The sequence below is a fragment of the Mauremys reevesii genome, linkage group 7 (assembly GCF_016161935.1).
Source record: "Mauremys reevesii isolate NIE-2019 linkage group 7, ASM1616193v1, whole genome shotgun sequence".
NCBI lineage: Eukaryota > Metazoa > Chordata > Testudines > Geoemydidae > Mauremys > Mauremys reevesii.
In genome coordinates, this window is record NC_052629.1 from 62603136 (window position 1) to 62890575 (window position 287440).

The 287440-nt window shown below is 42.9% G+C and overlaps 3 protein-coding genes and 1 long non-coding RNA gene across 10 annotated transcripts; 1 reads left to right on the forward strand and 3 right to left on the reverse strand.

Moving 5' to 3' along the window:
* Positions 1–49917: 49917 nt before the first annotated feature.
* On the reverse strand, positions 49918–182926 carry LOC120368914. Of its 3 annotated transcripts, XR_005582842.1 has the most exons (4): positions 182775–182926; positions 78894–79029; positions 75826–75957; positions 49918–50475 (listed from the first exon to the last, which is right to left on the reverse strand). It is a non-coding gene; the product is annotated as an uncharacterized LOC120368914 (long non-coding RNA). The 3 variants fall into 3 exon arrangements; XR_005582843.1 differs by lacking the exon at positions 78894–79029; XR_005582844.1 differs by lacking the exons at positions 78894–79029; positions 182775–182926 and adding an exon at positions 79268–79325.
* Positions 182927–184020: 1094 nt separating this feature from the next.
* COMTD1 (catechol-O-methyltransferase domain containing 1) lies at positions 184021–194341 on the forward strand. The gene is made up of 7 exons (XM_039546344.1): positions 184021–184102; positions 186342–186475; positions 187685–187790; positions 188789–188907; positions 189314–189368; positions 191200–191333; positions 193059–194341. Exons 1-7 carry the CDS (start codon positions 184021–184023, stop codon positions 193209–193211), a joined length of 783 nt encoding a protein of 260 aa, XP_039402278.1. The 3' UTR covers positions 193212–194341.
* Positions 194342–215160: 20819 nt separating this feature from the next.
* Positions 215161–239756, reverse strand: VDAC2 (voltage dependent anion channel 2). 2 transcript variants are annotated; one of them, XM_039480778.1, is made up of 10 exons: positions 232883–233038; positions 232422–232482; positions 228334–228405; positions 226424–226473; positions 222511–222663; positions 222375–222427; positions 221587–221814; positions 219892–220042; positions 218807–218864; positions 215161–215714 (listed from the first exon to the last, which is right to left on the reverse strand). In XM_039480778.1, the coding sequence occupies exons 2-10, from the start codon at positions 232459–232461 to the stop codon at positions 215623–215625; spliced, it is 897 nt and encodes a 298-aa protein (XP_039336712.1). In that variant the 5' UTR covers positions 232462–232482; positions 232883–233038; the 3' UTR covers positions 215161–215622. The 2 variants fall into 2 exon arrangements, with proteins under 2 accessions (XP_039336712.1, XP_039336711.1); XM_039480777.1 differs by lacking the exons at positions 232422–232482; positions 232883–233038 and adding an exon at positions 239599–239756.
* A 12095-nt stretch (positions 239757–251851) lies between these two features.
* Positions 251852–282259, reverse strand: SAMD8 (sterile alpha motif domain containing 8). 4 transcript variants are annotated; one of them, XM_039481159.1, is made up of 7 exons: positions 282064–282259; positions 279831–279881; positions 267385–267974; positions 260727–260822; positions 259095–259212; positions 258100–258250; positions 251852–255536 (listed from the first exon to the last, which is right to left on the reverse strand). In XM_039481159.1, exons 3-7 carry the CDS (start codon positions 267957–267959, stop codon positions 255232–255234), a joined length of 1245 nt encoding a protein of 414 aa, XP_039337093.1. In that variant the 5' UTR covers positions 267960–267974; positions 279831–279881; positions 282064–282259; the 3' UTR covers positions 251852–255231. The 4 variants fall into 4 exon arrangements, with proteins under 4 accessions (XP_039337093.1, XP_039337091.1, XP_039337092.1 ...); XM_039481157.1 differs by lacking the exon at positions 279831–279881 and having other exon boundaries at positions 267385–267970; XM_039481158.1 differs by lacking the exon at positions 279831–279881 and having other exon boundaries at positions 282064–282258.
* Between the last annotated feature and the right edge of the window lie 5181 nt (positions 282260–287440).

Sequence of the window (287440 nt, forward strand, 5' to 3'; positions counted from 1 at the left end):
CCGTGTATTTCAGAAGAATCTTCCTCTTGCTTCACAAATATAAGCATCCCTCTCCCTTGCAGGTTAAAAAGTGTTATGATTCAGCTATGAAATGTACCACAGCACAGATGGCAACTGAGGAGAGTTATTTTGACAGTTGACTTAAAATTTAATTTATACTCTTCATTTTCTGGAAGAAAGTATTTTCCAAATCCCCTGTCATCCTCCTTTTTATTTTAAAGGTGTACACACTTCACTACTTCACAGACTTCCTTCTTTCCTCTTTTTTCTTGGGCCACACTCAGCATTGTTCCCTTGGCATAGTGTAAACACTACTGCCATGGAGGAAGGCAATGCTTATAATGAATGATGCATTTAACTTCAAAGGATTTCTCTTGTTTGCCTTAACTTTAAATCATTTTTATGACAATTTAAAAAACAACTTTCTGTTCTTTTTAGTACTGCAGTGGGTTTGTTTAGCCTTTTAATATTTTGTTTTGCTTTTAGACTGTGCAGTTTGTGATGTTTAAATTATCACTGTTTGTTTATTATTGATCTATTAAATACCTACACAGTGCTCATGTACCTTGTCAGAGGAGTGGTTTAAAAATTAAATTGTCATTATTATTATTGCTTATTAGCTCCAACAACAAATTTAATCAATTTAAGGGCCAGGCTGAGTAAGAATTTTGTTTAGTTCAGGTACTGTGGGAGGCTGCATAAGACACCCATCAATTTTAGCAGCATACATCATTGCTCTGCTCTGCTCTTGCATTTTGTCCTCTTCAGCTTGGTTTTTTGCTACTGGCAGAGGGTGCCACATCAGAGAGAGCTGCTAAATATGGGTGAGATTTTTATTGAACCTCAATTTTTTTCTTTTTATTCATCATTTTAATAGTACTGGTGGCAGCACGGGGTGAAATAAAAAGTTTCCATGTAACAATTAAGGGCCTGATCCAAATCCCTTGACATGAATAACAGGGTTCCCATGGTCTCCAAAAGGCTTTTGGTCTGGCTCTAGTCCAGTCAAATGGATTTTAAATGGGTGCCCAAAAGTGAAAAAGAGGTATAAAAATGTTACTGTAGCTATAAATCCAAGAGGATGTTCACACATTTTATACGCAGCAAATGATCCTTTTCGTTCAATTTATGGTAGGTTTCTATTTTAAATCAGTATCAAACGCTAAAATGTATCAGATCATTTTGCTTTGCAGACTACGGAGAGGAGCGGTGTAACAGTGGGCCCTTTAAGGCAGGTGTAGTGGCCCAGAACAGCAGGCCTATGGTCCAGCGCTACTCTGTTCCAACAGCAACACATTTGTAGTCTGAAGGAACACCTGGCCGTTGGAAACTGGCACACAAAGCATAGTGAGAAAAGTGCTTGGTGAAGGGGGGACCTGAAGGGAATAGGACCTGCTGGTGGGGTAGAGACTAGAAGGGGCCCAGGAATGAACCCAAAAATGGATCTGAAAGAAGCAAGGGAAAGAGCCAAGGAAGAGGCCTAATGAGACCACCAGATGACTGGGGGAACAAATCCTGAGGAGTAGTTGTCAATTGACCCAAGAACTAGATAGACTTGTCACAAGAGGAAGGAAGTGGCCTGAGGGGTGGACGGGGTGACTTTGAGATTTGTACCAGATGCCTGCTCCATCACTCATGGCCCAAAGCTGGAGCCACCGGGCAGGGAAGGGTGAGCATTACCCTTTGTCTGAGGGGTGGTGCAGGAGTACCCCAGAGAGGTAAGGAGAGTTGCAGACCTGGGTTTGTTTGGACTTTTTTGTTAATTTGGATTTTGGTTCCCCTGGAAGAGGCAGGATTCTAGTGTAGCTGGAGAGCTAAACCAACTAAGAGAAAGTGCCTATGGCTGCCTTCACACTGCAAGAAAGGACGGCCCATCTACAGCAGTATATATCTGGGGTCTGATCCTACTCTCATCCAAGTCTACGAGAGTTCTGAATTAACTTTAATAGGAGCTGTATTGGGCTATTGATCAGCAGTACCTTGTTTGCCAAGATAAGGCAGGTTTAGGGGAGTTCACAGTAGCAGCTGAAGAGGTCTCGGACAGTTCAACCCCATTAAATGACTCTCTCTTCTCGCCCGTCTTTTCCTTGCAGTGTGTGATGGCGACATGTGAGAGACATTCAGCCAAGATTACATCTTTCTGATTTTCTGCATCAAGCCTTGGAAGTAGCCTGCCCTCAGCGCTGCCCTTGAAGTGTGAACCTAGTAATGTTGCCAGTATTCAGTGCTCATTTTCAAACACGATGCTTATTTTGGGAGCACTTGAGAGATTTACAGCCTTATCCTCCGCCAGCACAACAGGCCTGTCAGCTTTTCTCTTCAAATTCTCTCCAGGTCACCCAGGAAAAAGCGTAGAAACTTAATCTGAGGAAGGCTTTGACTGATAGTTGGACTGACTGTGCTGATGTTCAGGGCAGTGGCCTGAACTGGCTCTGACAAACTGACCAGACTGTCAAAGCAGACTGCAGCTACTACAGCAAAGCATTCTGCCTTCTGTGCCTGGTAACGCTCACATTCGCCTTTCCCAGTTTTTCTGCACCCTGAGCCACTCCGGTGCTGAGTAGATTCCTGGCATGCAGGTCCCACTGTAAGCACTCATTATACCACTATGATGCTCCTGTTCCGAAGGGCCGAAAAAGTAAATAAATGGCCACTGCAGCCTGATTCCCAGGCAAGAGGAGACAGATTGACAGAATCAGATGGCATGGAAAATGTGCAGTGTGCTAATAGCTGATGTCTTTAACAGCTCTGGTCTTGTTGGCGCTATCAGCAGACACAAGAAACCGGTGGCACAACTTCTACTCAGCTCTCAATAGGAATGGCTGTAATTTCAGAGATTTTCCTAAGGATCTGTGGAAGGAAATACATAGATCAGCAGCCCAAAATCCAAATAGGAACTGAGGAGGCAGTTTTTCCATTTTCTAAGCCTGAATTTATCTAGCTGAAAACTCTGCTGTGAAACTGATTCACCCTTGTGAAAGAATTTCCATCGGGAGGTCTTGTGCCATCCCCAATACCCTGGCTTACATCCAAAGGTGTCTTGAAATTTCCTGCTTGCTCCCCCAACCTCTCTCCAAAAAAGCACTCCCTAGAAGTGCCTGTTCTGAGCCTCTCAGGAATTTTCAGGATCTCTTGGCACAAGATGGAAACTCAGATTGCAAAGCAGTCCAAGGTATCAATAAAAACCACATAGGATTGGGCTCCTGGTTTAAACCTGCCCCATCTGCTTCTAAGCCACTGCCAGATAAATGCTGCAGGGAATTTGGGGGCCTCCAATGACAAGATAGGACTCATTCCATCACTGAACAAAGTACCCAATGGGAGTTTTTTGTTTAGTTTCCTTATGCTGAGACCTACAAGTCTAGCATGCCTCACCCATGGCCCAGATTGTCCTGTGCCGAGCCATGCTCAGAGGGGGCCCTCTGCAGGCAGAGCTCCCCCTGCCTGAGCAGAAGTGTTGGTGGTCAGTCAACAGCACAGTCTGCTCCTCAGTGGGATCAGGAGTCTGCCAGTGCTCACAGTCAGGGAGTGGGCTGGGTCTGGGAGGGGCTGTGCCAAGGAACCAGCCATGCTATGTACATAGTCCCCTACCCCTTTTTGGAACTCTCCTCTGTACAGTGGGACCTACCCATTAAACGGGAGTTTCTGAAGCAGTGTCTGGAAGTACGCTCAGCATGGCTTCTTTGGAGCAGTTCTTGCAGCGAACACAAGAGAGAGCCAGGGTGCCCTGGAACCAGTAGAGAGAGACATGGCCTCAGCCCATACAGCCTGTGGCTTCGGCAAGGATCTGCAAGTTCTGGAGACCAAACCCCTGCCTGTTCCATGGGTGGGAACTCTGCTCCCTCCAGGGAACCTCCGAGAGTTTCCCATGCCTGTGCCCTTTCTGTGAGTTTTCCCACCCGGGGGTGGACATGGGTGTGAGGTCGGGGGTGATCTTGCTGCTAGTTTTTTTAGCCAGGCTGAGTGTGGCTTTACCGGCAACAATCAGTCCAGGAACCAGTTAGTATTTATTCATATTTATATCATGACTAACTGCAAAACAAATGTGAATGTTACTCTCCATGACCAGCTCTGCTAGGAGAAAGGAAACTTTGCATGAGTCACCACTGCAATTGGCCATGGAACACCTGTAAAATATGATCCGTTTCCTGTATTCGGTGAGCAAGGGATAATTTCCCCATAAACTGGGAAATGACTTTATGACTGAGAAGTAGTCATGGGCATGCAGCGTATGTTGCATGCAGTTTGATTTCTAGTTCAATTAGCCTTGGTAATGTGAATCCAGCTGACTTAGGGATTGCTTGGAGCCCTTTATATCGCTAGCGTGGGCAGCACTGAATAACTAGCACAGCCTTTTTGGAAAGGAAGGTCTGACTTGGAACAATGCCGTGAGTCACCCTGGGCATGAGTGTATTTAAAAGGGTTGTGGGCAACAAGTGCAAAACAGAGCTGTAGATCATTCAGGAATGTAATAGGCAAGGTGCTGACACACTGGGATCCTAATGAGGAAATTATGGTATTTCTCTGCCATGCTTTTCCCGTGGGGTCCCTTGACGTGATGCATTGCATTTCTTTAGGAATGCAATGTTTCTGCACACTGCTCTTACTTGCAGCATGATGGGCAAGGCTCATAGGCTTGATTAATTAAAATAGAGACCACCTGTTTATCTGTTTACTTACAAGGCATCCACAGACACTGAGCCTGAAACTCCCCTCACAGTAACGCCACTTTATGCTGTGCTGGCAATCTGATGTGGGGATAGCTGGTAAGGGAATGAGGCTCACTGTGTCATTTAGTCCTTTTATATCATCTTCCCCATCAACCTTCACTGCCCAGGACATATCTCTAATATCGATGCCTCTTGAGCAACCATCTTAGTAGCAGTAGTAGTACACCCTCGCATTACTTCGGCCCCTATGAGCCCTAGTCATGGACCATTACCCCATTGTGCTAGGCACTGCACTGATAAGCTAAACCGTGCGCTTCTGTCTCAGGTCTTTGCACTACACTTGCGTGTGTTCATGTTTTCTGAACTTGTTGAACACCCACCTGGCGAGGTATAGATGAACGCATAGGCTAAGGCCAGCGTGGAGTTAACCAGCAAGGTCAGTGTTAAAAGGCAATCCATGCTGCAGCTTTGCTGTGGGCATGTGTGCATCTGTGCTTAGGGCTCATGGATTGAATTGAACTAAAAGCTCAAACTAAATCTATCCGTGCAGTTCCAGAACAGACACAGCACAAGCTTCCTTCTCCAGTGTGCCTCAACCCTCACTGGGCCGGCTCCTTCCTTCAGGGACAAGGAAGATCAGGCTCCTAGTCAGGTACCACAGTGCCAGCTGCAGGTAGCGTAAGAACCTGAACAAAATGGAAAGGAATGCCTGCTCAGCCCTTCATTTATCAGCTGAGAGAACCAACAGGGATATCAATTATTGTCTCTCACTTCTGCACATCCAGGCTTCCCTCAACAGCAAGGAGCGCCACTCTCCTCTCCTGCAGATGCATCTGGAAATGGAAAAAGGAATTAAAAACAAACAAACCAATGGGTCTGGCTGCTGTGATTTTCTGCCTCAGTGGGGTTACTCCCAACTTACACCAGTGTAAATTGAGTTCTAACTCAGCTGCACATTTTTTCTTTTTTAAGAAGGAGGCAGGGAAGAACCCTTCTTTGCTTGCTTAATTAGCTTCTTATCTATCACACTATCTTCCTCTTCAACCTCTATTCTCAGATTTATAGTGGCCAACAAATTGGCAACACCTGCACATCCTGTAGCTGGCAGCTTCCCTGTACTGCTAATGGATTTAGAATAAATGGGGGACTTTTTCTCCCCCCTCATTAAATCAAATTGAAACTGATTTCTGACACGGCAGCTGGACAAGCTGCAATGTCTTGAACTAACAACCACCCCCTGATGACTGAATCATTCTCTCCCCCTTCCTTCTCCACCCCCCTTTTGTTTTTCAAACTAGGTGCAGTCAGCAGAGCACGCTTCCTGGGAAGTCATGATGGCTACTTCATCATTTTTTATTTTTGTAAGTCACATACCCCTGAACAGTGAACTGTTCCAAATTTGCAGGCGTGTGTGGAGATGGATGAGTTACAGATTCCATGTGCGTGGACAACAGATGTGGGGAAGGACCTTGATGTGGTCCTGCAGCTCAGGTTTGAGAAATGTGCTCACACATTCCCCAGAGTGAGGGGGGCTGCTTCTGCCATGGCTCTGTTTCACTGCTGTCAGAGTTGGGCTTGTTTGTTTTAACATTGTTAACTTTTAGAGAAGTGAAGTTCAGATCCAAACTTTCCCAGAGCAAACACAGGGGCCTGGTTGGATCCATTATATATAGAGAGGCTAGGTACATTTTTCAAAAATGCCTAAATCAATGGGATTTAGGGCCAGATTTTCAATGGTACTGTATTTAGGTGCCTAAAAATACAGATGCTTTTAAAAATCCCACTGAGCCCACTCTCTGCATCTTTAGACCCCTAAATACCTTTGAAAATCTGGTCCTAAGTGCCTAGGTCACTTTTGAAAATGACATTTAAGAGACTAAGTTACTTTTACTGCAACACTTGAATCTTACTCTGTATTTTCTCAGTTTTGGACAGAGGGTGAAGTAGCTGCTGGGCTTGGGATGGCTCATTAGAAAGAAAGGGAGCTGGGAAGTTGGGATCTGACCTTTCTCAATAGGTGGGGGTGTTCAGATTCATGCTTGCTTTTGGTTCAGACCCATGCCAAGTTGTCTCTTTCCTGTTGGGTGCTGTTACATGTTCTCTTTCCATATGTGAATTTGTTTTTCAAGCCGCAAGCGCCTCAGGGTGAGGTTAGTCTGAATTTCTTTACTGCAACCCATATGTCAACACACAGAGACCCAAACATGGGGAAAGACACCCCTATATGAGGGACACAAGTACAACAACTGCATAAGAGGATTAGAAGAACTGGGATTCCCATCTCTAATCTACGGTATTTCTGACTTTCCCGACACACAGTTTACCAACAGCTGAATGTTTTTTTGATATGGAGCAAGGTGTCAGGGACTATACTCAGAGCCTAGATTTCTACATATAATCAAATAAGGGAAAACATACTTTACAGAACAAGAATATTTTTATCTTAGGTCTGATAAAAAGAAAAGAAAAGAAAAGAAAGTGCACCCAGTTTACACACGCGTATAGGAAGATAACCTCAATTCCAGGAGAAGAAACAACACAAAAACCTAAAAAAAGAAAATGAAAGGTAAAATACTAGAATTATAAAACACTGTGAGGCACCATGGAGAAAGCAATAGAACTACAGTAGAGAGCAAGGCCCAGACTGTGTGCTAAGGGCAGCCACTCGGGGTATACGTCAGCACTCAGTTTCGCCTAATATCTCCATGGAGAACTATCAAACGGAGATAGTATCTGTGTCCTTTCAGCACAGAGAGAAACAGCAAACCAGCGCATTAGGGGGAAAGTCCTGCCCACACGCTGCACCCGTAGAAGGCGTTGGATGGGGACAGGCCTTCAGGGGCCTATACTGGGGGATCTGTACCTGCTGCACCAAACCTCCCTTGGAGCACTGTAGGGGCTCCCAGCTTCTGGCTGTGAGAGGATTTGGGGTAAAGCCAGCAGATCCACTATTATGCAGCCTTCCTGCACAACAAGAGCTGCATATGCAGTACTGCAGTTGTCAGGCTTCACTAGTGGCCACAAATCAGGTAGGTTTCTGCTCCCCGCTTGGGGAAGAGGATTTGGTAGTGTTATTTGTGGCAACCTGATGCCACTGTGCAGACAGGCCACTGCAGGGGAATTGAGGGAGAAACACAAAAGCTCTAGGCAAGGAGGAAACAAGTCATTCAGTTACTCACCTTTGCCTTGGTGGCCCGAGTCTGCGCATTGACAGATTCCACCCAGAGCCAGGGGACCCTCAAGCCCCACTCAGGGTTGGGGGGTGCAGTCCCTCGCGCTTCATTTTGAGAGGGATCAAGAACTTGCCCCTAAAATTAAAGAGCTTTTTATGTTCAAGAGACAGACTCCTGAGGATCCATCCTCAGTCTGTGGTATTTCAAACAGTCCCATCACCATCATCTCTCGGTACCAACCCAGCATTATTATATCTGGTCACCAAAAAGTTATAGAAAAGGCACTCAGTCCATAAGAAGCTGTAGGTATTTATCAATGTGAGAACGTTTTATGTATGAAGAGACTTAAATTTAACTAAGCCCTCTCAATTTCTGGAGCGGTATCGTGTTTCCAGGCTCTAACAGCAACAATTTTTACTGCTCACTTAGTCAGCAATTCTGTCTATAATTTAAGGTAACAACCATAAGGAAACCCAAGGGTTTGTGTGAAATGGAGTTAAATTTAGGTCTGAAAAGAGGGACAGCTGAGAAGCATGTGGCAGCCATAGGGGAGGTGGCAAGGTCTGCTGATTAGGACAAGGGAGTGGAGTCAGGAGACCTAGATGCTATTTCTAGCGTCGCCACAGGTTTCCTATGGGGCCTTGAGTAAATGGCTTAACTTCTCTCTGCTTCTGTTTTCCTATCTTTACAATGGGATGAATAATACTGAATGAGCTTTGTACAATGCGTTGAGATCCTTGGATGAAAGATGATACACAAGTGCAAGGTATTATCAATGAGCACTCACAGTACTAGACCTGCCCCAACCATCTGGCCTGCTAGATGGTTATATTTATTTTTCTTAACATGAGAAATGTTTAAAGCTTGTTAAGCTTATTAACACTGTTTGGCACTTCACAAGCTGTTGTGTGGCTTACAACACACTGGAGTTTAGCTCTGCTTCCTACCAATGGAGTTACGCTCATGCTCTTGGTGTTCACAATGGCCAACGATAGAGGGTACTAGTATTGAGTGGCTGGTTTGCTTAGCACTGTATGTTCTGTATGACGTTAATCTGAAAGGAGATGTTAGCAGCTGAAGTTATAAAGCAGATGTAAATTGCTATTGTCACATGCTTATAAGAGTCTCAGATATTAATGCGGGGCTGAAATTTTCTATTTTTAGTTGGTCAAAATATGAATTCTTCAGAAAGTTTAAGTAAAATCCCTTCTGACTGCTGAGTGATGTGAAGGAAATAAATACACTCTCCCACTCTGGCATCAATGTTCTAATATTTTTGTAATTCAGTAAGGAGGACTGTGTGTTTACAACCAGATCTGAAAACCATTTAGTTGATAGTAATAAAGCTACAATCCACAGTAAAGTTATTTCTGCACATGCTCAGAAAGCATATGCTGAGGGTTGGGTTTTTTTTTTTTTCAGTATTAGAATTCCAGCTGAGCCCTGCCCCCTTTGATGTCATCACACCATTCTCCTCAACTGGCCTGCGAGGTCTAAGGGAAAGCTCTTGGGCTGCTGGTGAGCTCTAAGTGAGAGAACACTATCAACATCACGTTGAAATACATACGGCCAATTCCTCCAAAAATCCCTAAGCAAACAAAACAACCTCTACCCCCACCCCAAAACCTTCTTGACTCACTATCTTAATATCAAGGACAAGAGAAATTGTGGCCTCCAGAATTGTAGGGATTCTGCAGGGTTTTTGTTTTGCTGAATTCTGCAATTAAGCTTTCATTAAAAACATACCTTTCTGTTGTTGCCCCTCTGCTAAGGCATAGAAGAATTCCAGAGCCTTGCAGGGCAGCTTCTCACTGGAGGATAAATCTGTGACTCAAGAGTTTGAGTATATTAAGTGTAACTTGCTTTTTTTTTCCCCCTTTCTCTTTCTTTTCTTGTCTTTTTTGTTTTTTAAAACACATATGCACCAGTCCTGGGACTGAGGCAGTCACAAACAGGCAGGCAAATCCTTTCTTCCAGAAATCTCAGCTGACACACCGATGTCCAGTTCGCAGGAAGTTAGTGTGTCCCAAGCATTGTTTTCAAACATGGAGAATAAAACAAAACTCTGCTATCTGATACAGCTTCTCTCAAAGGATAACTGCACAGCAAAACTAACAACAATACAGCATAACTTAAAAGACTAAAACCTTGCTCACACTAAGAAAAAGAAACTTGTAAGATCATGTATAACAGTGCCATCTAGTGGCACCTGCTATAAACACTATCTTTTCCCATTGCCAAGGTATAAGTTTGCATGGAAGGATTTGATTTTTATCAGTAAATCGTCAGCAAATGTCGATTCAACCGAACACACACAAACCAACAAAAAATATTTCCATCAATAATAATCAAAATTAACAGATAGGCAAAGCAAGAAAAATGCTGCTTGAGAACTTAGAGTTTTATTTAAGGATATTTATTCAGTATATTTTGATATGTGATGTAGACAATTTGTGTTTTAACAGTCAAAGATTTAACTTTTTGAATCTCAATGTCTTCTGCCATTAAATAGTTGTTGTCTGATCCCACCCATTGTCTGCTTCCCCCATAATTTCCCACAACTGTGAAAATTTAAATAAATAAACATCTACAAAAATTCTTAAAAAAACAGATATTATCCATCAAAATTATGTAAAAAAACCCCAAACCAGAAAACCAACAAAGAATGAATTCTACCAAGCCTAGATATAAGCATCAGAATGTAAGTTAAATGCTCCATCAACTATCAGTGCAGAGAATGGACGTCAGACAAAATCAAAAGCAGCAGCAAAAATGGGAGTTCACCCCCTTCCTCCTCTTTGAGGCATGAACTTCAAACCCTAACTGGACACTTAAATGTTAACATTAGTGAGCCAAGTACTTTTTTGTCTTCTTGGCTCACTAAAACAAATGTAAGTTAACTGGAAAAAAATTCATACAATCTTAAAATGCACAGTAAATACTGAAGCAGAGTCAGGAAATGCAAAAGTCTAGATTTCTACAACAATACTGACACCCTCCTGTGGCACATCTTGTACATTTATGAAATACACTTAAGACATAAGCAAAAAATCATAATCAATCTTAATTTTAACCTTATAGGAATGCTACATAACAGGCCATGCGACTCAATTAGCCTTTTAGTAAGAATCTTAACTTCTGCATTTCCCAACTTTAGAAAATATTAATCTGTGCAACTTCAATGTTATTTTAGCTTTGTGCATGCCCTTCTCTAGAAGATTGTTGCCAGAATGGCAGTGAATGGGTTAATTACTTCTAGCATGTGCATGTGTTATATATTCATATGTTACCTCTCCACAGTGTGAATTATGTCACCAAGTTTGTGACCTAAACATGTACTGTTGCTAAGCAATACCTAGTCACAAGTTCCCTTTAGTCTGCAGCTTTCATTTGGTATTTCACTAGAGATGTGCCACTGCCATACATGCTTCTGCTTTGGGCAACTGAGCTCTTATTTGCCTGAAGGGATGGTCAAGCCAGCTGCTATGAGTTAGAAACCCACTCCCAAAGCTTTTTAAAAGATTTGCTCAAGGGGAGCTAGCTCCCCAGACTGCAATAGGCCCTACTGTCTTGTCCCCAACAGACACCCAGCCACTGTTGGGGCTCAGGTAAGCCCTTGTTATCAGAACTGACCTTTGATGCTATAGAGGAGAATCTTTCTTATCTTTCAAGAAAAAATCAAGTCCTTTTTTCTTGCAAAGATACCCCTAAAAACAGATTGCTAGGATTGAAAGGCATATGCAGCTGGGCTCCAGTTCTCCAGCAGTACTCCTCCTCACCCAAGAATGCACAGACACAGAGTGGATATTTACACTACAAGCGAAGGTGTGATTTATCACAGATTGGCATACCTGTAACCTAGCTAGTCTGGATAACAATAGCAATGACGAGGCGGTGGCACGGGCTTCAATACAGGCTACCTGTCCAAGTACAAGCCCACGGGGAGCCTAGGTATGTAGTCTGGTTGCTAGCCAGTGTGGAAGCCTGAGACATTCCTCTTCTTAGGGTCTGATTCTGCAACTCGTGCTCCCAATGAGTAATACTTGCTCATGCAAGCAGTGCCAATGCAGTCAATAGGACTATTTACATGTGTCACTCAGTGAGAGTAGAGACTGTAGAATTCAGCCTGGGGTTAGTTGATTGAATGCTGTGCATAATGCTGTAGTTAGGTGCTTGCTTCTGGAGCACCCTGAATAGAAGACACATATTTGAAAAATCCTCTTTCTTCTGCTATTCCTATGTGTACAGTCCTAAATTCTGTTCTTGACTATGTACAGTACATGCAGTTCAAGGCAATGTGCATTGCAGTTGCTCTGATCTCTTCCCCTGCCTGCCATACATACCACAGAGTTTGTCTTCTTCTATGTAACACATATTGCAGGTCATCTCCTTGTTTCATGTCCTACAATCCATCTCTTTGTCCCTGCAAGATGAATGAACAGATGCTACAATACCTGTCTCAAACAATAGCATATGCTCTCAGATTGAACTCTAGGGTTTTTTGCAGGGGGTTCTTCAAGAGATGTGGATTTGTAATTGTGGAGAGGGGGTTTGTCGGGGTTCGTCCCTCTCCGGGGCGGCGGGGAACCACACCATCTCCCTTAGTCCTTGCACAGCCCCTTGGGGAATCAGTCAGGCCACAGGAGTCCTGGCACAAGCCGGCAGGGGGCTGAGCACATACAGGTAACAATTAACAGAAGCCCAGGCCCTGGGTCAGGGCGGGGCAGTAAAGAGTCAAAGGTCAGGCCTTAGGCAAACACAGGTAAATAACACCCAGACTTCAGGCTCTGAGCAGCCTGAGAGAGGGGGAGACTGCCACCCACACATTGGAGGGCCTGCATCCCCTCCGCTACCCCACTCCACTGCATCCCAGCCCGGGGCCCTATCAGCAGCCAAAGGCCCACTGCTGTGTCAGTGGGGATCCTGGCCGCAACACACTGACATGGGTTCCGGCTGTGTTGCAGCCAGACTGGGGTCGGCTGCTCCCAGGCTACTTCCTACCTCCCCCTCTAGAGGTACCTGGGTCAAGGTGGTGTCCTCAGTGGGGTCAATCACCAATGGATCCTCAGGGTAGCTGGCAAGCGGTACGTTCAGCGACTCTTCTGGGTAGCTGACGAAGGGTACGCTCAGCGACTCTCCCACACGCTGGTCCGCATTGAGTGTTGGCCAGTCAGGCCAGTGTCCAGGTCCGCCGCTGGTTGCTGGAGTCTCCCCGGCAGGAGCTGGGCTGGAGGTGTCTGGCCTCTCCAGAGGCTGCCTCTCGAGTGAGCTCTGGGGTTGAGTTCTTATACTTCCTGTCCGGACTCTGACCCTTTTGGGGGTGGGCTTGGAGTGCTCTGGTTCCGCCCACTCTGGTGTCCGTCTCGTCCGTCTCCAGGGCACTGGGGAACCACACCGCCTTCCTACAATAGTACATCTCAGACCATGTGACTGAATTTCCACTTTTGATTTAACACGAGATAAATAGGCTTTAGTCAATATAAAATAAATGTGATATAGCATAGAGCAGGATGATGATTCCAGCACATACTATATGAGATAAATGATTTTCCAGGACAACAAAATATGACAGTGAAAGAAAGACAAATGAATTTCCCAGCTTGCTCAGTAATTCTGATTAGGTTGCCTTTCCTGTAAAGGATTAGTTAGAACAAGCTGACATGATCACCTGGAATTACCTAATCTGATAAACATTGTGTGACAGATAAAACATCTGTTTAAAGAAAACAAAGTGCACGTATCCATGGGCTTAAGATACTGACCAAAACCAGAGCAACTAATGGAATAGAATGTGCTTAACAGAGACATTGCAAAGAATTCTGAACCAATTTATAGCTTTACAAAGACATATCTTTCAGTGCATTTTCTGTTCTATTGATTAGCATGCTGCAGATCACTTAAATGTGCTAATTGTAAGCTTCACTGAGCGATACTGAAACTAGAGTAGTTCCAAGTGGATGGTTTGGGATGCTAGTTGCAATGAGAATATGTTCTTCTGAATAAATGCTGGAAAGAACAAAACGCCATTGTCTGGCAACAGTTCTAGGCAGACAGAAGCACCTTACCTTGCTGATGACAAAGTTCATGTCACTGGCTTTTACAATGCAACCCCAAAATCGGGATGCCTACAAATCCCAAACAAAAAAATCCCCCACAATCCCACAGCAGAAGCAGCTTGAAAATATTGTAGGGTTTATAATTTTCTGTAACTTCCTGTACAACATTCTACATTACTAATGTCAATAACTGACAGATACAAACAGTGAAGTGACGGCAGGTTTTTGTGGGGCAGAGAATCAGGGTTTAAAATGAGTGACATGCTCTAGAATGAGATACTGTGGAAAGGCATTTTTAATTTTCATTAAAATGCTCCCCCCCATCCACAATCATAGGCTCAATGCTTCGCTGGATACAGTGTATGCAATATAGAGAAGACAAACATATGGCGCCGCGAGCTATTTGAAACCCCACCCCCACCCGAGAGTCTGGCAAGATAACCACAAGCCACAGTTTTGTCTACCGTGCAATGATAATATTTTGGGAGATTGGACGATTGTGGTGACACTCTGCCAGCTCCTGCAGTTGCCTTGGAAATTAACTATTTCCATGATTTAGCGGAGGCTGTCAAATTCAGACTGGCAGAATCCCTTCTAGTTAGAACACCACTTCCTTGTACTTGCTTAGGGACAGATCCTGCAGTTCTAACTAATCTGAGATAGTGCCTGCAATGGGACTACTTCTGTGAGCAACTAGTGAACATGAGCAAGTGCTGCAGAATCTCCCCTTTAATAGTGAGACAGACATTTCCTGCTTCCTCACCACCTCCTCTCTTGTAGAAGCATGGCCATAACCCTGCAGGGTCATGGGCTGTAGAAGCTACTCGTGTTTAGATATACCACTCTGGGTTCTTGGCTTTCCATGAGTTCAGTTGGTCCTGGCACTAGATCACTGATGAGGCATGCAGATGTTACTGTGCCTCCTGGAGGGGGCTCTGCTATTCTATACCTTAGTGATAGGCCCCAGTGAGCCAGACAGCTGTTCAGGACTTTAGGTTATTTACCCTCTTCCTGGAGGTGTTGCTGTCAGTGAGTTAGTTAGATGCAGCTGACTGTATTTAGGAGTCTCAGCTCCTTAAAGAAATTCTATATAGTAGCTAAGAACTCCCTGGGGAAGGAGCCCTGGACACCATTTTTATTTGATTTTACATCAGTGCAGATTCTCCATCCTGGTCCAAGTCCTAGAAGATGCCATTTACACTAGGGGATGTGCCACTGCCTCCTTTACGTATGTGTGCACTTACATACAGCATTAGTACATGCACCCACTTGTGTGTGTCTATAGCCTGCTTGGGAAAAGGCACTCCTCTTCTCTTAGCCTCATTCTCGTCTCCTTTTAGCTTCCCTCTTGCCACAAAATGCTTCTCCATCACCATATCACATGAAGATGTGTGATGACAGTTACCAAAATCAATGACCTAGCCAACTCCCATGTTGATCTACTTTAGCCAGGACAAGTCCTAGTTTTAATCAGGGACAGAACTAACAAGAGACTATTTTCCAATTGCTCAAAAGCAGGAAGTTTTGGAAATCTTGCAACAAATCCTGCTTTCATGAAGTTTCTAGAATGAGGTTCAGATGAGCATCCACGTTCTGAAATTTATCCAGTGCCAACCCCTAGCCCTTTGAGTCTGCGTCTCATCAGACAGGTACTCCTCTCACAAAAACCAGCCATTGGCATGAACAGAGTCGTCTCAGACAGGTCAAGGAGTGAATAATAATTATGGATGAACCCTTCGATTCATGTTTATGAAACTCTGATAGCAAAGGAATTGGCCAGACAAATGTGTTTATGCATTGAATTTCCAGTTGAATAGTGTGCAGAGAGGGGAGGGAAACTGGATTAAATTATTAGGAACAATGAAAAAATTCTTTTTGGCTAAATCTGAAAGAGAAACGTATGCTGTACTCCATTCTGGAAGATCTGCTTCTCGTCACATACAGCATACGTTTGCCATGGCAATTCTTTACTTTCATAACGTAATAGCTTTGTGAATACCCTGGTCTCCGAAGGCAGACTTAAGGAGGAACTAAGAATCCTGCTGTTGAGTCCTTGACCTATCTGATCAAATCCACAAACTGAACAGCAGGAGAGGAGTGATGTTGCTCCCTTGTCTCAGGCCAAACGCACATCAACCCTAATCTGCCTCCTGTTTCATCTTTCCCTGTACTTTTAGTCTGGATGGATCATTCTGTTGCACTTGAAGATTCACACACTCCAGCGGGGCTGTTTTATTTCAACCCTCACTCAGCAAGAAGTGCAACGAAAGCCAGAAAAGAAGATTGAGCTCTGTGCACTGTCAGTTGTACATAGTTCTGACTGTTATTTCCGCTCAATGGCTTCAGTTTTATCCCAGGATTATACATCTTGGGAATAACGGGAGATTTACATGCTTGAGCGTGGGTCAAATGACAGTCAGAATGCACATGTGTTGCAATTTTTTCACCTGCAGACTTCTTCTGGTGACTGTTATTTTAAAATTCCAGCTATGGGGGAAATTACTGATAGAAACTTTCCTCTGCAGATATTTACTGAAGCATCACAGGTGAGTAATGTTTAGTCGACTGCTTTTTGTTTTATTCTGGCTCATTAAGTATTTCTTGTAATATTTGAGGGACACCTTAATTACTGTTTTGAATAAATAACTCTTTTTAATTGTGCCAAAGGGATACAAAGAGACAAGGCAGATGAAGTCATATCTTTTATTGGACCAATGTCTCTTGTTGAGACAGACAAGCTTTTGAGCTTACACAAAGCTCTTCTTCAGGTCTGGGAAATGTACTCAGAGTGTCACAGCTAAATACAAGGTGGAACAGCTTGTTTAGCATAAGTAGTTAACAGATATTTCAATGCACCATTCAAGGTGCAATGGCCTGTTAACACGTCTGCACTGCAGTCACGGGGCGGGGGGACAATTTAAGTGAGTTACAGATTGTTGCAATAAACCATAAATGTGGTGTCTCTATTCAGTCCATGATTTTTAGGATCTAGCAAAATTATGAATTTAAGCTCCCAGGCTCATCTTTTGATGGTGTTGTGCAAGCTTACTTTGAGGATGAGGACTAAGAAGTCAGATAGGGAGTGATCGCGTTGTGAAAAGATTCACCCATAGGTGGTGTGGTGGTTTTGTCTTATCATTTTTCTGCGTGAGTTTATTTGAAAGTGTGATGATTGTCTGGTTTCACCCACATAGATGTTATTGAGGCATTTAGTGCCTGGAGGTAAACTACATGTTCTGATAGGCATGTGTAGGATTTTTGGATCTTGAAAGGTGTGCTATCATAGCTGTAGAGATATGTCTACAGGTTTTCCACCTGTTGTTCTGGCAGGGTCTGTTGTTGCTTTGAGTTGGCATGTACTGGTCTGTGGGAAGCTTGCTTCTGATAATGAGCTTGGAGAGGTTGTGGGGTTGTTTGAGGGCCAGAAGACAGGGTTCAGGAAAGATTTCTTTCAGGATGGGGTCCCCATTGAGTATGGGCTGTAATTGTTTGATGATACCCCATATATGGGTTCCAGTGTGGTTGGTAGGTGACAACTAGAGGTGAGTGGTTAGAGTGGATTTTATTTCTGTTTTGAAGCAAGTTCTCTTGGGGTATTTGGATGGTCCATTCCATGATGCGATCTACTTCACCAGTGGAGTGTTCTTGTTAGGTGAAAGTGGTTTTAAGTGTGTTGAAGTGTATATCCCGGATGCTGTCAGACAGATTAAATCCAAATCTGATTTACTGCTAAATTGATTATACTTTTAATACTCTAAATAGCCATTTATTTAATTCACCTCTTCACCGTCATGCTATTTAACTTTTAAAAAGACCTAACCAAACACGAAACATAATGCTGTTGTGCACCATCTCTGGCTCCCTAGCTGTAGCAATTGGAAACCATTAGCCATTATTCCCAGAGCTCTGAGTATTCCTAATGATCTCATTGATCATTCTAAGGTATCGAAAAAGAAGTTAACGAAGTAGAATCATGTTGGCTTATACTGCATAAAGAGTCATAAGAAAAACCTTAGTTTTCACCAAGTCTCATAGAACAAAGCAAGGAAAGCAATGTTATTTTCTAGCTTCCTAGCAGTTATTGAAAGCAATAGAAATAAAACTGTGAAATTAGGGTCTAGAATTGTCCACTCAGAAGGCAAGGTAGAAAGCCTAACACCTTTTATTAGATAAAAACATATAGGCAGGATGGGATCACTTATTGGTAGCAGCATTAAGTTTGAAACACCATTTCCCTGGTCCCACATACAATCCAGTGCTGGAAGGGTTAACTCAATAGGAAAGGCTTATGCAGGGATGCAGTGGATTCTCCATCACTTGAAGTCTAGATCAAGATTAAATGTTCATCTAAAGTGATGTGCTCGACCACAGCCCCAAGTTACTAAGCTCAATGTAGGAATCATTGAGTCAAATCCTATTGCCTGTCTGCGTTATGCAGGAGCTCAGACTGGAGGATCACAATGGACCCTTCTGACTGAGTAGCACAGGGAAACAGGGGGCGGGGAGTGGAGACATCCGGGAGCTGGCAATTTCTCCAGTAGAGATTAGAGTCACCTAGGGTCTTCTCTAATTGACACACTGGCCTACGGTTCCTATACCACTGGGGGATCATCAGAGTGTAGTGTAGCTCCACCACAGCTCCTCACCCCAGCACTGGGGTGGAGGTGAGATGGCTGGTACAGGAGCCTCCAGTGACTTTATATTAGCAGGGAGAGGCACTCTGTTTGGTGCAGAATCCACCCCCTCTGTGCCATTCAAGCAATGCTAAAGGGCCAGACCATAAAGGAGGATCTATGAATCTTTCACTCAGTCCTTCATCCTTCTGAGGCAGATTGATTCAGTTCCACAAAGCCTACTGCGTAGGTCTTTTAGACAGGACCTTTGAAACAGAGGTCTGAGGCTGTTCTGTGCTCATTACAGATCACATGGCATTTTTTGTAAGAGCAGGTCTCTTTCAACTATCCCTGGCCAAATTTTCCTCTCCCTGCCTCGTTATGTATCTCACTATGCACCAAATGGCTTCTACCCCCCATTTATAAAACCACATTTAAGACACTAAAATCGCTTCATCTACTGAACCATTTGCTATATTTCACTAGATGAGATTTCCATTTGGGGCATTTTCCTGGTTCACACTTCTGATTGAGACACTGAGTCATTAAATAGGGTATCTACTGTAGTTACCATAGGCTTTTTATTTGGGTTTTTTTTATGTGTTTTGAATCTGACAAATGCTAATTGGGCTTATTTGTGATTGCGAAGTAATCCGGAGCTCACAAGTCAGTATATACCTAGGCAGGCAGACAGGAGCTTCATATTTTTGGCCTCCCTCTGGAACATCTGCAAAGCTTAACTAAACTTTGCTTCAAGATAGCCAAATGCTTCCTGCGCCACAAACAGAGCTGCAGGTTATCAGTAAAGGATTCTTAATAGACAGGAGTGTATTATTTATTCATGGGGAGATAAGTGAGTCTAGAATCCATTCTTTCCCAAAAGATTAGGGGGTTGTACACAACTCACAAATATTTCTACATCATCCTTTACTTGAACCAAAAATTATAGTATGCTCTTGTTCTTTCATGCCTAAACCTGACTGTGGATGATGATTTATTAAGCTAGAGTCCTGAGTCTCCTGCCATGCAACCCACTTAGCCACAGTAATGACTATGAAACAGATCATGCATTCTAAGATAGGCTATAATTTGTGTTAAAGAAACTTGTCCATGTCAATTACCCAATTTAATTTGCTAAACTCTATAAAAGGTTATAAAGGAAGAAGGAACAAAGGAGACAAACTTTAAGCTGTTGCTTTTTATGTTTTATGCATGCACACATCCCAGAAGAGAAAATACTAGCTTGGAACAACCCTAAAAGATAAAAAACAAGTGCTTTCATAACTAAACATTAAACAGACACCATGCAAATATGCTACAGTTCTTGCAATCTGTAGTTTTTCATCTTTAATCTAGGTTTACAAATACCCAGAGATCAAGGTGGTGATGTGTTTCTATACATCACCTCCATCCAGGGCTTAAACTAGATTTAGCTTGCAAATGTAAGTATGTTTGCTGGGAGACTGAATGGCTCAGGGATGCGATTAAAATATTTTATGCTTTTAGACTCTGATTCAGTAAAGCACTTAAGCGTCAACTTAAGTACTGCTGATTTAAAGTTAAGTACATGCTCAAGTCCCTTACTGAATAGAGATGGACTTACACAGGTGCTTAAAGTGATCATTAATAATCATGTTTATTGCAATAGTACCTAGGGACCAACAAAGATCAGGGCCCCCTATGTACAAACACAGAGTAACAGATGTCCCTTGCCCTGAAGAGCTTTCAGTCTAAATAGACAAGACAGACACAAGATGGAGGAATAAGATCTGACACATAAGCAGAGTGAACAATGGGATTGTGGCAGAAGTCATGTTAATTCCATGATTTTTTTTTCTGGGTGGATGTAATTGGGAGAGGATTGGCTAAATGGAAAGAAAAGGGAAAGGAAAGGTGTGAGGGGGGAAAGAGCAGGTGAGAAGACAAAGGTCTGGAGGGCAGGTGTGCTTGAGAGGCTGAGAGACAGTTAAGCACATTAAGTGCTTTGCTAATTTGGGGATTTAACTGTGTTCAAGTTTAACCAATGTCAGCAGTGACAAGAAATGGGGCCAAGATGCAAAGTTTCAATCTGGATCTGCAATTCCCCAATGGAGGGGGATATGTGGATCAGGGATTTGGTTTGGCCTGTTATAGACATTAAAGGCTTGGTCCTGCTCCCATTAAAGTCAATGGCAAAACTGTTAAGCTCTTTGATCTGAATCTAATTCGATCTAATATTTGTACGTATTTAAATCCATGGCTTTAGTTCAGGCCCATCCTAGCAGTGAGTGAAAACTGTTGCTCCCTGATGAGTGTCTAATAGCCCTTATGAGAAAAGAATTAGGTGGTCTCCAGCTGGCTCCCAAGAAGCAATGCATCCTCACAACACAAAAGCCATCAACACCTTGCTGGCAGTATCAACAGAGAGTACGGACAAGAAGGAGGAACTATTCACTCACCCTTAGAAGTGGGCCATACTGCTCAGGGTGGTGTGGGGATGCCTCCAATCCATCTATCTGTGCTTCATTGTCTCGGGGGTTAAGCACAGCAGGCTGCAGTGTCTGTAGCTGTTAGTGTGACATGACACCTTTCCCAAATTTACAAGGACGACACAGCAAATTCACTGAACAAGTAAAGAAATTTTTTCCCCATCCTGTCAACTTAATCACAAAGTCACGCCATCATTACTTGGAACAACTAGCAGACATTGTTTAGGAGAAACCTTGGTAGCAAGGAGTTTGCAGGCCAGGACTCAGGTGCACTATGTGACACAGCTGGTTGGAAAAGCTGGAATACTGAGCCTGCTATTAGCTAGTGGAACCAGCCCTTCCTTTCTACAAATACTGACACAATGTACCAAATACGAACAAAAAAAGTCACTTGCCTGAATATCTTAATATCCTTCTAATCGTCTTTGGTTAGGATGAGAAGATAGGTCTCTCTCATCAGCCAACATGATTACTACAAAAACACTTCTCCCTAATGGGCATATATTCACCCTATGCAATATTATACCCTTGCTGGCTCAGGAGAATGAAAGAATTAAAGTAAAGTCTCCTAGACAGCTAGGACTTGAACAGCTACTGAGCTTGCTATGTGAAAGGGTCACCAGTATAAAAGTTTGAGAACCACTGATTTAGCCTATCTTGGCTTCTATTCATTCCTCTGTGAAATGGTTAGAATAATACTCACCTACCAGACAGGGTTGTTGTGAGGTACACATGCTGAGATTCTTGAATGGCAAGTATTATATAAGTGCAAAGCTATTATTATAATTATTAATTTAGGCTTAGACTTTCAGAGGAAACTCAATGGCTGTTGAGCATCCAATGCCATGGAACTTCAGTAGGAATGGGTTGCCTAACTTCCTTAAGCTCCTTTGAAACTGTGTGTGTACATATACATAACAGATGTGTTTATAGGTATATGCACGTGTACACACACACTCACTCCTGTTTTGGATTGGCAATAAGCCTGGCCATTTAGATTGGCTTTTAAGCAATTATATACTTCTACACTTCCTGACATTGTTCTCCTGTTTTTATTGTAGTCTTCCACACTATGTTTTTCATCTGTCTGTTAACACCTCATATTAGGTATCATTTCAAAATACTTTACAAATAGCTAAATGTGGGGTTTTAGAAATTGCACTGTTTTCTTCACAATACAATATTTTAAGAAAGGTACTAAAATGTAGAGATTGATGGGTAAGATAAAATGTTGTTTCCCAATTTTTTAAAAAAGGTTTTACCTTGAATTTAGGAGCTGGTAATTTTGTGTCTCCAAATGATTGATGATTGACCACCGTTGAAACCGTCAAGTAAATCAGCAGTGCATACCGTGCAAATCATGTGTTGCAAGTGCCTAAAAACACAGACCATGGAAATGATCTTGAGAGTCTCCATTAGCTGCCTGTTTATACCTCGAGGCAAGATGCACAGACTAAACACCAGAAACTTTTTAGTAAATAAAATATTTCTACTGGGAGACCCCAGGCAACAGAGAGTAATGAGAATAGTGTTATTAAAAGACTTAAACACTAAAAAAAGGCAGAACAGCATGTAGAGTTACAGTGATATTACAGGAACAAATAAGCTTTCTATCCTTCAGGGACTTTGACATTTCTTTTCACAGGCTAGGAAGTCTTTATAATGGACTTGTGGTTTGGATATTGGACTTCTTGAAGTAGCAAAGCTGCGTGGGGCACTTTCATTAATAAGAAAGAAATGATGTGAAAAAGCCAGTGATAGGGAACAGCATTGTCTTTATCTGCCACTGCTGAGATGAACACTGTGGCCCCAGTCCTGAAAACACTTATGCAGGAGAATGATCCAGCTGAACTCAGTCAAGTTACTCACACATGTATGGATTTCCAGAATTGAGTACAATATTTATGCATGTTCACTCGAATGCCAAACAGCTGTTCAGTTCTGCCACGTGGGTGCCCATTACAATTCATTATGGCTGCTCTTTATAGGAACACCCATGTTCTCATGGCAAAAAGGTGACCCATGTATGAAAAAAGAGAGTTCACCAGCCATTATTTCTTATTTACTCTTTGTAATTTCTTATTTGCTAGTCTCCTCTTTAGTAAGTTTCAGTCTCCAAGTCAGGGAGCAACATCAGCACCATATCACAGCAGGGGCAGAGAAGGGCCCAGATCCTGAAAGGTATTCAGGCACCTACATTTCAATGGCAGTTAGGTGCCTAAATGCCTTTGAGTATCTGAACCAAAGTGAACAAATTGCTAATCCAGTTTATTTGGTGAACACTTAAGAATAGTGAACATGCTTCAGAAATCAGGATCAGACTGTGAACAGAGAAAAAGAAACTAAAGACAAATAATGTATTTAAAAGGAATAATTCAAGCTTTCGGCTTTGAGCTCCTGATGGAGTCAACCCTCATTTTTCCATGTCATGCCCGAAGCAGACATGAGACTAGGACCTCTGCTTGCTTTTACTTCTAGAGTTCCCTGCCATCCTGTTGTGAAGCAGGTGCTCCCCAATGTCTGCTGATTTGGAGGCATCTGCTGGATGCAGGATTCTCTTCTCTGCCTCCACAGTCCAGATCCTTCTCATCCCTCACTGCTGGTTTCCCATGACCTCTGTCGAGCTAAAGTGCATGTTCTGCTGAGTGGGGAAGGAGCCCACACAAGCTAATGTGGAGCCAGTTTGCACTTTGATTCTTGAGAAAGTGACTATGACATTTAAACAAACTGACAAGCTGTTTGACTGGGCGTTAGGAATTATTTTAGGAATCCTAGAGAAGCATGTATTGTAGCAGGCTCCTGAACTTGTTTCACTGGGAATTCTCTCTGATATTTATGAGCGTGCATGTGGTCACTGTAAACCGCTGCCAAAATATGTCTAAAGAGCAAGATGTGGATCCTGTGCACCTGGTGGAATGGATAAAGGACACCCAAAGGTGCATGTTGTAGGAGATGATGATTGATCATTGGTTGGGAAGAATGGATGTGTATGAATGCATCTGGAAGATAAACGTTAAATCTAATCCAAAATTGTGAGCATCTCAGAGGAATAGTGAAGACTGAGGGCCAGACTCTCAGCTACAGTCAATCAGCATAGTTCCATCATTTCCTAGGTTTCTGTTGACGGCCATGGAGCTACACTGATTTACATCAGCTGGGGATCTAGCTCTGAAAAGACTTTTAATATGTTAGAGCACTTTGAGCCACCCAGCCAAAACCTTCACATGCTCTGATGGTTTGAGGTGCTTTGTGCTGTGAGAAAACAGATGTATAGTCTATACTGATATTTTCCATGACTCTGAAGGGATAGAGGGAGCAGCTGCATTGTTCATTTGGAAGAGAAATCCCCAGCAACTTGAAACTTATACTTCAGTGATGGAAGAAACCCACTCCAAAGCCGTCAGGAGGTGAAACTGAGAGCACAGATGAGTGGCACTTGATCTTGGGGACACTTGATCTTGGTCCATGACAAGGGCTCCTAGGTGTTATTGTAATACAAATAAATGCATTAAATGCAATTTTTGTTCAAGGCAAGAGAATTATTTCTGAAAATGCTTAGGTGCTTAGACCCATAATAGAAAGAAATATAAAGAAATAATAATGATGATGAGCCAAGAGAGTGGAAGCAATCAGTCTGGAGTCCTGGACTTCAAACCCCTAAAACATAGTCCTTCCCTGACTGTTAATTGTATATGTAAATGCTGTGCATCTTTTAATATAAAAATCTATGGCTAAGGAGGCTTACACATACCCAGGGGCAAAACTGCCTTTATTATGAGCTGTTGGTTGCCTCCTCAGGTTATTTATTTTGCAGCGAACTCAAATGCAGCATCTACATTTTCATTAAGATCCCAGAAGCTATTTGAAAGCTGCCCTGAGCCTGCCTTCCTAGTAGGGGGTAGGTAGGCAGGTAACGTGATAGCACTATTAGCCCACACACTTTAGGGCTATAACTCTTTTGGAGGGCTGCAGGGTGACACTGATACTGCTCAAAGCATCATAGAAATGGTGTACACCATAGCCTACTTCTGCATTGTGTTGCCATATCTCACATGGGAGGGAACTCTGGCAGTACTGCTCCCCCTTCGTAAGCTCATCAGACAGTGGTCAGCAGGGCTCTTCCCTCCCTTTGTGGATAGCCCACAGGCTCACATCCCCTTCTGATTTCTTCTTTCTAACATTATCATCAAATAAAAAATAAGTTATAGAAATAATATGGAAACATCACATCACTTAAGATTCATTTACCTACCTTCAAGGGCCTACATGATAACTCTCACTCAAAGCCTAGCTCTGCAGAGCTGCTCTAGTTGAATTTAAATATTCCGTAATATTTCTCTGCTATTATTTATGTGAACAGTTACATACGGATTCATCCCTGCTTCTGAACAGCCCCAACTGAATATAGAGAGCTACACTGAATGGGTCTCTCCAACCATAATTATCTAGACTGATTAGGATATTGATTATATACTACCATTCTGGAGAAAGGATGAATGAGAGATTTTAAAGATAAAGATAACTGACTACAAGAAGAACGAACACCTTTCTTTCCACACCCTCTGCGATGTCTCTGGATCTTCAGCAATGTGCCTATGTAAATTGGACATGGAAGATTTTCCTCTGAGGAATACATGGTAAAAAATCTGCAAAAGGATATCGAGATTAGATTCCTAAAACCATCCAAAATTTCAAAGAATACTTGCATTAAGTTTTTTTAGTTCAGTAGTACTAGTTGGTTTGTTCTTCAGGCCTATCATATCAATAAATAGAGTAGCTACTAGCTGTGCTAGCTAACATTTGGCGCGAGGCACTAGTTATATGACCTGGCAGAACTTTACACGTGTCAGAGGTAATTTAGGGTGAATAAACTTCAGTGAAAGTTAATGGCAGCAGAAGTGGAAGTCCATTCCAGAGAGGGTAGTGGAATTTCTATGGGAGGAAATGCCATCAGAAAGCAGACGAGAGATCTCTGCTGAGTGACTTTATGCTTCCCTATTTCTTTTTGTGTTGTGAGGTTTAGTTCATTTAGTGTGTGTGTGAAACATGTTGGAATATTTTAAATTGGAGAATACTAAACAAATAATGAATAACAGCTAGTGTACTTCAGGTGTGAATGTACAGAGGAGTAACCATGCATGCTGAAATGGGGGAAAGTTTCCAGATTTTCCGAAATGTTCGAGAATACCAGCCAGCTGTCAGAATGCACGGAAATAGGACCAGATCCTCAGCTTGCATAAACTGGTGTAGCTCTATTGACTTCAATAAAGTATGCTTCATGAGAGCTACGCCAGCTTACAGCAGCTGAGGATCTATCCCAGAATGAATACTATGAATTCATGAATTAGAGTGAGATCAAGTCAGTACTTTTATTCAAAAATATATTCACAATTTAAACAAAATTATTGTACCAGCTCTACTTTAACTGCAAGAAAAGTATACTTACTGTGTAGATGTGTTACAGCATATACCTAGTGCGACACCTGGCAAGAAAATAAGACATGTGTATGATTAATAGAGGGTAAAACTTATTTTTAAGGGATACTACCCCTTAATTCTCTATTCATGGTGCAACAATCACACATTTCTGTTGCATGATATGATTCTTTGCATGTTTATTGTTTGAAAACTTACTCTTAATCTAATGTAATGTTGTTTAGTAGTTTCTTATTGCATATGGGTTGCAGGACATTAGCCACCAAATAAAGGAAATCCCATAAAATATAGGACAGGTTGCCCTGTTCATGAAAGTACTTAAGCGTGTGCTTAAGTCCTTCTGATTTGAACAGAATGTAGCCACATGCCTTACTGCTGCCCTGAACTGAAGCTCATAGGATGAACCTCAGTGAGGTTAGACTGCCACTGGTAGTGGGTAGAAAGCCACTCCTCCTCCTATTTTCCCCTTTTTTGGGTAGGGATAGGGGAGATTAGACTCGGGGAAAGCAGTCATTCTGAAAAGGGAACAGATTGACAACTGAACACTTACTATCTGAAACTACTGTCTCTATGTTGCTTTCTTGTATAATGGAGGATATGGAGCTTCATCCAGTGAAGTCAGAGTTGAGGGCAGTCAGCTCTTCTTAGGAGGAGCTCAACACCTGGTAAAATCAATCCTGTAATCTGTATAAAGTATCCCCTTCATTCTGGCTGTCTTTCAGTGGGTGGGGAATATAGCATCCAACTCACAGCAGCAACTAATGTCATATGTGAAAGAGGCTCAGTCAGCTTTGGAGTAAAGCTTTCTTTCTTGCTAGTAAAGTAAGTCAAACTTTTTCAGCTTTTCACTCTTAAATGATATGCCTGTGGGTGCACTTTCAGCCAAATTTGACTTTCAAATATTTGACTCTATACAGTATTTTGCCCAAGAATGCTTGCACAAAGCTCAGCTTCACCAGAGGAAAGTCAATACTATCCATCTTCCACATGACATCAGTTTGGTTTGAAAAGTTATGGGCTCAATTCTGACCTCAGTTACACTCATCCAAACCCCCACTGTCTTTAGAGGCACAATTTAGTCCTAAATTTCCCACTGGAATAAAGGATTTTATGCCAGTAGTGCTGGCTTTTAAACCAGACCACATGCTGATTGGCTAAGGAAAATGTTCAAGCACTACTTGTAAATAGTTTATGCAGGTAAACTGCAAAGCATGAAAAATCTGTTGAGTGCAAGTTTGACCTTTCCATCCGCTTGCATTCAAGGGGACTTCCCTTGATCCTCAAAGAGACACACAATAGTCAAAAGAAAGTATCACAGGCCAAATGAGGTATGTCACCTTAACAAGAGCAGGCAGCCTGTCAAGTAACTGCAACAAAGAGTTGAAGTGCGTCCAGAGTCAAGCTATGTAGAGAGATGGTTCTGATGTTTTTCTAGAGCGATGAAGAATAATTCACCATGGGATATTTAAAAGCAGCATTCCTATAGCCCATGCTTGGAGTTAATATCCACAGACTTAATTTTTTGTTGTACTATAGCTTGAATAATGCCAACAACACACTTGGATGAAATAGCACCCACCGCCACCACTTGTTTTTATATTTATCCTTCCAGAAATATCAAGGAAAAAAAATTAAATGGTTCCAGTTTTCTGATGTTTACAATATACTTGAAACCACTGGAGTGGTTTTCCCTTTTAAAACAAGCAATTAGCACTGTTTTTTGAGGAGTTCTTATTTACCATTGTGTGGTTTAGTTAGCACAGAAATGCATCTGAAATGGAAATTACAGACCAGAATTACAGTCAGAATGCAATTTTTTGGATTCTTTGCAGATTTGGCACACAGAGGAAAGGTCTTTTGGTATCAAAGGCTCTGGCAACGTCTTTCCACTGAGGATGTTCAAATCATTATAACCAACAGTTGACTGGGCAAAGGATATTGCTAGCTAAAAAGATCTGGATTCCCACCCCTGCTCTGGTTTTCTTTCAGTCTTTGCTTCTAAATTTGAAACTCCATAACTCCCTGGAGGAGAACATTTCTTTTAGACAGATAAAAGAAATGTAATGTTTACCTGTCAGGGTTGGGGGATTAAAGGCAAAATTGCACTAAGACGCATCTCTGCATATGGAATAGCCCACCAAGACTTAAGTCTGCATTCAGACATTGATGTTAAGAAAACTGAGCTGGCACATCACTGCGAAAAATCAGATATTGATTAAAAAGGAATCTTCTGTTTTGCAAGAAAAAAAAAAACAGTGACAGGAAACGCATTATACTGCGCTGCCATTTTGAGGTCCCAATCAGTACATACATACTCAAACACGCAAGGCATAGCTCTGTGTACATAGCCAAAAAAAAAAATCTATTGTGAAATAAATCCACCACGCAGGCAGAACATGCCCATTTTCATGGAAAGTTATTTACAATAGATAACACATAGTGGCATATAGCAGCCATCCTCCACATCAACAGTGGACAGTCTATTAAGAGAAAACATACCGGTTTTTAATAGGATAATGATCACCAGTTACTAAGGCAAGGTACGATGGGACATTTTGAGGTCAGTTTATTTTAAGTTCAAGATTAGATATTGAGTTTCTATTTACTGTCCAAAGATGGGGAGATTTTAACCTGCCTGACTCATTTAGGTATCATAAAAATACCTCAGGCCAGCAGACAACTAGACACCTGTACTAGTAGGTAGTTTAGGGTTGGAGGTGGGTGTCTCCATTTGTTTCATATTTCTTACAATACCTATTCGTTTTCATCTTAGGTCATTATACTGCTCTTGATGACTGAGTAGAACTCCCATTGGTTCCTGCAGGTAGAATATAGCACATAGCAAGCACACCTTGCCTAGCTCTTCTTTGCTTTGTTATGAACTTTAGTTTATATTAAGCACATTAAGAGGAGCAAACTACATCCTGGAGGATTGTTACTCCTGATAATATCTGCAGGAGCAGACTAGATGACACATGGGGAGAGTGAGAGACATGTCAAAAAGCCAGGGCCAGATAATTAGCCAAAATATTCTGCATGGAAAGAGCTCATCCAAATGGGCTTCTAGCAGGCAGAGTCCATTAAGTGATTTGGACATCTTGCAGCTTCTTCTATTGTGTTCTAGGGAAGTCAGGCTCCCAAAAGAAAATCAGAGAAAGTGACTCAAAGCTCTTGCTTCTTAAAGACCTGGTTTCATCTGCAACTGGGGCAGTTCATTGCAGCTGAGCTCCAGACACAATTCCCCTGGGCTTGGGTTCCCTAGCAATTCCTGTTGTAGATAGTCAGTTTTTTATTTTACTATTTCCCTGGCAAAATTGGGCAGGGACTATATAATCTACTGCAGAAAGAAATCCTGGCTAGCAGTCAAATACCACTGTTATCTAGCTTATAATGGCTTCTGGTAAGGCTCCATGCTTTAAACGTATAATTTATCACTGTGCTTTACTGAGGGTGTAGTGTTGCAAAATTAGCCAAGGAGGCTGGTATCAAAAAGAACTGCTCAGTGCTGAACCAAACACCAATTCTGAGCTAGGATAGCAACATCATGGAGGCATAAATGAGGAAAGGAAGAGTCTATGTGAGTTCTAGGTAGATAATTTGCAGAGGGAAACATAGAGCGCAGAGGACATAGCTCTATCTCAGGACTACAACTTCTAAGCAAAGCACCGATAAACACTCCTAGATGTTTAAATCCTTGGAAAACACTTGAATGAGCTATCTGAAAAAGAAACCTGGGTAAAATCCATACTCCTCCTTCACCTCCATTTAAAAGTTTCTTATCCTGGTTACGCTGAAATAAGCATCATGTCACGGGCCTCTCTCAGGCCTCATGAACATTGCTTCACACCACAAAGTTGGCCCCGAGCAGTAGTCTGTTCAACACAAGAAAGGACCAAGACTGGAATAAGAGGCGTGCTAGAGGTCAGAATTGCAAGAGCTACAGTAGAAAGCCTGTGCCATGGCTAATCTCTAAACCTGCACTGAGATTCACCTAGTGATTTATTTTCTTTCATTTATTTGGCTTTTAAATCCAAAAAGGTAAAGAAAATCCTATGAACACAGGGTGAGAATTCTCTCTCTAACAGCCAAATAGAGAAGGAAAGGATACTCCCGCCTGCTGGCTTCTCACAAAGATGTAGGATGACTCAGAATACCTCCATGCTACAGCTGGGATGCGCGATTCTCAGTGTGGATAGGCAGACTTGCATTTAGCTCTGCTTGAGCTACTGCCTAAAAACAGCAGTGTGGCAATGGCAACTCCAGCAGCAGAGGTGAGCAGAACTGTGCTTGAGTGGCCAGACCGAGCTGCCGTTTGTGCTACTGTGGCCACACTGCTATTTTTAGCATGGTAGCTCAAGCAATGCTAGTGTGGGTACATCTAACCATGCTGCTGTGTAGATGCATCCTCAGGGACCTTCTGTGACCCAGGAACAGAACATGCCACCAAAATTAAGATACTATTAAGATACTTAGCCAAGCATCTTCCAATGTGTGGGGATGTGAAGGACTAACTGGGGGCATGGAACAGGTATAATTAAGACACATAGGCCTTTATCTTCTCATGACAGTATAAAGAGGAGGAGCAACTGATTTAAATTTTCCTGAAGGAAATGCTGGGCTCAGCTTTCAAAGGATTGAGAAGTGCTGCCTTAGCTCTTGAAATAGGTGTTAGCTGCTAAACAATCTGTTCCACCTTGTATTGTATGAGCTGTGACACTGAGTAAATTTCTGAGACTTAAAGAACAGCTCTGTGTAAGCTCGAAAGCTTGTTTCTCTCACCAACAGAAGTTGGTCCAATAAAATATATGATCCCCACCCACTTTGTCTCTCTAATATCCTGGGACCAACACGGGTACAGTAATGCTGCTATCAATCAGTATCTTTTCTCTTCTTGTGATTGGGTGGCATTCAGCAATTAATGAGTTCACGCATGGTGGGGAGCTGAAATTTTAGCTAAAATCTTGACGTCCACAATAATCAGAGAGTGCACTACATGACCTATACATTTTTGGATTCTAACTCTCAACTGAGGCAAGAGCTGTCTTGTTTTTACATTTGTACCAAATGGGGCTGTACACTTAATACAAATAGCTAAATAATAATATGATCCTCACATCCACAGCAGGCAAAGGTAGTATCTTGAGTGCCCTACCATGTCTAGGAATGGAAGAGGGCAGAGAATACGAGACTGCTGTATAAAGACAGACAAGAAATACTGGGCGATTTCTCCTAATGTCAAAGCCTTCATGATTCCTCCAACCCTGGACTTCTTTTGTGGCTTGTATGCCCTCAGGAGACAAACTAGACAGGTGAAGATCAGAGGGAACCATTTCCTTGGTATTAGATTAGGAAGCATTTAAGAAAACCTACCTGACAAAAGATGATTAATTGATTAATTATCATTATTATTGGGGGTTGAAATGATGCTTTCCAAGGGCCTTGTTCTCCCCTCAATCTTCAGGGTTTCTGTCCTATTTTTCCCACTTCTACCTCGATGACTTTTGGAAGAACAACTTCAAAAGGCTGTTTTGTGGTTTATCTAACAAACATAATTTTCTCCTGCCCTCAGGACACCGTCAATCCAGGGGAAGATACACCAGAGTATTGCTGTCAGGGTCACAGATGGCTGAAAATCTACACATCTATTTCACTGAATAGTCTTAATGTGGGATAAAATAACCTAGGTTGGAAAAAGCTGTGTGTAAATGAGGAAACAATGAGTATGCCCATTTGTGAGGATTCAAGAAGCACATGATATCTAAGAACAATAATCTTAAATCACTGGGTGCGCCATCTGTCAATAAATCCATTGTGGGAAGGAAGCACACATTGAAACTACTGTTAATGATTAGTAGGAGAGACTGCCAGAACCTGTCAACCTCTGGGGGATGAAGCTGATCAGGTTGATATGAAATTTACCCAAAGCCCACCATTTGGCCTATATAGTTAATATGCAAGAGGATGATGATTTGCTAAAATGGAAAGGCTCAGATGTGAGCAAAAGCCTCCAGTACCACTGAACAATGAATGTAAAAACAACAACAATGCTTCTTGTTATACCAGCTGCATTTCCTACAGGAGGGCAGTTTTAATCCCTTTCTTCTTCATGTGTGATGGGATCTTTGTCCTTTTTATAGCATCATTAACCTCCCTAAATAGTTCTTGCACATGTCTTTGGAAACTCCAGCATACAAACGAAACAGAGAGAAATCTAAAGAACAGCCAGGAGAGCTAGATAACTAAGACAAAGAGGGACTTAGGGAAAGTGATGAAAGCAGAGCAAGCCAAATACCACAGATGCAATATCCACCCCCAGCAATTGCACATGATCGTTATTAAGCCCCCCAAAAGAGAGACATACCAGTAGGAGAGCCAAATGCTGCCAGTATAAAATCCATTGTTTAACTCACAGAAGCAGCACAGTAGGAAAAGAATATAACATGAGGGTGAGCCAGTTGCTACAAGTGTAAACTCAATATGCACCCTCAAGAATGATCTATATACATATGTAGAACCTTCAAGGGCTGAGACAAGAGAAAGGGGCCAGTACAGAGACTAGTATGGATGCCACTGACAGACAATCCCCACTGATGTATCAAGCAAAACACAGATAGCTAGGAGAACTGAAGATGAAGAGTCAGCCAAGACGTATCTGACTGGAATCCACTTTCTATATTTATTGGACATTAGAGAAACTGCACTAATGGCTGGGGGAGAGGGGATCTTGAAGTGAAACAAGAATTAACTCAGTGACTTAAGGGAAGGGAGACAAATGCCATGGAAGGAAAAAAATAATGAGACAAAAAAAGAATAGCTTCAGTCACTGCACAGACAGGTTATTAACCTAGCAGGAAGCTAAATACCATTGCTGCTGGTCTGAACTTCATTGCAATGGCTTCCACTTTTGATTATTGCAAAAAGACTCCCTTTACACTAGATGTACCAAGAAAACACCATATACATTTCCAGAGATGTGGTCCACTGAGATGTTCCATTTCATGAGAAGTTACATTGAAGGAAACACCTTTGGCTCAGTGGCATCACAAAAATACTGAACAACAAATATCAATGCTGCCGAATATGAAACATTAAATTGAAAACATGGTCTGTGGATAAATGATGCACTCCACAGAACACACCATATAATATTGTGAATAGAGATAATCATAGATGTGAAACAAATTGTAAATAAGACCAGATCCTCAGCTGGTCAGAGTCAATGGGGCTATGCCAATTTACACTAGCTGATGGGCTGACCCAAAATATTTTTACGTTCTTATATACTCATTGTATACCTGAATCAGGCCCAGCTACAACCATTCTGCTAACTGCTCATGTAAGGATGACAGCGTTAGCCTACTGGAGATTCCGAATGCAAGATACAGTAGCTAGACTAAGGCCTGGTCTACACTGGGGGCGGGGGGTCGAACTAAGGTACGCAACTTCAGCTACGCGAATAGCGTAGCTGAAGTCGAACTACCTTAGTTTGAGTTACTTACCCGTCCTCACGACGCGGGATCGAAGTCCGCGGCTCCCCCATCGACTCCGCCACCGCCAGATGAGACGCGGTATATCGAACTCCGAGAATTCGATTGCTACCCGCCGATCCGGGCAGGATCACAGGGAAGGATATAAACTTCAGTACTTAACTCTATTTTGAAACAGGACTCTGATCTGGTCTCTGACTGCCACATTTACTTCCCTATTAGAACATGAGAAATGTCAGGGAAAGGCCCAGCGTAGCTGCCCCTTTTTGACGGATCAACTTCTTGCTTTTTAACTAGAGTCCTCACTCCTCTCCTTCACCAGAGAGTGTCTAGTGTGGCTTGAACTAATTTACAATACCTCTTGCAGTCATCACTTTTCAATGTACTTATTGGGTTAAATGATCCAGCCCTCACTCTCCTACATATGCACAGCTTTCTTCATTGGGCAGTGCTACAAGTTCAGATCTGGAGTCAAACTTTTCAAAGTTTGGAGGGTGCACAGATGATGGGTTTTGGTTCATTCCATTAAAGAGACCGGGCACAAAGACTCAACAGAGCTGTGGAGTTCAGATCCTGATTCAGATTTGAACGTTTCAAAGTTCTGGGATGTTCCGATTCAGTTCCTTGGTTCAGATCCATCTCTAGATTTTAGGCCATGTCCTCTCATTCTCATCATAATCAAAGTTACCTAGTGTGCAGAGAGAGAGAGATGGCCAGAGACAAACAAAAAATATTTCGTCTTAAAAGATGTGAACTAGCACAAATTCCAGCTCCTAAGAGACTGTAGCAAATCAAATCCAACTAGACACATGATAGCAACAGGCTTGCCTGAAATACCCATTAATTAAAAGCCCATTAATAATCATGGCCCAGCATACTTTTCTGACATTCTGCTGCCTTATGTTCCAAGTCACTCATTTAGCTCCACATCTGCTGATCTGCTGGTATGCCCTAAATATCAATTTGAAACCATCAGATACAGAGCCTTTAGTAATTATGCTCCTCAGCTATTATAATTAATCTTTATTAATTTGCATAGCATCTTTGTTGCAAAGTGCTTTATAGCAAAGAGGTGCTTATGGAGGGAGAGGGGGAGACAGTAAGGTATCCTACAAAAATAAATGCCTATAGTAAAAAAATGAAACAAACCCAAACAACAAATAGAAGTATAAAAACAGTTTTTAAAAATGTATTTTTATTCAGTACTACAAAAAATTTAAAAAAAGAACATGATAAATATACACAGAGATTGTGAACAAATGTTTTAAAACATGAGCAGTAATTAAATGATAATTTGCTTTTATATGTTTCCTTCCATTTGAGGATCATTACATTTACGTGAGGGAAGATACTGTTTGCATTTAGCAGAACCAAAGCAGAGAGATTAAATGACTTGCCCAGGTTCACATAGCCATCCTACAATGGAGTTGGGTTATAAACTCACAGTCCCTTTGCCTTAACCACAAGAGTTGTATCAGTCGTTACAGCCGGAACTAGTGTAAAAATTCTCAGAATACAGTGAATCCAACCCAAGGACCAAGAAAGCAAACAACATGCTATGAGAAACAAGGCACAAAAAGATAACCAGAGTAATACAAATAATAATTCATAAGGCACTGTATATCTTACAACCCTAGATAAAGACATGTCCTTTTCCTAAAGAGTTTACAATCTATATGGCCATGAGGAAGGCACATGGGCCGCAGCTGCATGGCGATTGGGCCACAAGCTGCCCATGGGCTGAGAACCACTGATTTAGAGCCTTTCACTCAATGATCCCCCATACTCAGCAAATTGCTGTACATAGATACAGATGATTTCTCCCATATCTGAAATATAGGCTTGTTTGGTGAGGAAAGTAGCAACAATTAACAAATAACAGCTACTCTTCATGAGAGTTCAGGACAGATAGAAAAACTGCAGGAAGAATGTAGGGAATGTTATAACAATTGTCCATTTGGCAATTGCGCAGGACATTAAGTCGTCCCTAAAGAGAATGTTTTCAAAGTTTACTGAGAGTGGCTTGTTTGTTTTCTGACTTGCTCGGAGGGCCAGATCCACAACTGGTGTAAATCAGAATAGTTCTATTGACTTCAGTATATCCTGCTGATTTACACCAACTGAGGAACTAGCCCTCTCTATAAAGCAGGGGTGGGGAACCTTTTTTCTATCGGGGGCCACAGACCCACAGAAAAAAATCACTCACAGGCCACACACAGCCCCTAGGGCGAGGCTTGGGTCTTCCCCTAGGCTCTGAGGTGGGGCAAGAAATGAGGGGTTCAGGAGGGGGCTCTGGGCTTGGGCCGGGGGTTTTGGAGTGCAGGAGCAGGCTCAGGGCTGTGGCAGGAGGTTTGGGATGGAGGTGTGGGCTCTGGAAGGGGGTTTGGGTGAGGGAGGGGGCTCAGGGCTGGGACCGGGGTTTGGGGTGCAGGAGAGGGTGAGGGGTGCAGACTCCAGCTGGGTGCCACTTACCTCAGGCAACTCCTGGTCGGCAGCACAGTGGGGCTAAGGAAGACTCCCCTCCTGCCCTGGCCCTGCACCTCTCCTGGAAGCGGCCAGGATGTGGCCAGGCAGCTCTGTGCGATGCGCGCTGCCCGGACCCTGGCCAATGGGAGCTGCGAGGGCGGCGCCTGTGGGCAGGGGCAGGAGCATACAGACTCGGAGCTTCCCTGATTGCCCCTGCACCTAGGGGCCGCTTGGACAACTGACAGGCCTGGCACCCCAGTTTCCCCCTGTAGCAGGGCGAGCCAGCACTGGCAGCTTCAGCCCCTCAGGGGAGGGGGGGGCACCGAGGTTCAGGGCTTCCAGCCCGAAGTGCGGAGACTTGCTGTGGGCTGGATGAAATTAAGCAGGGGGCCAGATCCGGCCCAAGGGCCAGAGGCTCCCCACCCCTGCTATAAAGCTACACTACAAAGTCAAGCTCTGAAAAGTTAGGAATTCCCAGATTTACAGCGGCCTTTACAACTTTCATTCTCTTCCCCTTTGTGTTCAAACCTGTGCAATGGACAAGGCAGGAGTCCTATGGAAAAACTGATATGAGATCATAGAATCAAAGACTATCATAACGCATATGCAAAAAGGCGCAAGATCAAGGTAAAAGTGCTCTCCCCCCGCTTGAGGGAGTTGGGTAAGCGCCTGCCTCCAGAGATGGGAATGGGATACTTGGACAATGTGTTGGGTCTGGGTAAAGAGGGGGACATACTGAGGGACTGAAGAGCTAGGCCTGGCTCTCCACACACTATTACAGAGAGAGGTGATGCATGGGGTGGGGCACGCAGGGTAAGGTTCCTCTCTCCTCCTCCCCCCCCCCATTTGCTGCTTGGCTTGTACTGAGCATGCTCACACAGACTGAGCATGCTCAGTAATATCTGCTGAAGCTGCTGCCCTCACTCTGCCCCCACTACCTCTACGGTCAGCAGGTACCGGTCCTCTCTGCCTGTAGCTCCCAGGGCAGTGTGACAGCAGTGCAGATCCATCTCTTTAGAATGTTTGTGTTCACCTATTATTTTGACTTTCTGTCAAAATTTTCCTAAGGTATGCAAGTAAGAGAAAGAAAATGTCAATTTTTACAGTTTCTCTTAGCTACTCCTAAATAGAATTTCATAAGGTGGGGAGGGGGGCAAGGGCACTTCTCTAGCTGGAGGGCTTTCCCCCTGTTGAATTTCAAAGGTTTGCTGCCAACAATGGAGGTTTTAGAGAGTCTGAAAAAAGGTTGTAAAATCTTATGTAACAGAAAGTGTAAGGCAACCTTAATATAGGTGGCATTACCAACTCTCTCTATAATAAAAGTTATGACCTTCAACATTATGCACATTATAAACAAAAATGATATTTTAGAGCCTTATTTAAAAATCTTGGAACTAGCAACCCAGATTAAGATATTCACAGTGTGAAGTTTGTGCACTTTCAAAATATTTGTGTTCTTAATAATATCTTCAGGTTCAGTGCAAGCCGGAAGTGTTGCTTTAATATGTACTCTATTAGTAATTTCTTTGCAAAAATGTGGTAGCACTAATTGCTTTGTATATTAATACTAAGTCTTGGTGACATCAAGCAAACTATGTCAGAAATTGAAGGAGAAAAAAACCCCTGGTTCTTCAGGTTTTACATTTCGGAATTACTTCCTCCAGAGCTTGAGATAGTTCAAGATATTTTTTGCTCTTGGTTATGGGAAACAAATGTATTCTATTTGTTGTGTGTTGAGTGAAGGGGAAAAAAAGCTGAGTTTTAACCCCATAATGTCTTTGCTACTTTACTTTTCAAAAGAAATCTATCACCATCTATAAAATGTTCAGTCTGTTTTTTAAAGAGATGGACAAATGTGATGGCTTGTAGCTAGATTGCCAGCCACTGTCAATTGGCATAGCTCCACTGATTTCATTAGAGTTATGTAGATTTACACTGGCTGAATATTTGGCCCTATACAGTCTCTCAGTACCCAGTTAAGAGTACTTACTCTTGCTGGAAGCAGTCCACGCTAAACATTAACCTTATTAAAAAACTAGAAACCCCTATATTGTTCCTAAGGGCTAATGAAAAGGTGCAAGCAGCACTTAACACGCTTCTTATGTTGTTTTTTTTGCAGCTAAATGTCAATTGTGCTCTTTAAATCAGTGAAATGCACACTCATTAACCAAACTGAACTGAAATAAATAGTCTAATGAATCATATGAAAGTTTTTCTAGGCACAAAGTTGTGAATAAACAGGTTTTTTGTTATTTTTAAACTGCGGTTTTCTTTATTCCTCGTCACATATTATCAAAATGTGATCAAGGTACATTCTAGCTGGCTGTCTCCAAGCAAATTACAGTATGGTTAGAGGTTCCTACTTATAGCTGACATATAACTCCATCAATCATGTTTGTTTTCATCATAAATTACAGAAATCCCCACACACTTTATGGTTCACCATATTTTATACAACCCTGCTCTCCTTTTCTAAAATATCCATGGTAATAGTATACAAAAAAAATTATTTAATCTACATTGGTTTCAATGTATAAAAAGTCAAACCAAGTTTTCCATCAACTTGACATTGAGCTTTGTAATTATTCCTGAAAGTTCTGTTTTGGAGACTGTCTCCAACTGTGCTAATTTTATGAATATCCTGGGTTTCTAAATCCTGACTGCAGGTCTGCCTCAGCCTAAATAAGAAGGAATTCCATAGCTTCTAAAGGATTCTCCACATTTTTACCAGGATGATATTTTAGCCTTCAGTTTTGTGGAGACAAACCGTCATTTGACTTTGATGGGAAAAACCTCAAGATAATGTTAAGACCCAAATGGGAGTATTGAAACCATAATGTGAAACACACATACTGAGCCATGACATCTGTACCGCACAACTCAAAAGTATTCTAGTACACAATCTGAATCCACGTTCTAAGTGAAGAAGGGACCCAGAGATCTCCTTATCTTTCAAGTCTTGGTTTCTCACCTCTCACCATGTATGCAAACATATTTAAACATCTACAAAGAGTCTTGTATGCACAGTGCATGCGTGCGCGCGTGCGCACAAACACACACAGATTAGCTAATGTTAACGATCATAACCTCAGTTTAAGCACTTACCTCACAGAGTGTTTCCATTTTAACTTAAATCCTGTTACCCAAATTGTTACAGAGCATGCATCTAGTCTATTTAATTTGAGCATGCACACAATTATCTCCAGACCTAGCATACCTTTTTTTTAAAGGATATGCAATGTTACATCATTCAAGATATTTTACCAATGTACTATCCAAACAGAAAGTAAGGAGGATATATTGGTCAGTATATCATCAAATATGATTCTTTCTGAAAAAGAAGTCACTAGGAAAAAAAGGATTCAAGGGACATACACTCTCACGTGCATAGTTCCAATTAATCTATCACCTTGGTATCTTGCCATTAACAAGAGCTACCTGTGCTAATCAAGTGGGAGAATGGACACCACTAGTAGTCCTCCTGGTTCCAAAGATCTATAACAATTTTGCAATATTAAATTTGAATAAATATTCCTAAGGGTCGACCACAATATGAGTTGATTACAGTGTGGTTTCACAAATGTACAAGAAGATAATAAAATGTTGTTATGTGAAAGGAAAGAATAGTCCAGCTATAGGAGAGGATGTGCAAAGAAGGGAAGAAGAGCAGAAAGATGCATGCACTATTTCCCCCATAGTGCGGTCCTTACTTCTGGCTACCATTTTTGTGAAGCTGGAAAGATGGGGCTACAAGATGCCCATACATCCAAATTAAGTTCTCTTCATGACCCTCCAGAGAAAATTTCCCTCTTCCCACCTTCTCCTGCCCCACAAGAGTCAGTTATTGGGATAATTATCTCCTTCAAGAGCCAAGAGACTAAGAAAATACCAGTAATATATCAGACCAGCCATTCAACCCTCTTGTCCAATATATACAGACATGAGGAGAAATGGGCAATAAAACATCCATTTCAAAAAAGACTTCAGGAAAAACAAACCAACAAAAAGCCCAAAACCCAGGAGGCTAAAAACACCTCCCCAAAATATCATCAAGCAAGAAGAACTTTAAGAAAGGAACAAAACATATGTTCCTCACTAGACTCTTTTTTATCGGAACTGAAATTTATAATCCTATGTGTCCCTGCAATATTTCCTGCTTCAGCCTAGATGCTTTCAAATTCTCTCCCCAACATAAAAGCAAAGCATCAATGAAAAGAAAATTGATGTTCCAGTGTGCGAGAGCCCTCACAATGATTACAACCAAACAGCAATTGGCACGAATGGAGCCAACATTTAATACTGTTTTAAGGTATAATTAAAAAGGAGAGCTGCTCAGAACAAGTTATTCACTATAAAATATGGCAGGTACACACCACAAACACTCCAAAAGCTATCCCTCCCCATGCAATGGGAGCCTGAAACCCTGCAGATGAAAATGTATGTTGGGTTTACAAAAGCCCTGCACAATAACACTTAGGGGCCTCTCAGCACCTAATGGATTTTGGCATCCTGCTCAACCTGTCATTAAGGGTGGCACCTGGAAGATTTAGGGCTGGAGTTTGCCTCATCCCCATCTCACAGATAGAGTGCTATAAAAGGTTGGGCTCTCTCATTGCTTGTCTGGTCACAGTCGGATTAAGGGGATTTAATAGCAGAATAAATAGAAACAGATTAGTTGTTAGGTGGCTTGTCTCCTGTTGTTTGACTTGAGTAACACTGCCATTTAAGGAGGTGGTGAAGTGGAGGGGAAAACCACAGCAGTGTAGCCGCAAGGTACAGTAGCTGCAGAAAAATAAGCTATTCTGCTGAATGAAGTGGGGAAGGTATGATCTGCTCGTCACCAGGATTTTAGAGAGATTAGCAAATCGGAAGTTCAGTTATCTGGGATTTTGGTTCAGTCCATTATAGAGCTAAAGACCAGCTGCATAGCTTGGATCTGGACCTGAACATCTGCCTGAAGTAGTGGGGTTTTCAGGCACCCCTCTAGCCTTTTAACGAATCTAGACCCTGCAGTATATGTGGGTACACAGGACTGTGCATTTAGTAAAAAATCTGGCATTATGCCTGCCTATCTGATAGATAGATTCTACATGCAGGCAGTAACCAACTGGACAATATGTTTCAGCAAGATGTACCCATGTATCTGAGAGGAGAGCCACTGATGTGAACACTGATTCATTCTCTAATCTTGCATGAAAAACGCCTAGGTTCCAAAGTGTGGAAGTCAGGTTTGATTCCTCCATTGGGTAGCTGGCAAATTTTCAGACTATTTGACAATACAGTATTAGTTGCCCCTTGCCTAGAAGAGAGGAAATTGAGCTCATCCCCACCTCTACACAGATAGCTATGGTGTTATTCTTTTTAATGAAAGAAAAAACACCACCCTCCATTGGTGGTATGTGGGACATGTGACAGATCAGCTATGTAGAGGGCTAGGCGGAGAACAACAAACCTGTGGGTTTTAGGGCTCAAACACATGAAAGAAAATAAGCTCCTACAAATTAAGTTAATCAAATAACACAATGGCTTCTTGCAGCCAGGGGCACTATGTAAAACCATGTGGACTTCTTAAAGCTTGCCCTCCTCCTCATCCCACTGTTTAGTCTGGCACTTAGGTAAGGCTGGTTATTAATTTTCCTTTAAAACAGTTTCTTAATGGAAAGCTGGGGTTTTGACTATACACATTTTTCTGTGCAAATTTCAATTCTTTGTGGGAAAAAAATGAAACATTTTCAATTTTGCAATGAAAGGATGAAGTTTTCGGGGCGGGGAAGGGGACAACACAAACATTTTCTGGCCAACTCTACCCAAGGTCTAGAGGAAGAGACTGGCAGGAACTCACTCCTCCTATAATCTCTCAGGATAGGGCAATTCACTCCACCTGAGTTCAGGCACATTCACCCCAATACTGAACTCCTTGGCAATTACTCCAATGCGGGTAGCTTCTCTGCCTAGGAATAGCATTGTTAACCCTATTTCTGCTGAGCTGGAGGAAGTTTACACAACCTGCTATACAGCAGAATTTGGCCAGTAGGGGAAGGTGCCCATGTTATTCAGATTCCTTCATACTAAATGTTTAAAATATATATTATAAAATGTAGTGCCTTGGCTTGTTGGAATCTCTTGCTAGGGAGGAAATTTGAAGAGGAAATACAGTTTTGGATCACCCAATATTTTGCGATTTGCAGTGCTTCAGAAACCAGGCAGCATACAATAAGATGAGCACTGCTGTCTTAAAACCTAGCACACCTAAATTGATGACACCTGCCCAATACCTTTGTAAATATGCACATGGTTGGGTCCATTGGCAGGGACTGAACCCAGGATATGTGGATCTAAAAGCATAAATCTCAACCACTTGTGCTTAAGAATCAGGTCCTTTGGCTCGGAATCAGTAGCAGACTACCATCTTTATGTGGTCCAGCCATTAGGGAGGGGAAAAGACACAGTTGGCCAGTATTTTTATACTACCTCCCTTCAGATTTCAATGAGAGGTAACTATATGTAAGGTCCACTAACACAGAAAACATAGCTGGGCTCAAGATGCTAAAATCTGATCTCTATTTGGATCTGGATTTTTAATATATTACAGTTAGGGGACTGCCTGGGTCAAAGCCCAGATATTAAGATGAAGGCCATTGCAAATTCAGACCTAGGTTTGGATTTTTGGATCCGCAGTTTGTGTTAAACACCTGAAAGTCTTACCAGTAAGAGGATGCAGGAACCAATGAGAAACCTTTTCATTTCAGGCGTCTTCTAAAGACATCAAGAGTTTGATGGAGTAGCGGAACAGTTTGGCTTTGAAATCAAGCTCTTCTGAAACAGCAAGGGTTAAGCAGAGTTCATAGGATTTTTATGACATTTATAAGCCCACCATATGTTACAAATTAATGGCAGAAACAGCGCATTCTAATTACACTCCCCATGTCAAGCCTATTTAATTAATAGCACTAAAATGTGGATTAAAATGATAAAAATCTAAGGAATGACTACATTTAACTGTGCTATGCCACTTCACAATGCACTGTAAAATATCACTCTGTGTTGGACTTAAGGGCATAGTAGCATCTTCAGCGATTCCCACAATACACTAGCACAGGGGTCAGCAACCTTTCAGAAGTGGTGTGCCGAGTCTTCATTTATTCACTCTAATTTAAGATTTCGCGTGCCAGTAATACATTTTAACATTTTTAGAAGGTCTCTTTCTTTAAGTCTATAATATATAACTAAACTATTGTTGTATGTAAAATAAAGAAGGGTTTTTAAATGTTTAAGAAGCTTCATTTAAATTTAAATTAAAATGCAGAGCCCCCCTCAGACTGGTGGCCAGGACCCCGGCAGTGTGAGTGCCACTGAAAATCAGCTTGCGTGCTGCGTTCAGCACACATGCCATAGGTTGCCTACCCCTGCACTAGCAAGAGAACACGTCTGATCTGAGCAGGTACCCAGTGCTTGCTTTTAAAGTGGAAAGAGAGGAAAGTTCCATTACTCCTAGTCAAAAGTTGAATGTTCTGTTTGATGCAAGATGATGGCAAATGCACATTCCAAGGTAAGTTTTGAAATATAGTTTAAGTTAAATATAAGTTTTGGTGCTCTGCTCCTACAAGAGTTGTGCTCTCTCAGTTCCCATTGAGTACGGGGTGAAACTGAGGATGCTCCACCCCTTTAGGATTGGATTTATATTCACTGTAACTTCACATCACAAAATTATGAAGTAACTGTTTGCAAAAGAACCCTTTACAAACCAATGCAACAAATGAGAGCATCTTGTCTACTTTAAGCGATTCATAGTGTAAGTGTAATAACTGCCACATCTCTTGAGGTGCTACATGCTGTAGCGTGTAGCACATTAAATGCCAGCACCTGTATTCAGGCAAACATGTAGGATCTGATTTTCACACCTAAGGTAAGAGATGCAATTCCACTGACTGGCCCACTCTTTAAACCACACATTCAGTGGCCTGCTATCTAAAAGGCTAAATACGTGCATATTAACTGCTGCTATAGAAAGCCTGGCCCTGGTTCTGGGCTGCAGGACAGCTGTGTATGAGGAATCGAGGGAGAAAGGTGGCTGGGGGCTACCTTTGCAGCTCCTGGATTCAGTGGTGGATTGGAACTTTTCCTGAGATAAGCCAGAGCAGCCCCAAGTACTACCACAAACTTATGCAGGCTGTAATGGATTCCTGTGAGGCTGTTTAGCAGCCCAAAGTAGCCAGAGTGCAGTGTGTGCCAATCATAACTCTTCCCGTCCATCTCCTGCCTGTCTCTGTGCTAGGGGCTGCAAGCCATTCTTCTGGCCTCACACTGCTGGGGAATCAGGGGATGTTCTGTGGTGGACAGTTCTGCCAACTTTTGGACCCCAATATAGGGCAGCAAGGCAGCCCAAGAATCGGATCCCTATCTTTGTCATGTCCAGACTTCAAAGATTTCTGTTTGTTTGTTTTTTGTTTGTTTGCTTTTAACATGCAACCTCAGAGATGCAACAACAGAGATGGTTGGACTTAATTAATGTGTTTTAGAAAGGACAACCAGCTTGTGCAATTCTATTCTGTGCAGTTCCATGGGTGCAACTCTACAGGCCTCTCCCCAGTCCTGGGGAAGTCAATGCAACTTTTCCCATTGAAATCACTGGAAGCAGGCACTGCAGAACCAGAAGGCTCTGCAAAAGCATTCACTCAGCTCCACTGGTTTAAAATGGCACTCCTCTGTGTATACAGCCAGCAGTGGCTTTATGAAGCTCTGAAGTGCTCCTCTATGGAGACACCAGCATAAATAAAAAGTAATTTTTTTAAATTGAACATGTATGAAAATGAATTTTTAAATTGCTTAGGATTTCATTATTTGAGATTGATTTAATTAATGTTGGTTAGATACTGCAGTGATTGGCAGTTTAGAAATACCTTAGATGACAGAGTCAGTTATTTTAAAAAGTCATTTTTCCTCTTTGAATTCCAGCCACAAATAAAGTCTAATTCTTAAAGGTCAAGTATATGAGTTTATTTGTACAAGGTTTTATTTTTAAATTTTAGAGGGGAGAACAGGTATATTTTCCCAGTCACCTCATTCAAAATGACAGTTGCAACTTTATGCGTGGACTTAACCTAAGAAGGAGGATGTGTGCCCTACTTCTTTAAATCTCTAGCAAGAAGCCAGGCATGATGGGATGGGGAAAGGTTTCGTATAGCTGCTCTACAGTGAAGCAGAGAAAGAGCCATGCAGCCCTAGGGATAACACTATTTTTCTTATTCTAAACAAAATTCCTCTTTCAGTGCTGGAGAAAAGTGACTATGATTCTTTATTATTTTCATGGGCTCGGGCCCTAGAAGACCCAATGTAATATAGCTGGCTACAGATAGGTTATTTTTTCCTGTGTGACTGCTCCTACATACCCTTAATTATGCAAGTTGTCTTATCAAAGCCCACGGGATAACTCATGTGAGTAAGAGCTGCTCATGTGAATAAGGAGTTGAAGGATGAGTTTCACATAGCATGCCTTCATGTTAGGAGGATAGTCACTCTTGGCCTACAGACCTAACTTTCCAGGCTGCAGTAGAGATGCCAACTTGTGTAGTATGAGCTGTGTGGTGTGTCTATATTAAAATCTTTGTAAGTGAACCCAATGTGCCTGCCTTTGAATTCCCAGTGAACTCAACAGCCCATCTTTGTCGACAAGAAACAAAGCCAAAAGCAACACCAACCTCATTTTATACAAGACTGCAAGTCATGCTTTGAGGATATAAATCAATCCCTGCCCCTTCCGATCAACACACATGCTATGCCACTCGCCTTGGGATGCATGGTATAAAAAAAATCATTTCCCCCTTTGGATACATATTTATATTGTGTACTAAATTATGCATTTAAAATCAAATAAAAAATGTTACAGCACACATAAGACGCTCCTCTATTTCTAAATTTTGGAAGAATTTTCCACCTTTTCACCCAAGCCAAGCAAATATCCAGTGTTATTACAGCTGAAGCAGGGGTCAGGAGGGGGAATGCAGTCCAGGAAATGGGAGGAGAAACATCTCAGGGAAGGCCCCATTACTGGCTCTGAAAAGGGAAGCTGAATATGTGCTCTGAGAACACAGCCAAAGGTTCACAGTTTAGGTGGTGTTCAGATAATCATCCATGAGTTCCGATACTCTTCTGGATTATCTGAACCTCTTGAGTCTGATTAACTGTCAAAAACAATGAACACCTGTTGATTGCTGAAATTTTCAGATGAAATTCAGTCGACTGAATGGACAAACACTGTCCAAGAATAGCTAAGTGTCAGGCTCATATGGCCAAAGAGGAGGAATGAGGAGAGGAACAACGAGGAGGTGAGACACAAGTGCCATATAAAAGTAGTGTAGCTGAGTGGTTGAGGAGGTAGTGCAGACAAGAGATCAAGACAGGGCAGGATGGATGGGACTTTGGAAAAGAGACAGAAGGCTAGAACACAAAGGGAAATCTTGGAGTAGAGGAGAGAGCCTAGCTCTAATGACAGGGGCTACAGAAAAAGAAAGGCGCATGAGCGGGAAGTCTGGAAGTAGAGAGAAAGATGGTTTAGGAGCAAGGTATAAGACCCAATGGATCTGGAAACCAGTCTTGCAGAGCTGCAATACAGCTGACAACGCCAGGCTGCCACCCAGTGGCAGCTCTAACTAGCTTGTGCTCTACTTCCCATGACCCACTGTGGACACAGACAATGGGAAGTTCTGCCTCAAGGATTTCACAGATAGCCTGCTTCGTGGCTCCTGATTGGCTACCTGCCCTATTATAAACCCAAGGGGCACCCCAGGAAGTGTTCAGGCAACAGCATGGATCTCCCATGACCCAGCATGGATCTCCAGCATGGAGCTACCATGACTGTTCCTGCTCCTTGCTCTTGAATTCCTAGCTTTGACCTTGGCTTGACCTCACCTCCTGACTTGGACCCTGAAACCTGACTTGGACTCTAACCCTGGTCTGGAACCTGACTTCAAACTTCTCTGCTACTCTCAGCCTCCGGTTTGCCCCTGATTTGACCCTTGGCCCCGACTGCCCCTGTTGAGATCCTGACACAAGAAGTGGAGAGGAGAGATGGTCCAGGACTAACAGCAGTGGAGGAGGCCTGAGAGCAAAGAGGAATTGGGATTTGGGATCAGGTAAATACAACACCCCAAAAGGAAAGAAACTTCCAGCTGACAGAGCCAAATAAACAGAGAATAATAAATAAGCTTACTGTGCATGGTTATAACCAGCTTTTCCAAGGAGTGGGGGAACTTAATGAACTTAGTGAGGGAACACGATGTCCTCTTCAAACTCTGCATGTTGTCTATACACAAGGACACTGTCCATTTCCCCAATGTCAAAGATGTGAGAGGACAATTTTCTCATGATAAGGGGCAGGGTATAAGGGAAACTCTGCAATATTGCTGCATCTGGGAAAGAGGTAACATGGATGGATAAGTGCTAAAGCACATAATGCCTTATTTGTGCCTGGAAATCTTAGAGGGGAAGGGTTCATCCATAACATTCAGACTCCCACCCCTGTAGTTATGCTCTAACCAGAGAGAAGACATGTTGGATATTGTCACTGAAATGGGTTTAACATTCCTCCTATTTACCCAACTTTTAACTCCAGGCCTCTAGGCTGCATGGAATAGATATGAACATAATTTAACTTGACAGATGGACACTTAAGTGGGTCAAACATTTGTCAGCTTCCTTTAAATGTCTTTTCAAATATTTCCAGAACCCCTAAATACAACCCCAGAGTAGCAAGAACAAATATTCAGACTTTGTTAGAGAGACGCGAAGGATTGCTCCCTCCCCAAAGGAGTCATCTGTTGAACACTCCAATATTTTTCCCCTTTCCTCAGATAATTGTTGACCAGGTCCCAGGCTCTTGCTTAGGCTTTCAACTGGAAAACTAGAATCAGGAGAGCATCATAATTCATCACTGGACCTTTTTACCTGTAAGTTAGAAGACTGACTAATGTTGCTCCTGGGAAACTGTGATTGGACTCCTTAGCAATAGGTCTGGATTGAACTAGCAGTCTCCACATACTAGGAAAAGCCTGTTGGGATGGAAGGGATTCACTTATTGGACTGGATGCAGCTTGACTACTAGCTACGGAGAAGGGAGTAGACTTGCATCATTAAGACAAAAAAACATGGATCATCAGACTGTACAGTTCTGTTGTAAGAAAGAATTAGAAACGCTATGGACATTGCCTGCTAAGATTCCAGTACATGTGTCCTGAATAGAGGGAGGCTGCAGTAAGGTGGGGGATGTAGAGTGATGAGGAGGCACTGGACCATGAAGCTAAGTGATGTAGAAACCCAGTCCTCCCACCCCCACATTTGCAGAAAGCAGCATGTTTTGCAGCTTTGCCTCAAACATATTTCTCCCCCACCCCCAACAGGTGAATTCTATCTGTGCCCCTCTCCTATTAGTGAATTTAGTCACTGTGAAAGCTGCCACATCAACATACCAGGAGACTTAAGTTTCCTATTTTAAATTAATAGATTAGTATACAGCATGAGCAATAGAACTGCAAGCTTGACCAACCCCATTTTGCTCATGTGCCTCCACTCTAGGGTGAAAGGGTAGTTCTTTTCTCTACAACCCATTTCACATTTGGCCTCTCTGCTGGGATTGTTAACAAGGATGCCAAACAATGATGGAGGGGTTTGTGATGTGAGCATCTATCCTACTAGACTCACTTCAGAATGGCCAAACAGGTCACTGATGGTCATAAATGGATATTCTTATTTCTGTTTTCATGCACGGGAAAAAGTTGGTTCTACTAGCCAGAATGTACATAGCTCCACTTTAGCAAAAATGAATTTTCATTACTTCACACAAATAAAAGCAAAAGTAATTCAATTCAGCCCAAATTCTGGTCCCACTGGCTTCAGTGGGTCAGGGATTTGGCACTTACTGGCCATTAAAAAAAATATTGTGTAAGCACAAAAGGGGGTCAATTTATGAATTTGTCAGAGTGCCAGTTAGATTTTAAAGCTGAAACCTAACAAACTAGGTTTGCCAACAGATAACAGAATCCAGTAGGAAGACCCCTTTTTATTGACAGGTTTCAGAGGAGTTGTCTATATCAGCAAAAACAACGAGGAGTCCTTGTGGCACCTTATAGACTAACACATTTATTTGGGCATAAGCTTTCGTGGGCTAGAACCCACTTCATCAGATGGAGTGGAAAATATAGTAGGTAGGTGTATTTTTCACTCCATGCATCTGATGAAGTGGGTTATAGCCCATGAAAGCTTATGCCCAAATAAATGTGTTAGTCTATAAGGTGCCACAAGGACTCCTAATTTTTTCCCCTTTTTATTGAGTCCATGGTTCATTAGCTTACTAGTTTTAACAATCTTTTCAGGCCAACTTTTAACAACTTGAACAGTGTTTCTCAAATCAGGACACTTGCTTATCCTTAACCAATCAACAATTTATTAATTCACCCAGAACCACTTTAATATATAATCAGCTGTTCACCACTCAAATGTAGACACAACCAGTTGTGAGTAGTACACATACAATACAGTCTTGCAAACAATCACAGACTAGCATTGAGGCTCAGGAGTTATACCAAGGAACAATTGCAAATTACCAAGATTTATTACTTTTACTTATGATAATCAATTATCAATTCTTTAGTACCTAACATATTTGTCACACTTCCAAGGGTACACTTTGGAGTGTGGTTACTTCTCCTTGACTAGATTGGTTCAAAAGGGACTAGTTTAGATTATTTAAAGCAATTGCTTAAAGTTATTGTTTTCAGTCTTTCTTAGGCCAATTTGTTTGGACTTATAAAGGAGTTAAAATCTAAAATATAGTTATACTTAAGGTTCCTCAAGAGAGTGTAGACTCAGCAAGATAACCTGTAGTTATTTATATTAAAGAATAGAAGAGGAAATACAATCTGTGAAATGAAATCTCACTATTCTTTCTTATCCTGTTAACCCTGGGCTAGGGAAGAGTCCTTTCCACATGGCTGGGCCAGGCATCAGTTGTGTTTAGGATTCTCTGCAGCTTCTTGTGCTGGGTTCAATCACATGGTGACTTCAGTTGATGTACCGTAGTTTCAGGGCTTGTAGGAGACCACCCTCTTGTTCCTATTGGACACATGCCAGGTGAGTGCTTAGGTTTTAGTTTGATTCATTTCAAGAACTGTATTTCATTATTTGCCCCTGCTACAAATTGGGATTTCCTCCTTTTAAGCAATTTCTCTTAATATCCCAAAGTTATATCTTGGTTTATATCTTCACATTTATTCTTTCTTGTGCCAGACAATTCCTATTACTTCTATAATCCAACAATTGTTTACAAGGAAAACTAACAAAATCCTTATAATCTTCTACATTTGGAGGACATGTTGCATACATTCTTTGATTCTATGTGAACCGGTCACCATTTAGGATTTACGATAGAATGAGACACATTTCTCACATATAAAAGGATTAGAGCCGACTCACATGTGTGTATTCTAATTTGGGATGAACGACAGATTATTTATGGTATATTTATTTTAGAAGGAAAATAAAGTATAGTTTATACATTGGGGTAACAGGTAGTTTGTCCAATTTGACCTTCAATTTTACAGCCACATTTCTATTTTACTTAAATTGTATCTTCCCCACCCATCTCTTGATCCATTCACAATATACAATGGGTCACTTTGCATAAGAAAGTAAGGTGTCACCCTCCTTTTTAGGTAGGCTGGGAGAGAGAAAGAGGTTTTATCCATATGCAAATTATAAACGATTTTTGCCTAGGTGATTAGCAATAAATTTCTTTAGCCATTTTAGTTTCTATTCTTGGGGAGCAACTCCCAGCATCGGTCGATCTGTGGTCCATGGACAAAGTGTCTCATACGATGTGAACTATTTTCTGTTGGTTTATTGTCTTCCTAGGTGGATCCTGAAGATGCTTTGCAAGCCCCCCTATCCTCAGGCAAAGGGAATTCAACTGAGTAAGGAACTCAGGATCTGGATTGGGCCCTTGATGAATTGCAACATGCTCTGAAGCCAACCAACTTAGGCTCCCTCTAACCAGCAGGGAAAATGAATTAAAGCATTAAGGCCTCTACACTGAGAGTGTCCTGCTATCAGTTGGCCAGTCTTCAAATCAGACTGTTTTCAGCAAGAGTATCCTGGATGAGTTTGAATGTGGAGGGAGGTGATCTTTAAAGTTGCCACATTTGTCTAGCAGCTACAAAACATACTGAGGCTGATCTTGCTCCCACTGTCTGCAATGGGGGTTGGATCGGGTCCACAGCAGTAAAGTAGTCATCATTCAGCACTGCAAATATTCCACAACTGTAATGGATACAAATTGATACGTCTGGATCCATTTCTAGTCACAGTTATCATATATCTATCCCCCACTTGCATGTATAGTCAAGTGCTATATTATATATTAGTGCAACAATATGCAGCCTAACTTCATTCCCACAAAAGCCATGGTCCAGTGCAACGTTGGTAACATTCATCCACTCCTGTACCCACAGAACAGAATTCAGATACATGCATGCCTACATTTGAGATTCTCCAGTCACTACTAGCAAATGCTTCCCTGGGTCACATACATTTAATTATTTTTGTTCATTTCCTGGTTTTTATCTTGCATCACTTTGTCTACAGTTACATTTGTTTGGATTTGCATATGACTGTGGAACATTAAATGGATGGGCTTATAACAAGTGACTCTGTAAGTGTTAGGTGATTCCCTATGATGTGGATCATGGTGGATAGGTTTTCTCTCACAAAGAAGTTGATGTGCGTTGGAGCACTGAGCTATACTTTGCAACATATCCCCAAACACCAGCTGGCCATGGCATTTAAGAGAGACCAGCATATGCTTTCTACATATCTCATTTCTAAAACTCTTTGCTAAAGCTACAAATAAGACAACCCCACCTGCCAGGAAGGCCAACCAACCGGTCAAGAAGATAATTTACGGTTAATGTAAACCTACTCAGCAGGATTACCAGCACATTTATACACTTACATGCATGCATGAGTGGCATATGATGCTAATGGACATTAAAAGGAGGTCTGCATGATGAATGATGGTAATTAATGATTAAAGCATTACACAACACATTTCCAAGGGAGTGTCATGTTAGTGTCACTAAGTTAAGATCCATCAGCCTGCAGTTTAAGAGGTTCTGGGGCTTTTCAAGTCGCTTATAGAAAATAAAAGGGTTTTTTTTAGTCTTGTGCTTTACCGTTCACTTATGTGAGGGAATAAGAATAGCTACCACAATATAAAATACATTCCCACTTTTCTGAAAGCTTTATTTTTAACTAGCTGCTAACAAATCATGCATTTCATCTTCTACAAGAATGCGCCATAAAAAATTGTCCCTAGGAGTAAGACGTGATTTTTCGTATGGGTAATTAGTCTTAATAACTAAATCTGTTGGCTCAGCAGGTCTGAGAATGAGCCTGCTTGTCGTCCTCTTCTCCATGGCTCTGCTTCATGGTAAAAGGGTTGAGAAGGGAGATTCTGTGATCATCATCTTCTGCTAAGTAAAGGAATTGTTTTCACACTTTTTACCCTCCCTCCCAAAGACTCAACCCCCAATGTGGGCATGCTGGTGGATGCTCCAGAGGCGGGATTTCATATTTGTCATTGTTTGAGGATAATGCTTGGTGCTCTGGGTTCTTCTCTACAAATCTCTCAGAGCTTTAATATCACAGAGCTTTACACAAATGTCTCTGCTTATAGACAAGGTGCTGGATTCTCAACTGTGCCAGATCAGGGGAAGGGAGCAGAGCGCAACAGCAAGAAGCTGGTTGCTGCTTCCTGATCCTATAGCATCCAGCCCCCAGCACAAATCAGAGCTGGTGAGGAGCAGCTCTAATTTACACACTGGCATCAGCTATGCTCCCTGTTCCTCTTTCTGCTTCCATCCCTGACACTAATGCAAAGTAGGCTGGAGACTCTGGCCCTTGGGATTTTTTATAAAAATCCCCCACTCTTGCTAATGCTGGATCAGTTCCACCAGCAGTAGCAGTGCTGGGACCCTTCAGCAGACAAGGCTCCTGTAGCTTCCAATGTTTTTAAAATCACACTAGTGAGTAGATTTGCTCGGAGGAGGTTGCGAATGCATGGTGTTGAAGATACAGGCAACTGAAAGAAATTGCATTAGAGCTTCCAGTGTTGCTGACCCCATGGATTTCAACTGATGTTTGCAACAGTGGGATTTTTTTTTACTTTTTGTAAACTATCATCTCTCATAAAGACAGGCTTAGGAGTACTTAGTCCCAGCCCCCTGCACTAACCAATAAACACACTGCATCTTTAACCTAGTACATGGTGGAATAACAACATCACCTCTGCTAATCTGAGTTAAAGTAGGTGTCCCTGTACGCAGCACAGGCATTGGAAAAGCTTGTCTTTTCTTAAATTGCATTGGCTTTGTGTTCAGAATGCTTCCCCATGTTAAATTTACACAGTCTCTTTTAAAAATAATCGACTTAATTTAAAAACTCAAATGGATTCCAGAACCATGGTGCGCAGTTACAGAAAAGGATCACAAATAGGAATGGGATTCCTAGACTCTGGTTAATCAAATTAATTTAATGTCACCAGGGGAAATGACTGTAGATTGGCCACTAGAAATGTGTGTATATTTCAGTTCTCAAATGTAACAGGGTGCTCTCAGGGCCTGGGAGGCAGTCAGATAGGAAAGAGTGAGGAACCCAAAGTTATCACTTGATCCTTATCAATACCATTAACACTGAGTTCCAAAGCAGGCCTTTGTCTAGCTAAGCCCAGTAATTCCTTCTACTGAAAACCACAAAATTGCCTTTTCTGAACCAGCGCATGAGCAAAATTATTCCTTCCCCCCTGGAGTGGTCATAGTGTTGTTATCTAAGCATGGGAGGTAGTGCTTCATTCAAGGGACCATAGGAAAGGGATAGAGAGAGCAAGGACCCAACTAAACCTGACCACACATGAGATGAGCAGACACCTGATTCTCTTGGCTTCCCATTGTAAAAAGCAAGGAAAGGCTGCTGAAAGGGAGAAAGGCATTTTTACTTTCATCTGATTTTCCTGGAGGTGGGGAAGTTGAGCTAAAGGAAGTCAACAAAAGCTGGAGGAGAAAGGAAATTTTAGCTGGGGAGGGACTGGTCTAGTCCTTAGAGGATAAGACTGGCACTCAAAATTCCTGGCTTCTATTTTGTGATTTGCCACTGACTGGTTCTGTAGCTTTGGGCAAAATACTTAGGCTCCAATTCAGGAAGCATCCTTCTTCCGGACAGCACTTAAGCATGTGCTTAAAAGCTTTCCTGAATGGGGGCTTTAGCCATCCCAAGCCCAGTACCACATATCTGATGGCTTAATTCACCTCACTACAATTCCTAAACAAATATGTAGCTAGATTAGACAGATCCTGGAAAATCTTACTCAAATAGCCCTTACTCAGGCAAATAGAACCAGTGAAGTCAACTGGCTTATTCACATGAGTGTGTAAACTACTTACCCGAGTTAAGGTTAAGCTAAGATCATGATCTTAAAAATATTACCATTATCTCCCCAAGTTAGTGACTCTTTCTATATTTGAGCTCAAAATCTGAGCTCTTTTTAGGCTCTTAGTGTAGCTCTAAAAAAAAATCCTGGCACCTTTCATTTGCAGACACTACTGATTCCACTCCAGTAGCAGGTGCACTTGTGTCCTGGCTGCTCGTATATTCAACTCTATTGTCAACAATTCTGTTGTTAGAAACCAAATGCTAAGTAACATGGATACTGCTGGAAATGCTGCCAGAGATGAAAGGCATTTAGTCCTATAGTCAAAAAACCAACCCCCCCGCCCCACCCCCAGTCACTGGAAAGACTAGATGTGCAAGGGCAGCCTCAACATATAAGGTAAATAGCGAGTATGTAACTAAAGCCAATCTTTGGAGGTCCTTGCAATGGTGTCTCCAAAAGGAGAGTTCATCTGTAAATGAAAGTTATTTACAAAAGGCATTTCAAAAGTACCTTACAGATAATCTCTGCATTTCAAATGTAGATGGAAAGAGGCAGAGCCAAGGGTGGTGGGCTGCTATTTATGTGGAGCCAGCCCACAATCCAAATGCTTTCGGATATTTTACCATGACATAGGTGCAGTCTGGTGCGGGAAGTGCATAGCTGGCAGATTTCCAACAGGCCATATCTCCTCCATTTGAGACAGATGTATTAAGTCTTCACAGACACAGAGGTCAATGGGTCTCCTTACCTCCAGCAAGCTTGCCCATATTGTTCTTAGGAAGATCTTTTTAAAAAGGAGAGAAAGAATAGCTGGTTTCAAACGGTACTGCAAGCAATATTTTTCCTTAGTAAGAAGAAATAGAGCCAGGTGGTAGGTGCTCAGAAACTCTGGCAATCGGTGTCATAGAAAAGCCAATAAATTAGATTAAAAGTATCCTAAATCTCAGTGACAGTTGTAAATGTAGAGTAACACCATGGCATTCAATAAAGTTGCTCTAAATTTATGTTGGTATGGCTGAGATCAGAACCTACCATGAAAAATGATAGTAAGAAGTTACTAACATTTGAAGACTTAAGTGACTATTTCTAAAATGGAAATACAGCACCAGAGCTGAAAGCATAGCACTGGCAAGCAAAGTCTTCTCAGTCCACAGGTCACTGGCCCTGATTTGAGAAAACACTTAAGCATGTGTCTTCTTTTAAGCACTGGGGAGAAAAAAAAGACAAGGACAATGGCACTTGTCCAAGCATCACACACAAGATAGAGTCTGGCCACTTGGCTCTGCTTTCCGTCTAGAAGCTCAGATGCCCAACTAGACTCCTTGGGCATGGCTTCTTGTCTGGTTAAAAAAAATAAATGCCAGCATCTTCTAGACCTACCCACTCCTGGCACCAAAATGATCAATCATAAAGAGTAGATTGTGTAGCTCATAATACTTCTCCATTTTTATTCGTTTTCATGATCAGTGAAACAGTTAGCAATTTTTACATTGGAAGTATCATTTCGTTCGTTTGAGTTAACAACCATTGAAATGCATGATGCAGTTTGCAGCATTCATTCTTAGAGTTATTGTTTCAGGCTTTCTGCGAACTCAAGCCAACATTGCGGCATCAGTTACACTCAGTTCACTGCGCAAGAAGATCTGTTGGAATCTTCAACATTGTACAGCCATGTACCAACCCAAACTGAACCTTGCTTAAGAACATCCTTATTCAGCAAGACACCTGAGCATGTATTTCACTCTAACTGAATTGAGGCCATTATGCTTACCTAGAGAGGTACGAAAGTAGTCAAATTTCCATGTCCATTGACCTTCTGGCTACTCTGCTCACTCCCAATAAGGATGCCAATTGTGATGGCAGATTTTGTGATCTGGGCACTTGAGACCATTGATTCCTTTTAATGAGGCCACTGAAAAGCCATCAGATGGAAATTTTTGATCACTACAATTCCAAGTTCACATTCCAATTGGTGACCCAATAATTATACTGCACACTTATCTAGCATCTTTTATCTGAGGATTTCAAAGCACTTTTAAAGTATTCATTAATTAATTTCACCTGGAGGCGAAGGACTCCATATCCTGTGACCACCTCCCTGAGCCATCCAGAATGTTATATCCAAGAAAGAATTAACAATGGGACAGATATAAACTGGATGACAGCAAGCTTCTCTAATTAATTTACAGGCTACATCAATCTGTTTCTAACAAAAACGTCAGCATGCTTCATCTGTTAAAGCCCATGTCCAGTTCTAATAAAATTAGGAGAACAATGAGTGAACCAGACTAGAGCACTTCCTTTGCTTTTGTCAGTGACATGAAATACACTCACAACCCTTTGCTTTTAGTTGCTTAGATGGTTAGCTTAAGTGTTTAGGACCCCAGAGAAATTGGAGATGCTCCTAAGGGAGCATGGAGCAAAGCACAGCAATTATGTGCTAGAGGATGAGTACAGTTAAGAAAAATATCCTGAACATGAAAGTGCTGCATCTCTTGTGATTTTTTTCTTTCTATCTAGGTATTGTTAACATAGCCATAATTATAGTTGAGGCAGAAAACCATCATGAAGCCAGATGGTTTTGGCAATCAAAGACAGCTCATTTACAGAGACCAACAACATTAAAAATAAGACTGATCAGATATACATGCTTCAAAATTCACTGTGTCCTCTAGGATCAACCCCACTGAGTAATGGAGAGAGAGAATGAGTGAGTGAGTGTGTGTGTGTGTAAATTTTTTAAGGGCCGGGACTGCATTTTGAGCATCTTGAATGAGTGAACTTGTACTCTATCAGAAAGGTCACTAGCAACATTATTTTCATTAGACTGACAATAAGAGCTCAGATTTGATATATGACTTCACTGTCACAAGATGTTAATTAATCCCACAGAGGTAATATTCAGGCAAACACACATAGCTTTTCTTTTGATTTACTAGAAACTGTATTAATTTACAAGGATAAACACAGAACTCATTAATTTCAGATCATGCAGGTTAGCTACACTGACTTACACCTGTTCCTCAGCTCCAATACAAAACAGAAAGGCAATAAGAAACCTGAAAAGAATTAAAATACTGCCTTTTTATTTAATGCAGGAGTTGTCTATAACAAGCAATTTTCTGAAGCCTATTGCTCTTGCATAATATACCATATGAACATGCAGAGGGTGGGGTCCCTACAGCCCAATTCTTGTAATTCATTGAAGTGGAAACAGTTAAGAACAAATGGAAAGCAGAGATCAATTGCTCCCACTGGCGATGTCACCAATTATGAATTTTGTGGAATTAAAATGAATTTACCATCCTGGCTGCGCTATTATGGTTATATTGTGTAACATTATGAAACATGCATTCATCTCCTCTATAAGATTAGCTGAAATGAATGTACGATTTTTTGCCATTTGAAATACCATACGTGGTAATGGATGTCCCAAGCTCAATTTTTTAACTACTTATGAGGCAACTGCCACTTGTGTTCAGGAAGCAAACGCTACAAAAAGGAAAAACTCCAACAGCCCCATGTCAGTAACATCTGGTGTAGCCAGCGATAGATACTAAGGGTACGTCTACACTACTTGGCTGGTAGTGATCTATTGGGGATCAATTTATCACGTCTAGTGTAGACGTGATAAAATCGATCCCTGATCGCTCTGCCGTTGGCAAGAGGCGGAGTCGACAGGGGAGCGGCAGCGGTCAACTCGCCGCAGTCCTCACAGCCAGGTAAATTTGACCTAAGATATGCCGACTTCAGCTACGCTATTCACGAAGCTGAAGTTGTGTATCTTAGGTCGACCCCCCAACCCCAAGTGTAGACCTAGCTTAAGAAACCTGAGGGCCCCATTCTCTGCTCAGGCCAATCTAAAACCAACGTGCTACTCCATTGACTTCAGTGGAGTTGCTCCCAGTTTACACTGTTGTAAGCAAGATTAAAATTTGGCCCTGAATGTCAGCGTCCCAGGTAACTTAGATTGCAAACAGGAACAACATGTCTTCAGAGAACATGGAAGGAAAAATGCTTTTTGAAAACCTTACGCATCCAAAAATTACCAGGGCAGTGCTTGGGAAATGAAGCCAAGGAGGAAGTGAATGAACCTGCTTCATAGTATAAAAGATAATCTGGGAATCAGTTCACAGGTCAGAGATGTCACTTGAAGCCATTGCAAAGATTTTTGTACCTCTGGCTTGAAGTTAACATGGGGAAAGGACTGGTTACCCAGGTCACTACCTCCTAGCCAGCAGAACCCATTTCTAGATGTACAGTGTAGACAGCTTAAGTCACATGGCTGCTCTTATGTGATGTCCATTTCAGGTAAATGTTAGTTTTTCTAGAGCAGGAAATTGCAAAGGAAGCAGGGAAAGAGATATACCAAGGAAGGAAGAGTAGATGTAAATGGAGGCAGTAAAGGGAGTTTGGCCAAATAAAAGGGAAAACTTGAAGAGCGGGTCTGGAGCGGGGAGTTGAGGGGGTCGGATAAGAACTAAAACAGATCAAGGAAGAAAGGGAAGCTTTAGGCCAGGTCTATACTACCACTTACTTTGGTATAACTGAGGCCTTGTCTACACTGCCACTTTACAGCGCTGCAACTTTCTTGCTCAGGTGTGTGAAAAAAGATGCCCCTGAGCACTGCAAGTTTCAGCGCTGTAAAGTGGCAGGGTAGACAGTACACCAGCACTGGGAGCTGTGCTGCGCTATTATGTACTGCCACTTTACAGCGCTGGTAGCTACTCCCCTCGAGGAGGTGAGTTTTTACAGCTAGTGTTGTGACTACATAGCCATGTCAAAGCACTGCCGTGTTGCTAGTGAAGACATACCCTCACATAGCTCAGGGGTGTGAATTAACCACCTCCAAGCAATGCAAGTAACAGCGACCTAAGCGCTGGAGAGCACAATTCTATGTCGGTAGGAGAGCTTCTCCCGTCGACATAGCTACCGCCTCTCGCAGAGGTGGATTTATTATGCCGATGGGAGAGCTCTCTCCCATTGGCACAGAGCATCTTCACCAGAAGCTCTACAGTAGACTAGCCCTTAGGCAGTGGGGACACAGGTCGTAGAAGGAGAGGGAGCATGGAAGGTCCAGATAACATTGCACAAGTGACTTTCAGTAAAGCCTAAGAAAGTGTTAGAATATGGCATAAAGGAAACCTCTGTGTTTGGGGAAATGGCTTTTCTCCAGACAACTCCAATTTATCTTGAGAGGAATTGACTGCACTACTCTCTCAGATACTGGGATTCAGTGAATTATGTTTCCATGCCAGAAATATGAATTCACTGGCTGATCCCTAGGAGCATTAAGATTCTACTTCCAGAAACGTTTGCAGTGTTGGTTAGCCATGTTGGTGCCAGGATAGTAGAGAAAAGGTGGGTGAGGTTATATCTTTTATTGGACCAACTTCTGTTGGTGAGAGAGACAAACTTTCGAGCTTTGTGTAAGCTTGACTCTCTCACCAACAGAATTTGGTCCAATAAAAGATATTACCTCACCCAACTTGTCTCTCTACTTCCAGAAATGATATTTTATCGTGGCAGGTAAAGCGGAGCTTCTGGTGCACAAATGTAGTTTGTAGGGATTTTTAGTTCAATTGATGGGCAAACCTTCAAAGGGAATGAGTCTTCATTTTGGGTCAGATAATCACCCCATGGTCAGCGTGCTTGTCTGCATTCTTTGGGTCTGCAATTTGAGTCTGGATGCCTTCTAAGATCAGGCTTTCTCACAACATTTCTGCCACATCCCTTCAATCTCTATTGCTATTCTTATTTCGTATCACTGTAGCAACAGAGATTGAGATTATTCTAAATGCAGGGTCAGAGACAGTCCATGTCCCATAGAGCTTACAATTGAAATAGACAGGAGACACTGAGATCTTGCCCAAGGTCAAGAAAATCAGTAGCAGAGCCAGATATAGAACCACATCTAACTACCAGTACTACACCTGGTCCACTAGACCAGGGGTTCTCAAACTTCATTGCATTGTGACCCCCTTCTGATAACAAAAATTACTACATGACCCCAGGAGGGGGGGGACCAAAGCCTGAGTCAGCCCGAGTTCCACCATCCCGGGTGTGGGGGGCAAAGCCTGAGCCTCACCGCCCTGGGCGGGGAAGGGGTCAAAGCCCAAGCCCAAGGACTTCAGTCCCAGCCAGGGGGCCTGTAACCTGAACCCCACCACCCAGGGCTGCAGGGCTCAAGCTTTAGCCCTGGGCCCCAGCAAGCCTAAGACAGTCCTGGCAAATCCATTAAAATGGGGTCGGACCCACTTTGGGGTCCCGACCCATAGTTTCAGAACTGCTGCACTAGACCATGTTGCATTCTAGTTCTGGTCAGAATCAGGAAATACAGAGGTATGCAAGAGTGAAAAAAATAGCTGAACTTTTCTAAACTTCTAAAAAGCTTTGTTTTGGTTCCACTGATAGGTGAACCAGTCATGATTCTAAGTAACAACTTAAGATACTGTGAAGCATTGGGTAGTGTAGCGTATATCTATGTACCGTTGCCTTCTACTGGGCGGAATCAGATCTGCTCCACTGTCAGATAAATTCTATTGTCACAAATCTGTGTGCTACAGATAACATACAGAATTATTACATAAAGCACATACCTATTCATAGGGAGCAGAGAACAGAACCCCAGTGATTCAGCTCCAAAATTACAGGCCTCTCTCCCTTGAGATAAAGGGGATCTCCTGTGGCCGAAACTAGCAGCAGATCTCTTATATTCTGTGTGGGCCAGCTACTAGAAGACACCAGGTTCGTATGCACACCCACCCACCCACCACTATGCGCTACAGTACTCTGCTAAGAGCTGAAGTAGTTTCTCCTTTGGCCAAAGCAGCAGGGGGCCTAGAGAGGGAGAATCTCAGTCCTATACTTGCTGATACAGGCACTGTCTGTAGCCTAGGGAGAAGTGTGAAGGCCCTAGGTAGCTATGGATTTCTCACAGTACTATAGTCTCAATTGTAAAATTACTGCTTTCTCTAGGACTTCCAAGAATTAATGCTAGCTGGCTCGCACCAATAGAGGAAACTAGGAGTGTTTCCAGAACATGAACCGTCAGAGGAGTGAGGCTCTGGAACAGCCTTCCAATAGGAATTGTGGGAGCAAACAGCCTAACTTGTTTTCCTATGGAGCTGGTTAAGGTTATAAACAGCATTATATGATGGGGGCAGAGCTGCCTGTGACAGCAGGGGACCAGACTCGATGAGCCAGGATTCCCCTTGCAGTACCGGGTTTCTTATACCAGATTGCATCACCAGCCTGTCTAGTCTAGGGGAGTAGCCACCAGTCCCTGCTAATACAGAATGGACAGCCTTCACTTGGTGGTGGTTGTTTTAAACAGCAGCCTTGCAAGAAACTAGCCTGTCCACTAAGGTGCTGTAACCCACGTGAGGTCTCTTCAGAAATGTGCTCCGATAAGGCCCAATCCAGCCAGTTACTGAGGAAATTCTTCCTGTGAGACACTGAGAGCCCTTGACTCCCAGTTGAAGGTATATCGCAGAAGCCTTGACACATTCGGACATGTGGAGGACACCCATTATTTCAGCCATCTGAAAGGAAGCCTGATTGATATAAGACACCCACAGGGGCAGTTGGAAATGGCTGCAGCCCGAGCGCTGACACAGGAAGGTCAGAGGGAGGTGGAGAGAATCTTGCTATGTCAGATTTAAAAAATAAATAACCCCTCCCCCTCCAAGGGCTTTTAAAGTGACCTACGCATCACTTGTGTGTAACATGCTCTGTGATGAGGGGCCAGAGGAATGGTTGCAGCAGCCACTCCAGGCAGAAAGAGAAAAACATAACAGAAAGACCCAATTTTTGTACTGGGGAAGAGCAGCCAAAGACAATATCTGAGGTTGCAGATTAGCTTTTTTTTTTTCGCCACACTTTTGAAATGTTAAGCAGCTCTCATCAATTAAGAAATTTTTGAAATACAAATATCACATTAAAACACATCAGTGTCCTTCAGTTCACCAGATGCATGGAGTAAAAGACCCATTGCATTCCAGCAGTTGGTGAACACAGTTAAAGAACCATTTTTCTTGGTGGGGGTAAAGAGGGAGAGGGCGGGTAAATTACAAAAACAATCCTATAATATACATTTTCTGCCTAGAAAACCTAGTTTCAGAGTCAGTATTTCTAGAAATGTAAGTACTGAAACTTCACTTTAGTTGTCAGTAAATTCATTATCACATTAACTAGGTCTAAATTATTAAACCTTAATGATGTAGGTTCTCAAAATGTGTTGGGCTTTATTTTCCCCACACAGAATCAATGTTAAACATTAGTAGTATAAATTAAGTAATACTTTACCATGGCATGCTGCTGCTTTGAATTGAGTTACCCTAGGAAGATGTATATTCATGGCTACAGGCTCCTTTTGGCCTCCTAGCGAGGATGATATAGTTTATTGTAACAAATGAGCAGTAGACCTGTAATGACTTAAATGATATATACATTTTTGCCAGTGAAAATGTACAAGTGAAGACCTTTCTGCTTAAGGGAATAAGAAGCAAGCACGATCTTGTACTATAAACATAATTTCCATGAAAGCCTGGGGGAGCATCTCCCTTTCCACTGTTTAGAAGCATGGCGCTTATCAGAAAACATTTTAGGATGGTTAAATTAATAGAACATAGACTCAGGCAAAATTTAGAAGGATAATTTTTCAACAAGATTTTGGCTTTAATTCTTGTGGGGTTTTTTTGTTTGTTTAATCTGAACTGTACAAAGGAGAAGCTAAGTAACTTTATAGTAACTCTCTCAATGCAATGTTAGGGGTCTTACAGAGGGCAAATATTTACATTGTAAAGTCACCATTTCTAGCGTCACATGTTGCCAATGGGATTTTATTTTTTTTTGCCATTTCTTCTGCTCATCCAGAGAATGTCTCTATGTCAATGAGTGGTCTGTATGATGGTCTCGATAATTTCATTCCAATCAGCCCCTGGCAATGATATTTGATCTCGGGAAAGCAATGTAAAATAATGACTTTATTTTTTTCCCCTAGAGCTGGATAATCTATACCATAAGCTCATTCTGAATGTCTATGGATCATAACTAGTATAGGAGTTGCTGAGAAGAACAAATTCAAGATAGCAACAAGCTAGCCTGCTACGGATCCCTAACCTGAAGCAGCAAACTATGTAATCACAGTGAGATGTGCAAAACTAAGGCAGACTCTTGAAAAATGTAACATCAGTGGCTGTAAACTATAGGTGGAAATTTGGAGGCCCAAAGGACAGCACAAACCCAGAGACGAGAGACTGCACAACCGATATGACAGAGAGTCGCTTTCTGCCACACTGTTTGAAAGATGAGGATGTGCTAGAAAGATAGCTCCTCAAATGATCAAGAATTATAATTGATGTCGCATCAAAAGAGATGATGAAGAAAAACTGCACCTGAAAGAAGATCCATAGTGGAAATAGCATTGTGCTCAATCCAACATGAACAAATGGACATGAGATACAACCCTGAAGAGAATGTAGCCCCATTCTGTGCAGATAAGACCTCCCTCTGACAGACACCCAAGAGATCTGTCTTTCTTACACTTTGGTAACACTTATACAAGTTATCTGGCCAATTAAGTCACATTGAATTCTATCTTTTGACTTAGAAAAGATCTGAAAAGGTGGCTTATCTCCCACTTTCCATTCAGGCTGATGAATTAATAAAATGTAGCCCAATCCTGCCCCCAAGAAATTCAGAGACAGAACTTCAAAGGGAGCAGGATAGGACTAGAGTTCTAGACGTTATCCTTTCTAGATCACAGCACCATACCATAACCACCATCCCACCACTTTATACAGATGACCTCACTTTCTCTTTCCATTCTGGAAGTCTGTGTCACCACTGGGCCTGTCCATATCAAACCTCCATTTCCCACTTAAATGGGAAAATGGGGATATGTCCCCAAGTTTTTATTGTGAAAATAAAATGAGGCAAAGTTAGAGGTGCTCTAAATAATGGCACAAGTTACACATTAGTAAGCTGGTATCGATCTGACTGGTAAAAGATAGAAGGTGATGTTATAGTTGAAAAAGCTTAAAAAGGAGATATCAGCTAAAGCCAGGGGTCTGCATTTCCTGCTACAATCCTACACTTCTGCCCCGTTGGTGTGTAAATCAGACCAACTTACACTCACTCATGCTCGAATTACTTGTATTAAACTAACACCACCACTTACATCACTTCTGAATTTGGCCCAATGTCTTTAATCATTCTCATCTTCTCTCTACCCTCACACCTACAAAACATGTGAGAATGGAACCAACTTAAAAAGCTGTTTTGACAAAGGGATACAAGACTTGTCCTTAGCCATCACCCATAAGTTTTTTTTTGGGGGGGGGAGTGGGTGAAGAGAGCCTAGTGTTGCTGCCAAACATCTTTTAGTTTTCCCAACATGCCACATTTCAAATTCCAATTTTCAAGTCACCTTTCTCTTGGAAGGGATTCAATTTTTTCAGAAATGGGCTCATTTGGACTAACCAAGGGACCTGTTTTCAAGCACAACGTGGTGAAATTCCCAGGGAAACGGATTCATTAGCAATTATGTAATTCAAGGTGAATATGCCTGTATGGTGACTGATATAGCTTCACTTTTCATTGTAAAGGGTTCACAGACCTCCACTAATAACAAATATTTTCAACAATAGCTAAACAGTAACAGCTAAAAGTAGTTGCAGTAGACTTAGGACCAGATCCTCAGCTGGGGTAAACTAGCCAATGGTACTACACCAATTTATATCAGCTGAGGACATAGCCTTGTGTTTTACAGCTGTCCATTACAGGATTCAGAGGTGGGACAGTCTCTCCAGCTGGTGAAACCCACTGGCCAGGAGCAGAGGAGCCTCAGAGAAACAGGCTGTGCAACGAAACCTTTCGTCTCACTGATTTAAAATGACAAAGTAAGCACTTTTAAAAATGGCACCTAGAATAATGTTAGTCTGAGTTCACGTCCTCCAATAGAAAAGGTGCCTAATTCAAGTTCAGTCATTATAAATCCTATCCTGCTAATTTACATTCCTGTTTGAAATCAACAGACTAAAGAGGTTAGGACCTGAATAAAGAGGATTGCATTTGACACTGGGATGGGAAAACATCTTGTCTACATGGAACAGTATCACTATGGTGTCTATTATTCATGCTGTATGGGTAGCATGGTAAATACACACAGAATCCCTTATTACCTCCATCATGTGCATAACTTTCACTCTCTTTGGAAGCAGAACTGCTGATCCCCTGTGCCATTAGATGGCCTGTCTGACTGGGAGGACTAACCAGAGGATGCCCTGCAGCCCAGGGTGCTGCACCAATTTTTATAGTGGGGATGCTGAGAGCCGTTGAACCAAACTGTAAACCCGCTATATAATGGAAACCATTTCAAGCTGGGGGGTGCGGTAGCACACCCAGCACCCTAGTTCCAGCACCTACCCATGCCCGGAGAATGCCAACAGAACATAAGCAACTTACGGCACAACTACCCATATCCAAGTGTCTAGGAGCAGGAAACATTTAATGCAGAACTAGGTGGCTTTTTTATTAGGTGACAAGTTTCACCTCAGTGGAGCTTTGTTTTTTATGTTGCAAGTATCATTTCACAAGAGGCTCAAAAGCAGCTGAATCTTCACTCTAAGTTGCTAAGTAGTTTTCTAAGGCTATAAGGAAATTAAAGGTCCAATCCTGCACTCCTTACTTATGTATGTCACTCCTTAGAAGTCCATGGGATGATTTGTGCAAGGACTATTCCCATGAGGAAGGGTTGGAGGATTAGAGCCTTAAGGAAAATAATAGTGTCTGAAACTTTTACTAGAGATTGATCCAAACACCTTCCAGGGTAATCATTTCTGAAAGACAAAGCCAAAAGTTTGGGCCCGAAATTACATGCTAGTGCCCTCTTAAGGTTTGGGTAAAAAATAAAAAGTACATTATGAGACTTAATACTACACTCTACATAATGATTTAGGATAGGAGGTTGTTAGGCCAGTGAGATACTGCACGGTTCCACTTGGAAAAGCAACTAACAATTGCTTCATAGAGTTCCAGGTTTATGGTGTTTCAGTGAATCTAGATCTAATTTGTCAAGGTCAAGATTTTCACAAGTGACTAGTATTTTTCTGTGCCCAACTTGGGACACCTTAGAAAAATCTGTGGTTTTGAGAGGATGGGTACTCCCCACTGTCTGTAAAAATGACTCTTTAAAAACATCTATTATGAGGAGAGGCTGAGGGAACTGGGATTGTTTAGTCTGCAGAAGAGAAGAATGAGGGGGGATTTGATAGCTGCTTTCAACTACCTGATAGGGGGTTCCAAGGAGGATGGATCTAGACTGTTCTCAGTGGTAGAAGATGACAGAACAAGGAGTAATGGTCTCAAGTTGCAGAGGGGGAGGTTTAGGTTGGACATTAGGAAAAACTTTTTCACTAGTAGGGTGGTGAAGAACTGGAATGGGTTACCTAGGGAGGTAGTGGAATCTCCTTCCTTAGAGGTTTTTAAGGTCAGGCTTCACAAAGCCCTGGCTGGGATGATTTAGTTGGGTTTGGTCCTGCTTTGAGCAGGGGGTTGGACTAGATGACCTCCTGAGTTCCCTTCCAACCCTGATATTCTATGATTCTATGATCTCACATTGGGCAGCCAAAAACCAAAGGACCCAAAATTACTAGTTATAAATCTACGCCAAAGTTTTCAAAAGTAAGTAAAAAGATGATCTTTCCCCCCTAAGTGCCAGCACTGCACATTCAGCCTGCCATTTTGGAGTCAAGATGATCTCTATCTGACTCGCATACAACCACCAGTAATAATCCTCCAGGGTTAAATGCTGCCTTCAGTTACATCTGTGCATCTTAATGAACTATGCCTTCAGTTATTCCTGTGTACTCTAAAGTGGAAGGCAGATAATGCTAAAAAATGGCTTTATTTAAGTGATAGATTAACCCACTTTTACACTAAAAGCCATTTTTAAAGAAAAAAAGTTTGTATGCCTCTTTAAGAACCTTGCATCAACAACTAAAATTAGTGTAAGTCACACCCAAAACACACTGGTAAAGAATCTCAATTGCAGTTTCTATGCCATGATCTCCAATGTAATTGCTGTAGTTGGTAAGACATAAAATAAAAACAAAACTGGATTTCCATTTAAATAGTATACTTGCAACTGGAATTATTTGTATTTATCCATTTCCTCTTGGGTTTCATTTCTGACTCAGGGGCTCTTTAGCTCATGTAACCCTTGTGCAACATTTTTATGACATTGCAATTCAGGTACATATTATAGTTTAGAGTTCAGGCTACATATTTTCCCATGGGAGTTAGTTTTCCACTCACATAGCTTTAAACTGATAGAATGCTATTCCCAGTGAAGTAGTAATAAGCTCCTTACCTGACTCATTTGGTACAGTTTCTTATTGGTTAAAGCACAGCTCAGAGTCTATCTGTTCTACCCAATCGGTAAACTCAGAAAATGCAACTAACTGGTTCCTTGCTCTGGCTTGCAGAAAACTAGCTAGAGGAACTCAGACATGGCCTGATTCTGATCTCACTTACATCAGGATAACTCCACTGACTTCAGTGGGGCTCCTAATGATTTACACTATTGTGAACAACAGTAGAATCAGGCTCCAGATCTCCTGTATATCTTTAAATGCAATAGTAACACAATAGTGGCTCAGAAGACCACACCATTTCCATCCTCTTACAGGCTGGTTGTTGAATGGCAACAGATTGTTTTCTGCCTTACAGGAAGCAGATAAAATAAAGTACATGAAAAAGAATGTAAGTGCCTTTTTTTAAAAAAAGTGTTTCTACTGCAGACTACAACACAGTGTTTCTCAAACTTCTTACTAGTGTGCACTACATCTTAATAGAGTGGACCGAATTCAGAAGTGAAGTAAATCAGACACCCCTTGTACTAACAATCTCGTACATTCATGTAAGATTCTGTAGACCTCTCAACACCTGTTCTGCCAATGTGTAAAGGAGTCTAGGTAGGTGTAAGTTGCAATCAAAATATTATACACTCCCCCCCACCATATTATCATCGATTATCTGTATTGCGATAATGTCAAAGAGCCTTTCTTGATCATAGACCAGGATTCCATTGCGTATAAACACAAAACAAACAGAGGGTTCCTTCCCTAAAGAGCGTACAATCTAACTACAAGAGACCTGATGGACACAGACTGATGGGTGGACACAAGGAAACAATGACACAACACTGGTCAGTGTGCTAGACAGAGGTCTCAGCAAACCAGACGCCTAAGCATTGTCAAGTTTCTTGCCGGTATCATGACAAGAAAGAGTTTTAAGGAAAGAATTAAGAAAAAAACAGAGGAAAAAACGTGGGCTTTTATGTGGAAATGTCAGTGTTTGATCGGCTCTTGCTGTGCCATCAGTCAGCAGTAACTCCCCTGCAATCAATGGGGTTATAATAGCGCAATATGCATGTAAACGAGCGCAGTATCAAACCCACAACATATAAGAAATCTTGGGACTGAATGGAGGAGTTTGGCTAACTGAACATTTTAGCCGGTGAAACCCAAAAGCCTCAGATAAATGTGCAAATGTATTCAGATTATCCATATCCCTTTGCAGTTTCAGCATTACACTATTATATACTTCAGTGTCCCCACTTTGTACTATCCAAAATGAGATACTTACAGAGATTACAAAGTTAAACTGAATGTTTCATCCTCAAAAAAGGATTCAGGTTTGGTGCAGTTTGGTTACAAGAACCAGGATGCCCTCACTTCAACAGCAGTTTTGTTATGTATCTATAGGATAACTTTCAGTTTTTAATTAAGAGGGTGACATTATAAATACACTTACACTGCAGTGTTAAAACTATAACAGTCTTTCAGGCTACTATTAGAGCCAAGCAGAATTTCATCAGGGACCTCTTCAAAGATCAGCTCCTTGAAAAGCAAACAGAAATTATCTTGTGTGATCTGCCTATTCGCAACAGCACAATTACATTATGCATGAATCGTGATTGGACCCAGTATGTGCAAATTGCAATGTGCTGTATATGGGATTTTCAGTTTTATGGTAAGGTTGGGAACGTATTGGTGTTTTTATGTTAATGCACTGGTGTTCTGAGTACTTACAACATCTTGTTACATTTCTTATTAATGGGATAGTGTAATGTACAGCGAATGAGATCAATAAAGCTTCCCATACCTATGCATTTAGAGTATTTAAAAATAAGACATAACTTAGATAGTCCATTTGGTTCACTTTTGGAGATGTATTCCCTAAGCTATTTCACCTCCCTGTTTTGGGCAAGGGTTTTGCATAACTGGGATTTATTGTCTATTACAGTGAATACAGGAATTAACTCATGCAAACAGAGAGGATGGGGCTCAAGGAAGAGACTGGGAGTCAGCAGCTTGGGGTTCTAGTCCCAGCTGAGCCACTTATTTGATCTTGGGAAAGTCACTTTGAGGCCAGATTTTTAAAGGCATTTAGGCACCCAAAGATGCAGACAGGTACCTGGGGGATTTTCAAATGTCCCTAACTCCCACTGATTTCAGTGTCCCTTTTCCTCTCTATGGTCTTGAGATAAGATGAAAGGTGCTATTCATGACAGGCTAAACTGTGGGTTTAAGCCACAAATGGACAGATTGTCACAGGAAGGTAACATTGTCATACCTCAGTGGACACAACACATAGCTCCCATGCATATCAACTTGGGCAGAGGAGAGAAGGTGGGGTGGAGAGTGGGAGAATGAATCTAGAACCATGGTTAGTCCTAGATTTTGCCTTGTGTTGATCTACAAAGAAGGGGAAGGCTCTTCATGTACCCTGCCACTCCTTCACCTTGCTGCATTAAGAGCAGGGCACAATCTTGGTCTGATAGAACAGTTACTAATGTACAATAATGGAGCACATAGGACTCCAGGTATGTATGTTAGTGAATTCTGGTATGCCGTTAATCTCAGCCTGTCCCTGGAAATGCTAAACACACTATACAAGGTCTAACTTATACCTTCCCTGGGGTTTGGCTTTTTTAGTAACTCAACCAATTACAGAACTTAAAATGTAGTCTGAGCTGTCTCACCAGGCTGGGCTGTCTCTATCATTTCCTGCAGAATCTCCCTGTCTCTATCTCTGGTTCCCCGTGAGGAGAGGCTCACACCCACTGCTTTCTACCTTCCACTGAGGTTAATAAGCTGCATCTGTCACAACGAGTCAGCAGCACTTAGTGCTTTATAAAATCTAACATCTCGAATACTGACCTGGCCAAGAGGGCAGCCTACTGTAGCAGCTGGCACCTCCAACCAAGTGTGACTGAGACCGTTTTGAGCATTTTCCACCCCACCTCCACAACTCAAAGTGTTAAACATGAGACAGACGTCTTCCTCAACAGAAAATGACTGAAACATGAGGCGAAACGGGTCTAGCATGCTGGACTGCTCTTTGATTTTCCACAACCACCTTAAAAACACTGCTGCCAAAGTCAGGACCAGGAATAATCTAATCAGCAAATAGCTGGTTCACCATAGGTGCAGGTGCACAGACACTTCACACGGCAGCTCTGGTGCTGCGCTATTCCTCAGCAAAATACCGTGCCCCTGTATGGTGTCGTTTGCTTCACACTAAACTGGTCAACGTCGAATTGAACTTGACCATACATACCATCACAGGCACCCTGCTCCCCACTCCTATCACATGGCTACCAGTTGTAAGCAACACAGCCCCTTCACACATGCGTCACAGAGAATCTACAGCCGGACTGGCAGAGAAGCTATTTGCCAATTCAGGTCTCCCACTGTACACAGACATTTTCAGTCAAAGTATGACTTTCATTGAGGCGTCCATTGTGGTCTCAACTGCCAGATCAGAATCTGTCAACAGCAACCCCAGCAACGGTACAATGAGTGGTCTGCTAAAGACATTTGGTTTCCTTGTCACTGTTCAGCCACCAAGATTTGGACCTGCCACGGCACCTTTGGACTCTGCTGAACAGGTTCCGAACTAGCCAAGGAATATGCACAGCCAACCTCTATACACGGGGTCTGCGTGACAACCTACTTTGTCACTGTGGCCTCCATCAGTCAATGGTGTATGTTGTCAACAAGTGTCAACTGACTGGATTTCATGGTGGCCTTAGGGCCCTTCATTGTGCTGATGAAGCTGCTGTCAGGTGGCTTGGCAAGTGCTGCAAACACTAGAAGAAGTAGTGCTTTATACAGGGATCTTCAAATACCTGCTAGCAGGGTGGCTCAACATAACAGACTCTGCCCCACACAACCTTCATAAGGAATTATTGCAAGTGTGTCTCTGTGCTCAGGGCAGTACAGGAACTCTTTCCTGGCTGTGCCTCTGGGGATTGCATAGTGTCCAAATGGCAGTAAGGAATGGAGGGTCTGGCAGAGGCACAGGCATGTTCTGTTCCCTTCCCAACCCTACACAGTTAGATGGCTGCGCCATCCTAAGGCACAGATCCTTTCAGAGCTCTGTTGCAAGTGATGAAGCGCCACTTCACCCCTGACCTACTATTCAGACCAGTGGCTAAATGCAACACTTTGTCCCTACATGTTTTCCACAGCCCTCTGAAAGACACGCCCCCTCCAGTGTGGAATGGAACATTGCTATGAGGGTGGTGTGTCTGTGCTTTAGTTCCTGCCAGGCACACGATTTAATTCAGCTATCAAGGCAATTTGCACTCTTTGCACCTGGCAGAGTGAATCTGGGTTTAGTTCTGTAGTTAGTGCTGTAGTTACTTTATAGTAACACAGGACAAATAATACATACATTTAATGAATGTACAAAAGGAAGAGGGATCATAACGTTGGGAGAGAGGATGTTTGTGCTTCAATGGAAACACTGACTGTACAGGGGCTAATTTAGGGTGGTCTTAGCTGCTAATTGTACAGCTGGAAAACTGATCAGTGGCTCTAGAACTGAAGGTCACTGGTCTTGGGGAAGGAGTTAATCCCCATAACATTAGGATCAACATGCAATGCCTTTGCTCGGACCAATTCATGCTTTTGAATGTGTGGTGGATAGGGGGCGGCCTATCCACCTATGGTTAGTAGCACTTTTTCTGCTCAGTGCTAGTGCCATTTGTTTGGCATGCAAACATTTTACTTACTCTGGGTGCCAGATTTGTTTCAGGCAGTTGGGCATGGAAACACTAAACTATGCAGATAAATTGCAAAAGATGAATGAGCCTCTACACTCCAATATAATTTATATGCAATAATACATGTTATTTATCCACTCTGAAGGCTCTGTGAGCCAAAACATCACCATTTTGTCTATTTTCAGAATGTATAAATAAGACATAGTATTGTAGAGAAATTATATTGGAGTGCAAAGGCTCATTTATCTTTTGAAATTTACTTGCATATCCTTTACACTAGGAAAAAAAACCCACCATGTAGAATTTACACAGAAATAAAACAGGTTGGATGAAAGGTGTTACAGAAAATTAAGATGGTATAGGAACACACTCAAGTTAAGTAATTCAACTTCTTCCCTATTCATTAACCCCCACAATAACCAACACGATTTCCCCCAATTTAACAATCCAAATGTGGAGGGCATGATCCAAAAAGCAGAAGTCAATTTACCTGAAAATAAAGAGCTGATCTTGGCTAGAGGACCAAATTTTTCTCTCATTGACACTGGTATAAAGGCAATGATTTCAATGGATTTATTCGTGCTTTGCACTAAATGACAGCAGAATCTCACCCAGCAGAAGAAACTGACACATGCTCATAACGGTAAAACTTCATAGTTTCCAACCCTTGAGATCTATAAATCCTAGAGAAGGTGCCTCTGCTAACTTCATAACTAATCTCCTGTATGTGTAACCCTTTCTACACATAAGGAATTGCCTTACATGATATGCTTGTTTGCTATCACCTACTGTATATATTTCACCTTTGGAAGTAAGGTCCTGGGATTCAGACCCTCTGTTTTGAAACATTTTGAAGAAAAATAGTCTAAACTTTCTCCTCAGTCTTTTTTGTACCAAAATCTGACTATTTATAATAATAATAATAATAAACTATTTGTTAAAATGAGAAATTTAGTAGCTGAAAATCAAACTCCATGACCTTCCGCACATACGTAGATTTTCCCTTCCCCACTTTATATTGCCTAGCCCTTTACCACATTATCTGTTGTGTCTTCTGTTCAATTATTACAGCCCAGATGCTCCAGGGCAGATCCTCAGCTGATATAATTTGTCATAACTCCATTGACTTGAAGGAAGTTATAGCCATTTACACCAGCTGAAGATTGTCTGTTCCAACTGTCCGTTTCACTCACAAGCATCTCTGCACCTTCTTTCAAGTTGCCACCTGTGGATGGAATGCCCTCTCCAATTCCGGTCTGCCAAGCCCATGCCCTTAATTCATTTAAATCCCTCCTAAAAGCTCCCTAATTTCTCAACAGCTGCAGTTTGTGAGTCAGAAACATTCAGTATATTCTACTTCAGTAATTGAGCAGACCCATTACGATGTGCATGTTGTTACTAAGCCTGAACCAAAAGCCACTGAAGTCAATGGAAATAGGAGTCTGTTGAATTGCGCATCTTTTAGTGCACTGTAGCAGTGACCACATGGGATATTACTGCATGGCAAGCCAGTATGCTGTAGATTTGCACTTTGGCTGGCTGCAGACTGAGATCCCGTGTAGATAAACCCAAACTCTAGTTGACTCAGTGAGCCTTGGATCAGCTCCATTGATGTTACCAGCTAAGAATATCGTCATAAGCCTCATCCTTCTTTGCTGTACCTCTTTCCTACGGCTTTTCACTCTCACTTGTTGTGTCAAAACTAAAACTGAGATTGTAAGAAGTTTAGGGATATGGATGGAGTCTTCCTGTATCCTCTGTTCATCACCTAGCTTACTTTTGGGTACTATAGACTATAAAATTAATAAAACCTTGAGAAAGAAGTTGGAGATTTTAAGTATTTTTGTTCTTAACTGGGACTCTTAACTGGGATTTTTCCATGTGTAAATAAACAGTTGCTTAACTATATGACAGCTGGATAGAATACACCAAACCATGGGCAGAAGAACAGTTTCAGATTATATTATCAGTGGAGATAGGAAAACTGCTTCAGATAAAATAAGAACCAAATGCACTTCCTAGAAATCAGTAAGCATTATTATCCCCATTATACATCTGGGAAAACTAAGGCACATAGGGTGGAATTTTCTAAATTGCCTAAGTGACTCAGGAGCACAAGTCAATACAATTTGTGCTCCTAAGTCAACAAGAACATCTGAAAATCCCATCCAAGAAGCTTAAGTGACTTGCCATTACTGTACAGATAGTCTGGGGCTAGAACATTGGTCTGCTGACTCCGAAGCCATTGCTCTAATTGCTAGCTATGCTTCCTCCCCTATGATATAATCCTTTAGACATAGATATTTGTCTGGTTAAAATACAGTATGGGATTGCTAGAACTTCTACAGCAAACTGCACAAATAAATCATTGTTGTTTAAGTGCATCTTGGTATGAATACTTTATAGATCCAGCACCATTTTTTATCTGCCCAGGTCTGTGGCCTGTACCTACCTAGAGCTTTTGGCAGAAGTGCATGCAGTTGCAGTCAGAGGGCTTCTCAAGATAACCTTGTCTCTTACTTTTTCTATAGGTACTTTTAGGAGTTGCCCTCTCAGTGAGTATTATATCTGGGTACTAAGTATCTGACCTGAAACTTGGTAAGTAGGAAACAGGATTTTTTTTTTAAATCTACACAAACGGACGCAAGTATAATAAAAATACACTGAGACTGATGGATGGAAGGCACAATACAAATGCAAAGTACTTTACATACTCTAATCAGTTCAGCTTCAGATCTAGAGCTGGCAAAATGTTTACAGAGAACAATTTATTCAACAGAATTTAGCCCTCTTTTCTGTTTGTGACTTTGATTTTAGGATTCCCCCCTCCCCCCCACATTTAGATAAAAAAATAAAACTCAGCCTGTGGCTTGCTCATGTATTATTCACTGCAATTACTGACCTGTTTGCGATGCAATTTACTTGACGCACTGTAATGGTCCACCTAAGTCATATAGTGTTGTTTCTGCTCCTGGATTGGATGACTCCAAAACCCAAAAGAGCTCTGGAGATGGCGATCCAAAATGCTTCCACCCTAAAAACACATCAAATTCCATATTTGCACAAGCATGCTTTACACTTCCTCCAAGCATTGTGAACAAAAGTTGCTCAGGCAGTTGATCACAGAAAGCCAATAATAGGAGTTTTGAATAGTGGCAAAGAAAACATGCAGGGGGTTGATTGGAAAGAATTTTTCAGGAATACTTTTTTGTAGTAATCACGCTGGCTGTACTCAGGGAACCCGTCCTGAGCTAATTACTATTATACCACCATTCAGAGATGGATAAATTGAGGCATACATAGGCATGGCAGACTCTCTCTGGGACCTTGGACAAGTGACTAAGGAAGTGTTATTGTCCCCATTTTACAGATGGGGAACTGAGACAAAAGGAGATGAAAGCCCTGATCTGGCCAAACACTTATTATTTGTATTAGGGTAACACCTAGAGGCCCCAGCTGTGCTAAGAACTGTATAAACACATAGTAAGAGACAGTAGCAGGCAACTAAATAAGCATGTGCTTTAAGTTAATAAATGCTGTGCTGGGGAACGGGACTTTAATATCTCTTCATGAAAGGGGAAATCAAGGCACAATGGGTGAGATCCATCGTCTGTCTTGTTTATTTAGCCTCCAATCTTGTGAAGACTTATGCATGTGCTCAACCTTATGTGCTCTGAGAATTTCCATGGAGGTGAATGGAACTACTCACAGCACGTAGTTAAGCATATGCTTATGTCTCTGCAGGATCAGGATCTTAGACTGTAAGCTCTTTGGGGTAGGGATGGTCTTTTACTATGTGTTTTGTACAGCACACAGAAAAATAATAATAATAATTAACAACAGCACCTAGCTCTTCTCTAATGCTTTTCATCAGTAGATCTCAAAGCACTTTACAAAGGAGGTCACTTTCTTTATCCCATTTTACAGATGGTAAAATTGAGGCACAGAGAGCTGAAGTGACATGGCCAAGCTCACCCTGCAGGCCAGTGGCTGAGCCAGGAAGAGAACTCAGGTGCTCCCAATCCAGTGCCATATCTACTCAGTAATACTACCTCCTGATTTTGTGGGGATCTCTAGGCACTACTGTGATATAAATAATAATTCATTATTACTAGCCTTCAGTAACTAGGAGTTTCACTGGGAGATGGTGAGTCATGCAAACATGCCTTTCTACAGCAAGAAATAAATCATTTTGCACATTCCAGTATTTTGGGGTGAGTGGTGGGGGAGGGGGTAAGGAAATGCAAAATGAATCTAAAATATGTTTGATCCTTTACATTTATAATAAATCCAAGTGATTTGCCAGGATGGAAAATTCTCACATGCAGATTCAAGGACAATATTCTATTCATGTGCAAGAGTCATTTATTCATTTATAATTAGATAAAATGAACTGCAATTTTTTAAGAAAAAAATTTGCATGTGGCAACAGTAATGTATTACAGAAGGGTGGCACTTTGTTACAGCCATTTGTTAGTCAGGACACTGGAGCTGCAATTTAATAGACAAGAAATAAGTACAGTAGAGGAAGGGAAAAAATTAAATTCCGCGTGATCAGCAAGGTTTCGAACAATCGCTAGCCAACTGAAGTGGGTGCCATATCTATAAGTCATTTTGTTTTATAGGCCATTAGGATCTCCTGAGAGAGGCTGCATGGAGACCGCTGCTTTTTGTTGAAATTAAAATGTCAGAGAAAAAGAAATAGAACAAAACAGGGAATCTGCAATTAATTACAAGGCCATAAAAATTCAATAATCAGGAGGCAGTGCTGCTGTAGGCACAGCAGTATCTGATTCAGGCTAACAGGAATGGAATACATTAATCTTTTCAAATTAGTTTTTTAATCTGACGGGGATATATAGTGACGTGTTCTTTTACTGTTTGAGGAGAACTGCTGTCTAATATATAATGCTGAGTGTCTGGAATTAGGACATCTATAGCCATTTTGTGACTACAAGATTTTCACTGCATTTATTCAACCCTATCTATACACCTGTCCTACAGCAATCAGGCTAAACACATTCAAAGTTCATATCCCAGATACTACTTATGAAAAAGAATTAAAATGCTGGGATTAAGATATATATCAGTTACATCAAGTCTGAGCTTCCCTGGCTTTGCTGCAGTCCTTCTTGAAGACTTCCAATGTGTACCATGAGCGCTCATATGCTCATGAAAGAAGCAGGAGAGGACTGAATATTTAACAAAGACTTCACTTCTCCAAAATGTTCATTGGTCATTGGCATTGTATTGGTGTTAACAAAAACTATTAATATGTTTAAATAGACTAAAACCCGCTTTTTCCTCTAAACTGATCACCTTCAAGTCACCGAATCTTGTGGGGTTATAATTTCACTAGTTCTCCAGTCTCCATAGAGGAGTGTGGCCAGGGTAGACAAGATGTGAACTTTTATGTAACCCCTCCTCTAAACAAGCAGAACGTCCCCCTGGTGCCCTACCCTCACCTTATTTTATTTATTTATTTAGTTTATCAAAGAAACTGTCAAGCCTTTTTTATGCATCATAGAGGAGAAACAGAAAGGCACACGGCCCCCCAACCCCCTTTTTTCTTTTTTGCAGGTCACCTCTAAGGTTTTCCATCAAGACTCTTCAACTAGACCCTGCCCCTCCATTTTATATTCTGGTGACCAAGATCATTAGTATCACAGAAGCCCAGGGCCCCCATACCTTCACATGGGCCCCACATTTCATAGAGCTGTATTTCTGGTGAGTTTTATGTAGCTTGGGCATGCTTTGGGAGCTCTCCGTGTAAAGGCCAGCTTGTTCATCCTATCTGTTCTGGGGATTTTCTTTCCTTTGAGTTTCAATCCTGTATGGGCATATTAAAAACCCCACAGATTCACCAAATGAGCCTAAAATGGCTTAGCCCAGTTTTGAATGAAGATTTAACACCTTTGGCTTATTTAATTTTTAGTTTACAGATTTTCAATCTAATTCCAGTGCACTCACTTGAGAAGCAGTTTATCATGTTTGTTCAGTGCCAGCATGTAGAGTAACATCATTTATGCATTCATTGCCTTTTCCTGGAAGGCAGGACAAATGGGCATGGACAAGTCTTTCTCATGGATCCTTCAGAGGATAAATGCTATGTAAAAACCGAGAGAGAGAGAACCAGGTGTGTAGAAACAGAAATAAGCAGCTACATTTAAGGGGCATATTCCAGGTAAGGAGGAGAGGAAAAACACCTCATGCTGTTTGCATTCATCCTGTCCTATCACTCCACTTTTTGTCCTTTGTAACACCATATTTGACCTTTATAAATCAAATCGAAATGTGAGTAGCAGGCACCCGTGTTCTCTAATAATCACTCTCTGCAAATATACCTCCGTATTTGCTTAAAATTCATTGTTTCTGTGACAACTTCTTCCAGTCAAGTCAATCTCTAAAAAAAAATTGAGAAAAATTAACATGGACAGGGCCTGAACCCATTAGAAGTGAACTTGTTTTAAAACTGGAATGAATATTTGAAGAACAGTTTTTACATTATTTACCCAGCTGTGGACAAGGCATATTTACTTATGCCTTGTCCACGTAGAAGTATCCTTAAAATTTCCAACCATTGCTGCTACCAGTCCAACTCCACTGGCGCTAGTGATGCTGGGGTGCTAGTATAGATAGACCACGTGACACCTAGCTCTGTACAGAGCAAGGTCAGACGAGATGGCAGTTGCAACGCTAGAACTCCCTCCATGACTGCTGCAGAGGGAGTTGTACCAGTGGGAAATTTTAAGGAAGAAGTCTAGTGTAGATACAGTGATTGGCAGAGAAGTGTGGAGCAGCTTTTACTGGCTATCTAGATAATCTCATGAGGTCCACTACCTTCGCACCTGGCAGGTAATTCACCATGAATTCTCCAAGTCATCACAAACCCAACTATCTGTCTAATGATGATGCTCTTTCTACTCACAGAGGTACTTGTATTAAAAGAACATCTAGAACTATCAATCTAAATACATCCTGAGTTTTGGTTGGCAAATCTCTACATACAGGATTATTGTTATTATTTGCATTATGCCAGCAATCAGAGGCCCCAGCCCTGTACTCTGGTAAGAGATAGTCCCTGAACTGGCAAGCTTACAATCTAAACGGACAACCAGATACAGGGTGGGAGGAAATATTCCTCCATTTTACAGATAGGAAACTGACACACAGAGACATTAAGGGCCAGAGTTTTAAAGGGAGTTTAGGCACCTAAAACCTTTAAAAAATCTGGCCCTACGTGACTTTCCAAGGGTCATCCAAGAAGTCAATACCAGACCCTCCTCAGCCCTAGTCCATAGGCACAAGACCCCCCCTTTGTGTATAATTTTATTTTATTCTAAACCAGTCAAACACAGCCATTCCAGATGTTGCATCTAGAGGTTTTTTTGATTTGCAGGAAGAATGATGATAGGCCAATACGTGATTATGGTGGCTCCCGGTCTGGGGGCCATGAGACCTCCCCTTTGCGGGGTACCGCACTGCCAGCCTGCAACAATCACAGCATCTAGCACATTGGGCCCTGGTCCTAGACTGGGGCTCCTAGATGTGACAGTAATACAAATACTAAACAAATCAAATAGTGGGAAAAACAAACATGGGCCTGATTCGGGACTCAATGGACCCAATGGCCATCACTCCCACCAACTTCCGATTTGAGGCTGGGGGAATCTCTGCTCTTTCCCCTGCTCCATCACTGCCTGGCCACTATGGGATAGGGAGGAAAAGTGGTTGGAACAGCAGGAGACGTCAGCAGAGAAGAAAGAAGCGGAGCAGCAGCCCCACTGCAGAACTATTCCCTAGTGTTGAAGCAGGGAGGAGGGTGAAGAGAACAGCTCTTTTTAAGCCACCTGCTTGGCTTCTCTTCAACAGCTGCTTGCCCACTGAACCTGTTTTTTGCTCCCAAAAGAGTGTGGGAGGGGGAAAAGGCAGCAACAGATCCTCCTCCAGCATTCTCAGCTGACAGCTCATGAGGACCGAGAGCAAACACCCTAGTTTCTGAGTCAAATGTACTGTAGAAATCCGACCCCAGAATTCCCAGCACATGCTGATATCTGAAAATTGCATTCAGTATTCTAGATGTGTAAATTGGCTCACCAGCAGGGGCGGCTCTACAGTTTTGGCCGCCCCAAGCAGTCATGCGCGGGAGGCGCCCCGGAGCCGCGGGAGCAGCAGACCTCCCGCGGGCATGACTGCAGAGGGTCCGCTGGTCCCGCGTGGCCCGGCTGGACCCCCCGCGGCTGCGGACGGTTCGCGGATCCCGCGGCTCCGCTTGAGCTGTCGCAGTCATGTCTGCGGGAGGTCCAGCCGAGCCGCGGGACGAGCGCTCCCTCCGCAGTTATGCCTGCGGCAGGTCCGCTCGTCCCGGGGCTCCGGTGGACCTCCCGCAGTCATGACTGCGGCAGGTCCGCCGGCCCAGCCTGCCGCCCCCTAGATTTGGCCGCCCTAGGCACCAGCTTGTTTTGCTGGTGCCTAGAGCCGCCCCTGCTCACCAGGGCACCCTGCCCTGCACACATGAACCTGATTGGTTACTCCTCATACGGTACATTCACCTCTACAGCAATAGGTGTGCTTATTACACATCCACCTATGTTCCCAACTGTTCACTAGCTCATGTACCTACCTGGATAGCTCAGTGGTTTGAGCATTGGCCTGCTAAACCCAGGGTTGTGAGCTCAATCCTTGAGGGGGCCACTTAGGGACCTGGGGCAAAAATTGGTCCTGCTAGTGAAGGCAAGGGGCTGGACTCAATGACCTTTCAAGGTCCCTTCCAGTTCTAGGAGATTGGTATATCTCCAATTATTACCTGCAAACAATCCTTTGAATAGGACCAAACAGAAAAGGTGAATTATTGTGAATGGCTGGAAAAGATAAGCAAGGAGAGAAAACCAGACAAAAGAACATAGAGAGGACCAGCGACGGAGAAGGAAGAAGTGGGAGGGAAGGGAGGTTAAGAATAGGGCAGAAAGAAAGGCAGGGATGGGGAGAAAGAAGCAAAGGGAGGGAAAAACAATGAGAACAAAAACATTAATGCAAACTGGAAGGTGAAAACCACACAAAGTACATGAAGCAGAGATTTTTCCCAAGTGATTTTGGGGTGTCCACCTTGAGACATCTTAGAGGACCTGATTTTCAGAAAGTGCTGAGTACCCACACTCTGAAAGTCAGGTCACTCTAAACTTCTAATTGTGCACCCAGAAAGTGGGGCACTCAAAATAACTAGTCACACTTGAAAACCTAGACCCAAAGGTAGACAGCAGAGAGAGAGAGAGAAAGGAGGGACAAAGACCAGGTGAGATGCGGCCACCACAGCCAGGTAAGAGTGTGGAAGGGCAGGCACAGAGCGAATATAAACTGGAGGTGATGGGGAAGTGCTCCAACCCTAAAGACTTTGGGAGCCACGGAATGACTATGAGACACCAATAATCCCCAACAATGCAGTCATTCGGTGTTGTTTTAATAGTTCACTCAAATCTGGTACCCTCATTATCTTCATTCTATTAAAAATTAATTTAAAATGCATCATATGCTTTGGCATCCTGTATCACCACAATATGCCCTATCTGTTATTTTCTCTCATGTGTAATAACAAGACTGACCTTTCAAAAATACACCATAACAACAGATGGCATAGAAAGATAAAGCCAAAATCGAGTACAGAGCAGACTCTGCCTTGCTACTGGCATTTAGAGAGAGAGAGAGAGAGAGATGAGATGGTATGAGTGCATTATTCTTACAAAATTTATACTTCAGTAGCATGATCCAAGAGACTCAATGGTTTAGTAAAGGACTGGTAATTAATCCAACTACTATTGCTCTTTTCTGTGGCTTGCAGCTATTCTTCAGAGAATCTAGCCTGCTTGAGATTCTAGATTCACAATCTTAAACATTACATTTTCTGCTTCCACCACTTATTAAGCTCAGTGTGAAAAGCCAGCCAGAAAGCTGCTGAGAATCACACCAACCTCCAGAATGCAAAGTCATCCCAGAGGTAAAGTATTCTCAACCTGCAAAGGCATGATAATGTCATGTACAGAGTGAAAGCTCTGGGTCCTAATCTCCTTCTGAATCGGTCTTGTTGTGGTTTTGCTGGGAGCACCAGAAGGAGAGAATGGATTAGGTGATATCACTGGTATAACTTAAATGTTACGCATAGAGGCTACTCAAACCCCTGCTTACTGCATTAGTCGGTATTTATGATCTGGGTGACGACAAACTCCTTCATGTGTCTTTTTACCTCTTTATTTTGGCTTGGATTGGTTTCATCAGGCATGCCGGGAAGTGAGATACAGTAATTGGACTGACAAACCCCCAATCAGCAAAACAATGTATTTGTGCTCCTACAATCCCACACCCAATGAAGCTCATGACATGAAATCCCATTGATTTCAACCGATTCAGGGTTGGGGTCCCTAATTCTGAGACCTCCAACTACATTGTGTGTGATGCAAGCTTTTCAAATACATGACAACAATTGAACAATGAGGGAGACACAATTGGGAAGGAAGCATTCCCTAGAGCAGTGTTTCTCAACCTTCTCAGCTTGGCCACCCTGAAACACTGCTCTGTGGTGTAAAGAATTGCCCCAAGATTGAAGAGAACAGGGTCCAATACCCAGCTCTGCCACAAACTTCCTGTGTGGCCTTGGGTAAGTGTGCCTTAGTTCTAGCCCAGTGTTCAAGCCCCTAAGCCAGGTTGCCTCCCATCTGTAGATTAGGGGTAGAGTTTTCCCTCCCTCAGGAGGGGTGTTATAAGAAGCCATTAATGATTGTGACATATGGAGATGCTACAGGGGGAGGGCCATGTGTGTTGAGATAGAACAGGAAGAAGCTTGGCTGCGTGCCTTTAATGTTTTGATTTTTTTATGCAGCTCTCGGACTAATAATAGAGTTAAATCAAACACAGCATATAAGAAGTTAGCCTGAAGTCTATTAAAGGTCTCACACACCATCAGAGACTAGTGAGTGAAGACACAGTAATAACCGCTGAGCAAACTTTCAAAGACATTATAGTTTTATACAGAAGTCATGAACAGCTCATTAGAATAACTTCAACTAGAAGAGATGTTCCCCACTGAAGATCGCTTCATAATATCTTCCACCCAAGGACCTGAAAGCATTTTACAAACGTTAATGAATTAACTAAAGATGGACTCATTCCCAAATCCTATATCACCAGGGATCACTGCCGGGTCCTATCTTGTTTAGAATCTTAGTTAGTACCTGGAAAAAAGGGGTAAACAGGGATGAAATGAATGAAACAAAGCACTACACTCTTATGAGATCAGATTCCACCTTCCCATCTGCACCTTGCAGACTCTACCTGCTCTCATTTCCTCCTTATACTCTTCCCAATCCTCTCCCCATCTTCCTGCTCTTCATTCTCCCATTCTTGTCTTTCTTTCCTCCATCATGCAGACCCCCAGAGCTGGAACAGGTTCCCTCCTCTTGTCCAACAATCTTTTCTACTCCTCCTCCAAATGCCTCTGTAGACCTAGAACCATGCAAATCATGAAATGACTTGTTCACACTTTTATGGATGCAATTCAGTAATGTTCCTACCCTTCTCGTGTTTGTTCCCTGCACTTGGGTTTACTGGCAGAAATGGTCACAGAAATTGAATCTCAACGTTGTATGGACAATTATTTACAGGGAGAGTTCTATTATTCATTTTCATAAGCATTTATGAATAATTTTCACTTGAAAATATTCACAATGGAAGTCCTGGCCATGTAGTGCCATTGCTATATAGCCAATGATTGTGTGGTTGCCAAAAGCTTCATGGCATGATAAGATAGTGGACATATATTGAACATCCAGCCAGACCATCTTAAGGACTTAGCTAGAGATAGATCCAGGTGGCACTCTATCTACAAGGAGGTTACATCCCTTTGGGATTTGCCTAGATGACAATTACAACAAGGGAAATCCATGCATGTTCATCCAGTCAGGTATCCATGTGACTTAATGGGAAAAAATCACATCTAAGCGACACAACTCAAAAATTTTGAATATTTGCAATTAATGCATGCAGCAAAATCATAATACTAGTCAAATCTGAATAATAAATAAATTCAGGGAAGCCACAATGTGTTAGTCATATTCTGTGAGCAGTAATGAGAGAACAAGCATGTGACAGGTGTGTAGTCATGTTCCTTAATGCACTACTGGAAGGTGCTCAGATATGACAACAATGAGTGTAGTATAAAAACCTAGACTGAATAGAAGTTCATAAAACAAATTACTCATTGAGAACTGTTTTCTCTGTTCTCCACTTCTGCCATTAATCATTTTGGACAGTGGTCACCATCCAAACATCAACATTTACATTGCAGTGCAAGGAGATAATAGTCCATCTTTGTATGTCTCCACTGTAACTGCGCCTCACCTGCACCACGGTGTTTGCTTCCAAGCATCTCATTAACTGGATGATATTGAGAAATTGGAGGGAGTTCAGATACAAGCTAAAAAATGATTAAGGAGGGAGAGGGACTGATTTATGTGGAAAGATTAAGAGAGGCAAATATAAATAGCTTGGCTAACTGAAGATTAAGTGAGGCACATGATAACAGTCTATAAATATATGGCTGGTGTAAACACCAAGGAGGGAGAAGAATTATTTAGCTCAGTAAAAAGGAGTATAACTAGGAGTAATGAGATGAAATTAAGAGAGAAAATTTAGGCTGGCTATCAGGGAAGAGCTTCCGGAGAGCGAGAACTAATAGGCTGTGCAATGGCCTCCTAAGGGAGGTTTTAGTGGACATAATATTTAGTCTTGCTCTCAGGAGTGAGACTGGTTGAAGAGCAGACTCCACGCAAAACACTTAGCTCAGACAGAGTTTTTTCAGGATTTTTTGGAAGATCTAGTCCCTGCTGGACATGCTCAAGAGCTTAACACAGGCATGGGCACAGCCCCTCTTATACATCATTACAGCATCTCACTTGTACAGCCACTCTCATATTAGTCACGTGATACCCATCAGTGGAGAAAGAGCCCCCGTTACTTGGAATATTTAAAACCAGACTGGACAGGCATTAGAAAATGTACTGTAAGATACTGGCCCGGCGGAGGCATGGATTAAATGACCTCAGAGGTCTTTTCCTTCCCTAATTTATGTGATTCTATGATAAACACTCTGCTTTTTCCTAAATATGCATCAAAGTTATGACTGTAATAATCATGATTAGATACAACAGTTTTCTCCCAAATTAGATGGCTAATAAAGTCTTTGTCCTCATTGGTTTTCCCCTTCTGTAATTACCTCAACTCTGGCTCATGAACAAACGTAATCTCTCTGGGAAGGGCTTTTTCCTAATCCTCTGTGACAGGCCTCACAGCAGGTTTGATATGGAATCTAAGAAGAGATGACTCTGTGTAACTAGAGAGACCCGTATAGCAGACTACTTTCTGAAGCCTACTGTGTTCTGTTTATAGTTACTGCAGGTTGAGGGTTGTCCATTTTTGTTTTTACTCTAAACTCCCAAAGTTCTGTGAGCAGAAGGACAGCAGGAACTGTCCAAATCAGTAGCATTAGCAGGAGGCAGGAATTGTCCTACTTCTCAACAGTTATAATTTGGACCCGTCCGCATCCTCTCTTTGACTAGACCTCAGTACCTCAGGGGGAGCCCCATGATTCAGCGACAATGTCAGATCTTTTGGTTGATCAAGCTTTTGGCTGACCTTTAGCAATAGTATGAAATGGGATAGGGGTTGTTAGCAAGCAAAGGGAGCTCATGTTACCTGTTAGATCCCATTCCCATAACTATATACACACATCATTCTTCAGTGATGCTGTTGATAAACAAGAAGTTAATTTAAATAAATAAATACAAACATACTGAGAAAGGAATCACCTTGGTTAGTATAAAACTAAAAAAATTTCAGGAAAGAAATAAAAATCAATGGGAAAAGAAACATTATCTTCAAACTAAGCAACTGTATTAGAAACAATGGATGGTGAAAGACAAAAATAGAACAAGATTTTCAAAAGTGATTAGAGGTGTTGGGTGCCCAGAATGGAACACCTTAAGAAGGTCTAATTTTGCAAAGAGTAGATGCTCAGCACATTCTGAAAATCATATCCCTTTGAAGTACCATAAGTTGGGCACCAAAAATTTGATGCACCGTAAGTCACTAGTCAGTTTGGAAAATATTGGCCTTAGTGTTCAACCATTACCATGGTAACTAGACCATATATTGACACCAATATACTATAAAGCTGTGTATGCAGGGAAGTGGGGGGAGGGGAGAAGTGCTACTAACAGCAACCACTTGTTCAAAGTTCATAGTCTCAAACTTGAAGGCCGGAAGGGACCATCATGATCATCTAGTCTGACCTCCTGCACATTGCAGGCTACAGAACCTTGTCCACCCACGCCTGTAACAGACCCATAACTTCTGGCTGAGCTACTGAAGTCCTCAAATCATGATTTAAAGACTCCAAAATACAGAGAATCTATGATTTACACTAGTTTAAACCTGCAAGTGACCTGTGCCCCATGCTGGCGAGGAAGGCAAATAAATAAACAAACAAACAAACCAGGGTCTCTGCCAATCCTTCCTGACTCTTGGACCCTGAGCACTTAGGCAAGACCCAACAGCCAAACACCAGGGAAAGAATTCTCTGTAGTAACTCAGAGTCCTCCCCATCTAGTGTCCCATCACTAGCCTTTCAAGTAGTGCAAGTAGAGTCTAATAAAAAAATCCAACCAAAAAAAAAAATCAAACTTTCAAATTTGGGAAGCCAGAGCCATCCATACAAAGGCTCTCCATGCTGGCAGTGGATCCATCAGGCGCATGCCAGCAGTGTGGTCCCCTGCTGATCCAAGGGCTTCCCCCTTTCCCTTAAGGCGGGATTCCCTCTGTGCCATGGAAAGTTAACTTAGTCCCATGCTGTGTTAACTTCCTTCCCCAATTTCCACAGAATCAGTGGTGAATGATGTGTCATCTCTCTGACCTGTCCACAACTTCCCCAGCCTATCCATTTAAAACTGGGGCCAAAAGCTGTTGTGGAAGCAGCTGACTTTGTCCCCACCCTTTGCACATGGGAGGTTTATGATCCACACACAGATGGATGCATGGATCAGTCAGACCAGTGATTGAAAACTTCTTTACAATACAAAAATGTATCCATGATCCTGTAAAACATGCCGCCTCTGAAGGAGAGTTCTCATAAAATTTAATCTGAAATTTCCTTCCCAAAATATTATTTTTCAGAAATAACTTAAAGTTGGTAAATCTCCATGAAACCACCAAAGATAAAGTCTTTGCATCAGAAAACCAGTTTTACTTACCTCTTTACTACCTGTATGAGCCAAGAACTCCAGTAGTTAGATTATGCAGTCCTCATTAAGTCAACGCTAGTGTGAAAGCCTGAGTCAAGAGTGCAGGATTTGGAGCAAGAGTGCTCTGAGATCCTAAGCCACACCCCTGTAGGGTTTGTCTACACTAGAAGTTGTGGCCCTGTTTTAGCAAGAGTTAACTGATTGCCAATTAACTGGAGTTAGCTAATATGGATGTACATGGTAATTTAGGCGCTCCAAAAATATTTGTTCCATGACACAAACTTTTGTGGTTTACCCTAGGGCTGAGTCAGGAACAAATGCTTGGGGAGTGCTAGTACTTACAGCAGTATTTACAATTGTATTAGTGAACTCTGGTTATTTGGCAGAACCACAAATTCTAATCTCAATAGACTCTGACTGCGTGACCTTGGGAAAGTCATTTGGTCTTCTTGTTTCTCCAACAAAGCATTGGGTAAAAAGTAAAAACTCCACTGAATACTAGATACTGTTCTGGATTAGCTTTGCTACATTAATAAAACTGAATGAGAAAACTAGTCTTGTTTATCAACGTGTACAGTTTCCAGGCACAACAACACTGTCCTGAGATAGGGCCCGATCCTGAAAGGTGATGGAAGCCCCCTAGGAACTGATGAGCAGGCTCAACTTCCAACCAAGCTAAAAAGAGATACGGACATTCAGCATCTTGTGGGATCAGGCACTTACCATTGTATCTCTTTGGTTTCAATATGATGATTTTAATGCAGGGTTTTATAGTTTTACTCACTTTTGATTTTGGTCTTTGGAAGCTTCGTAAAAGAATTCTTATGCAATTATATGCCTCTATTCAAGATACTGGAGGCAGACTCAAAGCATTAAAAACATTGATTAAAACATTGATCCTCAACTGGTGTAAATCAACATAGCTTCACTGAAGTCAATGGAACTACTCCAGTTTACATCAGCTGAGGAGCTGCCCCAAAAATTTGGCCTACACCTACTAAAATAGAAATGGAAATCCCAAAGATGCTGGTATTGGTATAAAATGCTGAAAGACATAGGAATTAATGGTTTCAGTTCCCCTATCTCCATTCCTCTCAAGTGCTCTGAACCTTACAGAGGTGTGTGGCTATGACCCAAACAATTAGTAGGTCATAGTTTTCCATTTGCCTGATTATCCATGCTTTCTACTCCTTCTAAAGAAACAAAAACAGTATGAGGAAGACGACTGACCTAAGCAGCTAAAGACAAATCAGCTTCACATGTTTTAACTTGAGAAATAGCGGAATCGTTACAGTTTTTATTGGAGATAACCATCGTGAACTTAGCAAACGAAAATTCATTCCACCAAACCCCCCTGAATATCTTTTCTTATGGATTACAGATAAGGCTGATAATGGCACTAAATATGACATAATTTATTTGGATACCCAGAAATCCTCAGATTAAGTTCTACATGATGGACTCTTGTTTAAACAAAGAAGTAAAAGATCCAAGGTAGCTCATGGGGAACATTGAGAGAGCTGGCAAAAAAAAAAAAATACATGGGGAGGGGAAACACGTGTGAGTGAAAGGGGAAAAATGAGGTCCTAGGAAGGTCAATGAGCAGGACTTTGTTCAAACTATCTTTTTTGGGGGGGAGAGGAGTTTTATTCCATATAAATGATGTAATTAGTGGGAATATAATACAGAATTGTGTGTTAGAGAGTGCACTGAATATAGATACTACAGTAAGTAAAGTTAAAAAAGAATGGCATCCCCTTTGTAAAAAAAATCCAATGGAAAAATTAAATCTAACACAGATACAAATGAAGATCATCCAGCTCAAAAGTAATACATATTAGTACAAATCTTTGGAGTGGGGCAGAAGAGAGGAACAGATTTAGAAAAACAATTGGATTCTTTAAAATTTTCAGGACAATAAGAAAATGCAATTTAAAAGTTGGATAATGGATAGAACTGGTTTTTTATCTCAGTTATATGAGTGTAAATCCAGTGGCTTCATAGTTACTCTGGATATACACCAGTTATCTCAGGCTGGCATCTATGGCATAACGAATATGCAGGCATATATCTGCCTCGACAACAAAATATTTATCTTCAGGAAACCCCGCACAAGTCCGTAAGGCTACAGGTGTCTTTTGAGTGCAGGATGTTAGCAGCATTACTTCCACTGCCTTTCATGTCTTAGAATGCAAGTCTACCCAGATAAGTAACTGGAAAAATGCCATTTTGAGGTTCCACATTCAAATCTCTCAATGGCTCCAGATCAAACAATGAGTTTACAAATTAAAAAACAAACAAACTTTTTTCCCCTGAACTGCCAGCCCTGAAAACTCACCCCTGGCTCCAGAAGTAAAGCTGAGGTCTTTCCTTTTAGTATATCACTAGTGATTAAGGTCCCTGAGACCAATCTGAGTTTGCACACAACCTCACAGTCTTCAATGGGTTTGCAAAGGTGCTAGACACCAGCCCTTTCACTGAAACTAGATAAACTAGTTGATTATACAAGAAGAAATAGCATCCAGTTTTACACTCAGCAGGAATTACAGGAATAATAAAAACATACTTTCTCCACTAAAGTCACAGGGAAGAATACACAGGGAAGAAATTTGAAGATTAAGAAGGAATCATTTTTTTAATGATCCCACGACTACATTTAAATTACACTTCAACTCACTCGATTGCAGCAATACTTTGGCACTAGCACCTGGGTGGAGTATCACTCGTTGTTCTGAAATGTGCAAAGTACTTAGGTTCTCAGGTCCGAACAAAGCATGATTCTCAGGGTCTGACCATGCTCTGCCTGGCACACTAGGCAGAGAAAAGGCAAGAAGGCAAAGGTGTCTTTGTGACACCTTTCAGGTCCTGGAGCAATTTAGAGCATCCTCATGGAGTCTCTCATTTGTGCCTGGCTGCAAAACACTCAAGTGGGCCATTCTAGCAGCCAGAGATGGCCAGAGTCCCGCTTTGCTCTGACAACATCCCCTTTCACCCAGCCATCAGGAGCTGTGAGGATGCAGCAGACTTTGCACCACCAAGGAAGTACTCAGCTGGCCAGCTAGATTGGCTTTGCACTGCTATAGTGGCACAAAGGAGCTACAGGGGGATCTGGAAGTTGGCCCTGAGAGGAAAGTTGACTGTAATTCTATTCAGGACAGACCAGTCCTCGCTTACAGACAGCCCTCCAACCTGAAGCAAATACTCACCAGCAACTACACACCACACAACAAAAACACTAACCCAGGAACCAAACCCTGCAACAAACCCCAGTGCCAACTCTGTCCGCATATCTATTCAAGGGACACCATCATAGGACCTAACCACATCAGCCACACCATCAAGAGCTCGTTCATCTGCACATCTACCAATGTGATATGTGCCAGCAATGCCCCTCTGCCATGTACATTGGCCAAACCAGACAGTCTCTACACAAAAGAATAAATGGACACAAATCTGACATCAGGAATTACAACATTCAAAAACCAGTAGGAGAACACCTCAACCTCCCTGGTCACTCAATAGCAGACTTAAAAGTGACAATTCTTCAACCAAAAAAAATTCAAAAACAGACTCCAATGTGAAACTGCAGAACTGGAATTAATTTGCAAACTGGACACCTGAATAAAGACTGGGAGTGGATGGGTCATAACAAAACCTAATTTTAACCATACTAATTTCCCCCTACTGTTACTGACACCTTCTTGTCAACTGTTTGAAATGGGCCACCATCATTACCACTACAAAAGTGATTTTTCCTCCCTTGGTATCCTGCTGTTAATTGAATTGTCTCATTAGACTGACCCCTGACTTGGTAAGGCAACTCCCATCTTTTCATGTACTGTGTATATATACCTGCTACTGTATTTTCCACTCCATGCATCTGATGAAGTGGGTTCTAGCCCACAAAAGCTTATGCCCAAATAAATTTGTAAGTCTCTAAGGTGCCACAAGGACTCCTTGTTGTTTTTTTAATTCTATAGCACATTTCAGCCAAAGATCACAGAATACTTTACCAACTTAAGGCTTCTCTTGATTGCTGTGCAGAAGGCATTCAGAGAGACAAGAAGTGATGAATTAAGGCCTGTATGTTAATATATTTTAAAATGTGTCATTGACCAGCAAGCATCCTGCTTGCAAATGGGTAGAAAACAGGCTAACCTCTCAAAAAAATTTCAGTATGTATTGATGAGACTCAAATTGGGCAGAGAAGAGGTAACAGTGAATTTGCAGATGAAAATGTATGGAGGGTAATATTTTCTACTGCCAAGTAATTGTATATTCCTGCATAAATCTGGAAAAAGCAATATTCTACTCCTGATTTTTTTCATTTATATTTTTGTGGTATCTGAATAATCCTGACATAATTTTCGTGAGCAGTGCAATTTATAACATGCATACAGAGCCTCTTCTAGGAAACTTGGGACAAAGTCTCACTTAATGTTAAATAAAAGGTCTTTTGGTGATGATGCTGTTAAGTTATGAATGTAACTTGACTTTGACAGAAAACTTATATTCATTTCTGAAGATCAAGAGTTATGAGCTCAGTTAGAAGATAAACTGCAGGGCTGTAAAAAGCTATAAGTGATTGCGCAGGTTGACACAAATATTTATATTTGTAACCTCTGAAAATGTGTACATTCCAGAAAACATTTCAAAGGGTTATTAAGAAATAACTTCAGACACTAATTGCTTTTTTCAAAATTATTTTCGTGAGGTTGTTTTGATAAATCAATTAACAAAGGAAATATATTTTTAAAGGATTTAATTATGCATGTGTATGTTTATAGCTGTAAGGATAATAGTGGGTAGTAAAGTACCACCGTTTAACAATTTCATATTCCAACACCATCCAACTTTTCTCAGAGTATTAACAGTAATATAAAAACAAAACAAAAAAACCCACAAAAATGATAGGGCATGGAGAAGTAGGAAAGTGCATACATAATTCTAAAGAACAACATAGCTGTATGAGTAGCCAGAAGGGGGTCATTTTCATTCATCAAAAGCTATTAAGGACTCTCTACTGGTTAGTTTACAGCCCTTATTAGAATGGCAGTTCATTTACATTACAAGATCAAAGGTCAGATAGCTCTGCTATCCTCCTAACAGGTTGCTATTATAGTGGACATTGATCAGTGAATAAAACAGCACATCAGTTTGAACAGAAGGAATACTTTAGAGTGACCACCCCATTAGAATTTACCTTGACATACCACACTCAAATAGTAACCATTGCTAGTAGCTCCTTGCATATTTTGTGTAGATAAATCATAGTCAAGCAGTGACTTGTACAGCATAATTTGTGCCAATATCAACTATACAACATCTCTGCTGTTAAGAGAGATGACTAGAAATGTCAACAGGAAGCTCTAAATAAGAACCATCAAGATGCATATCTAGCTTCTGAGTGTGAAAGCGCCACAGTAGACAAATATTACTGACGCTCATGCAAAACATTTGGAAGTGAGATACAGTAATCAGGACCTACGCACACAATCCCCAGACATCCTGACATGCAGACAGGTCTATGAATTTCCTTGAGAGATGATCTGATTTGGAAATCAGCAGAAAAATTATCTAGGACTATGCTCTTCTTAAATAGGTAAAAATATAGGACCTACCAAAAATATCTCAAGTAGTATTTAAAACCTGCATGGACAGTTTCTTGTCATTATGGTAGACAGTTTAGTAAAAGTGTTCATTAATAATGGATTGTCTTTTATTTTATTAAAGCAATGCAGCCAATATTGCTCAGTGTTCCTGGGAGATTGATGATTTTCTTTCATTAAACAATGCATGCTGGTGCAAAACTGTAAAATAGATGGTGACTGACCTATTGGTACAGGGAGAGGTAATCCAAACAAACTTTGGTCATCCTGCCAAGCAAATATTTTTATTCTTGGGGCTGACTTTGTACAGAAGGCTGGTCCTATAATAAATTCAGCTTTAGGATATTACTACTTTGAGCGAAACCCAAACACAGTGTTTGGAAGATCCTAATGAGACCAGTCATTTAAATGGATAGGATTCAGAACTGACACCCAAAAAAACATTCCTTTTGGTTACAAGCCATGTCATCATTGGGCATTCCAACCAAATTAACCAAAAATGAGATGAAAGAAAGATACTGGGCACTACCCAAGGAATTTAAAAGTATCAGAATAATCACGTATGCCATAATCACTGGAAAGTTGATACTAGTTTCTATAGTCTACTTAAACAGGTCTTATCTGGGAGCTTAAGCTAGAGAGCAGGAGTTTTGGGAGATGGTCTTTGAAAGAAACGTAGGCCTGGTCTACCCTAAAAAGTTAAGTCGACCCAGCTATGTCACTCAAGGGTGTGAAAAATCCACATCCCTGAGCAAAGCAATTAAGCCAATTTAACCCTGATGTAGACAGCATTACATTCACGGAAGAATTCTTCTGTCAACCTAGCTACCGCTCTTGGGGAGGTGGATTTACTACAGCAATGGGAGAACCCCTCCCATCAGCGTAGGTAGTATATACACTGAAGCACTACAGAGGAGCAGCTGCAGCACTGCATCTGTGCCACTGTTGCATTTCAAGTGTAGACAAGCTCTTACTAACATATAGCAGATCATGTCCAAAAATTCATCCACAGAATGGTGTATTTGATTTCAGTAGGAGTTTACCCTGAATAAGAAGTGCAGGAACAAACCTTATGGTTTACAGTGATGCAAGTAAGTGGAAAAGAGTAGGAAAGCTAATTCAGACAATATTAGGGGAGAGTTTCAAAGGCACAATGGGCAGTTAGGAGTTGCACATCTAAGTTCCCTTTCTGCCTCTGAAGCTGTGCCCCTTAGACAATTAGATGTTTAAACCAGTTCATAATGTTTGAGCTCTCCTGGTTTGATAATGTGCTCAGAATTATACAGAGCAACAATTTTTTATTTATTACGCACATTAATACCAGAGGAGTTCAAGAGCTCATTGTGATCAATACTGGATAATAAAGGACATTGCTTTGATTGGACAGTTTTTATGAAGCTAAACAAACAAACTAAAAAAAAAAGTCAATATACTTTTCACAGCTCAAAAAATAGTGGATTCTTTCCCAGGTGCCAAATTCTTGAGTAATTCTGTTAATCAGAAAGCTTTTTGACGAGCAGAAGCAAAACTTGGTACTATTTTTGTAAATATATCTTTTTTATTTTTATACACATTTGGGAGGTTTAAAATTTAACATAAATGATCCGGGAAAGGGGGTCAACAGTGAGGGGGCAAAATCTGCAGATGATACAAAATTACTGAAGATAGTTAAGTCCAAAGCAGACTGAAGAGGTCCAAAGGGATCTCACAAAACTGGGTGATTGGGCAACAAAATTGCCAATGAAAATCAATGATAAATGCAAAGTAATCATATTGGAAAACATAATCCCAACTACACATGCATAATGATGGGTTCTAATTTAGCTGTTACCACTCAAGAAAGAGATCTTGGCGCCACTGTGGATAGTTCTCTGAAAACATCTGCTCAGTGTGCAGTGGCAGTCAAAAAAGCTAACAGAATGTTAGGAACCATTAGAAAAGGGATAGATAATAAGACAAAAAATATCATAACGCCACTATATAAATCCCTGGTATGCCCACATCTTCAATACTGTGTGCAGTTCTAGTCACCCCATCTCAAAAAATATATTAGGATTGGAAAAGGTACAGAGAAGGGCAACAAAAATGATTAAGGGTATGGAGATTAAAAAGACTGGGACTTTTCAGCTTGGAAAAGAGATGATTTAGCAGGGATATGAGAGAGGTCTATGAAATGATGTCTGGTGTGGAAAAACTGAATAAGGATGTGCTATTTACTCCTTCTCATAACACAAGAACTAGGAGTCACCCAATCAAATTAATAGGCAACAGGTTTAAAACAAACAAAAGCAAGTACTTCTTCACACAACACAATCACCCAGTGGACCTCATCGCCAAGTGATGTTGTGAAGGCCAAAACTATAACAGTGTTCAAAAAAGAACTAGATAAGTTCATGGAGGATGACTCTATCAATGGCTATTAGCCAAGATGGTCAGGGATGCAACCTCGTGCTGTGAGTGTTCCTAACCTCTGATTCTCAGAAGTTGGGAGTGGATGACAGGGGATGGCTCACTCGATGATTGCGTGTTCTGTTCATTCCCTCTGAAGCACCTGGCATTGGCCACTGTCAGAAGACAGGATACGGGGCTAGCTGGACCACTGCTCTGACTCAGTGTGGCCATTCTTATGTTATGTTGCTCTCGAGACTTTTAAAAACTGCCAGGAATTTTTCAAAAATTAAAAAAACGTGGTATTATGAGACACAAAGAGTATGAGAAGCAGTTTTCTTTGTTGGTTCAGATCTTCTCCTCTCACAAGTTCTGAGCAGCATTCTACTGATTTTGGGAGATTACATTCAAGCCCAATGATACAAGACCCATCCTCAAATTAAAATCAAGGCAATCTGCAATATTAATAGTGTTGGATCAGATATTCCAAATATAGGATTCACATGCACTTCTAAGAGTAACGTGCAAGAATATTTGGCCTGTTTTGAGTTTGTGAAATGGCCACAAATTTGCAGGGCCTTTGTGAAAATTGCCTAAGATTATTTCAAAATAAATTAAACTAAATTCAGTGCAAGCTTTATAATGACTTCCAAAATATATCTCAAAAAGTTCAAGCCACTTTTTCCAATTATTTTACAATCTTACAAAATCAGCTGGAGGTGGTTGCAATGACCATGTAGACATGAAATTTAGTTGGTCTTATCTTGAATTGAGAACAGGGCAAGAAAGATCCAAGTTCTATTCTCAGTTCTACCACTGGGACACAATGGGACATGTTCTCATTTTCACTAAGGCTTTTTTACACCACACTGTTAGCATGAAGTTGCCTTAAAGGAGGTCTAAATGCATAGTTGCACAAAGAGTTTCCATCTAACGCCTTTCACCAACACTAAAATTCACTTTAAAAAATTAGAAAAGAAATGGCTTTTGAAGGCAAAACATGTTGGCACTGGCACTTTCAAGACTGCACATTACAATTCTGTCACCTGGGGAAATTAAATTCAAGACTCTCTCTGTGCTATTGTGGAATCCAGCCCAGCGTATTGTATTCCAGCCTTCAGTGAAGACAGCCTTCAACCTGACATTAGCCCTCCTTTAAGGCTCAGAAATACATCTCAAGAATGCATTTGAATGAGATGAGGTTGTACATATTGTTACTACCATTTGTCAAGCAAATGAAATAAGGAAACATCAGGGGACACGGAATTGCTCAGCCTCATAAAACCAAGACTCCTTAGAAAGGGCAGCTAAGGAAGTGCTGAGGGTGAGGAATGACCTGATACTTTAGAGGTGCATTAATCTTTGAAATAAAGACAAAATAAGCTTCACCAAAACTGCTACTGAGTGACACTCCTGTTTTTGGAAATATAATATTATTCAGATTTAGTTGCAGCAGATTCTTGGAGTAAGTAAAACTATTGTCCAGTAGCGAGCCAAAGCATGTTGTATGAAAACAGAAATTCAATTTCAATGCTGTCAGCAGCAGCCTATTGATGGCATTGATGATACTTTCCTTGATCCAAAAGTCTGTGAATCACCTTGGTGGGAACATTGTGGCGCACATGGTATGAGACTGCAGAAGTGTCACTGGAACCCGTGAGATTCATGGTCTAACAGGTAACAAATCCACCTGTACAGGGATAAACAAATGCATTTCCCTAGAAGTCCACATTGTATCATTTTTTAGAGAAGCTGCGTTCTGTGAATACACACTTTCATTTATCAGCCACATCAGTACAATGAAGCTTTAACAGCAGTTGACTTTATATAGCAACCACCTGTTTTTTTTTTAGCATCTGCACCTTTACTAAAGGTAGAATGGAATATAAAGGGACTAGAGTCACCCTTGATTTAAAAAAGACACAGGGAGAAGTAATTGACATGAACAGGAACTGAGGTATCTAAACATAGATATGTATTAGCTCAGATTCCGAAGCTTTGAAGAGCCTCAGTTCAAAGTCTATGAATTGCTGCTTCTTAGACAGATCTCAGTCTTTGTTTGTGCCCCAGTCCCATCAATACATGATGAAAACACTCCCATCCACTTTCACAGTGTATTACTTACTGTAATATACTTTTTGACAAGTGAAACATTAACTACCTGATGGTCCTAGCTTTGGCCAAAGTCACCAAACTCTAAAGTACAGCAAAAAGGTTGTGTTAATTTGAACAATTAAAACAAACAACTAACTCTCATCCCACTGACTCACAGTCTGTTGAAGGGTAAGCACAAGATAAGATTCTGTAAAGAGTTAGAGAAAACTATTCCACTTGGTGGCAGCAGTGTTCTAGAATACAGCAACATTCCATGTAGCAAAGTCATATTTAAAGATTTATAAATATATAAATAAAATGGTAGGCTATATATATATATAAATAAATAAATAAATAAATAAGAGAGAGAGAGAGACTTGTAAAACACTTAATAAAAAAAACAGCAGGTGTGATTCAAAATGATTTGTATCCAATCTCTCATTAAGAGTTCAATTAAAATATCACTTGTCAAACCATTTGTTGAAAGAGCACTCAAGCTCTGGAACCTCCACCCTCCCCACAAACACACACCCAGTCTTTCCCCACCATAGGAGCATAGTCATCAATTTTTAAAAAGGATGATATTGCTCAAAAGTAGCTTGGCTCATCAATATACATCCTGGAATAACTTCCTGCACAACCACCGAGTCAGGCTTTACCGTGTCTACAAAGAGAATGGCAACCCGTGCACAGGGCCGGATTAATCCATAAGCTAATAAGACTGTAGCCTTAGGCCCTCCTATTTTTAGGCCCTCCATTCCATATTGAAGTAACAGCTGAGCAACGGTGGCGGGGCCATCTGAAATCTTTTGACTCATTAGATGTTGCTTTGTACAAATTAATCCATCAAGATTGTGAATTCAATTTATGGTGGTTGTAATTTTGTTGTTGTGGGCTAAGTGTTTGTGGGCCCAAGCAATAATGAACATTGTACACAGTAGGTCTACACTGGACAATAGAAACCATGTCAAAAAAAGGAGGATGGCAGAAACTGAAGGAGGCCAAAGAAAGACAGCAAAGACAAGATGTAGTGCTGAAAGGTACTCCTTCTCTCCTACTAAGTCTGGTGGTGAGGAAGTCCTGGCGAATACCAGCCCAAATGAATCTGCTGCATCTGCACCTGATGAAAAGGAGAAGCCTCCTGTGACTTCTCTAGGTGCAGTCTCACCCCACTCCTCTGAAGACTTTCCCAGTGATAGTAATACAAAAATATCTTTCTCCAATGATCCAGACGAGTGGAACATGACTTCTCAAGATCTCATTGCATATTGGACTGAGAAGGGCCCACAGAAATGCCAGAATCTAGATGCTGACTTTTCATTGACAAAGCGAGAGTACACCAATCAGAATCGTTATCTGACCAAATCAATGTTTGAATATGTGAAGCCTAACAAACAGATTGGCAAGCAAGAATGGCTCATCTATTCGCCTTCTAAGAAGAAAGTGTACTGTTTTTATTGCCACCTATTTTCTTATACCAAAAAGTGGAGAATGTTCTGCAAAAGGATTCAATGATTGTAAGAATACTACATGCATTACCAATTATGCAATGAGTGAGCAGCATATATTGTCAGTTAGCAGTTAGTCAGGTAGAACAGATAACCAAATGGAAAACCAGTTTTGGAAGCTCATGCTCATTGGAAGAATGTTCTCAGACGTGTAGTTGAAACCATAGTTTTTTTTGCCGAGCATGGTCTGCCATTCCATGACTCAGATGAGACTGTTGGATTGAAACACAATGGCAATTATCTTGGTGTTCTAGTGCTAATCCCTAAGTTCGATCCTTTCTTAGCTCAGCACATCAATGAACACATGAATAGTGGAAAAGGCCATACATCATATCTATCAAAGGCTATTTGTGATGAATTCATTGCACTGCTGGCGAGGAAGATGCTGTCAGCCATTGTAGAGGAGACCAAAGATGTGGGGTATTTTCCAGTGTCCGTCGACTCAACACCAGATGTGTCACATGTAGATCAGCTGACTGTCATCTTGCATTATGTGCTACCCAGCAGACCAGTTGAGCATTTCATGAGCTTCATAAACATCATCAGCCACACAGGGGAGAAACTTGCCTCGTACCTACTCAATTTCCTCACCGAAAATGGGATTGACATCAGCCTTTGTCATAGCCAAAACTATGACAATGCAAGTAATATGAGTAGCAAATATTCAGGGATACAGGCAAAGATAAAAGAGTGCAACGCTTTGGTTGATTACATACCATGTGCTGCACATTCACGCAACCTTGTTGGCCAGTCTGCTGTGGATTGTTGTGCTGAAGCAGTTTCTTTTTTTGGATTTGTCCAAGAATTCTATAATTTTTTCTCTGCATCAACCAGTCGTCATATGATTCTTAGAGATTCACTAACAAAGGGATGCCCAGTGCCCAAATCACTCCTGGGACACAGTGGAGTGCCAACTCTGAAGCTGTGAATGCAGTTGATCTGGGATACCCCATCGTCCTTGAAGTGCAGCAACAAGAAAAGATGTGAAGATCCTAAATGATGCAATGCACACTTTGGAAACTGGTATTTTGTGTGAGGGCTGGAATTATATACTTCAGCCATTCAGCAGGTGCAGTCTAAGCTTGCAAAGTGCTCAAATTAACCTTTCCACTGCTATAAACCTCATGAGGAGTCTTAAAACTGTTCTTCAACAAATGCAGGATAGTTTTGATGAGTATGAAATTCAGGGGGCTGCTAGGACTGCTAACCATGAGTATAAGTCAGCCAAACGCTGCAAAAGACAGAAGACATGCGACAATGCAACTGCTCACCCACTCAGTGACAAGGAGGCCATCAGAGTTAATACCTTCATCACAATCATTGACAAACTGAAGAGTGCATTAGAACATTGGATCGAGGCTTACGAAAATATTGACTAAACCTTTAGTGTACTGACAAATTTTTCACCTAACATTTCAAGTTCCATAGTCAGCGAAGGTATCAAACGTCTGTGTCAGAAGTACCCAAACAATCTCCCTGTAAATTTTACTCAAGAATTTCTTCAATTTGTTGAATTCATATCACTCTCAGATAGAGAGAGAAAAGATAACAAAAGCAAATCTATTTGGATGTACCGAGTTCTTACTGAATCCAATGTGATAGAATGTTTCCCAAATGTTGAAACTGCCTTATGGCTGTTTGTCACTAATGATCACTAGCTGTAGTGGAGAATGTTCCTTCTCTCTTCTAACAAGGATCAAAAATGTCCTCTGATCCACCATGACTCAAGAGCATCTCAGTGCTTTGTCCCACTTGAGCACTGAGAATGAAATTGTCAGGTCTTTGAATTACGATGACATCATTCATGACTTTGCCACAGCTAAAGCTAGGGAAAAAAATGTGTTTGTTTAAAGAATTGAGTGTAATGAGAGTAGAATAAACTTGTTAATTTTACATAAATTAATAATATGTAAATATGTATTGTGACAAAGTTCCTCCTCTACCTTGGTGGGTCCTGCGCTTATTGGCAGATTTGCTCACCTCAGTGATCTTCCCCACAGTCTGGGTCAATTCCTCCTGTGTCTGATCAGGAGTTGGGAGGTTTGGGGGGAACCCGGGCCCACCCTCACTCCGGGTTCCAGCCCAGGACCCTGTGGATTGCAGCTGTCTATAGTGCCTCCTGTAACAGCTGCATGACAGCTACAAGTCCCTGGGCTACTTCCCCATGGCCTCCTCCAAACACCTTCTTTATCCTCACCACAGGATCTTCCTCCTGGTGTCTGATAACGCTTGTACCCCTTAGTCCTCCAGCAGCACACGCTCTCGCTCTCAGCTCCTTATACCTCTTGCTCCCAGCTCCTCACACGCACTTCCTCTCCTCTGGCTCCCCCCTGCCTGACTGGAGTGAGTTCCTTTTTAAACCCAGGTGCCCTGATTAGCCTGCCTTGATTGGCTGCAGGTGTTCTGATCAGCCTGTCTGCCTTAATTGGTTCTAGCAGGTTCCTGATTACTCTAGTGCAGCCCCTGCTCTGGTCACTCAGGGAACAGAAAACTCTTTCTCCAGTGGCCAGTAGATTTCTGCTCCTCTGTAGAGGAGGAGGAGCTGCTGCTGCTGTGCTGTCCTGCTGGGGCCTCACTGCTGCTACTGCTCTGGCTCAGACCACCACCTGGCTGGAGCTGCTGTGCTGTGCTAGCTGGGGAGCTGCTGCCGAGGAGAGAAGAGGAGCTGCCTGCTGCCTGCTGCTGACCTCCTCTAGAGAACTCTGAAGGCCACCGGAGGGGGCACCTAAGACTGAGTATTTTTGGACTGTGCTCTTGTGGTGGGCTTGGACTGTGTGTCTGTTGGGACACTGGGGTGTGGCGTGGAGCCTGCCCGGTCACCAGACTCCTGTACCCCACTGGTTTGGGTCTGTCACAGTATGTAGATAAATGTTTGATTACTTCATAATTTTTGTGCAATATGTAATTCATACTTAGGCCCTTCCCTCCCATTAGCCTTAGGCCCCTTATAACCTTAATCTGGCCCTGCCCATGTGCATGCAGTGGAACCATGACTCAGGAAAACCTCCCACCTCCGATCAACAAGACAATCTGTTTGGATGCCTGCATCCGTGTGTGTCTCTTCAAAAAATGAAATGTCAAGCTTTCTCTGAGATAGAAAAAAAAGTCTTACCTTTTTTTTTAAATGTCACTGCACCCATTTGCACATAAAATTATCCATCAGACCAGTACTTATCAGAAAAAATAAGAAAAAGATAGACACAGAACCTCCCCTTTCCCCACCGCACAAGAAATCTCAAATTCTCTTATCCATTAATCCCCAACATTTCCATTGGTCAAAGAGGTGCACACTTTGGTCAGCAGTTTTTTCAATCTGTACCGCTTCTGTTTGTCAAACAGACACAGAGACATGTCTCATAATACACTGAGCAGACAACAAAAACAGATTCAGTTCAGGAAACCAGTCTGCCACCTCTACTCTACATTTCTCCTTATCATAGAATCATAGAATCATAGAATCTCAGGGTTGGAAGGGACCTCAGGAGGTCATCTAGTCCAACCCCCTGCTCAAAGCAGGACCAAACCCAACTAAATCATCCCAGCCAGGGCTTTGTCAAGCCTGACCTTAAAAACCTCTAAGGAAGGAGATTCCACTACCTCCCTAGGTAACCCATTCCAGTTCTTCACCACCCTACTAGTGAAAAAGTTTTTCCTAATGTCCAACCTAAACCTCCCCCTCTGCAACTTGAGACCATTACTCCTTGTTCTGTCATCTTCTACCACTGAGAACAGTCTAGATCCATCCTCTTTGGAACCCCCTTTCAGGTAGTTGAAAGCAGCTATCAAATCCCCCCTCATTCTTCTCTTCTGCAGACTAAACAATCCCAGTTCCCTCAGCCTCTCCTCATAAGTCATGTGCTCCAGCCCCCTAATCATTTTTGTTGCCCTCCGCTGGACTCTCTCCAATTTATCCACATCCTTCTTGTAGTGTGGGGCCCAAAACTGGACACAGTACTCCAAATGAGGCCTCACCAGTGCTGAGTAGAGGGGAATGATCACATCCCTCGATCTGCTGGAAATGCCCCTACTTATACAACCCAAAATGCCATTAACCTTCTTGGCAACAAGGGCACACTGTTGACTCATATTCAGCTTTTCGTCCACCGTAACCCCTAGGTCCTTTTCTGCAGAACTGCTGCCCAGCCATTTGGTCCCTAGTCTGTAACAGTGCATGGGATTCTTCCGTCCTAAGTGCAGGACTCTGCACTTGTCCTTGTTGAACCTCATCAGATTTCTTTTGGCCCAATCCTCTAATTTGTCTAGGTCCCTCTGTATCCTATCCCTACCCTCCAGCGTATCAACCACTCCTCCCAGTTTAGTGTCATCTGCAAACTTGCTAAGGGTGCAGTCCACACCATCCTCCAGATCGTTAATGAAGATATTGAATAAAACCAGCCCCAGCACCGACCCTTGGGGCACTCCACTTGATACCAGCTGCCAACTAGACATGGAACCATTGATCACTACCCGTTGAGCCCGACCATCTAGCCAGTTTTCTATCCACCTTACCGTCCATTCATCCAGCCCATACTTCTTTAACTTGCTGGCAAGAATACTGTGGGAGACTGTATCAAAAGCTTTGCTAACGTCCAGAAATAGCACATCCACTGCTTTCCCCTCATCCACAGAGCTGGTTATCTCATCATAGAAGGCAATTAGGTTAGTCAGGCATGACTTGCCCTTGGTGAATCCATGCTGACTGTTCCTGATCACTTTCCCCTCCTTTAAGTGGTTCAGGATTGATTCCTTGAGGACCTGTTCCATGATTTTTCCAGGGACTGAGGTGAGACTGACTGGCCTGTAGTTCCCTGGATCTTCCTTCTTCCCTTTTTTAAAGATGGGCACTACATTAGCTTTTTTCCAGTACTCCGGGACCTCCCCCGATCGCCATGATTTTTCAAAGATAATGGCCAATGGCTCTGCAATCTCATCGGCCAACTCCTTTAGCACCCTCGGATGCAGCGCATCCGGCCCCTGGACTTGTGCTCGTCCAGCTTTCCTAAATAGTCCCGAACTACTTCTTTCTCCACAGAGAGCTGGTCACCTCCTCCCCATACCGTGCTGCAGAGTGCAGCTGTCTGGGAGCTGACCTTGTCTGTGAAGACAGAGGCAAAAAAAAGCATTGAGTACACTAGCTTTCTCCACATCCTCCGTCACTAGGTTCCCTCCCTCATTCAGCAAGGGGCCCACACTTTCCTTGACTTTCTTCCTATTGCTAACATACCTAAAAAAACCCTTCTTGTTACTCCTAACATCTCCGGCTAGCTGCAACTCCAAGTGTGATTTGGACTTCCTAATTTCACACCTGCATGCCTGAGAAATACTTTTATACTCCTCCCTGGTTATTTGTCCAATCTTCCACTTCTTGTAAGCTGTTTTTTTAGTCTCATCCCAATAGCATCCGGGTCTATCAGGGAGTTCAGGACCCAAACAATCTGCAAGTTCATCACTACTGACCTTGAGAAGGAGAACCTCAGAAAGACTAGAGGGAGAGGGCTGCAGGGACCCTGGGGGGGAAACTAATAACTGAGAATTCTCTGTACCCCAAACCAAAGAACCACCCTCAAGAATGTGCTTCCCATCCACAATGTCCAAAATAGCCCACTTTGCAGCACCCTCAGAAACTATAGTCCCCTCCCCCTTCAATGAATGTTTTGCACTTTGGGGCTTTGCCAGCAAGTCAGAATCCACTGCCAAGGCCAGAGATTCCATAGCAACAGGCTAAGCCTCCATTTCACAATCAGGCTCAGGCCAAGTGGCCACTAAGTCAGGAGCCACGGAGCCCGGGATGCTATCTCCCTCAGGTTGTAAAGGGGGTGCTATCCCCCTCGTGAATCAACATCCCCAGACATCTCTGCCACAGTCACCCCACCCTGTGCTTTACTCTCAGAAACCCCACATTCCCAGGCACAGGGTCCCCATTCCCAAGGGCAGCCTGTCTTGTCTTAGGGCACTGACTGACCTACAGCATCAAGAATCCCACGACGAAAACAGGCCATGTCCTCAGTGTCAGCAGTCACAGTGTAATCACACTCCCCAATCCCGTACTTCAGGGAAACGTCTAAAACCTGGGAAGCATTGTTTAATATCTTACAAGTCTGCCTATGAAAAGACAAGATATGCTGAACCTCTGGGCTTTACAGCCTGAAGGAATTCTCCTAAGAGGGCTGTGATTTTACCAGGGTGTCTAGCCAGCTGCTCATTTCCTAAAAAAGGAGGAAAAAACAGTTACCGACCGTTTTGTAACTGTTGTTCTTCGAGATGTGTTGCTCATTCCATTCTAGATGTGCACACGCCCACGTGTGACGTCATCGGAGATTTTTGCCTTAGGAGTATCCATAGGGCCAGCTGTGTCACCCCCTCGAGTGCCGTGCTTATGCACTGGTATATCAGGCGCTGCCAGCCGTACACCCTCTCAGTTCCTTCTTGCTGACAACTCTGACAGAGGAGCAGGAGGGCAGGTAATGGAATGGACTTGAGCAACACATCTCGAAGAACAACAGTTATGAAAATGCGGTAACTGTTTTTTCTTCTTCAAGTGCTTGCTCGTGTCAATTCCATTGTAGGTGACTCACAAGCAAAATTCTTGTAGGTGGGCTTGGAGTTCACAGCCTTGCAGATAGTAGCACTGCTCTGCTGAAGCCAGCATCTTCTCGAGCTTGCTGGGTCAGCACATAATGCGATGCAAATGTGTTGGCAGACGACCCAAGTCACAGCCAACAGATTTCTTGGATCGGCACCTGTGATAAATGAAGGGGGGGTAGCTTCTTGTTATGGACACCCAGCCAGCCAGTTAGCTATAAAATCCCTCTTAGTAGCTGTTCTCTACTTGCTTTACCTGTAAAGGGTTAAAAAGTCTCACTGCTATCAGGGGCGGCTCTAGAAATCCCGCCGCCCCAAGCAGGGCGGCGCGCTGCGGGGCGCGCTCTGGCGGTCGCTGGTCCCGCGGCTCCGGGGGACCTCTTGCAGACATGCCTGCGGAGGTTCCGCTGGTCCTGCAGCTCCGGTGGACCTCCCGCAGGTATGACTGCGGAAGGTCTGCCGGAGCCGGCTGCCGCCCCACCGGCAAAATGCCGCCCCAAGCGCGCGCTTGGCGCGCTGGGGTCTGGAGCCGGCCCTGACTGCTATGCATAAGTAAAAGAAAGTGAAAGTTTCCCTTTATTCCTGTGGCTAGTTTGAGCTCATTTTGTGCCTTTGCCTTTCTAATCTTTCTCCTGCATTCCTGTGTTGTTTGCCTATATTCATCCTTTGTAATTTGTCCTCGTTTCCATTTTTTATATGGACTCCTTTTTATTTTTTAGATCATGCAATATCTCATGGTTAAGCCAAGGTGGTCTTTTGCCACATTTTCTATCTTTCCTACCCAGCAGGATAGCTTGCTTTTGGGCCCTTAATAGTGTCCCTTTGAAAAACTGCCAACTCTCCTCAGTTGTTTTTCCCCTCAGTCTTGATCCCCATGGGACCTTACCTATCAGTTCTCTGAGCTTACCAAAGTGTATGATAAAATATGTGTATCTGAAAAAGTACAATAGATTTGAAAAGTATGAACATAGACTAGCTTCCTTATACAGCTGTTGTTTTTTATGACAATGTCAGTGCATTCATTTCGGTGATGTTGTCCAACCTAATAATTTCAAATGATGGTTTGTAAGCAAAGTCTAAATGAGCTTTCCCTGACAGCTAGTGATGAGCTGGGGGCTGGAGGGAAAGGCTTCAGGACCAGATTGTATTTACATTCACACCTAATCTACCTAGGTATCCAGCAAACAGAGCTGTGTTGCCCAAGTGATAGATTTTGGCTGGGGTTGGGTTACAAATCACTTGAATGCGGCGGGGGCGGGGGGGTGAGTGTGTATGTGTGTGAAATGTTGTTCTTATTGTATGAGTAAAGGGCAGTAGAACTGTACTTAGCCTGTGCTGATTGAGGGCATCAAGAGAGAGGGTGGGGACTTGTCCCTCTCCACTGTTTAAAGACAGAGCTGATTAGGCTCCATAGATAGTCTTTTGTTCTGTTAAGTGACCGCTGCAGCTTAAATCACTGATAATCAGGTCTAAGTGCTTAGTCCTGCTGTGGGGACAGTGTTTCTGTGGAAGAGACAGCCCAGACTGCACTAGCAGCGAGGTTCCCCCACTGAGATCTCAGCTGAAATCACTGAGAGCTGGGTGGAACCTCAAGAGACCAACTCACAGAGGTCACAGTGGCAGGTGGCAGCAGAAGGTGACTGCGCAGGGCCATTGGCAATAGAGTGGTGGAGTGAACGGTGGCACAACAAACAGCCGTGGCCAGAGCGAACAGTGAGCAGCTGGAGGAACGAGCAAGGTGCCTTCTTGCCCCCCACCTGGGAGGTGTACTCACGTGAAAGCACCTCTGAACTCTGAGTCTCCACTGACCAAGGACAACACCGGTGAGTGGGGTGCGGTGGAGGGAAAAGTGAGGGGCACGTTAAATAAACATTTGTTTGTTGGACTATATTTTAGTGACTTTGCTCCAGAATGCTAGATTTGTGACTGGGAATGGAAACTTATATAAATATGTTTCCTAGTAGGCCAAGATTTTTAAAATGCATTATTTGCCAAGGTTGTTATCTCACATTGTTGCTATCTTGAGAGGCCATTATGTTGAGGAGTTTCTGTACTAAACATTTTTATTATTATAATTAATTTTTACATAAGAATGGTCATACTGGGTCAGACCAATGGTCCATATAGCCCAATATCCTGTCTTCCGACAGTGGTCAAGGCCAGGTGCTTCAGAGGGAATGAACAGAACAGGTAATCATCCAGTGATCCATCCCCTGTTGCCCATTCCCAGCTTCTGGCAAACAGGCTAGGGACACTCAGAGCATGGTGTTGCATCCCTCCCCATCCTGGCTAATAGCCACTGATGGACCTATTCTCCAGGAATTTATCTAGCTCTGTAGGTGCTCAACATGCAGAAAGCCTTAGGGTTCTACTTCAAAGCCAATTTTTTGGGTACTTAATGAGGAGCTGTGAAAACTGCTGAAACACAACACAGTTCTATAAAACAAACATGGCTCCATAATACTGCTCTGATAAACAGAAATGAGATATTTATGGGTATATATATCAATCATATCATCATAGTAGCATCAAAAAAAAGTGAAAGAGAGAAAAAGAATAGAAAGAAACAAGCAAAGCCTTGAAAGCCAAGAAACACAAGAAATGGACACGGAATCAGGGCAGAGTCTCCTAAGCTGTTGCTGTGTTGAGCCTACAGAGCTGTTCCATGCAGCCTTCTGAAGCTCCTGTCCATCCTCCACACCATTTTTTTTTCCTTTGATTCACAACCACACCAACTCCCTGATCCTCTTCTGAAACAAAAAAAAAAACAACCAGCACAGACTCCCACCACCATCTTTTCACTCTTCAGCTCTAGCTTAGAGATATTGACACATCATCACCATCAGTTCCTCTGCCTTGTTCTCGCTTCCACAGACCACAGGGTCTGGTTCTGCAGAAACCAGCCTTTCTAAAGGAGATGGCCTGTCTACAAGTAAGAGACTGTGAAGGTCTTTATTTGATACAGCATATTTAAAAATAGGCAATGACATCAGGCAGCAGTGTCATTAGCTTAATAAAGTCTGGACCTGGGTTTATTTTGCCCAGCTTTGCCCATAAATAGTTACACTGGGGAAGAGATTTTAAAATGTATATCTCTTTGTTTAGTATAGGCACGCTAATCTTTTTTCCTTGCTTCTTTAATTGCATTCTCTTGTAAAGAGCTGGCTCTTGGAATTGGCTGCCCCAGGCAAACTGGAAAGCGTGCACCATTCATACCCCGGCCACTCTCACACCAAAGAGTCACTAAACATTTTTCTGCCCCAGGCAACCTCCTGCTTGGTATGTATGGCAATACCAGCCCAGCTCCTGTAACGCAGAATGCACAACACCCAAGCCATGGGCAGAACTTTTCTCTCCGATTCATACCATCCATCTCTTACCTACAATCCTCTGAACGCAGGGCTGGTGGGCAGAGGGAGTGTGTGGGCAACCATTATTCCAGCTAGGGTGACCAGCTAGCAAGTGTGAAAACTCAGGATAATGGGGTGGCTGGTAATAGGTGCCTGTATAAGACAAAGCTTTGAATATCAGGACTGTCCCTATAAAATGGGGACATCAGTCACCATAATTCCAGCAGGGATTGCTGGAACAAGAAAAAGTTGATTTTTTTTAATATATATATATATATATTGAAAACAAATAAAACCCTCCCACATTTTTAGATGATTTTGGAACCATGAAGTTGTCCATACAAGTCCTAATCTCACACACAGTGAAGTAAATGGAAAGCTCCAATTGACTTCAAAGGGGACTAGCCTATGCAATTGCTTGTCCTTATTACTGCTACTTTTATCCTCTCCTCCCTTTCCCCTTCCCGCATACTGTTTGTTACACTCATTTCTTGCATTTTGTCTTGAATTAGGCCCCTGATCCTGCAAACACTAGTGCATGTGAACAACTGGGACAGCTGCCATCTTGGCCAATACACCACCGATTGAATCAGGTAAAAGTCTGACCTGCTCCAAACTGAACTAAAACTTCCCAGCTGGGCACTGTAGCAACTCTGTCATCTCCTCTGCCAATCGGCACCACAGGGAACCTGTAACACACACACCAGTGGGTACATAACTATGCACCTGAGTAATCCTACTTAATTCAATGGGACTAAAGTTACTCCCACGCGTAAGTGTCTGCAGGAGCAAGGGCTTAGCTTGTAAACTCTTGGAGATAGGGACAGTATCTTCCTATGTGCCAGTATCACAGTGGAGTCCTGACTGGGGTCTCCTGGGGCTACTGCTATAAATCTCCTAAATAACCATTCTAACAAGCCTGACCATTGGGAACCTTTCCCCAATAGTCACATTAAAATGTTCCTATTCTTAATTACACCATTTTCTTTAGTTTGTCTACAAAAGTTTTCTTTTAAGACACAGACCAAATTAAACATGATAAAAACCTCAGGTTTATGGATTACTTTTTCAGGTCGAGGGTGTGGGGAGGGGGAAAGCTCTCTCAGAATTTCAGTAAGTAGTTTAAAACTCATTTTTCCCTTTTCTTTCTTCTGGTTTGTTTGAAAAAGCAAAAGCCATTTGTTACCCCCAATTTATCATCAAAACAGGCCTGACATTAATTGCATTCTGGTATTACAAACGGAGGTCATATGTGCTTTTCTTAATAGAGTTTGCAGCTCTTATTTTTATAGATATTCCATGTGGGCTAAATAACATTAAGAAAGCGAAGGTCAAAGCCCAGTCACTTAGAAGGAATAAAGGGAAAGATTTACAAGACATCTGGTGAGAACAGTTTACAAAGGAAGCCAGGCTTTTCTTGTGAGATTACACCAATAGAAACCTAAATTGGGGAGGAATTCCCTAAGGAAGACATACTCCACTTTGAAAATCAATATTGTTTGGAGACACAACTGGTCTGTTCCTGAATTCTCGATTGCTGACAGCTACTCAGCTCCTAGCCCCCAACCCTCCAAGAAAAGTCACCCGTGATATACACCACAAACTGGAATCTCTGAGTTCCATAAAACATCCCTGAGTTTTGTTTCACTTCAAGCTTAAACCTAACTCTGCTACAAACAACTTTTCTGATCATTACCGCAAGAAAACCCCAATGCATAGGAAAATGTGATTTTCTTGGTCTGAGTGGTTGTCGCAGGCTAATAGGTGTTTTGTGATTAAAACCCACCAACTGCCAGCATGTGCCCAGAGGGCTCTAGCTCAGATTCATGAAAACACTTCAGCAGGTGCTTAATTTAAGAATGAGCTGAAATCCAGTTGAAGTCAATGAGATTTAAGCACATGCTTAAAACTACACACAAGTTCTTTTCTGACCAGAGATAGGATTAAGTACTTTCCTGAATCAAGGCATTTGAGCCTACCTATAATGTACCTTTCAACACATATTTTCTTGCTATATGATAGCAAGAAAATTAATGGTTGGATGTAATGAGTTGCTATATAATGCTGAAACACCACTACAATTTATACTATGAATTTAGACGTGCCAGATCAAGAGCCACCGATGATGAGGTTCTCAGTCTATTTACAGCCTGGGTATATTTTACACAAGCTTCACTTGCCAACGTGCACTCTGACCTGGAAGGATCACATCTAAGGCAAGAAGTTTGTTAAGTCTCTATGGGTCACACAACCCTTGTCCTATTTAGAGTTTCTACTAGTGCTAAATGGTAGTAGTGGTTTTTAAGACATGGACATGGATAACTGGTCTGAGACCACCACCTTGTAACACAGACCATAGAACAGCCATCAGGAGGTAACATGTTTTGCTCACCACTGACCTGAGCTGGATTTGATTTTGCATTGGTAACTTAAAGGTGTAAAACTCTACATCCCTCTGTTACAACCTGCACGGAACTTGCAGGGAGGGGCCCAAGGTTGCATGAGGGAAGCATCTGGAGGAGACACCGGGAAGTCAGTCCATTAGGGTTGCCAGGCATCCGGTTTTCAACCGGAATGCTGGGTCAAAAAGGGACCCTGGTGGCTCCGTTCGGCACAGCTGACCAGGCCGTTAAAAGTCCAGTCGGCAGTGCAGCGGGGGCTCCCTGCCTGCCCTAGCTCTGCGCAGCTGCTAAAAGCGGCTGCCATGTCCCTGCAGCCCCTAGATGCATGGGCAGCCAGGGAGACTTGGTGCGCTGCCCCCGCACAACTCCCATTGGCCAGGAACCGTGACCCTCGGAGCTGTGGGGACGGTGCCTGCGGCCACGAGGGCAGCATGTGGAGCCTCCCTAACTACCCATATGCCTTGGGGCTATAGAGACCTGGCAGCCACTTCCCCAAACCCCTCACCCCCTCCTACACCCCAGCCCCCGGCCCCAGTCCCCTCCCACATCCAAACTCCTTTCCGGTGCCCGCAGCCCACCCACACCCTAACCCCCTATTGTTTCCCTCTTAATTATAAAATTCATGGTAAATGTCACGTGAGTAGAAAATGGCCTGGATCAAAACTCAGGCTTCTAAACCCCACTATTAGGGTTGTCAGGGGTCCGGTTTTCATCCAGAACAGCTGGTCAACAAGGGAACCTGGCAGCGTCTGGTCAGCAGAGCTGACTGAACGCTAAAAGTCCAGTTGGCCAGAGTAACTGGCCTCCGCCACTGGGCGGGGTGGGGAAGAGCACCATCGACCGACCCCTGCTGTGCCCCGATTGCCCTGGCCCTGGCCTCTCGCTACAGGGACCAAACCCTCCCTGCCCAGGCCCCTTGCTCTCGGGACCGACCCCCACTGTGCAGGCAGCAGGTGAGTCCCGGGAGAGGGGGAAATGAGTGAGGGGTGGGAGGAGAGCAAGCAGTGGAGAGAAGGAGGAGAGGAGTGAGCTGTGGTGGGGCCTCTGGGGAAGAGGCAGCACAGAGGGCAGGGGAAGAGTGTTCGGTTTTCAGCAGTTAGAAAGTTGGCAATCCTACTGTCCATGTGCACCTGGCTAGAATGCTAGCTATAGCTGCAACATCTCTGTAAATAGCTCACTTAATAAAGAGACATTTTACCTTTAGAAACATGGAATCCTCTTGAGTTATTAGTCAGCACACAGTACATGAAACACCTACCATTAATTTATTGAGCCTTCTAATTCACTAATACATTACTACTTTGCTCTGAGTTTGGAGTCTCCATCTCTGCTCTATGCCAGTTGGATTGCAATGGGTGACTGGTGTTGTGGCAAAATTGACAAAAGCTGGCAGCCACTAGGAGCCAGGCGGGAAGTGAGCTATGAAGAAGGTAGCAGATCCTTATGGGAAGAATCCTAAAGAAATTCATAGAAAACTATATCCCTGGTACAGAATTCTAGGATGAAGTCTATGTTTCATGTGCCAAGTGCTGGGTAATAACATAAGACAGCTCCTCCCACCATTTCAAGTTGATAATGCAGTATGGCTCCTGTCCATGGGATGATGAAAGGTCAGAGTGCCTGGAGTGGGAAGCTCAGCCCAGCCAACCTGCAGGACAGGAGCCACTTCAACCGGGACAGGGTTTTGTGGGTCAAAGAGTGACGGTCCCAAGAAACCCGGGACAGTTGGGAGGTCTGATGAGAGGACTTCATGCTTGTTCTCAATGGGAGTGAAACTGCTGCATAACTTTAGCAAAGATGTCCTGTTTCAAAGTAGCCATCACATCCCATTGTTCCCAGTGGGAGCAAAGATAAGCTACCCTCAGGGAAGATGGTAGCCCTTGACACTGTAGGTGGTGCACCTAGAGACTACTGCAATACAGATAAATAAAAGTAATAGAATCATAGAAGATTAGGGTTGGAAGAGACCTCAGGAGGTCATCTAGCCCAACCCCCTGCTCAAAGCAGGACCAACTTCAACTAAATTTGTCAAGCCAGGCCTTAAAAACCACTAAGGATGGAGATTCCACCATTTCCCTAGGTAACTCATTCCATTGCTTCACCACCCTCCTAATTAAATAGTTTTTCCTAATATCCAACCTAGACCTCCCCAATGCAACTTGAGACCATTGCTCCTTGTACGGTCATCTGCCACCACTGAGAACAGCCCAGCTCCATCTTCTTTGGAACCCCCCTTCAGATAGTTTCATTAAGTACCATCAGTATGTTTGACATTGTACAGGACTCGGAGAAATACACAGTCCCTGTCCTGAATTCACAGTCTAACATCTCTCTCTCTCTCTCTCTCTCTCTCTCTCACACACACACACACACACACACACACACACACACACACACACCATCAGGTGAACCTGGAAGCAGATCAACAAGTTAAACCTACAGTGTGGCATAGGAGCCTTGGTTTCCCAATATGACACAATAATGCCATTTGTATTAGCATTAGCAGCAGGCATTCCAAAGCCTTTGCTCCTAGCAGCTAACATTTTATTCCCCATGATTAATGTAACCATTTGCAGAGTCACCAGTCCTCCTTAGTGTTTTACCCACATGGAAGTGAGATGACATCCTCTTCTCAAAGTTCAAGAGAAATCATGTTGCACATGGATACATCTGAGATTTTACCCACTGCCACCCCTCCTATTCAGAAAGCTCATTAGAATTTTGGCCCCACAGCCTGGGTCATTTCCTCTAACTAAAAATAAACTAGGGAGAAATGAGCAGACTTAAATATCTGTCTTTCAAAACAATTTCACTTCAGTAGGATCCAATCTCTTCCACTACTGCTGCTGACATCTGCCATAGAACACCATCCTAATCTTATCAAAGAAATAGTCCAAAACTATGAAAAAGAAGGACTCTGCACTAGAAAGAGTCCAGATCACTTCTCCAACATTGCACAATCTATATGAATACAGGGCTGTTTTGATACTGAAGGTTAAACGGCAGCTTTCCCTTAAGGAACTACACTAACTGATTCTGATTTGGGGGTAGTCATTTGCTTATGTGAGGATGCAAAGAACCAGGCTTCACTTGCTAACCCAAAGGATATTTCTTCCCGGAGTGGATGTTCATACAACCAAACAACTGGTTTATATATATATATATAAACTTCTTTTGATCAGTCTTCTGGTTACATGATAGTGTGACGCTTCAGTCTTCTTTCCAAACCTCAAAATTCTAATTCGTTAGTCCCCTAGCACCACATCCACCTGTCCTACAGCTCAGCAATTATGCACCTCTTAGCCCCACTTTAATTCTGCCCCCAAAGCCCCACATCTGCCTTTTGCTCCTCTACTCCTCCTGCAGCTCCAGGGTTTCCTATGCCCCCGTCAATTGCAACTGTGACAAGGTCTGTTCTTCCCATTCCCAAGGCTGGTGCAGCAGTGAGATGGAGAGGAAAAGGGGAAGCAGAGAGCAGATAGACCTGTTTTTCACAGGAGGAGGAGAGGGAAGCAATCACCCTGAATTCATGGACTTTTTCCTGCTCCTTCTTCCACTGCTGCCCTCTTTGAAAATAGGGTCAGCTGCTCCCTCCTCCCCATCCTCTATCCAAAAACTCTTCTTGGTTCCTGCAGCTTTGATTGGCTGCTGTTCCCTAGGAGCCAGGGAAGAGGAATAGCCAGTCAGAGGGAGCTTTCCCCTGTGCAGAACAGAAAATTGCATGATGGCTGGAGCTTTTCACTAGGGTTGGGCAAAAATTTCTGTGAGTACAAGTTTTTTTGTTTTGTTTTGTCAAAATAAATAAATAAATAAAACAGATTCAGGTCAACCAAAACTATCTGAGAATTTGGGTCAACTTTTTGACTTTTCATTTTGGATCAATGTCTTGGTCCAGAATTTACATCTAGTCCAGTCCCCTGCACTCAAGGCAGGACTACGAAATAACTAGACCATTCCTGACAGGTGTTTGTCTAACCTGTTCTTTAAAACTTCCAACAACGGCCATTCCACAACTTCCCTAGGCAATTTGTTTGAGTGCTTAACCACCCTGACAAGAAGTTTTTCATAACGTCCAACCAAAAGCTCCATTGCTGCAATTTAAGCTCATTGTTTCTTGTCCTATCCTGAGAGTTAAGAAGCACATTTTTTCATCCTCCTCCTTGTAACATTTTATGTATTTGAAAACTATTATGTCCCCCCTCGGTCTTCTCTTCTCTACACTAAACAAACCCAACTTTTTCAATCTTTCCTCAGAGGTCATGTTTTCTAGACCTTTAATTGTTTTTGTTGCTCTTCTCCGGACTTTCTCCAATTTGTCCACATCTTTCCTGAAATGTGGCACCCAGAGCTGGACACAAGACTCCAGTTGAGGCCTTAGCTGCTCAGAATCGAGCGAAAGAATTACTTCTCGTATCTTGCTTACAATACTCCTGCTAATACATTTCAGAATAGTGTGTGTGGGGGGGGGGGGGTTGCAATAGTGTTTCACTGTTGACTCCTATTTAGCTTGTGATCCGCTATGACCCCCAGATCCCTTTCTGCAGTACTCCATGCTAGGCAGCCATTTCTCATTTTCTAAGTGGAGTACTTTGCATTTGTCTTATTGAATTTCATCCTATTTATTTCAGATCATTTCTCCAGTTTGTCCAGATCATTTTGAATTTTAATCCTATCCTCCAAGCACTTGCAACCCCTCCCAGCTTGGTATCATCCACAAACTTTATAAATGTATTTTCTATGCCATTAACTAAATCATTAATGAAGATATTGAACAGAACTGGACCCACAACTGATCCCTGAAGGATCCCACTCATTATGTCCTTCCAGCATGACTGTGAACCACAGATAACTACTCTCTGGGAATGGTTTTCCAATCAGTTATGCACACACCTTTTGGTAGCTCCCTAGTTTGTTTATTAGGGCTTGGCTACACTTACAAGTTGCAGCGCTGGTGGAGGCTTTCCAGCACTGCAATTACACCCCGTCCACACTTGCAGGGCACAACCAGCGCTGCAACTCCCTGGTTGCAGCGCTGCCTGAAAACCCATCCTGGCAGGGGTATAAGGAGTGCAGCGCTGGTGATCCAGCGCTGCTCAGCAGGTGTGGACACTCACCAGCGCTTTAATTGTCCTCCAGGGAATAAGGAGTTATCCCAGAATTCCTGTTCAGCCACTCTGCTCATCAGTTTGCACTCTACTGCTCTTGCCTCAGGTGACCCGCCCTTTAAATGCCCCGGGAATTTTAAAAATCTCCTTCCTGTTTGCTGCAGCCAGGTGTGTGTGGAGTGCAATCAGTTAATCTTTCCAGGTGACCATGCCTCCACGCGGCAAACGAGCCCCAGCATGGAGCAATGGCGAGCTGATGGACCTCATCAGTGTTTGGGGGGAGGAATCTGTGCAGGCACAGCTGCGCTCCAGCCGTAGGAATTACGATATCTTTGAGCAGGTATCAAGGTCCATGCTGGATAGGGGCCATGATCGGGACGCACTACAATGCAGGGTGAAAGTTAAAGAGCTGCGGAGTGCCTATTACAAAGCCCGCGAGGGCAATCGCCGATCCGGAGCTGCCCCCACGACCTGCCGTTTTTACAGGGAGATGGACGCGATACTTGGGGGTGACCCCACTGCCAATCCCAGGACAACGATGGACACTTCTGAGCAGGCTGGGGGACAGGAGGAGGAGGAGGCGGAGGCGGCGGCGGGGGGGGGAGGAAACCGCGAGTGAAGCTCCTGGGATGGGGGAAGACACCCCAGAGTGGGCATGCAGCCAGGAGCTCTTCTCAAGCCAGGAGGAAAGTACCCAATCGCAGCAGCCAGCAGTTGCAGAAGGACAAGCAGAGGAGCGGGTTACCGGTAAGCGGCTTTTATTTTCTGGGTGGAAATGTTTCTGGAGAGGAAGGGGGGTTATGGCTGCATGCATGCCAGACTAGATGTGGAATAGCCCGTTGATGTGGTCTATCACGTCGCGGTAATCTGCTTCAGTTATCTCAGCAAAAGTTTCATCCAGAGCGTGGGCAATATGCCTGCGCAGGTTTATAGGCAGAGCCACTGTGTTCCTTGTCCCAGTCACGCTGACGCGTCCGCGCCACTGTGCTGCGAGTGGTGGGGGGACCATTTCTGAACACAGGCAAGCCGCATAGGGTCCCGGGCGGAATCCACATTGCTCTAAAAGAGCCTCCCGCTGTTCCCTAGTGACTCGTAGCAGGGAGACATCTTCCAGGATTAACTCCTGTGAAAAATGTTGGGAGACTCTTTAGTGAAGAGATAGGGAGATAGTGAAGATCACCCCTGCAGCTGCATCTTCACTCAACCCCTCTATCACTCCAGATTACCCGAAGCAACCAGCTCCCCTCTATCAATCAAGCCCCACTTCTCCCTCTATAAGCACCCCTCACTCACCATTTCGTGGCTTCTGTCGTGTTATGCGTGTGGTAAAAGAATGCTAAAGTGAGAACTCCCTCAGTGTAACAATTCATGTCTGGAGATAGTGGATACAATGCTGCCCCTGTTAAATGTTGTCATTTCTGGGTTTCTACAGTGACCTTGACTACTGGACTGAGCAGATGTTCCACAGCACAAAGGCTTCAAAATTTAAGAAAAAATCCCCGAAAGAGCAAAGAGAACATGCTGAAAACTGTTCTTCATCACTCTGCTAGAGAGAGTAAGGAATTGAAGGAGTGGAGAGAGAAGGAAAGCAGGATCCGCAAGAGAAATGCAGTGGCCAAGAGGAAAAGCACAGAGCGGCTGCTAAGCATCCTGTCGCGCCAAGCGGACTCTATCGAGTCACTCGTTGCCATGCAAGCAGAGCACTACCGTGCTACTCCCCCACTCCCCCCCCGTCCCAAAGCTTTTTGCCTTGTGCCCCAATGTCAGCTCAAACCACCTTTCCCCAGCATTCAGGTTCTTACCACCACCAGCTGCCTCCAACACCTGTACATTCCCCAACCAGCCCTGATACCTACCACCACCCTTACCCTCTGCACTCAACCCCCATCACCATGCAGTATATGCACCCTGAAGTGCAGGATTCATTAAACAGCACTCCAGACAGGACATATGCAAACTTGTGACTGTACAGTTCACCAACCCACACCCCTGCCCTCTTGTGTTCATGAAATGTTGTGTGTCTGTCTGTCAAGGAAGTTTTTTTCTTTTCAATAAAACAATTCTTGGCTTTGAAAACAGTCTTTATTATAGCAGATAGTGAAAGATACCTTAGCCCAGTAAAGAAAGAGGCACTGCAAATCATTTTAGGGATAATAGAATAACAGTGTAAACAGTGCAATTCACTCCCATGCAAGGCAGCAAACATTACTGTTGGCTTTCAGCCTCAAATTCTTCCCTCAAGGCATCCCTAATCCTTGAAGCCCTGTGCTGGGCCTCTCTATTAGCCCTGCTCTCTGGCTGTGCATATTCAGCCTCCAGGACTTGAACCTCGGTGGTCCATGCCTGACTGAATGTTTCACCCTTCCCTTCACAAATATTATGGAGGGTACAGCAAGCGGATATAACCGCGGGGATGCTCCTTTCCCCCAAGTCTAGCTTCCCATACAAGGAATGCCAGCGTGCCTTTAAATGGCCAAAAGCACACTCCACAGTCATTCGGCACCGGCTCAGCCTGTAGTTGAACCGGTCCTTGCTCCTGTCAAGCTTCCCTGTATAGGGTTCATGAGCCAAGGCAGTAACGGGTAAGCGGGGTCTCCAAGGATCACAATGGGCATTTCGACGTCCCCTACTGTGATCTTCCTGTCTGGGAAAAAAGTCCCTGCCTGCATCTTCCTGAACAGGCCACTGTTCCGAAAGATGCGTGCATCATGCACCTTTCCAGGCCAGCCTGTGTAAATGTCAATGAAACACCCGCGGTGATCCACAAGCGCCTGGAGAACCATAGAGAAATACCCCTTACGATTAACGTACTCTGATGCCAGGTGGGGGGGGGCCAGAATAGGAATATGCGTCCCATCTATCGCCCCTCCACAGTTAGGGAAACCCATTTGTGCAAAGCCATCCACAATGTCCTGCACGCTCCCCAGAGTCACGGTCTTTCTTAGCAGGATGCGATTAATTGCCTTGCAAACTTGCATCAAAATGATTCCAACGGTCAACTTTCCCACTCCAAACTGGTTCCCGACCGACCGGTAGCTGTCTGGAGTTGCCAGCTTCCAGATTGCAATAGCCACCCGCTTTTCCACCGTCAGGGCAGCTCTCAATCTTGTGTCCTTGCGCCGCAGAGTGGGGGCGAGCTCAGCACACAGTCCCATGAAAGTGGCTTTTCTCATACGAAAGTTCTGCAGCCACTGCTCGTCATCCCAGACTTCCATGACGATGTGATCCCACCACTCAGTGCTTGTTTCCCGAGCCCAAAAGCGGTGTTCAACGGTGCTGAGCATTTCCGTGAATGCCACAAGCACTTTAGTGTCACACGCGGCAGGAGAATCGATATCGATATCAGCGTCAGACTCCTCACTGTCACTTTGGAGCTGAAGGAATAGCTCGACTGCCAAACGTGTTGTGCTGGCGACACTCATCAGCACAGTCCTCAGCAGCTCGGGATCCATTTGCCACAGAAATCGCGATTCACACAGAGAGTAAAACAGAAAGACACTCACAATGGCGCCAAACGTTGCCGGAAAGAGTGAATGCTGGGATGTGAAGCGATGCACCACGGGGTGTTGGCACACAGGAAGCAGAATGACCCGCACACTTCCTTCCCCTTCCCACAATACTCAGCGCCAAAATGGGACGAGGTGCTCTGTGGGATAGCTGCCCACAATGCACCTCTCAATACAGCGCTGGAAAGTGCTGCAAGTGTGGCCACACTGCAGCGCTGGTAGCTGTCAGTGTGGCCACACTCCAGCGCTTTCCCTACACAGCTGCATGACCAGCGCTGTAACTCCCAGCGCTGCAACTTGTAAGTGTAGCCAAGCCCTTAGATGGTCACGCAAGATAGTATAAAAAGCCTTACTAAAGTCAAGATATACCACATCTACTGCTTCCCCCCACCCACAATGCTTGTTACCCTGTCAAAGAAAGCTGTTAGGTTGGTTTGACATGATTTGTTCTTGACAAAGTCATGTTGACTCTTACTTATCACCTTTTTATCTAGGTGTTTGCAAACTGAGTGCTTGATTATTTTCTCCATTATCTTTCCAGGTACAGAAGTAAAGGTGATGGTCTGTAATTTCCCAGATTGTCCTTATTCCCCTTTTTTATAGATTAGCGCTATATTTGCCCTCTTTCAGTTCTGTGGAATCTCTCCTGTTTTCCATGAGTTGTCAAAGATCATCACTAATGACTCAGATATCTCCTCAGTCAGCTCCTTAAGTATTCTAGGATGTATTTCATCAGGCCCTGCTGACTTGAAGACATCTAACTTGTCTAAGTAATTTTTAACTTGTTCTTTCCTTATTTTAGCCTCGGATCCTAACTCATTTTCACTGGCATTCACTATGTTAGACATTCAATTGCTACTAACCTTTTTGGTGAAAACAAACAAAAAAGTTATTTCACATTTCTGCTATTTCTATATTTTCTGTTATTGTTCCCCGTACTCCCCATTGAGCAACAGCCCTATCCTCTTGCTTTTAATGTATTTGTAGAATGTATTTTGAGAACTTTTAAGTCTCTAGCTAGTTTAATCTTGTTTTGTGTCTTGGCCTTTCTAATTTTGAACAAACATGCTTGTGTTTGTTTATATTCATCCTTTGTAATGTGACCTAGTTTCCGCTTTTTGTGGGACTTTTCTTGAGAGAGACAAAAAGAGAGAGAAATGAGAGAGAGTTATGTTTCAAGTAAAATAAAACATTTAGCTCAATCCAAACTCTTTTATTTTTACTTTTTTCTTTCACTGAGAAATTTGAAATTTTTTTGTTTCAGTTCGATTCAAACAATTTTTTTCTGATTATTTGAGTAATTGCCCAGCTCAGATTCCCGCAACATCACCAGACTGGCTCCAGCAGAGACCAAAATGCCATTATAGGCATTTAAATCAGAATCATTAGTAACACTGCCAAACTGCCTAAAACATCACTTTTTGTATCCCATTGAGCCACTGTTTTGTGTACTGCCATTTGTTCCATCTCCCCTGATTGTGCTAACTGCCATCATTACAGGACTGGGGACAACTTCTTGCCAGGTTCAATGACTGTATCTTTAAAATTATACACCCTGGACCTGTATCTCAGCTAGCGCATCAGTTTAGCTCCATTTACTTCATCTATACTCACTGAGGGGCTGGTCCCTTATATATTTTTCTACTTATCCCGTGACCCTCTCGTCTAGATTATTATTATTTATTATTATTTTAAAGGGATGAAATGCATTACTAGGCTGCCTTCTTCCTAGCACTCATTTAAGTGGGTTGCACACAGTATCCAAGTATTTGTTCAAAGACATATCTGTTGCCTCGCATGGCTTTAAGTGACCGTTGAAATTGCATTTGGCCATCTGAAATACCTTTGCCTGTGACTTGGCCTCAGGCTAAACCATTTCCAGCACAAGCAGTCAAAGCAGGAGTTTTCTCCTTTATTGAAAATGTGTTTAAATCAAATGCACCAAACAACCGCCATGACTGACGGACAGTATAAAAGATAAAAGAAGTGGAGCAACAAATGTTTAGATTTGGGTCCAGTCCTGACTTTCACTCCCCAGAAAGTATAGGTGATGTTTGGATCAGCCAAATCTGAAGATATTTAAAAATATTAGCTGTGAAATTTGGATCTGGATCAGGGTTTGGATTCTGGAATACGCAAATGGACCCCAAAATTTATAAGACTGAGGCAGGATTGGGTTTAGGCCTCCATCTAATTCACAAGAGAAATAAATGAGATACTATGAAGTTAAGACCTGTAGGCCAACATTTTCAATCTGAGAGCCTGAAGTTAGGCATGTATGGTCACTGGGAGCTCAGCACCTTAAAAAAAAGAAAAATTCAGACAGACAGTTAGGTGCCTAATCTTCTGCACCCACATTTGAAAACACTGATATTAGCATTCACTGTGACTAAGCAGAATACTTAGAGAATACTAAGCAGAATACTTAGTGTTACAAAATACGTGGGAACAAGCCACCAAACAAATCCATGAACACACTGAAAGTTTCTAAGCCTGATTCAGCAACCAAAACACTTGTTTGACTTTAAGCACATACCTATGTTTAAGCACAAGTTTTCCTATTGTCTTCATTACAACAATCAAGCAAATGTCACAAGGGAAAGCACCCAGACTGGATGGCATTTTGACAGAGACCACTAAGCAGGGTGGCTACCACACTGCAAGGCACCTCACATGGCTCTTCCATATTATCTAGGTACAAGAGTTGGTGTCATGGGATTTCAAGGATGCCAATTATTTATCTCTATAAACATGCTCACTCAATTGATGACATTCAATTTATAACTAATCACTTTATCATGCAATGAATCGTTTTGGTTTCACAATCAGCCTAATGAAAACTGAAATACTGCACCAACCTGTGCTTGGAGATGTGCATGTATACCCAATTATTAAGATCAGCAATGATCCTCTCAAGTCCATGGAGAAGTTTTGCTACCTAGGGCATATGCTGTCACAGTGTCACAAATGATTTTGAGATTATCCATTGCATAGTCAAGGCCAGCTCTGCATTTGGAATGCTGTTACACCATCTATGGAACAATACGGGCATCAAAATATGCACTATGCTAAACGTCTGTTGGGAAGTCATGCTTACAATGCTTTTATATGGTTGTGAGGCCAACATATCACCACCACATTAGGAAACTTGATGAGTTCCATACGCGCTGTCTTCAGTTGGTTTGCATCATCAAGTGGTGGGACAAGATTCCTAATATCAAAATCATTAATAGCTCACGTGCTTCAATCCAGGCATCTCCTTCATATGGCCAACTTGAGAATTCCCAGGGCTATACTTTATCGTCAACTAAAGCAACACATCCGTTTCTCATGGAGGCCAGTACAAACAACAAAGACACACTGAAGTCAAACCTGAAAGCATGTCGGGTTGACCCCAACAATTGGGAAGCAACAGCCCATGACAGAGCAAGCTGGCAGCAGATTTGTCTTAATGTGCCTCACTTCAAAGAGGTTAACACCCTATGTGAAAAACATGTACAGCACAAAGTCGGGATACAACAGCCTGCAATGGTCATGACCAATCTCATCTGTCTCACATGTAACTGTGTTTGTGGCTCTTGTGTTGGTCAGACCTCATGTGTGCGTTCATCTATACTGTTTGCTGAATCCTCGTACATCGACACTGACATGAGACTCCAGCTTCATCATCATCAGTCTTAATGCATTCAACAAGACTACTCATGTGCTTAAAGTTAGCCATGTGCTGAAGTACTTGTTGAACCTGGGCCTAAGGCCTCTCTTCAGGCATGCCTCCCCTCTAAAGACAGCACTGAAGTCCCATGTACCTAACCATCCACCTAAGCGTGACCTGAATAGGGATGGACATGCTTACCTACTTCCCTGATCTGGGGCCTAAATGACTATACCACCAGTCAAAGGGAGGAATCAACTGTGCTGGAGAACAGAAACTGCAGTGTGCAATGACTCAACTAAATACATATATTTATACCTAAAATTTTAGATACGCAGACATACTGCAAGATATATGGAAACAAATTTTCAAAAGGTTTTAGAAATAACTGTCACTATTTCAATAGCTCCCTAAAAGAATCAAGTTGGTGGTTCTCCATAAGAGCTGGTGTTTTACTCTGATTTGTCCTAGCAAGAAGGCTAGTCTGATGACACAGTATGATGCAGCGGAACATAGCTCAGCATCTAAAATGCATGAGAAAGGCCAGAGACTTTTTGAAACTGCTGAAGTATAAGGTCTACAAGTCCAGATTCTCAGATCCTACTGAAGTTCTGGCCATATACAGCAGCTGAGAATCTGGCCCTCAGTTTTAAAAAATCCGCAGGGTTAAATTAACAGCAATTTAATAATAATATGATACAAGGTGATTAATGATCTGCTGGGCAAGAAAAACAAGAAGCAGAGAATTCTTAATGAAAAATTGAGCTGATTAATTCTAAAGCAGAAAATATTTATCTTCTGGCAATTTGGTTACAGTGACTTTTTCCCTATTGTTCTGAATGACTAATATACTGTAGACAGTACATTTTATCTGATGGGTCCTGGTTCAGTACAGTGAAAGGTACTCATCATCCTGTTATTGAAAAGGGGCATGCTGATAAGCTTGGAGGTGGTAGTGTTCTGAAGCTCAGGCAAATCAGAAATCAGCTTGCTCATAAAAGTAACTCAAATAATTGTATACTGCGTAAATATGAATCAATGAGTTTTTGATGATAAGCTGAAGGTTTAGCAATCAACTGGCTGACAACAGGTTTCATATCAGGCAAGTTACAATCAGAATTAGAATAATGATTCAATACTTCAGAAAGCTGCCACAGACTGTTTTCTTTATCTGGGACTATATTGAAGGTTTGGGATCTCAGCAACAGTGGCAGTGATATTTTTCCAGCTCTTATCTCCTGCAGCCCAGGCACCCCTCCTTCAAAAGACAGCATCATGGTTAAGGCTCTGGTTTAGGACTTGGAAGATCTGGTTCAATTCCAGGCTCTGCTAGAGGCTTCCTGTGTGACCAAATCATTTAAGTTTTCCTAAAATGAAGCTTAATGACTACTGGACCTGTCAGCTTCATTTCTCTGTCCCCGTTCTCCACCTGTAGAAGAGACACAGTAGTATTTTTCTCATGTATTTTGATTGTCTTCTCTGTTTTGATTGTAAACTCTGTGGGGGCAGGGACTGCCTCTTCCTATGAGTCTGTACAGTACTTAGTATTACAAGGGCCCCAATCTTGGAGGCTACAAATTACAAACCCAGAGAAGTTATTACTTGTGACCAACAAATCCATATAGTTGTGGACTCATCAGCCCCACTGCTACTCCACTCCTGGCACTCACCAAGCCTCTTGGAGTGATAAGAGGCAGGAAGCACCCACGAAAGTAGAGAGAAGAGACTCTATGCATGGGTATCACCCCACCTTTTTCCACTGGTTCTTCTGGGCCAAGATGTTCCGCAATTTCAGAGGAGGGAGCAAAATTATAATATATAACTAAACTATTGTTGTATGCAAAGTAAATAAGGTTTTAAAATGTTTAAGAAGCTTCATTTAAAATTAAATTAAAATGCAGAGCCCCCTGGACCGGTGGCCAGGACCCAGGCAGTGAGAGCGCCACTGAAAATCAGCTCGCGTGCTGGCTTCGGCACCCGTGCCATAGGTTGCCTACCCCTGGCCTACAGCTACCAAAGCTGAACTGAGGATAAGCCTAAATTCTTGTATATGGCACTTATTGCTAATTAAAGCAACTAGTCAGGTAGTGAAGATTCCTCCCAAATCCATTAGCCCATTGGATTAAATCTTGACCTTCTTCTGTGTGAGCCCATAGGTATCTACTAGCCCCATATGCCCTTGTATGTTGACTATGCACCCTCACGAATGATTATGAGGTCCATGGCAGAAGTGGGTACATGCAGATTTCTCATCTCCTCCACAGTCTGGATTCAAAGAATTGCTCAGCTCTAGCTCATATCCTTCTATTGTCACAGTTCCTTTCCACCACACAGAGACTGTGGTAATTAATACAGCACAATTCAGATCAAAGAACCTCACCCAATAATTGCTGCAACAAGCCCATACCTTCTGTGCTATCTTTTAGAGGCATAAAAGATGGTGCAGGACAGTCATTTCCTTCTTCCATGCAAGAAGTGGTGGGACTGGTATTACTGGTAGAGCAAAGGTGGCAGGGAGAGACATGAGAGGAGACAAGGACAGCATTTAGGCAGGAGTAGGATTTTAGAGAAGGTTGAAATACCTTGTCAGTGTGCTACACTTTAAAATGCCTCTAAGATTTCTCATACAACTTTGTTCAACAGCCCATAGTTAAATTCCATCTCAGTCAATTTTTGCAGGTACTTTGAGTAGTCATTTGAGACAACTTTTGATGCATCTTCTAAGTTGTGGGAGATACCTAGTAAAATCAAATACTGTAGATTCCTGAGTTACATTATTATATCTTAAACTTATATAACTAGCTATCATGTGATTTTTTCAAAGTTCATTTTCTGTGATATTGCTGCAACATTTCTGGTGTCTCTTTTGAAAGACTCATTTTTTAAATAATTTTTTGCCTTTATAGGGCTCATCAGAGCAGCTTTAATGCAATGGTACAATGTTAAGATAATGCTGCATGTATAATAATTTACATTAAGTCTTTTTGCTAAATACATATTGTTCCCATCAGTGAACAAACAGCCTATCCAAATGTCCAGATAATTTGTTTTAACAACACGCTACTGTTCCGGGGTAATGCAACAAAGCAGGCAATCACAGATGAGTGAGCAATATGCCAATAAAATTGAAAGAAAGAAATTAGTATCATGGTAACACATGTGTCTTCACAATTAATAAATTCCACTCCATCAGTCCATGATTTAATTATGCATTATGTATAGGAGTACAGTACCATGAATCATTCATGTATTTTCTTAACTAAATGGTTAGATATGAAGCATGTGATGGGAATATTTACATAAAAACCTCATGAAGTGTAGGACATAAAATGATCTGAAGTTTATTTTCAGTTTCCAGTATTTTAAAAAGTTGTAGTTAATACAAGAGGGAGACAGTTTTTTCTAAATGAGAAATGACTTTAATCTGTAAGGAAGCAAGATGTTGACCTACAGTAGTAATTGTGACCTTAACTGTAGGCACGCTATTGAGTGATTCCATAACACAGTCTTTTGCAGACATGTCTCTCAAATGCCTAACCATAAAGTCTTCATTGTGATACCCTTCCCCACCTCTACCCCATTTCTCTATCAGAAGAGCTGCATTAGTGTCTTTATACAGCAATGGATGATCAATGCAAGTTTGCTTAAAATAACTTCCCTCCATTTCCATCCCACCCTGACCTCTTCTATCCCACCAAGATCATCACTAGCTGTCTACAGCTATGTCACCATGATCATGTTTCCTATCCCCAGACTGATCAGTCCAGGGATTAAATTTAATAATTCATAAATAGGAGAAACTCTACCTGCTAGACTGGAATCAGAACACTCTGTGGCAGATAGTATTTGTGACTTCAGCTCTGAAGCTACAACAGGTGCAATACTCAATCAGCCCCTTTCTGAGGCATACACATTAGTCGTCATGCCTTATTCTTGGATCTAATAAAGAGAGGGCATCTCCTTTTCCAGGCCAGGATCCAAAGACCATCACAGCCTTCAAACTGACTTCAGAGGGCTTTGGATCAGGCCCATAGTTAGTGAATACACTGAGACCAACAGGGATGACTCTTGTTCTTCACAGGCCCTCTCTTGCACCACTGAAATCAATCAGGATTTTGTTGTGGCTTCAATTACAGCAGAATCAGGCCCCTATGAGCTTTCTCTGTAGTCCATAAAAAAGGCAAAAATCCCTTTGGCTTCAACAGAAATTTTTCCAGAGTACTTACGACAGGTTTTGGGCCTGTACAATAAATCAAGCGGGAGATACAGAAGGATTATAGGAAGATCTGGAATGCTCTCGTAGTGAAAGCCAGTGGATACAATGACCTTACTGTATCTATGTTAGTAATGGATGAACATCAAATGCTCCAGATATTCCATTCAGATGATAAATATATGGCTGATTCTAGATGCTTATTTAAAAGTGTATCCAGACTTATCCCTTCACTCTGGAAAATTGGCTGGAAATCTCAAAAGAAAGCGTTCCTACAAGATCACTTCTGGATTTTTGGATAGGCCTGGAATACCAGGTCAGTCATGGACACTGGAAAATTATCAGACTCTTGAGACCATCCTGAGAAACCCAGCACTACGCTTCTCCACATTGGCCAGTCTTCATGGGTGTAGGAGATCTCCACCTTGGTGGGATCCTTCAGTCATGCCAGGGCTCCCCATACTGCTTCCCTTGGGGCCAGCACTCCTTACATTGGTGGATCATCATCCATATGGGGCTCCTCACACAGATGGTGTCTTCCTACCATGCTGGAGCTTCCCACGGTGGCAGGACCTTCATGGGGCAGGGAGAAGAAGAGGAGACTTTTCACACTTTTGGAGTCTTATGGGGACCTAGATGAATATGACCCCCAGAAAAGATTCCTTTGCATAGTCTCTATGAAGGTCCTGCATAGTAGCTTTGTGTTTAATAAGAATTGGCATTTCCACCCTTTTGGTGGCCACCCTCTTGCTGAAAACTAACACCGTTACAACAATGTCACATTTCATCAAGATTATCATCATAAAGATTCATCATCAAGCCACCCTAGACCCCCTCAACTGTGCCATTTGCAAATGAATTTCACAGTTCATACATGGTGAGAAGTGCTTCTTATGGCCTTTCAGACACCTGGGTGAGCAAAGGAGATGAAAGGTTTGCATTAACATCACCTCCTGGCAAAGCCCAATCCTGGTGATTACTTTTAACTATTACTTTTAAATATTAACTATTAACCATAAAATGGTGAAGCTGCCAAAGCCTCCAGCACTCCAACTATAAATGCCACAGTGAGCTCACAGAGCCACAAAAGCCTCAACTCAAAGCAACTGGTTTTTTTTAATCTATTTTTGCATTTGTAGTAAAAAACCCACAGCTTCCATAGCCTCAAAATGGGGCCAAAAGAAAATGCCACATCTACACTACTGTGAATGTAGGGGAGATTCTGAACCCAAACCTAGATACAGGTCTGAGTCTCACTACTGAAGAGCCAGGTAAAATATAGATACACTTAAAAGCAGCACAACCTTGATTATCCAAACTCTCTCTGAAACACCGGGTTATCCAAAAACAGGGTCCTGTCCCTTCCATCCACTAATGACACCTTTGAAAATTACCATCACTATCTGAACCCTTGATTATCTGAACATACTCAGTGTCCCCTATCCTGTTTGGAGAATTGAGGTTATAGCTTATGCAATATGACACGGTATGGTAGAGTTAGAATGACATGGGAGTATTTCCTGGATACTGTAATGATTTCTAAGGTGCCTAGCGGATTTGTGCACCCATTTCACATTCATTTTGAAAGGAAGGGGGCTGTGAATAGATGGGGGCATGAGTGATACCAAAGTTATGATATTTTCAGGGACAAATTTTGTCCTCAGAGGCATGAATGCACTTCCTATTGACTTTGTGGGAGTTAGATAGCTGCACCCAAGGACAGAATTTGGCTGTGATTGAATTTTGCTTTGCTGACCTGTTGCTGTGTACAGAAGCACTGAAGAGGTTATTACCCTACCAGTATGTCCTTCACTGAGTTGCAAAGTAAAATCTATAGACTGCAGTGAATCACTGCTCATGTGGTTTTACTTGGCACATTGTGTTTTAGAACAGGATGCCAGATATTTATGCAGTTCATTGGGTCTAGCATAAGCTATCTGCAGAGTATCCTAATAAAGCACCCTTTGTCATGTTTATGGCATACAATCCTCTCTAATGTAAGTTAGGTGTTTTACATGTGAAAAGCTATGTCTGACCTACTTTATAAAATCTATAAGGAACAAACACTCAGTACACTCTCCTGGTCTAGTGAGATGTAAGCTCTGATGAATATTGTTTAGATCAGTGGTGTCCAACTTGGAGCCCAGGAGCCAACTGTATTCTCCAAGACTCTCAACTGAAACTCTCGATGGCAAAACATTTGTATTTGTTCACACATTGAAAATATGCATCTTGAACCATGTCCTGTGACTTTTAAAATGCAGGGCTCGAATCTGCTCCATTGCTACCAGTAGGAGATGGAGGGCACTGCTTCCTCTGCAGTCCTAGCAGCAGCTCTGCTGGGATCACTGAACACTGCTCCCTTCCTTCCTACAGCAGCTCCACCATTGGCTGCCTCCTTCATTACAGGGGTGGAAGGACAGAGTAGCTCCAGCTACTCCATTGCCTGCTTCCCTGTCAGGCTGTGAGACCTCCAGGGAGAGCAGGATGGGAACCTAACTGGCTCTCCTTGAACCCAAAGGGCAACTAGCAAAGGATGACTTCGCCTCCCCAGAGGATCTCGAGGGAAGAAAAGCTGTGAACCAATCACCAGTTACAGCTTCCTTATTCTCTGCCCTAGGCTACTGCTGCTCGAATGAACTTGCACCAGCTGGAAACAATCGTCAAGGTATTATATGCCAGCTGAGGATAGCTGGAGCTAGAACTGGGGCCAATCCACAAAATTGGTGTGTGGATTTTAAGTACCCCAAGTCAGACAAAGGACCTGAAATTTTGAACAAAGAGTCTTTGGAAGGGATAGCCTGAGAGTTATTGGGTCACATTGGAGTGGGGAGGGAGGAGGAGAGGTGGGAGGAGGAGAGGGAAGTGTCAGATTTTCAGAGGCAACCCATCTCACCCAGCCCCAATGGTTGGGGGGAAGGGGGATAGTAGAGGTCTCTTGCTTAAGTGGAAACCTAATTAACCTTAGCCTGTCCTTGCCAGTTTAGGTAAGACAATTTCCATGTAGGTTTTTGTTATTTTAATCCACTTCTCTCCACTTGTGATGTTTCTTTGGGATAAATAAATCACACACTGTTGCAAAGAAGCTGTTTTCTGTCACCATTTTTTACCAGCTTGGGTCACAGCTCCCAGAGAGGATTCTACAGCACAGACCCAATCCAGATGGACCTTCTGGTAGTAAATATAGTTGGTAAACAGCGGGTATGGTAGCCTGATCAGTCTACTCTAAAAGCAGGGCAGACTGCAGGGCTCCGCTCAGTGACGTGCAGGTATAGGTCTTTCACTTAGAAGTGCCCATAGAGGGACTGAAATAGGGATCCTGAGTTTGAGCCTGAACCCCAACAGATGGTTTCTCAGACGGTGACTCTATATAGTGACCCACTTGCCATCAATCCTACCCTGATGCATCTCAGACTCCTTTCTGCTTGTTCCTGTGGTGCTTCAAGAAAGGCATTAAAGGAACTAGGACAATATTTTATAGGATACTCCTGGCATCTAATGAGGACACGGTTCTAAATAGCCAAGAGAATCTGTTTCAGCAGAAGACCTGGGACAGGCTCACAATTCCATAGCCAACTGCTGGCAAACCGTTTGGGGGCAACAAGCAATAGCCTGAAAACTGTGGCTTTACAAAGCCAACCAGACTCCTTCCCACTTCTCCAGCAGTCATGGATCCTCGCCAACCTCCAGCCCCTTCACGGACACAACAGTATTTCAGGATAAGGAACTGATAAAATGTACTCAAGTGGTGGGAGATACACAATTAGGAGAATTCCAATAGGGAAAAACTTTCCCTCTTTGATATAATTTTGCTGTTGCTAAACCTTAATGTCACTGCATTTGTTTGTGTAACAAAGTTTTACAGGGTGTTTTAACAGTGCTGTAATTATCGTTTGTGATTACTTCTGCCCATGTAGGAAAGCTACAGTATGTGAATTTCTTGCTGGAGGGTGTGTTGTATTTTATACAATATAAAACATATGTAATGCATGTTGACATGCAATATACTTGGGGGATGGGTACTGAAAATGAGAAATCTGGATTTAAGGTCTCTTTTTGGTGACAAATTAAGGCAGGATCAAATAGCCCAGCTGATCCAGGGGCCATGCTTTGAAGGGTCCACATCAAGGGTTTTTTAAGTGATTGCAAGAGATTGAGTTTTAGTCCTCTGAATTCCACTGGTACCCCACATTCTAGGTGAGCTGGGGCCACGTTTAGATTGCTCTTGTTCAGTGGTGGAGGAAGAATGAGTTAGAAATTTTTCTGAGGAAGAAGTAAAAATCTCAGCATTCTTAATTCAAGCATAAGCACTGCCTGGGGGTTAGAGAAATGCCCTACAGCTAATCAAGTGGTAATAAAGAAAGCATGTGCATTAGGTGAATCTCACCATCATTTTTCTAACAATGCTCCTTCTACTGGGGAAGGGCAGTTTGTGTACCAAGAGTGCAATATTGTTAAACTTGCATAAATGTGAAATTATTGTACTAGGAAGGTACTCAAATTCTGATGGAATTAATTTTGCAATAAAAGACTTGTTATATTCCACTGGAGGTGGCTTGTATATCTTGCATTAGGGTTTTTATAATCAAAGCAATGCACTCATGCTGGGTCATCATGCAATCTTCATCTTATCCAAAATGTTTTTAATACATAGATATTTGTAAACAGCTGTGCACAATTTTACTTTTGTGCACTGAGGCAAGGCAGGTTTCCCCCGCCCGCCCCAGACCAGTTAAAAGACTCACTAGATTAATTTTAGGGGAAATGTCTGTTGTTGTACCAGCTCACTAACATGGGATCTCTGGTTTCCCGGGATGCCTTGAAGCAGAAGAGCGATGTGTCTTAGCTTATTAAAGAAGTGAAAATGGGGTGAGGAGGGGAATTTGACAGTTTACTGGCTGGGCCCAGCCTACGTGTATTATGCCAAGTCTGCTCTAGAAAATCACTTTAGTAAAAGGCTGATTTATGTTTCTGAACTAGTCTGGTTTAATAAAATATTAAAAACCAGCCATCAAAAAGGAACATGTCACTGTGAACATGCCTTTCCCATACAGAAGTGTTCTACAGTAAAGTGACACTATATTAATGGTGCATTCTTACTCATTCCTTTCCCATCGCTGCCTGGCTTCTGTGTTCTCAGAGAAAATGCAGACAGGTTTGCAGAGCCCAATGTCTCACTAGCCTCAGTGTAACATGGAGGAGGAGGACGACGACACGGACAGTGAGCTGGCAAATTAGTGGCATGTTAGTCTATAAGGTGCCACAGGACTCTTTGCTGCTTTTACAGATCCAGACTAACACAGCTACCCCTCTGATACTTGAGCTGGCAAAGTTTGCCAACACCACTAATTTGTTTCAGCCTACAGTGGCTGGCGAGTTACTCCGGTTGGACTGAAACACACTGAGGGACCAGGCAACATGGTGGTAAATGAAATTTAACTTGCATAAATGTAAGTTAATACACATTGACAAAATGGTCTAAACATTTCATGTACACCGATGGGCTCCAGACCAGCAGGGATCTCTGAGGGACAAAGGCTTAGGAGCCATCTTGGTTAGCTCAGTTGCTATGCAGTAACCGCGCTTGAAAAAAAGCAAATAGGATGCTTGCGTCTGTCAAACCAGGCACAGAAAACAATATGAAATACATGTAAGAAGCATTTTAAGCAGCTGTAATCAACCTTCGTCTAGAATACCATGTCCAGCAGAGGCGGGGATCTCCCAAAGAGATGATTAGAATGTCAGTAGGATTTACATGTGAGGAGAGGTAGCAGAGATGACAGTCATGCTATGTAGTCTAACTAGTCAGATTGTTCCCAGCCATCGCACAGAGGGTCCTGAGTGCCCTTGCACACTTACGTTGGTCACTGCCAAGGGGGCCAGGGGAGATGTGGGGTCATGGAATGAAATGAGACGGGGGGCACGGAGGAGATAAGACCACAGACCCACCCCCTTACACATTGGCTAGCAGAACATCCCCTGAAATAGCGCAGCTAGCATGACTCTACCGTGGGCTGGCTCTCTCCCTTGTGTTTCTCTGAGGCACAAATGAGCCCTCGGGGGGGCTTGGTTTAAGAGAATATTCAATATTAGGCAGGTCAGATGTGTTGGGGAAGCTGTCACTACTAGTATCCCTATAGAGCCATGTGGTGTGCGCATTTATATATCAGGTTATTATATGACACGAATCTATCAATGACATGAACTTTAAAGAAATTGGTACATTTAAATGAACAGAGGAATGTTCTATTCAGGCTTGTGCTGGGCACGACTCAGATATGCCTGGGAGAATAGTGAATTGTGTCGATACTGTAGCAATGTCTCGAAATGATGGCTAAACAAACAATACACGGTTGTCATTTACAACATAGGGATTGTCAAATACAATTAACAACTTGTTTTTCAGCCACCAGGAAGTGAAACTATTTCTGGAATATAGGTAATGACACATGGGACGGTCGCATGGTTTAGGGGGAAAGGGTCGCATGGTTTAGGGTCCTACTCCTGGCTCAGTCACTGACTTGGGCAAGTCACTTCACCTCCCCGTGCCTCCAATTACCCTCCAAACCTCACCTGTTTAGATTGTGAGCTCTTCAGGACAGGGACTGGTTCTCACTCTGTGATTGCACAGCACCTAAGACACAGGACCCAGGCTTCAAATATAAAAGTTACAGAAGAATAACTGAAGATATCACCTCATCCACCATGCAATGTACCATGGACCTCTTCTGTGGACAAATTTTGCCATTAATTTGGCACCTTTCACAAGTGTTAAATTCAATTGTAAATACTGCAGGGTGGGGAGTGCAAGAGAGAGAGAGAGATGACCAACTTTCCCTGCTTTGCCAGTGACTAGAATGTGGCATTGCGGAGGAGGGCTTAGCAGAATGTAACTTTGTCTACGCTATTACAGCTCAGTAAGTTACGGTAGGAAAGGTTCACTAATGAAGATAATGATAGATAATGTGGTGATGATTAGACTGACAAATTCTTTTGATATAGAGTGAAATCTAGGACTAGAAACAGATTTCAGAGACGTCAATTAGTTCAGTATTACAGATTTCCAACGTATTCACAAATGAAAAGTGATTAAAATTGTTCCAAGAGGTACACAGGGAATTGGTTAGTTAAATGGGGTAGTCCTGTGCCCCAGTGCTCTCACAAGCCCAGACACCAGCCACGTTATAACCCAGCTTACTCCTCTCTGAATGAGAGGTCACCAGCTCCCTAACATCCAAGTGTGGCTGTCTATTTTATAATTAATCTGTGCTGACAGATCCATTAATTGGATCAGATTGCAGTGCCTGCACAATGTAGGTCACGATACTTTCCATGACACTGACATAAAATAAGCTGATGTTTTAAACGAATTCATGCCACAGTCATTCCTTTGGAAGAAGGGCTTCTGCAGAACAGAATCCCAGTCCTAGCCCATCTCCTCCCATTGCAATCTCCTATCATAGGAGAAGATCAAGGTGAGGGCAGATGTGGGAAAAGTCATTTGCTATGCAGGTAAATGTTAGAGGCAAACGCTGTGCTGTCAGTTGCAATTTGATTTTACAAATTGTTTCATTGGAATTTTTATGTCTAGCATTAAGATTTCCCTCTGCACCAAAAATAAATGTGTCCATCCAATTAGCACTAAATTATCTAGTGTTAACTTCTTTAGTGAACAGTCCATTTTTCCTATTCCAGAGGGCTATGAAATTAAAAAAAAAATCCTAGCCCAGCCTGACCCTAACTCAGTAACTATCCCCACAAGCAGGTGCTTTTGACTCACCACACTGCCTGGGCCTAAATACATTACGTACTGGGAGTTAAAGCTGCTTTAAGAACAACCTAAATCTGTGAAGAACTATGACAAGAACACAAGTTATGCCGATGTTTAGTATTTGTACAGTTCGTTTCAGGTCAGCTCTTTGGCCCCTATTCCAGTTAGATGTAGGCATCTTTACACCACCTTCTGCAAAGGCCTTGCCTTGGCTGGCAGAACAGGCACAAGGCCACACAGCAGACCAGCAGCCTAACTGGGTAAGGAAACTAGGTCTCTGGACTCACAATTCTGCATTCTAGCCATTTAGGCTGCTGTAAATTATACTGGGAGCTGTTTCAGGGAAGTGGGAAGGTTAGAAATCAGAGCCACAAACTCACTCCAGCTGAGCTCTGGGTCTTCATGCGTTGTACATACAACTAATCCTCACATGTTAGGGTTGCCAGGCATCCAGATTTTGACCAGAATGCCTGGTTGAAAAGGGACACTGGCTGCTCCAGTCAGCACCACTGACCGGGCCATTAAAAAAGTCCAGTTGGTGGTAGAGCGGAGGCCCGGGGCTAAGGCAGGCTTCCTGCCTGCCCTGGCTCCGCATGGCTCCCAAAAGGGCATGGGCAGCCAAGGAGGCTACAAGCGCTGCCCCACCCCGAGTGCTGTCTCCACAGCTCCCATTGGCTGGGAACCACAACCAATGAGAGCTGCAGGGGCGGCGCCTGTGGATGCAAGGGCAGTGCATGGAGCCTCCCTGGCCACCCATGCATCTAGGGGCTGCTGGCGGCCGCTTCCTGGGAGCCGGGATAAGCGCCGCCAGGACTCTGCACCAGGGCCGGATTAACCTTTTGTGGGCCGGGTACCAAACATGTTTGTGGGGCCCCATGGGGGCAATGGAGCATGGCGCAAGGGAGTTGGCTCCCAGAGCGAAGAAGTTGGCCGGGGCATGGCATCTGTTGAGGAATCTGCAACTATTTTTAGAGAGAAGCTTTATCGATTATGAGCTTGATCCTGTGGGCTGCCGAGAACTTAAATGCCCATTCAGATCAATGGTAGACATTGCTCCTTGCAAGAGGCAACCTGCACTTCACAAGATCATGTAACCAAAATTTAAAAATGGATCTGGACTTTCCTGAAAAAAATCAAGCCAATAACCAACATTTCATTTTCAAGTTCACATGTTACATTGTACACATAACATCCCAGGGTTTTCTGAATGTGGCCCTTCTTTGAACAGACTAATTCAGCAACGTACTTTGAGGCTCACATAGTCCTGAAAGATAAAGATCTCCTACTAACAGCTTTGAGCCTCTGTTTTACTTTTTTTATATATGCCAGTTTCCTCACCAGTTTCAAACTGGTACTTAAGGATTTTGTTCCACTGCTTTCAATTATTTGTTGGTGCCAAAAAAGCAAAAGGAAGATAGAATTCCCTTAAAGGACAAAGTCATTTTTATAGCGCTTGCTCAAAAATGAAACCATAAGAGGCATTAACAATAAGTGCAAGAGCCAGATACTTTAAATATCACCTATTCAGTAAATTTAATAATTTCAAATATCTTGCTTCATGTATCTTGTCGATACATAACCTGGTACATCAGACTGCCAATTTACCGTACATCACATGACATTACCTAAGTCACCATCCTCAGTATCCAAGATCCCAAATGAGAAATAGCTCATCCAAATTAATACACCAGCCAGGTGTTCCCCCTACCTTTAAAAACAAGTAAACAACCTAGAAATACAAATTCTCTTTTTTATTTATGTTTCCAACTCTCTGCATTCAGTCTGAAAGATTTTGTGTTAAGGGAAAAACAACAAAACAAGAAAGAACAAAAGTAAAGCCCCCAATAAGAAAGCAGAGTGCCTCTCCTCTGTAACAAGCTGCATCTTAACTAAACGTGGAATGGCAGTTGCCTCCAGCAGACAGATGCCTTAACATGTGAGGCTGTAGCTTATAATCACAACAGTTACCTAGCTATATAATGGCACTCAGAAAGGCTCCCATGGAGAACAGATAATCAAGTTTATTAAATAAAGTGGAGTGAAAGCATGTTTATCACTCTGAACTAAAAAACTATTCCATTCAGATCCAGATCCAAATTTCAGGAGTCTTTGGATCCAGACTTTTATGTCCAGTCCATCTAGAAAGGGGGAAAGGGAATTCTCATTTGTCACTTCTCCAAATTTTACTCTCTGCCACTCATCTTTTAGGGGTTTAATCTGTAACCTCTTAAAATGCCCCATCAGTAAATCACAGTCCACACTGCACTCTCATCTGTCTTTCCTAGCCAATGAGACCAGCTGATGTACCAAAGCTTTAGAACTGGATATGAACCAACCGATTTTCACAGATTCTCAGGATGAAATATGTTAATACACCTGCTCTGTTTTTATGGGCAAGGGAAAAAAAACCATAGATGGTTAACTGAGGACTGATACAACAGCTCTCCCATTAAATGCTCTGCACATAGCCCTAAATGTTTTATCTGCCCTCTGAAACTTTTTTCCTTATGCAGCTAATGAGCAAGAATGGAATTTAACTGACACTTGTACAGGACTGTAACAAACACAAGCTGAAATTAAGATTCAGCTTTTAGATACAAAACTTGGCATCTCAGTCAAGTCACTCTGTAGATGCAGGCATCAGAGGACTTCCATGGTATTGACATCTGCATGCACATGTTCCCATTGCAAGATTACTTATGTTTTATGAAGGAAGGAAAATGCAAAGCCAAAAAGAGTCCCAGATCTGAAGTCACAACTAGAGCTGGGTGGAAAACCATTTTCCTGACCTGCTAATATTTTCAAGAGTTCACAAATTTTTACTGTCACAAATCAGGGCAGAAAGTCAAAACCTCAAAATTGTGTGTGAACTAAAAATGTTTCAGTTCAGGTCAACTGCAATGTTTTGTTCTGATGAGTTCCAAACATTTTGTTTAGATTTCAAACTTTTTTTCTTTTTAACTTTTTCCAGTGTAATTAGCTTAAATTTCAAAGTGAAAAGCCCTTCAGAACAGAATTTTTTTCCCCTCGCACAAAAAAACATTTCAAGTTGGGAGATTTACTGAAACTGGCTGTTTTGCAAACTGTTTTGTTTTCAATGAATCAGCATTTTTAGATGGAAAAAAGTTTCATTGAAAAAAATGCCCAACCAGCTCTAGTCACTACTACCCTTACCAGATTGATTTTCAATTTAAGATTATTTGTTTTAAGAGACAACACATGTCCCCTATATTTATGTATTATGTGGGTGATGGAATGAAACTCTTGTAGTAACTAACTGCCGATTCCCACCCATCCTGTTCTCATTCCATTTTCGCAGGCAGGAGTCCCTTTGTTTGAGATGCAGTCACACAAATGGTAGGAAGTGAGACTAAGGGCTTGTCTACACTACAGGACTATTTCGAATCTACTTAAGTCGAATTTGTGGATTCGACCTTAATAAGTCGAATTTGTGTATCCATACTAAATACACAAATTCGAACTTCTTAGTCCACATTCACGGGGCCAGCTTCGACTTTGGAAGCGGTGCACTGTGGGAACCTATCCCACAGTTCCCGCACTCCCCGCTGCCCATTTGAATTGTGGGATTTCCCCCCAATGCATGCTGGGGGGAAAAATGTGTCGTCATTGAACCGTCAATCCCGCCCTCCCTGTCTTCCTTGAAAGCGCCGGCGGGAAATCTGTTCGCGCCCTTCTCTGGTCAGTTACAGCGCGGACGCCACAGCACTGCGAGCATGGAGCCCGCTGCGATCATCGCTGCACTTATGGCCGTTGTCAACTCCTCGCACATTATCGTCCACCTCTTCCACAGTCAGATGCTGAGAAACCGGGCGAGGAGGCTCCGGCAGCACGGTGAGGAGAGTGGTGCAGACCTCTCACAAAGCAGGGTACGCCGGGCAGTGGAGATCATGGTGGCAATGGGTCAAGTTCATGGTGTGGAGCAGCGATTCTGGGCCCGGGAAACAAGCACAGACTGGTGGGACCGCATAGTGCTGCAGGTCTGGGATGACACAGAGTGGCTGCGAAACTTCAGGATGCGTAAGGGCACTTTCCTTGAACTGTGTGACTTGCTGTCCCCTGCCCTGAAGCGCCAGGACACAAGGATGCGAGCAGCCCTGACTGTGCAGAAGCGAGTGGCCATAGCCCTCTGGAAACTTGCCACGCCAGACAGCTACCGGTCAGTAGCGAACCACTTTGGCATGGGCAAATCTACCGTGGGGATTGCTGTCATTCAAGTAGCCCACGCAATCGTTGAGCAACTGCTCTCAAAGGTAGTGACTGTCGGAAATGTCCAGGCCATCATAGATGGCTTCGCCGCGATGGGATTCCCAAACTGCAGTGGGGCTATAGATGGGACTCACATCCCTATCCTGGCACCAGCCCACCAGGCCAGCGAGTACATTAACCGAAAGGGCTACTTTTCAATGGTGCTGCAAGCTGTGGTGGACCATAGGGGACGTTTACCAACATCAACGTCGGGTGGGCGGGCAAGGTTCATGACGCGCGTGTGTTCAGGAACTCTGGTCTGTTTAGACGCCTCCAGGCAGGCACTTTCTTCCCGGACCACAAAATAACGGTTGGGGATGTGCAGATGCCTACAGTGATCCTCGGGGACCCGGCCTACCCGCTAATGCCCTGGCTCATGAAGCCCTATACAGGCGCCTTGGACACTGAAAAGGAACTCTTCAACTACCGGCTGAGCAAGTGCAGAATGGTGGTGGAGTGTGCTTTCGGACGTCTCAAGGGGAGATGGCGGACCTTACTGACTCGCTCGGACATCAGCGAAAAGAATATCCCCGTAGTTATTGCTGCTTGCTGTGTGCTCCACAATCTCTGTGAGAGCAAGGGCGAGACCTTTTTGGCCGCTTGGGAGGTTGAGGCAAATCGCCTGGCTGCTGTTTACGATCAGCCAGACACCCGTGCTGACAGAATATCCCAGCGGGAAGCGATATGCATCAGGGAGGCTTTGAAAGCGAGTTTCCTCGCAGAGCAGGGTAACCTGTGACTGTCCACTTGATTTTAAGAGAGCCTGATCATAAACCAAGTTTTCCCCACTTCCCAAGGACGTTTTAAAACTAAGGACATGTTTTAGTAATTAATAATAAATCTTTCGTTGACTTTGCATTTCTGTTTATTCGTTGAAACATGGAAGCATTCTGTGCTGGTTAAGGTGTGCACTGATGGGTGGGTTTGCAGGAAGGGGCGAGGGGTGCCGTCCTTGGATAGGGGTTACCATGACGGCTGTGGGTTTGGGCGTTGGATGGGGTGTGGGGTGGGGGGGAAGGGTGAGTATCTGCCCCTGGATGAGGTCTCTTTTTGGGGCTCGGGGCACCGGGGAGGATCGTGACTACGGTCCAAATGCATGTGAAGGGAAGCCTGCCTTTACATTCGGAGATGTCAGGCACCAGGACCCTGCACAAGCATACACATCAAGGAAAGACTCGGGGCAGCATACACCACACAGACTGTCCCTGGTGCCTAGTGACTGCAGTCTGTGTGTGCCCTGCAGTTGACCCTGCAGCCAAGTCTGTAGCATGGCACTGTGGGCTATGCAGTGACATTACAATTCCCCCCCCCCCCCCCCCACAGAACAACAGAAAGTCTTCTGACACCAGAAACGTGACGGAAACAGTCAGTAACACCAAACCGCTTTTAATAATGTAATACACAGTGGGGGGTTTGAACTTGGAGTTGGGACTGGTTGATGCTGTAAAGAAAGAGCTTGTACAAATTTACAGCGTGACAGTTGTCTCTAACATTATCGGTGTGCTGCGGTGCAGGGACAGTTCTCACGGCCCCTACCGCCCCTCCGTCTTGTCACTTTGGGTGAGGGGGGGACAGGACTTCTTGGCGTTGGAGGGCGGTTGCAGATGCACTGCAGGGGGCTCTCCTCCTGACTGCGGTCTTGCAGAACATCTACAAGGCGCCGGAGCGTCTCCGTTTGCTCCTCATTAGACCAAGCAGCGTTTGAGTCGCCTGCTGGTCTTCCTGCCGCCACCTATCCTCCCGTCCAGGTGTGTGCGATGCTGCTGACACAGGCTCTCCCTCGACTGTCTCTGCTCTGCCGCCTCCGCTCTGGAGCTGGCCATCAGTTCCTGGAACATGTCGTCCCTTGTCTTTTTCTTTCGGCATCTAATCCGAGCCAGCCTCTGCGAGGGGGATGGCGGGGCAGTCCGGGAAGGAGCCGAAGCTGTGTGATGTGAAAAAGTAGGTGATTTCCTTGAACACATACATGTTTGCCAACAGTAAACACAGTCTAGTCAGTTTCAGTTAACAAGACCAAAGAGGGAACCAAGTCTCAGGAGATCTCAGAACTAGTCCGAGATTTCGGAATACGCTCTCATTGGCGGCGCCATTGCACTGGAGAGCGCACAAGCGAGGAAAGATAGCTGCATCCCTCTTGCACAAAGTCCTGGTAAGCCTTACAGTACATACTGCTTATCAGTTACTGGTTAGCTGTGCTCTCCTGCTAAAGGCAATGTGCAAAGCAGAAAGGATAAGCCTTTTGCAGCCCCTCCCGCCAGCGCACGGGAACGATCAATGCATGCTTGTTCTCTGTGGCCTCTCGCACGTGGCTGTTAGGCGAGGGTCATTGTTATGCAACCTAATTGTAAACCATTAACAATAGTAACACTACACTAATTGCCCTACTTAGATGCAGTATTTGCAGAACGAGATCACCCTGAGGCGGGTCACTCGTGCCCAGAAAGACCGCATGTTACGGGACGCACTGCACAGACCAGGACCATATGCAGCAATGCTAGTAGAGGCGATGGTTCCACTCTATATTCGGATGTCCTGGCGTGGAAGAGTCTGCTTCCACGGAGCGCCCAACAAGCGACCTCTTCCGACGAACCTCATGCGGAGGCTTTGCAAGGAACTGAATGACACCTTCGTAGAAATGTCGCTAGAGGACTATTTTTCTATCCCCATTTGTGTGGACCTTCTCTTTATATAGTTTAATATATATTATAGTTTAATATTTAGAATGTTTTAAATTGTAAATATTTAGAATTTTTTAAAGTCCATTTGTGTGGACCTTCTCTTCATATAATTTAATATATATTATAGTTTAATATTTAGAATTTTGTAAATACTGTTTCTATTTTTCTATAACAATGTTATAAAAATAAATGTTTATACGTGTGTTGCACTTACCGCCTGATCCTTCCCCTGATTCCGAGTCCTGGTTAACGGGCGGACGGTTGGTAGGGGATCTCTGTGAGGGTGATGAAGAGATCCTGGCTGTCAGGGAAAGCGGGAGTGGGTTCGATGTCGCCTGCGCCGTCCTCTAAAGACCCTTCCTCATCTTCCCCATCGGCGAACAGGGAGGGGGAACTGTCCCGGTACACTATTCTGTCCTCGGAGTCCACCGTCACTGGTGGGGCACTGGTGGCAGACCCACCTAGAATGGCATGCAGTGCCTCGTAGAAGCGGCATGTCTGGGGCTGGGCTCCGGAGCGTCCGCTTGCCGCTCTGACTTTTGATACCCTTGTCTTAGGTCCTTCACTTTCACGCGGCACTGCATCGCATCCCGGCTGTATCCTTTGTCTTTCATGGCTTTAGAAACCTTCTCGAACGCGTCTTCGGCGTTCCGCTTGTTGGAGCGCAGCTCCGAGAGCACAGACTCCTCGCCCCACACAGCGATCAGATCCTGGACTTCCCGGTCACTCCATGCTGGGGACCTCTTTCTATTCTGGGATTGCCCGGACTCCTCTGCTGGAGAGCTCTGCATCGTTGCAGGTGCTGCGGAGCTCGCCCCGATGTGCAACCAGAACGTCAGATTCAAACCGCCCAGACAGGAAAATGAATTCAAATTTTCGCGGGTCATTTCCTGTGTGGCTGGCCAGAGAATCCAAGCTCGGACTGCTGTCCAGAGCGTCAACAGAGTGGTGCACTGTGGGATAGCTCCCGGAGCTGCTAAGTTCGATTAGCATCCACACCAAGCCTAATTCGAGCTAGCAAGTGCGAATTTAGCGTTACTCCACCTGCCGGGGTGGAGTACCAAATTCGAACTAAAGAGCCCTCTAGTTCGAATTAAATGGCTTCCTGGTGTGGACGGTTGAGCGGTTAGTTCGAATTAACGCTGATAAATTCGAATTAAAGTCCTAGTGTAGACCAGGCCTAAGGGGAGCAAAGAGTGTGTAATCCCGGCTCTGGTGGGGAACCATACTGGCAGTGTTCTTGTCACTTGGGAGCTGAGACATGCAACCTTCACCAGCAGAGAAGGAGCTTTGTCAGAGTGACAGAAAGCCACAAAGAAATTAAACACTTGAGGCCATATCCATCCCTGGTGTAACTCCATTGACTTCTGTGCAGTCGTGTCAATGGTGAATTTGGTCCACCTATAATACAAAACAACTATACCAAGGCTACGGCTTAGTGTCAAGCTTCATGTATGAAACACGTGGCCTGATTCTCCTCACACAAAACGCTGGTTCTACACCAGTCTAACTCCCTTACTGGAGTTATTGCAGATTAACAGCCGGCAAGGGAGAGCAGAATCATGCCCCACAACCACAGTCCAACCAGAAACAGCTCCTCCGCTGAGGCAACACGGACTCGTGGAGATAGAACTGGATGTTCAGCTGGTATAAAATCGCTATGGCTCCACTGAAATCTCTATAGAAAAGACAGACAAAAGGCGAGAGAAAGGAAGTAATATTATTCACATTTTACAGATGGGAAACTGAAGCACACAGACACTGAAGTGACTTGCCCAAGATCACACAGGAAGTCTTTGGCATGTCCAGGAAATTAACTCAGACCTGCTGACTGCCTCAGCCACGAGACCATTCCTCCTTTCACGTTAGATCAAGTCAGTCAAGCAGTTGAACCCTACTAAGCTGTAAGCTAAGCAGCCTTATCTCATCGTAGTTCAGAACAAAAATATTTCAAATGAGAAAAACTGAGCAGCTTCCCAACTGTAAGTTACTGACTAGTGATGCGCAAATGAAGATTGGACAGGATGTGTATGGACAAGCTAGGTAGCGTGTGGACTCCTTTTCCCCACAGGTAATTTTTTTTAAACAAGTTGGCTGGGGGACTGGTGGAAGACATAGGAGGAGGGGAACTCACTGCAAATCCAACTTTTGGAATTAAGATTCTCATCCAGTAGGTGGAGAGTATGGAGAAGGAGAGGACCATCTGAAAGGTTGGCATCTAAATCTAAACTACTCCACACCAGCAACTGACAGTACTTTCAATGAAGAAGCACCTGAGTACTTAATAACAGAGAATTAACGATCTGACAATAGGCAAGGTACTTGCTCAGGCATTAGTAAGGAAACAGAGTGACACCTTACATAAAAAGCTACTTGAATGCCATTTAAACTTGTCAAATTGCAGAAAATAGAGCTGCAAATTGATAAAATGAAGGTTATTCATTATGTGAACGAATGTCTAATTTTCTTAAATTGCATCCATTTTCCACGAGTTAAAACAAGAGAGATTCTCTGCCTGAAATACTAATGAAAGGGAATGATCCTGGATAGTGCAAAGGACCCAGTGCTGCCAGTTAATCCATTCTAGGGGTATGTCTTGTGACAAAGTTCCTCCTTTACCTTGGTGGGTCATGCACTTATTGGAGGATTTGCTCACCTTAGAGATTTACCATGTGGGTCAGGGAACAGCCCAGAGACTTTCCCCTCTGGTAGAACCCAGAGTCCAGGTCAATTCCTCCTGTGTCTGATCAGGAGTTGGGAGGTTTGGGGGGAACCCAGGCGCACCCTCTACTCCAGGTTCCAGCCCAGGGCCCTGTGGATCGCAGCTGTCTATAGTGCCTCCTGGTACAGCTGCGTGACAGCTACAACTCCCTGGGCTACTTCCCCATGGCCTGCTCCAAACACCTTCTTTATCCTCACCTCAGGACCTTTCTCCTGGTGTCTGATAATGCTTGTACTCCTCAGTCTTCCAGCAATACACCTTCCCACTCTCAGCTCCTAGTGCCTCTTGCTCCCAGCTCCTCACATGCACAGTACAAACTGAAGTGAGGTCCTTTTTAAACTCAGGTGCCCTGATTAGCCAGCTTGTCCTAATTGATTCTAGCAGTTTCTTCTCAATTGGCTCCAGGTGTCCTAATTAGCCTGCCTGCCTTAGTTGGTTCCAGCAAGTCCCTGCTTGTTCTGGAACTGCCCCTGTTACCTTACCCAGGGAAAAGAGATCTACTTAAATTGGGACTAATATATCTGCCTTCTAACACTCTCCTGTATTCATCTGGCCTGACCCTGTCACAGTCTACACTACAAAATTAGGTCGAATGTATAGAAGTCAATTTTTTAGAAATCGATTTTATACAGTCGATTGTGTGTGTCCCCACTCCAAGACCATTAACTCAGTGGAGTGCGCCCACAGTACCAAGGCTAGCGTCAACCTCCGGAGCATTGCACTGTGGGTAGCTATCCCACAGTTCCTGCAGTCTCTGCCACCCATTGTAATTCTGGGTTGAGATCCCAATGCCTGATGGGTCAAAAACACTGTTGCGGATGGTTTTGGGTACATGCCGTTAGGCCCCACCTCCCTCACTCCCTCCGTGAAAGCAATGGCAGACAATCATTTAGAGCCTTTTTTCAGCGCAGACGCCATAGCCTGGCAAGCATGGAGCCCGCTCAGATCACCGCAGCAATTATGAGCACTGTAAGCACTACGCGCATTATCTTGCAGTATATGCAGAACCAGAACCCGCAAAAGCAAAACCAGGCAAGGAGGTGACGGCAGCGTGGTGACGAAAGTGATGAGGACATGGACACTATCTTCTCTCAAAGTACGGGCCCCGGCAATGTGCACATCATGGTGTTAATGGGGCAGGTTCATGCCATGTAACACTGATTCTGGGCCCGAGAAACAAGCACAGACTGGTGGGACCGCATAGTGTTGCATGTCTAGGACGATTTCCAGTGGCTGCGAAACTTTCGCGTGCATAAAGGCACTTTCATGGAACTTTGTTACTTGCTTTCCCCTGCCCTGAAGCTGCTGTGATCCAAGTAGCCAAGGCCATCAAAGAGCTGCTGATATCAATGGTAGTGACTCTGGGAAATGTGCAGGTCATAGTCGATGGCTTTGCTGAAATGGGATTCCCTAACTGTGGTGGGGCGATAGACGGAACCCATATCCCTATCTTGGCACGGGAGCACCAAGGCAGTGAGTACATAAACTGAAAGGGGTATTTTCAATGCTGCTGCAAGCACTGGTGGATCACAAGGGACATTTCACCAACATCAACTTGGGATGGCCGGGAAAGGTACATGACGCTCGCATCTTCAGGAACGCTGGTCTGTTTCAAAAGCTGCAGCACGGGACTTTCTTCCTAGACCAGAAAATAACCATTGGGGATGCTGAAATGCCTATAGTTATCCTTGGGGACCCAGCCTTAAGGCCATGGCTCATGAAGCCATACACAGGCAGCCTGGACAGTAGTCAGGAGCTGTTCAACTATAGGCTGAGCAAGTGCAGAATGGTGGTAGAATGTGCATTTGGACATTTAAAAGCACGCTGGTGCAGTTTACTGACTCGGATAGACCTCAGCGAAACCAATATTCCCACTGTTATTTTTGCTTGCTGTGTGCTCCACAATATCTGTGAGAGTAGGGGGAGACATTTACAGCGGGGTGGGAGGTTGAGGCAAATCGCCTGGCCGCTGATTACGCGCAGCCAGACACCAGGGCGGGTAGCAGAGTATAGGAGGGCGTGGTGCGCATCAGAGAAGCTTTGAAAACCAGTTTCATGACTGGCCAGGCTACGGTGTGAAATTTCTGTTTGTTTCTCCTTGTTCCTCACTTGGTTCACTCTACTTCCCTGTAAGCTAACCACCCTCCCCTTCCCCCTTCGATCACCCTTTGTAGAGGCAATAAAGTCATTGTTGCTTCACATTCATGCCTTCTTTATTAATTCATCACACAAATAGGGGGATAACTGCTAAGGTAGCCCAGGAGGGGTGCGGGAGGAGGGAGACACCTGGTGGGGTGGGGGAGGAGGGAAGGACAAGGCCACACTACACTTTAAAACTTATTGAATGCCAGCTTTCTGTTGCTTGGGCAGTCTCTGGGGTGGAGTGGTTGGGTGCCTGGAGGCCCCTCACCATGTTCTTGGGCATCTGGGTGAGGAGGCTATGGAACTTGGGGAGGAGGGCGGTTGGTTACACAGTGGCTGTAGCAGCGGTCTGTGCTCATGCTGCCTTTCCTGAACCTCAACCAGACACCAGAGCATATCAGTTTGTTCCTCTAGTAGCCTCAGCATTGCCTCTTGCCTTCTGTCACCAAGCTGACACCACCTATCATCTTCAGCCCACACTTATTATCTTCAGCCCGCCACCTGTCCTCGCGTTCATATTGTGCTTTCCTGGACTCTGACATTGTCTGCCTCCACGCATTCTGCTGGACTCTTTCAGTGTGGGAGGACTGCATGAGCTCAGAGAGTATTTAATTGCGAGTGCGTTTTTTTTGCCTTCTAATCTTCGCTAGGCCCTGGGAAGGAAAGATAGTGTGAGCATTGAAACATTTGCAGCTGGTGGAGGGGAAAAAAAGGGAGAGTGGTAGTTTAAAAGACACATTTTAGAAAAAAATTTAAAATGGGTTGGCAATTTAAAAGGAGGGGCTGCGGTTTTTGGGTTAACATGCAGCACAAACCCAACTAACCCCCCTCACACACACACAATTCTCTGGGATGATCGCGTCACCCCTCCCACCACTGCGTGGCTAACATTGGGGATGATTTCTGTTCTGCCACAGGCAAACAGCCCAGTAGGAACGGGCATGAATGATATCACTCTCCTGAGGATAACAGAAAGAGATAAAGAATGGATGTTGTTTGAATGCCAGCAAACACCGGGACCATACGCTGTGTTATGCAATGATTCCAGACTACGTGCTACTGGCCTGGCGTGGTAAAGTGTCCTACCATGGAGGACGGAATAAGGCTGCCCTCCCCAGAAACCTTTTGCAAAGGCTTTGGGAGTACCTCCAGGAGAGCTTTATGGAGATGTCCCTGGAGGATTTCTGCTCCACCCCCATACATGTTAACAGACTTTTCCAGTAGCTGTACTGGCCGCGAATGCCAGGGCAAATTAATCATTAAACAAACTTGCTTTTAAACCATGTAGAATATTTACAAAGGTACACTCACCAGAGGTCCCTTTGCCGCCTGGCAGGTCCAGGAGGCAGCCTTGGGTGGGTTCGGGGGGTACTGACTCCTAGTTCAGGGTGAGGAACAGTTCCTGGCTGTTGGGGAAAATGGTTTCTCTGCTTGCTTGCTGTGAGCGATCATCTTCCTTGTCCCCAAAACCCACATCCCTGTTGCATGCTATTCCATTGACGGAGTCAAAGCACAGGGGTGGGGTAGTTGTAGGGGCACCTCCTAGAAAGGCATGCAGTTCATCATAGAAGCGGCATGTCTGGGGCTCTGACCCGGAACGGCCGTTTGCCTCTCTGTTTTTTTGGTAGGCTTGCCTCAGCTCCTTAAGTTTCACTTGGCACTGCTGCGGGTCCCTGTTATAGCCTCTGTCCTTCATGCCCTTGGAGATTTTTTTCAAATGTTTGGGCATTTTGTCTTTTGGAACGGAGTTCTGATAGCACGGATTCATCTCCCCATACAGCGATCAGATCCTGTACCTCCTGTTCGGTCCATGCTGGGGCTCTTTTGCGATTCTAGGACTCCATCATGGTCACTTTTGCTGATGAGATCTGCACTCACCTGCAGATTGCCACGCTGGCCAAACAGGAAATGAGATTCAGAAGTTCGTGGGCCTTTTCCTGTCTACCTGGCCAGTGCATCGGAGTTGAGAGTGCTGTCCAGAGCAGTCACAATGGAGCACTCTGGGATAGCTCCTGGAGGCCAATACCGTCAAATTGTGACCACACTACCCCAAATTTAACCCGGCAAGGTCGATTTCAGCGCTAATCCCCTTGTCGGGGGAGAGGCACAGAAATCAATGTTAAGAGCCCTTTAAGTCAAAATAACCAGCTTCACCGTGTGGATGGGTTCAGGCTTAAATTGATGTAACACTGCTAAATTCGACCTAAACTCATAGCATAGACCAGGGCTAGGTGTTATGGGTGTCTGGGCAAGACAACTATAGCAGTGGTTCATGGACCTCTGGGGGTCTGCAGACTATGTCTACCTCCATTCAAAATGTATTTAGGGATCCGCAAATGAAAAGGGGTTGAGAACCACTGAGCTGTAGTGATCTCTTATATGGGCATAAGGGAACACATCATACATCTTACCATAGCATGGGGATCCTAAGCCATCAGTGGCTATTAGCCAGGATGGGCAGGGATGACGTTGCTAGCTTCTGTTTGCCAGAAGCTGGGAATGGGTGACAGGGGCTGGATCACTTGATGATTATCTGTTCTGTTCATTCCCTCTGGGTGACCTGGAATTGCCACTGTCGGAAGGCAGGATGCTGGGCTAGATGGACCTTTGGTCTGACCCAGTAGGGCCATTCTTATGTTTATGTTCTGAGTGGTGACAATGCAATGGCTCTTTCAGATCACTGAAGGGTAAATGTTGCCTGCATATGAAAAAAGATCGTAAAACACTGGAATCCTTCCCCACGCCCATCGCTGAAATGCAGCTACCTCTGGGGTGAAAGGCACACATTAACACTACACATCAACAGAAAAAATACCATACCCAGCTGAAACTGCAGTGAGGCACAATGCACGGTTACCACTAGCTATTTCTGGAAGGACAATGGTGGAGATGGCCAGACATATTTTAATATCCACAAGTAGTCAGGACTTGAGTTTTATATCTCCTTTGAAAAGACAGGACTTGCCGCAGTTCAAAGACCTTTTTCCCCTTACTGGGGTGGTACAGCACTGAATTAGGAGAAAAGAAGAGGGCTACCTACTGAATCTCCACTGCTATATATGGCAGTACTCTGGGTTCCCTTAGCAGATCTTCCATTTAAATACTGACCAGGTTTGGACTCACTTTGATTGTGAAATCCGATGTGATTCCAGCACAGAGCAATGTGGCGTCAGGTTTCTGGAGAAGTGGACAAGATCTAGCTAGAGCTGGAGGAAGGCTTCATTACACCTAGGCGTTGCCAGGTGAGGCCCTAATTAAAATCAATGAAGAATTCTCAGACGGGGGGAAATGATGGCAGCAAGAAAATAATACTAATAAAAAGAAGCCTAGACAAGTGGAAATCGGGCCAAGGAGAGGCCAGAGGGCCTAGATGGAAGTGATAATTGATGTAAGAGATGGGATAAGTCGAAGAGCAGCAGTGACATTGCAGAAAGGCAATAAAGCAGAAGAGGAGAAGGAAGCGATTAGTGTGTGCACGGTGGGGGAGAAATGGGAAGAAACTACAGTGTGAGACTAGCTGTCAGGGCAGAGGAGTCATAGTCCTACAATGCCTAGTCTTCAGGCTGCCTGTTACCCTGACATGCACTTGCTTAGTGCTTTGCATCTGCAGATCTTTAAGCCCTGCCCCCGGCTGAAATAACCACTAGACCACAGCTTCTCTGCAACGGAGCTGTGTACATGTCATGCTCCCAATCAGTACCCAGCCCGGGCTGAGGAAGCTAATGATCCAACCAGCCGACCAAATACAGTGACAAATCCTGGTCAAGTGCCATCTGACTGTGACCCCAATGTATCACCATCCTTCTACTTTCAAGCCATTGGACTGGCGCTTCAAATTCTTCCGCTTCATGTTGGCCTGTCAGCAGCCAACCGCAGCATCAGTAGTGCCTTGTGATCACTCTTCTGAGTATTGACGTAATCGGTGATGTCACATATCCTTGACAAGTGCCCACTGACTTATTTCAATGGTGGGCTAGCAGCTCTCCACCTGGCTGATGATGATGCCATCAGATGGCTGGATAGATTGCGCATAGGCTGACAGCTACTCCACTCCCAGGGTTGGTGGCAGGATCCTTATTCACTTTGCTCCAAGCCTCAAGGTATTGGCTGTGGAGGAGAGGTGGTGACCCTAGGCACAAGGACTACAGGCCAAGATAATTATTAGCAGAGGAGGAGTTCAGTCCATGGGGCTTTTTGGTGGGGGAAATGGGAGAGGAGAGAGTTTTATCATTTTAAAAATTCAGTCCATTCCCTTGAACCCTGTCAGTTACTATAGGCTTCAAGGGTACCCAGAGAGCAGAGCCATTTTGGTGATGGGGTCTGTGTTGCTTACATTCCCCCACCACATTCTGTGGTGCTGCTTCAAGTGACTGGGAGCCATTTTGGGGAGGTGGAGAGGAGCAAGCTCCTAGTCAGTGGGGCAGCTTGGAGGAGAGAAGGAGAGAGCAGGGCTGTATTCTCAAAGAGTTATCAGGACTCAGGGCTGGTAACCTAACAACATGAGGACTAAATACTAGGATTACAACACCAACACAGAGCTAGTTTCACAGCAATTCCATGGTAACAGACAGGCAAATAAATCAGCTATTTAACGGGTTTCATAAAACCATATTGCCTCTATATTCAAAGAATGTTTGTCCATATGTAAACAAATATTGAACCTATTGCAGAAGTGGCCAATTTGGAGGATAACTTGGAAGAGACAGCATGGCTGACAGTAACAAAACAGAAACCTTGGGCCAAAGCCAAACAGACAGTGTCCCTTTAAGCAAACCAACATACTCAAAGAAGTCTATATTTAAAATCACTTACATTGTTGCCATTTTTGACACTGGTACTGCCAGCCGCTGTTACCACCAGCAAATTTGGGGAGACAGAACAAGAATTGTATTTATATTTTTTGTTTGTTTGTTTTCAGGAGGAAAAAAAAGGTGAAAAGATTTTAATGAATTTTGTTTCCAACCCACCCAATGCAAAGCAACCAGCATATTATGCATTCCTCAAATGGAACGGCACTGGCAATGGATATGCATAGTCAGTGCTCCGGTCTTTCATTCTCGGCGTGCTCTTGTTAGCCAGACTACTTGCGGTGCTTAGATACTACAGAGCGGGGCACTACACAAATATCTGAAGATAACTGATTAGGTCTATTACTGAAGCTGCAATGCAGGGGAGCTTTGAAGAGAAGGGAGGCCCCACACCCATCATCCTGCACAGATGACCTGGCCTCTACTGAAGCTCTCAGGAAATCCATCAGGACTGGGGTTAAACCTTCACGCATTCTGCAAGAGGGCAAATTCTGGTCCCCAGCAGAACGACCCCGGGGAAACTGCACAATTTGCTCTCTCCTGTGTTTTTTCGGTGGAGACTGAGGAATCTGGCCCAACATAAGGAAATGAAAGCGTGACAAGGAGATCTACTGGGGAGGTCTATGAAGAGAATCCCAAGGCAAGAGGCGGAAGCCCCATTGCTTGACACACTTAAAACAAGACCAGACGAGCACTAGTAAAAACGTACTAGGGAACAATCCTGAACCGCGCCCTGTGAGATGGACAGGGTGACCCAAGAAGCCTTTTACATCTCTAACTTCTATCAGTCCAATAAGCAGCGTAATGGTGAAGTGTGAACTGGATCTAAACAATGTATTCAGATGTAATAATCTAGGAGATGCTATGCAGGTAATGAAAGATGTATTTTTAAAGTTAACTTGAGGTGGACATGGTCCTTTTCAAACAGGGTTTGCTCCTTCACAGCCCATTTCCACATGCAGAGATGTCGGAAAGCTGGTCATAATATTCCATTTCGGCAAACTGAGATGTTAGCAGCAGATGAACAAGACCTCACCATATCACTGTTAATAGTTCAGTGTTAGACCCTCAGCTGGTGTAAATTAGAACTGATCTACACCAACTACAAACATGGCCCCGAGGGCGCTTGTATCAGATTGCAGCAATCACTCTTATCAAATCAAAACTCAACCACAGTCACCACACAGTGGAATCAGATACCACAATTATTTCTTATTCTAAATATATTTCAGAATCTCACTCTGTCCACTGGGAATGGGGAACAGGGGATGGATCACTTGATGATTACCTGTTCTGTTCATTTCCTCTAATGCACCTGGCATTGGGCACTGTCAGTAGACAGGATACTGGGCTAGATGGACCTTTGGTCTGAACCAGTATGGCCGTTGTCATGTTTCTTATGTTCACATCTCAGATACCACTGGGGGAAAAAGTCATCTTATTAAAAGGTAACCTTTGGAGATCACTCAAATGTGAAAGGAAGTGTTATAACCTGACAAATGAGAATAAATACCAATTATATTCAGGAGGAGACACTAAGATTTTGTTTCCTGTTAATAAATTCATATACAATGGTCATGCTTGAAAAGTTGCCAATTACTTCAGTTAGGGCCTGACTCAAAGCTCACTGAAGTCAGGGGATTTTGGCTCAGGCCCATAATGCTTTAGACAACTAAATAATCTTACTGTTTGCAACATTCTAGGTATTCACTATAGATTGAAGTCAACTTATCTCAGCAATTCTTAATTTTTTTCATATTGCAAACTACAACTTAACATAGAGATTGTCTCCCTGACAACTCCTGCCTCCCATTCACAATTCCTGTGACAACTAGAGCAAAAGTCATAGCAGGGAATTATTTAATGTATTGTAGCCGTCTTTCATGTGGTCTTTTCATATGGTATTCTGCAGACCACCAATGAGACACAGACAATCACTACATCATCTCAGGCAAAACTGGAAGTTTCTAAGAGTGGCAACTGTGTAGCATGGACATAAAGTATACTCTTCTGACCCTTAAAAGTGTAATTTCCCTAGCAGAAAGTGCTCCCTTATTCATTAACATCAAAGTGTCACTAATGATGCCACTAGACATCAAGTAGCATTTTTTTCAGGAATCTGGCATATTCTTCACTGGCACAGCTTTCAGACAAGTACAGCATTCAGCTGAATAGTTTTTTCAACAAATGACACGGCACAGCCTTGACACAAAAATACTTGCACCTCGTCAATCATTCACTCACCATCAAGTTCAAGTGTTCATCTTCACAGAGATGGATTTGAGCCGCACTGCAGTTAGGGAATGCTAAATATGCAACTTCAGAGGGGGAAAATGAATGTGAGTAAAGTACCAAGTCAAAGTGGGACATCACAAAAGTCATGATTTCATTTGTACAGGAACTAGGCAAATGAACTTTTGTAGCATGTGGAAATTCAGACATTAGCTATACAGAACAAAAGCAAAGCAACATGTGCCAAAGATCCAGCCACAAGCTGGTGACCTAAAATATCCCAGTCCAAAGGTTAGATACTGTTTTATCTATCCAGGTTGTTACATGGCAGCCACCACACGAATAGGTCATAGCAAGTCAAGCCTTTTATCATCAGAGAGGAGAGCAGTTCCTGGATTGTTTCTAACACCGAAGTTATTTGTTTCACATAGCTATCAAAGAAATATGGATTTGCGCAGTGGGTTCCGTGGTTGCTCATGGCTTTCTCCAGCCAATTCCATTCAGACTGAAGTTACAACCAAAGTTAGCCAGCCCGTTTTGAATTATTCAAGTAAAAATCATAACATTTTAAGAGTGTGCTGACCAGGAATGCTTTACTCAGATAACTCAAAACACACCCAAGGTGCTCAGGAGCTGGAAGTTTAGCCAAGCCATATAAGGCTTAGACTTGGATTTCCAGAGGAATTAAATTTAATGGAAGTTGAGTGCTTAATTCCCTTAGGCCCCTTTGACAATCCCAGTCCTAATGGACAGGAACAGTGAAAATGAAATCTTAGCTTAGTAGTGTCAGCTACAGCACTGCTGTGATTCAAGGAACTCAGAAATTCCACAAGCCAAATTTTTGGGGATTTCTATTTTTTTTTTTACTTTTCTTTTTACTTTTCCCTTTTATAAAGGGAGAAACTAAGCAACTGTTTCCCCTAGGCCACAGCCAGAGCATTGCAATGAGTACCAGCTCCTTCACCTCCAAAACACAGATCTGTGTAATTCTAAGGAATGCAATAAGAACAATGTCTCTCTAGAATTCTAGATGATGGTCCAAAAAAATATGGAAAACTTCTATTAAACACTATGTGTTTTTACAGTAATTTCTATAAAATCTCAACAGTTTCATCCTAATTATCTTCTATCAGACTTTTCCAGGGATTGGTGGAAAAGGAGGGGGAGAGACATGTTTTTGGTTGTGGTATTTGGTTTATGTAAAAGGAGCTTTGGAAGAACAGGTTTAGCATTTTACGGCCGATACACAAAAAGCAAAAACAGTGATTTTGGCCCACAATAAACAGACTGAAGTGACCTATTAGATTTGCCAGCAGTCATTCGGTCAAATGATTCATTTACCATCTAAGTGCCTGTGAGCAGAAATATGCTACAGTTGGTCATACAAGTAGGTGAGAACTGCCTGTTTTAAGGCACATCTGGAAATGCTATGTTTTCTCACCACACCACCCGCTAATTCCACACTTATGACAGTGGTACACGATCAGTAAGCAGGGAATTTTTGCCCTGTGCAGAGCCCTGGTAAGAAAGAGTGGAACCAAGTGACCAACCAGAAATCTATTTGGGAATATATATTTTAAAGGAAGCGAGGAAAAAACTGGATTCCTTGCCTCCTCTTCCATTCCAATCAGCCTCATTTCTCTCCGGAGAGTTTCCCTGCTTTTGATCCTTTGCCCAGCAGTACAAGAGACACAGAAATCAAAATGCTGCCCTATGTGTTCGCTTAAATATCTTTAGATGACTTACCCTGACTTGGGGTCCTCTGAGATCCTGTGACGTCTCCCAGCCTTGCAGTTCTTTTGTCATGACATCTGTGACTCCTACCTGAGAAGGGCTGCTGCAGAGCTGATCAGAATATGGGTCATCCCCCCCCAGAAATTTTATGCAAATGAAACAAAAATATTTTTAACGTTTTCCATGGAAAATTACAACTTTTCAGGAGAAAAAAAAATCAAAACCCAAAAATCCAAAATATTTTGGCTGAAAACCGAAGTATTTTGATTTGGAAGTGCTACACCAGGGTGCTTCATCGGAGTTGTAGTTTGGTTACTCATGCTCCTATTCCCCTCTGCAGCCCAGGGTCTCTGGTTGTACTAACTCTCCCACCATGTACCATGGTCTCCCTTCTTGGTGAGGAAAGGCAGCATCATGACAGTTGGACCCTGGAAAGTTTAGTGCATCTTGGGAGAGGAAGTCCGCTGGGAAGTCCCCAAAGAAGAATGGGAGCCGCAGGAGCTCACACTACAATTCCCATAAGGCACTGTGGCAGCATTTCAGAACCTAAATATTTTGGTTTTCAGACAAAATATTTCAGTTTCTCTGGCATTCAGCTTTTTGACGAAAAAAGTCTACTTTTTTTAAAAATTCACAAAAAGATTCTTTAGTTGAAAACCCAATTTTCTGTTGAAAAACAATTTCAACAGAAAAATTTTCCACCCGCTCTAGTTGGGTACATCTCCCCTCACACCCAAAGCTCATAAACACTGCTCCTATACCTGCCAAGTAGGTCATTTCAGAAGACTAAGAGGTCTCCCGCCCATTACGCTTGCTGTCTTACATGGAGACACTGCGGGGCAAGCCCACATGGCTGACTTTTAAATGATGTGTTGTCAGGTACATTTTCAATAATATTTAAGGCCTCTGACACGTTATCTCCCACTATTAATATTCTTCTTACCTATGCTACTAGCTACCATAGGCAATGAGGGCATTTTCAAGAGAATTCAACCCAGAATTGGTTTCTGAGCCAGTATGCAAAGTCCCTAGGTTATTGATTCCTGTAGATTGTAATATGCCATTGAACAATCTGATCTGATGAACTCAATTAAAACAGTCCTTTAATTTAGCACCACTCATTCATTACCATGGGGCATTCTTAGCCACATGCTCAGTTAGCTATTTATCTCACTTCAGAGTTTTCAGCACCCCCTTACATAGATCAGGCTGCCATGTCCTGTATTTGCTCACAGTCAGAAGCTACATGCATTAACCCAAGGAATCACTAGAGTCTTCAGATAGATTTTGAGTAAAGTACAGTCCATTTAACCAGCCCCTTAACACAAGGCTCACCAGCCTAGAGGAGAGCACATCCAGTGCAATACATTCCAAGCACCCTGAGCAATGGATAACCGGCATTGCACATTGTGCAAGCCTGTTTAAATAATACATCTGGGGTTTGCCTGCAAGTTTAGTAACAGCAGAAAACAGAGGTGTGAGTCTGGGATAGTGTGAATATTTACTTCCTTTTTGATACTTCATACTCCTATTTGCCCCTAGAAATGCCCAGCACTGCGCTTCTCCTTTCACAGTCGCTTGTGACACATAGGTTCCTATTGTATTTCTGCCCCACTGTAACCAAAATATCCCTCTAAGTCCCCATGTTTAAGGCGGGTCTTTCAGAACTGAAGGCTAGCCCTGCAGAGGTGAAGAACATTACAGCAAATCACTGAGCTCTCAGGCAATGGCATTTTGCTCTTGGTTCTAAACACCTTTGCTGTAGCTCAGATTTTCATCCTATTATTTCAAATGGTAGTAACTGGGTCATTACTCACTTTCACTCCATTGCCATTATTACAAAGCAGCATCTCTTTAAATGGTGCCAGGCTTAGTCACTCCAAACTGAAGAAGGGATTATGGTAGGGTGCCCGCTTGCTCACCGCTTCCCTCATTTCATCAGCCATTTACCAACTCATTCTTCAGTAAGAGAAATAAAATCAGTGGTAGGCGGAGCTCTAGTGGCACATTTAGCTTTTCTGGCGTGACACAGGTAGTAACACAGCTGAGATCAAACAGTTGTGTCTTTTCTCCAGAGCCAGCTTGGCTGTGGTATAGCTGCCTCTCAGTTAGAGGTTGGAATGTTTCTGGCAAGGCATGAGCATCTCTTTTCTAGATGGAACGTGCCTGCTGGTAGCTTTGGTATTTAAAAAGTATTCGCTTTCTTCTTAGTAACTTGCTTCATTCTTAACCCAAGTGCCAGCTACCTGTATGACGAGAAAGGCACAACCTGACCATTGAGTTAGGAATAAACCCATGAGTATAGGGAAAACTGTGAACAGATTATTAAACCTGATTGTTACAGCACTTACACAGTTTTATAGACTATAAACCCTCCCATGCATTGCAATAAGTGCTTCCTTGTTAGTCCCTTGCAAAAGAAGGGGAATGATGGCCTCAGCTACAGTGAGTCTCCGCTGACCTTGGTTCCATATAGTCTGTGCTTGAAGTTAAGCAATTCATTTCACCCCTCAGTATCTGTCACTTACCTGTAAATCAGGGATAACAGCAGTTGTCTTCTTCACAGAGGTTTTACAAAGCTTAATTAGTTTGTGTTTTGAGATCCTCTGCTGGGAGGCACTTGGGGGTACAGGTCATCCTGAAGTTTTGCACTATGAGGGATGGGGATTGTTTCAGCCTTGTTCTACTTTATGAAAAAAGTAAGTTTAATCCATTCATTTGTTTTATACTAATATGGAGCTATAGGGAATTTCAGTGTGGCCTGCATGTCTCCAGAAAAGTTGAGCCTCACTGTTCCAGTGAATCAGCAATAACTTCTGTTCATGTGGCACCAGAAATCTGATCTTTGCCTATTCTAGTATTTGACAGAACTCCTGATCTGCAGTCACTGTGTTAATAAAGGAGCGTGCCTTTATCATCTTCCCTTACTCGTATTATATTCTTTGAGAGAGGGAATATTTTTAGGGTTTAGAACAGGGGATTGGGAGTCATGGCCTTTCAGTTCTTTGGCTTTGCCACAGCTTTCCTATCTGTTACTTAGTAGCATACTCAGTATCATGTTCAGAGAAGACCTGTCTAAGCTGTCTGTCTCCATCTCTCTCTAGCCTACATCCTGTTAGAGTCCATGCAGAATCGTCAAAACAGCACTATGCCACTCTTTGCTCATCCCTTCCAACCAGTACATTTCTCCTGCAAGAGACTAATCTTTGCTGTGGTGCGCCTTTCCTGGCTGGAAAGTTTTGCACCTCGTTGCAGCGAAGCCACTCTTCACACATTGCAATGTTTATCAAACTCAGAGGCCTGGTTTTCAGTTTAAAGCCAAACAACCTGCAACATCTACCTTTGTACAGAAATCAGCAGCACTTGGCTGGCAGGTAATATATTGATTTTCAGATACTGTAGCTGGTGTTTAAAAACACTATACATAGGAGATCTTTCATATTCAGGCGAGCGTCTCATGCCCTAATGCACTCATTGTATGTCGTATTGTACAAACTGCTAATACATAAGTAACTCTATAAATAAGGAGGTGCCAGAGTGACACTTTTCATGTTGCACCACATGGCCCTTTGCCAGTAGAGGCTTGAGATATTAGTTCTGTAGATGCATTTAGATCACTATTAAATATGTGATTGTTTAGTCTGTATTGCTGAATATTCGCTCTGCTCCATTAACCCTTTGGAGACTGCAGATAAGGGTAGGATTTTCCAAAGCACTCCGCTCCCACTGAAGTCAACTGTAATTGAAACCCACAGTTTGCAATGCTTCCTAATCAATGCAAAAGTACAGCCCAGCAGTGTTCTTTAGGCTTTATATAGGGATCATGTTAGAAAAAAAATAAGGCAATTCAGAGCAAGTTGGGATGATTATTTCCCTCTTCAGCTTGTTAAAACTTTCAAAAACCTTGGTCTTTCCCCAGGTTGGAGTAAGGCAAATGGTGTTTTTCCCCAGCAATTGTCAAGACTTAAGGCTGCCACTAGTGTTAATGACTGTTACCTGCTTGATCCATCTGAGCATAGAGGGTATAATTAGTTTCCTCTGCAGAAAGTAGCATCTCTGTGTAGTCTGCCTCACTAAAACACTATAATAATATATCACATATTGTGAAGGGGGATACAAACCCACACTAGGACAGACGGGGTTAAAAGACAATACTGGGCCCAGCTAGCCCTGCCTCTCCACCCCTGCAGAGAATGCTCCAGCTGGGAACAGGGTTAAAAAGGGAGCAACCCAGATCAGTCTGGGGGAAGGAGTGCAGACTTACCCTGCAGGCTGTTGCACAAGTGGCTAGACATGCCTCTCTGATACACTAGGGCTGGATGCCAAGCAGGAGTGTAGCCATGAGTGGTCCTGGGTAGCATCCAGGCCCACACAAACGTGAGCAGGGGTGTATGCTGCCACAGTGGCCCGGAGCATCACTCGGGCACCTGAAATCCAGGCTGGAGCTCTGTGCTCACCCTTCAGAAAGCTACGCTCCAGCAGCTCTGCCTTGCCATTTCCTGAGCTGCCCCATGCATGTTCCCAGCTCAGCAGGTGAAGCCCTGTGTCAGGGCACCAGTGCTAGAAGAGGGCATGGCGTCAGGGGAGAAGCTGACTAGCATGGTCTGTCATTGCCTAGCCACTCAAAAGTCGGGGCCCACCCACATTTCAACTCCTAGTTATGCCACTGATGCCAAGCCCGGTTGGGGCTGATTGATTGGTTTCCTTTCTATTTTTTCTTGTTCCTTATCGGGGACCAGAAGCAGAGAGAGCAGTGATAGGAAGAGATCCAAGGAGGGTAACACAGTAGGGTGCGCCCCCCTCCCCAGAGGTCAACGCTGCTGACCCTCCTAGGCCCTTAGATAGGAGCCCAGTGGAGTGGGTGGGCAAAGGCTCCCCCGCTGAGTGGACGATAACCACTAGGCCACCTAGCCACCGAGCACCCTACTACATGTACGTATGGCACCTTATGTCTCAAAGCAGCTCACAAAATTGAATTGATATACAAACCAAATACAACCAGCATTTCATTCACCACTGGAAAGCAGCCTCCTACCGAGTGGGACACAGCCATAGTTTAATGGTGCACTTTAACACTACACTGCAGTTTTAACCAGCAAATGAAAAATGGATGATGCTGCATCCAACTGAAAACGCAGGCAGAACTTAGAGAGGCTGAATGTAATAAGCCATGCCGGAATACGGTTACGCACGGGGGTGAACCACCACATGCATACATAAGAACATAGAACATAAGAACATAATAAGAAAGCCACCTACAAAACAACCACATCACTTCCTGCAACACCTGATACTGACCCAATCTGACCTTGCTTCCTGCAGGGCCACCCAAGGAACTACCCATTATTGTTGGCATGAGGCTTTTAAAGAGGGGTTAAGTACGCAGAGGAAGGAGGGAGGCTCCAGATAACACAAAAAATCCTGTTGCCTCTAATGACTTGTCATTAGATGCTATGAATACTGTAGTATGATGGAAGCTTGCTCTGCACCAAGGGCACCCGGTGCAATCCCCAGCAGTATGAAATATGCAGGCTGTTACATTTTACATGCTGCCGTCACTTTCCTGCTGCTTCAGGAACAAGATAATAGTCCAAGGAGAACGCTGCTGCAATCTTTCCTCTTGCTCTTTTGAATACCCTTAAGCAACACCGCTCTCGGCCAAAAGCCAAGCAAACTGGGCTTTCATCCTCCATGGCAGCATTTCTCCCAGAGGAAAGCACATCAAAGCTGTCAGTCCAGCTTGCACATCATCATTCACTGAGAAGTCACCAGCTCCCTCCTCCCCCCACCTGTCCCACAACAACTGAGCAACTTTGCCACATCTGTGTCAGCCCCCGAAAGCAATGCGGAAGAGCCCACAGCCAAAGCAACAGCTGCAGCAGCTGCTGTCACCACAGGTTAGAGGAAAAAGGCTGACAATACAGTACCTCTATTTCTTCTCCATTGTTATTTACTGTATTACAGTAGAGCTCAGAGGCCCCAGCCAAAATTGTGTGTATGTAGGGCACCTAGCACCAATCAGAGACAGGGGTGTAGGGATAACTTAGCTGACTTAGATCTGAAGAAGAGCTTAGTGTAAGCTCTGACATTTGTCTCTCACCAACAGAAGCTGGTCCAATGAAAGATATTACCTCACTGACCTTGTCTTTCTGGCTTAGATAACTTAGCTTGAGCAGGTCCAAGTTAAGCTGAAACAACTAACTATTGTGAATATGTTTATAGTAAATAGGGGAGGCAAAAACCAACCATTGTGGGAATTTTTATATTAAACAATATAGGCAGAAACACACTGAACTGATAAACTTTGACTGGGCCTTACATGTGAGAAGTATATAAAGTTTAGGAGCTTAGAAAGATGTATATAAACTGTGTAGTGCGAGACTTGAATTGGAACTGTGGTATCACCCTGCACCTAAACCCTCTGTGTCTGGCTCTGGCCAGCATAGGCAAAGAGCTGTCACATGCCTAAAAAAATTACCTGAGTAACAAGCTGGAGCCAAACTGAGTTTTTTGGATCCCAGACCACTAGACAAACTGTTCTTCCAGAGGTGGACAAGGTGTTCTGGATAAGTCAAGTGGAAAAGTCTCAGAGGGAATCCCAACAAATACCTGCCTCCCAGAGCTTACAATTTAATTATATGAGACAGAGGAAGGATTAGTATCTCCATTGCACAGATGGGGAACTGAGGCAGAGAGAAGCTAAGTGACTTGCCCAAGGTCACCCAGGAAGTCAGTGGCAGAACCTAGGGACTGAACCCAGAACTCTCAACTCACACTCTAGTGCCTTTACCATAGGACTATTCTTCCATCACATCTGAGTGGGATAAGCTAGAACTGCAGCCGGTCATAATGGCAATCCTCACCCTGGGGCACAGGGGGAAATAATCAGGCTGTGAGCATCTTTCATTATTGCTTGCAGTTAGCAGAGTTTTCATTTTATGTGTCTTTTGAACCAGCATCTTTTGTGGAGGTGGAACCATTGGTAGAGAACTTCCTGGGGAACCTGGTAAAAGGCAACAGTGACTTTCCCTGGCACTCTCACTACAAGCAATATGACACTTGCAAAGCAACACTCATCAGCAAGGCCTGTAGCCCATCTGGAAGCCCACGTGAGGCAGTATATTCAGAACAAGACATTTCTTTCCCTTCCCTTTATTTTTAGGTGAACTAGAAACTGGTGAAAGGTGACAGATAACTTCACACTCCAAGGCGGTCTTTCGTATCAACAGAAAACACACCACACAGGCAGCAGCACCCGCTTTTTAGATGAACCTATGTCCTGTGGTGGAGCTATCACTTTCAAGGGCAAATTCTTCATGCCTATACATTTCTTGCCTCCTCTGTGGAGACTGCTACCAACAGGACTAAGACTAAAGAGCTGTCAGACAGCACTGACGTTCCCGTTGCCACTGTCCTGGGCAAGATTTGAACCATGACTTTTAGGTTCTGTATCCTAGAATCCAAGCTGCCTCATTCGTTGCCATTTTTCTTTACTGAGAAGTCAAACACAAAATGCACCAGCGATCCTCTCCCAACTTAATCCCGGTTACAACTGGGGTTCTCGTGGAGTCTGAAAAAGAGTCAGCTGTTAGGAAGGCTTTGGGGAGCTATTTTCCCATCATACCCAACCTCTTCAGGGTCCCTGCTTACTTCTTCCACCCCCTGAATCCCTCCAAATCTCTCCTCTCCAGGCTCCTTGACCTGTCCCCCATGCCCACATCAGGATCCCAGGTCCCAATTCTTGCGTCTGGATGAGCTTCAGGTCCTTCATCAAATAACGGGAAGTGAAAGGAAGAGGATTTTCAGCCTCTTCTGTGCTTTGTTTGGTTACTGCTGCTCAGGGCTACTTTTGTATTACTGTAGCATTTAAAGGCCCAAACCAGCACAGGGCCCCATTGTGCCAGGTGCTGCACATACATATAGTATGAGAGTTTCTGCCCCCAAAGAGATTAGCCTGCTTTGAAAACAAGAGGTAACTAGGGGATGAAACAGACAGCAGGGGAGAGGCAGGGTACAGGAAGGTGTTTTCATGGACTGCACCTGCTCTAAACTGCACTCAGCTGCCTATAAGCAACAAAAAGGGGTTGTACAGAAACCATGAATCAGGCTTTTGGTCCAGGAGAGGGCAGGAGCATGGCAATACAGCCCTCACCATCTAAGGAAGTTCAGATGCTCCACAGTGCCCTTGCAAGCAGGCAGCTCTTAGCAGTGGGAGAGTGACTCTGCAGTGGAGGCATAGGGGGATGCAGGGATTGAAAGGCGGCTCTGAATTTTACAACAGGCAAAGGCACTTATCTGCCTGGAGTTGGCTCCACTCTTTATGCTACTGGCTTCTTTAATTCTCAGAGGCCTGGAAAAGGCAAGAGGGACATCTCTTGCTCAGCTTTCCATGCCTGCTTGCAGCAAAGACCAATTTAATTTAGAATCGGCACACCCCACGCACACACCCCTCTAGAACTTGCAGCAATCAAAGTCCACCCCACAGGGACGTGCCATTTCCTCCAGATTGCAATATGGCCATTCATTTTCAGATGCCGGTGCCACTGTTTAAGATAACTAGCGCACACTGGGAAATTACAGCTTTAAAAAAAATAGCCCCGTGTGCCAAGAGAAAGGGATAAGCACATCCCAAGCTCTGTTCCAAGAGGGTTATGTTAGAAAACTGGGCAGTGAGCTGAAAGGATAACTTCAGATGCATAGACACAGATGCAGCCCATGTACTTAACCTGGACGCCAACAAGCAATACAGAACAGCTCTGCAATTTACCCCAGAAGGGTGGGGAGCTGGAAGCTCTCTGCTGCCAAAATGCCCTTCAAATTGGCCAAAAGGTACATTTGATTGCTTGTCAGTGCAACAGATGCGGAATGGCCATCCTTTCTCTGCTCTGACCTCCTCAAGGACAGCAAGAGCTGCTTCCGAGAAGAAACCAAGGGACATTACAGCAGATTTTGTTTATTTTGTAGAAAAAGTTTTGCTTCTTGGCACTAGTTTCAGGATCAAGATTTTCCACCCAAATCTGCCAAGCAGATTTTGTCCCTTTCGGTTTTTTTTCCCTTTCTTTTAAGGAAAAGGTAGGGAGTTTAGGAGATTTTTAAACCATAAAGAGAGAGCAATTAATGTGTGCAATAGCAGCAAGAAACACACTAAGGCTACGTCTATACTACCCGCCCGGGTCGGCGGGTAGCGTTCGACTTCTCGGAGTTCGATATATCGCGTCTCATCTAGACACGATATATCGAACTCCGAACGCGCTCCCGTCGACTCCGGAACTCTACCACCGCGAATGGCGGTGGCGGAGTCAACGGGGGAGCCGCGGACTTCGATCCCACGGCGTCTGGACGGGTGAGTAGTTCGAACTAAGGTAGTTCGAGTTCAGCTACGCTATTCGCGTAGACCAGGCCTCAGAGGGAACTGAACACATACTAACCAAGTCTGCGAGCCCAGTTAGGGTACTTGCTCCCCAGACCTGAGTGCCCAAATACAACTCAGCATGTAGGCACCTGAGTGGCTCATCTGAGTGCCCAGCTAAGTCATGTGCTGGCTCCAAGTGCCAGCTGGGGCACTACAGAGAAGAACCTGGCAACCCAAACTTAGGTTGGAAAATTGAGTTCTTTGGAGGTAGCGCTCTTGCCCTCCTCTCAGGCATGCAGCATGGAGGAGAGTCAACAGGAGCAGAAAGGGTGAGGTTGGAGGGAGGGCAGAGACAGCTACAAACCACGCCCCATCTCTCCCTCCAGGCCAGATGTGGAACCTTGATTGTGAGCAGCTGGAGGGTTGGCGAGTGGGCAGGAGAGGAACCTGGGAAAAGCAACTGGACATACCACACGTCTCTCAACTCAGTGAGAGTTACAGTGCAAAAGACACCCTGTGTCCCTGTAATATCATAGAGATGATAGAGGTGGGGAGCTGGTCCTGGCCACCACCAGATGGGCCCCAGTCATGTGAAAATGCTAGGGAGACATGTAAACAGATCTAGTTAGGCTGGAAAGGCTTACTCCATTCTCTGATGTTACCTTCACTGGCTGAGAACTGAGCATTTGCTTTGTGGTTTGATCACGATGGAAATCATACCAAAGTCTCTGTTTGTCCTCACACCTGCACTAAGGTTACTCAGTTAGGGCTTGACAAGTTACAAAAAGATTTCCAAACCTAACTACAAAAATGGCATCTACATACTTTTACCAAAACCACTTGTTAACCAGATAGGTGATGGGCTTTTAAAGTTACTTCTTGAAGTGAGCTGCTAAAATTTCAAATGATTTAAAACTGCTTGGGACACTGGAGCGATTCCGAGTAGAACTTATTTACTGAAATGGATGCCAATTGTATGTGCTTTATGAACTCATTAGACTGGTACATGGCCAAATCCTGACCATATTTAGCGCTCTTGCTCCCTCGGTGATTTCCACTTCATCTTAAGCTCAGCCTAGACAACAAATCTGGCCACCTTAAAATCCCTGGAGCTAAATTATTTTCTCATTATCCTAGTGTCAAAATCCAGATTGAGGCTACTGGCACCAATTCTGGATTGGCACTTAGGTGCAGGAGGGCAGAATTTTATCTGCATGGGTAGGCAACCCAACCACTAGAGCTTCTTTGTACCTGTAAAATATCCATCTTCACACAATATGCCTCTGCCTACAAAAGCAATGTTGAACTCACCCTAACTGGTATTTCCAGCTTACTAAAATCCTCAGAAAGACCACAACGGTCATCATCTCGATCTTAGAACTTGTACTTATATGTAGGAACAGAAGACCTCCCCAGGATTCAGAAATTGCCAACACACTTTCTACTCCCTTTTCCCACCCTCCCAGCCTGTAGAAGACATGGCTTGATTAGTTTGCATGCAGATATGTATATTTAAAAAAAAAAAGAACCTTAAAAGCAAGAGAAAACCAAGCCAGAGAGAGGAGTTTTGCATTGAATTCTGACAGCATGAATCCTGAGGTCCCTTTTTATCTTTTGCAGGAGCAAGATCCAGAGTCCTGGGCCAGCTCTTCTAAAAGTTCTGGCTCACGTGCTTGCCAGCCTCTGCATACTGGTCAACAGTTTCATGGTTTCAGCAGAATGTAGTTATCACAAGAGACCATGGTTGCAGAAGGAGAGGCAATCTCCCAGGTAGGTAGGCCCAAACCCATTAAGTACTTTGAATATCAGAACAGTGACCTTGAACTGGACTCTGTGCTCAATGGGAGAGCAGAGCAACTGTAGACGCTAAATGGATGAGTAGTTCAGCTATGTATCAGCTAGAGCTTTTTTAGGGTGTCTTGCTTCTTTCCTAGCTATCACGAGTTGCAATAATCAAGCCAAGTGGTCACAAATACATGTATCACTGTGACCAGACCCAGATAGAAATGGGCATTTTTTGCTATCATGGATGTTTGGGCATCCATGGGTACAGAGGAGTTGATGGATGCTGAAGCTGTGGACTGACAATCTGTTGGCCATACACTGTATGCTACAGAGAAGGCAAGTTCTTCAAGGGCTTTCCTCTTCCTACCAGCATCCTCTCTGTCTTGCTTGGATTCAGCTTTAGCCCTGCTCTTCATTCAGCCACTGATTTTGGCTAGGCATTGAGAAACATGCAAGAAAGTACTGGTCACATTTGATGAAATGTACTGGTCACTTCTAAGAAAACCTGGTGGTGTCCATCACAGATCCACAAGCAGTAGTGTGGGAAAGCAACTTCCCAACAGATTGGAGAATGCCACCTTTCAATTGCAGAGATTTATAACCAAGCTTTTTGTGCTTCTGAACAGCTTAAAGAAAGCATTGGGCATTCTTTAGGTGGCACCAGGGTTTCTGAAGTTCTAGAAGGCTTCCAACTACCATCAGGTTTCAAAAGCTCCATTCAAACTCTGCTCAGTGGCACAGAGAGTTGTTCTGTAATGGCCATAATCCCCTGTTGTCTTGTAGCCAGAATTCCCTTTCATCCAGCCCATCTGGCTTCAAACTAAAAAGGAAACTTCTTTCAACCTCTTAGGTCTCATCATGCCTCCTCTTTTTCCTGATGACTTTGCCTGTCTTGTAGGAACGGTAATTTCTATAAAATGTTAAGACCAGAACCAGGTCTGATACAGTGTCTGGAACTACATCAAAACTTCCCTACATTTTCAGGGATATGGGGATCTGAGGGTTTGATTCAGCACCAATGTGTATTCATCCATGAATTTCATGAGGGTGCATTCTCAGAAGGAATGCTTGCGGGACTATGAAAGGAGTAGCCAACTTCTTAGGATTCTAATGGACCAGGTGTTAAGGCCATATAATCTCTTGCCCTTTTACATCTCCGCCAATTGTGCAATAAACACTGATTCCACATTTCATGCCCTGCTTTAGAAATACAACAATTCTGTGTGCACATAACCATCAAAAAGGCAAACATTCCATGAATGACTCTGCCGCTAGGCTCAAAGAGTTACTAACCTCATTTGGTCAGAGAAATGGTCTCTGCCTTGGAATGGAGCAAATAGCATTGATTTTCCAAAAAGTGTTTCATCAGGAAGGTGTACGGTGCACAATAATTACCTATGTTCCCTCAATCTGCGAGACAGAAGACCAGCTGTACACCCACCCACCTCCTGGCACATTGCCCAAGGATGCTGGCATTTTCCACCATTGCCTAGATAAATCAGACAGAAGACAAAGGAAAAGTGCTTCAAAGTTTCCACCAGCTGGGCATCATTTGGGGTTATAAGAATAGTAGTCTAAGCTTCAGTTACAGCCATAACTGTTTATAATGTGCTACAAATATCCTATTAGGAAAAATAACTTTTTAACCACAAAATTTACCCAGCACTATGAAATATGTGATTGGGTTTTGTCAGGGCAAAGCTTAAATATTCTGTATGTCCTAAAAATTCACAAAACCGAGTCCCCCTGGCCTCCCACATACAAACCTGGCATGGTGAATTGTGGTCTAATGGTTAGAGCCTGGAGAATCAGAAGATCTGGGTTCTATTCCCAGATCTACCACTGACTTTCTGCCTCTGTTGCCCCATCTACCCACTGACATGGCATGAGGATCCAGGGATGACAGGAGCAGTTTCTCTTCAGTGAGCTAATGGGACCCCAGCTTCAGTTTTTGTTGCTCACTGTGGTCATCTCCCTTGAGTAATGTGTTCTCTGTAGTCTCATTCTGAGACACACTCACCTCTTCTGGAGGTTGTAGCAGGCTGCTTCTGACTCAGTGGGAGACACTGAAATGGCATAGTCATCACGTGAAGCATGCAGGAGGGTTTATTTCACGCTTTCCTGTGCACAGCAGAACTTCAGTTGCTAGACTGACAGTCCAGCCATCATAAGGTTACTTTCCAAACAATTTTTTTCAGATTAATGGAAAGAAGAACAAAAGGCAAGTCCCCACAGAACAGAACAGTGTATTTCTCCTCTATAGCAGGCTGCAGAAACTCTGAGAACAAAATGGCAGCTGCCCCTGAAAACCCTGAAAATGTTAAGGTGCAATACATAGAAAACATCTTAAGAACATCACAGAACATATACCAAAGATTCCACTTGTCAAACTGGTCTAGAGAATATTAAAAAGGCACTTCATACAGGAATACTTGAAGGGGGAAATGGCTAGGAGAGGAGGATGTGAAGGAAAGGGACCACACATTTCTGCATAGGGCTTGGCAAACTGAGAATATGAGTCCACACAGACAGTGCAAGGTAACCTAAAAGAGCTGAATGTTGTCCAGGGATATTTATGATGTTTTATACAGAAACACTATTATCCTTTGGAACAGACGATAGAAGAATCATTTTGCTACTTCCTGGGTCCAAGGCTCTAAAAATCTGTGTTACACTTAGGAGAGTAAAAGTGAAGTATGCAGAAGTGATCAAAGGAGAACAGGCTGGTTTTATAGCCAGCAGGGGAAACAACTGATCATATATTCTTCCTATGACAAATAACTGAGAAAGTAATTGAGAGCCTGGCAGAAACCAATGTTGTTACCCCAGCATTATTGATTTTAGGCAGACATCATAATCTAACACATGACAAAACTTTGGCCATTGCAGTAAGATATGACTTTCAAGGAAAAGTGATATTTATAAGGTAGTTTATGGCTCAGAGATTCTTATGAAATCAGGCTCGGGCTATAAATGAATGGAGAGAAAAGGACTTTTTAATCAAACTTTCTACCTATTTTTTTTTAAAGCTAAACTATGATTCAAGTGAACAACACAGAAGGAGGACTTAACTTCCATGCTAAAGGGAAATAGGTAAAATGAAATTCATTATTTTCAAATAAATGTTTCTTTATATGGGTAGCCATTAAGAAATCCTTAGCTCATCAACAGCACACTCAAAGCTCACCCAAAATTTGGATTTTTTTTTAAAACAAGACCAACAGAAATATTTCCATTGTTTCATACAAAAATAAAAGAGGTGTTTTAAAGCAAAAAAATCCCCCTGTCCTGTTTGCAACCCAAAGATTGCAGCACTGTGGAGCTGAAAGTGAAATCGATATAAGCAAAAAGGTGAAGCTGGCTTAATTTCTTTTCACTGGCCAAACAGAGAGAAACACAAAAAACAATAGAAATCAAAGCTGCCTTTTTAAAAGTCTAAAATTATCTGAGGATTTTAAGGATGTGAGTAACGTAAAGAAGAAAATGTGTTTTGTTACTGAGAGCAGTTTTTAAATTGACAGTAGAGCTGTAAAACTGAAAGAATAAAGGAAGCACCAGGCATGACTAAAATTGTTGCTACAGTAGAACCACAGAGTTATGAACACCAGAGTTACGAATTGACCAGTCAACCACACACCTCAAACAGCAGAGATTTTAAAAAAGCAAATACTGTACAGTACAATGTTAATCATAAACTACTAAAAAATAAAGGGAAAGTATAAAAACATTTGACAAGGTAAAGAAACTTTCTGTGCTTGTTTCATTTAAATTAAGATGGTTAAAAGCAGCATTTTTCTTCTGCATAGTAAAGTTTCAAAGCTGTATTAAGTCAATGTTCAGTTGTAAACTTTTGAAAGAAAGAAACCACCATAATGTTTTGTTTAGAGTTATGAACAACCGCCATTCCCGAGGTGTTCATAACTCTGAGGTTCTACTGAAATATTGACCAAATGTAGGCACCCTCTATTGGAGGGAGCTCTGAATTTAATCTCCCTGGCCAACAGGATCCTAATTGCTGTGTTGGGAAGAGAGAGACTGCCGCTGCCAGGGGTGAGAGGAGCCTCATTTTGGAGGCGCACATGTGGTGCGCTCCATTTGGGGGGGGGGCTAAAAAAAGTGTAGCTGCTGAGTGACTAGGAGTCTTCTCTGAGCTCCGTCCAAGCGGGACACCAGCCTGCTGCTGTGGTCCCCTGTTCTGACTCAGGAGCTGAGGCTGTGTTACCACTCCCCAGGTCAAGGGACAGGAGATTGCTTTGTGGAGCTCTGTCCACACCAGGAGCTACTGCTAAGCTGCTGCTAGAAAGCCAGTACTCATTGCTAAGAAACTGGTGCTGCTTTGACCAAGCAGGGAGCCAAGGCGGCTATTGCTGGGCTTCGTGGGAACCACGCCAAAGACTGTGGCTGTGACCAGAACTGACTGAGGTTGGCATGCAGTGAAAGTAATCACAATAGTTTGTTTGGAAAAATGCTTTTGAGTGAAGGGGAATTGCAAAGATACTTTAAGTGGTTTCTTTGTGTCTGAGAAGTGAAGAAGCGGTCTTACAGACTAACCAGGATCCAGGGTTACTGACCTCCGGTTATAGCACCTCCCATCTTCAGAGAGGTCGTGCAGCTTGGATTCATCCCCAGTTGGAATCGCTTTGCCCCGGTTAACTTGGTTGGACTACTTTACCAGGCCGACAGAGTGCTGTCCCCAGCTTAAAGATCTTCAAGCGTGCCCATGCAAGCCTCTAGAACTCAGAAATTAAGAGGTGTGCACACTCAGGGGAGTGGTAATTGGGGCCAGTGTAAATGTAAGTTAGTTACATTTCATTAATTGGTTTATTCAAGTGTCCCTTCTGACTTAAAGTGGCTGTGCCAGTCTGTTATATCAGATTTTTCTATGTTAAGTAAATGTGTGTTAACTCTAACATAAGAGTATATTGTTTGTATAGGGTTTATAATTGGTACTTTTGAGTTAGAACCACTGCATAGATTATCTCAGGTTTATTCCTGGAGGCTCCCAAGGCACACCGGTGAGTGTGTATAGGGCCTAGCCAGCTGCAAGCAACACTAAGATTAATTTGCTTATACCTAAAAGGCTGCGGCAGAGGGGTGGATAGAGGATTTCCACCTATCAAGCATCACCACCGGGATTCTCGGCTCTCCTTTTCTGTTGACAACATCAGGCGCCCGGGGACACAGGCGAGTGTTGCCTGCTCCCAAGTAACCCCAGAAGGAGAGGGAGGGTTACACCAGATCGAACCTCAGTTTTCAAATATAAGCGTCAAAGGCCACATTTGAGCATTTAAGTGAGAGATGGGCCTAAACAAATCTGCTCCTTCTCCTTCCCCCGCCCATTTTAGATTTCTACACTGTCCTGAATCTTTGGATATTCAGCATTCATACCTGAATTTCACAGCCTAAAAACTTCTCTAATTTAAAGCGACACTTACATGCCTAAAACAGACACTTCACAGATCTCAGTACTGATTTGAGCCTGTAACTCTGCAGAGACCTAAGTGTTCTCGTGTGAGTGCCCCCAAACCTTTAAAGCTCTTATTGGCCTGGGACTTAATTAGCTGAGAAGCCCTCCTCCCTTGTGATGCTGCTGCATTTGTGATCTGTAGGGCCTCTCTAGGGGGAACCCCCCTACCCCTCAGCTCAGAAAGAAGGTAGGCCGACTATCTGGTATTTTCCAAGAGTGGCCCTCCTCTTGGGAATTCACTCCCTCATTTGATGTGAAACAGACACTGCCTTTAGGGTTCATTGCAAAGCACAGGTGTGTTTTCTCAGGCTCTGGGATGGAGATGAGACGTAACGGCCTGGGTACAGTCTTTAGTGAGGATGAGTTGTTCTTATATGCGATTGCTTGGCTGTGTGGTTAGTTTTATTATGTGCATCAGAGTTGTTTGGGGCTGGATTTGTCACATTTTGCCTCCGCACTGTCCATTCTAGGCTTAAACTAGAACATCTAGAACTTTACAGAAAGCTTTGTAGCAATCTAAATAAGACTCCATGGAGTTGCACCTGATTCTGCTAGGTATGGATTTGGCCCTATCATAGATTATATGGGGTGGAAGGGACCTCAGGAGATCATCTAGTCCAACCCCCTGCTCAAAGCAGGACCAATCCCCAAATCCCTAAATAGCCCCCTCAAGGATTGAACTCACAACTCTGGGTTTAGCAGGCCAATGCTCAAACCACTGAGCTATCCCTCATGATGCAGTGTTGGACTTATGAGTGGTCCAACAGTGCATTGTGCTCATGATAGCAGTCATACCTATATGCAATTGCTCCAAAGCCCTAACACATGCAGGATGCTGATAATTCATGGCAAACTCATCAGCTGCTTTGAGTAATTAAAATAAAAAGCTCTTTACCCATATCCTTCAGCAACAAACCCTCTTTGTCAGGAGAGCTGCATCAATCAATGAATCTGTTAAGCTGACCTATCAAACAATTTTTTTGGCTGGGTCTACCCAGTCAAACTCAATTTATGGGTTTCAGTCCTTGATAGTTGTAGGTTGGTTTCAGAGGATCCATTTGCTTATTTTGCACTGGGAATTATTCTGGTTGGCCGTAGCTCTCTTCCCCCTCCTATACCTGCACATCCAAAGTGGAAACCAAGTCTTGTAATGAGATGGCATAAAGTACTCATATATATTCAAAATGTTGGCCTCTAAACCTGTAATACTTGGAAATATTTAACAATATGTCAAAATGCTTCTAGCTGAAAACCATTTCTAAAGCATTCACAGTTTGCAAGTTTAATGGCTTAAAGCGTATGGGCTCATGAATCACCAGCCTTCTTAGCAAGCAACATTTGAAACGTTGATACCTTAGCCTTAAAATGGATGTGAAAGCACAACACCCTTTACATGTTGTTAGGGAAAGACATACTTTTAAAGCTCCTCCAGAAGTGTGAATGCAAGGGAAGTGGCTGGACCAGGTGGAAGTAACAGAACCAGCTTAAGTTAAGTCATTGTTCACATCCAAGTTCTGTGTTAGGAATGACACTTTGCGTGGGTCAGGAAACATATTAAAGGAAGCACTGATACTTAGAGTTTGTCTGATAACTCCAGATGCCTTTGTGAGTGATGATAAGCATTTGAGGAAGGTATCAGGACTTAATTCAAATTAGTGAATTCTGCTATCAGATGAATACTTTCTCAGTAATTCTATTCAGTACCGATTGGGAAGATCATAACACTCTTACCACTGTTAAGTATTCAGATGGCAAAACGTGGACCCTCCAATGAACAGCCATTGCTAAAAATTTACATGACAGAAAAAATGTGAAGTATTTAAGAGGAAGGTCATTGTATGTAGACACCAGTAAGTGGCACACACTGCATCACAAAGTAAAATGCATGTGCATGGCAACCACCATTGATCCAGAAGAACTGTTGAGTGTACTTCATGTGGTAAATGATTGTGCAGCTGGAACTGTCAAATACTATGACAACACAAACTGGAATGGAAATATAATACAGGCTCTCTCATCGGAAGTCGTTTTTATGTTAAAAAAATATAGACTTCATATACTATCTTTTAACATACCCTGCTATCCTAAACTCTTATCTAAGCTTTCCAGAGGAGTGTAAGAAATGTTATACTATACATGTATAGTAGTATACCAACAGTACTTGAATACTGATAAACACACAAACAATATTCAACCAACCAGATTCTTCTATGAAAATCCATCTTGGTAAAGATAACAGAACAGGTAACGTCTTCTAGCATATATACTGAGTTTTACTGATGCATTAGATTGTGTGTGAATTTATTATAATTTTCTGAAGGGAACAGGTATCTATCCTTGATCTCCTTCTCTTTTTCCTCTGCACCCACAAACACAATTCAACCACTATTTCTATGCTGACAACTCACAAATCTATTTCTTTACTCCAGGCCTGTCTCCCTCTGGCCAAACTAAAATCTTGTCCTGTCTCTCTGATATCTTGTGGATGTCTAGCCAGCAGCTCAAGGTCAACATGGCTAAAATAGACTCCTAACCACCCCACCCCCCCGTCCGATCACTGTGGACACCACTGCTACCCTATCTGTCACTAAGGCCTGTAAACTGGACATCATCTTTGGGTACATCCAGACTACCTGCCGTATCGGCGTGTAGCGATTTGATTTATCGGGGATCGATATATCACGTCTCATCTAGACACGATATATCAATCCCCGAATGCGCTCCCCGTCGACTCCGGAACTCCACTAGAGTGAGCGGCGGTAGCAGAGTCGACAGGGGAGCTGCGGCTGTCGATCCCACGCCGTGAGGACGGGAAATAAGTCGGAATAAGATACGTCGACTTCAGCTACGGTATTCCCGTAGCTGAAGTTGCGTACCTTACATCGACACCCCCCCACCCCACCCCCCAGTGTAGACCAGGCATAAGACTGGGACTTCTCTCTAGGTTCTCACATCCAGGTTATTTTTTCTGCAGCACATGTCTAGGATATGGCCTTTCCTATCTAGCCACACAGCTAAAATTCTTGTCTAGGCTCTCACCATCCTGTGTCTCAGTTACTGCAACATCCTTTTCCTTGGCCAGGGAAAATGCAATTTTGTCCCGCTCAGATCCATTTAGGATGCTGCTGCAAAGATCACTTCCCTAGCCCATCACCCTTCTCTGTGAACCCCTCCACTAGCTCTCCCTCCCGCTTCTTATTGTGCCAAACATAAGCCATTAGCCTTCACTTTCCAGGTCCTTCATGACCCATCCCCACCCTCTCTCCCCATTATCTCTGATTCACTACCACGATGCCAGCTCTCACGTCCAACTGGAAGCTGGCCTCTGGCTACTGATTTTCAGACCAGCACCTTTCACGCCTGGGAGGAGCTTGTAAACATCCACAAAGCTACCTTCTTATCCTCCTACAAATCCCCACTTAGAACTCTCCTCTTCTGTCATGCCTACGGAAAAGCTTGAGCACAGTTAGGCAGCTGGTGTGTTGAGATCACTGCCTATCAAGCTGACAAGTACTGTCTCATTGTCTCCTTGTGCTCCATCAGTCCTTCTGTATCCACCTATTGTCTCTAGTCTTATACTTAGCTGAGTTAGTCAGAAAACTTTTGCAGAAGCAGGTTTCTATTGGAAAATGATGTTTCAACAATGTTTGTAAAATCTTATTGATTGTGATGACATGTCCTGGGGGGGAAATTCAAAACAATTTTTTATTTTTATTGGAAAAATTCACAGTTTTGTTTCAGGATGAAATTTGTGTTTGTCATTTTTATAGTTCCTCCATTGTTTCATGACATGGAAGTAGTAATGGTGCATAATACAACATAAACTGACAAGTCCAGTCATGTTATGCACTACTGATATCATATCATGCTGGTCAAAACATTCTATATGTTTATTTTATTTTTAAAATCATTAAGGGCAGCTGCTACCTAGTACTGGTTGAGACCTCTTATTTTCTGGATCAGAAGGCCTTCTGTTTGTAATGACCACCCTAGAAAAATCATTCCAGGCTAACACAAGGATATTGAGCAGAGCTACTCCTCTAATACGAACACTGCGTACTTATCTTTTCTTGTTCAAAATGCAAACTGTTTCACTACAACATAAACAGGAGACATTTGATTTAGAAAAAGATAAGATGTTACAATCAGTACTAACTAGCAGGTGTCATTAATGATTTTTAAAATAAAATAAGTTAATAGGCTATTTCACTTCTATCATAATTTGACATGAGAGAGACAAGGTGGGTGAGGTAATATATTTTATTGGACCAACTTCTGTTGGTGGAAGGGACAAGCTTGCAAGCGTCACAGAAGTTTTCTTCAGGTCTGGAGAAGGAAACAAGAGTGTCCATTGGCTACAATTTGCAGCGCGCAGCGCAGGAGCAGCAAACTCTCCCTCTGCGGCGCGCAGCGCGCTGCAAATGCAAGCGCCAGTGCCAGCAGCAGCGCCAGCCGCGCCGCGCCGCCGCGCCGTTTCTCCTGTCCGGAGGGACGGAGGTGGGGGCGTGGAGCGAGGAGTTTCTCCCAGCGCTTTTGCTGGCGACTACTTAGCGCTGCCGCCGCTGCGCGGCTGCTGCCCGCGGCAGCGCTTTGAAATGCAAGTGTAGCCACAGCCTGAATAGAAGGTGGGATAGATTGTTAAGCATAAGGGGTTCACACATGTGGTAGGAAACCACTTAAAATTAAATGAGTAATTTACATTTCTACAGTCATAAGACAATGGAGTGTTAAAGCTCTGTGGAGCTCAAAAGATTGTCCCTTCCACCAACAGAAGTTGGTACAATAAAAGATATTATCTCATCCACCTTGTCTCTCTCCTATCCTGAGACCAACACAGCTACACCACCGCTGCAAATAGTGTGACATTATGCACTACTACTACTGGCGTACCAGGATGTAACAACAAATATTTTTTAAAAGATTTAAAAAAATTGAAACAACAAATTGTTGTTGTTTGAAACAACAAATTGTTGGGAAAAAACAAAATGACAGACTTTTTAAAACAAAAATTCAGAGTTTCCATTTCATTGGAGATTTTGAAAATATTTGGTTTTGTTCTGATTCAGAATGAAAACAAATTTCACACATGCTAGCCTCAAACACCATCGGTAGTCCCACTGGAGTCTTTGCAGGAACAAGACCCTAGTTAGCCTTGAAGAGTGTGGACAAAGATTATTTTCTCTGAGCCATGCTATCCGAGCTGTGCTACATAGGACCCCTCAAGGATGTCAATGGTATGTAATGATATTGAAGTACAGTAACAATCCCATTCTCAGAAGAGCCATCCACACCCACCCTGGTCTGGGAAAACCATGCTAGCAACAACTATATTTAAAATATGATTGTTGCTGGCATGCTTTCAGTCATAGCATGGACTGGTCCTTACTGCGCAGACAACTAAGGTCTTGCATCTCTAAGCTACAGCAATAAGAGAACTGAGAAGGTGACAATCTTACCCTTTAGCAACACCTAGAACAAGTGTATAAGTGTCTCGGAAAGGGCTGATTGCACTCTGCGATTCAGTTCATGCAACTGACATGGAAGAATAATAGAATGAAAAAGAGCTGGAAGCAAACCCCATTGCACTTCTCTTAACATTCTCTGCTGGTGGCTCAGTGACCAAGTAACATTGTATCATGCTGGAAATCCAGGTTAAGGGGCAGCCACAGGAATCCCATTGCTCAAGAGTGTGAAACCCCAGAAGATCAAATGTGATGCCTTTGATCTTTATCACTGGGCATATGCTTCCCCAATCCTATCTGCAGGGGTGCGTGGATGATGGTCTCTGAAGTGGTCAAGCAGCCCACTCTCTCACACACATGGATTGTTGTATTCATTACAGGTGCAGGATTTCATGGCTAACAAAGAAATGATCAGATATCCCAGACAAAGCAGTCCTATGGTTAATTAACAAGAGAAGCAAAAAAGACGTACAAACTCTACTACTGTCCCATAATTGGCCAGCCCTGAACTCAAACCCCACCTGCTCTCCATGCTCCAGGAATGTGGAATTTTGGTGGCTTCCAGTCTCCCCAGACTACCTTGTGCTTCAGGAACCGGGTCCCAGGGAAAAAGTCCTTCCTGGACAGCTGTTACATGCATTGAAACACTATATCCACTGAACTAAACACATGGGGGAACAACTTGCTTACAACCTGCGTAACCCTATGTCCCTCATGGGGCAGTCAGCTGACTGCAGCAGTATTGCATGTAAACGAGGGCAGATTTTGCTTTCAAGTCTAGTTCAGACTGGCTAGTGTATTTATCTGAACATAACAGCCAACCTTCATTCAGTACCTATTTCCACACTCCTTTCCTGCTAGACTTCTACCAAAACATTTGAGTGCTCAGATAATTGCAGGCACATTGCATGTCTGCATCTGAACTAATTCAGTGGACAGCCAGTGTTTCCTGTTCAGATAGCATATCACTGTGCTACGTAAAATGGAAATTATGATGTCTCAGAAAAGTGGCTGGCTGCCGTCTATTCAATTTAGAAACTAACTCTTAAGCAATTGAGCTATACCTCAAACTTCTATACTTCAGTTACAGCCAAGAATAGTTTAGATGCATGTAAGTTAGATACCTAAATCAAAGGAAAAACCTACTATACCCAGTAGATTGGCAAATCACAATACTCTCCCACCCGGGGGAGTAATTACTGCTTAGAACATTCAGGCTCCAGTTCAGCAAGGTACTGAAGCACTTGCCTAACTTAACGCACATAAGTAATCCCTTTCCATGTATAGTCCCTCTGACTTCAATGAAACTACTACCAAGCTTAAAGTTAGACACATGATTAAGTACCCTGCTGAAATGGGGCCTGAAAGCACAACCCAGTGTGCTCATATACAGAAAGTGTTGAAATTTACAGACTGTTCTATGTAAACACACATATTTCCGGTAGTAAATCTCTCCCCCGAGTTACTCAGAATAACCACTAGATGGAGCTACACAGTCACAAATCTGATTTATAGCCCATAGAGGAGTTTGTTGCACTGTGATTGCTTGTCTTGAAAAGGATGTCTTCTAGCTGCTTCTTTGATAATGCCTTCACTTCCAAAAGCAAATGAACACAGAGAAAGTGGTGAGATCCCAAATCAAATATGCACTCGTGTAGTCTTCGAAAATCAAGTACATTTTAAAAGTGAGCTGAAAGATATTTTGTTTGCCAAGACCTTAGATTACATTTCTCATGTTATTCCTACCAGTGGTGAAGCAGAGCAGATTATGTCAAACACCTGAACAATCAGCTGTTGGAAGAGAAACACAGAGCTCTGAACTAAAGTCTTTGTCAAGTAAAGTCTAGTCTACGCTAGAAAACATTTACTATACACATAGCTATACCAGCAAATGCTCCTAGTAACAACAGCTTCCACTGGCAAAAATGTGCTTTTGCTGGCATAGCTTATAGCAGATCCTTGAATGAAATGAGCTGTACTAGCAAAAGCACTCTTTTACCAGTATAAAATTCTCATTAAAAAAAAAAATCTCACATCCTTAACCGATACTATACTGCCAAAGTTTCTAGGCCAGGTCTACACTAAGGAACTGACTGTGAGTTATTTTGTTCCCATGAGTTAGGGATGTGCAAAAACTGAAACCTTTTACCAACTTCCATCCCATCCCATGCCAGCCCTCCCCCACATTGTAGGGCCCCATCCCGCAGCAGGCTCTGTCTGAGTGCTTATCTGGATAGCATCACACACCCGAGCCATCATTGCTTTGGGTTTCCAAATCCCAAAGCCTGGACTCCTGGGCCCATCTCTAACGTGCACTGCTGTGTGCCAGAACCCTACGTGTGCATCCTACAATGAAATGGGAGCACAGTCAGGTTTTTTAATTATTTCCCCTTTAAAGAAAAATTCCATTCTCCTCTTGGGGGGCAAGGCATAATACAGGATTAGATTCATGCAGGCTCTTTCTTGTGCCAGTGAGGCCTACTGCACCCTGGTGGGAGCAACTCCCCCTGACAGGGAAGGGTAGGTAGCATTCCCCGTGTGGCTCTCTCAAGGGCTACGACAGGGAGGACGGCTTTAGTTTCCACTGGGAGAGGGAGGGGTGCCTTGGGAGCCCCTCCACAGAGCCAGCACCAGGCTACACTGAAAACACCCACCACCCAAACCCCGTCAAAGCAAACCACTCCCCTGCACACCCAAGACTCCCCCGGGGAGGGGATGAGAGAGAATGAACCACACGTGACAGAAGTTATTCATGACACTTCATGCACTAGCGGCAGGTGCACGGGTAGCATGGTGAAGCGGGTGGGCTAAGAACCTGACTAGAACATTATCAGTGCATGTCTCTAGCACCTTGGCCAACCCTACTGCCTCCCCAGTCCTGGCCATTCCTCAGGCAGTGGGCAGCGCCCTGAGGAAGGAAGTTGAGGTTGTCAGACACCATCGTAACCTCTCCCAAGTGGCATACACCATAGCGTCTGCTAGCACAAACCAGCCCATGAGTGACGCTGGCCCTTGGGCAATCACTGACTCTTTTTCCTTCCCGTTCTGGCTTGGTCCCCTTCCCTGCTCCCGCTGATGTCTGCTCCCAGCAGCAGAACCCTGCATGCAGGCCTGTGCTTTTGCTTATAAGGGGCAGTACCTTTGTTAAACAGTGGGATGGGACTAGCCTTTATCCTCCACTGCACGTCTCAGAGAGAAAGTCACCTCCCCTCTCTTTCTATGAGGGATAAGAACAGTTGGTCCCTTCCACCTCCCCCGTCCCTTTATATATTATGATTTGCCTTCAGGTGATGGCACCTATATCTCTATGCCCAACAGGGCAGAAGACAGAGAACCTAACAGAACTGGGGGGTTTAAGATCACATTGGTGGGACTGGGAATCAGCAGACCAAAATTTCTGTTCCTGACTCAGGCTGACTCATCCTGTGACTTTGGACAAATCACACCACTTCTCTGTGTGTCAATTTCCCCACCTGTAAAATGGGATCAGAAGGATATGTAATAGGGCATACCTGCCCTGGAGCACCCCTACTGGCCAATCATGGCACTCCTTGCCTCAGTTTCCCCTCACCAGGGTTTTCTGTCTTTCCAGGGGATTCATATGGGCTCAGCCCTCCGGCTGGGTTATTCTCAGAGTTCAATCCCCTTCCAGGGGAACAGACATCCCATACAAACAAAAGGTGCTTCCACCCTACTTGAGCTCATTTTCAGATTCAGTTCCCAGCCCCTCCTGGGTTACCTTTAAGTCTCCAGGATGGAGGCCCAGTTGCCAGGTTACTTCCCTGGAGCCTTCTCCCCCTTCACAGACTCAGCCTCTCTGGGACAAAGCCCTGACTTGCAAGCTTCTCCCCTGGAGTCCTCCCAGACCCAACTCCCAGGCTTTCCACAAGAGCCTAACTTGTTCCCTGTAGTGTTACAGACTTTTCTGTGCCCTTTTATGAAGCCCCAGAGTTTCAGGCTGTCACCTGGCCCCAATTAGTCCACCCCCCTTAGAATGACAGGAAACTAAGAATAGCACAAGTTGGGCTGACTGAAGAGGGCTGGCCAGAACCTGGCCTCTTAGCCTTAACAAAGCAGGTCATCCTATTACCGAGTACTTCTTGATACAGTTGGGGTTCAGATGGAAGGTGCTGCATTATTTATTATTTGTATACATACTACAGTAGTACCTGCAGCTTCTGTCTGCAAGTCTTGCATCTGGACTAGATGCAAGTAGTGTGAGACTCCCTGCCCCAAACAGCTTACAATCAAAGCAAATGGGAAGCAAAGACAAAGAGAAATGTCCCTTGTGCAAAGTCACAAAGCAAGTCAGTGTAGAGCTGGAAATAAACCCAAATCTCCCAGTCCCATGCCCAGACTGCACTGCCCCTCATAGCTGCACGCTATCTTGCAGACCCTGAAGATATTTTACACCATCTTCTTTAATTCTGAGAACCTCCAGATGCAAAGTTATTTATTCATCTTAACAGAAACAAACACCCTGCCTATAAAACAATAAATATTGCAGACCTTTATAGACCCGCTGCTAACTATTTTTACACCTCCCAGAGCCTGAGGCTGTTGTAATCCAAAACAGAGATTTCCCAGTAATTAGATTCCACTATTGCAGTAGAGATTGCTTTGGATTCCCTTAGAACATTTAAATGCTAATTTTGCAAGCACTGACTTGTAACCTGAGCTTATGATGATTTCATGCCTCTTTCAGAGTGCCTGGCTTCTCCACTGTAAGATGCCAATGCTCATAAACAAAACGAATGACAGCAAGCCCTGTTTGTTCTTGCCTGTAGATGTTGCTCTTCTCCCACTGTTGTTTGTGATCATCACGTGGCTGCAATGCTTGCTCAGGCCCTGCAAACACGTGATGCTCACTAGATAAGGAACCCTAATGCACTCAGTGAGTTAGTCATTGTTCTTAAAGCTGCTGCAGCCAACAACATCCATTTTGAATCTTGCTGCTATTTCCTTCTTCTCCTCCGTTACCCCAAATGCCCTTTTTCAGTATAACTAAAGAAATGGCCATTGGGACCGCAGTCCTAGGGGTTGCTTTTGCTACTGGAGTCTTAGCAGGTAAGCGCCGCTTTCTTATCTGATCTATAAAATCCAACACACCCTCCCAGCTCCCAAGCTCGTGGCCAGAAGTGAGCTCTCCTTGAGCAGAAGGCAGCAGCAGTCCGCTTCAAAGCACAGTCACTGGCTGTGCTCAATCCAGCTGCACTTTACCACCCATTTAAAAAAAAGTGTGTGTGTGTAGGTTAGAAAGTAATTTACTAGATGTTGGGGGAAGGGGAGAGGGAAAAGGGGGGAAGGTGCTGGAATTAAAACTGCTGGCTTCTAGAATGTTAGCCAAGTGAAGGTGTGAAATATTGTATAGGGAGCGAGCGAAGGGGAGAGAGAGAGATTTCTATAGACTTAAAGGTTGCGGTTACATTTTCAAAAGCCCTGGAGAATAACAATATCCTTTTTAATGAGGTGGGTAATGGAATCTTATGCTTCAGGTCACAGGCTGACAGCTCCCAGGTCGGGCATGGGCTCTGGAGGGAATTCCCTTTGCTCCTGTCCCCAAGCACTGGCCAGGGGCACGCTGGCTGGTTCACCTTCCTGTGCCTGAGGCAGGAGACCAAATAAAATCCTGATCCTGCAATGAGCGCGGCTGTTGTGGACTCCTTTGCCTGTCTTAGGACTCTGCATGGGTTTGTATTAGCAGATCTCATTGTAGGATGAGCACTTATAGGAATCCATGGCAAACCCTGTGCACATTGGGCAAGTTTGCATGCTGCACATCTTGCAGTATAGCTAGCCCCAAGCATTCGAAATTGTGAGATTTGCTTTACAAATCATGAGATTTGTAGAAAAATAAAACTTGGCTTCTATTTGCCTTCTGGGTTCTGATCCTTTAGGAGTTCCATGTTCAAGTTTTTTTCTCTGCAAATATAAGGGCTAAACTTTCTTTTCTTTTTTTTTAATGAAAGTTCAGATTCTCTTGGAATCATCTGACTGCAGCTGGGAAAGAGACCAATATTGTGAAACTCACAAGAGTTGTCAACAGTTTACAACTAGTGCCTATTTCCACAATAGCATGAGCCAAAGTCCAGGCTCCAAACAGACCCAGTATAGGAAAATCAGGGTCAGAGCTTTAGCTTCGCCATTTGTACGTCTGTCTGTTCTCAATAAGCTGAACAGTAAAAGCAAACGTCTACCCCGTTTTGTTCCTTTTTGTGGTTGCGTTCTGTATACATGGTGCCAAGTATCAGGGGGTAGCCATGTTAGTCTGTATCCACAAAAACAATGAGGAGTCCAGTAGCACCTTAAAGACTAACGGATTTATTTGGGCATAAGCTTTTGTGGGTAAAAACCCCCACTTCTCAAAATCTTATGCCCAAATAAATCTGTTAGTCTTTAAGGTGCCACTGGACTCCTCGTTGTTTTTATGTATACATGGGAACCTACTCCGAGTGAATAGCAAGATAGAGTATCCTCTCCAAAAGACCTTTTCTAGCAAGAACTGAACACAAGGAATGGGTTATAGGCCAGGATTTGACTGAGCTCTGGCAGTAAATATACAGCGCTGTTAAGGGCCCAGTCTGTCTGTATAATCCACTATGCCACTGTACTGCAATAGGCTGGAAAGCACACCTACCAATAGCTCTTCTACTCGGGATTAAAAGGCCATGGTTTTAGCAAAGCTGCTGTGAGCTGTCTCAGCCCTCCCCTTGCAGGGTGACTGCAGACAGACATGTATCCTCCTAAGCACATTGGAAATTGCCATCATAGTGTTCTGGTCATGGCTTTTTCTTCTGGTAAGAGGAGCAGGTGCTAGTTTTCTCCCATCAGCTGGGGCAAGAGCAAGCACAGTCTGAGCAGAGGAGCAGGGACTAGGATGCTCGCGTTCTGTTCCTCGCCCTGTCACTGACTTGCTGGGTGATTGTGGCAAGTCACCAGACCTCTCTGTGCCTCAGTTTGCCCCTCTGTAAAGCAGGGATATTATTAGAAAAAAATCATTGAGATCCTTGAATTAAATGTGCTGTCTAATGGCAAAATCAGCCACTGAATGACATCAGTGTCAATTTACAGTCACTGCAGACCTGGACTGGATTTGAACAGATGCTTTAGAGGTGAAAAACCTCTAATCCCACTGCCAGTCCCCTGAGCTGTCTAGCCCCTTCACCATCTTCATTTGAGGTTTTGCAGAGCAAGGCACCTTTAGTGGCAGTTTTCTTGGTCTTTATTTGCTCAAGGCATAACTGGTCATTGCAAACTTTTTCCACTGAGACACAAAACCTTTTAATATCTTAATTTTTTTTAATAGGTAAAAAATATCCATTTTTAGCTTTTGGAATTCCCCGATCACCCAAGACTCTACTTGGAAAAGGGAGCCCACTATGGCAATACATATTGGATCACTCTCTGCGGGAGCATCCAGTCCTAAAGAAGCTGCGACTGGTCAGTGTTTTTCTCAAGATGTGTTTTGTGGAGCGTGGTGTGTCTACAGTACTGCTATTAATGTCCCATGATTCATAGAGTCCATGGCCAGAAGGCACCATTGTGATCATTTAGTCTGACCTCCTGTATAACACAGGCCATAGAACTTCTCCAAAATAATTCCTAGAGTGGCTTTTTTAGAAAAACATCCAATCTTAATTTAAAAATGATCAGTGATAGAGAATCCACCACGACCTTTGGTAAATTGTTCTGATCATTAATTACACTGTCAAAAATGCATGCTTTATTTCCAGTCTGAATTTGTCTAGCTTCAACTTCCAGCCACTGGATCACGTTACACCTTCCTCTGCTAGATTGAAGAGCCCATTGTTAAATATTTGTTCCCCACATAGGTACTTACAGACTGTCAACAAGTCGCCCCTTAACCTTTTCTTTGTGAAGCTAAATAGATTGAGCTCCTTGAGTCCATCACTATAAGGCATTTCAATATTGTCTGTGCCCAGTACATAGGTCTGCTAGTCCCTAAAGAACTGCCTTTTCTCTATCCACCTGTATGTAGATTTGTAGTGGTATCTAAGGCCCAGAGTCCCAAATTATCTAAGTACTGGATTCCCACTACTGAAGTGGCTTGCCCCATGGCACCCAGAAGGCCAGTGGCAGAATGCCAGACTAGATAACCCAGCTCTCCTTTGGCAGGCAGCGCCTTCTCCACTGGGCCAAACTACCCCCTCCATAATCATTGCATTGCTCCCTATAGAAAATATTTAAATAGAAAACAAATGTGTTGATTTTAAGGCCAGAAAGAACCATTATGATCTAGTCATAGAAGGCCATAGAATTCCAGCCAGCAATTCTTGCATCAAGCCCATAGCTGCTTGCTGAGCTAGAACGTGACTTGTAGAAAGACAGCAATCTTGATTTCAAGACTTCAAGTGGCAGAGAATCCCTCCCGTCCCTATGTAAGTTGCTCCTGTGGTTACTTACCCTCACTGTTAGGTTTGCCCACAACAATGGTAGCTGCTTATACATGTATCTTCTTTGGTAAATGAACAGAAATTGCTTCTCTGAGATCAACAGTAATAATAAACCCCAATGCTGTCCTCATCCTGAGTATCACGTTGGGCTCTTGGGAATCTGCTTGAAAAAACAACTTCAGGGTAGTTTTTCCTTTCCTGTTTCCTTTCAATTTTGTACCATTTCCTTTTCTAGCTCACCTTGGACCATCCCTGGAGTAGAATGATGGTGTCTTGTGACCAAGCTCAGCTTATGGCAAACTTGGCCAAACTCATCAAAGCCAAGAAAGCTATTGAAATAGGTAAGAATGCACATTTCCTAGGGCATGGCTCAACACTGATCATTTGGAAGCTATGTCAACATAGTTCCCTGCTTCACCAAGCCTACCAAAGAGCACCAAGGGTGATGGGAGGTGGTCAGAGCAGGACTCTTCGGTTAGCTTCTTGCCTCTGACCTTGGGCAAGTCAGATTTTCAATAGTGACCACTGATACTGGGTGCCCAACTTGAGACACCTGTTCCTGATTCTTAGAGGTGCTGCAAATCCCCAGCTTCCACTGACATCAACTTCAGTGGTGAGCGCTCAGCACTTCTGGAAATCAGGCCCCAGGGGTCACAGTTTGGGTACTTAATATCAGTGGCCACTCTGGAAAGTGTTGACCCTGACCTCCCTGCCTGTTATCCCCATTGTACAGATGAGGAAAGACCAACCTCTCAGGGGTGTGGTGAAGCCTAATTCAGGGCTGACGGTACAGCAGTGTGAGTGGCTTACGTGGAAAGCACCATGGGACAAAAGCAGAAGAAGAGATCAAAGCCCAAGGGAAAGGGCTTGGCTTGGGTGGACCTAAGGGAAGGATTCTCAACCTCCTGTTTTTCAGGGTTAGGGAATCCACAGCAGCTGCCAGCTACTGCAGGTGGAGAACAACAGGCACAGCCCACAAGGATTCAGTGTGCCACGCTGACCGTGGCTCCATCCCCTCCTCTTCCTTTTTCACTTAGAGACCCGCTAAAGTCAAATTCATGCCATACAGGATGGTACTCTGAGGTACCCTTGACAGACGTAAGCTGTGAATTTAGCTAGAGAACTAACAAGCGTTCACAGCCACTATTCTGTCGGGCTTCAGCAGCTACAAAATGCTACCCTGGTAATGGGACAGATAGCATTAATTATTAGTGATTTGGGATCCTCAGCTCTTTTGGGGGGCTATATTCTTTAACACAAAAAAAACCCTTCTTGTCTACAGTTAAATCAGTTTTTATGGTCAAATGAGTCTTACTTCTTTCCCTCGTGTCTTTTCTAGGTGTTTTTACAGGCTATAATACCTTAAACATGGCACTAGTCTTGCCAGATGATGGCAAAGTCGTTGCCTGCGATATAAATGAAGATTACGTCAGTATTGGAAAGCCACTGTGGAAAGAGGTAAATAGTCTCTGCCCGTCCCTAAATGCTGCATGCTCTGAATAGGAGTGCTCAGAATTGTAGGAGTATGTTCCAGGAGGGCTTAACTTTGTTTCCCTCCAAGTCTCAGATGTGCATGTGTGGTAGCTGCAGGAAAGAATCAGGTAGTTAGAAGGTTACACAACTTATCCACCCAAATCCAAGTGCCACGGAATGTGAGCGTTCACTTTAGGCACTATAGTATAGGCTGGGTTGAGGCAACTTGGTAAACTTGGCCTGTTGTTTGACCAAATGTTATATGAATGCTGGAAGTAACAGGGAAAGTAGGTATGGGAGCCTCCAATTTTATGGTGACTTTTCTGAGTGCATCCCACTTCAAGATATTTCACAACTACTTCCATCAAATCCCTTTCCTCTTTTGTTTCAGGCAGGAGTGGAGCATAAAATAGACTTGCGGATTAAACCAGCAATTCAAACACTTGGTAGGTAACATAATAAATATGAAAAGTAGAGGCTGAAGACCTAGGCTGGGGAGGAGTCCCTCATGTGACGTCTGAGATTAGGAGTTGTATAGCAAAGATGAACATGCAGTTTCATCAGTCACAATGGGCGGCTTCTCTGTTTATAGAAAGGAAATTTAGGAAGAGTTCAGCTGTTTTCAGATACTGGTAGAGAGGAGAGAGAAAGTGGATAACTGTTCATCTACCATCCATTGTTACATTGGTCACTTACCCACGCAGCCCATTGCTGTGTTTAATATTAAAAGAGGTATTGTCTTGCTGCTTCTATCACAGGGAAAGCTGCTTAAGATGGATTTAAATTGGACAAAACCCAATTTCTCTCCCATGAAGTGTCTATTCTAAGTGATTATCTGTTTATTCTAGGCAAGCAAAGTCTTCTCTGAGGAGCGAAAGATGCAGAGGGAGTCGAGAAGCTAGTGTACAAGCATCAGAGGCAGGACATTTCTGATCTGGGGAAATGCAGTTTGGTATTCGTGGTCAGGAGGAAGCAAAGCCTTCCAAGACCACGGAAAAGGCAGATGCAGAACAAGTTCGTATAACAGGAAGCACTGTCTCACAGGGGAGCAGCATTAAGGAGGGAAAGTTGCTGTCAGAAAGACTGTTTATTCCCACTGCAAACGCCAGTGATCCATTCCACCAGCCAATGCTGCTTCTTTGCCCACACTCAGCTTTTCAGAAGAAGTGTCTTTAAGAGAAAAAACTGCCCAGAAGCAGCCTAGCACAGTCACTGTAGTACCCAGGGGGCAGTGTCTTCTTACTGTGACTGATGCTGCTGTCCTGCCTGGTAGCTAGACTAATGCGGCCTGTCACCCACTCTCTTCTGTCACAAACATTAGCCTTGTCTGGGCCACGTTCTTCCCTCCAGTGTACCCATACAAACTCTGATAACAACAGGGCGGTCTGCTGACTAGCCCCATGCAGAAAAGGCCTCACAAGTTGTTCTCCAAAACAAGAGGGTGCAGAGCAATTTGAGAAGGGCAGATAACTTTGCATGAGCTCCTTGCTCCTTCATAGTAGGCCTCTCAAAACCCTACCTCTCTTCCCCGTCTCCTCTTCTGAGATGCTGCAGTGGGGAGTGAGATTCCAAACCCAAATGGGGTCCCCTCCCAAAACACAGAGTAGTGGTGGGTGGGGCTATAAACCGCCAAGTACTTCTCTCTCACCTTCTAGTGCCCTGGGGTGGACCAGAGCCATTGTCTCTGCAGCTGACAGTTCCAGTTTGGAGCTGTCAGCCAGACAGAGTGCAGCATAAGAAAGTTTTAACAGACCCCAGTTGCACTTGTTTTGGCCCAAAAAGGGGAAATGGAATGAGAGACTGCTGAGAAAAGCCCAGTGGGTGACAACCACTTGCTGCCATCTGTGATTACACAAAGGATGCACGTGCTCAGGCAAAGTCCACCAAAGGGCCTTCTGGGTAAGAATTCTGCATGGCCCAAATTACAGCATTGTGGTCAGCAGTAGATTGAGCAATCTGAAAATTCATTTAACATCTAGGGTCTTTCTACTGGGGGGAAATTTCCAACCAGCTTTAAAACCAGTTTAGCTAAGCTGATTTTAAACCTAATGGGAGAAGTAGTGTAAACCCAGTTTAAAGGATCCTAACCTACTCTTACTGAACCAAATTTAGGAGTATCATGTCTACAGTCTACGCTATGGCTTTGGCTGCTTCTGAAATTGGATAGTAAGCTTCTCCAGACCTTTGTAGACTCTGAGCCTTGACATACATGGATTGTCTCACCCCTTTCTTCAGTGTTAAACGTGGGCATCACAACACACTTTGTTTCCTGTCTAGATGAACTACTGGCAGACGGTGAAGCTGGGACCTATGACTTTGCTTTCATAGATGCAGATAAACAGAGTTACAATGAGTACTATGAAAAATGTTTACGTCTCATAAGGAAAGGGGGAATCATAGCTATTGATAACGTAAGTATTAACCCACTGTTCCACCCCCACGTTAAATCATATTAAGGTTGTTACTGGAACTATCTAATTCTGACCCAGGGGACATAGATCCCAAACACAGCATTCAGTTTGCAAGTTATATAAAGGTGATTAAAAAAAAAAAAAGAGAACATGATTGTTCTATTTACCTGTTAATGACGCACACAGGTAATATCTGCAGCAACTAAAACGACCTTGCATTAACCTGTATATATGTACACTTCAGCGTCTACTGTGCCCACACACACACACAAAAAGTGCAGAATACCAACGTCTTATCAAGCTATTCATGCATTACACAAAGAATGTTTTATGGGATATTGATATTTAACAGTTATATCCTCCTATAGGGCATCTTCTACAATTGTAAACTGTTCATAATACCTAAAATTATATTTGCTTTATTCATCATCATGTTACAAGCGACTTCCAAATACTTTAGAGAAACTATTGAACAGTATTACTCAAAAAGAAAGAGAGGGATTAGTGTTAGTTGTGTTAGGAATGTCTACACATTTTCATATGTCTACCTATTTCTATTAGGTTAACTTATTTATAGGGGCTGGTCTGAGGCTTATTACTTGCAAACAGCTCTGAGATTTGTTGCATTTCTATAGAGCCTTCTGCCCAAGGGTGTCAAAGCACACTATGAAAGTAGGTGGGTATAGTTGTCCCCAATAAATAGATGTGAAAACTGAGAGAGGCCCAAATTAAGCAAAGTATTTACATACGTACTGAAGTTTGTCCCTGTTCAACCTATCACTTAAGCTTAAGTTCCATTGATGCTAATGAGATTCAAGCACATGCCTAAAGTTAAGCATGCGCTTAAGTGATAGGCTGAATAGGGATGGACTGCTGAATCAGGACCAGAAAGATTAAGTGACTTGCCAAAAGTCACCAAGTCAGGGAATAGACTCTGGACTCCCAGCCCCACTGGAGTATGCTGCCTCTATGTGGTGTGTTATTAGTATCAATGCAAAATATTATAATGCTCTTCAACCAAACTCCTGATTTGTTAACTACTTTGTGATCAAGGGCTTTTCTACACTACCACAGCCGGGCCTGGGATAGCTATGCCAGCCAAGCCTCCTAATGGAGACACAGTATACGGCAACAGAAGGAGTTCTGCCAGCATAGCTATACCAACTTCCTGCATGACATTTGTTAAGCCAACAGAAACACTCTTCTGTTAGCATGTTATGTCTACACTGGGAGTTTTGCCAGCCTAGCTATATTGGCTGGGGGTGTGCTTTCTCCCCCCCCCCCCTCTCCTAACCACATAGCTATGCTAGCAAAACTTTTGTAGTGTAGACAAGGCCTAACAAAAGGAAGTTAAAGGGGTTGTCAGCACATGCTTGTGAAAGGCTGTGTGGACAGACTTGCATGAGTTTAAACCAGGCTTATATTAGTTTAGCCCCAACCTCTTTTGAATGGGTTTAAAATCATCTGAAATAAATATGGATTAAACTGCAGTGTGTCCACACAACCTTTTGCACTATTCTAATTTAATCAGTTTTAAAATCACACCTTTAGTTAAACACTTACAACTCTGCATGTAGAGAAGCCCATAGTCTTGTAAACGCTAATAAAGTTCTCTTGACCCTACACTTTCCTTTGGACTGTCAGTGCCAGCAACAGCCTGGTCAGATGCAGTGTGCAGCTTGCACATGAGGGTGATTGTATGCATGTGATTCTTTTTTACATTAGGTTTTATGGCACGGGAAAGTATTGAAGCCAAGCAAGAATGATATGGAAACCCAAAGCCTCCACCACCTCAATGAGAAGATCTTACGAGATGTACGAGTCAATATCAGCATGCTCCCAATGGGGGATGGAGTGACACTAGCATTCAAGCTATAGTGGGAGAAAAATGCTGAGCAATGACAGGGAGACAGAGAAGAAACAATTCATCAGGCAAAACTAAGGTGGAACATGAGTAGCATCTGTGAACCTGTGTCTCAGCTGAATAGCATAAAGCTGGGAAAACAGCCCTTGAAATGACCAGAAAAACTACAGGTATCTAAATACAATGGTAGAAAAAAGATTTATATTAAAATTTAGTATAATTTTATATCACAATAAAAAGGAAAAACCCACAGTAAGTTGTCTTTGTAAGAGATAGTGATAGAGGGAAGGAATCTCCTTAACGACTCACTCCTTCAAGACACTGAATGACTTTTTTATTATTTGTATTATGAGATACAGACATTCCCCATTGTAAAGAGCTTACATTTACACACGCAACACAGATAAAGGGTGAGCACTGAAGCACTGAAAGATTAAGTGATTTATCCAAGATCCCATAGGGAATCTGTAGCACTGCCAGGAATGGAGCCCTGACGGCTCCAGGCCCAGTTCAGCGTGTTAACCAAAAGACCATCTTTCCTTGGCTTTCACTGCCTTGAAGGGGATTTAACAGTGCTCACCATCTCTTAGGAGTGGTCCTGTAAATCACTCTAGAAACGAAGCCACAAAGCAGCATGAGTAACCAGGAGAGGAAAGCAGCTGTAACCCAGCACAATGAAACCTATGCGCCACTGACAGAAGGGCAAAAGGGTCATGCTGGCAACAAAGCTGAGAATGGGAGGTAGCATAACGGTAGCATTGCCAGGAGACTGGTGAGATCGGAGGACACATACTCGGGTTAGATGATTGCCACTCTACAGTTGTGTTAGTGTTGCTGCTTTAATCCATGCAGAGGACATAGCAAAATGTGTGCTGCTGTTCCTCGTTATCTTACTTACCGAACAAGCGGTGGGGATGTAGTGGGTAGTCTGCCAGTGACATTTAAGGTCATGAAGACTTAAGAAAACAAGAGATGGGCCCTGTGTAATCAGGCTGTGAGCTCCCTGTAAGATCAATTTCTCAAACAGCAGGGAGCCTGTAGCATTGCTGTTCATGCCCAGTATTTGGTATAGTATCTCCTCATACACTGCAGTTGTCACCAACCAATCGATCACCATCTCCGACAGCGCAGCAGGGCTGCCACTAAGACAGGCTCCCTCCCTGCCCCAGCCCCACACCGCTCCCAGAAGTGGCCAGCGTGGCCCCAGGGGGCGGGGACAAGGGTTTCCCTCCATGTGCTGTCCTTCTCTGCAAGCACCACCCCCACAGCTCCCATTGGCCAGGAATGGGGAACTCTGGCCAATGAGAGCTGCGGGGGCAGTGCTTGCAGAGAGAGACAGCGTGCGAAGCCACATGCCCCCCACCCCTCCCTCAGGGGTCACAGGGGCGCATTGGCCCCTTCAAGGAGTGGCGTGGGGCTGGGGTAGACAGGGAGATGCCTGCCTTAGCAGCAGCCGCACTACACCACAGACCAGGAGCTGCCGGAGGTAAGTGCTGCCCAGCAGGAGGCCACACACCAGCCCTGAGCCCTCTCTTGGAGCCAGCACCCCATACCCTCTCCTGCACCCCGAATCCTAGCCCTGATCCTCCTCCCAGAGCCAGCACCCTGTACCCCCTCCTGCACCCCAACCCCCTGCCCCAGCCCAGAGCACCCAAACTCCCTCCACAGCCCACACCCCCTCCTGCACCCCAACCCCCTGCCCCAGGCTCAGCCCAGAGCCTGCACCCCAACCCCCTACCCCAGCCTGGTGAAAGTGCATGAGGTTGGGGGAGAGTGGGGGGGGGAATGGAGAGAGGGGGTGGGGCTTTGGGGAAGGGGTGGGGGTAGATCCTGGATTGTCCTTAAATTCAAAAAATGATCGTAGGCGTAAAAAGGTTGGAGACCACTATTGTATAGCTTGTGCTTTCTGGCCTTCTAAGAAGCCAGGCAGGCAAGGGTGCTTGTATCATGCATATTGTGATAGAAACGATGTCCTCAGTACCCATCTGTTCCAGAACATCCAGAATAACACAACATTGTGACTATGGAAACGGATAAAACTTTCCTCCCCTTTACTTTACTGTGAGGAGCCTACATCTTTACAGCAAAACTGGTCTAGTGAAGTTCTAGCTATCTAGGTACTTATTAGCTGCATCTGTCATTTGATTTTGTCACACACTAGTCAAAAGAGACTTGTGGACTATGAACCTTCCTCAAGAGACTGTCTACTATTCCAGCAGAAAACTCAAAGCAAACGCTGCTTGACAAGTATTGGGGTTTTGCTGTGTTGAAGTCTTCCTCTAAAAGACATTACAAGCTGTTATAATTATTGCCAGGCAGTGTGAAGCACTTTACAGCTGCTTTTGGATCTAGCCATGAATGACAGTCCAGAAAGGAAAACTGTACAGTTTCCAGTGCAGTTAGAAAGTGACATAGAAACACACTCTGCTTATTCACAGCATTCAACAGGTTTAGGCGTCTGAGTTCTCAGAACCCACAACTCTGTGGCTGGTTAGTCCCAGCTGTCGATCAGATGGCTTGTGTACTGTTCATTGGAACCCTCGAGTCCACCTTTGTAAGAAGTGTGTGAGGGGGGAGGTGTTCTTTTACTGACCAGAAAAGAAAAAAAAACTGGATTTTCAGCAAGGTATATGGACCAAGAAGGAGCTGCACATCTTCCTAGCAACAAGATTTTCAGAAGGGAGTTAGAAATTCCAGATGCTGACCTGAGAACCTTAACAGGGCCTGATTTTTCAGAAAGCATGGAGCACCTGCCCTCTGCAAAACAGGCCCCTTTAAGAAACATCCTCCAACGCACTCTTGAAAATCTTGACCCAGGTTTCTTTCTGCTTTTCAGTGTGGCTGATGACCCGATTGGCAAGGACCCTACGATCTGAACCTACAAATATGTACATTCTGTGAAGGGGGACTGTTTCATAGGTTTTACTATAGAATCATAGAAATGTAGGGCTGGAAGGAGCCTCAAGAAGTCATCTTGTCCAACCCCCTGCACTGAGGCAGGACCAAGCAAATTTAGACAAACACCTATCAGGGATGGACTAACCTTTCTGGAAAACCTCCAGAGATGGGGATTCAACAGCCTCCCCCCATGAATTCATATTCCAGAGTTTTACTACCTTAGAGTTAGAAAGCTTTTCCTAATAGCTAACCTAAATCTCCCTTGCTGCAGATTACTTTTTCTCCTACCTTCAGTAGACATGGAAAACAATTGATCCCCATCCTCTCTCTAACAGCCCTTACCATATTTATAGTTGTACATTTGATTTTCACATCATAAGTGCAGTACTTTGCACTTGTCTTTACTGAATTTCATCTCACTGAATTCAGACCAGTTCTCCAGTTTGTCAAGATTGTTGTGAATTCTCATCCTGTCCTCCAAAGTCGTTGCAACAGTTCCCAGCTGAGTTTCATCCATAAACCTTATAAGCATTGTTAGAGAGCTTATTCCTTCACTTTTACACTTCCCTGGTCCTTCTCGCATGAACAGAGAGCAACGATACCCGAAGTCCGAAGGTGCAAACAATTCGATGTTTATTGGGGTGAACTTTTAGCAAGCTTAAATTTAAGTTCCTTTTCCTTATTTTCGAATCCCAACTTACTTCCTGTTTGCCCCTAATTTATACAGTAATATTTTTAGCTATACCTTAACCAATCATTCTACTAAAATTTACCTAACCAATCCTAACGTATTGTAACATGATTAGCTAACTAATTGTATCCCACCACCTTAATTAGTTTACACCCAGCAAAATTAATTATACAGCCAACAGAAAATTACAGAACCAGACAGAGACCATGCAAATAAACATACAAAACAATACAGAAGTGAGGATTTTACAACTACATTTATACAGACATAAGGGTTCTCCAGCTGTGTCTATTGATAAGTGAGTTCTTACCAGACAGAAAACTACTAAACTAAATTTTCTTTTACATGGTTTTAGGCTCTTCCCTTTCTCTGGAGGTGATAGATCGAATCACCTTCCTAACAGCCCCAGATTGACTTATTTCAATATGACTAGTTTGGAATGTGAGGATGTGACCATACATTTCCCAGTTTATGGCTGGCCTCTGCTGCTTAGCTGAAGAACCAGGCCTCAGACTGTCACAGTAAGAGAAGGCTATTACACAGACAGACAGTGATTTTTTTATTCTTTCTTTTATACCTCTATAACTAGCTAAGTGATAAGAATACACCTAAATTCTTAAAGTATAGGCCTTTGCAGACAGGCCTGAATATCTATATCCTAACACTCCACCCCTGTAATTCTCATCCTGTCCTCCAAAGTCCTTGCAACACTTCCCAGCCTTGTTTCATCCATAAACCTTATAAGCATAGTCTTCACTTCCTTAGCCAAGTCATTAATGAAAATATTGAATAGTATCAGACCAAGGACAAACCCTGGAAGGATCTCACTAGAATACTGTACATCCTACCTGTTTGACACCAAACAATTGATAACTGCTTTTAGTACATTTTTTAACTAGTTATGCACCCAGCTAATAATAAAGTCATCTAGGCCACATTCCCCTCGTTTGCTTATAAGAATGTCACATGGGACTGTGTCAAAGACCTCACTAAAAATCAAGATATCTCATATCTATTGCTTCCCACCTATCTAGGCCAGTAAGCTTGTCAAAGAAGGAAATTAACTTGGTTAGCATGATTTGTTCTTGACAAATCCATGTTGGCTATTACATATCACCCTGTTACCCTCTAGTTCAGTGGTCTCCAAACTGTGGGATACCCCCCTTAGGAGGGTGTGGAGGAACATCCAGGGGGCACAGCAGGGCTTTGGCCCACCCCCCATGGGGGGTAGGGAGGGAGCACAACCCAGCCCTGCTCTGCCTCCAACTCCATGCCAGCCCAGCCCCCATGCCGCAGCCCTGCTCCCGCCCATCTCGAGAGGTTCACAGAGAATGCCTGGCTTTGAGGAGTAAGGTGTACAGGAAGTGGGGGGAGAAGGGGAAACAAGATTTTCTTTGCTTTGGATTGCACTAACATGTCTGAGGTGTCACAATCCTTCTGACTGCCTTTTGTGATCCCCTGGGGGTTGTGACCTACTGACTGAGAAACACTGATGTGAGGAACATCCTGTAACTGGGGCCTCAGGCGCTGGGGAGATAAACACTGTGGGAATTAGAATCCAGCTGTAGACAATTTACATAATGTTTAAGCGCATTTTGTAATTTTGCAGTACAAGTTACTTTTTTTCTAATAATAGCGATAACAATAATAGCTTCTTTATAGAGCTCTCTATTCCTGTCTAAAGGCCTTCGGAAGAGGTGGGGTGGAGGCAGAGCAGAGGCGGGGCGGGGGCAGCTTTCCTGGCCAGCTCACCCAGCCGCGGGATCGGGCTGGCCAGGGCCCCTTCTGACTCTGGGCCTAGCGCCACGGTAAACCCAGTACTGCACCCACCAACTGAACTACCAGGGTCACTACTACTTGACCCTCAGCTGGAAGGATGCCCCAGATGTATATTGAGGGAGGCGGTCATTCCAGATGTGCAGACCCTCAGCAGAGAGGTCACATCAGTGCAACAGAATCTCAGTTCTACTGTGTGCTGAAACTTTCCCATGCACTCAACTGAATCCTGGCAATAGCGCTTTAAAAACAAACAAACAAAAGCAATCAACTATTGAGAGACTGACGGTAGAAGTGCAAGAGTCAACAACACTGCTCTGATTGCCAAACATTTAGAAGCAATAATGGGGTTGGGGTCTGAAAAGGGACAATTATTCAAAACATGGGTCTTCTCTTAGCCAGTTTCCCCCAGTTCCCACTGTTTGCTCACAGGATAGTAAGTCTGTTTAAAGACCAGGAAGTATTGTCTGGTAGTTGGAGCGTGGGCCTGTGAATCAGGAGGTCTGGGGTCTGTACCTGGCTCTGCTCTGAAAACCTTGATTCAGCCAAGCACTCACTTAAGTGCTTTCCTGAACTGAGGACTGTTATGAGTGAAACTCAGGCTTGGAAGATAAGTTGTGACAAGATGTATACACAACTTAAGTGGGATGTAAATTGGGTATAGGGTAAGTCCTAGCCCTCTCCCATGTGTGTTCGTCACAAGGCCCTTCCGCATGCTATGCCGCAGATTCCCCATCTGCATCCAGGAAATACTGATACTGTTACCACTTTCCTCACAGGTGTGTTGTGAGGATTAACTCCTTACTGTCTGTAAAGCCCTTTAAAACTCTCATCTGGAAGATGCTAAATGAATGCCAACAATGATTATATAGCTGCATGCTGTTCTCTCCATACTCTGCATTATGGATTTTATTTATTTAAAAAAATCAATCAAAGCAAAACATTTTTTAAAAGAGAAAGTTTGCAGACGCCCCACTTGAGACTGAGAGCCAGGACATGCTAGCACATAGCCTTGCTGCAGGTGACTGAAGGAAAAGTGCTTTAGGAGAAATTAATGATCTTGTTTTCTCGCTGACGATGCTTCGCAGGCTGATTACTCCGTGTATAGTTCATTTCAATGAAGGACGGCTCTTAGGTTTTGACACATCTGAGTCATATTACTTTGTCTGGTGAAAATACCCATTCCTCTTCAGTGGGACTGTCAACATTAATGCCTCCAGGTCACCCCCTTGGGGGAGAAGCAGGCAGCCCGATTACCTCCCATGTTTCTCTCTCTGGGGTGTCACAACCCTGTGGTCTGGTTCTGGGGTACATCCCTCCAGCTGTGCCTTTGTGAGTCCACCCCTTTCCAGGGAGACAACAGTCCAAACCAGAGGAAATGTCTTCCCTGCCCATGTATGGGAGAGGGAAGCAGCAGTCTCAGTTCCCACTCCTCAATGCGAATGAAGGTCTGGCCTTGATCTTGGGGGCACTTCAACAAAGAAAACCAGCCCGGCCCATCTTCTTCCTCAGAGAGCTCAAACTGGCAGGCAGCATTTGCAAGCTCTAGGGTCAGTTAATGCCATGGGCCCCCAGTGTGGGAGCTCTGGCCCCCGGCTTTGCTTGCTTCTGGGTACCACCCCTATCATAACAGGGCCAACTGCCTGGTAGCCAGAAGCCACTCTCTGGAACCCATTGCTACCAATTTCTCCCACCTTCACAGTCCCTTAGTGACTCTCAGTCCACAGGTAATTAAACCACTCCCCTCCTGGGGGCCTATTTACTGAGTCCTTGCACAGTGGCCCTCCAGGCCCCACTACCAGAGCTATGTCCCAGTTGAAAGTCTCTAAGGCTCTACATGGCTGGAGTTCAGCCTCCTTCAGTCGCCTGCCTTGTAGATCTCCAAACCCTTCCCTCAGTCAGGAGCCTCCAGCTCACTGCAGCTCCTCTTTGTCACAGCTCCCTCACTCGCCCGTAAAGTCCTGGTCTCTGACCAATAACATTCATCCTCACATCTTCTGCCGTGCTCTCCCTTGACACTTGATCTTCAACTATAAATTCTGTTTTTCAGTTGCTCGTGTGGTAGGGATTCGAAGTGTGAACAGTCAGAAACAAACTTTCAGCTAAAGATTTTCTAAAGGAGCTACTGGTTTTGAATGACCAACCTAAGACACCTTAAAGAGGCCCAATTTTCATTCAGTGCAGAACACCCATGCTCGGAAAATCAGGAACTTTTAAGGTGTCATGAGCTGGGCATCCAAAACACTAAATAATTGTGACAATCTTGACCCAAAACAGTTACACGACATGACCTTGACCGGCCATCGGACAGGTCAATTTCCCCAGATTGGAAGTAAGGTCTCAGATACAACCTGTAGCCTTAGTATTACTAATGCTGATGATAATTCTAGTAATGCTTGCATGGTAAGCGCTGTCAGTATACTTGTCTCTGTAGAAAATCCAAAGGATGGACGACTGCCTGCCTTAAGGAGCTTGCAACCTAAGGTCCCAAACATGCAATAGGGCCTGTGTGGCTGCAGCCCTGCTGCTGCATAAAGCCCCACTGACTTCAGCTGGGCTCTGCATGGGTGCAGGCACTCCCCCATGAGCCTCCTGGGGGCCTAAATAATTTGGGTTTTTTCTAATCTGCATATTCCCTGAATTGGTGCCTGTGCTAGTTGGAAGGCACATTATTGTGTGTTAATCACTTGCATTAGGGTAGCACCTCAAAGCCCAAACTGAGCCTGGGCTGCATTGTGCAAACATAGGGAGAGACAATCCCTGCCCCAAAGAGCCCACAGTCTAGACCGGGGGCGGACAAACTTTGTGACCCGAGGGACACATTGGGTTTCCGAAATTGTATGGAGGGCCAGTTAGGGGAGGTTATGCCTCCCCAAACAGCCAGGCATGGCCCAGCTCCTGCCCCTTGCCCCTTGATGCCCCCCCCGGACTCCTGCCCCATCCAACCCCCCTGTTCCCTGATAGCCCCCCCGGGGACCCCTGCTCCCTGTCCCCTGACAGCCCCCAGACTCCCTGCTCCTGACTGCCCCCACCACCATCCCATCCAACCCCCCCCCCTCCTTCCTGCCCTGTGGGACCCCTGCCCCCATTCAACCCCCCTGTTCCCCACCTTCTGACCGCCCTGACCCTTACCCACACTCCCTGCCCCCTGACCACCACCCCGAACTCCCCTGCCCTCTATCCAACCCGCCCTGCTCCCTGCCCCCTTACTGCGCTGCCTGGAGCACTGACGGCTGGCGGCATTACAGCCGCTCCGCTCAGAGCACCAGGACAGGCAGCAGCGCTGCCCGGCTGGAGCCAGCCATGCCACCGCACAGCACAGAGCACTGGGTCAGGCCGCAGTTCTGCAGCTGCGCTGCCCTGCAAGAGCGCGCAGCCCCACCGCCCACAGCACTGATCCGGCGGCATGGCGAGCTGAGGCTGCGGGGGAGGGGGTCAGGCATTCAGGGGCCAGAAAGGACGGTCCCATGGGCCGAATGTGGCCCGCAGGCTGTAGTTTGCCCACCTCTGGGCTAGACAGACCCTGAGAGAAAGGATGGATCATTCTCCTTGTGTTACAGATAGGGGGAGCTAATGCACAGAAAGACTGTAAGGCCAAGATCCTCAAATAACCTTTGTCATGTAACTGAACCCAGATCTTCGGAGTCCCAGGCTAACTCCTTAGCCACAGAGCTGGCTTTCCTCCCAGAGATGATATGTTTCCTTCTGTTCCCTTCACACATTTGCATATCATTTGTGGAAAAAAATAATTTGTGATCACCAGCTATTTAAAAAAATAATTTCAAGTGAAATTTTTTCACTAGCTCTACTTTTCAGCAGTCCCCATAGTTCCTCTTTAGAGCCTAGGAACCACCTCATTTCACCCACAAAGGCCCCTCCCCCCGGTGCTAGACACTCATTTTGCTCAGATGGGGTCTACTGAGTGAATGAGGCTAAATCTGCATGCACAAGGCCAGCGTATTGCCTCTGCTCTGGACGCTGCTCCCTTTAAAATATGCAGAGCATCATGCAAGTGTTTAATCAAACCTGTCTCCATCCTGATCACATAATTACCATTAGAAAGAACAGCGGTGTGTCCCTGAACTGTAGATTGATGAGCCATCTGTAAGCTGAAACAAAGAGCAGAAGGAAGCTTAATTGAATCAAATATTTAGAATACATTACACTCTATCTTCCAGTTATTCAGAGCCTGGCCTTCTCTTCAGACTTCTGTCCTGTGTGTCTGGAATTCATCACAGTTAACTGCATTTAATCCTGCAACCTTACTATAAAGTGACTGCTGATAACATATAATTATAGTTTAATTCAAGTGGTAAATCAGCTTGGGGGAATTTGTGGGAGCAATGGGGATTTACACTTGGATTAGGAGATAAAAAGCATGGTTCTTTTGTCCCCCTCTAGTGGGAGCATAGAGCCTTTGGCATCAGTGGGCACAAGAGCAGACTGTGGTTTTAGCAGTTTGGCACCGAAGAGTAAAAAGTGATGTTGTATATGGGCTGCTGCTGATAGAGTGGGAAAGCTTATAATGAGAGAGCCCCTAATGCTGCAGTGAATGGAGTACTGTCTAATAGAAACCTGCTGCTGGAGTCCCTAGTCGTCAGGATCCTCCAGGGCAGGGGGAGAGGAGACACACAAGGGGGTAGTCTTTGCTGCTAGCCTAAAAGGAGCTTGACTGCTGGTCATAATATACATAGGAATGAGTTAATGGCCCAGGCCAATCTAACCAGCAGTTTGCTCCAGCTTGGGGATATGACATGTAGGCCAGGGCATTGCTAGCTGGGGGTGCCTCTTGCATTCTCTCCAGTGCTAGGAAGAAATCCAGCCCTATTGCCTGCAGCAGCAATGGGCGGGTGGGGTAGTCCAGGGTGTATTTTAGAACACAACTCCCTCCCTTCTTAATCTAGACAAACCCAGTAAGAATCTCATCCAATGCCCAAAACTCCCATTGACTTCCCTGGCTATTGAATCTGGCTCTAGGTTTCTCATGTTCTCTTCCATAACACCTGAGTCACAGAGGGCAGGGTTAGACCCTTACTATTATACATTTAAGGAAGTAGCCTCAGCATGACTGAAGTAAAAACCTCAACTAATATGAAGAACCCTACATGTCCCAAGCTCAGAACTCCAGGCGTGGGCCCCCAAAATAAATGCTTTTCTCTACCCTGCATACTCTTCACCCCAACACTCTAGCTACATAAATAAACAGCAGCATCCGGGTTAGATTAGATGAAGTTAGAACTCACACCCCAGAGTGCCAGCCCAGTCTCAGAAACATTCAGTGGACTTTGCTTTCACTGTTTTTCATTCTCTTTGTGGCTGCTGTGGGAGGACTGACCTGCTACCAGTTCCTCTGCTTTTTATGAGATTTCCAGCCCCATCACAAGCAGGAAGGATCAGACAGTACCTGACGAAGTCTGTGCTCACCAGATTTTCAGACGCAAGAACGGTGGACATGGCTGAGATTCCCATCAGGGGGCCGTGGACTTTGATGGAATTAGTCATGCTGACGTAAATCGCAACCTGGGCCATGTTAATAAAACAGGGAGATGGGGAATAAATCAAAGCACTGGTGGAAAGATTTATTCTGTCTTGTCTCTGAGAAATCAGACAACATCAAATACGCAGTGAATTCACTTCCATCAAATGCTATGCTGGATTTGTTCCAGATCATCTAATTCTCAGCAGGTTAAATGCAGAAGTTAGGGTAAAATATTATCTGCTGCATTTTCACATTATCCATGGCACAGTATCTTGCTTATGTCATAAGTACAAGAAGGTGCATCCCTGACACTGTAAAAACACATGCTTCTGTAGAGCTGTTTGGCTGATTTCCACTACAACAGTATTAGGAACTAAAGGTGGAAATTCCCTTTCTTCTCTTGTGCACAGCTGTTCCCTAGCCTGCTGTATGCCACCCCAGAGGTAGCAGCATTTATTAGTGCTGTACTGCACTTTACGTTCTTTGTGATATGACTCAGGATGAAAGTTGCTGTATAAATACAAAGCATTCCCCCTGAATAACTCCAGTCACACAGAAATTGGTCCCATGCATTTGCAGCTACTTGTGGGTTCTAAATAACCTGTTTTATCATAATAATTTTAAAGGTGCCACTTTGAAAGAGGAAATGAACAAACATATAACATGTAAAAGACGGAAATTAATGTATGATTTCAAACAAGTTATTTATCTACCTCTTTGCCTCAGCACAATACTGTAGGGAAAAGCACATAACTAGCTACTTTAATATTTATTCCTATTATATGAAAAGTAAACATTGCTGATAAGTCACTGCTTTCCAGGCTAAGATTTCATATTGTAGACTGCTTTAAATTAATGCAGAAGCAAACATTATCTTTTCCAGTTATTCATCTATTTCCCTAATGAGTTCCAAGCAAATTGTGCCTACTTATATTTTATGATTTTAAATAATTAAAACATTTTATGAAAACAACTAAAATTCTCCCCAGCGTTAGCAGAAAAATTATTGATTGTGCGGGTCTCAAGCTACATGAAAAAAATTATTGTTTTAGTTTAAAGGCTCATAATTTTATTTCTATTTACCTACTAAAATCAAAGAAATTCAGTGCTTTTCTTACTGCAGTGTTTTGTTGGGTAGGGATTTTTTTTACCATCAGAAGAAACTTGCAACATTTTTGCAAATCTAATGTTGCAATGTCAAACAGACAGTTAATGTGTCTTTTCACCGATGTTACCAGTAAATAGTATGTCTAAGTGGAGCATACACTTACAATAATGTGGTGTTCATTAACCAGAGTAACAACCTGCAACATGTTCAAAGTGTTAAGAGTTTGAATAAAATCCACAGGCAAAAAGACACCCACACGAGGAGCCCAGCTTTCAAATGGGAGCTCCTTTACCGGACACCAAAATCCTACCTCTTGGGTCTGAGTCTCTAGCCATTAAAATCACCAGGCACGTTGTCTGTGACATCAGTAGGAACAGCATTGGGCTCAAATATCACCACTTAGGTATGTACATGCCTGACCGTGTGCTCCAGTGGATAGGGCACTGGATTGGGACTCAGGAGACCCAGCTCTGTTCCCAGCTCTGTCACTGACTTGCTGGGTAACCTTGCGCAAGTCACTTCACCACTGTTCCCTCTCCCACTTTTTTCTGTCTTATTTAGATTATAAACTTTTGGGAATAGTGACTGTCCCTTACTGGTCTCTATACAGCACATAGCGTCCTGATCTTAGTGGGACTTGGCCAAGGTGCCACTGTAATGCAAATGAATACATAGTAATAATAATACTGCATCATTTGTATTACAATAGCACCTAAAGGCCCCAGCAGCGATCAGGACCAAACAGTGTCAGGCGCTGGTGATCCCTGCTTCATAGAATTTACAGTCTGGCTGAAATTCTCCTCTCCCAAACTCTCAGAAGTTTAGAGGCGAGACTCCTCCAAGCCCAACCAGGGAAGGCCACTGAGCTGCAGGAGACCCCAGTTTGAGGTCTCTGCCCTCCTCTCCTATGGAAAAGCCCAGTAGAGTTTAATAGAAAATTAGAATCTTTCTATAGGCCTTTGATTTAACCACTTCCAGTCTGAATTTGTCTAGCTTCAGCTTCCAGTCATTGGATCATGCTATATCCTGGTCTGCTAGACTGACGAGCCCATTATCAAATATTGATATTTGTTCCCTGAATAGATACATATGGACTCTGATGGAGTCACCCCTTAGCCTTCCTCTTTGTTAAGCTAAATAGATTGAGCTCTTGAGTCTATTGCTATAAGGCAGGTTTTCTAATCCTTTAATTATTCTTGGGGCTCTTCCTCTGATTTATCAACATCCCTCTTGAACCGTGAACATCACAACTGGACACAGCATTCCAGCAGCCAAATACAGAGGTAAAATAACCTCTCTACTCCTATTCAAGATTCCTCCATTTCTGCATCCAATTATTATTGGATCAGCTTAGCCCTTTTGGCCACACTGTTTCACTGGGAGCTCATGTTCAGCTGATTATCCATCACAATCCCAGATCTTTTTCAGAGTCCCCCATCCTGGAGTGGGGTCCAGCAGAGAGCCTCCTTCCATGGGATGTTCCCCTCCATGTCCACTTTGTCCATAATTCATTCCACAGAGGACATGGATTTTGAACACTTGTCCTGGAAAATACAGACAGGACCATCAGCCTTAACGTTCCCCCGCCGGCTCAGGCATTGGAAAAGGGCTGTCTCCCTGGCCTGTTGCCATCCAGTGGCATCCCTTGTGGCAGGGACAGCCACTGCCTATATTAGGGAAGTGCATAACGTATGTTGAGTTTTCTTTTCATGCAATTTAGCAGCTCTATGTAAGGAGAAGAAGCCAGCACCATGCAGCCACCCAGCTCTGCAGATCAGTGGTGATTCATGGCTTTGCATTGGACCAGACGTTAGGAAACAGTGGTCAAAGGTCCTGATCAAAAGCCCACTGAAGTCAATTTAAAGACTCCTAGTGACTTCAGTGGGCTTTAAACAATAGGACCACTGTTTTTCTGCTGTCTCCTGGAACCTGCTTGCCTCTGCAAAGACATCTTTTAATTCCTTACTCTCTAGCATCAGAGAGCAGTGATGCCCCCAGGAGGTTGTCTGGAAAGACTGGAGGAGATTTGCCCTGAGTCCTTGTCTCTAGGAAACTTTCTACCTGGTTGAGAATCAACAGTTAGCTGGAGCAAAGGCTGGGCACAAATCTGCTCTCTGGTGTTCTCTAGTAAGTAAGAGCCCTACCGCAGCGCTTTACGACAGGCTTTGCACAATCAAGCTGGCCACTTCTTCACTGTAAAGATAAACTAGGAATAGCCCCTAGGTTGAACCCCCAAACTACTCATCTGAAGCCTGGTGAAGGCTTTGTGCTTTGGTGAGAGGGCTTTGCGATCAAACATGGGCTGCTGCTTGTCATGGATCTCCCGCCTAGCTTTCACCTCAGCTTTATCATCCCTACTTTTGAATTGCATTGGGGTGGGAGGAATTAAGGTCTGTCCAAAGTGCTGGAATAAGAATTTAAAATGGATTTTTTCGTGGTTCTGAGCTTCCATTTGGCTGACTTCTTGGTAACTAATTCGTTCTTGGAATTAAGCCATTCCACTTGAAATTCTTAGTTGTTTGTGGAAAGGAAGACCTTGGGCTTTCACTAGGGGGAGGAAGAAAACCAACCACATTCCAGACACAGAGAAATCTCTTCCTTAGATACAAATCAGAGGCTCAAATGTCTAAAAACCAGGGGGATCGTCTAAAAGCATTGAGTGGATATGTATATTTTAAGTGCTGTAACACTGTTTCCAATTGCATTTTTCTCTCTCGCACTTTTGAAACAGAAGGAAGACCCATGACTCTGAGAAACATGACCTCAGTTAGTTTCATCAGACTAAGAACGACATTTCTTAATATTCCCAAGATTTATATGGCTGCTTCCTGCAGGTCCTTAAATCAAAGCTTCCACTCCATAAGTGAGGTATGGAACTACGCACTTGACTCATTTTATCCTTTGATTTTTTTAAAAAATCAAATCCCAAACTGCCCCCTGCTCCACTAGAGCAGATGACATGGGTGGGTTCTGGGCAGCACATACTGTGACAGTGATTTTGAAAGGAAATCTTAAACATTAGCAGTGTGGCATCCAGAACGATTGTATTGTATCTGTTTGCTGGCTAAGGTGGATGAGGTGCTGTATTTATGATCTCACTCAGATTCTGTGCTTGAAGAAGAAATTCAGGCAGCATAAGCAGAGACCACAGTGGAAGTGGGGAGGGGAACAGGAGGGAAGAGTGTTGGAAGAAAAGTTACACTGGCTGCCCTCTGGTGGCTAAGATCTTAAATGGCACATTTCATGTATGCTTTTAATGGGCCAGACTTTCCCTAGGACTCAGCACCCTCGTGGCATTTTTGCCAGACTTTCAAGATTTTTCACCCAATGTCTTGGAATTCTTAGAAAACCTGCCATGTGTTTTGGTGCCTCATTGGAGTGGAGCAATTCTGAGAATTCAGCCCTTACTGAGGGTTCAGAGCTCATTTGAAGATCTTGCCCCGTATGGCAAACTTAGCATTAGCGTAAGGAGCAGCTGTGTGAACCTCTCTCTTTCAGTGCAGCATGTTCACGTCTCATCTAGCATGCACTGCTTAGAGCTAGCCAGAACGCGATACTTATCTTGATACATACATTGGGGTACGAAGAGAAATTACAAGATTCCATCAACACTTTAGTTCACTCCCCATGTTATTCTGCCAGTCAGGCCAGGCTGTAATGCTAGTGCTGAAACCAGCACCACATTTAGAATTATCTGCCAAGGGAGAATGTGAGATGAGCTCATTCTTGCCTGAAATGTTTCCCTATGTAAAGGCCTAGCAGAAGAAGGCTGCATCAGGAGAAGATCTGAACCAGAATTGCCCCAGTGAGGGACGTGAGTTTGAGGAAGGGGATGCAATAGTTATGGCTGCGATGTAGCAATAGATAAGCCAACTTAGTTCCCAAGACCCCACGTGTTGAGCACTCCTATGAACTAGCACTAGGAAGAAGAATAAACGGGTAAGGATAAAACATACACACTCCAGCTGCAAACCAGTTTGAATGCAAAACTAGAAAGGACCATATGCTGCAAAAGCTTAAGCCTCACTTCAAAGTGAAAGGTACTGCATCTCTTGCAAGACAAAATGCTCCACCAGATTTCCCTTAGCCTCTCTCAAACATACAGAAAGGACCTAGTTGCAAATACTAGGCCAAGAGAATACAGCCAGCTAGAACCACAGCAGTACTGTGTTTATTGCTTGTTGTTAGTTAAATACACTATCCTAAAAGCTTACTCAGTCACACTGGAAACACTAATGACCCATCTGGACACCCAGTCACCCGCACCTGGTGCTGTCTTCTACTATGGAAGGATCAGTGACTTGCCACCTCCTATATGTACAGCCAACAGTCCAGCTCACTATTTTCATCGTGATAAGGCAGAACTACTGCTCCCTAAAATATTGAATGTCCTTTATAGGGTGCAATGTTAAATTGTCCCCTCATAATCAATGGCCCAATGACTAGCCACCAGCCATTCCCTGCTGCAGACAGTTTTTGTCTGACACAAAGAAAACACAACCACTCCTGCTGAGAAAGAAAGTCAGAATGGCTTCTGCTAACCCTAACCGCCCCTTGACCACTGGGGTAATCTCAGCCAACCAGAGAACCAGAAATGACACCATGTGATTTTCGTGGCCAATTGTAACCCACATAATGTGCTCAAAATTCAAAAAAGCAATGCTAAAATGGTCAGATTTGCAAATTTGACCTTAACACCAAATAAGCTATGGGAAATTTTGTTGCAAATTTCTGAAAACTTTGTGTAATCACTTCCATTTTATGAATGTAAAGAGTGGTTTTAATGACAATATTTATGCCTGTGGAGCTAGTTGCTATTAATAGCCCATTTCCCAAAGAGGTAGGCCCATGACATTTAAAACTCAAGACACATTTGAGTGATGGAGGAGTGAGCACACACTGCTACCTAATCAAAAATCCCAGTTTATGCAGGCAGACTCTTGCACCTCCGAGGAGCTGATTGCTGGATTAGGACCTAAATTGGTCACTGCTGAGACTTTTTCCAGACAAGGTACAGCTGTGTTGTGATGAGGGTCAGTTGCTATGTTGCAATGCCATGCCGGACCTGGGTAATGCAACAGTAAAGTACCATTGCAACGCCATCATGTTGTGATGCAAGGCCACACTTTTGAGGTAATGCCACCACCGGCTGCACTTAGAACAGAGCGTGAGAGAGCTTTCCATCGTGAAGTATTGCCAACCCCAAGCATTCAAAACTTAGGTGTCAGGCTGTACCCATCAGGAGATGGGCTTAAAAATCTTTTTAAAGCAATGAATGTTGCATTCTGGTTTCTGAGTCTTTCAGGTGCACTTGCTTCACATTTGCAAGTTTTTCACTGCACCCCAGAGGACTAGCACTTCCTTTTTCTGAATGAAAGCTGAGATGCTCGTGCAATCTCTTGATTTCAGCATCTGGTGTGTAAAAAAACCCACCAAGTATCACGGAGCTCGCAATTAAATATAAGAGACGGCAACAAGGCTGCAATGCAGTGTCACAATGAGATGTCTTCACAGTCCCCAAGACATTTTAGCATACTCCAAAACAGAACCCCAGTTCTTCAATGAGCTCTGTGTGGGCAGGGTCCCCTCACGCACAGGGATCCAATCACATACATGGAGCTGCCCGCAAGAGCCAGACCTTACGTTTGCAGGGTGAGGTAACAGCATCAGGCCCAGAACTATTGGGTTGGATGGTGTCATTGAGCTCCATGGTCTCCTGCATTATCCAAGAAAGACTATGAGGTAATGTGAAAGCCTGGGGAAATGGGCACTGAAAGAAAACCTCCCCAGACTAAAGCTGCAGGAAGTGTTTGTTCGCTAAAGTAATATTTTTTCCCCTGACGTATTAAAAACTGATGCCACTGGCTCAAGATTTGGCTTAACTGTGTTGAAAATGTTTGTTTAAAAATAACTCAACAAGCTCACAGCAAGTGTGAAAAATTCGGATGGGGGGTAATAGGAGCCTATATAAGAAAAAGCCCCCAAAATCGGGACTGTCTCTATAAAATTGGGCCATCTGGTCACCCTAACGTACTAAGGCAGTGGAGCCTGAGCAACAGCAAAGTGCCACAGAAAGAAAGAATCTGCGTTAGCATTTTAGCATATTCCTGAGGGGGAGTCAAAAGGGAAAACAGAACGACCACCAGATGGCACAATTGCTCCATACAGCGAAGCTGGAAAGCTGTGTGTGCACCTTGTAGCAACCAGCTTTACTCCCCAAAAAAGAAGGGCCAGTTCCCAAGCCTGGAAAGTGTGTCACATTCCCAGGAGTGCGCAGCCAGGCCCTGCACCTGCAGTCGGCTCTGTTCAAGTGCCTGCTCATGCCCACATCAGGTATGGCTACTCTGCAATTAAAAACACACAGCTGGCCTATGCCAGCTGACTTGGGCTTGGCTAAGGGGACTTGACTAAGAGACTGTTTAATCACAGTGTAGATGTCTGAGGTGAAAGGGTCCCAGAGCTCGGGCTCCAGCTCTAGCCCAGAAATCTACACTACAATTAAACAGCCCCTTAGCCCAAATCAGCCGGAAAGGGCCAGCCATGAATGTCTAATTGCAGTGTAGCCCTATCAACCATTCCAGTATCACAACCCCAGGAGTGTGCAGCTGGGCTCAGATCCTGCAATCAGATCTGTGCAAGTGCCCACTCATGCCCACACAGACACCTATCAACCTCCATGGGGGAGGGGGCTCCCAGCCATGGAGTCACTTGCAAGATACAGGCATCAGCAATCACTGACTAGTCCACTCAAAAAATGCTGCTTTAGCAGGGGCAGATGAAAGGTGTCTTAATGCCTTCACCAGAAACAACAAAAAACCCTACCAATGTAATATCTATTCCTTAAGCACAGCCTGTTGCCTTCAATATGATTCTGACAGCAAAAATACACGCATCAAATAAAGATGTGATTATGGCTGGTTTTTAATAACACTACTATGGAAACCTATGGGGATAAAGTTCATTAGCTACTTGCAAGTTGCTGCCTTCGCCCAACTCAGGTGAACAGTTTTGGCTGCAGATGCAACATTTGTAACCAGCAGAATGCCACATGCCTAGATTCCTTCAGTGAAACACACCCAGTCAGGGCACTGAGCTTTTATAAGAGAATTGATATAGTACTTTACTGTTTTACATGCTTGAATATACTCGTTAGCTGTAAAATAATCACCCGATGGCAAACTACCACAGGAACTCAGCAATGAACCACCACCTGAGCCTGTTGGTCCTGCCCACAGATCCAGGGCTGGGTGCACCTTTTAAAACTGATGAATTCAGGGGCTTCTGAGTATTTATGCTAGGATCATCAGCCCACAGATTTTTAGAGCAATGTTCCCTGTTGATATCAGTGAAAAATTTTGCTTTAAAAAAAATGGATGGGTGGATATGGCCCATAAAGAACAGTGATGCTCAAATGTTTGATAGGGAGACAAATCCTAATGACACAGAATATGAGGGTTGGAAGGGACCTCAGGTCATCTAGTCCAACCCCCTGCTCAAGGCAGGACTAATCCCTATTGATTTTTGCTCCAGATCCCTAAATGGCTCCCTCAAGGATTGAGCTCACAACCATGGGTTTAGTAGGCCAATGCTCAAACCACTGAGCTATCCCTCCCTCATCCCTTTTCATAAGGCAAACAGCTAAGGGGACAGGTGTAGCCAAATTCTAATTTATGTAACTATATTTTGCCTATCCATATTTTTCTATATAGTTTTAATTGGCTTGTATTCTTCATCTCCTGATGTGTTGGGTACGGCTTTACTGTGTGCAGTTCCTTTCCAGCGCAGACGTGGCTGCGTTTCAGTGGTAAGTAGTATGAGAGTGTCTTAAACAGCAGGTGCAGTAATTGCTTTAGCCTCTAGAAAGCACTTTGGCACTTTTCAGGATGACAGAAATTCTCCAAAGTGCAATTCCCAGATCATGCAAAGAAAGTCAAACACCCGTGCCTAACTTTACGCCCTGTCGAGTAGTGCCATTGTTAGCTAACTGAGTTCAGTAGGGCCACCTACAGCACACGCAATAAGGTCCTACTTCTGCAAAGCTTAAGTCAATATTTCTAGAACTGCCGCCCTTGTCCAAGATGAAATTGCAGCTGTATAATTCAGTTTCTTCTTTATGATCTTTGGATCAATGAAGAAAACAATGAGGGTCACTGCTATATTCTGAGATAAAGCAGCATTCCTGTTCCACACCTCGCAGCAAGCATAAATACTGGTTCACGCAGGTATAGGAGCAGGTAAAACACCTGGTCTCTTCCCAGTAGTTTCAGCACCTGCTCCTTGAGTGGCTATTGCCTGAAGCCCTGCACATCCTAGATCTCTATATGATATAGTCATACAGACAAGACCATGAAACCTGTTACTTTTCAATCCCTGGCGAGCCGCGTGCCAAAAGTTGCCGATCCTGCTCTAGATACATGTGCACAAATCCCATTCACAGCATGATGAGTTGCACAGGTATTCTTGAGGGCAGTATTTATCCTGGAGTGTCAGTGGATTTTGTATATTAAAACATAAAAAGAATAAGAACCTATCCGGCAGAGGACTGTACTCCCAAGAGTTTAGTCTGTTTTCCCTAAGCCCAGGTGTGGAGCAGGGAACGCAATGCACACTGAGGGTGGGGGGAACTCTTCACTTCCCAGATATTCAAGCTAGCTTTTTGAGAAGTGCCTCAGAGATTTGGGCTTGGTACATTTTGGCATTGAGGGTCTCTCTGTACACTGGTCTATAACTAAAAGAATTACTGCAAAAGTCAGTCTTTAAACCAGTTTAATGAAAATACAAGGCTTACGTGTATCATCTTAAAGTCACCACGGTAATTAGGGGAAGAGTGTAACAAGTCATATGCCTTAGTTCAGCTCTAATCTGATGTTTTACCATCTCCCCTTCTCACCTTTCATACCAGGTAATACTCAATGTAAAATAAATACTCTTATCACAAGAGTAAACTTGCCATAAAAAAAAAAGGAAGCCACCCTATTGACTATGGTGACTAGTAGGAAATGCTAGTAAATATTTAAATAGCTTAAGTCTACCACATTGCTCTTTAGTACCCCAGAACACATGCTGTCTTCCAGGCTGTTCCTCCCATCTAGTAGTGTAAATTCAGATGTACACCAATGTGGCTATATAGTGCAAAGCACGTAAACGTATGCAAGAGGAAGAATTTCCGAGACAGCCCCCTGAATGGAGGATGGCTCTTTAGCAGCATGTGACTGCATTTTCTAAAGATATGTATATATATTTACCTTATTCATAAGGTCCCCAAATTCAGAACTAGAATTGTGACCTTAAAGTCAGTCTTTGCATCTCCACATTAGGAGGATCACTGCACATGCATTTCCATTATCCTTTCTAGCAAGGTTCTCTTCCACTTGGAGCTGTATTCTAATACCTAGGAAATCTTTTTAGCACTTGCATTACTGCAACAACTTCAGGAGTTATCACATTTAATCACTGATACTTGCAAAGAACTGTAACATCAAAGGAAAAATGCAAACTTTAATCCTTAGAGTGAGAAATAGAAGATAAAGTAAATCACGGTATCTTTCACACATTCTAAACAGAAGCTTAGCATAGTCCTGCTCACCCGGCCAGTTGATTGTACTGAGTGGGGCTCCACTCTGCAGCCAGACACTAGTGGGAGATGTAGCGGCATTTTTCCAAGTCAGACGGTGCAGTGAGTGTATTGTACTCTCCAGACCAGTAGGCACAGAGTACTGGACCAAATGCACTTTGTCCATGGAGGGACAGGAGAACTGGAGAATACGGAAAGGGGCCTTGTCGTACCACAGCAATAGATCAAGGGATGAGGTTCACTGGCTCCTAAAGGAGTTCCCATTCAATCGTCCTCAGCAGAAACCTGCTTGCTTCAACATGTGGTCAAAAGGACTGGGCCCATAACGGAAGCTCATGACCACTAAGGTGTGTGGCACTACAATATTATAAGTAAACTAAAGCTCACTGAGCCCTAGCAATAGCTAAACTCTTAAAATATTTGGAGGCACAAATATGTGTGTGTATTTGTTTTATTCATAATTTGAGTTGTCTTGGGATACCAAAAGTATTTCTAATTAAGGTGATTTAACAAAATTGCTGACCTCATTTCAAAACATCCACTGATCCATTTCTCATTCAATGGCAATATCAAAATGTTAAAAGGAACATAAAAACAAACATGCACACAATTGTACAGTTTTCATAAAGGTCTATTTCATTATTTGTGGGTAGCGCATTAAACAGTTAAATACATTTAAATAATGTATAAGTGACTGCACTAATGCAGAATTGATAACTAGATAGGTAACCAATTTAACTAGAAACCAGCTAACAAGTAACTGTCTAAAATACTTTGAATACAGCTCTTGTTCTAGGTCATCCCTCTTGGGAAAAAAAGCCTGCTGATCACATTGGAAATACATTTTTAAGGCCAAATTCTTCTGATATCCCTTCCTTGCAGCAGTTTCTTAGGCTGTTTCAAGCTTCCAACTCCAGACCAAGACCAAGTTTATGACCTCCAGAATTGATACTCTTCCCATCTACCAGGGCGGAGAGTGTAAGCTTCACACCTGTAAGATTAAAACAATCCCATGTTAACAACATGGAATCTGAAAGTGCTAGCCATTGTGTCAATCAACAAGTCTTCGTTTCATCACAAGTCCAAGTTCAATTATAATTACTTTCTAAGGTAGTAATTCAATAGTAAAGCAATTTCCACTTACATACATCAACTCCATTTAGCTTTTAAAAGAAAGTTGTACAAAACTAAGTTGAACAACAACTGTAGGTACCAAATGACGATGGGGGGGGGGGGGCATATAAAATGCAACTGCTTCACACAGAACTAAAAAAAACATGCAAATTCTATATAAGTATCACATTTTATATATTGATTTATGAGATTGAGTAAATAAACAAACTAATATGGAAAAAGCAACAGAGTCCTGTGGCACCTTATAGACTAACAAATGTATTGGAGCATAAGCTTTCGTGGGTGAATACCCACTTCGTCAGTATCTGACGAAGTGGGTATTCACCCACGAAAGCTTATGCTCCAATACATTTGTTAGTCTATAAGGTGCCACAGGACTCTTTGTTGCTTTTTACAGATCCAGACTAACATGGCTACCCCTCTGATACTTAATATGGAAATGAGCCCTTTCATGCATTATAGGTCACACAGAGAAAAATATGCTAAGTATATGAGATAGCCATTTGGGAAAAGTGCGATGATGGCTTCCCCCCCCACCCTTAGAGGGAGGATTAGAGATACTGCACAAGATGTATTTTTGCCCAAATAGAACAACAACTTCCATAAACATGAGGAAAAAGAGTGCAATTTTGAGAATGAAGCTACCTTAATCCTAGCTGTTTAGAGAGCTATCAGCAACCAGTAAAATCAGATATAAGACCTTTGGAGGAAGACAGTGAAGAATGAAAAAGACCATCTTATTTTCATTTGCATCTACTAAAACTATCCCCCTAACAGAGAGAAAGAATCTAGAAGTATTCTTTTGTCTGAGCCCACAAGGATCTCAGCAGGGAAAGAGACTACATTCAGTAAGCTACTGAGTCCCTTCTGACTACCCTAATAAAATCAAATTATGATCCTGTATACTGAAAGTTATTTAGATTCCACTCCCTGCCCCAAAACCTTGATCAGAACAAAGGAATGCTAACACAAATGGGTGGATTTATAACTCTCACTAATCTGAGATCCAGAAAGCATTTTGAAGCAACCCAGAAAAAAAAAAAAACACATTAAAAACCAAAAACTTTTCAGGCCTTCTTAACGTTTCACAAAGCAGCACACAGGGAAAAAAACAACTTTTTTTCCAGTTGATTGCAAGTCACCTGTAAAGTTAAAAATCTACAAGAAATCCAAATATTTGGAAATACAGAACAATTAAATACTAAGTTATGTCAACTCTGTCCCCCACTTAACAATTTCAACTTCCTTGGCATACTCCTTTTTTCCCCAAGACACAGTGGTGTTTTGGATCACAGATTTAGAAAGAGATCATCCAGCCTGTGCATGCAATATGAACAGCCAATGTACTTACAAAGCTTTCCATTTATAAGTGTGCCCTACACAGCCCTGGTTTATAATTGGTTTGAGGTCTCCATTATACACATGCTGTATCTGTCACCTGGATAATGCACGTGCACATAGAGCTATAAGGATCCCTCCGTATTAGACAGAATCAGGCCCTTAATAAGGAGCGGAGGAGTGACTACCAGTTCCTGATTAGGAAAAAAGGACGAATGTAGTCAAATAGTTTGCTGAGTAACGAAGGCACAACCCGGAGGCAATTAAGAATAAAGCATTCTATTTTTAGTAGTGTCTGATAACACAGTGTTTGTAAATGGATGGATAAAGCAGGCTGAGTTTCTCAGATATGGAGCAGACTAAGAGCAGTTCAGCTACCTTTAACTGCATGCATTAAGCGTTTGGAATTTCTCATTAGTTTTTAATCCTAACTCTAAATTTTCTTGTGCGTTTTTGCAAACCGCAACCTTCCTGAAAGGATTTTTATCTTTAAGTTATGGATATGAACACATTTTTTTCCGGGAATTTCCTTAGTTTTTTAAAGAACAGAAAGAGCCTCTTCCTCCTTCTGCCCATGTGCTTGTCCTAGGATTTCATCCTCCTCCCCCCACAAAAGCAGCAGCTCCAATCATCCAAGGTATGCAACAGAAATTTTGAGAGGCATTATCTCTTCTTGTCAACCACAAAGATGAGCCCCCACATGTTTTAATACACTAGCAGTTAACTGTTTTCTAAACCAGAAGTTGCTTCATTTCTGAAACAAAACTACGCTGAATGAGTTTGCTCCACAAGACAGCCCCATTGTGTATATGGTGTTAATGCTATTTGGACAGAACCTGCTCAACCCAAGACCAAAAACAGGTCAGGTTTTTCTCACATAAGTCTGGTGTCTTAATGGTTTATTCACTATCATGTTTTATAACCAGAAGTGATTTAAACAAACAGCACAAATGGACAATCACTGAGAACACTGTTACCAAGGTATTAACTGAACACAGAAACTGTGTTAGCTGGTGATCAAAGGATGTGTAAATTACTGCACTTGTTTAATATCTTCATAATAGTTTTAATACGAATTAGGTATTCGAAAAACAAAACCAAACAGTTCTTTCACTCTGCTGTAAGAAGTTGATTAATGGATACCAGCCAGATGACAACTGGACATTTTCTATGAATGATGGTTAGACCTTCCAGGATACTACCAACAAAAATGTTCTGGTTAAATTAAGATTATTAGACTTGCTTGTTGTCATTGCAGCATAATACCGCACTGAAAGTTTGGAACACATTTGAAATCCATCCTACTGGAAAACAAAATGGAGGACACACTTAGCCTTAAACTTTCCAGAAATGCCATTGGATTTAGCCAAGCAGAACTCAAACTCAGTAGGAGTTTTAGTTTATGGTATATGAAACTGTCCAAGTACGAGTTAGCCTCCAATATAGATCAAAAGGGAGAAAGACTGAAGAGATAGTCATTCTGAAGAGAGGAGAGAGAAGCCATCTACTGTAACTGGCATGAGTGTATAGATAATATTTCAACAGCAGTTCCATGCATAATACCTAGGAATGCATGATTGCAGTGAAGAGATTTATTTATAAAACATTTACCTGGCCTCAAGGTCTGGGTGTAACCCACTCCAACTAAACTAGAGTTGTTCACTTTTGCCTGCAACAAAACGAAAAGCTGAGTAAGAAACAGCAATTCAAAAGAAAACCATGAAAGAACGTTCTTTGCTATAACCCCGTAGTGACTATAACAGCTGTCACCAAGACCAGACATCACAAATTTAAAGCCAGTTTATATTTTGCAGTATCTTTGTATTTACTGGATACACCATTCCCCTCCCCCACAAAAAAACAAAAACCAAAGCCACACACACACCCTTCTTATCCCAGAGAGAAAATAATATACAGTTTGAGTGGGCAGGCAGAAATTTACCTTTCAAACCACATTCCAACATAATCCCTGTTAACCGAAATGTTTGTTTAGGACTTTTCTAGGAAGAGAGCCAATTCACCCTTTTATTTTTAATGCTTCCGAGATTAACTCTATCAGAACAAGTCACAACATCTAATAGTATTCATTGAAGAAATAGAATTTCATTGATTCACTCAAATCAATGAATGGTCATTTAGTTTTACTGGGCTGGTACATTTCTATGCTAACCATCATTGTTAATGCTCTCAGTCAATAGTATGTGCACCAGCACTAGAAGTTCAGGCTTGCAAGACTCTTATTCTAGACCCAATGACATCTGTTGCACGGACACTACCCACTTCAAAACTGAAGTTAAACTAGAGCAAGCCAAGCTCTATTGTAGATAGGGTGCTGACTGGTACAGGAGAGTTCTCAGCATGGGAACGTGGTGCAGTAATCTGAAAAAGTGTCTGAACCACCTCTCTAGAGTGATTTAATGTGTAAGGCACTGAATTGTGTTACTATAGGCATAGTAAGAAGACTTTCTGTAGAAAAAGTAAATCACAGTTACTTTGTTGTATGTAACTAAAGTCACATACTTTACAAGATTTAGTTGTTAACATCTGGGCTATCACAGACCTTTACACTAGTGATACAGAAGAGTAACTGGCATACTTCTTGACCGTTCCATATCAATATAGAAATTTATACTACTATAAAAGATATCCAGTTGTATATTTACACAGAGCAAGAGGAAGCTTAAAGCCATACTTACAGAGATGGAAGCAGTGGAATCCAACTGGTATTTAGCTGCAATACCAAAACGAGTGCTGTTGCTGCCTGCTGTCCAAGCTAGATTTACAGCAGTATCAAGACTGTCACTCACTTTCTGGTAAATTGAGCCACCAAATTCTGACCCGTCATTGCTGCAAGATATTTGCAAGTGAAATTAAATTACAGGTTTATGTGTATAAAATATAAAGTCCTACACTTATATTTAGCTTTTAAAGTTTTACTCGCCTGGGGATTTTTTTGTATTTTAAACATGACACTAATTTATTTTTCCATTCCAAGACATTAAAAAGGAGGGCAGATAAATGTAGTTTGCAAGGAAGAATAAGCTATTTTAGCAGAGTCCATGAAAGAAGCTTACTCCGATAATTATATTGCTAAGGGTGATACTAATGTGTTCACTTGCACAATTAAGCTCATAAATACTCTAGGTAAATTCCTCCTTCACAGAATATCAGGATTGGAAGAGACTTCAGGAGGTCATCTAGTCCAACCCCCTGCTCAAAGCAGGACCAATCGCCAGACAGATTTTTGCTCCAGATCCCTAAATGGCCCCCTCAAGGACTGAACTCTCAATCATGGGTTTAGCAGGCCAATGCTCAAACCACTAAGCTATCCCTCCCCACAAAATCCTGGCTCCATTGAGTTCATGGCAAAAACCTCTGTTTAGTGCTGAAACTAATGAAGAGTATGAAATGTTTGATACAGACATGCAAGTTATAAATTAGAGGCAAATATTCAGAATAATCTTGTGGTTACTGGAAACAATGTTTCTAAGTATCATTATAGTATTACTGTTAAGAAAAAAGTCAAAGGACATTTTATTCTAGAAAAGCAATACCATTTTCAAATCTTTTAATAAACTTTGAAAGCAGTTCACTGCAAGTCTGAACAATCCTGGTTAAAATTTATATTGTCTTAAAAAAAAAAAAGGGAAGAGGGGGAATTAAGAAGGGGGGGGGTGCGCAAGTGTGTGATTTGACTCCAGTGAATACCAGTAAGTTGCTTCCTACCTTAACACCATGCAGATTTAAGTTAACATCACTGAGACATCAGTAATGCACCATTATCACAATTATTCAGCCTGAGAAGTCAGCAGGAAGGTGAGAACACACACAAAAACTATATGCTTTGCCATGTATGGTTAGATTTCATAAACTTGAGTGCTTCCTATGTTAAAGTTCCCTTCCAGGGCAAAAGGAAAGGGCCTAAGAATTAAAAGCACTGGCAAAGCATATTTATTTTAACTATATCATGCCAACTGTAACTGCTAATAACTATTTCCTGTAAGAGATCACAGGGAACAAGTGTATTATTGTAATGCAGTTTTCCCAATCGGAAGGAGGGGGACAGGTACTTCAGTCTACTTTGTAAACACAACAATACTTTCAATATTGCTTTCTATATTTTGCAGACTACAATGCATATATTACAGAAATTACTTCATGTAACAGAGTAGTTAGAAAACAAGCTATAAACACTAAACTGAAAAGAGGTACAGAAGTAATTACTGATCAGGTAAAGAAAATCTCATGTGTTACCCCGGTTAATTCTGTACGAGGTTCTCTCACACAGAGCATATTTGACACTTTCACAAGCAAGTGCTATTAATTCAGAATTTGAAGCTTATGAATACTCTTACTACAAGCTTCTCAAATACAGTTTTTTTAATACTCACACGTTAGTGTGCAGTTGGAAGTCTCCAGTTTTGTAACCCACAGAGAAGTTATTCCTTGTCAGCTTCGATTTGGCACTATCAAAAGTCATCTGATAACCAGCAAGCCAGCCCTCGTAACCAACGACAGCCGAGCCATGGATCGCAGGTCCAGCAAAATCAAAGTCAACATCACAACCAAGATTTACACATTCACGTTTATAAGATGACTTAATTTTGCCACTTTTCTTCCTGAAGCAAAGAAATTATTTTTTAAAAAGGCTTCATCCTCTACTATCAGTCTAATTTTTACTACTTAACCTGCAGTAGGCACACAAAGGCCATTAGAGAATAGGTGTCAAGTTGGGGCAAGACATAACTGACCAGTCATGGAACCAAAATGCAACAGCCCATGAGAAAGTTTCAGAAAACACAAGGATTATACATTTGAAGACTAAGGAATGAAGAAACTTCTTTACTTCCTTATCCTGCCCAAAACTCCCAATAAAGTATTATCTTATATTTGTGCTAGCAGAGCCTTGAGTACTATTCTAACAAATGTAATTATCTCATTAGGGTGCCAACTATCCTGTTAAGGAGCAAAACATTTTGCATCAGTGCCCCAAGGAGCCACATTCAAATATAACAGCCTGGATTAACAGCAGTAGTTTTGAGCCACCAATTTCAAGCCATATATATACTCTTCATTCACAGTTAGATTAACCTATTAAATATTCATTTGACCTTTACATGCGAAGTTATTCCCCTTAACATGCCAAAAAGTACTATCTTAACAAAAACAAAACTCTTACCCTGTGTTTGGTGAGAAGGTTGTGTCAAACGTTAGCTTCAAACCTTTGGCAATCTAACGAGGGGAACAAAAGCTATTAGCTCAGATCTGCTGGCTAAGTGAAAAAATTAAATACAAGTAGTTCGTCAATCTGTTACCTGATCTTCAATCGCAATTTCTGTTCCCAGAGTGTTATCTGTGTTCCATTTTTCTGTGAAAGTCAGACCATACTCAGCCCATTTGTATTTGGTCTCCAAGCTCCCATTCACTTTCCCTGTGTCTGTGTTTGATGAACCAGCTGTTGTGAATTCCTAGTAAGACAGTATAGGTTATTCCTGAGTTGCACACATCCCAGAAAGTCTCACATGGTAAAGGTATCTTTTTTGAAACTTAAAAAACTAAACAATGTAAACAACTGTAAGGTAGCATTGTCCTGGTCAACCAGTTTGAATTATACCCACCCCCTTTTGTAACAATTTGCTAAAAAGGATCTTCCAGATTTTCAAACTTAACCAGGAGATGGCAGTGTATGTGCTGATACTACACAGTTCAAAAATGTAAAACCCAATTCCAAAGCAAGGAAGTCCACTGTGCTATAAGCAATTGAACTATACTATTCAGTGTAGTTCATGTTTTACACTTCTTTCTGAAGCAATTTGTTTCAAGTCATTGTTTCCTTAAAAAGCAGAAAAATGTTATTACAAGTACAGAGGTGAGTTTGGTGCTCATATTATTGAAGGGACTATCATCACTGATCAGAGCCAGGCCCAGTGCAGACAGCATCCCAGACAACTCTGCCAACATGCTGCAATCCTCATATAATACTATTGCTATTCCAATCTTTAGTGCCCAAAGAGAGACGATCATGCTACAATTGTGAGATGGCCCTACATATACATTTTAAAATAAACATTCAGGGATTAGAAGAAATTTTACAGTTGCAATCGAAAAATGATTTGAACGTAAGTCTCTAGACAAAAGGGCAGCACTTTGGTTCTTAACTAGGGATTTTAATAGCCACACAAGTGAGTCAGGATTCCCAAGTAAAAATATAATTACATAGGGAGACTGTTAATAAACTTCCTATCAGTTAATGTCACAGACTTCCATTCCTTACACAGAATTATATTTTTTTTAGATTCAGGACTCTCAATGGATAACTGTTACGCTAAGTTATTTTAAAATAAACATTGCAGTTATTTATATTACAAAACAGCACCTTAGTTATTAAAACTGAAAGTTATAAACACTAGTTGCTTCTCGCTACTTATCCTCTTTACTTTTTGCATCTCTTTTCTTGGAAAATGGAAAGACTAGTCAATATCTACCTAATATCTATCTAATTTTGAAAACTTAAAAATAAACATGGGCACAATGCTGAAGTGTTTGGCTAGCAACTGCTGCAGGGGATACTTGTTAAACAGTCTTTCCACTCCATTTTATTAATGATATGGAAAAATTTCTGATGGTCTTTAATTTAAAAAAAAAAATTATATATAAGTAAATTTTGACCCAAGATATGGCTGGCTGTGGGTTTGTCTATATGGTGTAGCAGTGCACACTAGATGGGTGTGAATTCAAAAGCACACCAACCTGTTGCACACTAACTGGCCCAGGTAGACCCTGCTTGGGCATACGTATTAGGGAACTTTTATTTAACGCCAGCAGGATCTATTTGGGCCAGTTAATATGCAACACGTTGGTGTGCTTTAGAATTCACACCCCTTCGATGTGCACTGATGCACCATGTAGACAAGCCCTGTTTTCCCCTACGCCCACTAGAATTAGCTAGCCACTCCTTAAGGTACTATATGCATTTACTACTACTAGAGGGAGCATTCATTTTATGTGAAGAGTATGTTTAAACCAAACATTTCTGGAGTATTGTATCAATCTCACCATATACTGAAGGAATATCTAGATTTCCTGTAGATAGAGGTATATGAATGCCAGAATGTGTTGCTAAAGATTTACCTTAGTTAAGACAACAAACTTTAAATTTATTAAATGAGGTAGTTTTATATGAAAAATTAACTTTGAGTGAGTGATGTTTACTTGCAGCATATTATTTAGCCACTAGATGTCTTTGCAAAACACAGCGTTCCAGACATGGTAGCAGTCCCTAGTAAACAAGGGAAGAAAAAAAATGAAATTCAAGTTGCGCAGAAGCCTGTTTGCCTGTAGCAGTCACCTTTTTCTTTAAGGAATACCTACTATTTAAGGCAGGCTGTGATTCCATAAATCAAGATAGCAACTAAAGGCTGAAGACTATTAGTGATAAATAGCTTATGCCTTATCTACACTAGAGCATTGGCCTGCTAAACCCAGGGTTGTGAGTTCAATCCTTGAGGGGGCCACTTAGGGATCTGGGGCAAAATCAGTACTTAGTCCTGCTAGTGAAGGCAGGGGGCTGGACTCGATGACCCTTTGGGGTCCCTTCCAGCTCTATGAGATATATCTCCATATATTATTATTATAGATTATAAGCGGGTTTGCCAATATAGCTATACCAGGAGAGCACTAGTGCGGGGAGAGAGAGAGAGAGAACGAACACACGCTTCTTTTTCTGGTACAGCTTGAACCTGTTCCCCCAGAAGGAATAATCTGTACCAGACAAAGGACTTTTTCTGCTGATATAGCTAATCTATCCTAAGGCTTTTGCCAGCATAGCCATGTTAATCAAGAGTGTGATTTCCCCACACACCCCTAACCAACAAAGCTATGTCAGCAAAACTTTTTGGTGTAGATCAGGCTTTAGTAAGATGTTTAAAAGGTTAGATGTTTTCATGAAATATAATTAGTATGACACTACAATGGCCATCAACCTTAATTCTTCAGTTTGTAAACTATTGTGCTAATTCAGACAGAAATATCCCCCAGGGCAAAATACTGAACAATTTGTCTCCTGCTCAAGAATCCAGCATTGGTCAGTGTCAGCGGTCAAAGTGATTGGTGAAACTGTTGTTTCACTGTTCAATACTATGGAATCAGATTTACAGAAATGTAGGGCTGGAAGGGACCTCAAGAAGTCAACAAGTCCAGCCACCTGGACTGTGGCAGGACCAAGTAATTACAGACTATCCCTGACAGGTGTTTGTGGAATCTCCATCACTGGAAATTTTGAAAATCTCCCTTGGAAGCCTATTCTAGAGCTCAACTACCCTTATAATTAGAAAGTTCTTCCTAATATCTAACCTAAATCTCCCTTGCTGCAGATTAAGCCCATTACTTCTTGTCCTACCTTCAGTGGACATGGAGAACAATTGATCGCCATCTTCTTTACAACAGTCATTAACATATTTGAAGATTTATCAGATCTCCCCGATCCCACCCCAGCCTTCCTTTTTCAAGACTTAACATGTCCAGTTTTTTTTAAAACCTTTCCTCATAGGTCAGGTTCTCTTAACCTTTTAATCATTTTTGTTGCTCTCTTCTGGACTCTCTCCAATTTGTCCGTATCTTTCTTAAAATGTGGCGCCCAGAACTGGACACAATACTCCACTGATGCCTTACCAATGACGAATAGAGGAGAACAGTTATTTCCTATATTTTACATACAACACTGCTGTTAATAGACCCCAGAATGGTATTCGCCTTTTTCACTGCTGCATCTCATTGTTGACTCAATTTGCAATCCACTACAACTCCCAGATCCTTTTCAGCAGTATTACAAGGGTCTTGAGAGATTTACACTGAGCACAAACAGAACCAAAGAATATTCAGAGAAAACTAAATTAAATTTCTATATGGTCTGATATCAGTTTTACCTTTAAAAATGGTTCTGCTATTCGTTCATTTTTACACACAAAATGAGTGACAGCCAAGATATACCCTGCTTAGCAACTTTACAAAGACAACAGAACAACTACTTCTGACTACTGCATGTCAGCATACACGGCAATGTGATTTATGTTTGGAGCTACAGATCTCTATGGCCTGCTGAAATGTACTGTACAGCAAACACTTATCAAAGGATTCTGTCAACTAGCTAACTTTGTCCATAAAAGATCCCTTTGATAAGCAGGAAAATTAGAGCACATTTAAATTCATAGTATTTTTGATTAAACTCACCACCCCGCTTGCAGACTTTGTTTTCACGTCCAGTTTCACCAGCCCAAAACCTTAAGAAGATAAAAAGTACACTGTAATAACTTTAAAGCGTGTGCATTTTTTTAAGCAAAAAATTTAAAAAAAAAACACTTCAGCCATTGACAAGAGCAGTATAAATCCTATGAACGTTGAAACATCTGTAGTCAGTGTTGAACTGAGTAGTGTTCTCTCAAACTTTAAAGTGAAAAAAAAGGAATAGTGAAGGCCTGATTATTGTACACCAATGACTACTAGGGGATATTTTCTCAGTTAACTAAATGAAAGTTTTTTGTTTCTGTCTACTCCACAAATTCAACTCTGCCTCTCAAAGACAAGCTGTGCCCTTTCTGGCTTTTATGCTGCCACCAGTAAAAGATTCTGAAGTCTGAATTTAGCTTGAAGTTATGCTGATGTGTGAACCAGAAAGAATACAGCTTATTCTATAAGCACTACTGAGTCAGAGCTAACAAAAAGGTTAGGACTCAAATAAACTAGGAAATACAGTTCCAAATACACAAAGGGAGTAAATTTAAGAAGTGCCATTTTTAATATTGTCACCCTTCTGACAATTAGCTGTACTTTATATTATACTAAGCAAATAATTAGATTTAGGGTTTTTTTTTTTTCCCCAGAAATGTCATTCTTATATTGACAGGGTGAGATTTACACACACTCACTCCCATGAACCCTCCTGAAGGATGCTCAATACAAGAGCCCACACCACAGAAGTTGATTTATTCAGCTTTAAAATAATCAGAAGTTATACACACAAGAATTAGTCATATCCTCTACTTCTTTGCCACTGTAAGGTTGCTTCCTATCATAGTTATCTAGTCAAGTCCAATTACGTGTCCCAAGCAACAGGTTTCTAAGCTACGGTCTAACAGACCTCAAAATTTTTATATTTGATATTACAGTAGCACCTAGAAGCCCCAGCCAGTTATATGTTGTGCAAATACACAGTAAAAGACAGTTTCTACCCTGAAGAGATCACAGTTTAAATAAATAAGAGTGTGAGGAAAGAGAGATAGATGATATAAGCCGAAGATTGGGAACTGAAACACAGATTATGGCCCCAATCCTGCAATAAACTCTGGCAGACTACCATGCTCTGAAGAGCCCCAATGAAGTCCATGAGATTCCAGGGGTCTGCCTAGCAGGAACTCATTGCAGGATTCTGACCTACAATGTGATCTCCAAGGTCACAGAGGCATTTTAATACCAGAAAGTCCTGTTGCTTTAACTATATCTGCTTAAAGCAGCACAACCCCACAAGTGTGAATGCAGTTATACAAGTACAAAAAGAGCTTTGCACTGGTATAGCTATTCCAATACAGCACAGGAAACAACCACCAGCATATGGCACCTTTACGTCTAACAACTGCGTCCACTCTAGGGGGTTCATCAATACAATGTGGGTTTTTTTAAACAGATATAATTAAAGTCCCATACCTAACCAACAATTATTCCATGATAACTTTCAAGTGTAGACCAGGCCATAGGAGCTGGGACTTGAACCTCAGTTCTTGATTGCTAGTCAGCTGTCTTAACTACAAGACCACACCTTCCTCCCTAGAGTACTACTATAAAACCCATTCCTTCCTCGTTGTTTACATCAGATATTTACATACTTCTTTCCCATCTATTAACTTCTAATTAGCCAATGTGTGTGTGTGTCTAATTTTTCTTCAAGTCAGTCCCACAAGGTCTCTAACCATTTTGCTGCTCTTGTATGAACTCCCTCCAATTTAATTAAATCCATGAGTTTATCCCAGTGTATACAGGCACGCACAAATTAACATTCCAGAACATGTGCAAATTAAAAAATGTTAACTTTATGTCCTTCAGCAAATTTCTTTATATTGCATTTTTCTAAAAAGTATTATTCCTACCATAGCCTTTGTTGAAGATATCTCTGGCAGATTTGCCAAGATCTGCATATGATGGAGGGATCGCCATTGGAGCTGGAAAGATAGAGATAACAGGTATATTAATATTGAAACATATCATCTAAAGATAAACTCTCTTTAGTTCTAAACCCACTGTGTCTTCCAACAAGAACACACATATACAGGACAATTAACAACAGATGGCTCAAACTAAAGCAGTACATGATACACCTACAGATTTTCATAGAATGAATACTGACTATTCCAAAAGTGGCATGGGTTTACCAAAGTTCCTCCCCATGTAGATTCCAATATGGATTTCCCAATGTTTAGTTAAAAATTTAAAATGCTCCATATTTCAGAAATTGCAAAAGCTTTCAGAGGAGAAAGATGCCATTCCAAACTGGGCACTGGAAAGTTGTAGGAAACTGTGATGAAATCAACAGACTCTCTATACTCATCAGGATCCCCAGGAGATATTTTTGTTAAGACCCCACAGGATTTTTTCCTTTTTTTTTTTTGGAAAGGAAACATGCAGGATTGTGTATCTAGTTTGCATCTATACTTGGCCTTGTGTTTTAATACCAGATATCTAACTCAAAGAGAGAGATTCAAAAACACTAATAAGGTTATTAAATTCAACAACTGTTCTGATAAACTTTATAGAAACTCTACACACCCACACTCTGCAGTGAAGAAGCTAAATATTTTATAGCTAACACCATGTCACTTCTGTCACAATTTTTAGTGACATTAGTAGATCTGTTATTTTAATATTTTAAAAAAGTATTTAATGACCAATCTAGTTAGTCTAGTTAATGCATCCCCTTACTATAAGAGAGAGATGGGTCTATTCTGTGGTCCAACCTCTTGCTTCCTCATGCTGGCAAGAGTTGGGAGCAGGGCAGAGGGAATGTGATCAGATCTTGCTGAAGAAGGAACACACCATGTTGCTCTGAAGCAACCTCTGTAACAGAAGTTAGGTTGATGGGATCTAAGTGGAGATCCCCCAAACCAATGAGAGCTATCAGAAAAGTGAAAGAGTCAAATAAAGGCTTTTCTTGGGGAATGCAAGAAAGCTTAAGCCTTTATAAGCCAATGGAGGACAGACTAAGGTGAGGTCAAGTGGGTGGAGAAGCACAACGTTTTGGCAAGACTTCCCTCAGCATGGGGCCTTAGGCAGGTTAGAGGCCCCTAAAACACTTTTCACTCTAATGTGGTTACTACTCACCCCTTTCAAACACCCACCACCACCCAACTCCTCATGTTGGCCTTCAGGATTATCTATCACTGCTCATTCAACAATTCTTCACAATGCAAGGCTGTTATCTCCTTCAGTGGGAGCTTTCCCATAGACTTCAACCGGAAAAGAACCAGGACCTTAAAAAGGGCCATTGTCAATTTGAACTCTACGGTCACATTTTCATATTTTCACATGTGAAGTGTCTGTATAACCCCCTCTCCCATGTGAAAGCGCCAAAAACAAAAAAAGGAACTATAAAGGGGAAACAGTGAAACTGACTAGACAAGGAGTGTTGTCAAAAGTACAAAGTCTGCAAACAAAGAGAAAAGTTCTCTAATCTCCTTCAGTTGTAGTGATCTTGCGTTACAAGTTAATAGATAAAAATTACATTTGTCTAAAATTTTACGTTCATGGTGTCTCTAATGAGGAACTAACACAGCTGCCTCCAATATGCCACCTGTTTTGCCTCCTTATTGAAGCAAGTGTACAAAGGAATTTACATTTTTACTAATCTGTATGCCAGAACATTCAATGCCTCCATTTTGTTTTGTAGAGGAGGGCACTAAATTGTCATCCAATAGGTTTCAAAGACTAGCATCCTATTGAGATGAAAAGGGCAGCTCACACTTCATTTTTTTAAAAGGGGTAAATCAAGTCCTGCAGAAGACAATGGAAATTCCACAGTGCTGATTTTTGGAAATCTCTGTGAGCCTTAAAGCACACGGGATCAAAGCAAGGTTCAAGAACTCACACTTTTTCAGAATGTTTCTTTGTAATTTTTAAGTACCAAAAACTGCTATTGTAAAGAGAAAATTCAATATTCAGGAACAAGTAATAGTCAAAATAATACTTTGTTTTGGGACTTAACATTACCTTTCTATGGTGCTAGTACATATGTCAAGTGTACCTGTGTAACTAAATCTCATTTTAATGGGTTCACGTATAGTCCAGCAATCCCTTAGGTAAGTGTTCTAGGCTCTAGGCCAGCTCATTATTCTGAAAAATAGTTGTATGTCCTTAATAAAGAGTGGAATAACCTCGGCACTGAAATGAAGCAGTTTCTCCCTGCCCTTTTAAAAAGGGTGATTAATATTTATAGATTAAACAGCAGATCATATGCATACAGGTTTTAACAGCTTGTTTGTAACTTGTTAATCAAAGCAATTTTAAATTATAATACACAATTTAAATAGTTTTAAAAAGCTGCCATAGCAGACTAGTTACCACCTTAAAGTTAGAAAATGTTTCAATTGTTTAGAAATGAACAGCTGTTGTTCGGATTGAGCTATACAAACAGTAAAGGGAATTGTGCTATTTTCCATCCTACTGCCTACTGTGCAGCCAGACTTAAAACAGCTCTAAAGTTAACACTTTATTTTAAAATGTTAAGTCACATATTTTGAGGCTTTCTTCCAAACCACCATCACCCAAGAAAAAGCTATGTCTGATTTCATTTTTATAGTAACCTTCTGCATCAAAACATTTTGGCAGTGATAAAGTAAATAAGCCTTTTGTTTTTGTGTAGTAAAACAAATTCAAAAGGATAATCTCATAGTATGGCATCAGATTTATGCTAAACAATGCAGATGCCATGAAAAGTTATTAGAGGCGGTAGCAAACAATTTATAATAAAATTGCAGATTAGAAAGATACTATGAAAATTATTATGCTAATTCAATTACAGTAACAAACATTTGGCCTGGTACATACAAGTTGCTAAATATTTGTTACATGTCCTTCCTGCAAATAAATGGTGACTATAACTGCGTGAATACCACCATAAATATTGCCCCATGTCTTAAAATGCAATCTAACCTGCAGGCCTGTAATTTTTAATCTTATGTTAGTATAGATCAAGTGAGGGACCAATGGTTAACATGTGTCCTTGACACTTTTATAACGGTATCTGGTCACCCTACATTACAGGAAAGATCAAGTGTGAAATATCGGGACAAGGGCTGGTGGGTAATAGGAGCTCATATAAAAAGAGCCCCAAATATCGGGAGTGTCCCTATAAAATCGGGACATCTAGTCACCCTACTGTAATGCGCTACATTCAAAGAAAGAATAATGCTAAGCCCTGTCTGTCATCAACCCTGTACTTCCCCGCCCTCCATTCCAATTAACAAAACCAACCCAAGTGAAGTCAGAGGCAGTTTTTTTTTTCAATCCAGTCTCAAATTTTCAGTTTCTTTTACTAAAAATGAATATTACCCAGGTAGATTTTAAACATTACATTTATAAATCCTAGACACTTATGAACTGTAAATTTATAAAGAAAAATCAACTATTTCAGCAATCTTGTTCCTGATTGTGACTGATGCAAATGGCAGCTCCACCTTTATCTGTGGCTTCAAGCTATCCCTTTTTCCTTGTGCATTCCTGGAAACATGGGGTCACAATTGTTGCTCCAAGAAAGCCAAATTAAGTTTTTCCCTTTACCAAAGAAGGAAGATAACTGGTGATTTAACCACCAGATAAGAAAATACTATTAACCTACCCTAAAGAAATACAATTAGTGTACAGTGTTACCACAGTACACCTTTCCCTCAAGGTATTCTGTCTGTCTCCTTCACACCCTCATATTAAAGACACCTTGAGGAATTCTTAGAGGACTGATGTAAATTTTAAAACGTCAGAAGGTGGATCGCATTTTTAGGCAGATTGAAAACTGTCTTGACACCAACTTTAGGAAGCCTGTCAGGGGTGGATGCTTTTGAGGAGAATGCTGGGCTGATGTTAGCCCTCTGGGTTCAGTATTTATCGGCCCTTTCCGATCTTATACAGCTACTAATCTTACAACAATTATATTTAGCCATAGTCTTGTTTAAACTCTATCCCTACTTACGTCTCGGAGGCGGAGGGGAACATGGTGGAGGATAAGTCATAGCTAGGCCAATCTAATGAATCTACAAAGAGGGGGGAAAACCAACATTCAAGAGTGAGTGAGTGAGTGATGTCTCTCTAAGCATGGACCGGGGCCAGGCCCGCCCCGCTACGGCCCTGGCAGGGAACGGGCTCCCCGCGCAAAGGCCCAGCCAGACACGCCGCGGCTGCAAGGTGAACGCGGCCATCTTAGGACCCCGGCCGGCCGGCCGGCCTCTCTCGCCACCTGCTCTGAGCGGGCATCGCAGCCGCCCCCTCGCCCCACGTTCCCAGCCGCGGCCCCAGCCCGGGCTCCCAGGACAGTGGCCCGCTACCCTGCAGGGCAACGCGGGACGGGGCTCGATCCCGGGGAAGGGCCGGAGGGGCGCGGGCTTCCCCACCTCCCCCCACTCACACAGCCCCGAGGCGGGGCCGCCCCGTCACCTGGCCGGCGGGGCTGTCCGAGGGGAGCCGGGAGGGTCTCGCCGTGAGGAGGCCGCGCTGCCTGCGGCCGCTCGAACTGGAGGACGAAGTGAAGGAGACACCGACTGACTAGTCGACCCGCCCGCCGCCGCCGCGCAGGACCCCAACGAGCCGGGGCTGCCCCACCAACCGCCTGCCCCGCCGCGGTCCCCGCCTCGGGCAACACCTCGCCCTCAGCTGGCACACACCGACCTCACCCCGGGGGTAAAGCGGGGAGCCCGGCGGCGGAGGGCTAAGGGAGGGGGAGACTGCCGCCGAGCAGGCGCTGCGGAGGGCAACCCCAGGCGACAGAGGGGTCCTCTGAGCCCTGGGAGAGAGAGAAGGGAGGGGCCTGCAGGAGCAGGGGAGAGACCGGGGGTGGGGGAGAGGGGCGGAGTACTCTGAGTGGGGAGGGGTTTACTCTGAGTGGGGAGGGCGGGAAGGTACCCTGACGGGGGGGTTACTCTGAGTGGGGAGGGGCGGGAAGGTACTCTGACGGGGGGGTTACTCTGAGTGGGGGGGCGAGACGTTAGAGGGCAGGTGCTGGGAGGAAGCTGTGTGGGAGATACTCAGAGAAGGGGAGAGGCTGGGGGCCACTGAGGGGATACTCGCAGAAGGGGGCAGGAGGAGAAAGAGGGGGGCTGTAGGTGGGAATGGATATTGAATACTGTGAGATCATATCCCCATCTCCTCTCTCACGCTCTTGGGATGGGGAAACCGTTTTTGGTAGAAATGAGAATTTGGGGGTGGGATGGGGGTAATTGAACGCTTGCTAATGTGCATCACAGCTGCAAGGCTTCCTGTAAGGGTGAGGAGAAATAAGACATGGGCTTTTTTTGAAAGCATGCATCTGCCCTGTTGTGTCCCCAATATTTGATGTGTTGTTGGGGATGCGTTTTTTTTTAAATCCACACTGTTTTCTAAGGATGTCTACACTACCACTTATGCTGCTCAGGGGTGTGAATATTCCACCCGCTGAGTGACATAAGTGCTAGTGTGTGCACAGTGCTTTTCCCACCGATATAGCTACTGCCGCTCGTTGGGAGTGGATTAATTATGTCAAGTGGACAGCTCTCTCCAATCAGCATAGATCTTACAGTGGCATAGATGCATCAGTACAGCTGAGCCGCTGTAAGCTCTCTAGTTTATACATAGCCTTGGTCTCCAGTTCCTTTGTTTCTGATAAGTCAGTTTGCAGTAATGCAGCAGTAAAGACATAGCAGAAGACTTCATAATTTGGTGGAAAGAATAGGGTGACCAGATCACCCAGGTCAAATATCGGGACGCGGCGGGGCGGGGCGGGGGCAGAGGGGGAAAAATGGCGGCAGAGCAAAAAAAAAAAAAAAAAATTCCCCACCCCCGATTCCTCCTCCCTCCGCAAGCGCTGGGAGGGAGTCCCGGGAGACTCAGGGGAGCACGGGGCCGGGGTGAGTGTGAGTCTGGCCTGGCCCCGAGCAGGCAGGACTCAGGCGCGGTATCTGGAGGGAGAGTAGGGGGTGGCCTGCGGGGCTGTTCTCCCCACCTGGGCAGCAGGACTCGGGAGCAGCCGCTGCTGCAGCTCCCGCTGCCGCGGGGGGAGGAAGCGGCCGCTGGCCAAGCTCGGCAGTTGCGGCTCTGGCGCCCACGAACCCCCCGAGCCTGGGCCTGCTGCGGGGACCCAGCGCGCACGCTGCGCATACCCAGCCCCTGGCCAGTCGCGTCTGGGCTGCCTGCCCAGCTGGTGCAATCCTGCGGGCGGCCTCGGAGTGGGGGCAGCAGGCCCCAGCCCCCCGCATCCCGCTCAGGTCCTGCAGGGGAACGAACGGGACTGGGCTTCCGATGCCTCCGCCACGGGATTGCACCAGCTGGGCAGCCAGCCCAGACGCGACTGGCCAGGGGCTGAGCGCAGTGTGCGCGCTGCCCCGCAGCAGGCCCGGGTTCGGGCCCGGGCACCAAAGCCGCAGCCGCCGAGCGCCACGTGCTCGGCCACTTCCTCCCCCCGCAGCAGTGGGAGCTGCAGCAGCGGCTGCTCCCGAGTCCCCTGCCCAGCTGGGGAGAACAGCTGCCACCTAGCCCCGCGGGCCGCCCCCCTACTCTCCCTCCAGGTACCGCGCCCGAGTCCTGCCTGCTCGGGGCCAGGCCAGACTCACACTCACCCCAGCCCCGCACTCCCCTGAGTCTCCTGGGCATGGCATGCTTGGCAAGAGGTGGGGATTTGGGGAGGGAGACAATGGGGCAGTGAGGGGGCGGGGATGGGGGCGAGGATTTGGGGGAGGATCCAATGGGGGAAGGAGAGGGCGGAGTCGGGGCAGGGGAGGGCGTGAGCCCTTCGGGCTCCGGAGCCTTTGCTTGTTTGTCCAGTGTCCCGACCTAACATTGGTCGGGACGCGGGACAAACAAGCAAATATCGGGACAGTCCCGATAAAATCGGGACGTCTGGTCACCCTAGGAAAGAAAGTGTGGGTGTGATGTGAGGGTTGTACTCAGAATGACTGGTTCAGAGGTGATTGTATGCATGGTGGAGAAAACATCAGAGGGCACATGAAAAATGCAAGAGATGCCTGCCCACACTCAGCAAATATCCATATTGGGGAAATAATCCCCATTAAAAACACTGTAATACACTATAAATGGTGCAGCTGTGCTGCTGTAGTATAGACATTATGGAGATGGAAGAGGTTCTTTTGTCACTGTAGTAAATTCACATCCAAGAGGCGGTAGCTAGGTCAATGGAAGAATTCTTCTGTCGATTAGTGCTGTCTATACTGGGGCTTAGGGCAACTTAACTAAGTTTCTCTGGAGTGAATTTTTTCACTTCCCTGAGCGACATCGCTAGATCAACCTAACTTTGTAGTGTAGACCAGCCCTGAGTAGGGAATCTAAAGTCAGTTTTATCTAACCAAAACAAGAGGCCTTTGCTGTGTCTGGCATGCTACAGACCATAGGACCATATGATGCAAGTTTAAGACATTCATGGTGACAAACGTATTACTATTTAAATAAAGAATCAAATGAAGTCAGCATCAAGCCCCCTGCTGTGCAGTTTCGGGGAGATGGAAATAAAGGTAATTGTGCCATTATGGTGCTATTATTGGAAGGGTATATGATCAAATTGGCTACTTGTCTCTGAAAAACAGGAAATTGTTGCACTTGATTTCAGGGTCTGTCCTTGTTTCCAATTTACTACATACATTAAAAAGCCACTGCATTTTATGCTGTTTTCCTAATTCCTGCATATGGTAGCAACATAAAGGTACCACCAGACAGCTAAGCAAATGAAACTGCCATGTGCCTCAAGGATTGCACTACACTCACCCTACACCTGGTCATTGCCACCCTTTCGTTTCCCCTGTCCCTGGTGCACAAATTCTCCTCACCACAGTTTCCAAAGCCATTTTGTGCACCTCTCCCTAACCCTGACACCCCACCAAAACCATCCCATACTGCCCTACTTCCCTGCTACTGTGATCCTGGCTTTTCCACTTTGAAAATGTGGGCACCCTATACATAATGTGTGAACACAAAAATAACAAAGCAACTGTCCTTTAATTGTTTCTGGAATACATATTGACTAGGATTTCTCCCCTACAACTAGTGCTCCTGAATACTGTGGTCTAAGCTGCTAAAAAGCATCAGTCAGGTCACTGGCACCAATAGCCAGAAAACTTCTCTTTTTACAGTGCTCATCTGACCACAGAAGAGTTCCCTTTCTAAGAACGGAAAGCGAAGCTAGACTGAGTGTCACATGACTGTTCTGCAGCAGTTTTAATGATTTAGGAATCATTAAAAAGGGGATAGAGAATAAGACTGAGAATATATTATTGCCCTTATATAAATCCATGGTACGCCCACATCTCGAATACTGTGTACAGATGTGGTCTCCTCACCTCAAAAAAGATATACTGGTACAAGAAAAGGTTCAGAAAAGAGCAACTAAAATGATTAGGGGTTTAGAGAGGGTCCCATATGAGGAAAGATTAAAGAGGCTAGGACTCTTCAGTTTGGAAAAGAGAAGACTAAGGGGGGACATGATAGAGGTATATAAAATCATGAGTGAAGTTGAGAAAGTGGATAAGGAAAAGTTATTTACTTATTCCCATAATACAAGAACTAGGGGTCACCAAATGAAATTAATAGGCAGCAGGTTTAAAACAAATAAAAGGAAGTTCTTCACGCAGCGCACAGTCAACTTGTGGAACTCCTTACCTGAGGAGGTTGTGAAGGCTAGGACTATAACAATGTTTAAAAGGGGACTGGATAAATTCATGGTGGCTAAGTCCATAAATGGCTATTAGCCAGGATGGGTAAGAATGGTGTCCCTAGCCTCTGTTCGTCAGAGGATGGAGATGGATGGCAGGAGAGAGATCACTTGATCATTGCCTGTTAGGTTCACTCCCTCAGGGGCACCTGGCATTGGCCACTGTCGGTAGACAGATACTGGGCTAGATGGACCTTTGGTCTGACCAGGTACGGCCTTTCTTATGTTCTTATGTCCTATGACTAACCCCACAGCAGAAATTGCTTAGTCACCAGTACAATATTTGTGCTGGGTCAAGGAACAATCTGTATGGCACAGCTGGTTCTAAGGTTCCTAGTCCCCTCTAATAGTATTGCCTTTTTAATGTATTTGGGACACAAAATGAGGTCCCACAAGAGAGTATAATCAATTCACTATTATATGATGGAGTGGTTCATAATTTATCAGAATATATGGCACTAAAATAATATTCTGGATTATGGAAAAGAAAGCCGTTTAGGAGCCGGGTCTAATATATTCCTGTTTGGTATCCATAAACGATGTGCAGAGTTGAACAGCTGAATACAGTTTTCAGGTCCAGCATAAATACATTCATGCTGGAGGACCCAATAAGCTAATACATTTAAATAAAGAAGATGAGCATGTTACAGGAGACAATGTATTAGTGAGTGAATACCAAATACACAGACCAAAAGGGTGAACAACAATTGGGGAGAGAGAGAGAGGGATGAGAGGAGGAAATCAATGTTTTGAAATATTCATTAGAAATGAATTGATGTCTTGTTAAATATAAAATGGATTGTGGCATAAATTGTATAATAGTCCATTATTTAAAGCCACAAGTCCATTACTTAAAGAAACAATCAGCCATTATGAACAAACCTCTAATCCACCTACCTGAAATCAGGCTTTTTTTAAAAAAAGTTTTAGTTATGATTTGGTTTTATTTTTAGAAATTAGAGACTGCAAGAAATAACTGCCCCACCCATAGGAAATGGTGGTGAATCACTGCTCTTTCAGGAACAACATAAAGACCAAAGCTGAAGCAAGACTGCACCCGCTTCCCCTTTGTGTCAGCATTCTATTAAGGGTATAAAAACCATGCATCCATCCCTCAGTTCCTCTCTAGCTACAGACACATCCCTTAAGCCTTCAAAGTACTGTGGCAGGAGGGTCACTGTGGATCTGCAGAGATGATGTATTTGGAAAACAAAGGTTACTTTGGTAGGTAACTTCCTATGCCTTCATAACATTGTGTCCTCGAGATTTTAGCTGTTGTCACAACCACCCCTCCCCATTCCCTTCTCTCTAAATTGGCTTTTCTCCACTGTCTGCACCATTCAGCCAGCTCCTCCAGCCATATTTCTTAACTAACACCACTTTGTAGGGATCCAGGCACCAGTCTCTGTCAGAATGCACGTGTCTGATGTCAATGCATGGGGTTGGTTGAGAGTGATTGTAAAGTTGTCATGCAACTTGGAAAAACTCTATTGACCCATTACCATGATGATCTTGAAAAATATTAAAAAGTGAGGTACTTGCCCATTAAAGAAAAAGAAAGCAAGTGGGTAGAATTCATATGTATTTCCATCAAACAGCTTGGCTAAGCTGAAGATAGGGCTGAACACACATAGCAATATTTAAGGCTAAAAAACGTAAGAACTTTGCAGATACCACTTACTGAGTGTTAGAAACCCAGGAAATGCAGAGTTGAGGACAAACTGAAAAGAAAGCCAAGCATAACACTGCAGCTAGGGTACTCAAACTGCCAGAACTCAGCTAAGGACACGCTGAATTGTCCCAGTTTAACTAACTGTGATTTTAAACCAATTTCATGAAACTGGTGCAAAAAGTATCCATTCCTATTTCAGTTTAATCCAGGCTTCTTTCATTTTTGTTTAAATCAATTAGGAACAGGATTAAATTAAACCAAAAAAAAGTCACTCCTAAAACTAAAGCAGAATGCCTACCACACAGGGCATTGCACCAGTTTAAATAAACTTGCACCAATGCATATGTAGGGAAAGGTTGTGCTCACAATAGCACCAGTGGGTGGTAATTGTGGGACCAGGAGAAAGATGGTTCAGGGATTCCAGCTGGGGAGCCAGAATGGCTGCAGGAGTCACCAATGCTAAGGGAGCCCTGCAGCACTTTGAAATTGTATAGGCAACCTGAGCTGGAGGAAGCATAGGTGCCCTTAGCACTATAGGATCATTGGGGCCGAAGGAAGCTGGACTCCTGCTTATACTAGGCTTTATAAAGGGCAGCATCACTTCTGGTGGTGGCTTCAGGATCCCAATTATTCACACATATAAAGTCAATCCCAAAGCTCCTTAGTCTTTCACAAACAACAAGAAAATAAAAGGGGTGGGGGGAAAAATTCCATTATGAGAGAGAGCTTAGGAACCTAAGGGAAGGGGACGGTAGCCAACCTAGAACACATGAGTGAGCTTGTACTTACTTTTACTTTTGTGTTTTTCTTTGCTTGATGAATCCTTTCTCTTCTTTTTCTTTTTTCTTTTTGGTGGGGTTTCCATCTCCCTTGAGGTTTTTCCCTGTGCCTCAGGGAATAAGTCCTGGTCTAACATAGGTAAACACTGCTATGTTTTACTAAGGCTTTACGGTGGCTAAATTGGTGGGACTTTATCCCTTGTAGGAGGAGCTATTGTAGAGCCTTTTATGGGGAGGGGTATTTTGCTTTTTCTGCTTTAAAAGGGAGTAAGAGGTTCTGATAAAAGTACAATCTAAGAACATTCAAATTACTGACTGTTAATAAAAATATAACTGCCCTTGCAAATCTAAGGCTCATAGGAAAGTTGGTTCAGATAAAGAGCCCAGTTTCCCTAATTCACTGAAATGGAGTAATGAAATCTGAGTGACGTAAAAAATGCGTAAAGCAGTTTGCACCTGAAATGGCAGTCAGTAAACATGAATAAAAGTATTAACTCCTGCTGTATTGTTGGTGTTTTTCTGTCTCTCATTTCTATTTGAATTCTATGCAGCACTAATCATACTCAGGGCCTTACAAACATTCACTAATTAATCCTCACATCACCCTCTTGAGTTAATAGTATTCCCATTTTACAGACAGGGAAAACTGAAAAAGAGAGCTTAAGTAGCTTCCCCAAGGTTACAGAGAGGATTGTTATAAAAGGCAGGGCTGGAACTTGGGATTTCCAGATTTCCAGTCTTGTGTTTAGACCACATCTCATCATCTGTTACTATTTTTTCTATTATATTTTTGGATACTATTTATAAGGTATTTATTTTCAATGCCAATGGATCCAAGTGCACATGGGATAGCAATTAAATTTATATCAGGTAGAGTTGCTAATGGCCTCTAATTGAGGTGCAACTAACTTTTAAGAGCAAGGTACTAGAATATGTCCCCCAGTTAACCAATGAGGAAAAATGTGGCATGAGTACACTTTTGGGACTGAGACCACTGAAAGGCCATATAGAGCCGGACCACTGAAGGAGAAATAGTCTTCTAGCCTACTGAGGCAAGGCCTTCATAAACTTCCTGGCATGTGAGGGAGGGCAGCATTTTCTGTTTGGTAGGATCACTGATTATGATGGGAGGGTTAACACTTCCTTTTCCCTACTACATGCCTCTGCAGGATGCTGCTTTAAAGGGGTTGAAACTTCAGCGAGCCTTGCCCCTACTTTGTACTATGCTAAGGGCCTGTAAAGGGTTCATTTTGAGGTGGCTCCCCTACATGGAATAGTATTTGAATGAATGGCTTTCACTTAACTATATTCATCCCAGCTGCCCACCTTACTACACTTATTCTCCTACTAGCTAGTGGTTTCCACCTGAAAGACTACTAAAGCACATTGGCCCCAGCCAACAAACACCGAGGCATGTAATTTTACTCATGAAGTTCTATTGGTTTTGATGAGACTCTTCCCAGGAGTAGAGTTACATGTGTACATCAGTGTTTGCAGGGTTGAGGTACTGGACTCTAAGGGAGTTCGGAAGGGCTCTCCCCAAATCCCATGGTATTCTGAGGAGAAGAATGAGGTTTTTCTGGTCATCTCTTGCATTTTTATTTGATTCAGCTGTGTTGCTGTGGATGTCTTTTACATCAGGGAAAGTCTATACACAACCCCTAGACTAGAGACTCTAATGAAACCTGCAGACAGATCAGAGAAAGTGGCGGTTATGATTCCAGTTCAAAACATTTCCTTTTAATCAATAGGTTTAAGTCCCTGGCATTGTGTGAAAAATAGGGGGTGTATAACAAAAATTGAAGGGAGACATGTGACCTTTGAAGATTTACGTCCTGATCTTGAAAACACTTACATATGCAGAGTTACACATGAGAGAGGCCCCACTGAATTGTGTGTTGCCAGATGAGTGCTGTTGATTGTAAGCTTCTGGGGGTGCCTTAAATACATCACCCTTAAATCAGGCTACCAAGTATTGTATCGGAACAAAGGATGGTGTATCACAGCACTCCATGCAGGAGCCATTAAGTTGGTCTCAGAAGTTTCAGACTTTTCACTTGTCTAAAGTTTTGCCAGGAAGTTGGTAAGAGGGTCACGTGCCTCAGACAAACTCCATGGGCTAAATGAATCTGTAATACAACTCCAATGAAATTCCACCATAGCTGAATAAGCCTCCACATGTTTTACTTACTGAGGTGATCTGCATCATAGTAGCATACAGTACAATTGCCTCGGCCAAATGGATTTCTAGTCCCTTGTCTTGGAGCTTGATCCTGCCAGATCAGTGGTCCTCAACCTTTTTGTCTGGCGGGCGCCAGATGAAGGACCGTGGCGGCGGTCGAGCATCTGCCAAAATGTCACCGAATTTCAGCGGCATTTTGGCGGATGCTCGACCGCCGGTCAGGATGCAGGTGCATTTAGATGCCCCTGCGGGCGCTGGTGCCCGCAGACACCACACTGGGGACCCCTGTGCCAGATGCATAGTCCTGCAAGATGATGTATGTTCTTGTGATAAACACTCCCATTGAAATCAGGAGATGTTGAGGGTGCTTAGCATCTTGCAGAACTAAGATAAGGTTCCCCGGACCTACATCAGGGCTTGTCATGGCTGGAAATGCTGCAAGAAAGCTTTATGTGAGAAACTGCTTTAGCCAAGGATTTTAGCCTGTTAGACTCTAAGAAGCATGTTATACTTGTATTTATATATAATAATTTGTTTCCATTGTTATCCTTACTCAGTAGCTCTTAAATCTTAATCTTTTTCAGTAAACTTATGATTGTTTTCCTATAACTCCATGGTGGGGTGGTATAAAGGACCTGAATCTGAGTTGTACCAGTCAAGCTGTGTGTATACTGTTCCCTTGGGATTAGCAAACCTGGTAGTTACTGTGAGTGTGTAGTGACAGAGGCTGGACACTACAGGATGACTGTTCAGAGTTGCTCAGGAACTGCAGGACACCAAATGTTAACCTGCAAGGCAAAGTAAAGGCAGCAGAATGCTGAGGAGATTGGGTGGCTAAGAGACTGGGAGTTTCAGGAGGTTGACTCCCAGTTTAGAACCAGCAAGTGTTGGTTGTGCTGAGGCAGGAAGTAACACAGTCACTCACAGTCCTGGGCACTCCAAGAAAGTGACCACTAGGACAATGCAATTTATAACTACAGGAAATCAAGGATCAACAGGTAAGAATAAATAATGTTTTATTTCCAGAAAGGCAGGGCTGAAAGAGAGAGAAAAAAAATGGCAGGAAACAGGGACAAAAGGAAAAAAGCAGGGGAATCAGGGAACAAATTAAATGAGTAACTACCCAATAACCCAGTAATAGTTAAACACTTCCCCCCTTCATTACTCAAAATCCCACAACTCAGGAATGACAAGAATGGCCCCAGAGCATCCCACAAGCCGTAGCTGAAGAGTGGAGGTGGAGGTCAATGAGCTGGCTGGTGCTGTTACTTTGCTTTGTCCCGGGGTAAGGTTAGGGACCACGGATGTTAGCGTGGATGCTGACCAAGGGGAGTTCCGGGTTCAATGACTGGAAGTGGTGTTAGAGAAATCAGCCATGAGGAGATCATGTCCAGGATGAAGAACAAACTAGTTGTTATTGTTTACAGCTGTCTTATGCCTCTGGAAGGGTCCTGGTACCAGCTTCACAACAACAGAAAAGAGGCTGCTCACCCACAGTTACAACTGCCACCTGACTCTACCAAAACCTGTGGCCAGCCTCCTCAAGAGCCTTTCCCTCCTGGTTACCACCCCCAACCACCACCAGCTCCCTTCTGCCACCTTTCAGAGTCTTGGAGCTAGCAATTCAAAAACCCTTCAGTTCGGCCAACCAGGGCCATGGCTTCTGGAAGGGGAAACCCTCCCACTTTGATTGCCGAGTCCACTCTGGGTCTTTTTACATACAAGCAGTAGACTTCCTGCAAAGTCCATCTCCATACCCCAGGAGTCAGGCTGTGCTTATTACTGCATGGGACTGGGACCTAGCTGTCCCCTTTCTCCCAAACAAAATTTTAGGTATCTGCACCAGGTTCCGATGCTAAAAATTATGCTGTACCAATCAGCACCTACAGCTAATATGCAGCTGCACATTTCCACAATGGTGTGTGGCTTGATCCAATTTAACTCCAGGCTGTGTCAGTATAACAGATGTCATGTGGTCTGGAATAAGGGTTTTTTAAACCTTCTAATGCACATACTACTGACTGAGGCTTAGTTTACACTACAACATTTTGCTGTCATAACTATGTTGACTAGGAGTGTAAAAAAATCCCCACACCTGCTAGCCAACATAGGTATGCTGGCAAAACACCTGATGTAGATGCAACTATGCTGACAAAAGGAGCGCTTCTATTGGCTTAGTTAATGTCATTCGAGGAGGCAGCATAACTATTCCAGCAGAACTCCTGTTGACTTATTCTGTCTCTCCACTGGGGGGCTCTGCCAGCATAGCTATACCAGCAAAGGCTGTGTAGTGTAGACCAGCGTTTTTCAAACTTTGGGTCACAACCCAGTACTGGGTCGTAACATGTCAGGCACTGGGTTGCTCTGGTCAGCACCGCCGACTGGGATGTTAAAAGTCCCATCGGCAGTGCTGCCCAGCTAAGTCAGGCTAGTGCCTACCTGCTCCGACACCTCACTGCGCTCCGGAAGCAGCCAGTAGTGGGTCCAGCTTCTAGGCAGGGGGGCCTTCTGCCCCGAGCACTGGGAACTGGCCAATGGAAACAAGGAGAGTGGTGGGGCGGTGCCTGTGGGCGAGAGTCGTGACCGCTGCCTAGGAGCCGGACCTGCTGCTGGCTGCTTCTGGGGCGCAGCATGGTCCGCGGTGCCAGGCCAGGCCAGGCGGGAAGCGCGCCTCTGCACCCCGGCTGCACTGCTAACCGGGAGGCACCAGAGGTAAGTCCGTACCCCAACCCCACGCCCCAATCCCCTGCCCCAGCCCTCCTAAACCTGGAACCCCTTCCTGCACCCCAAACCCCTCATCCCCAGCCCCACCTCAGAGCCTACCCAGAGCCCTGACCCCCTCCCGCACCCCAGCCCCCTGCCCCAGCCCTGAGTCCCCCTCCAAACCCAGAGCCCCCTCCTGCACCCCAAACCTCTCATCCCTGGCCCCCACCCCAGAGCCCTGACCCCTCCTGCACCCCAACCCCCTACCCTAGCCCAGAGCCCCCTCCCATACCCTGAACCCCTCATTCCTGGCCCCACCACACAGCCCTCACCCCCATACCCCAACCCTCTGCCCCAGCCCTGAGCCCCTCCTATGCCCGAACACCTCATCCCCAGCTCCGCTGGGTCACAATCATCAACAATTGTATTTAACTGGATCACCAGAAAAAAAGTTTTAAAACCACTGGTGTAGACAAGCCCTAGACTGTTATGATGGTGGTCAATATAGAAATGTAGACCCTAGTAACTGAAAATGGTTACTTCTTGATTGAAGGAATTGATAAATTACTGTTTCTTTAACAAATGCAGTTACATGTTGTGGCTTGTTCTGACAGTTCATCTCAGAAGTAGCAAAAAGGTTGAATTGGCTGCCTTCCTAGAAAAGGCCAGAACAAACACTTCAGGTAACGGGGATTAGGGTGGAATGCGGTTTGGAAGGAGAATTTCTATTCACCCACTCAAAATGATATTCTTTTCCCTCTCACGTAAGAAGTGTGTTGTTGTAATGGTTGGGAAAGAAATGAAAGAAGTACAAGTACAAAGATACTGAAACTAGCAAGTATAAACTCTGGCTTAAGTTTGTGATGGCTGTTCTCGGTGACTGCTATTCTAGTCATTACAGGATTATAGCAAATAACATTGCTTGCTAGTTTTCTTTCAACTGCAGCTTTACTCAGCTTTTCACTTTGTTGTAGGCACAAGTGAACAACTCTTGTATAGTTGGAGTGGGCTACATCCTTTTTGACAATTGCACAGACTGTAACCCTAAAACTCCTGCTGAGTTTTAGAGTTTTGTTTGGTTAAATCCAGTGACACTTCTGGAATATCTACGGGTAAGTGCATCCTTATTTCATTTTCCAGTAGGATGGATTTCAAATCTGTGTTACAAACTTGCAGTGCAGTGTTGTGCTGCTATGACACACAAACAAGCTTAATGCTCTAGTAATTTTAATTTATCAAGAATATTTCTGTTGGCAGGATTCTGGAAATTCTAGTCATCATTCATAGAAAACACACACTTGTTGTCTAGCTGGAATCCATTAATCAGCTTCTAATAGCAGAGTAAAATAACTGTTTCAAACTTTAGTTCTTACATTTATCAATATTTTAAAGCATCCGCATGGATCATGGCAAAACATCAGGCTTATATTTTTGCACATAGCTACCATTTTATACATCCAACATTTTGACCAGGATTCATCCAGGGTAAAAGGCAAAATACCGAAGAGTAATGCATATTGTACACCTACTCCAGATCTTAAGATGCTCATAGATTTTAAAGGCCAGAAGGGATGATTATGACCATCTAGTCTTACCTTCTGCATAACAGGCCCTATGTCATCTGTCTGACTTGGGCACACAGGAGGAATTGTAGGACAGCAGTGGATGACTATCAACACTCAAGTGACCTAGCCTGCATCCTCACTGCAAAGTGGCACATGAGCATTATCTCATGCCCCTAACTGGGCCAGTTAGCCCAAGTTTAAACAGTGGCTCTCAACCAGGGTTATGTGCGCTCCTGGTGGTATGCAGAGGTTTTCCTGAGGGTATATAAACTCATCTAGATATTTGCCTAGTTTAACAGCAGGCTACATAAAAAGCACCAAAGTCAGCACAAACTAAAATTTCATACAGACAATGACTTGGTTATACTATTCTATATATTATGCACTGAACTGTAATTACAATATTTATATTCCAGTTGATTTATTTTACTATACCTTTACCCCTATATAACATGACCCTATATAACACGAATTCGAATATAACGCGGTAAAGCAGTGCTTCGGAGGGGGCGGGAGCTGCACACTCCAGTGGATCAAAGCAAGTTTGATATAACGCGGTTTCACCTATAATGCAGTATGATTTTTTGGCTCCCGCTGACAGCGTTATATCAGGGTAGAGGTGTATAGGGTATAAATAAGAAACTAAGCAATTTTTCAGTAATAGTGTGCTGTGACACTTATATTTTTATGTCTGATTTTGTAAGCAAGTAGTTTTTAAGAGAGGAGAAACTTGGGGTGCACAAGACAAATCAGGCTTCTGAAAGGGTACAGTAGTTGGGCAAGGTTGAGAGCGGCTTGTTTAAAACACTGCTAAATTTGGTTGAGACTTTTTTGTGTGGCTGGGAAGGGAGTTAGAAGCAAGGGCGTGTCTACAAAAGGGAAAAATCACTAACAACTCCTCCGTGGATACTCTATTCTGGAATAAAAGTAACTTTACTGTGGAAAAATTACTCTGCTTCAACTTTATTCCACAATACTGTCTACATCTGGGAGTTATACTGGTATAGCTGTAGGGGAAAGTTAATCCACTGTAACTATGCCAGTCATTTCCCTTTGTAGACAAGCTAACTCTGCAGTGAAGACATGCCCTAAGAAGCAGAATATGCCTACACTGGAGTGGGAAGATGTAATTTCCAGCTTGAATAAACATACTTGTGGTAGCTCTGATCCAGTTAGTGCACTAAAAATAGCAGCGTATGCACTAAAAATAGCAGCAAGCTGCTCCAGCAGCCAACATTATATCTGTGTTTTAGCTCCAAAGGTTTGTTTTATAGTTAGCGACTGAGATCAAGAGGGGCCAGCCCACATTCAAAATGAATGAAAAAAATCTAGCCACACAAAGTAATATTTTACTGCTTTTTTTTATTCAAGATGAATGGCCAATGCATTCTTCTTTGAAAGAAGTCTATTCCGTATGCACAGTAACTGCATTTCAAAAGATTTCATAAGGATTTTATATACAATATGTATGTACAAGAGACTGCAAAAGCTGGTAAAAATCATGCCATTCAATAGTATGATTTTTAATTACCTCTGTATTTATAAAATAGACACTCTAATTAGAGGTAGCTGATTTGTGTAAAATCACCCATCAGTCAAGATTAATACAAACTGTCCACTGAATATCCCAGAGAAGTTGCTGTTTCCAATCCAGCCTTATAAAGCAGGGAGAGGGGAGCAGAGCCACCCCGAGCTCTCTTTTTGCTCCCTCTTCTCATCCAGTTTTGGCTCTTCCCTCCCCAGCCGCTGTTTCCTACAGCAGTTCTGATTGGCTTCTCTTGCCCAGGAGGCAGGGAAGCAGGACAGGGAGAGGGGAAGTCTGGAATCCCAGAGCCTTTCAGCAGTGGCCAAAATCCACCTTACTTGTGGTAAGTTTATGAGAGTGGGCAGTACTGGAGCACATGTGTTCCCCCTGCTAAGGGCCTGATGATTGCTGCATTTTAGTCACAGGTATTTTTAAAGTCACGGGCAGTAAACAAAAATTCATGGCCAGTGACCTGTCCATGACTTTTACTAAAAATACCAGTGAAGAAAAACCTGTGGTGGGTGCTGCCCAGGGGCCCCGCAGGTGCTGGGGGAGGGCAGCCCGGTTGCTTGGGGGCAGGGGTGGCAGGTGGCAGTGCATGGCCCAGGACCCCCACTGGTGCTCGGGGGTGTGTGCCAGGGCTGGCTCCCTACCTGTCTCCTCCCCCTCGCCCACCCCAGCAGCAGAGTTTGGGTGTGGGAGGGCGCAGGGGGTTGGGGCACAGGACGGGGCGAGGCAGGCTCTGAGCAGCGCTTACCTGAGGGGCTCCCCAAAAGCAGTGACATTCCCCTCGCTGCTAGGCAGAGGCATGGCCAGTCAGCTCTGCAGCTGAGTTGCTGGATCAAGCAGTACCTGCCCACCCTTGTTTTCGACCAAACCTTATGCAGTGCACTACACATGGAGCCCAGTTACAGGGGGAGCTAAGAGCAATCATCTCATTGAGAAGCTCTAGTGCCATGCTACCATGCTTTGGCACACGGGCTTGAAATTTGGTGTCTGGGGAGGGGGGTCACCTGCCATGGATGTGCCTTTTTCCTGACCCTGTGAAAATTCATAACTCTGTAAAATCTGAGTTTGCTCATGCTCAGTAGAAACTTGTGCAGGTAAATTCTCCAAAGATTCTGGTTGCACCAAGCATGGTCCACCCTACGACTTCAGGAACCAAGCAGGAATTACCTGGCAATTGCTCCTCCCTGCTCCTAGGTGGGGGGCACTGTGGTAGCAGAAACAGGAAGTGAGGGCAGAGAGACTGGCCCTCCTGTGCTCTCAGTGTCCACCCATCCTCACTTGTATCCAGGCAGCAAGTATTAGGTGGAAGCAGCTACACTGGAATGCAAAGGAGTTAGACATTGGGGGTGGGGATGGGGGGGACGACAGAGGAAGAGGAGGTTGCAGGAGCCAGAGATGGGAATAAGCAGAATAGGGGGAGGGATAGCTCAGTGGTTTGAGCATTGGCCTGTTAAACCCAGGGTTGTGAGTTCAATCCTTGAGGAGGCCACTTAGAGATCTGGGGCAAAAATTGGTCCTGCTAGTGAAAGCAGGGGGCTGGACTCAATGACCTTTCGAGGTCCCTTCCAGTTCTAGGAGATTGGTATATCTCCAATTATTACCTAGGATGGGTTAGGTGCTAGTAAACGGGTGTGTCGGGATGGGAACAAAGTGTGGGGGTGGGGGGTGTTAATACAAGGAAGTAGACAGAGAGGTTAAGTGACTCACCAAAGGTCATAAAGGAAGTCTGACCATAGTGGGGCTAGGTGTTGAGTCCTGACACCCAGGCCCCTGTTCTAGTCACTATTTTCCATGTTTACAAATGTAACGTACAGCTTTGGTGCCCCATCACCAATACCTCACTAGATACTTGACCAGTCACTTAAATTTAAAATAAAAAAGCAGTCTTCAGCCATCTTCCAAAGATTTTATTTTTAATGCTTTTAAATATTTGTTTTAATACAAGATAAAAATAATATATTAATTAAATCTGGGTTTAATTTTAGAGTCAAAACAATATTTACATTACTGTGCTTCAAACTTCACTGCCACAGGAACTTTCAAACCTTCAAGTAATTGTGTGTGTGTGTGTGTGTGTGTGTGTGTGTGTGTGTGTGTGTGTGTGTGTGTGTGTGTGTGTGTGTGTGTGTGTGTGTGTGTGTGTGAGAATACTTAACTAAAAGATCTGTGTTTAGTGCAAAGAAATATTTTTCCCAAAAACCTTTAAGTACTAGTTTTTATACACCTTGTTATGCTAAGCACTATACATTAGTGTAGTCTGTAATTCCTCTGTATAATAAGTCACTTACAGTTGAATGAAAGAGGACATTACATTAAGTTTAAAGTAAAGTCACTACTTAAATCATGGGGTTAATACATGAATTCAATACGCTCCACTTTTAAAAAGTTATTTTAAATTCTTACACAACTACCACAACTCTGTTCTGAAAACGTATATCACATAGAACTATGTACATTCCATTCATTGTAGCACACTTGTGCTACAATGAATACACTTGTGTCTCAAGCTATGAACATTACCAGAAACTACAAAATGGATGACTGAGAACAGGTGTAATATAGTACTGTGCCTTTTAGTGTTCAGAAAGACATTTACAATAAAGGAGAACTATTTTGTAGGTTAATTCAATGTCAACTTTGCCCACAACAAAACACTGTTTCAGTCAAATCATAAAAATCAGACAATCTTTCAAAATTGCTCCATGTCTCAAAGGAACACCAGAAAAATACATATATATGGATTATTAGTGGTCTACCAATTAATCCTTGACACAAAAAGGCCTTTAGGCAGGCGAGGTAATTCACAGTTCACATTAGATCATTGCTGGGGTATCTACTAATTACAAACTGCCAACCCTACAAAGCCACATTGGCTTTATAATTACTACAGGTGAATTTTTTTTTTAATTTTTTTTTAAAGAATCCTAAATTGTTTTGAATAAAGAAACAAATTATGGCAAAATCCTTCTTGACAAAAATATCTTAATCTTCTCAAATAGAAAAAACAATACAGAAAGGAAATAATAAAAATAATGAATTATTAGTCATGTGGTAATTGAAGTCTACAAAAGAACTTCCATTAAACTCAGACACTTCCAAGCAACTTGATTTTGTTGTACTAATAAGAAATTGTGTAACTAGTAATGAAACAGTGTAGCACTGTAGTGTGTAAGTACCTAACATTACTGTGCTAATAAAACGTTATGCAGGCTTTAGGAATGCTGTTTTAAATACTGATTTTTGTTCAACACCATAGTAAATTCCACTGGGAAAACAGATCAAGAATTGCTACACTGAACAATCTACACATTCATAAATTAGCCAAGTTTGGGGGCCTGTGGGGTTAGAAACTTGTAAAAAAGGTTTTATTTACCATATTAGCACTGGCAGTTGGGATTTCCAGCTCATTTTCACTGAGCTCTGCTTCTTGTAACATCAAACCACTAATACCAATGGTCCTAGATTTGATGTCATCTCTGCAGAAGTGACTTTACTTCGAATATTTGTTTATCTTAGATATTCTATTGGAACATGTTTTCCATATGCGCCCCCTTATTTATCATATAAGGGCTCGGTTCGATATGGTGCTGAACACACTGCCCAAATCCAGAGATGCACTTAAAGCACGAGTAATCTCACTGAAGCTAGTGAGTCTACTCATGTGCTTAAAGTTAAGCATATGCTTTGCAGTTAAGCAAACTGTGTGCTTAACACCTTGCAAGATCTGGCTCTAAGTCAGTCTGAAAGTCTGAGGACATGGGGGCCTATTGAAGTGTTTCTGCTTATCTGATTTTCTTAGAAATATCAGAACTATCGAGTTGTCCTGTTTTTGCTGGAGGACTCTGTAAAAGAAAGAGAAGTGGAGTGGAAGCTTTGAGTCCTCAGTTGAAAAGCAGAGGTGTCGAATCTTTGATAAAAAGGATTCTCTCCCAAGTCTTGGTCAGGAGTTTGCGTTAAACGGTTTTAAAAAGTACTTTTTATTCAGGTTCATCCTCCGGTAGTGTCACAATCCCACAATTTTCCAGTCCTCAGAGGAATCCTCCAGCAAGAAGAATCAAGACATGATATTTTGAACACAAAAAATTTGCATGTAGCTTTCAGCCTCCTTATGTCACGAGACCGAGAAAAGGCACTTTCTCCTTTGCATTTCACCGTCACTACATACCCCAAAAATCTAAGCCTGAATTTACACTTTTGCCTCAAGTATTAAGCCACAGAGTCCCTCAAGACCTCAACTATTTCAGCCAAGTTAAAAGGGACATAATCAGGTTTGGTTTTGTTTTTTTGGGAGAGATCTGTAAATCTGGCCCTACTGTTCCAATAATCTCAGGTATTCCTTGTAACTGAAAGATTAGAGAAATGTTTTTCTATTTTATTCAGTTTATTTACTTTGTGTGTTTGAAAGTCCATTTCATGGGTTTGCTCATCATTTGCACTTCCTGTATAAAGCACTAACCTGTTGACATCACACATGTCCTGTTTTGAGGCTGAACTCATGTATGGTTTTACCCCAGGCTTTGCAACAAGGCATCTGCCAGAAAGAGCTGCAGGTAAGATGAAATAGAAGAGGCAGCATGCAGGTGTGCGAGGTCATAAAAGGGGAGGCACAGCAAGCTTGAGCCCACCCTTTCTGCTGCAAAAACAAACACCAAGATTTGTTAAAAGCAGTGGCAAAAAATCTGTATAAAAACGTTTTAAAATGCTGTACCTCGCTTGACTTTGAAACAAATTGGGGGGGAAAGTCTAATCAAGTTGCCAGTATTGCTTTAAGGGCCAACCCTTGTTTTGAAACTCTGAATAAAATAACCTGAAATATTTTGTTTTCTCTTTATAGTCAGAAAATCATTATGAGCTACTGGATGTGTGTCTATTGGCAGAGATGCCTAACCTCCAAGAAACAGAAGGATTGACAGTCTTAATACCCTGCCCAGTTCCCAGGAAATCAATCCTGCATGTTACAAATATCGGAAACAGATTCTTAGCAGTAAGAAAATCAGTGTGTGAATACATAAAGCAATTGTGTAGCTAGCAAATATCCTATTTTCATAAAAATATTCAAAAAACAAACCGCAATACTGACTTGACAATACTTTAGATGTAAACAACACTTGAGAAATAAATAAAGCTGGAGGCAAAATAAAACCCCAAGAATGTTTATGCTTTCAAAAACAAAGATTTGAACTTTAAGTATTACACATAAAAATCTTGAGATGTCATTTTAGGTTATGTAAACACTTTTATGATAAGTTATAGAACTTTTTGCTTTACTAGACATGAGTAAATAAAAGACAAAGAATTCTACAATTGAGAGACAGCTAAGCTGGTCAGCAGTCTGGAGTTACTGTCAGAGTCAACAGCTTTGCAAATTTAGCTGCATTTTTTATTCCTGTTTTCCCTAAATTATCAAAAACCTCAAAGAATATAAGTCTTTAACACTTTAATGTGTGTCCAAAATGTGTAAAGAAATAACACTGTTAAACAATAGCCCAATTAATTACTGGGCACTGCAGAAGCAAGTGTGTCCCCATAACTGGGGATGTTTTATTCCAGACTGGAATGTTCAGACTGCCGCTTCCTATCAGGAAGACAAGGGTAGCAAACAAACATTTATCATAAAAGCATAAATCCTTGGAGATTAAAGATTCTGCTTTGCAAAGTGTCAGTGCATTTCCCTAGTTTAGGTGCTGGGAGCATTCAGCAGGTTTGGATGCTTTATCATTAGCAGCAGGTTTGTTAAAGAACAGGAATGTTACAGATATCAAAGTCTGCGGAGCAATGCAACTTACACTAGGTGTGCTCCTGCATTTGGTACAGATGCTCTGGGATATGGAATTCGTCCCAGGAACAGGAACTAAATAAACTTCAAATTTTTAAAATAAACATTCTGAAGAGCGGGTAATATATTCTCTCCTTAATTACTGTTTCTAATTCCAAGTTTAAAGTATCTTTGTTAAGACCGATAAATGTAGAGATGGGAGACCATACTAGACTGAGCTTCAAATACCTAATTAAGTCTTGCAAAACTCTACTTGACGGGGTAAATTTGTTGTTGTTGTTGACAGGCAAGTACTGCATGTATTTCAGTTTTCCTATAGTCACTGTAAAGTGAGAGTGAACAGTTTGTATCGGGATGGCAAACTGTCATGGAAATTTTTTGAGGCTGACATTGCACTACCTCTTCTCACACGTTAGCTATTCTGAAATTATGGGATAGTGAACTAACGTGATAATAACCAACATTTATGTATTTGCAACTCAAATTAAACTACTATTCCCCATTAAATCTGAGTAACTACAGTTAAAGCTACCTTCTTGCACACAAAAATATACGGATAACGGTTTGTAAGATCACTAACAAGTATGGGCCTTGCTTGCACGCACTACTTCAGGCTCCACTTCTAACCACTAGTCTTTCACAAGCAAAATCAGGATCTCTCAAAAAAAGTGATAGAAGTTAAACCGCTTAAGATACTGTAACTAACTACTAGTGTCATAAACAAGCAGCTTATTTCTAACAACCAGTCTATTTTCAGAATTTCTAAGACTAAGTATAAAGCATTTTACTGTATATACAGTTCATCAAAAAACCCTTACGCATTCAAATATGTTCAACATTTGCTGATACCAGATGGATTGGGACAAAAAAAATATAAAAAAGATCAACATTAACACTATTTTTGAAACTTGCTTTTAAAACTTTTCCTGAAAAGGGGGGGGGGATCACTACATGCATTTCCCCATCTATTTACGAGGCACTATGTTACTTCAAGATAAATTTAACTGTTCTATTCTTCTAGTGATTAAAGAGTTGCTCATAAAAAGCATGCATAGGTTTAGGTGAAGTATTTGATAAACCATACAGAAGAGAGAGTAACTTTATGTGACTCTAAAGCACTTAAGCTACCTCAACTTCATTTCAACAGATGTAGCTTTCCTTTCTAAACCAACAAGGAACTGTCTAAGCAGTAGGACAATGGCAAAAACCGTTTACTCTGACCAAATAAGCCCTGTTCAAAGATGATCTTAATAGCTGACTACCCCCAAATCAAAAAAGCAGGCGGTTTCATCTTTGGCCTTCTGTATATACACAACACATATTGTCCATTATACCTTTTTCAGAATTCTTATTTAAGATTTCTGGGAAACCATTTAGTAAAGAGCTATACTACTTTCCTTATTGTTACAAGCTACTCTTCAGAGTCATTTTGTAAGCGTACACGCCTCAACAGAAAAAGTTATATTTAATATTTTTTAAAAAGTCAGTGGCTAACAAATTAGTACTTAGTATTATTTGTACAGGCAAACATTCAAGTTACCAGAGATCATCTGGACCTCAAAACAGCAAGTCTGGTAAAGCGTACATTAAAAGTGTAAGTTATTCTCTACCCTAAAGCATTTTTGTAGAATCATGCCAATGGTAATGATGACTTCTCTATTTCAGATTCATAATGATCTATGGGCAGCCTCTACCTATCCTCCTAGCGTTAGATTCTACTACTACCTTGTGAAGTATGGAAATCCCAACTTTGTGACTGGGAATCTAAGAAGTGGGGCATGAGGAGACCACAGGGATGGAAACAGTTGTCTTCTTTTTCCAGCTAGTTCTGTAGAGATTTGTTATGAATACTTCATACTAACTTAGATTAAACTAGGTACTCTTCATCCAATTAACCTTCTCATTATTGTAGGTTTTGAAAAGGGCCAGCAATACTCATTAGGAACTGTACCATTAACATTGCATTCAAAAAAAGAAAACATTGGAAACCAGATTCTCGCTCTCCTACTCTGCTGATATGCTCTGGTATTAGCCAATGTGTGGTAGTACAAAAAGAGTCTTGTGGTGATGTAGAAAGCAATGAAGACATCTATAGAGTAATGTTCATGTGCAGCCAAAATGAAGAAGATTCCAAAGAGATTCAGGACCCAGGATAAAGTATGCAAGAAGTTCCAGCTTCTTGGTGTATCTAGCAAAGGACAAAGTATCAAGTTAAAAGAGTCACCTAGAATGTTTCACAAACCAAGGTTCTTAGCAAGTTTACTGCACCCACTCCCATCAGACACCTGACATGACCTTACATTTACACAGCAATCCAAAGGACTGAACAAATTAGGGGACTGATCTGATATTCATATGCACAGCCCAATTAATTTACTTCAGAATACTTCATTAAGAATTATGACTATGAATCACTTCACCCATCACTGAAGTGCAACAACCACAGGGGCGAAAGGGAGCACCTGTTTTAACAGTACATAGAAATATTGCACGGTAAAGCCCCGTGCGGGACTATTCTTTACTCCTGGCTCCTGTCATTATGGCAGCGGGTCCTGCAGAATCCCAGTCCCGTTGCAGGGCTCTATTACACAACAACATATGTCATGACTACAGACAGAATACCTTCTCCAGTGGCAGCTATACAGATACAGGTAGGTCTGGCATACTTTTTTTTTTTTTTTTTTAAAAGAGAAAGAAGTTTCCAGGTGTGCATGTATAACTGATTTTGAAGTAATTCAGCTACAATTCCTAGTCAAGCTAGCTCTCTTAATTTGCTGTTTAATGCATTAAAAAAAGGTCACATTTTGAATTACTAACAATACCTTATAAAGTGATGGATAATTAATATCAGCATCAAGTACAGTGTGAAGACCAGTCAAAAAAACTTGTATCTTTGTAAAGTTTTTTTTTCTAAGTACTAGACTCATGTTAAGAAGCTTATTGTATCCATTACATAACTACACTTTAATTAAGAATCTATTAATTTTTATACTAAATCGTGAATTACTGTGATATTGCTCTGCTATTCAGAACTTCTTCTCACTGAGGTATTTGTAAAATGCCTACCAAAGTGATAACTAAAGCACCATAGTATAATTTAGAGAGCTATACTCTCATTCTCCCTTGAACAAGTAGCATATGGGGATTTCTTTCGTTGTAGACAAGACTTAATACTTTTTACTCACCCTGAGGTATTGACATACCAAAGTATTTTTTAACTACTTTGCATTTTCATGACAACTCACTTGGGTATATCTTTTATCAATCTTCTTTATAGGTCTTTAGCACTAATAATGTGCCTTTTACTTGTATATTACATGATTTTAATAGTCACATGCAGGAAGTTTGATTAGCCTATTCTAAACTTTATTCTAATTTAAAGGTTTAATACAGATGCAACTAAACTGAAGAGAGTGAGAAATATCACTTAAAGGGGTTCCACAGCACAAGGCAGTGTCATACAGCTAGATTACAGTGTACTCTTTCAAAATCGTACATTAAGAAAATGCCAAGAGATACTGGTCCACAGTTGGAGAGCTGCCATTCGTACATATCTTGTAAGAATAGAATCATGGCCATATACCCGCCATGCTGTTTCTCAATATGCCCTTATTCCTGTCTGGCTCTGAAGTTGCTTTCCACTGCTTTTCCGCTCAATCTGTGTGCCTTAGCAGCACAACAAACGTAACTAGAATCCCAATCACTGAGAGGATGCCACTGCTTTAAAGATCAGGATTCTAGTCGATTCTAATCTACTGCTAGTGCACACAGAGCAGAGATGCAAGAAAAGACAGTGCAGGAAAGAGGGATGAAACACAGAGTGGGGATCAGATAAGGATAACGCAATGTGACGGCGACTTCTAAAATAAAATTGAGAACTGAGAAAAGTAATAAAGAAAGGGAAAATATGAGCATGGGTACGCACAGTTGAAGAAGAATGGAAGACCATTGCTGTACAAGAAAGCAACTTGAACAGCAAGATCACATCTCTGTTTAGTTCATTTAAGACAGTCTTAAATTAAGAAGATTTTAAAAACACGGCAGTGACACTGTAGTTGAAACTGATATGGCACTTCCATTTTCCACCCTCAATCTTCACTTGTTAAAATCTTTTTAGAAAGTTGCCTTTGGGGCTGGGGTTACCAAAACCCCACCCAAATGCTTCTGAGCCTGAAGAGGCTAAGAAAATACATTCCATGTGGGAGCTGATGAAATGGATGTCCTAGAACTGCTCAGGCTCCCCCCGTAAGCACTTTTACAAGGAGGGCAGGAAGTCTGGTAAGAAGTCTGTTTGGGGGCCTTGAAAAGTAGCTAGGTGCATTCTGAAAACCACTTACCCTTCACTTTCCAGTTATTACAGGTCGGATCCTTCATTAACTATCTCACTGCAGTTTTTTCATTTGTAGCACCCAAAATGTGCTAGGTACTTTAGATGTTCAAGTGACTGTACGGAAAAAAGTCTAGGCAAATCTTATCAAGCACATTCCATGCTAATCTTTTAGGACACCCAGATTCTACAGTGATTGGCACATTAGAAATAGCTAAGATTGGTCAAAATACTCAGGTACTTAGTTCTTTTTAAGTAATTTCCATCTCCAGCTCAACACTAATCATAAAAGCTTTCAGTCATAAAAGGAGGAGATTTTGAGAACAGAAGAAATAAAAAGGGAAGGAGTATGCCTCTTAATTACAGTAATTGTCATGTCTCCATAATACTCATACGTGTTTGGACATTGGCATTGTGCACTTACATTCCGTGACAAAGAAGTTCAGCATAGTCAGTACAACAGTATGGCCACTGAACATGTAGTCTCCACATGTATGTACTCCAGTGAGTGTCATTCCAAAACCACTCCATATTGCAAATGCTCGCTGAAGTTTTGCCCACACATTGCCATACAACTAAAATTAAAAACAGCAACATTAATATTAAAGAGCCATTGCTAAGAATACTTCTTACTATAGTCCAAACGTCTAATAGAAATTCAGTTGCTGCCTAGCACTATGTATATTTAATTCACATACCCAGTTTCCATTTTTAACTTTTACTGCAAATACAGATTATCAGAACAGCCCAGGGATTCTATTTTGGCATAACTAGGATCTATAACTATAATTAGAGAGGTACACAAAGTACCTCTGATAAGTACTTTCTCTAAATTCTGTGGTTTATTTAATCCATAGCTATAAATGATTCACATAATGGAGCTTCCACACATTCCCTTGAGGATTTATTCCACAGCCTAGTGAGTCAGTCAAAAAGTTTTCCCTGCTATTCAGCCTAAACATTTTTCATAATTTCATCCCTTTATTTTTAGTTATAGTCTTACGCCCTACACAAGCCTTCTCTCTTCTTAGTGTTTCCATCCTTCAAATACTAGGCAGCTGTGTGTCATTTTAGCAGGCTAGATGAGGTATAAATATTTAATTTGTCATTTCTCATAAATCATTCCCTTCAGTCACTCAAATGTGTTCCTCTGATGAATCCTCTCATTTGCATAGAGTACTACCTTGGAAGCCCCAAAATAAATGCAATATTTTAAGTGCTTTCTATCAAAAACCCTATAGAAGTGACTACCAAATTAATGATCCTTGATTTGCACGTGAGAGTTGGTATTTAACAAGCAGAAGTTTGCAGCTAACTACATATATGCTTACACTATCACTATCCTTATCACAATAATTTTCATCTGAGAAGGTTAAACCAAAATCAGCAACAAACAAACATTTAAGAATATTCCTTTACCTTTCCGGAACACTGCAGATGCTGGCCTGGCACAGAGAGTGAGGTAACAAACATTGTAAAGCAACGCAACAAGAACACTGTCCCCATTAAGCTACACAATCTGCGTAAGAGTATAGACCTGGGAAAATAAAAAGGGATGCAAGAGTCGTAGAAGAATTCAAATACTTTTGCACATTTGGTTATGAAAATTAAGAGAATTATGAGAGATTCACAGCATTCTTCTCTAACTTATCCCTATGACATGATTTTTAATGGGACAGGGATTTCTTGAACTACAACAATTTAGCTTAACACGGTATTAAGTTTTATTTCTATTATCTCTCTTTCAAATAGAAATGCTGTTTTATGTACTGGCATCTTACTGAAATACTGACATTTTTGAATGAACTGTGTGTCATGGTGAAAGTGACTGACAGATACTCAGATCACTGCATACAAGGGTTCAGAAGCCAACATGTCTCTGAATACAGTATTTACACCCACAATTTCTCCATAATAAAGTGACAAAAGCCAAGTCTCAGGAATGCCAGCCCTCATTTCACAAGCATATAAAAAAAAGTGATTCTTCATCCATGTCTGCTATGCTCTTGGGGTTTTCCCCTCAGACTGAGGTGACATACTCTATCTCCTACTCAGCAAAGGGACAATATGGATGCTGTATACAAGAGTGCTTAGAACAAAAAATTCTTCTCCTACAATCTTAAATGAGGTCCTACACACAAACAGGTCCTTCAGCCACAAGCTGTCCAGTGAACTCTTTAGTGTTGAGATGAAATGTTTCTAACACAAAATGCAGCAATACTAAAATTAATTAGACCCTCCCAAATTTACGATCATTTAATATTGATCTTAAGACGGGCAAGTCAATGATTCCCTTGTTCTGCTCATGATACAAAAAGGAGTAAAGGTGGTTTTTGTCTGCCTTGTCTCTTGGGCACTAGTTAATGTTATGCTTTTCTAGAAGAGGAAAAAAAATCATCAACTCAAATTGTCAATTCTGACCCAACTACAAAGATATTGTTTATTCTAAGTGTAAGGTGTGTAAAACTATTTTTCTTGGTTCTCTCATTAGAACTAAGTTGCTAGTCATTCAGAGAAGTTTACAAGCTTCTGGAGAAAGCCCTGCAAGAGGACATACTGGAATCCCTGGATTAAAGAGAATAGAACAGCTGGAAGAAATGTTGTGGAACTAGTCATGTCTGACACATGTCACTCATCTCCCAGTCTGGGGACATATACACCCAATTCCTATAAACAGGCTGGTCATTTAGAAATGGTGGACATTCAGAGGGTGGGGCAGAGAAAGATATACAAGATTGGTTTTCATGGGGTCCCAATTCAACCAACATTGCAAAACAAAGTGGCAACAACCACCCCGATGGAAGTAAAGTAGCACAAAATAGTGGTATCCTCCAGGCACAAATAAAGGAAACGAAGGAATTCTTTATGGGAAGTGGAAGGAAGAATTGTACCATGGCCACATCGTGCCATCTTAATGATGTAAATAATAATCGTGTTTAAAGGTAAGTCTTGGCTATAGTTATTATGATGGATTTCAGTCACATTCAATCTTTATTAGGTTGCCAACAGATGTTTCTGAATTAAGAGTTCTTTTAATTGAAAGTACTATACCTGTGTCTGTGAAGGAGGAGAACCAGGAGCCAAATGTAGCAGAGAATCACACCACACACTTCAGTCATGGCAAAGGCCCAAGGTATCCTAGGAACACTAAAGCAGAAGGAAAAAGTTAACCTACATAATAGAGCTAACTTTTATGAATATGCATGGTTTTAAATTAGGCACCTGAATTAATGGCCTAATTTGCAAAAGGTGTTGAGCACCTGCAGCTCCCACTGAAGTATACGGAAGCTGCAGGTGCTCCACACTTTTTGAAAATGAAGCCATGTATTTAGGTGACAAAATAAAGATTTAGATGCCTACCAGCGTACAAGTACCTTCACAGGCAGAAAATACCAGGTACTAAAGAGCTCTTTAACCTAGCAGAGAAAGGTGTAACAAGAACCGATCACCAGAAATTAAAGGCAGAAATTCAAGTTAGAAATTCAGCCCAAATGTATAATAGTGAGTGAGGGTGACTAACCACTGAAAGAAAATACCAATATAAGTGGTAAATTCCCCATTTTTTAAAATCTTCAAATCAAGATTGCATACCTTTCTGGAAGATATGCTTTAGTCAAACAAGTTATTGGGCTCAATGCAAGCATAATTGGGTAAAGTTCTATAGCATATAGGAGGTCTGCTTAGATAATCTAATGGTTCCTTCTGCTCTTAAATATATGAATCTACAGGCAGGCAAGTTTGAAAGTTTTGGCCATAGTTTCTTTGGTACTACTATCTTGTATTGCATTCTTCTGAAACTGGTAAAAACTAACACTGAAGATTTCCACAGCACAAAGAACTTTAATTTTGACAGACTTAGTAATGCCTTAAGCTCTAGTTCATTTATTTACTCCCCTCGCAACCCATTTTAAAAATGTTTTAGAGGACATTTAAAATGAAATTGATCAAAGGCCAAAACCTATTGTAAAAACTCAATGTTTTACATGGATTTCCTACCTGAATTTCTTTACTGATCTTAAGGTTTTAGTAGTTTCTTTATAATGAATTTCCAAAACAATATCACTCATCTTGACACATTAACTTACATCATGTATCACTTATATTGTAACTGCAATAAAAAACTAGTCAGCACAAAGTTCTTAAAACACTTCCATTTCAATTTAGTGTTTAAAGCATAATAAATCTCTTCAATGCAGGATGACAGGACCATCAAAGTCATCATGTGATAAAGGCTAAATTAAATTTGTAATTAGGGTTCATATGTCAGAACTTTAAGATTACGACTTAATACACTAACCGTGAGGAAAAATACCCATGCTATCTTTCTCTCAAAACAATGTCCTCTGTAATTTATAAAAGAGGACCTTGTACTGCTTATTGTGCACTCTACTATATTTAAGCACACTGTCAGCTTTTTATTTAATACATACTACAAGGTCTCCGCTGCTTTCTTTGTAACTCCGTTTCCTTCCTCACTTCATGCCACTTTTTTTTTTTTTAAAGGACAATGGTAATACTGTTGTGCATTTTTACCTGCAGTATCATCAGTATATTCCTGCTTTCACCCTGACAGACTTTTTGGTATTTCCCCACACTGTTTTCTGCCTCATCCTCCCCTTCCCCATAATAGCCACCCAATCTCCTATTTCTCCTGTTATTTATCTGCTTGCTCTCTCCTCCAACCCACATATACTCAACCCATCAGCACCATTTGTGTTCCTCACTTCTTGCAACCCCATTCTTTTTTAAAGAAAGGATGCAGCAGCTTCACAGGGAGGATCATTCACTTGGACCGCAAATATAAATACACCCTGGGTATGGGTGACTAGGTTTTCAAGCCCTGACTTGAGTAACAAAAGATCTTCATTGATGGTAATGGGAGTTTTGCTCAAAAGATAGTAGGTTAAATATAGCTCTGATGAATTTAACAGTTTAGTTGAAGTTCATTATTTTCAAAGCATTCAACATTTATTAGTCGGGGTAGAGCATGGTGTGTGGTGCATAGTTAGAACCACTGCTCTTTTTGCTCTTCAATTCACCTCTTCCTCTCTTCCTAGTGTTAGGAAGTTCACATTTATAGCACTAATAGAACGTATTTGGTATAGTTTTCTGAGACCTAAAATTTAGATATATAGTAGGATTTTCAGAGAAGCTTAAGTGAGTTAGGTGTCCAATTCCCACTGAATTTCAATAGGAATTAGGCAGCTAAATCCTTAAACGCCTTTGAAAATCCCAGTCAAGATGTATGCAGCAGGAGAGAAATACTAGAAAAAGTTCATTTCTGTCTTCATGCATTCTTACACAAGTCCTCACTCAGATGGCACAGTCTTGAGTACGATGTTTATATACCTAGAGAAGATAGGAGGGACATACCTATTACTTGCAAAAACGTAATCACTTGGAAAGGGTAGAGAAGCCTAAAATGCCTAGAAATCTCAAAGCTATTCCAGAGTCCTTGCATGATCAAACTTTTTGGTATAAGTTTTAATTTAACATTTAGTAAATCATTACTTTGCACTTATAATACATTGTATGTTTCATTAATGTAAATATCACCCCCACAAAGTAAGTAAACTGAAGCTTGGAAGCTAAGCAACTTTTTCAAATTCACAGTGAGCAGAGCATGAAATAAAACCAAAGAATACTACCAGTCCCCTGCTTCAGTAGAAAATATGCTTTTAAAATGTGATAGTTTCTTGTTATCATTTTACAAGCACTTAAAACATACTTAATGCTATATGATATACAAGGATCACAGTCCTTTGCTGTAGTATTGTGCTGGAAAATGGGGAGGGTAGAACAGTTTGCATAGTTGGTAAACACCTACCACAATCCCATTTATGTCTCCACAGCAAAAGACTCTGGGAACTAAAAAGAGCCATGTAGATATTCAAGGCTCAGGCTCTGAAGGGCAGGGAAAGGAGTGGGTTTCAGAGACTGAGCCCAAACATCTACACAGCTATTCTTAGTACCGTAATGCGAGCCCACATCTGCAGACTAAGATTCTAAGATGCACTGCCACGTTGTTAGGGGTTTGTTTGGGGATTTTTTGGGGGGGGGGGGGGGAGGCGGGTCATGTAGACATACCCCAAGAGTACTGGGAGAATCAGGAAAAAAAAGTGTAGAAAGCTAACGGTAAGCTATTGCTGGCTGCAGAGAGGCCACTCAAACTTTTCTAGTTTCTGTCCTCTTAGTGCCTCATCTGTTGTATATATCAATGAACTGCTGAGAAGCTACAAAGCATTTTTTAAATTAAATTAGAATTATTGTGTATGAATCTCTTTAGCCTTGTTTGTCGAAGTTCCTTTCCCAGAAAGCTGGTACTGCCAGTAATTTGCACTTTGCAATAACAGATTTCAGCTGAAGCTGTTTCTCTGTCACATGTCCCCTTTGCTACACAAAAGGGGAAAAAGCAATTACTCAGACACTAGCTCTGTTGTAATCCTATGACAATGTTTTGGTTGTTTCTGCTAACCTTCTCCACCATTGCCCCTCCCAATGCTGATTACAGCACTTCTGTCCTGGGAACAGACTCTAGTATCCAGTCTTGTCATGACTGTCATTCTCCCTTCTTCCATCACTCCCTTTGGCAGTCACTTGCTGAGTAATGTCTAAATTAATGACAGGCTGTGCGGCCTTTATTCACATGATTAGACTTTGATGAGATGACTTGTGAAGTAGAGACTACTTTAATGAATAAAGGCTGCAAGATTGAGTCTTTCCTGATACAGGTCATGTCTTATTTCTGTGCACTTTATAGTAAGTCTGTAGTATAGTGTGTGAGAACTACTTGCAATGGAGCATTTATTCCACATTAAACTCACATGGTTGAGCAGAAACTAAGTAGCTCTAGCAGTTGCTCTCTCTGGATTTAAAGGAAACATTTATAGCATGGCTGTCATTCCCCTATTATTAAGGCTGCGAGTTTGTCATGGAAGTCACGGATTCCGTGACCTCCATGACTTCTCAAGCAGCCAGTGCGCCTGGCCTTCAGGAGCAGCTCAGGGATCCCTTGTGCCAGGGGCACCGGCCACTGCTGGGGCAGTCTCCAGCTACCACGCCCCCACCCCCCGCAGCAGAGTTTGGGTGTGGGAGGGGCTTGGGGCACTGGACAGGGTGAAGCAGGCTCTCGGCGGTACTTACCTGGGAGGGGCGCCCCAGAAGCGGCGACACCCCCCTCACTCAGCTGCTCGGCAGAGGTGTGGCCAGGCAGCTCTGTGGGCTGCCTTCGCCCAGAGCGCTGGCTTTGCAGCTCCCATTGGCCAGGAATCTCGGCCAATGGGAGCTGCAGGAACAGTGCCTACAGGCAGAGGCAGCGTGCAGAGCTGAGCAAGGGGGGTGTCGCCGCTTTCAGGGAGGCCCCCCAGGTAAGTGCCGCCCAGAGCCTGCCTCACCCTGTCACAGTGCCCCAACGCCACCCCACCCCACCCACCCACCAAGCACCAGTGAGGGTCCTGGGCCGCACACTGCAGCCCCCTCCCCAAAGCAGCCAGGCCACCCTTCGCCAGCACCTTCTCTAAAAACTTCCTATACTATTCAAAACAAGTGGGCCTTTATGGTAGTACTCATGTTTAGGAAAATGTGTGGGCTGTTTATCAACAGCCACTTACCACAGCCATTTACCAAATGCAGACACATCCAGGCATAGAGCAATTATATCTCTTGGCTAAAGGTGGAAAATGTATGACAGCTGATTGCTACAGTATGTTAATGGAACTCCAGTTAGTGACTTCTACATCAGCAGACCTGACATTCCTCATTACATCTGGCTGAGCAGTCAGCCACAAACAAAATAATTTCCAATGTAAACAAATCAAAGAGTCAAATCCCTCAGCTTCTTTCAAATTCCCAGCCTAATTGTATTATTATACACCTCTACCCCGATATAACACAAATTTGGATACAACCCAGTAAAGCAGTGCTCCAGGGGGGCGGGGCTGCCCACTCCAGTGGATCAAAGCAAGTTCGATACAACGCGGTTTCACCTATAACCAAGAAAGATTTTTTGGCTCCCGAGGACAGTGAGGTACTTCACTATCATTATTCTGAAGTACCCCAGTCTCTACCTAGTGATAAAAGGGAGTAAAAACCATTTCGTTTAAACTGGTATAGGACAAAGGAAGTTGGAGAAATAAATTGTATATTAGCAACACAGTTTAAGCACTTTTGCTATCACAACTCTCTATTTGGTCTTTACTAATAGCAGATGAAGAGATGGATTCCTCCACATTTGCAACTTGTAAGTCTTTAGTCTCCAGTTTTAACTACGAACTTTATCCAGTTCAAAGGGTGACTGAGAATAAAAGATTATTATTTGGTTACAATAAAGCTTTTTCCACTACAGTTGCTCAGTTTCGCAGGAAGCAGTTCAGTTTCTTCAAACCCAGGAAGAAAAGTGAGCTCTTAGTATCAAATACAAATAAACTGATTGTGGAATTAGCACTTATATTGCTTTATTTCTCCAGCATGCTGGTTCATCAGTTGTCAAGGACTGTCACATCATTTCTCAGCATGCTATACACATTGCACAGCTACTTCAAAGATTATCACAAAGTGACAGAAGATTGCATGGAAGAAAATGTTTTAAAAGGCAAAGTTTGCCATTTACTTTAGTGCACCAAAGTGGTTGTAATCTTGTTCAAGTGCTGCATGCCTCAAAGAACGAGATTCAAAAAGCAAATTCTGCAATTCTGAAAAATGAGTTGCACATATACTGAATGATATCAACTTGTTATCTGTGTCCATAGAACACTGGTAATATTTGGCCAAACCTATTTAAAGAGATTTAAAACAAACAAAAAAAACCTCATCACAAAGGCTTGTCAGTCCATCCCACAATCCATATCACTGTGTTCCAGTAACACCCACAATATGCTGATACTGTTCAAACACAAAGGAATATACAATTCCTACCTCAAAGCACTTAGTCTACAATACAATCTCTTCTACTACCCCAGTTCAGTGCCTTGCTTCTTCTATGAACTCTTGCTCTGCTCCCAACTCTGCAACATGAATTTGTCATCAAATGCAATTTATTTACAGTCCTGTTTGGTGAAGCACCAGCACAGACTAAATTAAACGTTACAGCTAGTACCCAGAATGGAAGAAAGGGCAGCACAGCAGGAAAAAGCAACACAATAAGTCACCTGAAAGTGAAGCATCCCAAAAGGGAATAGGTTTTTACAACATGACAGAAGCAGCACTCAGGTGGAAGGAGATCTTATACCTCAGGTTAATGGAAGCACTATCTGCTATATAAATTACAACAACTAGTGTTACTTATGAGATTTTAATGAACATGTGAGAAGGGAGTTATGATTCTTTAAAATCAATTTACTTGGAGTGTGGGAGGAAGGGACAGTCAAGTCAGGTAGCGTACACACCTTTTAAGTAACCATTTAGCTAAGGAAGTAGAACTGATCACAGCAGTTTTCCTTTAAAATCCAACTGTATAGTAGTAACAGCAGCACTTTAAGTCAACTGCTCAATTTCTTTTTTCACAAAAGCCTTTTAAAATTACATTTCTTTAATCTCTTGGGAATAGGAGTACATTACAATCTAGACCACATTCAGAAATGTGATATCCCAATGCCAGGTGTTAGATATTGAAAGATTATTATGAAATATATTGAAATTCAAAATATCATCTATAAAGGTGTAAGAATTTTGTGATTTAACACCATCATTCTGTTTCTGAACAAGTACTTACCTGTCTAGAAATATGTCTGGTAGCGGTGGATATGTCTGCATGTCAGGTACACGCTCATGTACTATAACCATGACAAATGATGTAAAGCCAAACACTATGAAAACATATATACAACTTAAGACTGTTTTCCAGTACTCAGGGTCCAGTCTTCGCATAGGATGTTTGTTTTTCCCATTTGTGTATTGATACTGATCGGCATTCAGGTCAGTAACTGGTCCACAGTCCCGTGGTACTTCACCATTACAAAACCAATCCGTACCTTGAAGGGAGCCAACAGAAGGAGACATTGTGCCAATGGGACTATCACTGTTGTAACCCAACTCTTCTAAAACCTCAATATGCTGTTTCTGCAATTTGCGTATCGACAACATTAGTCTTTTGATATCCCCCAGGACTTTGATTTCCAAAGGAGGAGATCGCAAATCAAATTCAGTCAGTGTCAATAATGTAATTCCATCCAGTCTGTGTCTATTGCACAAAACGTCCACATACTCGCAGAAGCCTTCTTCCTTTAGCCATTTGGCTACGTTCTTAGTAGTCCAACGTCGGATGCAAAGCTGGTTGTTGCCTGCCATTGTCTTACTCTCTACCTGCCAATAAAATACATTAATTATATACTGCAGAGAGATAAGGCTCAAATGTCCAAAAAATATTCCCAAAGAATTAATGTACACACATTAACCACACTGTGTGCTCATAATTACTTGAATAAGAAAAGATATTAAAATTATTTCCCCTCAGTATTAAGATGTAGATCCACTATTAAATGAATAGTAAAAGTCTAACACTTATTTAGAATTACTTTATAATATTCACTGATCCAATTTACTATTTTGGATTCTCAAGGATTTTTAGATTCATTTCCTGAATCCTTGAGGTATTTTGTAGAATTCTAGCTATTCAAAAAAGTTAACTAAAAAACAACAAACAAACAGAATAGACTATACTGAGCTACTCCTAACCAGAACATAATTATTCTTTAATCACATTCCTTTATCCATTCTGTTTTCTAAAGCTTAATTTAGTTCTTACATAAGGGTATCAGTAGATTTGGTTTGTTCTCCAATGACAAACTTTTCTGTTTAGATACAGATTTCATCACTGCACTCTTCCGCAGTGTACAATTTGCAAGCCAGGTAAAAATACAGGCAGACACCATGAAAACTTCCCTATGCAACTTTACCATTGACTCTTCAGTCCTGACCTATAATACACTGCTATTTCAGACCTAATCTCTCCCCTTAAGACAGTGCTGTGTCTAGTCATGTTCTGCTTGTGATGTATAGAAATAGAAAATAGGATGAGATCAGCTGGTTTTAATTTATGCCCTTTTTAGAGTTGAACATAGCTATCCAAAAATATATACTACTGTTAACCCACTGCACTATCTAAGCTACTTTCCTTTTTCATTGTCTGCTACCTACTCCCTATAACTCAGAGTTCCCCCAATGCCTGACATCACTGATTGAGACCCACTCCAGCTCAGTTTCCCCACAGAGATTCCAGAGCACTCCTTGATATTTACTCCTCTCTCTTAAACCTGATTGAAAGAGCAGTCTTATTTCAACATTTTATGGATCAGGAACGGATATTTTTCCCTGTTGGCAACACAACATCCTGTTCAGAAAACTATTTTCTGTCCAGCTATGAACTGTCATCTCCAAGAAGAAATACACAATCCTTGGAGCCTCCTGTTACAACATAAGGAGAGCTTCTGCATCAACATATTTCACGGTTTCATGACAAGATATGTACTGTAATTATATACTATATAAGGCATAAGAGCAACAAGGAGAAGGGTAAATACCTATAATGCCTCAGATGCCTCATGCTAATATTCTGCATGTTCAGAGTGTAAGCATATTTTAATTTATCCATTTCAACTACAATAACAAAGTGACAGATACTTCAAATTGTTTTACATTGCTGCCACAATCATTTAGCCTGTATTTTACTGTGAAACAAGCATTACATCTAGCTCCAAAAGAATCCAAATATTCTTTTAAAAAATGATGCAATACTAGTGTCAATGATATTACATAAAAGAAAATAAGATTTATGCTGTTGGGAAAATTTCCAATATTCCCAGATATCTTTTTGGACTGTGGAATATTACTCCAAGGAAGAGGTAGATGTCCCAATACTTCAGCCACGTAGAACTAATTTGTCAACCACCACAGAAGTTTTCTGTATTGGCTGACTAGGTGAGCAACTGTAATCCCATCATCTGTACTTTTATTAATATAACATAGTAAAAGCCCTCCCAGAAGTTGAAATATTTATTTTTGAAGGCCAGTATAGTAAATCACATAACTAATATAAAAAAGTTAAGGAAAAGAAATTCAGAGAGATGCTCCCAGAAAAAGCTAACAAATTGAAAACACACACGGGGAAAAAAAGCTTATCAACGACTTAAGAATGCTCAGAATTACTACCATGCCTTTTTCAGCTCAGAACACATTTATGTGTACACTTTGCATTTGAGGGGTTTGTATATTACATAGTCCAATGCTGAACAAAACAAAAGTAACAGGTGCCATTAATGAGTAAGCAAGATCTGTAAAAGTGGGGAAATTAATTTGAATAACTCAATCATGGAGAAACCTAAGAGATATACATTAAGCTATATAAATACATATATTAATATTAATACAACCCTATGACCAGAAGGACCATTCTTTAACCAGGTGTAGCATCTGAAATTACTCATGTGTTAGGCTGCAAGTTGACAGTATCTCTAACGCAAAGATTTAATCTCACAAATAAAACACTGTATATAAAGCTAATACCTACACAAACCTTATTAAAAATATATTGATTCAAACAATGGCCAACGCATCCATAATACATTGCTGGGAGAGTTTCTGCCATGCAATTTGACTCCCTATATGCAGGGGTAGAACAATGGGATTTATGCACTGTATACCTTTTATACACCATTTTGAAGACTGATATCACCGAATAATGAGGCTGATCTGCATATTGATTAATTCAAACAGGTGAGCTATGGTTCTGCTTTCCTTTATCAGTGGTAGATGTGTTAGTTTATCTGATGTTCCTAAACCTACAATTTTTTAAAGTAGAGAGCTAACTTTACACAGCCTAATGTACATAACTTTTTCAAATTTAAAAACTTAAGTAAAGTTATATACAAAGGTCACTGTAAAAAGGAATCATTCCAGTTGCTGACAGCTCCCTTACTGCCTTTGTTCAGTACAAAAGAGTTGTAATATTTTCCATTCAAAATAACCCTACTTTTTCTATTCACTACACAAGTACTGGCAGCAGGCTGTATTATGCAGATCACTAATTCCAAATAAACTATTACAGGATTTTTTGTTTTGTACCAAAGCATCTTGCGTTAACACCTACAAATTGTTCTTCTATCAGTCACTAACCTGTGCTTCTGATTTTTCCTGCTCAGAAATAGAGGCAATACAAGAAAAAAAAAAAAAGACTGAAGTAGCTGCTTCCAATACCTCTTGTAACGGATACTGTACACTGCCAAAGGCTTTGAGAAACAGTAAACTTAGACTCACCAAGAATTCACTCAAAAATCCACTAATTTTCCTTATCACAAAGCAATTCCTCAGGATGAACTCAGAAAATTTTGCAGAATCCCAGAGAACTCAGTTAACATTTTTTATCAAGAATTATAACACTAGACAGACCTCTCCCTCTGACATTGCAGGGCAACTATCACCCCTCAAACTCCATGTAATAAGAGTGATTTAATAATGCTGAGCAAGCACATACCAACACATCAAAGGTCAGTACTGGCAGGGTTGTACTTCGGAAAGGTCTACATCTAAAGTACGATGCAACTGATAGGAGCTGCTTACTAATTTCAAATGCATAGGAGGAGGAGGAGGGAAAACTGAGATAGGGCATAGGTAGATTTAAAAAAAACTATAAGAGAAACAAACCCTTATGTGATGTGGAATAATTTTTCCCCCCTATAGCTTTTACCAGTTTCAACAGTTGCAAGTTAATTTTGGATCAGTTATCTTTCCCAGTTTGTTTGAACTAAAAAGGCTCCTTCCCCTCTTTTTATGTATAATTCATATAAAGCCACTTTAACCTGCACAATAAAAATAATTCTGCTAATGTAATATAACCTGTGCATTAAACAAAGTAATGTGTAATTAATGAATTCAACTAGTTCAGTTCAATAAGTAATTCACTGAAAGTCAATAAACTGATTGGAAGAGATTGCTTTTTAACATGCAATCTATGAATAAAAATTAGGTGCAAGAGAATGAGCTCTACTAGTTCTAAAGTCTTGAAGGAATGGCAACCAGAAAAAAAAAATCTATTCAATTCATTAACTACACATAGTACTTCATCTGTATAACACACGTTGATTTTAAATGCAAATCATGTATTGATAAAACTGTTATATGCCCAGCACACTTAGTGTACTTTTAGTTTAAAACTTTCATATTAGTTATTTCTGTAGACTTTTAATTTAACTCCAAATTCCAAACACAGATTGAAACAAATGAGTAAAAAACCACAAGTAAATAAGAAATGCATCATACACCATTTTCTAACAAAATGTAAAAAAAAAAACCCTGAATAAATTTAAAAGCAACTCTATTGCTTAAATAAATGTGTTGAGATATAGCCTATCCTCCTAGTTAGCATAAAGTACCACCAAATTTAGTGTAAAGGCTTTTTTAGTTCCAAAACAACATATTTTAATGGCTACCAAGCAATGAGACTAAAAAAAATACAAATGCAAGACAAGATTAATATCAGTGATTTAAATCATTATTAAAATTGATTATTTAAATCTACCCTGTAAAGCTCAAACTCTACTTTAACCCATTTCCATTAATTTTCATAGTTTTATTCCTCTCAAAATAGCAGTTTCTTCATAGCCTGATCCATCTGAGTGTTAAATTAACAAGTAACATTTGAAAGTTATTGCAAATATGGAATGATTGTATACATAAGTATAGTGTAAAAATTAATCCAGGAAAAGCTCCTTGCCCTGATGGACACAGTACTAAAATGCAGTTAAAGTAAGGCAGCTGGAAGCAAACTTTTGAAACTGAAAATTTTAGGATTTTCTGTATTACCCATCATCATGTTATTTGTGTGCTCCCAAAGAAAATAAGGTTTGCATGATGTAATACCTGAAAGAATTAATGAGTCTTTTACTCTTCTCCCTTCACTGGTAGGAAACAGCTCTGAGAATATACATGGACCTTACTTTGGTTTTCCTTCTCTCATTATCCCTTCTTTCCCCCACTATAGTGGATAGTACTTTTCTAATTAATGGGGAATCCTTCAAGGGAACTCCTTAACAGATTAGATGCTTCCTATAGTCTAGCCAAAGAAATTTCTATTGTTTAACTGCACAGAATATGGATCTCCTTGGCAACTTTTGTTCTGATCCTTCTAACTCTGATAAGTGAAATCTGTTTCACTCTTCAAAGTAAATTTTACATTAACAGTGAAAATTGGCATATAAAAGGGACAAATCAGAAAGACTGAAGTCATCTTAGATAACTAGACTTGTACTTTGTAGGAAATGGTGCAGAAAGACCTATTTACTTTCCTTCTACATTGCCTGTTTTATCTCTGAAGCCAAATATCTAAGTCCACTATGAGTAATACCTGGCAAGCAAAGAACTTAAATGTCAAAGGGTGGAATATGGTTGCAGACATTGCTGATGGGCTACAGAGGCCTTCCACGGAGTCAGATTATCAACAGTCGTTCTCTCCTTTTGCATGGCATTTCCCCCTTTCCTCCCAATTACTCAATTAAGGACATGTACAACTGTTGAACTATGACTAAAGCTTAAGGTCTATGTGCAAAAAAATCCACCCAAAACAAAAAATGAATCTACTGAGTGTTACCATTCTGTGAAAATACACAGTTCTCTTTCACTCCAATACTTTGACCCCTCAAACCACAAATATCCCTGGTTCATTTAAAAAGCGAAGTTTCTGTATGAAACAGACCATAACCAGCTTTGTTAAACATAAGTTGTTTTGCTAAATAAGTGCATACTGTAATTTGGTATATTTAAATATCTTATCATTGATTATCCAAAGTTAGTAACATGACTGAAGCGCTGTGCTTTTGGAATTACCAGCAGTCAGCCATGAAAACAGACCTGTGCTCCTAACTTCCCAAATGAAAGCATTCATAGGACTTCATAACTGTCAAACTAAAGGTTCTGTGGAAAGGTGAACAATAAAATCACTGGTGCCAGGTAACAAGCAGCATGGGTATTATAGGATCAAAGACTGTTGCCGACTGGAGCAGGATGGGCATTACTGTTTTAAATGCTGCTTGCATCCGTTTTTTTTCCATCCCTCACTTCAAAAGTGAAACAACTATGTTGGGTTCCCCCCTTTGAACTTGGGTCTGAGTACACTGGTAGCTAAACACCCTTAGACAGCAACAGAAGTGGTGGTGTCTAAGCCATGAACACACAATAGGGAACAATAGGAATGTGAACCTATCCTGATTGCAGTTGGAAGTCGACCTTCATACACCAGTTAGTAGTACCAAGCTTGAAGCATGGAGAGCTAGTTACATAGTACTGCCTTTATTTTAGAAGGACTTTTTCCCCCCAAGGTGATCTGCATCTAACTTGCAACAGAGGTTGCTATTACAAGCTTTTGTGAAGTTCTCAAACTATATAAAGCAAATAAAGCTCATGATAATGCAGTCTTTTGTCTTTGAAGAATGTTCATTAATGCACTGAGCTGACCTTGACTTTGCCTTCAAAATGTCACCACATACAGTATATTGCAAAATCCAAACTTACTGCGTTTGCACAGTAAATCGCTGATTTTAAGTTTTTCAAGCAATATGTGCGATTGTATGTATAAGCATGATCAAGAATATGGTGGTGGACACAAACTGGAAAGGGGAAATATTGTAAGTTAGACCCTTATTTTCTTAACAAAACCTTGCTTTTATACAGTTGCTACAAAAATGCTGATCTGACAGCTGTTGGCATGGTCAGCAACACTGAGTCTTAGATTATGCTAAGCAAGCCGTACTTTATGAAGAAAAGCTAAGTGATCTTGTATTTAACATAGCACACCCTGTGCCCTAGATTTTGAACTGGAAAAGAGAAATTGCCTTTCTTGCACTCCTCTTCAAATAGTTGCAGTAATGGAAATAAATGAGTGTTCTCAATAGATTTTACTTCTTAAACTACATGATGATGTTTTATATAAGATTTATACTGCTAATTCCAAAGTTCAATTATGTTTAAAGAGAGCCTCTTTAGTTTGTAATGTCTGCACATAAAATGGAGAAAGTATTAAAAAATTACTCAAAGCTATGTAAGTTGGCTTCGCAACCAGCAGAAAGTGATTATGTTTTGCAGTGAGCTGAACAGTACACCAACTGCTACTTTATTCTTACACATTGTTAAATCTCATGGGCGACCAGTGCTCATTTGAACACTGAAATGCTCAACCTCTAGCCTAGTAACCAAAAACGCAAACACTTTTCATTCACAGTTATAACTTGAGGCACAAGCAGTGACAAGGGATTTTGAAACCAACTGATTAAGTATCTTACTTCCCATGCCACCGAGTGTAACTTACACGTTTGAATGTTATTGTACCATTCTATTAATATTTGTACAAAACTTAGAAATCTGAAGCACTATGTAAGTGCCAAGTATTTATTTTCTTACTTAAAAATTTTTACATAGCAAATGGAGAAAAAAAAAGTTACAGAAAGGTAGCTAACTGCTGTTCTTTGAGATGTGTTGCACATGTCCATTCCACTGTAGGTGTTTGAGTGCCTCATGCACAATTGTTGGAGATTTTACCCTCAGCAGTACTGTGGAGGCAGCATGGGCACCCTCCGGCAGAGATGAAAGTAAGCCGGTACAGTACACCGTGCCGGCAAGAGCCAGTACACCGTGCCGGACCGCACCGGCTTCCGCGGCTGGGATTAAAAGGGCTCTGGACTCCCCACAGTGGCGGGGAGCTCCGAGCCCTTTAAATCCTGGCCCCAGCCCGGCAAGGCTCAAGGCTCCCGCAGCCTCCCAGCTGGAGCTATTACAAAGAGGATGGATCTAGACTGTTCTCAGTGGTAGCAGATGACAGAACAAGGAGTAATGGTCTCAAGTTGCAGTGGGGGAGGTTTAGATTGGATATTAGGAAAAACTTTCACTAGGAGGGTGGTGAAGCACTGGAATGGGTTACCTGGGGAGGTGGTGGAATCTCCTTCCTTAAAGGTTTTTAAGGTCAGACTTGACAAAGCCCTGGCTGGGATGATTTAGTTGGGGATTGGTCCTCCTTTGAGCAGGGGGCTGGACTAGATGACCTCGTGAGGTCCCTTCCAACCCTGATATTCTATGATTTAACTATTTTAGTTAAAAACAATTTTAACAAAAACAAACCTGATTTTAAAAAACTTGAATGTTTAACTAAATTCAAAAATTCATATGCTTATTTTGTTAAAATATTATGTCTGCTGTTGAAGAAAAAAAATCCAGAATACGTAACACTGTTGTTTTAGTTAAATAAAAATTTAAATGCCTGTTGGTGATGTTCTCCTCCTAATACAGCATGGCAAGAAAATCCTCCAAATATTAACGATTAACCTGTTGAATTTGGAGATAGTTCACCTCCCAAGTGACTTCATAAATATCTGCTTCAATTACCTTTGGTAAATGAAATAACCAAACAATCATTCATTTTCTGATACAGCTGTAAATCTAATCTGAAAAGTTTTAAAAATAAATCACTGTTTAAAAATGTATAGTGTGTACATTCCAAAAATGAAACCTACATCCATCTCTGAGTTGTGAAGAATATGTATTAAGGTTATAACAAACAAGAATGCACTTTTATATAGAAATCCATGATTAAATCGAGTCTTCCTGACTAGTGATTTAAATCATGATTTAACTCAAATCCACCCTGCTTATACTTATTAAAATAAAAAGGAGAAGGAAGAGATACTATGCACATGACTTACTAGTAGTGTATTACTAAACACTGACATTGCGTAGGTGCCCAGAAACTTGGGAATCTGTTGCGCTGGTGCTGTACACCACACACACACACGACTGACACTTTAAAATTATACCAGAAGGATTAGAAGTATTATTTGTTTTATTATATTAAAGGCTATCAAGAATAACAGGGAACCTTTCCCACACGTAAGTACAAAATAAAGTATCTTTTAAGTTCCATATCCTACTAGTTTATCAAGTTTCCCATGGGCGCCTTTCCATTGTAGATAAAATAACTTTGGTCCCAATCTTGCCAGCTGATCTGTATGAACAGACTTCTGTATGCTTGCAGAGCTCTGTTAAGATCAGTTGGGCTCTAAGGGATGCAAGGGACCACCTAAACAGATCAATTTGAATATTTTCACCTTTTCTAAACGAAAAAAATCATTTCTAGCAGAGCACTGCAACATCATGATGTCAATTGTTTGGTACTAAGAATGTAAAAAAATCAAAACCAGTAGTCAAGAGTAAGACTATTTGCATTGTTTTCAAAGCCCTTTTATCAGTTGTGGCCCCAATCTTGAAAAGATTTACATACCTGAGTCCCACTGACATCCATGGAACTACTCAAGTGCATAAAATCAAGCATGTGTGTAAAGCTTTGCAGAACTGGGGCCTAACGATCAATCTTAATACCCTCATAAGATGAATAGGTCTACCATCAACAAAAACATTAGCATTAACCACCACCACCAGTATGCCTTCTAATAAAAACTTTTGCAGTTCACATATTTTTTAAATAAAGAACATGGTGGCCCAACCACCTGATAAGTTTATCACTTATTTCACAATTTTGCTCATACTGCAAGGAAACAGAATGGGAAAAGGCAGAGTAACCTTCAAGATGAGAATGCCATAGGAAGCTTCATTCCTTGTTAAAAGAAAAAACCCCCACAAAAACTAACGACTTAATCTTGCAAAGTGATTGGGGAGGGGCGGGGGACTGCATAGGAATAGGGTCTGCCTATGCACATCACTTTGATGGACTGGGACCTAAATTATTAGGCACTACAATTAAATAGAGCAAAGCTATATTTAAATAAGTGTCAAGATTGTAACACAGAAGGACTTGCTGCTCTTAAGTCAAACCCCACTAAATGATCCAACATTTTATATTAAGGATCATCAGTATTAATGGACTCCTCACTTCCATTGGTTTGTGTCAAATCCCCAGAAAAATAAAAACCATTAGTTACAATTTATGGATATTGACAACTATATTTAATTCCCAGAGAGACTATGAAGACTCCAAGCTAATTAAACACGGAGAACAGTTTAGGCAGTTTAAAAAAAAACACAAAAAACCCCACAACATTCTATATTCAGCAGAATGAAGCAATTCCTCTGGAGTTGTTCCTGTTAGTAGGAAAATATATATTGACTACCATAACTACTTGTGTATCCAAATTGCAGATTTTTAGGACTCAGTTATTACTATTTATTCCTGTAAACGTAACTTTGGTGCTTCACTGGGACTAATGATTTTGTTAAGTATCATGGTTATCCGGTGCAGGTGCCATCGTGTTTCAGAGAAGTAGAACAGAGATCCTAACCACTTAACGCTAAGGCTAAGATTGTGTCATGGATATTTTAAGTAAAAATCATGGATAGGTCATGGGCAATAAAGAAAAATTCATGAAAGCCCTCCGTGGCCAGTTGGGAGCTTCAGGGCCCTCACCACCAATAGGTGGTTGGAGCTCCTGGGTCCCCTCCCCCCAGGCTGGGAGCTGCTGGGGTCCTCCTGCCACTGCTGGTGGCTGCGGAAAGCTGCTGGGTACCTCCGCCCCTCATGGTGGCCAGGAGCTGCCAGGTATCCCCATTGCCACAGCTCCCAGGCATCGTGGAAGGCAGCAGGACCCTGCAGCTCCCAGCCACCATGGGCTGAAGTCACGGAGGTCCAAAGATCACATGACACTTTTGCAAGAACAGAGGTGATTAGTCTCAACATGTGGAAAAAATTCTAGCTTTAGTAGTTACATTTTAGTCTATTTAACTCTCTTGTGAAGTTTAAGTATTCTTCACTTCCTACCCCCCAAAATGTTATGTCATGGAAAATGTGTGCTACCCCAGATTGTATGGCATTATCGTAGAAGGTGAAAATCCAAGGGCTCTGATGCTCCACTAGCTAATCCAAGAACTAGCTTACAGCATGCACTGACTTCGGTGGGGCTCACTTGTGAAGTCCTTACTGCAGGGTCATGGCCTACATACGTAAAAGAATTTCAGGATCAGATTAAGATTTATGAATTTCATATAGTACTGTCAATAATAATAATGAATTGAGAAAGGACTGCACATGAAGGAACTCTGATATGAACGCTGGCATGTAAACAAATAGACACTGGTCTGTATCAAATAAGAGTTTGTAACACCCAAATGCAAAGGATCCTTTAAAAGGCTGGGAAAAAAAGTAAATTCAACTGAGTGCATATAACAGAAAGAACTTGATTAGAAGCCCAGGCAAATGTAATATTCATCCATTCATTCTGCCAGGACCTAAATGGACAGGCCTAAGAGATTATATATGCTTATAAGGGTAAATAAAAGATCTACCTGTAACCTATGGATCAGAAATGTTAAAACCTGTTCAAAACAGGATGTAAAGACATTGTCTGAAAGCCAGAAGACTGTTCACTGTATATTCTGGGTCTGCATAAGAAAACAGAAATTTAAGTTTTTCAGTTTAATTTCCTATGCTTTTTAAAAGAGTACACACACAGAATTCCACCATGTGAACTACAGTGCGCCATATGAGGATTATCAGAAGGGTTGGGACCTTTACATTCAGAGCACAAACTTCTAGTACTTGAGCTCATGGAGTAATGGGTACCAGGAACAGGCTGTTATCCTCCATGTGGACCGGCCTCTGTAGGGTAATGAGTCTTTGCCAGCGGGCTTCACAGCTATTTGCTAGACCACCGAAGAAATTCTGAGACTCCAGAATCTTGGGTTTAATTTCAGGTTCTGGAAGGGAGTGTACTCTAGTTAGGTATCAGAGGGGTAGCCGTGTTAGTCTGGTTCTGTAGAAGCAGCAAAGAATCCTGTGGCACCTTATAGACTAACAGACGTTTTGCAGCATGAGCTTTCGTGGGTGAATACCCACTTCTTCGGATGCATCACCCACGAAAGCTCATGCTGCAAAACGTCTGTTAGTCTATAAGGTGCCACAGGATTCTTTGCTGCTCTAGTTAGATAACCATGTATCCTCCTTCCCCAGCCCCACCTTCTGTTTCTATTCTCCCTTTTCACCCTGACTCCTGCCTCCAGATCATATCCCCAGTTCCTGTCCCCTTCCCTCCACTTCCTGCCTCCATTTCTCCTCTGCTCCTATTCCCTCTTCCTCCTGGGTCCTGCCTCTGTCTCCTCATCCTTTGTTCCTCCCTCCAGCTCTGTATACTCTTCTCCCTGCTTTGCTCCTGCCCCCAGTACTCCCATCCTCACCTCCTTTCCATGTTCTTCTCCTTGAGTTCGGCTGCTTCCTCCTCTACATTTCTGGGATGGGAGGAGAGGGAGGAGAGTTGTATTAATGAAAGCACAGGAGGCTCCTTATTCTCAGTTCTTGTGCTTGGCAGTACAGAAGGCCCCGGCTACCGTGAGGAACAAGGCTAGGAAAAGCTCTGCTCAGCCCTTGTCACCCTGGGGTGTCCACTGTGGGGTAGTACACATGCCATCCTGCAGCACGAAGGAGCTCTGTAGGGATGGAGTACACTCAGTGCAGATGGAATCATCCAAGATTTTAGCTGACAGCTTTAAATAAATCTCAGTGTGAGTGAACTGCTATTTTTCTCAAGTTTACAGGCAAGAGTCATGCAGAAAACCTTAAGAAAGTGACTTAACATAATTATTTGTAAAACCATATAACAGGGAGATGGAGCACATTAATGCTTCCTCCACCAATTGCCTTTTCTTCCATTTGTTTACAAAGCTGGGGGGTGGGAACGAATAGCCACTTCTAAGATATGATTTCAAGAGTTAGAAGTTAATAGATTAAGATGCTTGTACATTACTTCAAAGGAAATCCAAATCCTCCATTTAATCATCAAACCACAACAGCATAGGCAGCATTAGTTCAAGCTTCTCCACAGTGCCTTGATATTCAAACATGATCTTCAAGTGGAATGACCAAACTGTTTCAATTTTTGAATTTTCTCCTAAGTACATGAAATGGAACCACAATTGGTATCAACTACCATAGAGTTTTGAACAAAAACTGGAATGCCACACTGTCACAATAGGTTTCAGAGTAGCAGCCGTGTTAGTCTGTATCCGCAAAAAAAAACAGGAGTACTTGTGGCACCTTAAAGACTAACAAATTTATTTAAGCATGAGCTTTCGTGAGCTACATCCGAAGAAGCTCACGAAAGCTCATGCTTAAATAAATTTGTTAGTCTTTAAGGTGCCACAAGTACTCCTGTTTTTTTTTACTGTCACAATAATTATCCATGCTCCTGCAAATAGCGACATCCTTATGTTACCAAAATTATACTTTATTTTCTTTAGAAATAATTTGATATAAAGAAATCTGGTGACAGAATAAAATCAAATTAGGTCAGCTTTTCTTTTAGATTATAAGGGTCCTACTAAGCAAAGTGTCTTAACAGTCAAACATTAGCATAAGTTTGACTGCATGTATGTAGCACATAGACCAGTTAATTAAAGATTTTGCCACTTCTACGGTATGTATCAAAATTTTCCAGGAAAGACTTTTCCTCCTTACCTTGGTTAATATAAAAAACTTGCACAAAATAATTTAAAATAAAATGAACATGACAAGTCACCAAAACCTAGGAACATTTTAAGTTAAGACTGTCATGGCAACTTTCCCCTTGTACACAGGCAGCATACATTATAAATAACTTGTGCAACTAAGGTGCAAATTTCCTAGAGAGAAATTTTAAAAAAAATTAAAAACTTAAAAAAAAAGTTTATGTCAAGACTTCAGTGTTACACCAATGGACAAACTGGTTGTAATTAGTATGCAACGAAATCCTGACCTTGAAACCAAATCTTTTGTGTATATAGCATCTCCTGTAACTTATTCACAACAGAGCAATTATCTATGTGGATCTGCTTACAAAGGCAGCAACAAAATCAATCGACTGACAAACCTCAACACAATTTTACAGCGTTTCCTAAAATAGGCACATTCCAAAACACAAGTTTCATATAAAAATATTGAGCCATTTTAAAGAAATATACAATGTATAGCCATACATGGTAAACAGAGAAACTACTCTTTTTGTTTGAATTTTGTAATTATTTTCCAAGCGTCTTGTTCCCGGGGCCATAGCAAGTCCGTATCATCGCTGCGCGGCAGAGAGGGGAAGTACCAGATGTTAAACGGATACGCTACAATCTCGGCCAGAGCAGCACCCAGCCAGCGAACAGTGACCGATCGCCCCCAGAGGTGCGGCTCACACGGAGACTGCCAAGGGGCCAAGCGCAGCGCTGCTGGTGGGGAATGGGGCCTGTACAGAGACACCTCCCCCAGCACAAAGCACTGCTGAGCGGCGGGCATCTACCGCACACCGGGCAGGAGATGGGGGGAGAGATGCGCCCCCAAGGGACGGGGGGACCGAGCCGGGAAAGGGGTCTGATACCCCGTTCCCTCCCCCTCCCGGAGCGGAGCGGGGCGGGGCGGGGCCGCCCCTTGTAGACCCGGACCGGACCTCACCTCCCCGCGGGACCGTGCGCGCTCCCCGGCGACGCAGAGAGGCCCGTTCCCGGGCGGCCGGTTGCCCCATCACGCGGGCGGAAGTGCCGCCAGCGAAGACCCGGGAGCCCCTCCCCCGTCCCGAGCGGAAGGGGCGGGATCCGGCGAGGGGCGGTGCTCGGGTTCCTGTGAGAGGCAGGCGGAGCTGTGGTTTCCGCCCTATCAGCAGCGGCGGGGGCGGGGCCGTGCTGGCCGTTAGCCCTGCGAGGGCGGGGCTGTGCCGGGAAGGGCCCCGCAAGGCGTAGGGGGCGGGACCGGCGGGGGCGAGCCGGCCCATTGCCCCGCCCCCCGTTGCTCGTTACCCCGCAGAGGCTCTTGGGCAGCCCCCCCCTCAAGTAGCCATGGCAACCTGAGGCCCAGGCCCCTTCGTGAGCCAGCCCATAGGCAGCCCCATCACTGGCACTTACCCTGGGCCAAGGCAAACCAGGGCACAGTCATACCCCATCCCTACGGACCCCACCCCACTCTGTGCTAGCAAGGCCTGGTCTAGTGCCAACCTGTGTCCCTGCGCTCTGCCGAACCACTCCCCACAGGGCCCCCCGGTACCGGATTCTTCTTCATGTCCTGTCCTAATAAACCTCTGGACCCTGAGCAGCTGCCACCTTCTCCCCCAGAGGTGGCTGCCTCTGCTGAGGGGGCTTTAGCTGCCTAGCAGTTTGGTATGAAAGGTGCTCTCTAGAAGGACACGTTTATTATTACTTGAAGCGACATCAGCCTGCATGAGAAACTGCTGCCTTATGCTACGGCACCAAAGCTAGGGCACCAGACGGGAGTTAAAGTAACCCCCATTGGCCCTTTTGTTAAACTTACCCTAGAGGTCTAGCTAAACAAAACAACCTTGAAATTAGAGTCCAGTAGTTCAAGAAGGCTGCGGTTCACTACTCATTGTAGAACTGGAGCTGTCAACCCAGACTTCTTCACAACCCCTTTGATCTGTGAAAGGGCGTGCAACCCCCAGAGATGCAGTAGCAGTATCTTTTCTGCAGGTTGTATGAGGAGAAAGGGCTCTTACAAGTCTTGAACTAGTTCAATGGAAGGGCTAGGTGAGAAGTGTTGATTAGTTTCTCCCTTTCCTGAAGTGGAAGAGCATCAGCAGAGCAGGCCTGTACAGAAAGTGTATGTAGGTAGGGATAAGGGAGTAAAGGAAAAGGCCCTACAGGAAAACATGAAGGGCTTTCATCCTCTTTTGCTGTTCAGATTTTCATTTATAACTAAGTTATGTTAAAGTAGGCATTTAATTATAACAAATACAGCCATTCCAGCTTACTTCTGATCAGTTTTGATAATCCAGTTTGATATTTTTGGCTCTTATACACATCATCTAAAATAAAAAAAAAAAAACACTGACAATGAAAGTGCTGAAGATTTCTGACAAGCATTGAGTAGAATTTTCCTCAGTCCCACAAACCTGCACCTGAATAATCCTATTAAACTTTGTAATACATGCATAAAAAGGGAGAATTCTTTTCCTATTGAAAGCAAAAAGAAATATAAATAAACTGGTCAATAAATTCAACACCCCTCACCCAAGGACATGCTTCCTGGATAAATTTGCTGAAAAGATCTGCTGTCTCATCTAACACTAATGTCTATTTTCATACCATGGAACTAGTACAAAATATTTCTTTATCTTTGAAGTGTGCCATTTTAGCTTCATTACTCTTCCTGGTACCTATATAAGAAAAAAATGAGTAAACTGGCAGGTAGCCAAAAGCTTTCAGTCAGATATTTATTTGAAATGGTTCAAAGAGCAGGGGTGTACAGCTCAGGTAACCTGTGAGACCATAATGAAGTACCAGAACTTTAGGTGCCTCCAAAGTTATAAATAATCTGATAAAGGGGAAACTGAGGCAGGATTACATAAGGGGGCCAATTTTTAGGGAGCAGAAGGTGTCCAAGAAAGAAATTACTTTTGCCCATCAGTCTTTTCGTTAATATACAGTGCCTTTGCAACATCATAATGTGCTCTGAGGAACTTGCACAACTTACCTTTATTGGTTATATAGCCACTGCCACGCCTAACACAAGCTTAATACATTCTAGCTTCAGTAATAATAACAAACTTTGGTGCTAATATAAATCCATCAAAGTTAATGGAATGCCACCAGCAGCAAATTGACCTGTATCCTTGCAGCCTTTGTTTTCTGAGACCTCTCATTTATAACAGCGAACCTGATTCTGCAATCCTTACATGTGCACAAATCCCAGTGAAATCAAAGGGAGTTTGGTATTCTGACCCATTTATTGTTCCATGCATAACTTACACCACTGGGTAAGTGTGATGCTCTGTACCTTGGGGGAACACCCTGCACCCCTATGTTCATCCTTATAATATGATTGTGTGGTATCCAGTGCAAAGTTTGTCATGTCAGGTGTCTTCGGAAGGCTCAGGATCATAGGCACTGACTTCCCCTCTTTTCCATGGGTGCTCGACTCCCCCCCATGCTGCCCCCAGCCCTGCCTCCACTCCACCTCTTCCATGAGGCCCCACCCCTGCCCCATCCCCATTCCAAGCCCTTCCCCAAAGTCCCACCCCACCTCTGCCCCCTCCCTGCCCCTATTCCAACTCCGTCCCCAAATCCCCACCCCGGCCCTGCCCCTTCCCCGCCTCCTGCCCTGAGCGCGCCATATTCCCGTGCCTCCTCCCAGATCATGTTAATGCTGCCACACAGCTGTTTGGCGGTGGCTGGGTGGGAAGTGCTGGGAGGTAGGTGGAGGAGTGGGGACAGGGCATGCTCAGGGGAGGAGGAAGAAGTGGGGTGGGGGTGAGGGGAGCTTGGCTGCTAGTGGGTGCAGAGCACCCACTAATTTTTCCCCATGGGTGCTCCAAACCCAGAGCATCCACAGCGTCAGCGCCTATGCTCATGGTGCACTGAACATTATTGTTATAGTAATGTTATAGATTAGAATTTCATATATATAGTTATGAGGCTGAAAATGTGTCCTCATGGCTTAAAACAAGCTCAAACAAAAGCTCTCCAGGAGCAGAGGCCCAGGCAAAACTCTCCAAGAGCAGAGGGGCAGTTCACACCTCATCAGACCAGCCACACAGAAACAAAGGACACTGGCCTAGGCAGCAACAAAGGATCTGTTGGACTCGCCAGTAAGTCACCCCCCTTCCCTTGGTCAGTTTGGGACTACGATGAGGTAATGCTCACCTGACTCTGAAGGTGGGGAGCAAAGAAAGGACATGATAAAAGGGAGAGACATTTGCCATGCTCTCTCTCTCTTTCACCTCCATCTACAAACACCACCACCACCAAACGACTGAAACACTGATCAAAGGGGAGAGCCTGGCTGAAGGGCAACCAGCCAGCCTGTGGTGAGAAGCATCTATGTTTGTAAGGGCACTGAAAGTGTTAAGATCAGCCTAGAATGCGTCTTGCTTTTATTTAATTTGACCAAATCTGGTGTCTTGTGCTTTGACTTATAATCACTTGAAATCTATCTTTCATAGTTAATAACTTTGTTTGTTTATTCTACCTGAAGCAGTGCGTTTGGTTTGAAGCATGTCAGAGACTCCCGTTGGGATAACAAACCTGGTACATATCCATCTATTTGTTAAATTGATGAACTCATATAAGCTTGCAGCATCCAGCGGGCATAACTGGACCCTGCAAGATGGCACTTCCTAGGGTTGTGTCTGGGACCGGAGATATTGGCTAGTATCATTCGGTTGCACACTCCAAGCAGGAGCTGGCCAAAAGTGCTCACTCATGTAGCTGGGAGCAGCTTACATGCTAGAGGCTGTGCGTGAATAGCCCCGGAGCGGGGATTCTCACAGCAGAGCAGGGTAAGTTTGGCTCCCAGAGTCGAGGATTAGAGTGATCTGGCAGATCACCGGTCCAGATAACACCAGGGGAACGTCACAGTAAGACATCAATTTATTGGGCCTAGAGCCTTCCATAGCTGTTGAACCCACTTAAACCAGGTCTGAATTAGACCAAGTCTGCATTTGGCCCACTGCGTCTTGTAGCCTTAAAAGAAAAAGTTGCTGCATTGTATGACCAAAGTACAATTTTTACCTTTTCCCCCCTCTCAGCCGATTGATTGTAGTAATAATGTTTCCCCCTATGTGGTACACCCTGGGACCTTAATTTGTCACAGTCTCCCCCGAACAGTTGAGCAGGTGGTGGCCTACAGGCAAGTCAGCAAAGCCAGACGTTGTCTTGTAGAAAACTCTTAAGCTAAGCATGCCTCAAACACTTTTCTGGAGCAACCTGCTCTAGAACGGAAAGGTTATTTCAGCCTCCAAGTCTGTTCAGACCGGTGACTTCCCCTTAGAATGCTAACAAGGGTTCCTATTAGTTCTAAACTTGATGGTCATTTTTATGATATGGACACTGGAGGGAGACCACCAAACTCTTAATCCAAAACTGTATGAAAACCAGCAACCTGGAACTGAAAGGCTCCATATCCCATTCCAAGGCCTCTGACTTCAAACCCCTTTCATCACTCTCCTAATGTGCATGGACACTGGCAAGCATTGATCCTTGGCCTCTCTGGTAACACTGCCAACCCATTAAAGAGGCCCATTAGTTCCAGTTGTAACTGATTTTTTTGGAAACTGGACTGAAACTACTAATTCACATAAGGCCACTGAACAGCCTTCAGCTACTAATTTCAGTTATCTCATTCACCTTTCAGTTAGTGACATAGGTAGTAAAAAATTCCATCTCCCACAGCCAGTCCCCTGAGCCTCCCAGTTCCCTACAGATTTTAAGTACATTCTGACTATTTTCCAGTGAAGTTGATATTTCATGTGGTTTCCAGAGGTACTTAGGACTTAATTCTATTCACTGTTCTCTCCCCACACTTTTGTATGTCAGCAACGGATTGTTCATACATACGTTCCCTGTCCTATGTAATATTGTCTAATACTGTATGTTTTCATGCCTGTTTTTTTAACAGCTTGTGGGCAAAAGCTTGTAAGGATGGTCCTATGAAAGACTTTGCCATTTTCACTAATTTGAATGTATGAGGTTTCCACAGGACCCAAAGGGTATAGTGTAAGCATTAAAGGGAAACCATTTTTTGCAGGACTCGCTTTGTTACCGCATTAGTTGTGTGCTCATAATATGGTACCAGGAACAGTGCTCAAATCATAGAAAAAAGGAGGGGACTCCTGAATGTCAAGTGGCTTGCTTTAATGTAACAAGCAGTGAAAAGGGGGTCAAAAGACAGAAGTGAGATAGCCCCTAAATGGAGGAGGAGGGCCCACCTCCCAAACTTCCATATAATTTAAGAACATACCTGTGAGGATGGGGCTGAAGGTTCTGTGATGAAATTTAGAGAACAGTGTATTAGAGGAAGAACAAATAAGCCCCAACAAGAAGCA

Excerpts from the sequence above, each read along its gene's own strand:
- SAMD8 (XM_039481157.1), bottom strand. The coding sequence starts at position 282,133 with ATGGGGCAACCGGCCGCCCGGGAACGGGCCTCTCTGCGTCGCCGGGGA. Across the intron at positions 258,251-259,094 it reads ATCTGCAGTGTTCCGGAAAG|TTGTATGGCAATGTGTGGGC; the intron begins GTAAAGGAATAT and ends TTTTAATTTTAG. Across the intron at positions 255,537-258,099 it reads GAACTTCTTTGTCACGGAAT|ATACACCAAGAAGCTGGAAC; the intron begins GTAAGTGCACAA and ends GTCCTTTGCTAG.
- COMTD1 (XM_039546344.1), top strand. The coding sequence starts at position 184,021 with ATGCCCTTTTTCAGTATAACTAAAGAAATGGCCATTGGGACCGCAGTC. Across the intron at positions 184,103-186,341 it reads TGCTACTGGAGTCTTAGCAG|GTAAAAAATATCCATTTTTA; the intron begins GTAAGCGCCGCT and ends TTTTTTTAATAG. Across the intron at positions 189,369-191,199 it reads ACCAGCAATTCAAACACTTG|ATGAACTACTGGCAGACGGT; the intron begins GTAGGTAACATA and ends TTTCCTGTCTAG.
- VDAC2 (XM_039480777.1), bottom strand. The coding sequence starts at position 239,725 with ATGTTAGACCAGGACTTATTCCCTGAGGCACAGGGAAAAACCTCAAGG. Across the intron at positions 222,664-226,423 it reads CAAAGTCTGCAAGCGGGGTG|GAATTCACAACAGCTGGTTC; the intron begins GTGAGTTTAATC and ends CTGTCTTACTAG. Across the intron at positions 215,715-218,806 it reads CACCCAGACCTTGAGGCCAG|GTGTGAAGCTTACACTCTCC; the intron begins GTAAATGTTTTA and ends TTAATCTTACAG.